General features: G+C 39.4%; 2 protein-coding genes, 1 long non-coding RNA gene and 1 other non-coding gene across 7 annotated transcripts; 2 read left to right on the top strand and 2 right to left on the bottom strand.

The window, feature by feature from the left end:
* Positions 1 to 38,374: 38,374 nt before the first annotated feature.
* On the top strand, positions 38,375 to 38,480 carry LOC115934083 (U6 spliceosomal RNA). The gene has a single exon (XR_004069932.3). It is a non-coding gene; the product is annotated as a U6 spliceosomal RNA (small nuclear RNA).
* Positions 38,481 to 78,600: 40,120 nt separating this feature from the next.
* On the bottom strand, positions 78,601 to 126,824 carry LOC129532671 (uncharacterized). The gene is made up of 5 exons (XR_008678512.2): positions 126,400 to 126,824; positions 118,661 to 118,722; positions 90,381 to 90,487; positions 90,135 to 90,267; positions 78,601 to 78,697 (listed from the first exon to the last, which is right to left on the bottom strand). It is a non-coding gene; the product is annotated as an uncharacterized lncRNA (long non-coding RNA).
* On the top strand, positions 126,749 to 143,177 carry SGO1 (shugoshin 1). Of its 3 annotated transcripts, none has more exons than XM_004033718.5 (8): positions 126,749 to 126,999; positions 129,035 to 129,183; positions 129,265 to 129,461; positions 134,713 to 134,789; positions 136,401 to 136,459; positions 138,023 to 138,829; positions 141,831 to 142,020; positions 142,247 to 143,177. In XM_004033718.5, exons 2-8 carry the CDS (start codon positions 129,042 to 129,044, stop codon positions 142,356 to 142,358), a joined length of 1,584 nt encoding a protein of 527 aa, XP_004033766.1. In that variant the 5' UTR covers positions 126,749 to 126,999; positions 129,035 to 129,041; the 3' UTR covers positions 142,359 to 143,177. The 3 variants fall into 3 exon arrangements, with proteins under 3 accessions (XP_004033766.1, XP_004033765.1, XP_055239241.1); XM_004033717.5 differs by having other exon boundaries at positions 126,756 to 127,110; XM_055383266.2 differs by having other exon boundaries at positions 126,834 to 127,098.
* Positions 143,178 to 152,627: 9,450 nt separating this feature from the next.
* Positions 152,628 to 267,708, bottom strand: KAT2B (lysine acetyltransferase 2B). Of its 2 annotated transcripts, XM_019022939.4 has the most exons (18): positions 267,312 to 267,708; positions 234,568 to 234,694; positions 211,518 to 211,663; positions 206,962 to 207,054; positions 205,451 to 205,632; positions 195,191 to 195,382; positions 191,989 to 192,095; positions 187,302 to 187,427; positions 184,245 to 184,381; positions 180,949 to 181,157; positions 179,503 to 179,629; positions 169,998 to 170,108; positions 166,679 to 166,822; positions 160,602 to 160,716; positions 159,031 to 159,067; positions 158,726 to 158,789; positions 158,545 to 158,629; positions 152,628 to 154,708 (listed from the first exon to the last, which is right to left on the bottom strand). In XM_019022939.4, exons 1-18 carry the CDS (start codon positions 267,612 to 267,614, stop codon positions 154,515 to 154,517), a joined length of 2,499 nt encoding a protein of 832 aa, XP_018878484.2. In that variant the 5' UTR covers positions 267,615 to 267,708; the 3' UTR covers positions 152,628 to 154,514. The 2 variants fall into 2 exon arrangements, with proteins under 2 accessions (XP_018878484.2, XP_055239240.1); XM_055383265.2 differs by lacking the exon at positions 158,545 to 158,629.
* Between the last annotated feature and the right edge of the window lie 20,650 nt (positions 267,709 to 288,358).

Genomic DNA, 288,358 nt, shown 5'->3' with positions numbered 1-288,358 from the left:
CTCTGCTTCTCAGGCCCTGATTCTCAAGTTTTAGAATTGACCAGCTACTCTTTCTTCAATTTCTGAACAGCTACTCCCTCTATCATCCTTCTTCTCTGAAATCAATTACTGGTTTCACAAATTTTAATAAAGATGAATTAAGATTGATGTTAGTTTTAGAAACTAGACTGAGAATTTTCCCGTATCCCTTCAGATAATTAGAGGTACCCGAGAGTGTTAGAATTCACTGCTTGAGGGATTTTCTCAGCCAAAAATAAACATATGGTATAGGGGGCTGTTTCTTGGCAGGAAACTGCTGTCAACAAGCTCATAGGGACCTGTCATCAGGGCCCCGCACAGCCAGTGGGACGACGTGTAATATTGGCTGGCTACCTGCTCCCTCGAGCAAGTGGAAAGTAACTCTTCTGCCTTTTTGCCACAACCCTGTATATTAAACAGATGCAACTTATTTCCAAAGAGTACTTTGCTTGTGAAATTAACATTGAAAACATCGAAAGTGAAAATGCACAGGGTCAGCAGGTAGTTGGTTAAGATTCAAGCATTAACATTTACGCAAAATGGAAGCCAGTTAGGGAAAATCCAGGAACAAATATCTAGATGTAGGTATGTTCATTTTATTAACTTACAGGAATATATACTACAAGTCATATGCCAGCAATATTTTTAGTATAAAATAAAAAAGACAAATCTGTGGATTTGATGGATTCTCTGAGAGTTTCGCATGTGAAGGTGGATGAGTGCAGTTGGAAATCTCCAGTGCACTCTAAATTGAAGCTTGATGCCAATAAACCTGTCACTTGCGTAAATTTTAAAAGGGTGGCCTCTTCCTATGCACTGATGTATATAAACACAATATGGATATTGCTCTATGTGGGTACAGTAATAAAACTCAGCTTGTAACTGTGTCAACCCACAGTGGTCATGTAGTGGGGAGCAATTTTAAAATATTCATTTCTTGCTCCAATTAGAATTAATCAAAAAGTGTGGGTGTGCACGGTTTTGATACAACTATGGTAATATAAATAACTGGTAAAGATGAGTTACAGTTACTCATACACATGGTGGATTTAAAATTTGTTAGTAATTTCACTGAAACTCCTTTCTTGAAAAGGAGCCTATGCCAAGCACAGTGGCTCATGCCTGTAATCCCAGGACTTTGAGAGACCAACACAGGAGAATCACTTGAGGCCAGGAGTTTGAGACAAGCCTGGGCAACATAGTAAAACCCCATCTGAAAAAAAAATAAAAGTTTGATTCTCCACCACTTCATGAGAGACTCCAAGCCGGAAGATTCAAACTAAATTATTTCTGAATTCCTGACCCACAGAAAGAGCAAGATAATAAATATTTATTGCCATTTTAAGCCACTAAGTTTGGGGGTGATTCGCTATACAGTAGCACAGCGGTCCCCAACCTTTTTGGCACTAGGGGACTGGCTTAGTGGAAGACAATTTTTCCACAGATGGTGCATCCTGGAGTTGGAGAAGTGAGGGGTAGTTTCAGGATGAAACTGTTCCACCTCAGATTATCAGGCATTAGATTCTCATAAGGAGCAAGTAACCTAGATCCCTCATGTGTGCAGTCCACAATAGAGTTCGTGCTCCTATGAGAAGCTAATGCTACTGCTGATCTGAAAGGAGGTGGAGCTCAGGTGGTAATGCCTACTTGCTGGCCATTAACCTCCTGCTGTGTGGCCCAGTTCCTAACAGGCCACTACCAGGTACCAGTCTACAGCCCCGGGGGTTGGGGACCCCTCCAGTAGCAGACAACTAATACAAAGTAGATATTTGTTTGTTTGTTTTTAAGACCAGGGATTGCTTAAACATTGGGTATGGATGTGCTTCCAACACTTAGCATACTTGCAGATGTCCAACTAATCTTCATTTCGCCTTGTGAAAATGCTGAACCCAAGAGAACGTCACAATTGGCCTAAAATACTCCCTAGGAATGCTTATCTCAAGGCATAAACTGCTGTTATAATAGTAACATACAAGTAAGGTATGAAAAAGCCCCTTGCTTAGGTCCTTCAGTGGTTCTTCCATCACCTTCAACATGAAATCCAAGATTTAGTATAACATGAAAGGCCCTTCATGACCTACCTCTGCCAAAAATCTCAAGCTTTATTCTCCACCACTCTTCCTATCATATATTATACTTCACAAAAATAAATTATTTATAATCCTTTGTACATAAAATGAGTCAGCAACGATTTTGAAAGTCTTTAAAATGAGAATAAAAACAGGATTACTGGCTGTCCTCATTAGCATGCTTTTCTAGATTATCCTTACTTTTCACTGTATTGGAGTTATTTTTCAACCTTGTAAGTTATAAAAAACTGATTTCAATGCAACTGTTCCAGGCCTATATTAATGCGACTGAATTGTATCTGGTAGAGATGCAGTTGATTATTGTCCTTTGGATATTGACCAGTCTTGCCTCTATTTGTAAACCTGTCTTAACACTCCTGCATGTGGTTTTTTAAATTCTATTTGAATCAGTTGTGGTATCTTATCAGTTCCCTCATTAATTAATAAGTTTAAAATTTTTGACGTGTTCATTTCATATTTGTATAAGAGTCATGATTTTAACTAATAAAAGATATTTTTAACCCATGATGATTCATTCCCCCAAACTTTTGTACATACAACAACCTATGGCTAAAATGGTTTGATCATCTTCAGGATAAAATCCAAGCTATTTAGTATAAAATGATAAGTTTTTCACAGCTGAACCTTGCCAGATTATGTGATGCCTCCATCATGGTTACAGCCTAGGGATCTTCCATTACTAATCCTTAGTATCTCTACTAAGAAATCATCTCCTCTCCAAAGACCTCTGTAATCACCTAGCTATTTATAAGCAAAGATATGTGATCTTTGAGACAAATGGAGCAGCTTTAGGGAAGCCCTTCTGTCTAGAGGGAGCCAGGCATGTTTGCAACATGCAAGAACTTTGGGATCCAGCACAGTGGCTCACAACTGTAATCTAGCACTTTGGGAGGCCGACGCAGGTGGATTATTTGAGGCCAGGAGTTCGAGACCAGCCTGGCCAATATGGCAAAATCACATCTCTACTAAAAATACAAAAAATAACGACGTGGTGTGCACCTATAGTCCCAGCCACTTGGGAGGCTGAGGCACAAGAATTGCTTGAACCCAAGAGGTGGAGGTTGCAGTGAGCTGAGCTCACACCACTGCACTCCAGCTTGGGCAACAGAGTGAGACTCTGTCAAAAAAAAAGTTTGGTGTGGCTGGTGGAACAGAGTGAAAGAATAACGGGAGGTGATCATACCAGTCCACTCCTGGCATGAAGCCAAGGGGAAGCCTTGATGTGACTTAAGCATAGGACAAGTAATCGTTTTCACATTTTGAAGAGATCACCATAGTAGCTGAATGGAGAATGGAGGAAATAGAGAAAGGTAAATCATAGGAGATGTGGAGACCATTTTAGGAGACCATTGCAATTGTTCAGTTGAGGGATGGTGGAAACTTGAACCAGAGTGTTGACAGTAAAGACTTCTAAAAAATAATAAAGTGGATGGGTTTAAAAGATATTTGGAAAGTAAACAGGATTTGGTGATGGGTTAAATAAATGGATTGAAGCAGTGTCAGATGTGTCTAGGAGGTTTCTGTTTCTTACCTGGATAAGAAGACAATGTATGTTCTCACTCACTGAAGGAAAGAACTTGAGAAGAGAAGCAGGACTTACAGAGCTAATGATCATACTCTTTGAAAATACAATCTTCAAAATAAAAGAAAAGAGAATTCATTTTTTAGAGTAAGGACAGTTCTAAAACATAGCTCATTACATACACAAAGCCAAATCTTCTGGGTGGGATATTTTAGCCCATTGTTGGAATATCCATTAAAATCAAACCATTGGCTCATGAAATATCAGGCCATGAACTTTAGAGAATGGAAAATAGCTAAGTAGGCTAAACAATACACAGTAATGAGGGCTTACCCTGGCTCAGATAACAGCACCACGTGGCCTTTTTCAAATGATTTAATCCTTGTCCCTTCATCTGAAAAGAGCATCTGAATAAGTAATACATGAATAGCAGTCTTACCCCCAAATGTAAGATGAATTCAGTCTTCCTGAACTGATACTTCATCTGTGATGTTAGTCATCCCAATATGGACCTTTTTCACTTAAACTATCCAATTGGGCTATCTACCTTAATCAAGTTACCCAAATAATTACCGAGTATCCATATCAGTTCATGTTGATTTACAGACTAAAAGTTTATTTTATTTGAGACATTCTTTCTATTTTTAATTCTAATTTCTATAGATTTAAGATTCAGGTCTCTCAAACTTTTTACAGTTAATAACATTTTGTGTGATTGCTTCGAGAAAGGCTATTTGAAATTGGTATTTATGGTAAATATTATTTGAATATTTTGTATCACCATTAGGCTAGTAATAATTTAAACTTAATTATGAAAATAGTAGTCCCCAAAGTAAGAACAGAATCAAAATAGAAAAGTAATGAGAACAAAATAATGGAAAAATTAAAACAGTTGGATATGGATTATGATCCAAGGAATTCCTATAATTTGTATCTAGTTAAATATAATAGAAAGTTGGAAAAAATGTAATATCAGATAAAAATATGAGAAATAAGATGAACATTTACCCTATTGGAACACATCATTTGGTTTACATCAGCAGAAACTAATTATGGTAATTGTAAGAATTTGTGAAAACTTTGAGTGTGATAGAGATTACAAATGATATTTATAAGAATAACAAATAATTTATTTAGGGATGAGACTGCAAAACAGCAACCCCTTCGTTAATGAAGGAATTACAATGTAGGCAAAGTGTACTAAAAAAGATTATTTTCTCTCCTGATAGCAAAAGCTTAATTCAACCTTTTTGTTTTAACTTTAGGAAGTCCTAATTGAAATTCTTTTAAGTGCATCATAGATGCTTCGCAGGAAGGATATCGGAGCAAACACATTTATTTAAAACATTCTCTAATGCCCAGTAAAAGAACCAAAGTAACAAAAATGTTAAATAAAACTATCTATACTGACATCCAAAAGGACCCAATTTTGTACACAAACTATAAGGAGTATTTATCAGCTGTATATCATTTAGACCAAGTTGAGTACAGATAATCAAACCAACCCATCATTTCCCAGTTTAAGAGCACCATGCAGCCTTGCAGGAACGAAGTGGGAAAGACTCTCAGGTTCCCACTGACACCTTCAGCCTCCCAAATCTATAATCCAACCAATGGGCAGGGTATAGGAATGCAGGAAGGCCTCCTCTTAGGCAGTTTTCTTCTATAGATCAGCAGTAAAGGAAAAGTTAGAAGAGATACCAATATATGTACTTTGTCTTCAAATATGTCTTTCTAAATACATTAAACTGGGAAATGTGGGCTTGATGGCAGCTCAATTTTTAACTAACTGTTGCCTGTGCTGAGAATGAAACATTCCAACAATAACAACAACAACAAAATTAAAGGCCAGGTACAGTGGCTCATGCCTGTAATCCCAGCACTTTGGGAGGCCGAGGCAGGCGGATCGTCTGAGGTCAGGAGTTCAAGACCAGCCTGGCCAACATGGCGAAACCCCGTCTCTACAAAAAATACAAAAATTAACCAGACATGGTGGCAGGCACCTATAATACCAGCTACTTGGGGAGGCAGAGGCCGGAGAATCGCTTGAACTCGGGAGACAGAGGTTGCAGTGAGCCGAGATCATGCCACTGCACTACAGCCTGGGTGACAGGAGATTGTGTGCTCAGGAGTGAGAACACAGAAAAACCCATGGAACTTTTTCATGATTTCTTTATGTACTGATCCTTTGACAACAGTTGTATGTAACCTTCTCAAGTGACATCTGACTTAGGAACCCAAAGCTAGCTTTTGAAAAAGCATACAGCAGATTGATAAGCATGCCTTCCTAAAAAATTTTTACCATTTTAATTAACAATAAGGCAGATGCAGGAGTGTTTTCACTTTGATCATTCCTTTAATAATCAGCAATGCACATTTTTAAACCTAGTTTATTTATATTAGCTGAATGGTTGATAATAATTATTATTATTATTACAATTTGTTGAAATCTTACTCTATAGCCAGGCACTGGGTTACATGCTTTGATTACACACAGCACTCATTTTATTTTCAAAACAAGATTACGAAATAGATATTATTATCCCTATTTAAGAGATGAGGGAGCTCATCAATCTCATTAGGTGCCTCCTCAAGTTAAATTCTACATCTAGTGATAAAAATAAAACCCTTCTAAAAGTGATCGAAACAGTAATATCTTTTTAAAAATATGTTGTTCAGCCGGGAGTGGTGGCTCATGTCTGTAATCCCAGCACTTTGGGAGGCCAAGGAGGGCAGATCACCTGAGATCAGGAGTTCAAGACCAGCCTGGCCTGTTAACATGGTGAAACCCCATCTCTCGTAAAAATACAAAAATTAGCCGGGCGTGGTGGCGGACACCTGTAATCTCAGCTACTCAAGAGGCTGAGGTAGGAGAATTGCTTGAACTCAGGAGGCACAGGTTGCAGTGAGCCAAGATCATGCCACTGCACTTCTGCCTGGGCTAACAGAGCAAGGTTCCTTCTCAAAAAAATATAAAATAAAAAATAAATATGTTATTCACTCCAGGAGTAACTCCTAGAGGGAAGTTGTCTCTAAAATAGAATCAAAGCATTTGAATTACTGGCCCAATGTCACTCATGCTAGGTAAGAAGTAGCAAACCTAAGATTTAAATCCAGTTCTATTCGTGTTCTAAGTTCATGTTTTTACTAACCCCAACACTCTACTGCTTCAGTGACCTTTGATTTCACAAAGATTCTTATAGCAACTCCTTCTGAGTTTTTTAAATCATATAATACATGTCAGTCAATATTTTATAGATCTGCCAATATTTCCCTTTGTTTTTAATTTTCAAGTCACATTCAGACCTTTATATTTCTGTTAAACTGAGCACAACATTCTTATACTTCTGCCTTTTGTCTTTCCAGGGAGATAGACGATATACTGAGATATAGACAAATATTATGATCACTCTGTTGCTTATATATATTCAACTTTACACTATTGTATAGGCTACATTCTTCTATTTTGTTGTGACTTACGTTGCCACTTTACTTCATACAAAAAGCTTCTTCACAGTTCAACTGTATAAGCTTATGTGTCTTCATAATAACTGCTGCTTTCTTCCTCTCCTCCCCACCTAAAAACATTAGCGTCCAATGATGCTTAGCTTACATTTTCATAAAATACCCCATATTCCAGTCTACTGAGCTATCCCCTGCCTGACGTGCTTTTATAAGGACACAAAGTTGCCATTACAAAATACTAAAATCTAAATTACATTTTGACTTTTATGTCTATCTTCTGACTTTTTAATACTAACTTCCCTTTCACTGCTATCAGAAAACTGTAGCACATAATCCCTAAATCCTTGTAATTGTCAGGACTCTTCTAATATTTACTCTGTATTTGCTATTGCCTGTCCCCTTCTCTTAGGTCCTCTACTATTTTTCCCTCTTTTGATTCATTCTTCTGTTCTCCTCTCATTACTTTCTTAGCTTTTATATAGAATAAAGAGAGTAACCTTTTTTATACTCAAATATGACATGATTTCAGATGAGATGTCAGGTTTCCTGCTCACTAAATAACAAAGTATCTCTACAAATGTTTTCATTTTCACTTTTATTTATGATTTATTCTCTGCAAGAGTTTATCTGTCACATGTACATTTGGACCAGGTTAGAGGAGCTAAGTTGGAAAATTAAATTGAATAACAGCCTGTGAATTTCCTTTTGATATAATAAAAAAATTTTATTTGTAAGCCTATCTAAATATTCAAGCTTTTCACAAAATGTTATAAAAATATTTTATTTTCTAGTTTCTACTGTTGATTGATTTATAGTTTTGATACACCAGGAATTTAAATTATAGGTTACAACTGTACAACTCTACAAGTATGTGGAAAAAAACTGGACAGACACACCAACTTTTTATCTCCTTTTATCTTCTTAGTCTTCATGATGAATTGATTCGATGTGTTTTCTGATTAATTCGTCTTGCAATTCAATAGCATGAAAATAAATAACCCAATTATAAAGTGATCGAAAGAACTGAATAGACATTTCTCCAAAGAAGACATACAAATTAATGGCCAACAGGTATATGAAAACATGCTCAACATCACTAATCATCAGGAAAATGCAAACCAAAACCACAATGAGATATCACCTCATGCCTGCTATGATGGCTATTACTAAAAAAATTAAAAAGATAAGAAGCGTTGGCAAGGACGTGAAGCAAAGGGAACCATTATATACTTTTGATGCCAATGTATGTTGATGACATCACTATGGAAAACAGTACAGAGTTTCCTCAGATATTAAAAATAGAACTATCATATGATCCAGCAAGCCCACTTCTGAGTGTATTTCCAAAAGAATTGAAATCAGAATCGTGAAGATATAGTGTACTTTCATGTCCATTGCAACAATATTCACAAAAGCCAAGGCATTGAAGCAAAACAAAAGTCCTTCAACAGATTAATGGATAAAAATGTAGTATATACATACAATGAAATATTATTCAGCCTTTAAAAAGGTGAAAATCCTGCCATTTGTAACAGTATAGGTGAACATGGAGGAGAAGCATTTTGCTAAGTGAAATAAACCAGTCACAAAGAACAAATACTATATAATATCATCTATATAATGATTGTAAAACAGTCAAACTCACAGAAGCAGAGAGTGAAATGATGGTTTCTAGGGGATGGGGGAGAGAGAAACAGGGAGATATTAGTCAAAGGGGTGAAGTTTTGATTATACAAGATTAATAATTCCCAGAGATCTGCCATACAGTAGTGCCTATAGTTTAAAAACATCGTATTATATACTTAAAAACTGGTTAAGAGGGTAGATTTTATGTTGTGTTATTCCAAGAAGGATGAGGAAGAAGAGGGGGAGGAGAGGAAGAAGAGGGGGAGGAGAGGAAGAAAGCAGCAGGTGAAAACTTTTGGAGGTGATGAAGAGGTCTATGGCATAGACTGCGGTGATAGTTTTAGGGGTATATATTTATCTCCAAACTCATCAAGTTATACAGATTAAAATATGTACAACTTTTTGTGAATCAATCATACCTCAATAAAGTAGCTTTTTTAAAAAAACTATTACCTTAAAGGAATTTATGTTGTGGTAAATTGCATCACCAGCCCCAGTTCTTCACCCCCTCACTATATCCATGCTGTGATTTTGACATGTGATTTTTGCATTTTGTCCCATTCAAAGTGTACAGTATTTCTCCACTCCTTGACTTTGGGTTTGGTCATATAATTTGCTTTGACCAATATTTCAAAAACAACTGTGAGCTATCTCTGAGCTTAGACCTTAAGAGTTGTTACATGTTTTCACTTCTTCTCATGTGTCTCTACCGCTGCAATAAGAACATGCTAGAAAGCTCATTCTCCAGGATAATGTGAAATTTATAAACATAACCAGCTACCCCAGCCAAGAACACCCAATTTCCAGGAGCTACCCACATTCCCATGAGCTAAATAAATGCTTATTATTGTATGCCACAAAGTTCTAAGGTGATTGACAATCTGCTACTTTGTAGCAATAAGTAACTGACATAGATATTTATGGATATAAAATGTGCTGTTAGCAATCATCAGTCATACTAGATGTATGTACTTTTACCATATTCCAAGTACGTACCAGTCAAAATCAAGACTACTTCTTCATTACTTCCTCCCCTTTTTAAATGTCTCCTTTAAGAAAGAAGCCTCAAAATCTAGATGCAACAGGTACTGCCAATTGCTTAATTCACATAAACAACCATTATAAATAATAACTAATCCTATTATGTATAGGCTTTAAGTTTCTTTACCAAAAGAAGATTTTAAAATTACATTTTAGGCCGGGCGCAGTAGCTTACACCTGTAATCCCAGCACTTTGGGAGGCAGAGGCAGGTGGATCACCTGAGGTTGGGAGTTCAAGACCAGCCTGACCAACACAGAGAAACCCCGTCTCTACTAAAAGTACAAAAATTAGCCGGGTGTGGTGGCATATGCCTGTAATCCCAGCTACTCGGGAGGCTGAGGCAGGAGAAGTGCTTGAACCCGGGAGGCAGAGGTTGCTGTGAGCTGAGATCATGCCATTGTACTCCAGCTTGGGCAACAAGAGCAAAACTCCATCTCAAAAAAAAAAAAAAAAATTACATTTTAGAACCATGGCTGCCTAAAAAGGTAGACCTGAAGGCTACCTTTGAAGGGGATGACAACTTATCTCAAACATATTCATTATATGACTAGGATTGCCACTTGTCAATTAATTTTTGATGATTCCTTTGGTTTTCTTGATATTTTTGTCACTAAAAGACTTTTTTTTTAATTCACTTGGGTCAATCCCCAATTTTAACCAATATAATAGCATGCTTAATTTTATTTTTGCATTCCACAGTCCTTGATAATAGCAAACTAATTTCTGTAGCTGCATTTGATGAAAATATGCTGATGGAACTCATATTTCATACCATTGACTATAATGAGCTATTTTATCAAACTGTCCTTATGACAGTATTGTAGAGAAAATGATAAATTTGCTAATTTATTCACTTGAGATTCCATTTAAAATTTTTAAAAGAAAGGAAAAGATCAATGAAGTCAGGTAAATTAGGCTTTCCTAAATGATATGTCTGAGTCTCTATGAAACAATAGCACTAATCATTCCTGCTCTTAATCAAATGCTAACATTAAAAAATTGTTGATTAACTATTACTTTTAATAATATTCTACAGAACAAATAGGAAGCTGTAAAATGTCCTATTGTGAACATATATGCACAATGTTTGCTCACAATCAGGGTAATTATTACCATGATTTCATAAAGAATTGGTTTCTTATCACTTTGTTGGGGTTTTTTATTTTTACTCAGCTTTAATTTAGAAATTATCAATCAGTAAATACATCAATTAATGAAAGTAACTCATTATTTTGTGGGGCCTTTCAAAAAACTTTGTAGTAACTAAAAACTGTAGCATAACATTTCTTTCTGAGACTCTGAGATGCCAAATACATAGATGGTGCTGATATTGGTGAAAATACAATCACATACACAATATGCTAAAACGTCTTTCATCAATTATGGTGCTCTATAGAATTTATGCTCACTGAACTCCAGAAACAATATTAACCTGGAGCTGGTCAGTCCTTCATGCTCTGGATAAACAATCTTCAAACATTACATGACCATGACATTCTGTTTTATAATCTTTTCTTGAAATAAAATGAATTTATTGATTTTTTTCATTTATAAGCCATTGGCAATGAAAATAATTGCTCTAATAAATTATTTAACATGATTTCTTCTTTAGGGATTCATTCTATCATGAATGTCTCTCACATCTGCTAAAAAGAAATCACATAGAGTAAGGTTATTTTACGTGACAACCACGTTCTTGTAAATGTTCACAGTAAAATGCATTGAAGCCACAACAGATAGTGTCTCTTTCCTTTCTCAATGTTCCTTTTATTTTTAACATTTTCTATGTACTACGTGAAAACTGCTACCTTTTCCTCAATTCAATTAATAAATACTCTCCAAAATTCAAATATAATAATGAGTTCTAAAAGCAGCTTATAAGATTAGGAGAACATTCTTAGTCGAATTTGATACAAGAAAAATGAAACTATAATATCTGAGAAACCCCAAATCTTCACTAAATAAATAGTAGGAACACAGTTTGACTTTGGAATTTTAGTGCTGAATTCCAATATCCTCTGGGGCTGTCAGATCTAAGGATAGAGGGCCTTTTAAAAATAAGCTATTTTCATGTAGATACATATTCTGCTATTTTACAATAACCAACTGTTCCTCAAAATAATAATTAAAGAGGAGAATTGATCTTACCTTGACTCATTTGGGTACAAACAAATAGTCTGCTGTTTATACAATCTGAAAAACAGCGCTACAGTCATCAAGATGGATGACTAAAGGTGCTCAACACTTGCCCCCCAACAAAGATCAAAAAACAAACATATGACAACACATCAAATGGAATATCAGGGGAGAACACAGAAATTCAGCAAAGAAGTGCCAAAGACCTTCTGCAGCACAGAGACTCAGAATGGCAGCATAAAGAAGGAAGCAAACCACATGGGCCAGGATCATCTTGGGGTCAAGAGAGGCTCCCCACCCTAAGAAAAGGGTAAACAGGAGATCCTTAGTAGTCTGCATTTCCACCACAGATGCCTGGTATCCTAGCTTCACAAGAGCCCCATAGCCCTTGCTAGTCCTAAGCCTGGTGTAAGGAGCTGCCTAGAGTCCATCTGACTGCATTATTCTGGAGAGGGAATTTACACTCCCCCTCCATACACACACTCAGTTATTCAGGCTGCCACAGAACATCACCACCTTGAGAGTGAAGCCACCATCAGAGTGCATCCTGCCCTGGGGCCCAATAGCCCCTGCATCTCCACATACCTGAGGCCTCACCAAAATCCTACCACATCCACCCTGAGGCTGAAGCAACAAGAAAACAGCTGAACCCAGCAGTGTGGTCATGATTACAGCACCCCAGCCTATACAATGCCCTATCGGGGTGCAAGCAGTCCAGCACAGTGGGAAGACAGGCCCCCAGGAAAGAGGGAGCTGATGTGTATGCTCCCCAGAACCTAAGACCCATCAGACTGGGTCCCACTGCCACCACTAGTAACCCTTCCTCCTCCATAGCAAAGTTGTCCTACACCCAGACACATGCATGCCCCCCATTGGCCTGAAGACTGACCCACCCAGTGCCAGCCACCTCCACCAGTGACCCAATTCCCTACAGAACAAAGTGCCACACACCCATGTGCACCCCCCAACAGAGCCAAGAACTGGCCTGCTTGTCATCCCAGCACCCAGAAAAGCTATTCCACAACTTCCAAAAATAACTGCAGCCTACGTCATGGAGGTACTTGTAGTCACCACCGACATTGATTACAGCAAAGAAACCAAACGGAAACTACACTGCTCTACCCTCCAAGAGTCAAAGCCAAAGCAGCATACCCAACTGAAACTACAGGACACATCTACAGCAAAAAGTCTTTCCCTATTCAAGCTACTTCATAAACTGGAGGAAGTGACAATTACATCAAATGTGCAGATATAAAGGGATAACACAAAAAGTATGAAAGGGCAAGGAAACATAACACATTTAAAACAACACAATGATTTTCCAGTAACATGCCTAAAAGGGAAATTTAAATAATGACTTAAGAAATCTCAGAGAGATACAAGATAACACATATACACAATTCAATAAGATCAGGAAAACAATTCCTCTGACTGAGAAATTCAATAGAGATAGATATTATTTTTAAAAAACTGAAGTCTTAAAATTGAATAATTCAACAAGTGAAATAAAAAATAGAATTGAGAGCTTCAGTGACACACTAGATCAAGCAGAAAAAAGAACTTCTGAACTTGAAGACAAGTCTTTTGAAATAAGCTAGTCAAGCAAAAAATAAATAAATAAATAAAGCCTATGGAACATATGGGACACCATTAAACAAACAAAAAAATGCATTATGGAAATTACAGAAGGAGAAGAAATGAGAAAAGGCATTTCTTAAAAAACCTATTTAATGAAATAATAGCTGAGAGTTTCCCAGGTCTAGAGAGAGATATGGACATCCAGATTCAGGAAGCTCAAAGATTCCCAAACAGACTCAACTCAAAAAGTCCTTCCTAAAGCATATTTTGGTCAAGTTGTCAAAAGTCAAAAACAAAAAGAGAATTCCAAAAACCAGTGAAAGTGTCAAGTCAGATATAAAGAAATCCTCATCAGGCAGACAGCAGATTTCTCAGCAGTAACCTTACAGACCAGGAGTGAATAGGATGATATATTCAAAGTGGTGAAAGAGAAAAAAAAAAAAAAAACTATAAACCAAGAATACTATACCCAACAAAGTCATTGTTCAAAAATGAAGGAGAAATAAAGTCTCCCAGACAGGCAAAAACTGAGGGAATTCACATATAAATGAGTTCTACAAGAAATGCTTAAGGGAGTCTCACATCTGGGAACAAAAGAACTATAACTACCATCATAAAAACACATGAAAGTATAAAATTCACTGATAGAGCAGATACACAAATGAGAAAGAGAAAACAATCAAATGTTATAACTTCAGAAAACTGTCCAACAACAAAGATAAACAATAAGAGATAAGGAAAGGAACAAAGAATATATAAAGTGACCAGAAAATAATTAACAAAATCATAAGAGTAAGTCCTAATCTATCCATAACAACTTTGAATGTAAGCAGTTTAAATTCCACAATTAAAATATACAGACTTGCTTAAAGAATTTTAAAAGCAAGACCCAAGTATATGCTGCCTTCAAAAACTCACTTCACCTATAAAGACACATAGACTGAAAGTGAAGGGATGAAAAAAGATATTCCACAAAAATGGAAACCAAAAGTGAGCAGGAGTAGCTATTGCTTGCATCACACAGCATAGACTTTAAAACAAAAAACGTTTAAAGCGACAAAAAAAGTTCATTACATAATGATAAAAAGGATCAAGTCAGCAAAAGGCTATGACAATTGTAAATATGTATTCACCCAACCCTGAAGAACTCAGATATATAAAGCAAATATTATTAGAGCTAAAGGAAAAAAATCCAACTATAGGCCCCAGTACAATCATAGTTGAGAACCCCTTTCTCAGCATTGGACAGATTATTTAGACAGAAAATAAACAAAGAAACATCACAGGTAAACTATACTATAGACCAAATGAACCTAAGAGACAGTTATAGGACATATTATCCAACAGCTGCAGAATATATATTCTTCTCATCAGCACATGGAACATTCTCCAGGATGGATCATACGTTAGGCAACAAAACAAGTCTCAACAAATTTTTAAAAATTGAAGTTATATCAAGTACCTTTTCAGACCACAGTGGAATAAAACTAGAAAATAATAACAACAGTAGCTTTGGAAACTGTACAAATACATAGAAATAAAACAACATGCTCCTGAATGACTAGTGAGTGAAAGAAGTAATTAAGAAGAAAATAAAAAATATATATTTGAATGTAAATGACTTAAATTCCATAATTAAAAGATATAGACTTGCTGGATGAAAACACAACATATTAAAACCTATGAAATAAAGCAAAGGAGTACTAAGAGGAAAGTTTACAGCAAAAATTCCTACACCAAAAAAATTTAAAAGATTTAAAATAAACAACCTAATGATATACCTAAAGGAACTAAAAAGGCAAGAACAAATCAAATCAAAATTAGTACAAGAAAATAATAAAGATCAGAGCAGAGCTAAACAAAATAAAGACTTAAAAAAGAAGACTGACAAAACAAAAACCTGGCTTTTTGAAAAGATAAACAAAATCAAAAGATCATTAGCTAAATATGAAAAAAAGAGAGAAAATCAAAATAAATAAAATCAGAAATTAAAAAGGAGATGTTACAACTTATACCACAGAAATGCAAGGATCATAGAGACTATTGTAAACACCTATGAGACAACAAATTGGAAAAGCTAGAAGAAATGGATAACTTCTGGACATATACAACCTGCCAGGATTGAATCATGAAGAAATAGAAAACCTGAACAGAACAATAGCAAACAACATAACTCAATCATTAATATAGTCTCTCAATAAAGAAAAGCCTAGGACCAGGTGGCTTCACTACCGAATTTTATCAAATACATAAAGAAAAATGAATACCAATTCTTCTCAAACTATTTGAAAAAAATGAAGGGAGGGAAGTCTTCCTAACTCATTCTACATGACAAGCATTATCCTGATACCAAAACCCGACAAGAACATAACAAAAAAAGAAAACTATATGCCAATATTCCTGATGAACACAAATGCAAAAATCCCCAACAAAATACTAGCAAAACAAATTCAATAGCACATCAGGAAGAGTATACACTATGAGCAAGTGGGATTTATTTCAGGGATGCAAAGATGGTTCAACATACACAAATCATAACATACACAATCAATAAACATGGTATATCACATCAACAGAATGAAAGACAAAACCATATGATCATCTCACTAGATGCAGACAAATCGTGTGATAAAATTCAACATCCCTTTATGACAAAAACTCTCAATAAATTAGGTATAGCAGAAACATCCTCCAGTATAATAAAGGCCATATACGACAAACCCATAGCTAACATTATACTGAATGGGGAAAAGTTGGAAGCCATTCTTCTAAGAGGTAGAACAGAAGGATACCCAGTTTCACCATTCTTATTCAACACAGTATTGGAAGTCCTAGCCAGAGCAATTAGCCAAGAGAAAAAATAATGTGGGCTGGGTGCAGTGGCTCACGTCTGTAATCCCAGCATTTTGGGAGGCTGAGGCAGGTGGATCACCTGAGGTCAAGAGTTCAAGACCAGCCTGGCCAATATAGTGAAACGCTGTCTGCACTAAAAATACAAAAAATTAGCTGGGCGTGGTGGCAGGCGCCTGTAATCCCAGCTACTAGGGAGACTGTGGCAGGAGAATGGCTTGAACCCAGGAGGCAAAGGTTGCAGTGAGTCGAGATTGCACCATTGCACTCCAGCCTGGGAAATAAGAGTGAAACTTCATCTCAAAAATAAATAAATAAATAAAGTGCATCCAAATTGAAAAATCATCAAATTGTCCCTCTTTGCAGATGATATAATCTTATATATATAGAAAAACTTAAAAACTCCAACAAAAAACCTCTTAGATTTGATAAATGAATTCAATAAAGTTGCACAACACAAAATTAACGTACAAAAATTTGTAGTATTTACGAACACCAATAACAAACTAGCTGAAAAAGAAATCAAGAAAGTAATTCATTTACAATAGCTACAAAAAAATAAAATACCTAAGAATATATTTAACCAAGAAGGTGAAAGATGTCTACTATGAAAACTACAAAACACTGATGAAAGAAATTGAAAAAGACACAAAGAGAAAGATGTTCATAAATTCGAAAAACTAATATTGTAAAAATGACAATACTGTCCCAAGCCATCTACAGATTCAATGCAATTCTTATGAAAATACCAATAACATTCTTCATAGAAATTTTTTAAAAATCCTAAAAAACGACACGTGGACCAATGGAACAAAATAGAAAACTCAGAAATAAATCCATGTATTTATGGTCAACTGATTTTAGACAACCACTCCAAGAACATATGTTGGAGAAAGAACAATCTCTTCAATAAGTGATTCTGAGAAATTTGATATCTATATGCAGAAGAACTAAACTAGACTCCTATCTCTCACCATACAATAAATCGACTCAAAATGGGTTAAAGAGTTAAATGTAAGACCCAAAACTACACAGTTAACAGAAAAAAAAGCACAGGGGAAATGCATCAGGAAATTTGTCTGGAAAAAGGTTTTATGGCTAAGACCTCAAAAAAACAGGCAACAAAAGCAAAAATAGACAAGTGAGATTATTTCAAACTAAAAAACTTTCTGCACAGCAAAGAAAAAAATTAACATAGTGAAGAGACAACCTCTAGAATGGGAGAAATTATTTGCAAATTATTCATCAGACAAGGGACTAATATTCAGAATATACAAGGAACTCAAACAATTAAACAGCAAAAAAAAAAAATCCAATTAGAAAATGGAAAAAGAATCTTCTATGTTCTCAAAAGAACATAGTATACTTTCAATGTTTCTCCTCTCCAAATCTCATGATGAAATGTAATCCTCAACGTTATAGTTGGGGCCTGGTGGGAGATTATTGGATCACAGAAGCTAATCCCTCATGAATGGCTTAGCACCATCCCCTTGGTAATAGCAGAGTTCTCCATCAGTTCACATGAGATCTGGTTGTTTAAAAGTCTAAGACTTCCCACTTCTCTCCCTCTTTGGCTCTCACTCTTGCCATGTGACATTGCTTGCTTTCCCTTCCTCCATGATTGGAAGCTTGCTGAGACTCTCACCAGAAGCAGATGCTGCAGTTGTACTTATACAGCCTGCAGAACCATGATCCAATTAAACCTCTTTCCTGGCTGGGTGTGGTGGCTCATGCCTGTAATCCCAACGTTTTGGAAGGCCAAGGCAGGAGGATTATTTGAGCCCAGGTGGTCCAGACAAGCCTGGGCAAGACAGACCCCATCTCTACAAAAAAAAAAAGAAAAGAAAAGAAAAGAAAACAAGAAATAAAATTAATTAATTTTAAAAATCCAATTTCTTTATAAATTACTTCATTTCAGGTATTCCTTTATACTAATAAAAAAAGGGCCTAATATAGAAAATTCATACTGAGGAGAGAGGCATTGCCATAAAGATGCCTAAAAGTGTGGAAGCAGCTGGGCACAGTGGCTCACTCCTGTAATCCCAGCACTTTGGGAGGCTGAGGCAGGTGGATCATGAGGTCAAGAGTTCAAGACCAGCCTGGTCAATATGGTGAAACTCCATCTCTACCAAAAATACAAAAATTAACCAGGCATGATGGCACGCACTTGTAGTCCCAGCTACTTGGGAGGCTGAGGCAGAAGACTCACTTGAATCCAGGAGGAGGAGGTTGCAGTTAGCCAAGATCACACCACTGCACTCCAACCTGGGTGACAGAGCATGATTCCATCTCAAAAAAATAAAAAATTAAATTAAAAAACATGTGGAAGCAGATTTGGAGCCAGGTAATAGGCAGGGATTAAAAGTGTTCAGAGGGCTCAGAAGAACACAGAAAGATGAGGGGAAGTTTGAAACTCCTTAGAAACTGATTAAATAGTTGTGATCAAAATGCTGATAGAGATATGAACAGTGAAGGTCAGGCTAGTAAGGTCTCAGATGGAAATAAGGAACTTATTGGAAACTGGAGTAAAGGTCACAATTGTTACTCCCTAACAGAGAACTTGGCTGCCTTGTTTCCATGTTCTAGGGCTTTGTGGAAGTTTGAACTTCAGAGCAATTACTTAAGGTAATGACTTAGAAGAAATCTCTAAGAAGCAAAATCTTCAAGAAGTGGCATAGCTGCTTCTAACAACCTATAATTTTAAGTGGGAGCAAATAAATGACTTACAGTTGGAACTTATAATTAAAAGGGAAGCAGAGCATAGCCTGGCCAGGTGGTAGAAAAGGAAAGCCCATTTTCAGTGAAAGAATTCAAGAGGACTGCAGAGCAACCATTTGCTAAACAGATTATCATGACTAAAAGGGAGGCAAGGGCTAATATCCAAGACAATGGGAAAAAGGCCTCAAAGGAATTTCAGAGAACTTCCAGGCCTCTCCTTCCACCATGGGCCCACAGGCCTAGGAAGAAATAATGGTTTCAGGGGCCAACCCCAAGGGCCTGCTGCCCTGCACAGCCTTGGGACATTGCTCTTCACATCCTAGCTCTTCTGGCTTCAGCCTCAGCTCAAGAGTCCAGGTAAAGTGCAGATTACAGCTCTAGAGTGAGCAAGCCATAAGTTTTGGCAGTTTTTATGTGGTGTTAAGTGTGGCAGATGCTCAGAATACAAATGGGAAGGAGGCCTGGTGGCTTCTACCTAAATTTCAGAGGATCTATCAGAAAACCTGGGTGCATAGGGAGAAGCCTGCTGTAGGGGTGGAGCCCCACAGAGAAACTCTACTAGCATAATGCTAAGGGAAGATGTGGGGCTGGAGCTCCTGTGCAGGATCCCCACCAAGGCACTGCCTAGTGGAGCTGTGGGAAGAGGGTCACCTCCCTCCAGACCCAGAATGTTAGAGCCACTAGCAGCTTGTATCCTCAGCCTGGAAAAGCTGCAGGCACTCAACCTGTGAGAGCAGCCATGGGGGATCCACTCTGCAAAACCACAGAGGCGGAGCTGCCCATGGCCTTGGGAGTCCACCTCTTACATCAGCATACCCACGATATGGGATATGGAGTCAGAGAAGATTATTTTGGAGGTTTAAGATTTAATGACTGCACTGCTGGGTTTCAGACTTGCTTGAGGCCTGTTGCCCCTTTCTATGGGCTGACTTCTCCCTTTTGGAATGGGAATGTTTATCCAATGCCAGTACCATCACTATAGCTCTCTCTGTCTCTTGCTCTCCCTCTTGCCATGTGACATCACCTGCTCTTCCTTTGCTTTCTGCCATGATTGGAAGCTTCCTGAGACCCTCACCAGAAGCAGATACTGGAGCCAAGCTTGTACAGCCTGCAGAACTGTGAGTCAGTTAAACCTCTTTTCTTTATAAATTATCCAGTCTCAGGTATTTCTTTATAGTAACACAAAAATAGCTTAGTACCGAAGACATACAAATGGCCAAGTATATTTTAAAAAAAAGTTCAATGTCATTATCAGGGAAATAGAAATCAAAACCACAATGATATGTCTTCTCACCCCAGTTGGAATGCTTATTATCAAAAAGAAAAAAGTAACAAATGATGGCAAAAAGGCAGAGAAAAGGGCACTCTTATACACTGTTGGTAGGACTATAAATTAGTACAGCCATTAAGGAAAACAGTATGGAGTTTCCTCAAAAAATTAAAAATAGAACTACCATGTGATCCAACAATTCCACTATGGGTATTTATGCAAAGGAAAGGAAATCAGTGCATCTAAGACATAGCTGCATTTTCATGTTTATTGCAGCATTATTCACAATAGCCAAGATATGGAATCAACCTATTATCAACGGATGAGTGGGATAAAGAAAATGTGTTACATATACACAATGAAATATTATTCAACCATAAAAAAGAATAAAATCCTATCATTTGCAGCAACATGAATGAGCCTGGAGGACATTGTGTTAAGTGAAGTATCAGGTACAGAAAAATAAATATCACATGTTCTCACTCATTGGTGGGAGCTAAAAGTTTGCACCCATAGAATTAGAGAGTAGAACTCTCTACTCTAGGGTAGGAGGGAGAGAAAAGACAGAGGTTGGTTAATGAATACAAAATCACAGCTGGACAGGAGGAATAGGTTCTAGTTTTCTGTAGCACTGTAGGATGGCTATAGTCAACAATAGTTTATTGTATATTTTTCTTTCTTTTTTTCTTTTTTTTTTTGAGACATAATCTTGCTCTGACACCCAGCATGGAGTGCAATGGTGCAATCTTGACTCACTGCAACCTCCGCCTCCCAGGCTCAAGCTATTCTCCTGTCTCAGCCTCCCTAATAGCTGGGATTACAGGCACACATCACCACGCCCAGCTAATTTTTGTATTTTTAGTAAAGATGGGGTTTCACCATGTTGCCCAGGCTGGTCTTGAACTCCTGACCTCAGGTGATCCACCCACCCTAGCCTCCCAAAATGCTGGGATTACAGGCATGAGCCACCGTGCCCAGCCTATGGTATATTTTCAAATACCTGGAGGAGAGGATTTTTTTTATCACTATGAAATTACAGTGGAAGAGAGATTTTGAATATTCCCAACACAAAGAAATGATGTTGGAGGTGACAGAGATGCTAATTACCCTGATTTAATTATTACACATTGTTTATATGCATCAATGTATCACTTTGTACCCCTAAATACATATAATTGTTACATGTCAATTAAAAATAAAATATAACTAAGGAGATAAAATATAAACATAAAGAGAAAAATATCAAGAGACAGCAGTATAAGTGTGAGAGACACTGAAAGAAAGAGCACCTTCCAGGGCAGCCCTTGCAACAGTGCCCCCACTCACTCCTGCTGTTCCTCTCCATTCCCTCTTGCACATGACTTGACTCCTCACTGTTCCTCTCCATTGCTCTTGGTAAAATACAAATTGTCCAACAGTGGCTGCTCATCTTTAACAATTCTTCCCTCCCTGAGAATCATTCTTAATCTACTCTTTCTGAAACTAGCTGAACTCCAGCTGGACACCCTTGCTAAAGCCCTTTACAACATTCCTCTCTTCTTCCTACCTTAGAAGACTCCTTCAGTCTTATATCTAGCATTTGCAAATAAAAACTTCTCCCCACTCCATTAAAAAAAAAAAAACAGTGCTACCATCATTAGTGAGTCTATGTTTCATCATAAAATACCTGACCAGCCGGGCACAGTGGCTCACACCTGTAATCCCAGCACTTTGGAAGGCTGAGGCGGGCAGATCACAAGGTCAGGAGATCAAGACCATCTTGGCTAACACAGTGAAACCCTGTCTCTACTAAAACTACAAAACAATTAGCCAGGCATTGTGGCGGGCCCCTGTAGTCCCAGCTACTTGGGAGGCTGAGGCAGGAGAATGGCATGAATCTGGAAGGCAGAGCTTGCAGCGAGCCGAGATGGCGCCACTGCACTCCAGCCTGGGCAACAGAGTGAGACTTTGTCAAAAAAAAAAAAAAACACCTGACCATTATCATAATAATACCTAAAATTATGAATTATTATGTGCCAGGCTCCCATAATATTCTTGTATTGTCTTATGTAGTCCTCACCACAACCTCGTAAGGTAAATACTATTATTTTTCCATTTTACAAATATGGAAAATGACAACCTGGACATTTATTACTTAAATTCACACAATCATTATAAGTTGATGGTATGGCTGGGCTAAAACCTATCCTAGTCTAATATTTCTTAATATTAAACATTTGCTTTAATTTCTGAAGTTTTCATTTGTACTTCTGTGCTATAATTCATGAAGGATGATAAATGAGGGATTATTTATTTTCATGACAGAAAGAAATATAGCACATAATTATCCTTCCACAATATCATCAATAAACTACTGAACTAGTGGTAAAGTTCCATGAAAAAAATTAGGATTGGTCAACCCAGTATTTTTAGAAAGTTGACAAGTTTCATAAAGTGATTTGTTTTGAAAGCTACCTTTTCCATGAGAAGATATTCTGACTCCCACATCCTGGACAAATGAAGAATTCTGTCAACTTAGTGATTGGGTCACAGTTTTATTTAAGGGTTCCTTTTTCAGTGAAATACATATCACATACACCTGCATGCAGGCAAAAAATAAATCCCACTTTAATTTTTAAAAATTTAAATGACACTTTAAAAAAGATGTAACATCCCTTAAATCAATGATTAGATAGATGAATAAATAGAAGACGGATGGATGGATAGATAAGTAGATAGATAGATAGATAGATAGATAGATAGATAGATAGATAGATAGATAGATAGATAGATACATAGATACATAGATAGATAAACATTTGTTTTTGACTCTGATGACTTTGTTTTAAAACTGAGCCCTAAGAAGAGCATGGCAAAAGCATGGTTATGTGAGATTGTCTGTTAACTTTTCTGGACCTCCCTGATCTTCAAACTCTGCCTCTTTCCCGTGTACTCCTCCACACTTCAGCTGTTTCACTAGACCTCACCTCCAATAACTGACAGAAACTGGTTCTGGTAAAACTCACCCAGCATATTCTGCTGTTCCAGATGTGCACGTTGACATTATGACAACTACAAAAAAAGACCCAAAGACCTGGTAAGATCCAGATGAAACATATTTGTCATAATTCAGTAGCAGTGTGGCTGCCCCCAAGAAAACAATGTATTATCTTTCCTTCCTGTACAGTGAGAATTATGTACTAAACCATGTTTCTCTTTTGCTTTGACCTCCAAGAAGGTCAGAAGCAAATTTACACCTTAATCATATGAAACTTTACAGTGCTTTTTTTCCCCCTCTTCTAGTATAATTTACTCCGTTTTGTTTTTTCCTGCTACTGATTTTATTTATATGTAACTAGTTAAGCATTTCTCTAGCTGGGTTTCCTTTAACACTACTTTTATATATATGAATAGATCCTTTATGAAAAAAAATCCCTTTAAAAGGTTTTAGGGAAATATTGCATAATAACTAAAGCCCCACATCATCCCCAAAAGTCACTTTTATTGAATTTTAAGGGAATCCCAAAAATTCCAGACAAATTTGAACATGGAACACTTTTGTCATGATATATATTAATATCTTAAAATATAGTTTGCAAAACACTGTGCTTTCTTGTTTTGTGTATTTTCTGATAGCCACTTTATATCCTTGAGGAAATCAGGAAAGGTATATTGGGGGAACCCACCCCCAATATTTCAACCTAGGTTCTTTCTATTTTCCATAAGTGTCAGCCGGCTGAGAAATAGAGACAGTACAAAGAGAGGAATTTTACAACTGGGCCACCGGGGGTGACATCACATGTCGGTAGGACGGTGACGCCCATCTGAGTCTCAGACCAGCAAGTTTTTATTAAGGGTTTCAAAAGGGGAGGGGGTGAAAGAACAGGGAGTAGGTACAAAGATCACATGCTTCAAAGGGCAAAAAGCAGAACTACTAATAAGGGTCTAACAAAGATCACATGCTTCTGAGGGAACAGGACAAAGGGCAAAAGCAGAATTACTGATAACGGTCCAACAAAGATCACAGGGCAAAGAGCAAAAGCAGAACCACTGATAAGTGTCGATGTTCAGTGGTGCATGTATTGTCTTGATAAACATCTTAAACAACAGAAAACAGGGTTCAAAAGCAGAGAACCGGTCTGACCACAGATTTACCAGGACGGAGTTTTTCCCCACCCTAGTAGGCCTGAGGGTATTGCAGGAGGCCAGGGTGTATCTCAGTCCTTATCTCAACCACATAAGACAGACATTCCCAAAGTGGCCATTTATAGACCTCCCCCCAGGAATGCATTCCTTTCCCAGGGTATTAATATTAATATTCCTCGCTAGGAAAAGAATTTAGCAATATCTCTCCTACTTGCACATCTGTTTATAGGCTCTCTGCAAGATGAAAAATATGGCTCTTTTTGCCTGACCCCGCAGGCAGTCAGATCATATGGTTGTCTTCCCTTGTTCCCTAAAAATCACTGTTATTCTGTTCTTTTTCAAGGTGCACTGATTTCATATTGTTCAAACACACGTTTTACAATCAATTTGTATGGTTAACACAATTATCATAGTGGTCCTGAGGTGACGTACATCCTCAGCTTATGAAAGATAACAGGATTAAGAGATTAAAGTAAAGACAGGCATAAGAAATTATAAAAGTATTATTTGGGAACTGAAAAATGTCCATGAAATATTCACAATTTATGTTCCTCTGCTGTGGCTCCTAGCTGGTCCCTCCATTCAGGGTCCCTGACTTCCCGCAACAAAGGTACACATGGACAGATGGATGATTGATTAAATAAGCATATTAGAATTGAATTTTTCAAAACTGCACAGTATATTATTTAATTTCCAAGTTGAATTCTAGAGCAGTTTCATATGCAGAAACCGCCATACCCAATATGAACAACCTATTTGAAGAAATAATTTTAATCGGCTTAAAATAAAGAGACACAAATTTAAAAGAATTTCTGAAGAAAAGTGAAAGATAAGAATCAAGTCAGGTTGGAAAGAGAGAGAAGGTTAAACCCAGAAAAATAAAAGCAATGAAAAAGAACGTGCTGCGATGGATCACAAAACTTTAGCTCAAGTTCTTACATCCAAGACAAGAAAAAAAGAAAAAGAAAACAAGTGGTTGTCAAATTAGTGCTCTCTAATAAAACAAAGCAGACCATAATATGAGATTATAAGAAAACTTTATCATGTAGAAACTTATGATATTTGAGTCAATAATAGGCCGAGTGTGGTGGCTCACACCTGTAATTCCAGCACTTTGGGAGGCTGAGGTGGGTGGATAGCTTGAACTCAGGAGCTCGAGACTAGCCTGGCCAACATGGTGAAACCCTGTCTCTACTAAAAATACAAAAATTAGCCAGTGTGGTGGTGCACACCTGTAAAAAAAGAGGACCAAAAGAAAGTCCTCTTTTTTTTTTTTTTTTTTTTTTTTTTTGCCAGGAACACTATGTTGAGGAGAGAGTTCTCAAAATTAAAAACAGAATAGGAAGTAATAAAAAATTCAGTGGAAGATAAAGCTGAAGAAATATCCCAGAATGTGGAACAAAATGATAAAGAGTTGAAAATAAAAAAGTGCAACAAAATTAGAGGACTAGTCTAGGGGTTCCCATACCTTAAAAACAAGATTTCCAGAAAGAAAAGAGAAAACAAAGCAGAGGTTGGTCTGGCAGTTTTTCAAGAACTATTTCAAGGAAATGTCTCAGAACTGAAAATTTCCAAATTAAAAGGCCCCACAAAATATCAAACATAACGGATTAAAACATCACCACCAACCCACATTATTGTAAAATTTTGAAAAATTTGGAGAAAAAAATTGGGAGGGGAAAAACATCTACAAGCTTGTAGAAAGACAAAAACAAGTTTCATATAAAATATCAACTATCGGCCAGGCACGGTGGCTCACAACTGTAATCCCAGCACTTTGGGAGGCTGAGGCAGTCGGATCACTTGAGGCCAGGACTTAGAGACTGGCCTGACCAATGTGGCGGAAACTCCTCTCTACTAAACATACAAAAATTAGCTGGGCATGGTGGTGGACGCCTGTAATCCCAGCTACTCAGGAGCCTGAGGCATGAGAACTGCCTGAGCCAGGGAGGTGGAGGTTGCTGAGATCACACCACTGCACTCCAGCCTGGGCGACAGAGCAAGACTGTCTCAAATAAAAAAATAAAAATAAAAATAAAAATAAACCTCAATAACAGACATCACTAAGCAACGTCATTTTCAATGTATTTCATTATAGGTTTTTAAGGACACATCAGGAGACTTTAAGTGTCATATAAATTATGTGTGTAATGCATTCATTAAATAAAGCTAGAGTGGGTTCTTCCAGTAGGATACTAAAGTCAGTGAGACAAACCCCACCCTTCATATATAGAATTTATAAAATAACAAACAAAGCTTGTTTCATGACTCACAGAACCCTTGTGAGGAGAGCAGAAATCACCTGGTGACCATCAAACACCATCTGGAGGCAAAACTTCTTATCTGAGGAATTTAGAAGGGAACAAAGACCACCTGGTCGCATCCGGTTCCAGGTCTCTTTCAACTTTTATAAGTAACTAAAATTTCTATACTTCTCTGGAACGTCATGCTGAAACTCATTTTACAATCCCAAGCTCCCGCCTTAAGGTCCATAAATACCCCTAAGGAAAATCCACCACGATGCTCAGTCCTCTCACTGAGGCGCTCCACTGTACCCTTTTGCAGCGTTCCTCCTTTCTAATAAACTTCCCTTTTTCAAACCTATACTGTTGTTGGCAAACTCTTTACAACCCGCGAGTTCACCACTTCCTGGTGCTCAGGCTCTCACACCTCCCCCGGCATCTTGGAAATACCAAGGCAAAAAAAAAAAAAAGAGGCTAGGGAGTAGATTTTGGAGGACATTGATGAGGAGATTGCTCTGAAGAGAGCCAGCCCACTTGGGATGACTTGATCTTGTCAATAAGACTCAGCAGAACAGGAGAAGACTCAGCAGAAAGTCACTGGGAATTTACCTCTGGAAGCCGAGACTTAAGAAGGAAGACGCACGTGACTAACAGGAATAGAGATTAAGCCACTAGAAAGAACAACACCTTTGAAAAAAAAAAAAAAAGAAAAAAAGAAAAAGTTGCAACTGCGTTTTAAATCAGGAAGTCTTTTAGGTTGGCGCACTGATGTGTCTCATCTTAAGAGTGCTTTGGAAAAGGGAGAAACAGGATACTTTAAAATCCAGAAGTTTCTTTTATTTCCTTTTTTTATAACAATTTTAAAAATATGACTATCTAAACATGGAAAAGAAACGCCTCCCAATATAACCTTCAAAAACTTTTCAAGCTTCAAAGACACTTGCTTTATACCCAACAGACTTGATCTTTACACTTTGAGAAGCGTTACTGTATTCAGTTGACTCCAGGGTGTGAAAAGCAATTCCTCACACTCTATCAGCTGTTGACAATAGGCACTTATGGGCCTGAGTGATCTAAAATAGATTAATGAGGCACTAAAGTACTTTAATGAATAATGGAGCATTTTAAAATTTATTTTGTTTTTTAATTCATTTAACTGCAATCAATTTAACAGTTGAAACACTCCCTCCTGAGTATATTAAAAGGCATATTATATTGAGGTTTTATTAATTTATTATGTTTCAATTCATTTATCATTTATTCATTTTATTAATTTATTCATTGAATTGAGCTTCACCATACAAATATTGTAGAAATCAATGATTTTATTGGGTTTTATGTTCAGCAAAACAAGTTTTCAGCACATTAACCAGGGAATTTGGAATCTGTGAGCAGAAACACCATTGGCATAATGCAAAAATATAGTTATCATTTCAAAGAGCATAGGATAACTAGAGTCCACTCAAGAATTTTGATTCTATCTCCCTTAAAAGGTAGACTTTTTAAAATAATCAGATAGTTTGCAGGCATTCTACATCCTTCTCCTTTTGTTGACTTACTCATCTATTTGTAACATTCCCTTCCCTCTCTCAGAAATACACTCTTTTTAAATGCACCCCCTACCCTCCTTTCACTGATAAAAGTAACAAAGATCTTAAAGAACTGAGTCACACCACTGTTCCTTATGTTCCCATCTATACTAATAAAGAGTGATGGTGGGATTTTGGGTATTTCTACCCATCATAAAGAAATTAGTAAATAATATTTGGCAGACTAGGTCGGGGAAGATGGTTTTCCCATGTGATAACAAAGTTCTGGCTGTCATGTATATGGAAGGTTGTTCTTACCTGTTAGAATGACCTAAGTCTTTTTGCAAAACATTTTTCTTTTTAGAGGGTTAGAATTTTATCTGTGAGATTTAACCAGAAACTATCTTGTCATTTGGGTCCACAGAACCAAGCCTGTTTGGAAAACAGTCCTTTAAGAAAAGCTTGTTTCCTTGCTCAACTCAACTGTCTTGACCGCCTTAAACCAAAAGCAAATTTGGAAGACCCCACCTGCCAAAGCAATCTAAAAGAAGTGACTGTACTAGCTTGCTTAGCAGTCCACAACTTCAGCAACTGGGCTGATGCATGTAAATCCTATTTGAGGGTTCGGTCCACCCCTGATAGTGGATCAACTCTGGGTCATTCTTGCAGCTGAATTCTTGCAGTTATGTTTCTAAACTTAACATATCAATTATTTAATTACTGTGCTGTGGTATTAATTCCCAGTGCCTACCTTTTCTCCTTGCCTTGCACAGTGCCTTACACATTTTTCAACAAATATTAGTCAAGTGTATGGATGAATAAAACAATTTCAAGTTCCTAGGTGCCCCATTCTTATCTAGGGTCCCTCAGAAACTGGATTATCTGCTCATCTCTGAGTTTCTAATACCTAGTACTTGTCTGAAGGCACCATCTGAATGGCTCCTATTACTTAAAGCTCAGATTATTTTCTATGCTGCCCTGTATTGATATTCTTCACCTTAGAATCTTACTCAGATTTTAGAGAATCCTTTTCATGTCTCTCAAGATCTCTCCTCCAAAATTTAATCTCACGACTTGAAATGCAGCTTTGGGTACATCTGTCATGAGACCAATTCCTAGAATGACTGACCCTGAGCCATAATGTTATGTTCAAACCTGTAGATCCTGCTTTCTCTACCAGGTCCCTTTACTGAGTCCCTGCTTGCCCTCTCCCCACATAACTATCATGATCTGATGTCTGATTCAAACAGGTTGTTCTTTACTCACTTTGAACAGAAGGACAAAAAGGAGATTGCAAACAGAAGGGTTTATACGACCACCTTTAGCAATACATTGGAGTGAATTCACTAACAAAAAACACTCAGGTTTAAGGGGAAAAGAAATCTTCTAGATCATGCCAATTTTCTACTATCTCATCTCCATATCAGGCTATTATCAGAAAAAAATACATTTATTCATTCAAATATATTTATAGAGTTTCTAGTATATGTAAGATTCCCTGGTAGATTTGGAAGGTGTTTTGCTGAACAGGACAGACGTGGATCCAGTCCTGACGGGGTTCACAGTTGGCCCATTTTTCATGGATTGTTCTCACTACGAATTCATAATTTCTAGGATAAATGAGTTTTTGGCTCTATCTTACCATCCTGTGTGTTTGCGGACAGTTTTCTCTCACATGCTGCTGCACTGTGGTTATTTTTTTTTTTTTTTTTTTTTTTTTTGAGACGGAGTTTCACTCTTTCGCCCAGTCTGGAGTGCAGTAGCCCGATCTTGGCTCACTGCAACCTCCGCCTTCTGGTTTCAAGCGATTCTCCTGCCTCAGCCTCCTGAGTAGCTGGGATTACAGGTGCCCGCCACTATGCCTGGCTAATTGTTGGGGTTTTTTGTTTTATTTTGTTTGAGACAGAGTCTTGCTCTGTCACCCAGGCTGCAGTGCAGTGGCGTGATCCTGGCTCACTGCAACCTCCGCCTCCTGGGTTGAAGCGATTCTCCTGCCTCAGCCTCCCAAGTAGCTGGGACTACAGGTGACTGCCACCATGCCCCTGGCTAATTTTTTGTATTTTTAATAGAGACAGGGTTTCACTGTGTTAGCCAGGATGGTCTCGATCTCCTGACCTCACGATATGCCCAACTTGCCCTCCCAAAGTGCTGGGATTAAAGGCGTGAGGCACTGTGCCTGGCCTAATTTTTTTATTTTTAGTAGAGACGGGGTTTCACCACGTTAGCCAGGCTAGTGTGGAACTCCTGACCCCACGATCCGCCCACCTCAGCCTCCCAAAGTGCTGGGATTACAGGTGTGAGCCACCATGCCCAGCCCACAGTGGCCTTTTAAAAACACCTTCACTCACAGCAAGTTCCTCCTTCTCCACCACACTCCTTACTCTTAAGCCATGGCATCATCTCCTATTTTACAGAAAAAAAAGAGGCATCATCACTCAGGAATTTATTCAAATATTATCTCACTTCCCAATTACAACATATGGGCAAATTTGCTTCTTTTGTCCTGTTAAACTAGAAGAGGTGTCTTTCCCTGCCTCTGAGACCAATCTGATACCACTGCCTGGCTTCCTCAGAAATCTCTATTCAACTATCTTCATGCCCCTTTCCTGTGCCCTCGACTATTCTATTTCCACAGATTCCTTCCTGTTTAAACAGGCTGCAGTCGTTTTCAGGTAAAAGAAAACCCCACTTAGATAAAACCTAAAAGTAATAACCATCTCTGTTGTACCTTTCTTTTTCCCTTCCCTTCAAACTTTTTGAAAAAGGTGTCTCATGTATGGTTTCTACATTGGTATCCTCATCTTCCAGTCAGTCTCCCCCTTCCATCATCTCACACATTTCTCTACTGACTCTAGTGTCACAAAAGTGTGTCCAGAATTGGTTCCTTCCAGTGGGTTCTTGATCTCGCTGACTTCACGAATGAAGCCATGGACCCTCATGGTGAGTGTTACAGTTCTTAAAGATGGTGTATCTGGAGTTTGTTCCTTCAGATGTTCAGATGTGTCCAGAGTTTCTTCCTTCCGGTGGGTTCGTGGTCTCTCTGACTTCAGGAGTGAAGCCACAGACCTTCGCAGTGAGTGTTACATCTCTTAAAGATGGTGTGTCTGGAGTTGTTTGTTCCTCCCGGTGGGTTCGTGGTCTCACTGACTTCAGGAGTGAAGCCGCAGACCTTCACAGTGAGTGTTACAGCTCATAAAGGTAGTGCAGACCCAAAGAGTAAGCAGCAGCAAGATTTATTGTGAAGAGCAAAGGAATAAAGCTTCCACAGCGTGGAATGGGACCCTAGCAGGTTGTCACTGCTGGCTCAGGTGGCCAGCTTTTATTCCCTTATTTGGCCCCGCCCACATCCTGCTGATTGGTCCATTTTACAGGGCGCTGATTGGTCCATTTTACAGAGTGCTGATTGATCCATTTTACAGAGTGCTGATTGGTGCATTTTTACAGAGTGCTGATTGGTGCGTTTACAATCCTTTAGCTAGACACAGAGCGCTGATTGGTGCATTTACAATCCTTTAGCTAGACACGAAAGTTCTCCAAGTCCCCACCCAACCCAGAAGCCCAGCTTCACCTCTCAGTCCTCCCTCTAAACAGGCCACCCTAACTGCTGTTGGGAATCGGGTGATGACTGCTCTAGCTAGTTCCTGCGGGATGGGGGCTACAAAGGGGCCCTGCAGTTCTAGTGTCCTCCAGAGGGGAACTCTTTAGGCCACTGAAAGGGCCAGTGGGTTGGTCCAAGGGTCCTTGGTAGAAGTTGTTAGTTGAGCTCATTTGGGGTTCCATTTGTAAGACCATCTGTAGCTTGATGGTCTCGATCCTAGAGGAAACAAACTTGAAAGGAGGTTAAAAATACAGGTCCCAAAGGCAAATAATAGCAAGATGGCTGTCACAGGACCTAGGAAGGGGAGAAGCCATGTTGTCCAACTCCAGACATTGGTATAAGAGTTTGCAAGGCATTGTCTGATTTCAGAAGCCTGTTCCTGTAAATGCCAGGCAGCATCTCACACTATCCCTGACTGGTTAGTGTAAAAACAACACTCTTCCCCTAAGAAGGTGCAGAGTCCTCCTTTCTCAACAGTGAGGAGGTCTAGGCCTCGGCGGTTTTGGAGAGTCACTGCTGCCAAAGAGTCTATTTGGAATTGCAGAGTAAGGATAGGGTTCTTTATTTCTTGCAAACTGTCTGAGAAATCCTTTGGGAGTGTGTGGTAGTAGGATAATGAAGTAGATAAACTGGCTATTCCAGTTCTTGTAGCAGTAGCCATTCCTAACCCTATAAGTAGGGGTATTAGTTGTATGGCCCTGCAGTGATGGACTTGAGCTTTCAGGGGCACTGATAGGGTCTGATTTCCATAAGATTAGAAGTTAGGATAATACATTTTACATGGTTAACTTTTAGCAAACTTTAATTTTGTTGAAAACCTTGTAAGTTTAGGATTTTAATTTTTCTTTGCTATTAATAAAATCTCTTTCAGTCCATATTAACTAAGAATTGGTATAGATGGCTCCTTCATGATTCTAAAAGTACTTTATGGTTTGGCTGAGTGCAAACAGCTTGCATGTTTGAACAGACCAATTTTTAGGCAATTTTCCTAACTCTGCTTCTACAAGAGTTTCCTTATCACTTACCGAATACCCATTGTGTCTTTTTTCCTTAATCGCCTGGGAGGAACCATCTATCCTCCTGTCCTGAAGGGAGTCCCTCCTAGGTCTGGTCTGAACTTTGTATGGTAATTAGTTAAGATTTAGATCCCCTGTTAGGAAATCTGCAGGGTTAAGGATTTTTGATACGAAGGCTATAGGTTGTCAGAGGCCTCAGTGCTTTCGGGCTACACCCTTGTTTAAACTGACAACAAGGTGGTATTGGAGTGTTATAGGGTTACAGAGAAGACCTTCAATTATCAATTATAGGTTTTAACTTTACCCTGGCTTTTAAAGGAATAGGGTAAACAGTTTTTTCTTTACTACATCCATCTTTCTCTTTGACTTCATCTCTCTCTTTCTGACTCCCTGTCTCTTCCTCTCTCTCTTTCTCTGACTTTCTGTCTCTTTCTCTCTCCTTTCTGCTGGTCTTTCCCTGCCTCTGCCAGCTGCTTATGCTGCTGTTCTCCCCTCTCCTTCCCCTTTTGATGGCTTCGGCAATGTAAGACTGCCACCTCCTTGGGTTTTTGCACTGCATGCAATAACTCCATAATTTCCTTGTGGTATTTAATGGGGGTTCCCCCAGAGGTTAGGAACTCCCTTTCTTTCCATATTGCAGCGTGGGCATGTAGGATTAGATAAGCACACTTGCTATCTGTATACACATTTATTCTTTTTCCCTTTCCCAGTTCTAAGGCTCAGGTAAGTGCCACTAGTTCTGCTAAGTGGGTGCTGGTCCCTGGGGGAAAAGGCTTACTTTCGAGTACTGTTACTATGGCATAACCTGCCCTTCATATCCCATTTTCCACAAATGAACTTCCATCAGTATATAGGTTATGGTCAGGATTAGCTAAGGGGACTTCCAAGAGATCATCTCAGGCGGCATAAGTCTGGACTATAATTTGTTGGTAGTCAAGCTCGATTGGTTCCCCATCTTCTGGGAGAAAAGTGGCAGGGTTGAGGGCTGCACATGTACGTATTTTAAGCACTGGTCCCTCAAGGAGTAGCAACTGGTATCTAAGCAGGCGGTTGTCTGATAGCCATAAACTTCCTTTGGCACCGAGTATGCCATTTACATCATGAGTAGTCCAGACAGTGAGATATTTTCCTTGTATTATTTTGATAGCCTCTGACACTAAGACAGCCACCGCCACAACTACCCATAAACAGTGAGGCCAGCCTTTTGCTACTACATCAATTTCCTTACTTAGGTATGCCACTAGTTGTGGGGTTGTTCCACGAGTCTCAGTAAGGACCCTAAGAGCTATTCCTGCTTTCTCTGTGACATATAAAGAAAAGTTTCGTCCTGTGTGAAGGCTTAAGGCTGGAGCTTGAGTTTGTTCCTTCCAATGCCGACTTCAGGGTTGATTCCCTCCTCAAGCAGGGGACAAATTGTTAACTTCTTCCCCATATTCATGTAGATAATAGCTCCAGCATTGGCTAATATATCCCTCCCTAATAAGGGTGTAGAACTTTCAGGAATAACAAGAAAGGCATGTGAAAAGAACAAAGTCTCCCAATTACAACTGAGGAGGTGGGAGAAATACCTGGTTACAGGCTGTCCCAGGATTCCTCGGATGGTAACGGACCTTGAGGACAGTCGTCCAGGACGGGAGATTAACACTGAGAAGGCCACACCAGTGTCCAGGAGGAAGTCAATTTTCTGGCCCTCAATGGTTAAATGTACCTGGGGGTCAGTGAGGGTGATGACATGAGCTGGCACTTGCCCTGGGCATCCTCAGTCTTGTTGTTGGATCATCTGGTTGGGGGCTTCTGGCCCACAAAACCTTAGACCTCTGGGGCAGTGTACCTTCCAGTGATTGCCTCGGCATAGCAGACATGGGCGAGGTGGCAGCTTGTTTCTCATTGGACAATCTTTTTTAAAGTGTCCTTGCACACCACACCGATAACAAGCCCTACCAGGTGACTGGCCTGCTCCATTTTCTGTCCTTTCTGAACCACCAAGGTTTGTTTGTTTAAGGGCCATGACTAAGGCTGTGGCCTTCCCCTAATCTCGCTTTTCCTTTTCAGCCTGTTCCTCTTGTTTCCTATTATAGAATACCAAGGTTGCCAGGTTTAATAATGCCTCCGGATTTTGTTCAGGGCCCAGGGCTCACTTTTGGAGATTTCTCTTGATATCTGCAGCTGATTGGGTAATAAACTTATCTTTTAGGATCAACTGACCCTCGAGGGAGTCAGGTGACAGGGGAGTATATTTCCTTAAGGCCTCCTGTAGCTGCTTGAGGAAGGCAGAAGGATTTTCTTCCTTTCCCTGAGTTATGGTAGACATCATTGAATAATTCATGGGCTTCTTCCTAATTCTCCTTAGTCCTTCTAGAACACAGGTCAACAGATGTTTGCAACTCCAGTCCCCATGATCTAAGTTGAGGTCCCAGTGGGGATCCATACTGGGGACAGCTTGCTGACCGGTAGGGAATTTGTCCCTTTCTTTGACTGTCATTCTATCATTTACTTGACTAATATACCAGGTATCTCCAAACTCTCAGGCTGCAGATAAAGCCTCATTCTTTTCATTAAAGGCCAGGGTTTGATCTAACAATAGCATGACATCTCTCCAAGCGAGACAGAAGGTTTGCTCTAGACCCTGTAGAACATCTATGTACCTATCAGGATCATCTGAAAACTTCTACAGGTCTGCCTTGATCTGCTTTACATCAGAGAGGGAGAAAGGGACATGTACCCAGGTTGGGCCAAATTCCCCTCCCCCTACAGCTTGAAGGGGACATAACCGATAGCCCGGGGGCAGGGGGGGTTGTGGTCCTTTGGATATTTCTTTGCTTGTTTCCTTCTGGGTGGGGGAGATTAGAGGAGGCTTGTCATTAATAGGAAGGGGAGCTACAGGGAAGCTAGGATATGGGGGTAAGCTGAGAGGTCCTCTTGTGGGATGTAAATTGCAAGCTTTGCATAGTTGTGGATTCCCCTTCAATGAAAAGAAAGCTTCAACATAAGGTATTTCACTCCATTTGTCTTTCCTCTTACAGAAAAGGTCAACCTGCAGGATAGTATTGTAATTTATACTTCCCTCAGGTGGCCATTTTTCCCCATCAGAGAGAGAATAGTGGGGCCAAGCTACAGTGCAGGGGCCTTTTTTTCAGGGTTTGCAGGTCAAATTGGTCCCAATGGCTTAGGATGCATTTCAAGGGTGAACCTGTTGATGCCTGAGTGTCTCCCAGCTGAAAGACAAAACCTCCCACAGTTTTGGTTTGTTTGTTTCTCCCCCTGCCCAAGAACCCGTAACAGTCCCTGGACCCTGCTGATCTGAATAGTTGTGCTCACTGGTGCAGTAGCAGAAACACTAGTTTTCTTCCTAGACCACAAGGAGGACCAAGGAATGTCGGATTTAGTGGCCCTTACTGACGCATTCTTGAAAACCTGCACCCTTGCCTGTCCTCCTAGATCACAAAGAGGACCAAGAAAAATCTGATTTAGTGGCCCTTACTGATGCATTCTCAAAAACCTGTTAGAATCCAAAGCATTCTCTTGTTAGTATTGGGACTTTCCCCCTGTCTTATAAAGATGGTATGCCCCAAAAATGAAGTGGAGGGCCATACCCTGAGGGAAGGATGGGATCTCCAGAGTTGGAAGAGTGATGCCTTTTGTCATCACTTATATGAATAGGAAGGATAAAATTTCTGAGGCTCCCCATATCCTAGCTTCAGGAATAGCTTTTGTTAGGCCTGCTTGTATGAGGAGGGATCCTAAAATTCCAGATAGTCCCCCTACAACAGGGCTTTGGACAAAAATTATGTCTTTCTGATTGGTGAGCCCGGGTGCCTAAAGAAGGGAATAGAGTCCTGGAGTTTATACTAGAAATCATTCTTATAGGAGAAACTAGAAAAGCACCAGAGACAGGGAGTGGTTTTTAGAAGTGGGACTAGCCTCGGAGAAGAGAGGCCAGAGGAAGTTTGTCTGACAAGCATTAGGACCCAAGAGGCAAGGGTCAGGATAGATAGGACACATGGGTGAGTCTCGCTTGGGCGACGTAACTTTGAGAGTTCCGCTCATGGCTGCAGGGTCAACCAACAACTTGTCAGCACCCTGGAGCTGAATGGCTTTCCTCTCTGCCAACCCTCGGCTCAGCCCAGAAGTACAGGAAAGAGGAAGCTGATTCCAAGGAAACCAATGCTCCCAATTCTGAAGAGTCGGGGGTTGTTAGAGCACCCTTTCCCAGAAAGCCTGACACCTGTGCCTTTAGTCCAGCAGCTGTGCTACTCATATTTAACTGGCCATCAGGTGCCCGATATTTAGCCGCCAAATTCCAAGGAAAAATAGGACAGAATAGCAAGCAAAAGGGGTCTGATGGTACTCACCGCTTGGCGATAGGTGACAGTCCCTTCGTGGTCGCCAAAATGTGTCCAGAATTGGCTCCTTCCAGTGGTTTCTTGGTCTCGCTGACTTCAAGATTGAAGCCATGGACTCTCGTGGTGAGTGTTACAGTTCTTAAAGATGGTGTGTCCAGAGTTCCTTCAAATGTTCAGATGTGTCCAGAGTTTCTTCCTTCTGGTGGGTTCATGGTTTCGCTGACTTCAGGATTGAAGCCACAGACCTTCGCAGTTAATGTTACAGCTCTTAAAGGTGGCACGTCCAGAGTTGTTTGTTCCTCCCAGTAGGTTCGTGGTCTTGCTGACTTCAGGAGTGAAGCCACAGACCTTCGCAGTGAGCTCTTAAAGCTGGTGCGTCCAGAGCTGTTTGTTCCTCCCGGTGGGTTCGTGGTCTCGCTGACTTCAGGAGTGAAGCCGCAGACCTTCGCAGTGAGTGTTACAGCTGTTAAAGGTAGTGCGGACGCAGAGTGAGCAGCAGCAAGATTTATTGTGAAGAGCGAAACAACAAAGCTTCCACAGCACGGAATGGGACCTGAGCAGGCTGCCGCTGCTGGTTCAGGTAGCCAGGTTTATTCCCTTATTTGGTCCCGCCCACATCCTGCTGATTGGTCCATTTTACAGAGCCCTGATTGGTCCATATTACAGACTGCTGATTGGTCCATTTTACAGACTGCTGATTGGTGCATTTTACAGAGTGCTGTTGGTGCGTTTACAATCCTTTAGCTAGACACAGAGTGCTGGTTGGTGCATTTACAATCCTTTAGCTAGACACAAAAGTTCTCCAAGTCCCCACCCAACCCAGGAGCCCAGCCGGCTTCACCTTTCAAAAGGAATAGAACAATTGTGTTGATAAACATAGCACTTTTCCATTCTTATCTTCCTAGACCTTTCTGATGCATTTGACATCCCTGATATCTCCATCACAGTTGAAATGTTGTATTTTCCTGGAGTTATCTCTCACTTGGTTAGCTACTCTTTCCCAATCTGCAGGAAAAAGACTTCTTTAAAGGCCTGAACCTTAAACGTTGTTATTCTCCAGGGTTCCATTTTCAACTCTTTCTTTCTCCACCACACATTCTTCCAGATCCTCTCATTTATATATATGTGGCTTCAGCTACCATTTACATACTGATAATATCACAAAGGTATATGTTGGATCCTCTATGATAAGAAGAACAAATAAGGTGCTCACTCAGCAGCACATATACTAAAATTGTAACGATACAGAGAAGATTACCACGGCCCCTGCACAAGGAAGATACACAAATTCATGAAGTGTTCCATATTTTAAGTGTTTAGAGGGAAATTCATAGCACTATATGCCCACAGGAGAAAGCAGGAAAGATCTTAAATTGACACCCTAACATCACAATTAAAAGAACTAGAGAAGCAAGAGCAAACAAATTCAAAAGCTAGCAGAAGACACGAAATAAGATCAGAGCAGAACTGAAGGAGATAGAGACATAAAAAACCCTTCAAAAAATCAATAACTGGTTTTGTGAAAAGATCAACAAAATACAAACACCACTAGCCAGACTAATAAAGAAAAGATAGAAGAAAAAAATAAACACAATAAAAAATGATAAAGGGGATATCACCACTGATCCCACAGAAATACAAGCTACCATCAGAGAATACTATAAACACCTCTCCACAAACAAACTAGAAAATCTAGAGGAAATGGATAAATTCCTGGACAAATACACTTTCCCAAGATTAAGCCAGGAAGAAGTTGAATCCCTGAATAGACCAATAACAAGTTCTGAAATTGAAGCAGTAATAGCCCACCAACCAAAAAAAGCCCAGGACCAGATGGATTCACAGCCAAATTCTACCACAGGTACAAAGAGGATCTTTCCTTCTAAAACTATTCAAGGACTCCTCCCTAACTCATTTTATGAGGCCAGCATCAGCCTGATACCAAAACCTGGCAGAGACACAACAAAAAGGAAAGTTTCAGGCCAACATCCCTGATGAACATCGATGCGAAAATCCTCCACAAAATACTGGCAGAGCGAATCCAGCAGCACATCAAAAACCTTATCCACCCTGATCAAGTTGGCTTCATCCCTGGGATGCAAGACTGGTTCATCATATGCAAATCAATAAATGTAATCCATCACATAAACAGAACCAATGACAAAAACCACATTATTATCTCAATAGATACAGAAAAGGCCTTTGATAAAACTCAATACCCTTCATGATAAAAATTCTCATTAAACTAGGCATTGATGGAATGTATCTCAAAATATTAAGAGCTACTTATGACAAACCTACAGCCAATATCATACTGAATGGGCAAAAGCTAGAAGCATTCCCTTTGAAAACCGGTGCAAGACAAGGATGCCCTCTCTCTCCACTTCTATTCAATATAGTATTGGAAGTTCTGGCCAGGGCAATCGGGCAAGAAAAAGAAATACAGTGTATTCAAATAGCAAGAGAGGAAGTCAAATTGTCTCTGTTTGCAGATGACATGATTGTATATTAGAAAATCCTATCATCTAAGCCCAAAATCTCCTTAAGTTGATAAGCAACTTCAGCAAAGTCTCAGGATACAAAATCAACGTGCAAAAATCACATGCATTCCTATACAACAATAACAGACAAACAGAGAGCCAAATCCATGACTGAGCTCCAATTCACAATTGCTACAAAGAGAATAAAATACCTAGGAATCCAACTTACAAGGGATGTGAAGGACCTCTTCAAGGAGAACAACAAACCACTGCTCAAGGAAATCAGAGAGGACACAAACAAATGGAAAAACATTCCATGCTCATGGATAGGAAGAATCAATATTGTGAAAATGCCCATATTGCCCAAAGTAATGTATAGATTCAGTGCTATCCCCATCAAGCTACAGCTAACTCTCTTCACAGAATTAGAAAAAAACTACTTTAAATTTCATATGAAACAAAAACTGAGCCCATATAGCCAAGACAATCCTAAGCAAAAAGAACAAAGCTGGAGGTATCACGCTACCTGACTTCAAACTATACTACAAGGCTACAGTAACTAAAACAGCATGGTAAAGGTACCAAAACAGATATATAGACCAATGGAACAGAACAGAGGCCTCAGAAATAACACCACACATCTACAACCATCTGATCTTTGACAAACCTGACAAAAACAAGCAATGGGGAAAGGATTTCCTGTTTAATAAGTGGTGTTGGGAAACTGGCTAGCCATATACAGAAAACTGAAACTAGATCCCTTCCTTACACCTTATACAAAAATTAACTGAAGATGGATTAAATATTTAAATGTAATGCCTAAAACCATAAAAATCCTAGAAGACAACCTAGGCAATACCATTCAGGACATAAGCATGGGTAAAGGCTTCATGACTAAAACACCAAAAGCAATGGCAACAAAACCCAAACTAGGCAAATGAGATATAACTAAACTAAAGAGCTTCTGCACAGCAAAAGAAACTACCACCAGAGAGAAGAGGCAACCTACAGAATGAGAGAAAATTTTTACAATCTATCTATCTGACAAAGGGCTAATGTCCAGAATCTACAAAGAACGTAAACAAATTAACAAGAAAAACAAACAACCCCATGAAAAAGTGGGCAAAGGATTTAAACAGACACTTCTCAAAAGAAGACAGTTATGTGGCCAACAAACATGAGAAAAAGCTCATCATGACTCGTCATTAGAGAAATGCAAATCAAAACCACAATGAGATACCATCTCATGCTAGTTAGAATGGCAATCATTAAAAAGTCAGGAAACGACAGATGCTGGAGAGGATGTGGAAAAATAGAAACGTTTTTACACTATTGGTGGGAGCGTAAATTACTTCAACCATTGTGGAAGACAGTGTGGCGATTCCTCAAGGACCTAGAACTAGAAATACCATTTGACCCAGCAATCCCATTACTGGGTATATACCCAAAGGATTATAAATCATTCTACTATAAAGATGCATGCACACGTATGTTTCTCGACACACTATTCACAATATCAAATACTTGGAACCAACCCAAATGCCCACCAATGATAGACTGGATTAAGAAAATGTGGCACATATACACTATGGAATACTATGCAGCCATTAAAAAGGATGAGTTCATGTCCTTTGCAGGGACATGGATGAAGCTGGAAACCATCATTCTCAGCAAACTAACACAGGAACAGAAAACCAAACACCAGGTTTCTCACTCCTAAGTGGGAGTTGAACAATGAGAACACGTGGACTCGGAAAGGAACATCAGACACTGGGGCCTGTCCGGGGGTGGGGGCTTAGGGGAGGGATAGCATCAGGAGAAATACCTAATGTAGATGACGGTTCATGGGTGCAGCAAACCACCATGACACATGTATACCTGTGTAACAAATCTGCACATTCTGCACATGTATCCCAGAACTTAAAGTATAATAATAAAAAAAGAAGAACAAATTAGGTAAATCATACACATCAACTAGGAGAAAAATAGTGATTCTATGATAACAAGGAAGCATAAACAATGACTCTGTTTACTAGATAAGTGAATGGCTACAACCTCACCTAATCTCTAAGTGGAAGTGGAAAAATATTTTAATCTTCCAATTCCTGCCCACCCCTATCTGGTGGAATCCAAACAGTTTTTGTGATTCAAATTGAACTAGGTCCTTATTAAAATACTCTAAAGCAATGTCTGGAAACTTCATATTTTTTCATAGCCTTTTGATCAATAATCTCACTTTTAGAATTCTATCATAAGATACAGAGAAGTGGTCAATAATCATCAGACTGATGCAGGATATTTTCTTGACCCCTTCATGGGACTTGCAACAGGGGTGCCTCGTTTACTCAGGCTCCCTCGCAGGAGGGACCATGAGAGCGAATGAGTGCGGAACTGGCCAGCCACTTTGGTGTTGGTAGGAGCAAACTCCACTCACTTGGGTCTGCTGTGCTCCACCCCTTGCAGGAAGGAGCACACACGTGAGCGAGTGCAGGACCCAGCTGCTTTAGCAACGGAGCGAACTCCATGGAGTTCCCACAGCAGCATCTATGTGGGGGTGCCTGCGACCCCAAAGCCCCAGAGGGCATGTTACAATGCTCTCCTAGCTCAGCTGTCTGCAAACAACAGTGTGTTATCAGTTCAGTGAGCCCTTCCCTTTGTTGTGTGAGGCGGCTGGCCTCTGGCAGTGAGGGCAAAGGGCCAGCGTGATAGCAGGTACCCATACCTGGTGTGTCCTGAATTCTTGTCCAGTGCCCAAGAGGAATGAAGTCACGCGAATGAATTGAAAGACGGTGAATGTGGAGAATTTTGAGTGAGTAAAGCAGCTGTCAGTGGAGAGGAGAGCTGGAAAGGAGACAGGAAGGAAAGGTTACTCTCCCCTAAAGTCAAGCTGCCTCTCTGCCTTTCTTTTCTGAAGTCAAGTTGCCTCATCCAGCCACCATCTCTGAAGCCAAAGTCACCTCTCCCCAACGTCTAGCTGCTTCTCCCGAACATCCAGCCACTTCTCTCTGCCTGCTGCTTTTGGGGTCTTTATAGGCACAGGATGTGGGTGGGGCAGGACACAGGAGTTTTTGGAAAAGGCAACATTCCATTGGTTTAAAAAAATATAATTCAGAAAAAACAAATCAGGAGACAGCAGGCACACAGGAATGGAAGTTCTCACTTTGGGCCACAGGTTTCAGACTTTTTGGCTCGAAGGTAGGGTCTTGCCAGGGACCTGCCCCTGTCTGACTAGAATTTATCTGCCTCCTGTTGCTATCAAAACTAGGATGTTTATCAGAAAATTATAAACTGCCTAAATACGGCCATGACTATACAACAGAATATTCTGCAGACATTTAAAATTCATGTCAGAGGAAAATTTATACATAAAAAGGAAGGAACAAAAGGATCTATCCTCAGAATAAAAATTTTCCATTCCTGAATCTACACAAAAGATAATTACACACACACAAATCCAAAAAATATTTTTGCAACACTAACATGAATATAGAATCTTCCAAGGTGATTACTCTGAAAATAACATTTCCAGGTAAGATCTTAAGATACATAGTGATGGCCAGTATAATAAATAGTTGAAAGATTGTTTAAATGAAATTGTTCTAAGATTTGGGAATTTTCCACTAAAATTAGAGCCATATAGATTGTGGGAGCTTTTGAGAAATTATAAGCCATCACAGAGATTCAGGATAAACTTAGCTTGAGGAAGGTCAAGATGCACAGGTCTTTCCCAGGTTAACTTTAGCATCATTAAACATATAAAAAGAATGAGGGAATTCAAATTCCTTTCACTTTTAGACACTGTTATAGCAATATCTCATTTAAAGGCCTTCTTATAGCATCTACACTGCATTCAAATGATTTTGTATATTGAAGAGAGGAGAATAACAAAGTAAAAGTATACTAGGAAATGTATTTGACTCTGCAATATTCAGCAATACAATTGTACAGAAACATCCACTGCATGTTTTTAATTCTGACCATAACTTGCCTGCTCACAGATATCCCTGGAACTCTGTGACAACAATTTGTCAAGTGTCACATTTCTAGAATTCTGTTCATTGCTGCTGCAGTTTCATACATTAAATAAAGCCTGATTTATATTTTTCTTGTTTTGACCACAGTTGAATAATACTTCAAATAAGCACATTATAAAGCCCTTCATAGAGGAAATTTTTTAAAAATAACATTTGATCTTTACCTAAAATTGCAATCAATCACACCTTTAAAAATGCATCTTCACAGCCGAATTCTACCAGAGGTACAAGGAGGAACTGGTACCATTCCTTCTGAAATTATTCCAATCAATAGAAAAAGAGGGAATCCTCCCTAACTCATTTTATGAGGCCAGCATCATCCTGATACCAAAGCCAGGCAGAGACACAACCAAAAAAGAGAATTTTAGACCAATATCCTTGATGAACATTGATGCAAAAATCCTCAATAAAATACTGGCAAACCGAATCCAGCAGCACATCAAAAAGCTTATCCACCATGATCAAGTGGGCTTCATCCCTGGGATGCAAGGCTGGTTCAATATACGCAAATCAATAAATGTAATCCAGCATATAAACAGAACCAATGACAAAAACCACATGATTATCTCAATAGATGCAGAAAAGGCCTTTGACAAAATTCAACAACTCTTCATGCTAAAAACTCTCAATAAATTAGGTATTGATGGGACGTATCTCAAAATAATAAGAGCTATCTATGACAAACCCACAGCCAATATCATACTGAATGGGCAAAAACTGGAGGCATTCCCTTTGAAAACTGGCACAAGACAGGGATGCCCTCTCTCACCACTCCTATTCAACATAGTGTTGGAAGTTCTGGCCAGGGCAATTAGGCAGGAGAAGGAAATAAAGGGTATTCAATTAGGAAAAGAGGAAGTCAAATTGTCCCTGTTTGCAGATGACATGATTGTATATCTAGAAAACCCCATTGTCTCAGCCCAAAATCTCCTTAAGTTGATAAGCAACTTCAGCAAAGTCTCAGGATACAAAATCAATGTAAAAAAATCACAAGCATTCTTATACAGCAATAACAGACAAACAGAGAGCCAAATCATGAGTGAACTCCCATTCACAATTGCTTCAAAGAGAATAAAATACCTAGGAATCCAACTTACAAGGGACGTGAAGCACCTCTTCAAGGAGAACTACAAACCACTGCTTAATGAAATAAAAGAGGATACAAACAAATGGAAGAACATTCCACGCTCATGGATAGGAAGAATCAATATCATGAAAATGGCCATACTGCCCAAGGTAATTTATAGATTCAATGCCATCCCCATCAAGCTACCAATGACTTTCTTCACAGAAGTGGAAAAAGCTACTTTAAAGTTCATATGGAACCAAAAAAGAGCCCACATCGCCAAGTCAATCCTAAGCCAAAAGAACAAAGCTGGAGGCATCAGGCTACCTGACTTCAAACTATACTACAAGGCTACAGTAACCAAAACAGCATGCTACTGGTACCAAAACAGAGATATAGATCAATGGAACAGAACAGAGCCCTCAGAAATAACACTGCATACTACAACTATCTGATCTTTGACAAACCTGAGAAAAACAAGCAATGGGGAAAGGATTCCCTATTTAATAAATGGTGCTGGGAAAACTGGCTAGCCATATGGAGAAAGCTGAAACTGGATCCCTTTCTTACACCTTATACAAAAATTAATTCAAGATGGATTAAAGACTTAAACGTTAGACCTAAAACCATAAAAACCCTAGAAGAAAACCTAGGCATTACCATTCAGGACATAGGCATGGGCAAGGACTTCATGTCTAAAACACCAAAAGCAATGGCAACAAAAGCCAAAATTGACAAATGGGATCTAATTAAACTAAAGAGCTTCTGCACAGCAAAAGAAACTACCATCAGAGTGAATAGGCAACCTACAAAATGGGAGAAAATTTTCGCAACCTACTCATCTGACAAAGGGCTAATATCCAGAATCTACAATGAACTCAAACAAATTTACAAGAAAAAAACAAACAACCCCATCAAAAAGTGGGCAAAGGATATGAACAGACACTTGTCAAAAGAAGACATTTATGCAGCCAAAAGACACATGAAAAAATGCTCATCATCAATGGCCATCAGAGAAATGCAAATCAAAACTGCAATGAGATACCATCTCACACCAGTTAGAATGGCAATCATTAAAAAGTCAGGAAACAACAGGTGCTGGAGAGGATGTGGAGAAATAGGAAGACTTTTACACTGTTGGTAGGACTGTAAACTAGTTCAACCATTGTGGAAGTCAGTGTGGCGATTCCTCAGGGATCTAGAACTAGAAATACCATTTGACCCAGCCATCCCATTACTGGGTATATACCCAAAGGACTATAAATCATGCTGCTATAAAGACACATGTACATGTATGTTTATTGCAGCACTATTCACAATAGCAAAGACTTGGAACCAACCCAAATGTCCAACAATGATAGACTGGATTAAGAAAATGTGGCACATATACACCATGGAATACTATGCAGCCATAAAAAATGATGAGTTCATGTCCTTTGTAGGGACATGGATGAAATTGGAAATCATCATTCTCAGTAAACTATCACAAGGAAAAAAACCAAACACCGCATGTTCTCACTCATAGATGGGAATTGAACAATGAGAACACATGGACACAGGAAGGGGAACATCACACTCTGGGGACTGTTGTGGGGTGGGGGGAGGGGGGAGGGATAGCATTAGGAGATATACCTAATGCTAAATGATGAGTTAATGGGTGCAGCACACCAGCATGGCACAGGTATACATATGTAACCAACCTGCACATTGTGCACATGTACCCTAAAACTTAAAGTATAATAATAATAATAATTTTAAAATGCCAAAAATAAATAAAATAAAATAAAATATCTTCATGTATAAAAAAATGCATCTATATTTGACTGTAATTTTTATTATTTAAGTGCAATTTTGATGATTTTAGCCTGTTGGACCTTACAGAATTAAAAACATACAAGGCACACAACTTTCCCTGGAAAAATATGCCATCTGTTTTGTTCTATACATCAATTGTTCACTTAAAATATTTAAGCACATATAGATAATTGTTTTTTAAATGATTTTTACATAAAATTATGAAAATAAACTAAAGATAAAAGATCAATGTAAAAGTCACAAAATGCTATATACTTTGCTAGTTAGAATCTATATACAATACTAAAAAATTACCAAATCAAGATTTAAAAAAGAAATAACTAGCATGCATTCTGGAGAATTCAATGGAATAAAAACATCAGGGAAGATGGGGGTGTGGGAGAACCTTTTTGGGAATAATTACAACAATTAGGTAACTTTTCTATTATTAGACAATTAGATAACTTTTCTATTATTCAGTGGAGCCAGTGACATTCAAAATTAAAATATTTTATCATGATTATTGATCACATCTATGTTTTACAGAACATAAGCACTGAGTATAAACAGGCATTTTTTTTAAAGAAACAGGTTTGATTACACTGAACTAAACATATAGATTGATATTGTTAACAAAAGCTGTCTGAAAATTATGGCTGAGATGTCTGGAATCTTAATTATAATTCCAGAAAACCTGGAAAAGCTAAGAAATGAAAGGAAAAAATAAATAATTCCATTTTCTGGCTAGCTCCCAAATACCAACTTTCTTCATATGAGAATATGAGAGACACACAAGATATACTAGGTAACATGCTACTGAAACTTGAATAAGTAGTTTGCCTGAGTTCTTAAAGGTAAGGTCCCCCTGTAAGACGTATTTTCTGCTCACTCAATTTGCCCTGGTGGATCCTTTCACCATCCTGCACACACCCTTGGTCACTCTCTTCCTACCACTTAGCAAGAGGAAAAAAATATCTAGCTGCAAATATACATGGCATACTTACCTCTGTTTCTTAGTTTCCATAGCCTGATTTTTCTTTTTATTCTAAATTTCTACTTTTCTTTCTGTTTCTGACTTTCTGTAATCAAAGTCTCACTCTTTTATCTTGGAGAGCTGAAATGTCTGCACCATTTGTTGATCATGTCTGAGAACTACTTCTTAATAAATTATACTGAAATGGTTTACATTGATGGATGAATGCCCAGACTTATTTCCCTTGTGATCTATTGATTCTACAGGTTGTGGCATTAAAATCAGGGAAATAGAATCCTAAGACGTCAAAGCCAGATTTTTCACACAATATTTCCAAATAATTGAATATATTTATATTTATATTTAATATTGGTAATGTCTTTAGAGAAAAATGTATACACTGACAACAAAGAAATCATACTGGATTGAAGGGAGATTTCCCCACAATCTTATTTGCAAAACTCTATTACATTACTTCAAAGATAATCTTTGAGTTTTCTTTTTTTTTTCTGTTGGTAATCTACTAACTTAATAGGATCTGCTAGTCATACAATAATTTACACAAACACACTGATACTGGTTCTTAAAAAGTGAAGCTTTGGTTGGGTGTGGTAGCTCACGCCTGTAATCCCAGCACTTTGGGAGGCTGAGGCAGGCGGATCACGAGGTCAAGAGATTGAGACCATCCTGGCTAACAGGGTGAAACCCCATCTCTACTAAAAATACAAAAATTAGCTGGGTGTGGTGGTGCGTGCCTGTAGTTCCAGCTACTTGGGAGGCTGAGGCAGGAGAATCACGTGAACCCAGGACGCTGAGGTTGCAGTGAGCCGAGATTGCGCCACTGCATTCCAGTCTAGCAACAGAGCAAGACGCAAGACTCTGTCTCAAAAAAAATAAAATTAAATTAAAAAGTGAAGCTTTGAACATTTCTGAAAGATGCCAAGCAACAGTATACACATTAATTCCTAAGTTATGAATAGCTTGAGTTTGAAAGTATGCCAACATTCATCCATCCTAATGTGCAGTTTTCTTTTCTCTGGCATGCATGCAAGCACTGCTAAAGAGATGTATGCCTTTAAAGTGGTTTTACCAGCCCACGTGTCAACCAAGAGACAACCTCAGAATGTAATTGTCCACAATTTTACCACTTATTCAATTTAAATTACTAATATCCTCAGGCAAGAGGGCCAATCTACTGAACAAGGTTACCTTGGCTTAGTCAATGAAACTGTGAGGCCAAGAAAACCATGTCAGTCAAGTTCAAGGAATAACATTATAATTTAGTAAACTTTTTGGTGACTGGCAACACATCAACTGACAAGCATTTAATTACAATCTTCCTCCCAGTGGTATAAGGCAGATTCCTTAGGGCTAGGAATTCCTCATACTTGACTATTCACGGCCCGTGTTCCCTTGGCTTGTTAACCCTGGGACTCAGAGCTTCCAAACTGTGGAATTATAAACAAACTTACTAGAAGCCTGAGTAACTGCATACCCCAAAATAAATCTAGGTTTGCATAAGGCTGCATATTATTTCATTTATACACCTATTCCCAAATATATTTAACTAATGCTCTATTTACAGATCTTCAGATTGATTCAAATATTTCACTATCATAGACAATGCTATAATGATTGTCTTTGGACCTTACTGTATATTTATCTAATTTTATTTTTGTAATAAAGTCAAGAAGTTGTAAATCTCTTGTTAGAGAATTACAATTACAATTATAAGAATTTGTACATTTTTCTTATTGATATTTAAGAGCTACCTATGTATTAAGGAATTTAAACTTTGTTATATTTTCTAATTTTCCATTTAAGCATTTTTTCATGTAAGCATTATTTAAAGCATAAATAATGCTTCAAAATTTTAGAAAATCATATTTGTTACCAATTGAAATAAAAAATTGCCAGATTAGGGCATTTGGTGGCTGCTCACTGGACCCCCTCCTTGGTGCTGGTCCTTGTGCCTGCCATTGGGTAACTTGCACATGGCCCTGCCTCATTCAGCCTTACCCATCTTGGTGTCCCACTGTGGTGCTGAGCAAGGAGCTCACACCACTGTCTACTGCATGGATCAGCCTACTGCCTGAGGCAACAGAGAGCTTCACCTAGTAAACAAGGATGAGGTATATACCCATCCACATTGGCCTCATTTCATTTTTACCCATAAGCACCATCTACTGACCTGTAGGTCAAAAATACAGCCCAATATAAAAACGTGCTGACAGGGGTGCATAGGGCTATAGAAGCAAAGCCAAAAGACTACCCAACATTCTCTATAATCACAATCCTTAGGGAGTGGGGGGAAAGGGGGAAAAAAACTCAATAATATGATAAGGAAAGAGAGAAAGAAAAAAAATCCTATCCACACAAAAATAATTACAAAAATTAGAAGCACCAGTGTCTCCAGATGAGAAGGAACCAGAAGAAGAATCCTGGTATGAGAAATCTGAATGTTGCAATATTGACAGAGGATCACACTAGCTCCCCAGCAATGGTCGATAATCAAAATAGAAAGTCAGAAATTACAGACAAAAAATTCAAAGCATGGATTGCAAGGAAGCTAAATGAAATCCAAGATGAAGTTGAAAATTAACACAAAGAAACTTCTTTTTTTTTTGGAGACAAGGTCTCACTACTCTGTCACCCAGGCTGGAGTGCAGTGGCATGATCTTGGCTCACTGCAGCCTCAACCTACTGGGCCCAAACAATCCTCCCACCTCAGCCTCCCGAATAGCTGAGACCACAGGCATCCACCACCACACCCAGCTAATTTTTGTATTTTTTTATAGACATGAGGTTTCGCCATGTTGCCCAGGCTGGTCTCGAACTTCTGAGGTCAAGCAGTCCACCTTGGCCTCCCAAAGTGCTGGGATTACAGGTTTGAGCCACTGAGCCCAGCCAAGACAAAGAAACTTATAAAGCAACCCAGGAAATGAAGGAAGAGATGAACAACATAAAAAGAAATTAATCAGAGCTTCTGACACAGAAAAACTCAAGGAATTTCAAAATACAATTAAAAGCTTTATCAATAGACTAGATCAAGCAGAAAAATGAATTTCAAAACTTGAAGACTGGTCTTTTGAACTAACCCAGTCAGACAAAACATTTAAAAAGAATTTTTAAAAATGAACAAAGTCTTCAAGAGGTACAGGATTATGTAAAGCAACCAAACCTATGAATTATTGGCTTTTTCTAGAGAAAAAGAGAAAAAGTAAACAACCTGGAAAACATATTTCAGAGAATAACCAAAGAAAATTTCCCTAATCTTCCTAGAAAGGTAAACATTCACATATAAAAAAATTGAAAGAACACCTGAGAGATACCATACAAAATGAACGTCATGAAGGTTTATAGTCATCAGACTATCCAAAGTCAACGCTAAAGAAAAAAATCTTAAAGGCAGCTGAGAAAAAGGTCAGATCATGTACAAAGGGAACCCTATCAGGCTAATAGCAAACTTCCTGGCAGAAACCTTACAAGCCAGAAGAAACAGGAGGCCTATTTACAGCATTCCTAAAGAAAAGAAATTCCAACCAAGAATGTCATATCCTGCCAAACCTAGCTTAATAAGCAAAGGAAAAATAAAATCTTTTTTAGACAAGCAGTCATTAAGGGAATTCACTAGCACTAGACCAACCTTACAAGTACTCTCAAGAGAGTTCTAAATGTGGAAATGAAAGAATAATACCTGTTACCACAAAAACAGACTTAGGTATTATGCATAGCCCAGACTCTATAAAGCAACTACAGGAAAGAAACTACAAAGTAACCACCTAAAAACTTCACGATAGGATCAGAACCTCACACATCAATATCAATCTTGAATGTAAATTGTTGCCGTATTTAAAAGGCATTTTAAGTTGGATTAAAAAATAAAAAGGCTCATCTGTCTGCTGTCTTCAAAACACCCATCTCACATGTAATGACACTCATAGACTCAAAGTAAAGGGTTGAAGATCTATCATGCAAATAGAAAACAAAAAAGAGCAAGGTTTGCTATTCTTATATTAGATAAACAAGACTTTAAACCAACAACAAGGAAAAAAAACAAAGAAGGGCATTAAATTATAATAAAGGGTTCAATTCAACAAGAAGACTTAACTACCCTAAATATATATGCCCCCAATATTGGAGCACTGGGATTCGTAAGACAGGTACTTCTAGACCTATGAAAAGACTTAGACAGCGACACAATATTAGTGGGGGACTTCAACACCCCACTGAAAGCATTAGATCATTAAGGGAGAAAACTAGCAAAAGAATTCTGAACTTAAATTCGACACTGGACCAATGGGACCTAATAGAAATCTACAGACTACTCCACCCATTAACCACAGAATACACATTCTTCTCATCTGCACAAGAAATATCCTCCAAGATTGATCATTATGCTCAGTCACAGAGCCAGTCTCAGAAAATGCAAAAAAAAAAAAGACAAAGAAATCACACCAACCATATTCTCAGCAAAAAGTGGAATAAAAATGGAAATCAATACCAAGAAGATCTCCCAAAATCACACAATTACATGGAAATTAAAGAAACTGCTCCTGAATGACTTTTGTGTAAACAACAAAATTAAGGCAGAAATCAAAAAAATGAAAACACAGACATAACATACCAAAATCTATGGGATGCAGCAAAAGCAGTGTTAAGAGGAAAGTTTATAGTGCTCAAGGAAGTTAGGAAGATCTTTGTTAAATGCTCTAACATCACACCTACAAGAACTAAAAAACAACGACAACAACAACAACAATAAAAACCCCAGGAACAAAGTGGCTGGCAAGATGGCCAAATAGAAAACAGCTCCAGTCTGCAGCTCCCAGTGAGATCAACGCAGAAGGCAGTGACTTCTCCATTTCCAACTGAGGTACCCAGTTCATCTCACTGGGACTGGTTGGACAGTGGGTGCAGCCCAAGGAGGGCGAGCCAAAGCAGGGTGGGGCATTGCCTCACCTGGGAAGCCCACGGCGTCGGGGAATTCCCTCTCCCAGCCAAAGGAAGCCATTAGGGACTGTACTGTGCACTCTGGCCCAGATACTGCAATTTTCCCATGCTCTTCGAAACCCATAGACCAGGAGATTCCCTCTGATGCCTACGCCACCAGGGCCATGGGTGTCCAGCACAAAACTGGGCAGCCATTTGTGCAGACACCCAGCTAGCCACGGGAGTTTTTTTTTTCACACCCCAGTGGCGCCTGGAATGCCAGTGAGACAGAACCGTTCACTCCCCTGGAGAGGGGGCTGAAACCAGGGAGCCAAGTAGTTCTGGCTTGGTGGGTACCACCCCCACAGAGCCCAGCAAGCTAAGATCCACTGGCTTGAAATTCTCACTACAAACACAGCAGTCTGAGCTTGACCTGGAATGCTAGAGCTTGGTGGGGGGAGAAGCGTCCGCCATTGCTGAGGCTTGAGTAGGCAGTTTTACCCTCACAATGTAAACAGAGTCCCCGGGAAGTTCGAACTGGGCGGAGTCCTCCTCAGCTCAGCAAGGTGCTGAGGCCAGACTGCCTCTCAAAATTCCTTCTTGTCAGGGCACGACATCTCTGAAAAAAAAACGCAGCAGCCCCAGTCAGGGATTTATAGATAAAATCCCCACCTCCATGGGACAGAGCACCTGGAGGAAGGGGCAGTTGTGGGCACAGTTTCAGCAGACTTAAACATCCCTGCCTGGCAGCTCTGAAAAGAGCAGCAGATCTCCCAGCACAGCATTTGAGCTCTGCTAAGGGTCAGACTGCCTCTGCAGGTGGGTCCCTGACCCCCATGTATCCTGACTGGGAGAGACACCTCCCAGTAGGGGCTGACAGACATCTCATACAGGAGAGCTCTGGCTGGCATCTGGTGGGTGCCCCTCTGGGACAAAGCTTCCAGAGGAAGGAGCAGCCGGAAATCTTTACTGTTCTGCAGCCTCGGCTGGTGATACCCAGGCAAACAGGATCTACAGTGGACCTCCAGCAAACTCCAGCAGACCTATAGCAGAGGGACCTGACTGTTAGAAGGAAAACTAACAAGCAGAAAGGAATAGTATCAACATCAGCATAAAGAACATTCACTCAGAGACCCCATCCAAGGGTCTCTGACTTCAAAGACCAAAGGTAGATAAATCCATGAAGATGAAGAGAAACCAGCACAAAAAGGCTGAAAATTCCAAAAACCAGAATGCCTCTTCTCTTCCAAAGGATCACAACTCCTCGCCAGCAAGGGAATAAAACAGGACATAAAATGAGTTTGATGAATTGACAGAAGTAGGCTTCAGAAGGTGGATAATAACAAACTCCTCCAAGCTAAAGGAGCATGTTCTAACCCAAAGCAAGGAAGCTAAGAACCTTGAAAAAAGATTAGAGGAACTGCTAACTAGAATAACGAGTTTAGAGAAGAACATAAATGACCTGATGGAGCTGAAAAGCACAACATGAGAACTTCGTGAAGCATACATAAGTATCAGCGCCAAATCGATCAAGTGGAAGAAAGGATATCACAGATTGAAGATCTACTTCATGAAATAAAGCATGAAGACAAGATTAGGAAAAAAAGAAATGAAAAGGAACGAAGAAAGCCTCCAAGAAATATGGGACTCTGTGAAAAGATAAAACCTACATTTGATCGGTGTACCTGAAAGTGACTGGGAGAATGGAACCAAGTTAGTTCCATTCTCTTCAGGATATTATCCAGGAGAACTTCCCCACCCTAGCAAGACAGGCCAACATTCAAATTTAGGAAATAAAGAAAACACTACAAAGATACTCTTCAAGAAGAGCAACCCCAAGACACATAATCATCAGATTCACCAAGGTGGAAACGAAGGAAAAATTGTTAAGGACAGCCAGAGAGAAAGGTCAGGTTACCCACAAAGGGAAGCCCATCAGACTAACAGCAGATGGCTCTGTAGAAACCCCACAAGCTAGAAGAAAGTCGGGGCCAATATTCGACATTCTTAAACAAAAGAATTTTCAAACCAGAATCTCATACCCAGTCAAATTCAGCTTCATAAGTGAAGGAGAAATAAAATCCTTTACAGACAAGCAAATGCTGAGAGATTTTGTCACCACCAAGCCTGCCTTACAAGAGCTCCTGAAGGAAGCACTAAACATGGAAAGGAACAACTGGTATAAGCCACTGCAAAAACATACCAAATTGTAAACACCATCGATGCTATGAAGAAACTGCATCAACGAATGGGCAAAATAACCAGCTTACATCATAATGGCAGGATCAAATTCACACATAACAATATTAACCTTAAATGTAAACAGGCTAAATGCCCCAATTAAAAGACACAGACTGGCAAATTGGATAAAGAGTCAAGATCCATCAATGTGCTGTATTCAGGAGACCCATCTCACATGCAAAGAAACATAAAGGTTAAAATAAAGGGATGGAGAAAGATCCACCAAGCAAATGGAAAGCAAAAAAAAAAAAAAAAAAAAAAAAGCAGGGGTGGCAATTCTAGTCTCTGATAAAACAGACTTTAAACCAACAAAGATCAAAAAAGACAAAGAAGGGCATTACATAATGGTAAAGGGATCAATTCAACAAGAAGAGCTAACTACCCTAAATATATATGCACCCAATATAGGAGCACCCAGATTCATAAAGAAAGTTCTTAGAGACCTACAAAGAGACTTAGAGTCCCACACAATAATAGTGGGAGACTTTAACACCCCAATGTCAATATTAGACAGATCAACGAGACAGAAAATTAACAAGGATATCCAGGACTTGAACTCACCTTTGGATCAAGCAGACCTAATAGACATCTACAGAACTCTCCACCCCAAATCAACAGAATATACATTTTCTCAGCACCACATTGCACTTATTCTAAAATTGGCCACATAATCAGAAATAAAACACTCCTCAGCAAATGCAAAAGAATAAAAATTATGACAAACAGTCTCTCAGACCACAGTGCAATCAAATTAGAACTCAAGTAAGAAACTCACTCAAAACCACACAACTACATGGAAACTGAACAACCTGCTCCTGAATGACTACTGGGTAAATAGAAATGAAGGCAGAAATAAAGATGTTCTTTGAAGCCAGTGAGAACAAAGACACAATGTACCAGAATCTCTGGGACACATTTAAAGAAGCGTGTAGAGGGAAATTTATAGCACTAAATGCCCACAGGAGAAAGCAGGAAAGATCTAAAATCGACACCCTAACATCACAATTAAAAGAACTAGAGAAGCAAGAGCAAACAAATTCAAAAGCTAGCAGAAGACAAGAAATAACCAAAATCAGAGCAGAACTGAAAGAGATAGAGACACAAAAAACCCTTCAAGAAATCAATGAATCCAGGAGTTGGTTTTTCAAAAAGATCAACAAAATAGATAGACCGCTAGCCAGACTAATAAAGAAGAGAGAAGAATCAAATGGACGCAATAAAAAATGTTAAAGAGGATATCACCACTGATCCAAAGAAACACAAACTACCATCAGATAATACTATAAACACCTCTACACAAATAAACTAGAAAATCTAGAAGAAATGGATAAATTCCTGGACACATACACCCTCCCAAGACTAAACCAGGAAGAAGTTGAATCTCTGAATTGACTGATAACAAGTTCTGAAATTGAGGCAGCAACTGATAGCCTACCAACCAAAAAAAGTCCAGGACCAGATAGATTCACAGCTGAATTCTAACAGAGGTATAAAAAGGAGCTGGTACCATTCCTTCTGAAACTAGTCCAAATAATAGAAAAAGAGGGACTCCTCCCTAACTCATTTAATGAGGCTAGTGTTGTGGGAAGTCAGGGACCCCAAACGGGGGGACCGGCTGAAGCCATGGCAGAAGAATGTGGATTGTGAAGATGTCATGGACATTTATTAGCTCCCCAAATTAATACTTTTATAATTTCTTATGCCTGTCTTTACTTCAATCTCTAAACATAAATTGTGAAGATTTCATGGACACTTATCACTTCCCCAATCAATACCCTTGTGATTTCCTATGCCTGTCTTTACTTTAATCTCTTAATCCTGTCAGCTGAGGAGGATGTATGTCGCCTCAGGATCCTGTGATAATTGCATTAACTGCACAAATTGTAGAGCATGTGTGTTTGAACAATACGAAATCTAGGCACCTTGAAAAAAGAACAGGATAACAGTAATGTTTAGGAAACAAGAGAGATAACCTTAAACTCTGACCGCCGGTGAGCCAGGTGGAACAGAGCCATATTTCTCTTCTTTCAAAAGCAAATGGGAGAAATATCACTGAATTCTTTTTCTCAGCAAGGAACATCCCTGGGAAAGAGAATACGCACCTGGGAGTGGGTCTCTGATCTGGCCCCCCGGGCGCGGCCATCTTCTATGGTCGAGGCTGTAGGGATGAAATAGACTCCAGTCTCCCATAGTGCTCCCAGGCTTATTAGGAAGAGGAAATTCCCACCTAATAAATTTTGGTCAGACCAGTTGCTCTCAAAACACTGTCTCCTGGTAAGATGTTATCAATGACAATGGTGCCTGAAACTTCATTAGCAATTTTAATTTCACCCCGATCCTGTGGTCCTGTGATCTCGCCCTGCCTCCACTTGCCTTGTGATATTCCATTACCTTGTGAAGTACTTGATGTCTGTGACCCACACCTATTCGCACACTCCCTCCCCTTTTGAAAGTCCCTAATAAAAACTTGCTGGTTTTGCGGCTTGGGGGGCATCACGGAACCTACCAACATGTGATGTCTCCCCCGGATGCCCAGCTTCAAAATTTCTCTCTTTTGTACTCTGTCCCTTTATTTCTCTAGCCAGCTGACGCTTAGGGAAAATAGGAAAGAACCTATGTGACTATTGGGGCAGGTTCCCCAATAGGCTAGCATCATCCTGAAATCAAAACCTGGCAGAGACACAACAAAAAAAGGAAATTTCAGGCCAATATCCCTGATGAACATCGATGCAAAAATCCTCCATAAAATACTGGCAAACCAAATCCAGCAGCACATCAAAAGCCTTATCCACCACAATCAAGTCGGCTTCATCCCTGGGATGCAAGACTGGTTCAACATATGCAAATCAATAAATGTAATCCATCACATAAACAGAACCAATGACAAAAACCACATTATTGTCTCAATAGATGCAGAAAAGACCTTTGATAAAAGTCAACACCCCTTCATGCTAAAAACTCATTAAACAAGGTATTGATGGAATGTATCTCAAAATATTAAGAGCTATTTATGACAAACCTACAGCCAATATCATACTGAATGTGCAAAAATTGGAAGCATTCCCTTTGAAAACCGGCACAAGACAAGGATGCCCTCTCTCACCACTTCTATTCAACATAGTATTGGAATTTCTGGCCAGGGCAATCAGGCAAGAGAAAGAAAGAAAGCGTATTCGATTAGGAAGAGAGGAAGTCAAATTGTCTCTGTTTGCAGATGACATGATTGTATATGTAGAAAACCCCATTGTCTCAGTCCCAAATCTCAAGTTGATAAGCAACTTCAGCAAAGTCTCAGGATACAAAACCAATACGCAAAAATCACAAGCATTCCTATAAACCAATAACAGACAAACAGAGAGCCAAATCATGAGTGAACTCCCATTCACAATTGCTACAAAGAGAATAAAATACCTAAGAATACAACTTACAAGGGATGTGAAGGACCTCTTCAAGGAGAACTACAAACCACTGCTCAAGGAAATCAGAGAGGATGCAAACAAATGGAAAAACATTCCATGCTCGTGGATAGGAAGAATCAATATTGTGAAAATGGCCATATTGCCCAAAGTAATTTATAGATTCAATGCTATCCCTATAAAGCTACTATTGACTTTCTTCACAGAATTGGAAAAAACTACTTTAAATTTCATATGGAACCAAAAAAGAGCCCATATAGCCAAGACAATCCTAAGCAAAAAGAACAAAGCTGAAGGCATCACGCTACCTGACTTCAAACTATACTACAAGGCTACAGTTACTAAAACAGCATGGTACTGGTACCAAAACAGATATATAGACCAATGGAACAGAACAGAGGCCTCAGAAATAATGCAACACATCTACAACCATCTGATCTTTAACAAACCTGACAAAAACAAGCAATGGGGAAAGGACTCCCTATTTAATAAATGATGTTGGGAAAAATAGCTAGCCATATGCAGAAAGCTGAAACTGGATCCCTTCCTTACACCTTAAACAAAAATTAACTCAAGATGGATTAAAGACTTAAACGTAACACCTAAAGCCATGAAACCCTAGAAGAAAACCTAGGTAATAACATTCAGGACAAAGGCATGGGCAAAGACTTCATGACTAAAACACAAAAGCAATGGCAACAAAAGCCCAAACTGACAAATGGGATCTAATGAAACTAAAGAGCTTCTATACAGCAAAAGAAACTATCATCAGAGTGAACAGGCAACCTACAGAATGAGAGAAAATTTTTACAATCTATCCATCTGACCAAGGGCTAATATCCAGAATCTACAAAGAACATAAACAAATTTACAAGAAAAAAACAACCCTATCAAAAAGTGGGCAAAGGATATGAACAGACACTTCTCAAAAGATGACATTTATGCAGCCAACAAACATATGAAAAAAAGTTCATCATCACTGATCATTAGAGAAATACAAATCAAAACCACCATGAGATACTATCTCACGTCAGTTAGAATGGCGATCATTAAAAAGTTAGGAAATGACAGATGCTGGAGAGGATGTGGAAAAATAGGAATGCTTTTACACCGTTGGTGGGAGTGTAAATTAGTTCAACCATTGTGGAAGACAATGTGGCGATTCCTCAAGGATCTAGAACCAGAAATATCTTTTGACCCACCAATCCCATTACAGGGTATATACCCAAAGAATTATAAATCATTCTACTATAATAAAAACACATGTATGTGTATGTTTCTTTCCACACTGTTCACAATATCAAAGACTTGGAACCAACCCAAATGCCTATCAATGATAGACTGGATTAAGAAAATGTGGCACATATACACCATGGAATACTATGCAGCCATAAAAAAGGATGAGTTCATGTCCTTTGCAGGGACATGGATGAAGCTGGAAACCATCATTCTCAGCAAACTAACAAGAACAGAAAACCAAACACCACATATTCTCACTCATAAGTGGGAGTTGAACTATGAGAACACATGTACACAGGGAGGGGAACATCACACACCAGGGCCTGTCAGGGGTTGGAGGGCTAGGGGAAGGAGAGCACTAGGAGAAATACCTAATGTAGATGAGGGGTTGATGGATGCAGCAAAGCACCATGGCACGTGCATACCTACGTAACAAACCTGCATGTTCTGCAGATGTACCCCAGAACTTAAAGTATAATAATAATAATAATAAACCCAAAGCTAGCAGAAGAAAATAGATAATGAAAATTGGAGCAGAACTGAACAGAATTGAGACCCAAAAGTCCATACAAAGAATCAACAAAACCAAAAGTTGACTCTTCGAAAGGATAAACAGGATGGATAGACCACTGATTAACAAAGAACAAAAGAGAGAAGATCCAGATGAGCACAATCAGAAATGGCAATGGTGACATTACAACTAATCCCACAGAAATACAAAAGATCCTCAGAGACTATTATGAATACCCCTAGGCACACACACTAGAAAATTTGGAGAAAATGAGTAAGTTCCTGAAGACACACAACCTCTTAAGATTGAATTAAGAAGAAATTGAAACCCTAAACAGACCAATATTAAGTTCTTAAATTGAATCAGTCATAAAAAACCTACCAACCAAGAAAAGCCCAAGACCAGTGGACTCAGTTGAATTATATTAGTTATACAGAGATGAGCTCGTACTAATCCTACTGAAACTATTCAGAAACATCAAGGAAAGACTCCTCTCTAACTCATTCTATGAAGCCAGCACTACCCTGATACCAAAACATGAAAAAGACAGAACAACAACAATAAACAAAACTACAGACCAATATCCTGATGAACATTGATGCAAAAATCCTCAGCAAAATACTAACAAACCAAATCCAGCAACACATCAAAAAGATAATTCACCACAATCAAGTAGGCTTTTTCCCTGGGATGCAAGGCTGGTTTAGCATGTGCAAATCAATAAATGTGATTCACCAGATAAGCAGAATTAAAAACAATAACCATATGATCATCTCAATTGATGCAGAGAAAGCTTTCAATAAAATTCAACAAGCCTTCATGATAAAAACCCCCAACAAACTAGGTACTGAAGGAACATACCTCAAAATAATAAGCGCTATCTATGACGAACCCACAGCCAACATCATACTGAATGGGAGAAAGCTGGAAGCATTACCCTTGGGAACTGGAACAAGACAAGGATGCCCACTCCCACGATTTCTGTTCAAAATATTACTGGATGTCCAAGCCAGAACAATGAGACAAGAGAAAAAATAAAAGGCATCCAAATAGGGAAAGAAGAAGTCAAACTATCTCTCTTTACTGAATATATGACTCTATACCTAGAAAACCCTAAAGACTCTGCCAAAAGGCTCCTTGAACTGATAAATAATGTTAGTAAAGTTTCAAGATACAAAATCAATGTACAAAAAGAGGTAGCATTTCTACACACCAATAATGTTCAAGCTGAGATCCAGATTAAGAACAAAATCCCATTTACAATGGCCACAAAAATTAAAATACCTTTTAAAATATCTTTATCTTAGAATCCTTGTAGAGGTGAAAGATCTCTACAAGGAGAACTGTAAAACACTGCTGAAAGAAATCAGAGATGATACAAACAAGTGGAAAAGCATTTCATGTTCATAGATTGGAAGAATCAATATTATTAAAATGGTGATATGGTTTGGTCGTGTGTTCCCTCCATATGTCATGTTGAAATGCGATCCCCAGTGTTGAAGGTGGGGCCTAATGGGAGGTATTGGATCATGGGAGCTGATCCCTCATGAATGGCTTAGTGCCATCCTCTTGGTGGTGAATGAGTTCTCATTCTGCTAGTTCACATGAGATCTACTTATTTAAAAGAGTGTGGCACCTCCCCCCCTCACTCTCTTGCTCCTACTCTTACCATGTAATGCACAAGGTCTCCTTTCACCTTCTACCATGGTGGTAAGCTTCCTGGGGCCCTCGCCAGAAGGAGATACTGACACCACACTTCCTGTACAGCAATCAGAACTGTGAGCCAATTAAACCTCCCTTGTTTATAATCCAGTCTCAGGTATTCCTTTGTAGCAAGGCAAAATTGGACTAACACAGAAAATTAGTAACAAGGAGTGGGATATTGCTATGAACATACCCAAAGATGTGGAAGCAGTTTCGGACTGGGTAATGGGCTGAGGTTGGAAACATTTGAAGGTCTCAGAAGACAGGAAGATGAGGGAAAGTTTGGAACTTCTTAGCAGCTTGTTAAGTGGTTGTGACCAAATGCTGATAGAGATATGGACCATAAAGTCCAGGTTGTTGAGGTCTCAGATGGAAATAAGAAACCTTTTGGGAACTGGAACAAACGTCACCCATGTTACACCCTAGCAAAGAACTTGGCTGCATTGTGTCCATGCCCTGGGAATCCATGGGAGTTTGAACTTAAGATTGATGAGCTAGGGTATCTGGCAGAAGACATCTCTAAGCAGCGAAGCATTCAAAAGATGACTTGGTTGCTTCTAACAGCCTAAATTAGATATAAGGACAAATAAGAGACTTAAAGTTGGAACTAATATTTAAAAGGGAAGCAGAATGTAAACATTTGGAAAACTTGCAGCCTGGTCCGGTGGTAAAGAAAGAATCCAAGCAGGCTGCATTGAAACAACTTGCTAAAGAGATTAGCATGACTAAAAGGGAGTCCAGTGCTAGTATCCAAGACAATGGGAAAAAGGCCTCAAAGGCATTTCAGAGATCTTAGAGACAGCCTCTCTCATCACAGGCCCAGAGGCCTGGAAAGAAAGAATAATTTGGGGAGCCAGGTCCATGGCCCCATTGCCCTGCACAGCTTCAGGACATTGCTTCCTGCATCCCAGCCTCTCCTGCTCCAGTCACAGCACAAAGCGGCCCAGGTACAGCTCTGGCCACCACTCCAAAGGGCACAAGTGGTAAGGCTTGGTGGCATCCAGATGATGTTAAAGACTGCAGGAACACAGAATGCAAGAGTGAAGAAGACTTGGCAGCTTCCCCCTATATTTCAGAGGATGTATCATAGGGGCAAAGCCCACATAGAGAAATTCTATAAGGGCAATGACAAGGGGAAATGTGGGGTTGGAGTCCCAGTGCAGACTCCCCACTGGAGCACTGTGTAGTGGAGCTGTGGGAATGGGGCCGTTGTCCTCTACAGCTGTGAATAGTCGATCCACCAGCAGCTTGTGCCCTGTACCAGAAACACCACTGGCACCCAACTCCAACCGGTGTAACCAGCCATGGGGGCTGAATGCTGCAAAGCCACAGGGGTGGAGCTGCTGAAGGCCTTGAGACCTCACCCCTTGCACCAGTGTGCCATGGATGTGGAACACAGAGTCAAGGATTATTTGGGAGTTTTAAGATTTAATGCCTGCCTGCTGGGTTTCAGACTTCCATGAGGCCTGTAGCCTCTTTCTTTTGGCTGATTTCTCCCTTTTTGAACAGGAATGTTTACCCAATATGTGTACTAACATTGTATCTTGAAAGTTAAATAACTTGTTTTTTATTTTATAGCCTCATAGGTGGAAATAACTTGAGTCCCATATGAGACTTTGAACTTGATGTTGGAACAAGTTAAGATTTTGGAGGATTATTAAGAAGGGATGACTGGGCCAGGTGCAGTGGCTCATGTCTGTAATCCCAGCACTTTGGGATGCCGAGGCAAGTGGATCACCTGAGGTCAGGAGTTCGAGACCAGCCTGGACAACATGGTGAAACCTCGTCTCTACAAAAATACAAAAATTAGCTAGGGGTGATGGTGGGCACCTGTAATCCCAGCTACTTGGGAGGCTGAGGCAGGAGAATCACTTGAACCCAGAAGGCGGAAGTTGTGGTGAGCTGAGATCGTGCCACTGCACTCCAGCCTGGGTGACAGAGCAAGACTCCGTTACAAAAAAAAAAAAAAGGACGATTTTATTTTGCATTGTGAGAAGAACATGACATTTATTTCATGGCCAGAGTGAAAAGATATGATTTGGATGTCTGTCCCTTCCAAATCTAATTATGTTGAAATGTGATCCCCAATGTTGCAGGTGGGGCCTAGCAAGAGGTGTTTGGGTCATGGAGGTGAATCCCTCAAGATTGGCTTAGCACCATCCCCTTGGTTATAAGTGAGTTCTCACTCTGGTAGTTCATGTGAGACCTGGTTGTTTAAGAGTGTGGCACCTCCCCCCAACCTCTTGCTCTGCTCTTACTATGTGACTACACTGCTCCCAATTTACCTTTTGCCATAATTGTAAGCTTCCTGAGGCCCTCATCAAAAGCAAATATTGGTACCATGCTTCTTGTACAGCATGCAGAACCATGAGCCAAGTAAACCTCTTTTCTTTATAAATTACTCAGTCTCAGGTATTCCTGTATAGTAATGCAAAAACAGATTTACACAAACAGCCATACTGCCCAAAGCAATCTATAGATTTGACACTATTATTATCAAACTACTAATGTTATTTTTGTAGAATTAGAAAATTTTATTCTAAAATTCATATGGAATCATGAAGAGCCCATATAGCCAAAGCAATCCTAAGTAAAAAGAACAAAGTAAGAGGCTCACATTACCCAATTCAAACTATACTATAAGGCTACAGTAACCAAAACAGCATGATACTGGTACAAAAACAGACACATAGACCAATAGAACAGTATAGAGAACCAAGAAATAAAGCCACACAATTATGGCCATATGATCTTTGACATAAGTTGACAAAAGTGAGCAATGGGGAAAGGACTCCCTATTCAATAAATGGTGCTGGGATAGCTGGCTAGTCATATGCAGAAGAATGAAACTGGACCCCCACCTTGCACCACATACAAAAATTAACTCAAGATGGATTAAAGAGTCAAATGCAAAACCTCAAACTACAAAAATTCTAGAAGAAAACCTAGTGATATGGGATTGGCTGTGTCCCCACCCAAATCTCATCTTGAATTTTAGTTCCCATAATCTCCACATGTCATGGGAGAGACCTGGTGGGAGGTAATTGAATCACAGAGGTGGTTATGCCCATGCTGCTCTTCTCATGATAGTGAGTGAGTTCTCTCAAGATCTGATGGTTTTATAAGGGGCTTTTCCCCCTTTTGCTCATTAATTTTCCTTGCTGCTGCCATGTGAAGAAGGATGTGCTTGCTTCTCCTTCCACCATGATTGTAAGTTTCCTGAGACCTCCCCAGCCATACTGAACTGTGAGTCAATTAAACCTCTTTCCTTTATAAATTACTCAGTCTCAGGTATGTCTTTATTAGCAGCATGAGAACAGACTCATACACCTGGGAAACACCATTCTTGACATCAGCTTTGACAAAGAATTTATCAGCATATCCTCAAAAGCAATTGCAACAAAAACCAAAAATTGACAAGTGAGAACTAATTAAACTAAAGAGCTTTTACACAGCAAAAGAAACTGTCAACAGAGTAAACAAACAATCTACAGAATGGGAAAATTATTTGCAAACTATGCATCCAACAAGGGTCGAAAATCCAGAATCTACAAGGAATTTAAATAAATCAACAAGCAAAAAATAAATAACCCTATTTTAAAATGGACAAAGGACTTGAATAAACACTTCTCAAAAGAAGACATACAAGCAGCCAAAAGAAAGTATGAAAAAATTCTCCACATCACTAATTATCAGAGAAATGCAAATCATAATGACAATAAGATACCATCTCATACCAGTCAGAATGGCTATTATTAAAGAGTCAAACAACAACAGATACTGGCAAGGCTGCAGAGAAAAGAGAATGCATATAAAATGTTGGTGGGAATGTATATGAGTTCAGCCATTGTGTAAAGCAGTTTGGAGATTTCTCAGAAAACTTAAAACAGGACTACCATTCAAACCAGTAATGCCATTATTAGCTATATACCCAAAGCAAAATAAATCCTTCTACAAAAAGAGACATGGGTACACATATGTTTCTTGCAGCACTACTCACAATAGCAAAGACATGGAATCAGCCTAGGTGCCCATCATTGGTGGATTGGATAAAGAAAATGTAATACATATCCACCAAGGAATACTACACAGCCATAAAAAAGAAGAAAATCACGTCCTTTTTAGCAACAATTATGCAGCTGGAGGCTATTATCCTAAACCAATTAAAGCAAGAACAGTAAATGAAATGCCGTATGTTCTTACTTATAAGTGGGAGCGAAATATTGGTCACTCATGAATATAACAATGGCAAAAATAGACAATGGGGACCAGTAGAGGGTGGAGGATACTTTTGGGTACTATGCTCACTATCTGGGTTACAGAATGACTCGTATCCCAAACCTCAGCATCACACAATATACCCATGCAACAAACCCACATATGTACCCCCTGAATCTAAAATAAGAGTTAAAATCACAAAAAATAAATAGCCTTTTTATTTTGAAGGAAATTTAGATCTACAAAAGGTTTACAAAGATAACATAGAGAGTGCCTTTCACTCAGCCTTCCTTATGCGTTTCACTCAGCCTCCCTTAATATTAACACCTTTCATAACCATTGGACAAGTATCAAAACGAAGAAATTAAAGTTGGCACATTATTAATTAAACATCAGACTTCATTTGGATTTCCCTAGTTTTTGCAATGATTCTCTCTTGTCCTGCTTGTAAAGTCTTCTTGGAGAACTTGAGAACAACATTGACACTATAGAAAATGTCATATTAAGATTTTGATTAGAATTTTATTAAACATGTAGATTAATCTGCCAAGACTGACATCTCTCTGATACTTAGAGTTCTAATTCAGGACCATGGTATCTATTTTGGTAATGAGGGTTTCAGAGGCAGTCTCCAACATTTCCATAAGCTATTCACTTTCCACTTTAAGATTCTTGCAATTATGTCTTTTGATTTTGTTGAGTCATCCTTCATGTTCTTAGTAATCTTTTGCAGTTCTTTTCAATTAGGAGCTCTAGATTTTGTGTTGAAATTTTTAGAAAACTAAAATTTTTGTTACTATTATGTATCTCTTTTTCAATATATTTTAAAGTGGTCATTGCTGGAATACAGAAAAGCTACTGATTTTTATATATTATTCATTTGGCCACCTTTCTGAACTCTTGTTGATTTTCATGGGTTTTCTTACTGATTCTCTTGAAATTTTCTAGGAAAATAATCCTCTATACTTTATAATAATTTTATTGTCTCCATGTATATATATTTACCTCTAATTTATCATATTTTACTGCCTTGTCTAGAATTTCCAAGACAATAGAAAATAGCAGTAGTGACCTTGTCATGCCCTTATTGAACTATGCCTATACTCCTGGGATACAAGAGGAGGACCAGAGAGTCTGATGCTTGACCAGAGGGTCAAGTGAAGAAAAAATTTCTAGAAGAAAGGAGGGATAGACTGTGTGAAATGCTCGTTATAGTTCAAACAAGAAAAGGAAAAAAAATTTCTTTAGATTTAGCAATGTAAAGGTCAAAGACAAATTTTGGTGGGGTGCTTGAGGTGATGGCAGTGCTCTAAGAGGAAATGAGAGGAGACAACTTGGAGACATATAGAAAAGCAGTTCCGGGAGTTTTGATGCTTTAGGGGAACAAGAGAAATAGAATTGTGGCTAGAGAAGAACATAAGGAGAAACATGATATATTTTGGGGTTAGAGGGAGAAGTAGTTGGTAGGAAAGCAGGAGTGTGAACAAACTGGACATGTGGCAATATTTATAGACACCATGAAGGGCCCTCTAGAGTTAGTGGGAGGAATTTAAGCTAACTCATGTCAGTCTAGTTGAGTGATTTTCTCCATCAACTTTCAGGTGCACAAGACAGGTTTCGTGTCAGTACGTTTAATCAAGGTTGGAGGTTTTCCAGACAATAAAATAGAACAAAAGGACAAATGAGCAATTATAAAGATTGATGATGTAATTTAAGGTAGGTAAGGGGAGAAGTGAAAACATGAGGGGGTTGAGAAACAGTGATGAGGATCAATAGATTCCCAGTTGATCAACTCATCAAATAAGCAACTATGTCTTTGATTCTTCTTCTGTTTGGAATATGTGTTGAAATATAAGGGTAAATACAGTTCTCACACCACTGATAAGAGAGAATATGTCTCACAGTAAAAGATACCTATCTAATTTTCTGTTTGATGACACTTGGATCGATGAACATGAACTATCTTCTTTTCCAGAAGGAGGATGTACTTTCCCCTTTTTTGGTTATGAGGAAGAGAGAGTACAGGGAGACCCTAACTTCAGTACTATTTATGTTATGATTATAGATGTTTAATGCAGATTTTATAAGCTATATCCATCTAGTCTGGCATTGCTTTGTGTTTCTGTCTTTCCTGTGTCTTGTAAGTATTTTAAAGGGAAATTGAGAGGGACTACAAAAGATATTGTTAGCCAAATATCATCTTATCTGTTTTAAGTTCTGTGAGAAATCTCCAAACTGCTTTACACGGTGGCTGAACCAATTTACATTCCCACCAACGGTGTATATGTGTTCCCTTGTATTTGTTGTTTTTTGACTTTTTGGGTTTTTTTATTTTGTTTTTTTGTTGTTTTTTTTTTTTTTTTTTGAGACAGTCTTGCTGTGTTGCCCAGGCTGGAGGGAAAAGGTGCAATCTGGGCTCACTGTAACCTTCTAAGTTCAAGCGATTCTCCTGCCTCAGCCTCCCAAGTAGCTGGGACTACAGGCATGTGCCACCACACCTGGTTAATTTTTGTATCTTTAGTAGAGATGGGGTTTCACCTTGTTGGCCAGGCTGGTCTCGAACTCTTGACCTCAGGTGGTTCACTTGCTTCAGCCTCCCAAGGTGCTGGGATTACAGGTGTGAGCCACCATGCCCGGCCATGACTTTTTAATAAAAGCCATTCTGATTGGTATGAGATGGTATTTCATTGTGGTTTTGATTTGCATTTCTCTCAGGATTAGTGATGTGGGGCATGTTTGTCATATGTTTGTTGGCTGCTTATACATATTCTTTTGAAAAGTATCTGTTCATGTCCTTTGCCCACTTTTTTTAACTTTTATTTTAGGTTTAGAGGTACATGTGCAGGATTGTTATATAGGTAAACTGTGTGTTGTAGAGATTGGTGTACAGATTATTCAGCGCCCCAGATAATAAGTATAGTATAAGTATTTTTTTATCCTCTCCCTCCTCCCACCTTCCACCTTAAGGTAGGCTCCAGTGTTTGTTACTTCCCTCTTTGTGTCCCTGTGTTCTCATTGTTTAGCTCCCGCTTATAAGTGAGAATATACGGTATTTGGTTTTCTGTTCTTAGATTAGTTTGCTTAGGATAATGGTCTCCAGTTCTATCCATGTTACTGTAAAGGATATTATCTCATTCTTTTTTATGTCGCATAGTATTCCACGGTATATATGTACCACATTTTCTTTATCCAGTCTACCACTGATGGTTTGCCTTCTTTTTAATGGGTTTTTTGTTGTTGTTGTTGTTGTTGTTGTTGTTTTGCTTGTTGAGTTGTTTATAGACTCTGGATATTAGATCTTTATTGGATGCATAATTTGCAAATATTTTTGGCCATTCTGTGGGCGGTTTACTCTGTTGACAATTTATTTTGCTGTGCAGAAGCACTTTAGTTTAATTAGGTCCCACTTGTCAGTTTTTGTTTTTGTTGCAATTGCTTTCGAGAACTTAATCATAAACTCTTTGCCAAAACCAATGTCCAGAATGGTATTTCCCAGTTTTCTTCTAGGATTCTTATAGTTTGAGATCTTATACTTAAATATTTAATCCATCTTGAATTAATTTTATATATAGTGAAGGATAGGGGTCCAGTTTCATTCTTCTGCATATGGCTAGACAACTATCCCAGCACCATTTATTGAATAGAGAGTCCTTCCCCCATTGCTTATTTTTGTCAACTTTGTTGAAGATCTAATAGATGTAAGTATGTGGCTTTATTTCTGGGTTCTCTATTATGTTCCACTGGTCTATGTGTCTGTTTTTGTGCCAGCACCATGTGTTTTTGGTTACTATAGCCTTAAAATATAGTTTGAAGTTGGGTAATGTGATGCCTCCAGGTTTGTTCTTTGTACTTAAGATTGCTTTGGCTATTCAGGCTCTTTTATGGTTCCACAGGAATTTTAGAATAAACTTTTCTAATTCTACGAAAAATGACATTGGTAGTTTGATAGGAATAACACTGAATCTGCAGATTGCTTTGGGCAGTATAGCCATTTAAATGATATTGATTCTTTAAATCCATGGGCATGGAATGCTTTTCTATTTCTGTAATCTCTGATTTATGTAAGTAGTGTTTTATAATTCTCCTTGTAAAGATCTTTCACCTCCCTGGTTAGGGGTATTCCTGGGAGTTTTTTTTTTTTTTTTTTTTTTAGCTACTGTGAATGGGATTTTGTTCTTGATTTCACTCTCAGCGTGAATGTTATTTGTGTATAGAAATGCACTTATTTTTGTACATTGATTTTATATTTTGAAACATTAGCAAAGTCATTTATCAGTTCCAGAGGCATTTGGTGAAGGTTTTAGTGTTTTCTGTACATAGAATCATATTGTCAGTGAAGAGATATAATTTGATTTTTTTCCCTATTTGGATGTCTTTTATTTTTCTTGTCTCATTGCTCTGGCTAGGACTTCCAGTAGTATTTTGAATACGAGTAGTGAGAGTGGGTATCCTTGTCTTGTTCCAGTTCTTAAGGGGAAGGCCTCCAGCTTTTTCCCATTCAGTATCCTGTAGGCTGTGGATTTGTCATAGATAGAGCTTATTATTTTGAGGTACATCCCTTTGATGCCTAGTTTGTTGAGTATTTTTATCATGAAGGCATGTTGAATTTTATCAAAAGCTGTCTGCATCTATTGAGATGATCATATGGTTTTCATTTTTAACTCTGTTCATGTGGGGAGTCACATTTATTGATTTGCTTATGTTAAGCCAACTTGCATCCCAGGGATATAGCCTATTTGATCATAATCTTTTTGCTGTAGTGATGAATTCAATTTGTTAATGTTTTGTTGAGAATTTTTGCATCAGTGTTCATCAAGGATACTGACCTGTAGTTTGTTGTTGTGTCTTTGCCAGGTTTTGGTATCAGAGTGACACAAACTTCATAGAATGCATTTAGAGAGGAGTCCTTCCTTGATTTTTTGAATAGTTTCAGTAGGGTTAGTACCAGCTCATCTCTGTAGATCCGGTAGAATTCAGCTGTATGTCTATCTGGTCCAGGGTTGTGTTTTTTTTTTTTTATTGGTAGGGTTTTTTATGACTGATTCAATTTCAGAACTTAATATTGATCTGTTCAGTGTTTCCATTTTTTCTTGATTCAGTCCTCAGAGGTTGTGTGTTTCCAATTACTTATCCATTTCCTTTAGATTTTCTAGTGTTTGTGCATAGGGATATTTTATACTAGTCTCTTTTGTATTTCTGTGGGATTGGTTGTAATGTCATCTTTGTCATTTTGGATTATGCTCATTTTGATCTTTTTTTTTCTTTGTTAATCTAGCTAGCAGTCTATCAATTTTGTTTAGCCTTTCAAACAATCAACTCTCGGTTTCATTGATTCTTAGTATGCATTTTGGAGTGTCAATTTTGTTTAGGTCTGCTCTAATTTTAGTTATTCATTTTCTTCCACTAGCTTTGTAGTTAGTTTGAGTTAGTTTGTTCTGGTTTTTCTAATTCTTCTAGGTCTTATTTTTCCTGGTCTTGTCTATTGGGAAAGCTTTTGATTGTATTTTGAAATTCCTTAAGTGAGTTTTTTGTATTCCAGAAGCTCTGATTTATTTTTAAGATGTTTATATTCTCTTTCATTTTCTGAGCTGCTGTAGAAGTTTCCTTGTGTTGATTTCCAACTTTCTCCTGGGTCTCATTGAGCTTCCTTCCAATTCATGCTTTGAATTCTTTACCTGTCATTTCTGAGTTTCCATTTTTATTATTGACCATTGCTGCGGAGCTAGTGTGATCCTTTGTTGGTGTCATGACATTCAGATTTCTTGTGATACCAGAATTATTCTCCCAGCTCTTCTCATCTGGAGATACTGGCACTTCTAATTTTTGTAATTATTTTCATAGGTTTTTTTCTCTTTCTCTTTTCTTACCATATTGAGTTGTTTTTATTCCCTTTCCCCCTCCCTAGGGGTTGTGACTGTAGAGAATGTTGAGCAGAATCATTTGGCTTTGCTTCTATAGTCCTGTGCACCCTGGTCAGCAGGTTTATATTGGGCTGTTTATTTTGACCTACAGGTCAATAGATGGTGATTATAAGTAAGAGCCAACTGAAGCCAATGTGGATGGATATATACTTGATCCTTGTTTCCTGAGAAAAGCTCTCTGTTGCCTCAGGTAGTGGTCTGATCTGTGGAGTGCACAGTGGTCTGAGCTTCCTAATGAGCCCCAAGGTGACAAATCAAGATGGGCAGGCCCAGACCCAGCAGACCCTCCTACTGGTTCCCTGAGGCAGGCACAAGCACTAGTGCTAAGCAAGAATTCAATGGGTATCCACCAAGTACCCAGAGGTGTGCCTAAGCATGGAGCTGAGAAACCCCCTTAGCCACCAGTTCTCTGCACTGGCATGAGGGCCAGCGTAAATTGCTAATCCAGGAGAGTTAGTGCAGCAAGTGTTTGGAGATCTGCCTGGACTTGGAGTGCAAAGGGCCCCACTACACCACAATCTCTGCACAGGAAGGGTGGGCAGCTCAGGCCAGTAATTCAGAGGACCTGTTGCTCTGAATGCCTGGAGATATGGCTAGGTGTGGAGCAAAGATGGCCCCACTTCACCACCATTTCTGCATAGGAATCATGGGGAAGCTCACACTGCAGATCCAGGTAAGTGAGTGTTCTGACTACTGGGCATAGAGTGGAGAAGACCCTGCTCCACCACAGTCTCTGTGCAGGAAGGTTGAGGCAGCTCACACTACCAGTTCATGTAAATAGGTGCTCCAAATGCCTGGAGATCTGCTTAGGTGTGGAGTACAGTGATCCCCTCTGAACCAGTATCTCTGCCAAGAAAAGTTGGGGTGACTCAGGCTGCTGAACCAGGCAAGCAGGAGCTCCATATGCCTGGATCTCTGCCTAGACTTGAATCAGAGAGAGCCAACTTGCACAAGGATTTCTGTACAGGGAGGGTTGGGCGGGTCTGACTGCTGATTTGGGTAAGCAGGTCATCCAAATACCTGGAGATATACCTGGGAGTGAAGCAGAGAGGGCCCTGCTGCACCTCAATGTATGCCCAGGAAGGATGGGTAGCTCAGGCTGCTAGTCCAGGCAAATGTGTGCTCCAAATGCCTGGAGTTCTGTCTAGGGGTGTAGCAGAGAAAGTTTCACTGTTTCCTGATCTCAGAGGAGCAGGCTGAGGCACCCAGCAATGACACACACAGACTGGTTCCAGGTCATCAAACTGGCCCTGGCTGCCTGTCTCATCACCTAGGAGAAACTGCAGCTGTAGCAGCTCTCCTCCCACCCAGGCCTGTGATGACAGAGAGCACAACTGAAGTGCCTACTACTGAGGTGCTTTTCACAATTCTAGCTGTGGAGGCCCCTACCTCACTCCAGAGCAAGTGCTCCAATATCTGGCCCAAGACAATGATGCCTGCATGACCATGCTGCTGGGTACCTGGCAATTGGCTGACTTTGTATGCACCCAGATTGAAAATGGTGTCTTACTCTTAGTCATGGGTCTGGGAATGCCTGCAGCTTTTCCCAGTGTATTTCCCTCTCAGCACCTCCAAGCCTCTTCCCAAGGTAGCTTTGGGGCTTGGGAGAAACAAAGTGCCCTCCCTCGGCTTGGGTTACTCAGATCCCAGTTGGAAAGGTGAGTCACAAAGGGAGGATCTCTGCTTCTCTCACTTACTGGGGCTTAACTCACTTATATCAGCTGTAACACCATCATGGGGACTGTTTGCCCACATTCTCCTCCCTGGCACCTGGGGCGTCCTTCATGATTCCAGTGGATTCCCATTTTCCTTCTTGAATTACAGCTCAGAGAGTTGATCTTTATGTACCATCTTACCATTTCCATGGGGCCAAGGCATGCCAAAAGCTCTAATCCACCATCTTGAGAATAAAATAAAAATAAAAAGTTTAAATAAATAGTGTTCTAAACAAATATCAAAACACATAATAAAGCTACAGTAATCTAAATAATACAGCAAAATAGTGACAGACAAAGCAATTAAAGAGAATGAAACAAATGAATTTGGTATTCTACATGAATTAAGGAGAACTATTTTTTAAATGGAGCTAAATCAGTGAGTTAATTATGGAAATGGCAAGAAATCAAGTTTGGATCCTTACCTAAATCCACAAAAGAAAACTCTAACTGGAGCATAGGCTTCAAAATTAAAAATAAAACTATTTTCTTCTGAAAACCAAATAAGAATATAAATAAATGCCTATCTGGTCACAAAATGAAAGAGGAATTTCTAAACAAAAACAATGGAACAAACCACAAAGAATAACCAAAAAAAAAAAAAAAAGATTTGACTGGAAAAAAAATTTAAGCTTTTATTTAAAAACTTCAAAACAATTGAAAGTTTAAAAAATATGTCTGGAAAAGTATTTGCCACAAATATAAGAGATAAAAACCCTTGCTTTCTTAATCATCAATATAAGATTAATAAAAAGACATTAATACTCTAATAGGAATGGGGCAAAGGACATGAACGAACAATTCCCAAAAGAAATAAAACTGGCTAACAAATACTTTTAAATCCACTTTTAAATTCAACTTCTTTAGTGGTCAAAAAGTAAAAGAATGATGTGATAAATCTTTTTGCCATTATACTAGCAAATATTCAGACAGGTAATTATAACCAGTGTTGATGAGAACATGTTGGAATAGACTCTATACTCCTGGCACCACTGATGAGCATGTTAATTATATAAGCTTCCAGGAAAGCAATTTGTCAGCATATAAAAAGAGCCTTTAAAATGGACATTTCCTTTAACCCAATATCCAGGTGAAGTTTTATGTATATGGTTATTTGTCAAAGTGTTGCTACTAATAGAAAAAGATTGAAATTATCTACACATATGCACAAGCATACATACACAAACAGACCAGAAAGAAACATGCAAAATATTAACAGTATTGCTAGATCAGAGCATTATGGATAAATTTTACTTTTCTTCCATTTACTTCCCTAAATTTTCTAATCTTTCTGGTAGTATCTATTACATATTTTTATTTTCTTCATATTTTTCTCTGTTTGCTGGAGTTTCTCTGATTTTTCTTAGAGAAATGCAGTTTCCTACACAGAGAAAACAGGGCTTAAAATTAAGGAATATAAGAAATATTTAAATGTATCTAGATTTTTTTTTTATTTTTTTATTTTTTGACAGTTTATTTTTTATTTTCTATTTTTTTAATTTTTTTATTTTTTATTTATTATTATTATACTTTAAGTTTTAGGGTACATGTGCACAATGTGCAGGTTAGTTACATATGTATACATGGGCCATGCTGGTGCGCTGCACCCACTAACTCGTCATCTAGCATTAGGTATATCTCCCAATGCTAACCCTCCCCTCTCCCCGCAACCCACAACAGTCCCCAGAGTGTGATGTTCCCCTTCCTGTGTCCATGTGTTCTCATTGTTCAATTCCCACCTATGAGTGAGAATATGTGGTGTTTGGTTTTTTGTTCTTGCGATAGTTTACTGAGAATGATGGTTTCCAATTTCATCCATGTCCCTACAAAGGACATGAACTCATCATTTTTTATGGCTGCATAGTATTCCATGGTGTATATGTGCCACATTTTCTTAATCCAGTCTATCATTGTTGGACATTTGGATTGGTTCCAAGTCTTTGCTATTGTGAATAATGCCGCAATAAACATATGTGTGCATGTGTCTTTATAGCAGCATGATTTATAGTCCTTTGGGTATATACCCAGTAATGGGATGGCTGGGTCAAATGGTATTTCTAGTTCTAGATCCCTGAGGAATCGCCACACTGACTTCCACAGTGGTTGAACTAGTTAACAATCCCACCAACAGTGTAAAAGTGTTCCTATTTCTCCACATCCTCTCCAGCACCTGTTGTTTCCTGACTTTTTAATGATTGCCATTCTAACTGGTGTGAGATGGTATCTCATTGTGGTTTTCATTTGCATTTCTCTGATGGCCAGTGATGATGAGCATTTATTCATGTTTTTTGGCTGCATAAATGTCTTCTTTTGAGAAGTGTCTGTTCATATCCTTCGCCCACTTTTTGATGGGGTTGTTTGTTTTTTTCTTTTAAATTTGTTTGAGTTCATTGTAGATTCTGGATATTAGCCCTTTGTCAGATGAGTAGGTTGTGAAAATTTTCTCCCATTTTGTGGGTTGCTTGCTCACTCTAATGGTAGTTTCTTTTGCTGTGCAGAAGCTCTTTAGTTTAATTAGATCCCATTTGTCAATTTTGGCTTTTGTTGCCATTGCTTTTGGTGTTTTAGACATGAAGTCCTTGCCCATGCCTAGGTCCTGAATGGTAATGCCTAGGTTTTCTTCTAGGGTTTTTACGGTTTTAGGTTGAACGTTTAAGTCTTCAATCCATCTTGAATTGATTTTTGTATAAGGTGTAATGAAGGGATCCAGTTTCAGCTTTCTACATATGGCTAGCCAGTTTTCCCAGCACCATTTATTAAATAGGGAATCCTTTCCCCATTTCTTGTTTTTCTCAGGTTTGTCAAAGATCAGATAGTTGTAGATATGCGGCGTTATTTCTGAGGGCTCTGTTGTATCTAGATTTTTAAGCATTCAAAATATATAAGAAATTTTAATATTGGCTGATATTTTGATAATTCATAGAAGGTAATAAAGAAAGGCTGCTATATTAAACCTGACTTGCACAAGGAGAACATGTGGGCTATGTGGCATGTTCCCATTTCAGAAGTGAACCAGTCGATTGTACATAGTCTCTGAGACTTTATCTTCTTATTTCCTAGTCACAGATCCAAACTTCTGGTTAATAAGTTCTAAATGTCCTTCCAGTCCCTCCATTTTCTCCTGAGGCTGTTAGAGTCCACAGACAGCTAGGATTATTCTGGAACTTAGACGGCTTTGGTCCTGGTGATTTGAACTTTTTCCTGGGAGTTCCTAGTTTGATCTGACTTTTGTCCTCAAACACACAATGCTAGAGACAATCATCCCTCCAGACATCAAGGAATTGTTACTGGATTTTCAGAAACAGATAACAGCTTTCAGATTTTTTTGGGGGGTGGGGAAGAGAGAGTTTCATAAAATGATACTTACCTTTACTATGAGGTAAACACTCTGATTATTTTCTATTTTTTTTTTCTGTTCTGTTCTGTTTCATTTTTTTTTTTTAAACCACTTAGTTCATTTCAAGAGCTTCCAATTGGTCCTAATCCTAAGGGTGAAAATCACTGGGCCAGAAAATATGGAGGATGCAGGCGGGGCACGGTGGCTCACGCCTGTAATCCCAGCACTATGAGAGGCCGAGGTGGGCGGATTGCCTGAGGTCAGGAGTTCGAGACCAGCCTGACCAACATGGAAAAACCCCATCTCTACTAAAAATAAAAAATTAGCCAGACATGGTGGCGCAAGCCTGTAATCCCAGCTACTCAGGAGGCTGAGGCAGGAAAATCGCTTTAACCTAGGAGGCGGAGGTTGCGGTGAGCAGAGATCGCGCCATTGCACTCCAGCCTGGGCAACAAAAGCGAAACTGGGGAAGGGAGGGGAGGGGAGGGGAGGGGAGGGGGAAGAGTGGAGGATGCTAGCTGACAAAAAACGAAAGTAAGAAGCTGAACAAAACTCAAAAATGATCACAGTCAGGTTTTCAGAAATGGAGCAAAGGACTGATCTGTGCAGAATGGGGTATTCAGTTCATATGGATCCCTTATACAGAGTTTCTGGAAGTGGTGACTTAAAAAAAAAAAAAAAGCAAAGATGATTTAAAATGTGATGTGTTATACAGAACTGACATTAAATAAAGAATGAGATTGCTATTCTTATTTTAGTCGTATTCCATTCATTCTGAAGGCCATAATTGTCAATTCTGGCTACAGAAAACTCTTCTTATTTATTTTTGCATTGATCAAATAAGCACAGGGAACTATAATGGCAAAGGTTTATATAGCCTTCCTTTGTGCCACAAGCTATTTAAAAAACTTTTCACATATTTTATCTCATCTTCTTTATAACTCTGTAAGTTAAGTACAATTAATATTCCCATGGTAGAAATTAAAACACTGAGACTCAGAGAAATTCAGTAACCAGCTCAAGGCCACAAACTGGTAAGCACCAGAGCAAGGATTTGAACCCAGGCAAGCTTGCCTATGCTTTTAAATACCATTCCATGATTCAGAGTCCAAAAGGATAACCAGTGAAAAGTAAGGACTGCTCTACTTTCAGCCATCCACCCACCCTCTTCCCCACCGAGACAACCACTGTCACTATTTTCTTATAAACACTTCCAGAGATATTCCATATGTATAGTAAATAAATATATATGTGTGTTTGGGCCGGGTACAGTGGCTCACGTCTGTGATCCCAGCACTTTGGGAGGCCGAGGCCAGCAGATTACTTGGGGTCAGGAGTTCAAGACCAGCCTGGCCAACATGGTGAAACCCCATCATTACTAAAAATACAAAAAATTAGCTGGGTGTGGGTGCGTGCCTGTAATACCAGCTACTCAGGAGGCTAAGGCAGGAGAATCCCTTGAACCCAGGAGGTGGAGTTTGCAGTGAGCCAAGATTGTGCCACTGCACTCCAGCCTGGGTGACAGAGTGAGAATCCATCTCAAAAAAAAAAAAAAAAAAATACACCAAAAAAAAAAAATTGTGTGTGTGAATGTGTCCTACAAATGAAACTTTTCTCATATAACGATCCACTTCCCATAAAACCGGCCATGGAGTTTTAGCAGCTCTATTCTATTCTATTCTATTGTATGGACCGAGTGCAGTGGCTCACACCTGTAGTCCCAGTACTTTGGAAGGACCAATATGGGAGGATCGCTTAAGCCCAGGAGTTCGAGAGCAGCCTGGGCAACACCGGGAGACTCTGTCTCTACAAAAAATAAAAATAAATTAGCCAGGCATAGTGGCACACACCTGTGGTCCCAGCTACTCAGGAGGCTGAGGTAGGAGAATCTCTGAGCCCGGGAGGTCGAGGCAGCAGTGAGCCGTGATCATGCTACTGCACTCCAGCCTGTGCAACAGAGCAAAACCTTGTCATAAATATATATATATTCATATATATATGAATGCACAGTAACTTCTGCTAATCATTATTGAGGAGTATTTATTTTATTGTAGTCTTTTGCTACATCAAACAATGCTTCAACAAATCACCTTGTGCATAAGGTCATTTGACACAGTCATAAACAAATCTTCAGGCTACATGCCTAATTGTATAATTTCTAAGTAAATGGATACGGGCATTTTTTTATATCTGTGTTGACAAAAAGAGAGTATGCCTCAGAATTACAGCCTTCAACAATCCACAGTGTCTAGCTAGACCTTAACAGCATTTCATTTGTTTTTACTTTTAAGTAAGGTTATCGAGTATTTATGACTAGTGATATTAGTTGTTCATTTATACAAATTATAGAAACCTTATTGACGTTAGTGAAACAGTGAGCAAGTCTTTAAAATATTTCTTATATAAATATTAAAGATGGTGCATCAAGGTAGTATTTGAATGATTAAATGTGGAAAGACTTACAATTGCTAATGGTTTCCTTGGACTGCCTGTAACAGGAGACCGAAGAGTGGGAGGTGTATAACCATTTTAAAACACCTGATTTACTTCTATAGTTTTAGTATGTTTAAATAGTTTTACGGTTACAGGAACAGGTACCTCCACTCTCACTGAGTACCACCTGGCTCAAAGTCATTCTTTATAACTAGTTTGACAGCTTTAACCTTATTCAAAATGACAGTACCCTCAGATGTCTTTGCGTGGTGATTTCACCCTCACTCACAGATTATGCTGACCTCTTACTCTACCTCATGGTAACTCTTGTTTTCCTTCTCCCCAATGCCTAGCAAAGGGTATTTGATAAATGCTGACTACTTAACATGTTTATTCAAGCTTTCCCAAGTAATTGCATCATTGAATTCTATCCATAGACATGTTTCATCGGTTTTTATATACATTGCTGGACTTATAATTTGTCTGCCACTTTCTGCTTGCCAAAACACTCTCGAGTTGAACTATGTGGCCTGTAATATATCTTTAGTGTGTTTAAGATGCCCTTGGGATTCGTTTTATCTTTCCTTTTCCACATAGCTATTCTGAATAAAAATACATGTTTCCACAAAACATATGAACCATATTAGATGTGGTCTTGCCCTGTGAACCTAGATAGTATGCTCTTTAGTGATTTCAAAAACACTCTGTTGTGAACCTCAAATTGCTTTGGATTTGAATTTGGTTCCAAAATATATTCCATAAGTATTGTATTCTGTTACCTGATATTTGTATATCAAATTATCAGTCAAATATAATGTCCAAATCCATTTACAGAAAATTCTGATCTTTGACCCAGAGGCTGCTTTTTCAAATCCCAGGTTGGAAGCATTTAGTTATACAAACCCTGCACTGTGAACTTATAACCATACTACTGCGAAGTGGCCTTTGCTTCTTTTATATGTTTCCATAAAGATTAAAGTTTAAAACTGTGTGGGAGTCCAAGCATTGCTCACATTATTTCAAGTGTAAAGTGCCACAGCTAATTTTATTTGTAATCCAGTTATTTTTAACAGTATTTCTCTTCTTATTCAAAATCTATATTTAATATAGATACTACATTTTGATTATTGGACAAAAATAAAATAATGGTGGAATTATTGACTTCAAGGCTAACAATTCTATCTTTCAAAGTCTACAATCCACCCATGAAAGATAAACTACAAATTCTGCAAAGAAAAAGAGTCTTAAAACTATCTTAATTTCATTTCAGTGTGTCACATCAGTTTTCAATCTTGTTCCAAGTATCTACTAATGCTAAAAGTGTCAGTCTTTTCTTTTCAATCACTCTGCAAATAAATAGAACCATCTTTTCAAAATCTTTATATTGTTTTTAATATTATTTAGAATATTAGGATGCATATCAGGCTTTCTTTTCCTAGCTAAATAAAGAATATTCCTTTGATACTATTTTACAGTAATTTGACAGCTTTTTGCCTTAATCCAAACAATAAGTGCTTATTGAGGGAAGTAATCGACATCAGATTTTTCCCATTATGTTTCATATAATGAGCCTGGACTGCCTAGACTTCTTATTTTGTAATAGTATCTGCAGCCACCACTTATTACACACTTGCTATTTGTCTGTGTCTTGTAAATATGAAAACATAGACTATTTTCTATAAACATTACAATGACCCCATGATGTAAATATTATTATTGTCTCCAGTTATGGATAAGGAAATCAGGGTCGGAAAAGTGAAGTATTTCCCCAATTGTGCATATCTCATATGAAGCAGAACTGGGATTTAAGCCCAGGATCTCAAGCCAAATCCTTAAATACCATGCTTGTACACTGCCAAGTTAACAAGGTAGGGCCTTTTGTTTGATGTATATTTAGTCTTACAGAAGGTGAGGAAAAAAAACTTTATTCTAAGGTCATATGTTGCAAAAATAATATTAATCAAGCAGTAAACTACAGGTAGATATTATTGATTTAACAGAAGAAAATTGCTTTTTCTTTTTTTTTTAGGAGTCTCGCTCTGTTGCCCAGGCTGGAGTCCAGTGGGGTGATCTCAGCTCACTGCAGCCTCTGCATCCCAGGTTCAAGCAATTCTCCTGCCTAAGCCTCCAGAGTAGCTGGGATTACAGGCATGGGCCACCACGCCCAGCTAATCTTTGTATTTTTTAGTACAGTTGGGTTTCACCATGATGGCCAAGCTGGTCTCAAACTCCTGACCTCAAGTGATCCACCTGCCTAGGCCTTCCAAAGAGCTGGGATTACAAGGTGTGAGCCACCATGCCTGGCCTAAAAGAAGAGAATTGCTTTTGATGAGCAACTTATCCCTTAATATTGGAAATTACTAAAATATATATTACTAATAACTGGTCAGTGTCTTTCACTTTTATCCTATGTTAATTTATTCTTCATTTAATTCCATTGTTTCCTGATTGTTTTTCAATTTTGTGTTTCACTGTGACCTCTATTTTCTTTTCTTTTTGTACCTGTTAAGTCTACATTAGGTATTCATGGTACAGTGATGTAGAATTTCATTCCAAGTGGAGATAGATCTTTATATGTATTATGATTATGTGCCTCCCTTTCTCTATGTATATACATCCTCTCTAGCTGTATATAAAATTCTTCTTAAGAAACAGAACATTGGTTTATTCAGAACTACATCCTCTACAATTTAAAAGCTTTCAGGAGCCATTTTATATTTGCAGAATATCTCAATTGTTTTGAGTGGCTTTTCAAAACAAGATACTACAGCCAGGATTTTTTTTTTCCAAAAGGCACCTGCAATTAGAGACAGAATTGGCACTCTGTGCTATTAAATCAAAACTCCCCCATCTGTTTCTTAATACCCTTGCAACATGGAGCCCAAAGGTTTAAATAGACAGCCAAATATTCATCCATTGGGCTAAATTTCTACTTACCTTTGAATATGGCACTTTATCACTGCTGTGTTGTACTGTATTAGTCATATAAAGTCATATGTAGCTAAAATACAACAGCATTCACTTTAGAAAATACCTGGAAGTGAAATGCATGGGAGAAATATGCTCAAACACTATAATATGTTGATTAGATGGCTTTTCTTCAAATGTATTGCAGCATTTGGTCTGTAGTGTGGAAAAGGTGTACAAAAAATAGAAACTGACAGATTTTTAAAAATTCCCTATATAGACATCATAAAAGGGTAACAGACATGGCTTAATTCATTTACTAAGTTTTTGTTTAATTAGTTGATAATATTTAACTATCAAAATGCTTATGTGAAAACCCAGATTTCCAGCATTTTTTTATCGTAAGATCTGATTACCATGAGCCGAGTCTCTGCTGTCCCTTAGTCAGAGGATGGACCTCCAATTTGCTATTGTCTCCCCTCGCCTGCTTCACTGATTTGTATTACCTTCCTAACTTGTGTTGAAGATGGAATTTGTGGCTCTGTAAGAACTTAATGGACTCTGAAAGATGCCACAGGAAACTTGACTCAATACAGTGAAGTATGGTGAGGCCAGTGACAGATTAACTCATTACTAACAAAACCACGATAAAATGCATTATACGCACTGGTCAGCCGAGCCTTGAACAACTAGATAGATCTAAAGCATCACAACTCATGAAAGCTCTATAATATTAATAACAGATTTGCCCCACCTGAGATTTTTTCCCCTCAACAAAAGTATCAAAAACAAGATAAATTAAGAAATTTTAGAGAACTTAGGTTTTTAGCATGTCAATAAATATTCGCTGTTTTTCCAAAGGTCTATAAACCCTTGACTGAAGTGGGCTTTTCCACCTACAACTGGGTCATTTTAATACCTAAGGAAACTGCAAAATGCTTCTATTCTTAGCAGAGTCCTCTGAACCAAAAATGACTGATGGAGCAAATACAGACTCCAAAAGTGTGCCCAAGAAAGGAAAGGAAATCCCTAAATCTAATCCCAAACAGATTACTTCAAAAGAGTTCCTCCAGTAAATAAAAGAAACAATATAAAGTGCAACTTTCAAAAAAACTCTCATTTGTTTATTTTTACACCATTTGTGAAGAAATGTTCATAAGAGGTAACATTCTGGAGTCTTCCACAGTTACAGTCCTGTCTTAAGTCTCAATATGATGTACAACTGTCAAGACCAAGATAGAACTTGACCTAATTATGAGAGTATCTTTCCATCACAATAGCACTGATTAAGGGCTTAGTTTACGTTTAGACAATTCTCTACCTTTAAATGGCATTTATATTAATTCATCTTATGTTGCTGACAGAAAAGCTCAGTCATAATGCATTGTCAGGTGTTTTTATCTCATGCAAGAGCTTGCTCTCATGAGCAATTATAATCTAATTAAAGTCATTAATGTTTATTCCTTTGGGAAATATAGTTATTCATAGACATCAGAATCTTTTATGTTTTCCCACCACTATATAATTCATATTTTGTTTCTCACTTCTGAGACTCTTCAGGAGTTATTTTCCTGTCACCCTAAAATAGAAATATACCCTTTGGCAATGTTTTCAACATTTGCCAAAGCTATTTGCAGTTAAATTGAATAAAAAATGAATAATGTGTTTATTAGGAGTCTCAGGAGCAGAGATGCAACTTTTCTCATTATGTTATATTAATGTTTCTGCTCAGCTACATGATATTAATAATTTTATAACATAAATAGTAGATTAAGATTTGAAAAGTCATAACATCTACAGGAACATACCTGGACTGGAAATTCTTCCACATAGTGGCAATATCCTTTAAATCAACATAAAAATACAAATATGGTATAAACTTTTAAAATTTAATTTTCCTGGGAAGTGTTTTTATTTTTTAAAACTAGGATGCATTTTTGTATTGATATTATAATATTTCTATGAACACATTCTCCAATATACCTAGAGGGTCCTTAACTAAATAATACATGTATTAGAAAAGAAAGACAACAAAATTTTTTATACTGTTTACTTATCATTGCACAAGTCATATACTCCATTTCAAAGGACAAATAAGCATAAATGTTAATAGACAATAATGATACAACTTTTTGAGCATGTACTGTGCCTGCCACTGGTTTAAATGTTTCATCCACCTCATTAAATCCTCATATCTTATTAGGATTATCCTCTTTTAACAGGGGAAACTGGAGCACAGAAAGATTAAGTAACTTGTCAAAAGTCAATCAGCTAGTAAATAAATGATGGAGCCAGAATACAGTTGACTCTAGTGCCTGGACTTCCACCGTCTTTTCCTATGCTATACTGTCTCCTAAATTTAGAGCTTCTCCCTTTTTGAAGTTGTAGTTATTCAAGTGCTATCTATGAGTTCTGAACCTTCCTGACATTCATTGAATGACTGCTTCTGTGACACTATTGCAAAGTAGTTAAAATAAGTATATATTCAGCCACCATGCCTGCCACTTTACAAACTGCATGGATCTAGGCTTGTTATTTAAACTCTCTAAGCCTCAGTTTTTCATTCATAAAATGGTACGTACCTCATAGAGCTGTTCAGAAAATTAAACAAAGAATGCAAGTAAAGCACTTCACTAAATGTCTGGCTCATAGAAAGCAATCGATAGATGTTAACTATTACTATGGCTTTAGTGTTCAAGTGCATGCATAAGGTGCTCTTTTAAGGAGTCAAGAGACTTCCAGGAATCATCAAATAAAAACACAATTTCATGTCTGATACAAGGCTGTGTTGCTTTTGTTTTTGTTTTTGTTTGTTTAAACACTAAAACAGGGAGCCTTTCAACAATGTGCATATTATCCATGAAATAAATAATCAATGATCTTACTGCTGGAGTTGCAGATTTTTCTGGTAGATTAAGAATACAAATTAAATAATAGGGAAGTAGCTATGCCTTTGAAGCTGTTGTTTTAAAAAAACCAGTACTTCTTAATGGTATATAAGAATAATGGTGAATCAGAAATATTTTGTAAGAATTTTGTAAAAATCTGTAAGACAGTCCTAACACTGTCTTTAGTACTCTTTACTAAAAGCCAATAAATGATGCTTAGAAAATAAGGTCTTGAAATAACATCCCTATGGTTATGTCCTCCTTGTCTATATGGCAAATATTTTTAAGAATATTTTTACCCAAATTTACTATCCTTTCATCTATGAATGTTACTGTTAGTGGTTCCCAAACTTTAAATCACCCTAAAGATGATGACGATTTTAATCAAGTGAGGTACGTTATTGATAAAAGGATTTCAAAAAGTAGAATTACTGTGATACTAAAGAGTTTTAGGTTTCAGGGTCCCTCATTTGCATGGGGTCCTTCCAAGACCCTAGGATGTTGAGTGGGAGATACATTTGGTTTGAATTTAATGTGCATTATTTATGTGGCTCACAGTCACTTTCTTGTATAGTTAAGTTATTGCTGGCTTTCCTAGTATAGAAATGAATTCCAAAAATACTCCTAATGCCCACTGTGGTGAGTTATCCAGCATTTTTATTGCAAAGGTGAGAGACAGAGTCCTATCATGATATGAATATGCCTATGGTAGTCAAAACTGGAATTATGTGAGAAGAAATTAGATTGTGAATGTATGGAACCATAAGTTGGTATGTGGAAAATAATTATACAGATGTGTTGGCAGTTATTTAATAAAAATATAATTTCTCTGAATCTTTCACTGTTTGAGGGTTTTGTCCCAGCTTTTTAAACTATTCAATCGGTTACTTTTTTCTAATTTTAAATAAATGTGGACTTTTATGCTTAACTTTGCATTTGTAATTTTGTATCCTTTTACATAAAAGAGCTCAAACCACATAGGCTTTAGTCCCACCAAACCTGGATCTACCTTGACCATAATATGTAATAGAAGACTGATTATCCTATTTCCCCACTTTTCCCAAATAGAATTATCTTAAGGTCAAATAAAATCTTTCTCACTGCAAAAAAAAAAAAAGGCTTCTATGAAAAAATAAAAGTATAAGAGAATCAGAACCCAGCCAAATTAGGAATAGGAAATATTTAAAAATCCTCAAAAATCCTCATTTGGGCACAGTGGCTCAAGGTCTGGCAGAAGGATCACTTGAACCTGGAGGTCAAGGCTACAGTGAGCTGTGATCGCTTCACTGCAGTCCAGCCTGGATGACAGAGTGAAACCCTGTCTCAAAAAAAATTAATTTAAATTTATAAAGTTAAAAAAATAAAAAACTCAATTATTGTTCTTCACATGTCAACATAATGATCCATAAATACATTAATTTCAGCATCCATTCACATAGTCAAGGTATGCAATAATTTTATCTGAGCTAACACCTTTTAAGTATGAAAGATATTAATATAATTTTAAAATTAGTCTTTTTGGAATATGCCTAGTACCTGAGAGAAAAGGTTGGCACAATTTAACCTTGATAAAGGCACAAAACTATACACACCCATGTATAAATACAAATGTAAAAATCTTCAATTTTTCAATTTTGGGAAGACCAAAGTAAGAATGGCTACAATCCAGAATTTTCCAAAAGCTTTAAATTCATTCCAGGGAAGGATTGCCTGAGTCTATAGCAGTCTTCATTTACTGGTCACCCTAAAATTTCATCTAAAAAGTTTTGGTCAATATTTGAATTGATCTAAAATTTCCACCCTGCCCAGGGAATCCCAGAAGCTGGTATTCATCACCAAACACTTGTATAATATCCATTGAGCATTTTGTTCCAGGCATCATAAGCTACCTAAAAGCCCATCTTGATTTTACAGTAATTGACATAGCAAGTGAAATGATACTGGGCTATTAAGTGCCATATGAAATGTGTGAAAACGTCACTGAATCAATAGATGATATATTCATTTAAACTAACTCCTGGGGCAGGGTGGGGGGAAGGCATTGAATTCAGCATGATGAAAAGATTGTAATTTATTAACTGTAATCAGTAAATGCCCATAAGTTTGGCATTTACTCATACTCTGGCACAATAATAAAGAAAATCATAAAACCAGATTCCCCAAAGGCTAAGTACTTCAATATTTGGCAGCTGGGGGCAATAGTCTTACATTTTGCCATGAAACCATTTTCTCCAAGAAATCTGCCGAAAGAGGATATTGGAATTACATAGTATTCTAGCTCCACCAAGTGACAGCTTTATATTGTTACTGCGTTGCTGCTACTCATCGGCCAACCTCTGAGGGGTACACTAACCAAATTATACATTCAACTTACAACATGCTCATTCAGCTAGCCAAACTTGAGGGGATTTTTTTTCCTATTCAATCATGATGCAAAAAAAATTGCATTTGTACTTCTAAAATTCTAGTCTCAGTTTGGCCTTCCTAATATGTATGTTTGAAATCGAAAATCTTATATAATTATTTGCAATTTATTATGTCACATTCCATTCCAAGTTTATGACTACTTTTGTTGAAAAAGTATGGGATACAATTTTACTATTCTACACAGACATTTGTGTTTTAGAAATTAAAGTTTATGTAATTCAAAGTAGTTATCTTTCTTTAAAAATCTACAAAGAAAACAAGTAAGAATCATGGACATTTTTAAAGAACAGTAATTTTCTGGCTCAGAATTCTTGTTTATAAGCTACAGAATAATAGGAGAGCTTTTTTGTCAAATAAAAGGCTACATTATATTTCTTTTAAAAGTAGCATATGTTCATTATTTGAAATAAATAATTAACTTATGACACAGGAATATATTTTTAAAAGAGAACAAAAAATTTAAAATTATTCATAATTTCTTCACCCAAAAGTATCCAATATTATATTCTAGTGGATAATATCAGGTTATTTGCTAAACATATATTTACATATGTATCGGGAGGTACAAAAATAGCATGCTATAATACAAGCTATTTTGTAGTATGCTTCCTTTTTTTTCTTTTTTTGCATTTTCTTTTCTACATGCACAGCTGTGAGCTTTTTTCTTCATGAAGGTTATAATGTATAATATTGTATTACACAGCTGCGTAGTATATCAATGTATGAACATATTCTTACTGTATATCCAATGTCCTATTGTTAAACTTTTTTGTTGCTGCCAGTTTTCCTCTATAACAGGCAACTCTGAATATACAATTTTGCATGATATAGTTTTATTAATATCAGATTAAAGTACCTTTAAAGCAAAAAAGCATTATTAACAAAAAAGAATTACTACTTCATGTTTAAAAGGGTCATTTCACCAAAATAACAGAAAAATTTTAACTTGTCTACATCTAAAGCATAACTTTAAAAGCAAAAATTGACAGAACCAAATGATGTTGACATTATATAAGGAATTCATACAGAGAGTTTTACATATATAGGAAATTATATAAGGATTTTTACACTTTTGATTATTGCTAGGTAAGAGTATATTCTTACCCTCAAAATGGTAAGAATGTAGAAAATTTATATATATATTCAATGTTCATTTATTATTTCATAATTTAAATTTTAAAAAGTAAAAGGATATCCTTTTACCAAACTACAAAAATAAATGGATTGAGAATGAACCTTCTCAGCTGACTAGAAAATTGCACACATTCTACCTCCTAAATCATGTGAAGAAATGAAGAGTTCTCAAGAAACTTAAAGCTAGGAGACTGAAATTGTTAAGCACTAGTGAATAGCAGCAGGGACCATATTTTCTGAACCATCCATTATGGGTGCCCCAAATGAGTCCCCACTGAGTAATGGTGTGTATTCCAAACGTTTTAAGTCAATTTTTTGGAACTCAGGATACATTATTCTCATAGAAATAATGTTGCAGACAATGTATTAATAGAATAGCCCACACAAGTCCACTTAACTCATACTATAGATGAATTATATTGTTAACTAACAGGCCCACAGAACCCAACCATCATCAACAGTATTGTTTCTCAGGGAAAATTAATATCAACTTCACCCCAAACAGCATAGTGCTTGTTTCCCCTAATGTAGCGCTAGGAATGAGAAGGTAAATTTTCCCCCACATGCTAACCAAAGTCACAGGGCTGGAATTCCAGTGACTCTAGAGGTTCTTGGAAGGAAATTTAGGAAATAAAAAAGCATCCCACAGTTCTAGCCCTCCCTCACCCACTACCCCAACCAAATCTGCCCAGCTAGACAGTCTCAGACACAACCAATGATAGCGAAGAAGAGTCCTGAGCACACCCAGAAGCTGCAATATCAGAACTTTTCATCCATTCCCAGTATGCTTTGTGAAGAGAACCTATGGCAACCAGGCCTAGAAATGACTGCTCTGGTCAAAGTTCTTGTCTAAGGTAAGTATTTGAGTTCAGTATTCATTCAAGGGCTGTCTGAACTGTAGCAAATAAATATTACCAATAGGAGATTGGGGGATAATAAGACATTCCCTTACCTGAAGCAGAAGAGACCAAGAACACGTTATTGGGCCAGGGAGGCCCATCGGCCTGTCATTCACAGCACAGGATTGTGGGTAAATGGACTTTCTCTAGATGCTCTATAACACCCTTGGGAGACAAGTGGGTGACAGGTACAATCCCTCCATTTTTCACCAAGCGTAAATGAAGCCCAGAAAGTGTAGGTGGCAGAGTTCCAGAAAGCTTTTCAAAAAGTAAGAAGCTAACCTTCCAAAGCTGGCCACTTTTCTTTCTAGGTGAAAAGTCTTGCATCAAGTACAAGTATTTCATGTTAAGACTTGCTAAAAAGTCTTTAGGGATTTGTTGATAAAGCATTGCTCAGGTCTCAGGGGGAAGAAAATATCAATTTATAACTGGGACATTTTGCAAATGTTTCAACTCTCAGCATAGCTAATTATGCTTCCTAGGGCTTTTCCTAGAATTTTCTTGACTATTTGAATTAGTGATAAATTACTTGAATATTTCTTCTGATTACACATGAAATCAAACTTTCTTACTTCTAGAGTTTTTCTCCCTCTACTTCTTTCCTAATTATCTGGACTAATCAGAAAGAACACTGATATCTACTCTCATTTCTAAGAAATATGTGATATATAATTTTTATCCACACGTCAGACTTACCAAATTCATCTTCCAACTCTAGGAAAGATAGTCTTGTGATGTACTTTATGTTCAAATTATCTTTATAAATTATATTTTATTATGTAAATCCATCTTTTCATCCCAAGTAGGACTTCTCAGAAATCTCCTTGGACTGAAAGAAGTAATAGTTATTGAAATACAGTATTTCAAAAAAAGATGACAAATACACAACACAGAAAAGAGAAAGAGAAAAAAACTGGCAGAATAATAATAGAGGTCTCTTACTCTCGTTATTTAAGCCATAGAAATTCTAGTTACACTTTCATCTGGCATCTCAATTGAAGTTCTTTAAGGCATTCAGCATGTCAACCTTCTCAGGATGTTTCTTCATCCTAAGGAAAAGAGTAACGTGCACTTCAGAAGTGTTCACTTTGTAAAAATTCATTTCTGAAAATAGATGCTAGCCTTCTCTGACTTCGTTTGGTCAAGTATAAGGTCCTTAACGCTCACTGTCTCCTGGGATAATTAGCTAGACAAGTAATTTAAAATAACACAAATGCCAAAGAAGAACAATAAGAAAACTGGCCATTTTTGCTGGGTGAGTTATGGCTCCTAATGTCTCTGCTGTCATTTGGAATGTGTGAACCATGCTGGTAAATAAATGAAAAAGCCATAGGTGGCCACATAATCACAATGGTCAGGGGCAGGACAATGAATAAGGGAGAATAAGCTGGATCAGGGAACAAAGAAAGGGACTAGAGGCAAAATGAACTTCTTTCTTTCCATTAATCACAAGACTTTGTGCCTCTTTCTTCTCTATGACATACAATTTCCCCCTAAATCTGAGACTGATATCTAAGAATAAAAAGTGCATTTTAGTCTGGAGTTATTTTGCCACCAACCAGAGGACCAGTCACCCACAGAAACAGGGGCTGCCAGATTCTCACAGCTGCCCAGAATCAGCAGCTATGAAAAAGAGAAGCCTGCTGATTTTGCTGTCCTGTGCAGAAGAGGGGCAGCTTCATTATAGACACCTCCAAGGCAAGTTGGAAGTGAGAATAGGTTGACTCCAAACAGAGCTGCAGTGAGAATGGGTTGACTCCAAACAGAGCTGGAGAGAGAATCTACCATGTACTAATGACAAGAGAAAAATAAAGTCAAGAAAATAAAGAAATAAAGAAAAGTAAAGTCACAAGTAGCTTCAAGAATCTTGCCTGCAAGAATCTTATTTCAATATATGTAACTTGGGTTTTTATTTTCTCAGTTTCTCTACCACTATTTTTTTCATACAGTAGGCCACGTGTGTGTACACTGAATAAATGAATGGGATGTGGTCAGCTTCTCCCTACTAATGCTTCAAATCTTTACTGATGCTGGAGCTTAATAATGTTTACACAAATTGTTTGGAGTTGTAAAAACATTCAGGGATATAGATTTGTCAAAGAATATTAATTTATGTGAAGAGATAGACACAGTATATTGCTAAATTAACAATACAGTACAACAACCATATATTGCTAAATTAAAAACAACAGTACACAAAACATAGTTATACTATGTTACTATTTTAGATACAATTATATATTCATTCATTCCATCAACAAATATTTATTGAGCTTCTACTATATGCCTGTCACTATTAAATTCATAACAATCTTTTGCCCTTGAAGATTAAATGGGGAGGAAGTAGAGAATCAACAATGACAATAAATAATAGATGTAATAAAATAAGTACATTACATAGTCTGTTAGAAAATCCTAAATTCTGTTAAGAAAAGCACAGTGAAGCAGGACAATGGGGATTGGAAGCAGGCATTGGAGGTGGGGATGAAATGTGGAAATGGGTTGCAGTTTTAAATAGTGTGGTCAGGATAGGCAATTTTTGAATGTGGGATTTGAGCACAGACTAGAAGGCGAGGAGGTATAAGGGAGATTACCCCACTTGGAAAAGACAGCCAGAGCAAAGGCCTGAAGGTGGGTGTGCCTGGGGTGCATAAGCAACAGCAATGAGGTGACTGTGTCTAAAGAAGAGGAAACAAGTGAGAGAAAAGAAAGTTAGATAGGTACTAAAGGTATCAGATGATGTGGGTCCTTATATGACAAATGTAGTATTTTTTTATGTTAATACTAGAAAGGCACAAGCTAAAATAATTTTCTTTTTTGCTGTTTTAGAATTGCAAATAATTTATATTTTCATTGTTCTTTTCTATGTACTGCTTTAAAAATTAGGAAAAGAAGTTATCATAAGAAACAATTTTAATAAAATTTAGAATAAATTCAAGTTAGCTAATCCCTCATTCCCTATCACTGCTATGAAGATGGTATACCTTAAAAGTTCAGGCTATGGGCCGGGCGCAGTGGCTCATGCCTGTAATCCCAGCACTTTGGGAGGCCAAGGCGGGTGGATCATGAGGTCAGGAGATTGAGACCATCCTGGCTAAAACAGTGAAACCGTCTCTACTAAAAATAAAAAAAAAAAAAATTAGCCGGGCGTGGTGACAGGCACCTGTAGTCCCAGCTACTCAGGAGGCTGAGGTAGAAGAATGGTGTGAACCCAGGAGGCAGAGCTTGCAGTGAGCCGAGATCGCGCCACTGCACTCCAGCCTGGGCAACAGAGGCTACAGTAACCAAAACAGCATGGTACTGGTACCAAAACAGAGATATAGATCAATGGAACAGAACAGAGCTCTCAGAGATAACGCCGCATATCTACAACTATCTGATCTTTGACAAACCTGAGAAAAACAAGAAATGGGGAAAGGATTCCCTATTTAATAAATGGTGCTGGGAAAACTGGCTAGCCATATGGAGAAAGCTGAAACTGGATCCCTTCATTACACCTTATACAAAAATTAATTCAAGATGGATTAAAGACTTAAACGTTAGACCTAAAACCATAAAAACCCTAGAAGAAAACCTAGGCATTACCATTCAGGACATAGGCGTGGGCAAGGACTTCATGTCTAAAACACCAAAAGCAATGGCAACAAAAGCCAAAATTGACAAATGGGATCTAATTAAACTAAAGAGCTTCTGCACAGCAAAAGAAACTACCATCAGAGTGAATAGGCAACCTACAAAATGGGAGAAAATTTTCGCAACCTACTCATCTGACAAAGGGCTAATATCCAGAATCTACAATGAACTCAAACAAATTTACAAGAAAAAAACAAACAACCCCATCAAAAAGTGGGCAAAGGACATGAACAGACACTTCTCAAAAGAAGACATTTATGCAGCCAAAAAACACATGAAAAAATGCTCACCATCACCGGCTATCAGAGAAATGCAAATCAAAACCACAATGAGATACCATCTCACACCAGTTAGAATGGCAATCATTAAAAAGTCAGGAAACAACAGGTGCTGGAGAGGATGTGGAGAAATAGGAACACTTTTACACTGTTGGTGGGACTGTAAACTAGTTCAACCACTGTGGAAGTCAGTGTGGTGATTCCTCAGGGATCTAGAACTAGAAATACCATTTGACCCAGCCATCCCATTACTGGGTATATACCCAAAGGACTATAAATCATGCTGCTATAAAGACACATGTACATGTATGTTTATTGCAGCACTATTCACAATAGCAAAGACTTGGAACCAACCCAAATGTCCAACAATGATAGACTGGATTAAGAAAATGTGGCACATATACACCATGGAATACTATGCAGCCATAAAAAATGATGAGTTCATGTCCTTTGTAGGGACATGGATGAAATTGGAAATCATCATTCTCAGTAAACTATCACAAGGAAAAAAACCAAACACCGCATGTTCTCACTCATAGATGGGAATTGAACAATGAGAACACATGGACACAGGAAGGGGAACATCACACTCTGGGGACTGTTGTGGGGTGGGGGGAGGGGGGAGGGATAGCATTAGGAGATATACCTAATGCTAAATGATGAGTTAATGGGTGCAGCACACCAGCATGGCTCACGTATACACATTTAACTAACCTGCACATTGTGCACATGTACCCTAAAACTTAAAGTATAATAATAATAAAAGAAAAAAAAAGTTCAGGCTATGAGCACACATCTTGTAAGCCACAGTCTTTCTCCCCATAACACAGAAGATAAAAGAGAATCAATAGTTTCATGCAGCTCAAAGATCAGAGCTCACCCATACTAGGGCTGCTGCTCATTAGAGCCAGTGTCTCCAGTGGTTTCATCTGACAGACTCAGTGCCCTGCCATCTAGGCCTGTGACAGTCCCACCTGACCAATTCCTGCCTTAGCTGCTCCATTCAACAAACACTGACTGAGCACATATTACCAGGAATATGGATCTCTGCCGCTGTGGACCCAAAATCTAAGAGACTATCTGCTAAACCAACAATTACAGTAAGCTGTAATGAAAGATATAATAAAGGTAAATAGAGGGTGTCCCCAGAAGAATAGCCTGAGCATGGTGTGGGAAGGATAAGAAAGCCTTCCAGGAAGGGAATGGCTGAGGTCAATCTTAAAAGATAAATGGGAATGAGGCAGAAGGATGGGTGGGCAGGCAACTTGGCAGAGAAGACAACTTCTGCAAAGGCATTAAAACAAAAGACAGACGTGTTTCTCAGACATTAATGTGAATATAAATCGCTAGAAGATGTTAAAATGTAGGTTTGGGTTCAGTAGGTCAGGGTGAGGCCTGAGATTTTGCATTTCTAACAAATTCTTAGGTGTTGCCAACACTGCTGGCTGAAGGACCACATCTGCCGGATGGGGACCACGCTTTGCAATACTGGAACTAGAGCAGTGTGTTTCCAAACTTTGCTGTATATTGGAATCATCTGGAGACTTTTTAAAAGTACTGATGCCTGGATCCACCCTCAGACATTCAGATACAGTGGATCTGAGATGCAACTTGCACATCAGAGTTTTTTAAGTCTCTCCCAGGTGGTCCTATCATGCAGCAACATTTGGGAATCATTGACATTCAAAAAAACAAAAGAGGATCCAATTCCTGTGGGGAATTGGAAGGAAATGTAATGGGTGAGGTCAGCAGGTGCCAATCAAAAAGATCCCCCAAATTATCACACTAGGAAGTCTGGAGATATATATCTCATCTCTTGAATAGCTAATAAATTCTCAAAACTATAACATGAAAATCCAAACTCCTGATTTTCACTCCCCCAACATAAACATCATAAAAAGCTTTGCCCCACGTTTAGTCTTTCCCATCTCAGTAAATCTCAGCTTTTCCTTCCTGGTACTCAAGGAGTCTTCCTTGAAGCCTACTCCCCACCTCCAAACTAGCAGTAAATCCTATCAGCTTTACCTTCTAAATACATCCAAAACTGTCTGAGATTTCTTCAAAATAATATAGTAGGAGGATTGAAATAGGTAATAAACAAGAGAAAATTGGTCCTGAGTTACTAATTTTTTTGAAGTTGGAGGGGTTTCTTATATTCTTCTCTTCACTTCCATACATATTCTATGTTTTCCACCATGAAAAGTTTGCATATGTATTTTTACCATCTTTGTCACTACTGCAAAGGCCTAAGGCACTCCCAGCTCTTAGGTGGGTTATGGCAAATGCTCCTTAATTGCCTCCTAAGCCCTTTCTAATGGCTTTCTGTCTTGCCCCATTTCCAGCTTTTCTCCACAAAGCAACAGAGGTATCCAGTTCAGTAGACTCATATTACTCCTCCACTCAAAACTCTCCAATGGCTTCCCAACTCACCCACAACAAAAACTAAAATCTCCACAATAGTGCATAATCTGCACGGACCCTGCACCATTTCTTTCTACCTCTTTGATCTTATTTTCTACTTATTTCTTCACTTTAAAGATACAAGCCTTCTTACTTTTTCTTCAAAACCGCAAGACGTTTCCCCTCCTTGTTGCCTGTGAGGTGATTGCTACCTCTACCTGGAATGCTTTCCTCCTAGATATCCTCATGGCTTGTCCTCACCTCCCTCAGGTCCTCACTCAAATACCATTGCCTTTGTGAGACTTTTCTGACTTTTCCGTTCTCTTTGTTTTTAATTGACATATAATAATTGCACATATTTATGAGTTACAGTGTGATGTTTCAATGTGTATATATATTGTACAATGATCAATCAGGGTGATTAGCATACCCATCACCTCAAACACTTGTCATTTCTTTGTGGTAAGAACATTCAAACTCCACTCTTCTAGCTATTTTGAAGTATGCAATACATTATTGTTGACTATAGTCATCCTACTAAGCAATAGAACACCAGAACTAACTTCTCCTACCTGTTACTTTGCACCTGTTGACCAATCTCCCACCATTCGCCTTCCCTGTACTCTCCCCAGCTTCTGGTAACCACTATTCTACTCTCTACTTCTATATAAGATCAAGTTATTTAGATCTCACATATGAGTGAGATCATGAGGTATCTGTTCTTCTTTTTTCTTTTCTTTCTTTTTTTTTTTTTTTTTTTGAGACGGAGTCTTGCTCTGTTGCCAGGCTGGAGTGCAGTGCCACGATCTCGGCTCACTGCAACCTCCACCTCCCAGATTCAAGCGATTCTCCTGCCTCAGCCTCCCAAGTAGCTGGAACTACAGGCACGTGCCACCACGCCCAGCTAATTTTTGTATTTTTAGTAGAGACGGGGTTTCACCATGTTGGCCAGGATGGTCTCGATCTCTTGACCTCATGATTCACCCGCCTCAGCCTCCCAAAGTGCTGGGATTACACGCATGAGCCACTGCGTGGGCCCAGTATCTGTTGTTCTGTACCTAGCTTATTTCACTTAATGTCCTCTAGGTTGATCCATGTGGTTAAAAGTGACAGAAATTCACTCTTTTTATGGCTGAATCGTATTCCATTAGGTATATACACTACATTTTATCCATTCATCCATTGGTGGATATTTGGATATTTAGATTGATTCCATATCTTGCCTATTATGAATAGTGCTGCAATAAACATTGCAGTGCAGATATCTCTTTGACATACTGATTTCATCTCCTTTGGATATACACCAGTAGTAGGATTGTTGGATCACATAGTAGTTCTAGTTTTAGTTTTTTCTTATTTTTCTGTTTCTTGCATAGACAGGGTTTCACTATTTTGCCCAAGCTGGTCTTCAAGAAATCTTCCCTCCTCAACCTCCCAAAGTGCCAGAATTACAGGAATGAGCCACCACATCCACCTTTATTTGTAATTTTTGGAGGAATCTCCATACTGTTTTCTATAATGGCTGTACAAATTTACATCCCCACCAACAGCGTACAGGAAGAGTTCCCCTTTCTCCATATATGAGTCAACATTTGCTATTTTTCATCTTTTTGATAATAGCCATTCCAACCAGGGTGAGGTGATGGCTCATCGTGGTTTTGATCTGTATCTCCTTGATGATTAGTGATGTTAAGGATTTTTTCATATACCTGTTGGCCATTTGTAGGACTTCTTTTAAGAAATATTTATTCAGAGCTTTTTCCCATTTTTGATCGAATTTTTTTTGCTATAGAGTTGGGTTTCTTAGGTATTCTGAATATTAACTTCTTAGTTAATGCATAGTTTATAAATATTTTCTCCATTTCTGTAGGTTATCTCTTCACACTCTGTTGATTTTTTCTTTTGCTGTGCAGAAGCTTTTCAGTTTGATGTAGTCCCATTTGTCTAGTCTTGCTCTTGTTACCTGCCCTTTTGACATCTTTTCCAAAAAGTCCTTGCCCAGACTAATGTCATAACTGATTTCTCTTTTGTAATTTGAAGCCCTGCCTCTAGCACTACCTCTCCTGCATTTCTTTTCACATGCATTTATCATGATCTGTCATAATACTTGTTTTACATATTAATTCAGTCATTTTCTAACTCCTTTTTATCGACCCTTATCCTGGCCTCTCACAGGCAATTAGAGTGTATGCTCTATAAAAACAATGATTTTTGTTTGTCTTTTAATGCCCTATATTTCAAATTCCTTGAATATGTCTCTCGTCAGATGGTAGTTACTCTATAAATATTTGTTGACTGATTGAATGGATCAGTCAATCAACTAACATTTGTTTCCCTCTTGGATAAGAGACTTCCATCGCACATAAAGTACTTAGCATAGTTGTACCACAATATCAAGATGATAGCTCCTATTATGATATATATTTCCCTGTAGCAGGGTTGAGCAAGCTTTTTCTCTGTAAAGGGCCCACCTTTTCTTTCAAGTCATACAATCCTTTCTGCTACAACCACTGAACTCTGCCACTGTAGAAGGAGTTAGAGATAGTAGATAAACAAAAGGGCATCATCGTGTTGGAGTGAAACTTTATTTACAGGTTTAGCCCACGGGCCATAGTTTGCCAGCCCCTGCTTTATAACAGAGATTCCCAATTTCATTACTTAAATATGTGCAAAAGAATTGCCTATCTCATGTCAAGTAATGCAACCAAAAGCAGTAGAAATAACCAAATCCCACAAAATAGGTAAAATAACTTCAAATAATAAAAGGCTGATGTGACCAACTAATTCAAGACTATCATTAAGGCAGTTTGGCATAGCTTAATAGCACTTAGCATTTTTTAGAAATAATGGTGCACCTGATAGTTGGTGAAGTTTTATGAAATATTCTTTTATGCCTAAAATATCTACAATTGTTTCTACTTCTTGCACTGAACCTTGACTAATATAGCATACATTAATCTAACTTGCCCAGAATAATTTATATACATTCTGTCTATAGTATTCCTCTGATCTATGAGTAAATTATATGTATGTCTGTGTACATGCATACATATGTGTGTGTGTATGACACAGATAGTTTGGGTAACTTTCTGTTTTGAAAAGTTTAATTCATAAAGCCACACTTTTTAATATAATTATTTAAAATTATTTTGATTATGTTTTAGAATATTTTCAGGTTAGTAAACAAATTTAGAATACCTATTTTATAGAATATGTTTTATCTATTTTTATTATTAATAAATAATTTATTATTAATAAAAACCAAGACTATTTGACTAACTCTAGATTTCCTACTTTCCTCCCTGATGACTAGTACTGGCTCAGTGATGTAAAGTGCAACTTCTTTCAATATTATGAAAATGTACCATCAGGCCAGGCACGGTGGCTCCCACCTGTAATCTTAGCACTTTGGGACGCTGAGGCAGGCAGATCGCTTGAGCTCAAGACCGGCCTGGGCAAAATGTGAAACCCCGTCTATACAAAAAATACAAAAATTAGCTGGGTATGGTGGTATATGCCTGTAGTCCCAGCTACTTGGGAGGCTGAGGTGGGAGGATCACTTGAGCCTGGGAGGCAGAGTTTGCAGTGAGCCAAGGTCACACCACTGCACTCCAGCCTGAGTGACAGAGTGAGACCCTGTCAATAGAAAGAGAGAGAGAGCAAGAAGAAAGAAAGAAAGAAAGAGAGAGAGACAGAGGAAAAGAAAGGAAGAAAGGAAGGAAGGAAGGAAAGAAGAAAGGAAGGAAGGAAGGAAGAGAGAAAGAAAGCAAGAAAGAGAAAGAAAGAAAGGAAGAAAGGAAGGAAGGAAGGAAAGAAGAAAGGAAGGAAGGAAGGAAGAGAGAAAGAAAGCAAGAAAGAGAAAGAAAGAAAGAAAGAAAGAAAGAGAAAGAAACAAAGAAAGAAAGAAAGAAAGGAAGAAAGAAAGAAAGAGAGAAAGAAAGAAAGAAAGAAAGAAAGAGAAAGAAAGAAAGAAAAGAAAGAGAGAGAGAGAGAGGGAGGGAGGGAGGGAGGAAGGAAGGAAGGAAGGAAGGGAAGGGAAAAAATGTACACTTTATCAAAAAAGAAGCAGATTCATTAAGAGTACTCATATATGCTACAAGTAGGAATATCTCTGGCAAATGGTTCACTCATGAGGAGAAGGAGCCAGAAATACAAGATTGGCACACTAAAGCAGAAAAGAGAAAGGGATGCTAACTCAAAACAGGCAACAGGTTTTCACTTCAGAGAAGTGGCCAGATGAGCAAGGTACAATGTCCAAAGGAATAATAAAATAAACTGCATCACAATTTCATTTCCAATCAGATCTATCTTCTAGTGTATTAATTCCATCTTCAGCTGAGTCAAATCTTTTCAATCTGTCTGCTGAGTTTTTAATATCAGTGACTATATTTTTTATTTCTAAAATTTCAATTTGGTTGTATGTATTTCTTTTTTTAAATTTTCTTGGTCTTTTTGATAGTGTTTTTTTTCTTTCATGCTTTGGATTTCCTATTTATATCCTTAACCATTTTATGCATATTTATTTTCTCTTTGCTATTCCATAGTTCTTTTATGTTTTTGATAGTATATTACTAAAGCTTATCATGTATGCTGATTCTCAATTGTGGCATGTTGTTTTCTTATGTATTTTGCAATTTTGTATTATGAAATCTTCAGCAGCAGGATTCTATTGGCAGTAATTCTATCTGGATTGAAGATGTTCCTTCAAAGAGGTTTTACATTTACTTCGCCAATGCTCAGGGTTTTACAGGCTTTTAAGAAAGATATTGGTGGCTGCGCACAGTGGCTCACATCTGTAATCCCAGCACTCTAGGATGCCAAGGTGGTTGGATCACATAAGGCCAAGAGTTCAAGACCAGCTGGCCAACATAGCGAAACCTTGTCTCTACTAAAAATACCAAAAAAAAAAAAAAAAAAAAAGTTATCCGGGCATGGTGGTGCACATCTGTAGTCCCAGCTAGTCAGTAGGCCGAGGCAGGAGAACTGAGGCCGAGGTTGCAGTGAGCCGAGATTGTGCCTAGGTGACCCAGAAAGACTCTGTCTGCAAAAGGGAAGGGGAGGGGAGGGGAGGGGAGAGGAGGGGAGGGGAGGGGAGAAAGGAAAGGAAGGGAAGGGGGAAAGGAAAGGGAAAAAGAAAACGGAAAGGAAAGGAAATCAAGAAGCTTTCTGGGTAAAATAATTTGCCATATTGCCAGAAAGAGAAGTAGAAAATGGTGGCATGATGCCACAAATTTAGCAGGATATGTTAAAACTAAGCATCCCTTTTTTCACCAAACTGATGAAAAAAAGAAAAAGAAAAGCAAACTAAGCATTTCAAATCTAAAGAAAAACTACTACAATTATTCAGGGATTTATAAAGTCACACAACACTAATATAGAATTTTACAAAGTATCATGAAATATAGTAATAAAATTGTAGAAGCTTCTTTAGAGATTTCTCATTTTAAAGCAAAGGTAAAAAGCACAGCCACGTCCATTGGGGAAACACTTGTTCTTTCTGTTACGGTAAAAATGGCTGAAATAATACAAAAGAAAGAGCATATGATGAAGCCTAAATGCATTTCTTTGTCAGCAAATATTGTTAGATGATATATAGAAAACATTATAGTAGATTGCAGAAACAAATGTTGGAACAAATTATGTAGTGTTGAAAGTTTGCTATATATTTAGATGAAGCACTGATGTTTCTAACACATTTTAGCTATGGTATTTTCTGGATTCTGTTTCCAATAATAAAACACATGAATAACTGCTTTTTTTTGTATGTGAGCTGTTAAAAAAAAACAAGTAATATTTTCCTTCAATAATAAATGGTTTCTTTTAGAAAAACTATGATACATGAAAAATTGTGGGGCAACTATTTGAATTGGAATTTTTTAAATTCCCAAGCAAGGATATAGATAAAATACCCCACATGAAGTACATTTTCTTTCTCACTCACAAGCGAGCTGTCATGAAAAATATGGTGAAGCCTGAAGACAGCAAAGTGCTACAGGATGTTATGGGTGAGGTTAGTTTTATAAAAACAAGACATTTAAAATTTTAGAGGACTCTTTGCACTCTCTTACGGAATGTAACTAATTTAGATCAAGTTTTTTGGAAAGAAAATTCTGACATGGAGAGCTGCATATAGAATTGATATTGGGGCCGGGGGCAGTGGCTCATGCCTGTAGTCCCAGCACTTTGGGAGGCCGAGGCAGAAGGATAGCTTGACCCCAGGAGTTTGAGACCAGCCTGATGAACATTGTGAAACCCTGCCTCTACAAAAAAAATGCAAAATATTAGCCAGCCGTGGTAGTGGGTACCTATAGTCCCCACTACCCAGGAGGCTGAGATGGGAGGATCACCTGAGCCGGGGTGGTTGAGGCTGCAATGAGCAGTGATTAAAAAAAAAAAAGAAGAAAAAAATTATATCGGGGAGTGCCCTCAGGCTCAACAGCCAAGGAAAGGTGAAGGAAGCAGGAATGAGCAGAGGAAGAAGATGAACTCTGATGCAGTTACCACAGTGTCCTCAACCAATCCCATGGGGAGCTCAGACAGCCTGTCAGTATTGTCTCACCTTGCAGCAAGCTAGCCAGGCCTTTTTTTCTTAAATTTATTTTATTTTTAAGTGACAAATAATAATTATATGTATTTATAGAGTACAATGTGATGTTATTATATATCCCACAATGTATGTAATATACATTGTGGGATAATTAAATCAAGTTAATTAACATATCCATCACCTCACATATCTATTATTTGTGGTGAAAACATTTAAAATCTACTCTTTTGGCAATTTTGAAATATACATTGTTGTTAACTATAGGCATCATGCTGTGCCAGAACTTACTTATTCCTCCTAACTGAAATCTTTTACTCTTCAATCAACATCTCTCCTTTCCCCATTCACTTGCTTTCCCAGCCTCTGGTAACCACCATTCTAAACTCTAGTACTATGAGTTCAACATTTTTTAGATTCTCTATGTAAGTGAGATCAAGTGGCATTTGTTGTTCTGTGCCTGGTTAATTTCACTTAGTACAATATCCTCTAGGTTCATCCATGTTGTCAAAAATGACAGAATTTCCTTCTTTTTCAAGGCTAAGTAGTATTCCATTGTGCATATATATTACATTTTCTTTAACCATTCATCTGATGATGGATACTTAGGTTGCTCCCACATCTTCACTATTGTGAACAGTGTTGCAGTGAACACGGGAATGCAGATATCTCTTCAACATACTGATTTCAATTCCATTGGATATGTACCCAGAAATGGGATTGTTGGATCATATAGTAGTTCTATTTTTAGTTTTTTGAGGAGTCTCCACACTGTTGTCTATAAACTTACAAATTTACATTTCCACCAACAGCGTAAGAGGATTCAAGCCTTTAAATTTACCATAGGCTGGTCTTTGGAGAAGAGCTGCCTTCTGGGAAGCAGTGTGACCTTGGGTGAGACAGCTTTCTTTCCCTGAGTGCAATACCTAGAAAATGAAGCAACTGAGAGACTTCAGCCATCAACATAGTCCTGAAGGGCTGTGGAGAGTGTACCACAACATTCAATGAAGTAATCACACAGAGGATGGCAGGTAATATTGTAATAGAGTCCTTAATATAGTTGGCAAACTTACACATGAGTTATTCATTTTCTCTTACAAAAAAAAAATCAAGTGATTTAAATATGCTGGATTTTACTAATGATAATTAACTGACACTAAAATGTGACACACCATAAAAAAATTGAATCTAACAAAAAAATAAGAAAATACTTCTTGAAAGATATTTATGCTATGGAGAGAGCTCTTTAAAAACAAAACTTTGGAAGTGTTTCCAGCATTATATGCTGTTGTTGTTAAAAATTATGTAGACTATAGAAATTCTAATATTTGCACACTTAAGAAATCTGGAAAATAGCCAGGTGCAGTGGTTCATGCCTGTAATCCCAACACTTTGGGAGGCAGAGGTGGAAAGATCACTTGAGCTCAGAAGTTCGAGTACAGCCTGGGCAACACAGTGAGACCTCATTTCTACAAAAAAATAAAAATAAAAACACGGGTGTGGTGACACACACCTGTGATCCCAGATACTAGGGAGGCTGAGGCTGGAGGATTGCTTGAGCCTGAGAAGTTGAGGCTGCAGTGAGCCATGATCATGCCACTGCACTCCAGCCTGGGTGACAGAGTGAGACCTTGTTTCAAAAAAAAAAAAAAAAAAGAAACCTGGAAAATTATTATAACTTGTTAAGAATATTAAAATTTTAGTGCATGTTAAAACTACATGTTAAATTTTTAAAGTATAGAGCTTGAATAAGCAAAAATTTTCTAGTTATTTTTTCAACAGAAATATTTACATAATTTTGGATTTGCTTTGAAAGACAAGTATTACAAATTAGCTGACATCACAAAGTTAGAAAGATCTCAGATTAACAACTTAACACTACAACTGAAAGAATTAGAGAAGCAAGAAAAAAATCAACCTCAAAGCTAGCAGAAGATGAAAAATAACAAAAATCAGAGCTGAACTCAAGGAAATGAAGATACACAAAAAAAATTCAAATGATCAATGAACTGAGGAGTTTATTTTTTGAAAAAATTAATAGCTATATAGGCTGCTAGCTTGACTAATAAAGAAAAGAAGGAAGATCTGAATAAATAGAAATGATAGTGGGAATGTTACCACTGACCCCACAGAAATAAAAATAACCATCACAAACTACTAAAAACACCTCTACACAAACTAACTAGAAAACCTAGAAGAGATGGATAAAGTCCTGGATGCACACACCCTCCCAAGACTAAACCAGAAAGAAACTGATTCCATAAACAGACCAATAACAAGCTCCAAAACTGAATCAGTAATAAATAGCTCACCACCAACAAAAAAGCCCAGGACATGATGGATTCACAGCTGAATTCAACCAGATGTACAAAGAAGAGCTGGTACCATTCCTGCAGAAACTATTCCAAAAAAACTGAGGGGGAGGGACTCTTCCCCAATTCATTCTATGAGGCCGGCATCATCTTGATCCTAAAACCTAGCAGGGACACAACAACAACAAAAAACTTCAGGCCAATATCATTGATGAACACTGATGCAAAAATCCTCAACAAAATATTTGCAAACCAAATCCAGCAGCACAAAAAGCTAATTCACCATGATCAAGTAGGCTTCATCCCTGGGATGAAGGCTGGTTCAATACATGCAAATCAAGGTTAGTTCAACATATGCAAGTAAATGTGATTCATCGCATAAACAGAACTACAGACAAAAAACACATGATTATTTCAATAGATGCAGAAAAGGCTTTTGGTAAAATTTAACACAATTTCATGTTTAAAAACTCCCAATAAACTAGATATTGAAAAAAAATCATAAACCCATAGCCAATATCATACTCAATGGGGAACTACAGACAAAAACCACATGATTATTTCAACAGACGCAGAAAGGCTTTTGGTAAAATTTAACACACTTTCATGTTAAAAACTCCCAATAAACTAGATATTGAAAAAAAGTCATAAACCCATAGCCAATATCATACTCAATAGGCAAAAGCTGGAAGCATTCCCTGTGAAAACCAGCATGAGACAAGAATGCCCTCTCTCACCACTCCTATTCAACACAGTATTGGAAGTCCTAACCAGAGTAATCAGGCAGAAGAAAGAAATAAAGGTCATCCAAATAGTAAGAGAATATGTCAAACTATCTCTGTTTGCAGACAACATGATTCTATGTCTAGAAAACTCCATAGTCTCAGCCCAAAAGCTCCTTCAGCTAGTAAACAACTTCAGCAAAGATTCAGGATACAAAATTAATGCACAAAAATAACTGGCATTCCTATACACCAACAACAGCCAAGCCAAGAGCCAAATCAGGAACGCAATCCCATTCACAACTGCCACAAAAAGAATAAAATACCTAGGAATACAGCTAAGCAGAAAGGTGAAGGACCTCTATCATGAGAATTACAAAACACTGCTCAAAGAAATCACGGAAGACACAGATAAACAGAAAAACATCCCATGATCACGGATAGGAAGAATCAATATCATTAAAATGGCTATACTGCCCAAAGGAATTTACAGATTCAATGCTATTCCTGTCAAACTACCATGACATTCTTCACAGAACTGAAAAAAATAAAAACTATTTTAAAATTCACATGGAACCAAAAAAAGAGCCCCAATAGCCAGGACAATCCTAAGTAAAAAAAAAGCAAAGCTGGAAGCATCACATTACCCAGCTTCAAACTATATTACAGCACTATGGTAACCAAAATAGCATGGTACTGGTACAAAAACAGACCCGTAGATCAATGGAACGGAACAGAGAGCCCAGAAATAAGGCCACACACCTACAACCATCTGAACTTCAACAAAACTGACAAAAACAAGCAATGAGGAAAAGACTCCTGTATTAGTCCGTTCTCACACTGCTATAAAGAACTGCCTGAGATTGGGTAATTTACAAACAAGAGAGGTTTAACTGACTCACACTTCCACATGGCTGGGGAGGCCTCAGGAAACTTACAATAATGGCAGAAGGGGAAAGAAGCACGTTTTACATGGCAGCAGATGAGAGAGGAGTGTGAGAATGCAGGAAAAACTACCATTTATAAAACCATCAGAGCTCAAGAGAATTCACACACTATCATGAGAACAGCACAGGGAACACTGCCCCTATAATCCAATCACTTCCCTCCCTCGACATGTGGGAATTACAGGTCCCTCCCTCAACACGTGGGAATTACAATTCAAGATGAGATTTGGGTGGGGACACAAAGCTAAACCACATCAACTCCATATTCAATAAGTAGTGCTGGGATAACTGGTTTGCCATATGCAGAAGACTGAGGCTGGACACTTTTGCATATGGACACCCTATACAAAAATCAACTCAAGATTGGATTAAAAACAAATTTAAAACCCAAAACCATAAAAACCCTGGAAGAAAACCTAAGCAATGCCATCTGGGACGCAGATACAGGCAAAGATTTCATGACAAAGTCACCAAAAGCAGTTGCAACAAAAACAAAAATTGACAAGTGGATCTAATTACACTTAACAGCTTCTGCATAGCAAAAGAAACTATCAACAGAGGAAAAAGATCTACCAAATGGGAGAAAATATTTGTGAACTCTGCATCTGACAAAGGTCTAATATCCAGCTTATATGAGGAACTTAAACAAATTTACAAAAGAAAAACAAACAACCCCATTAAAAAGTGGGCAAAGGACATGACAGACACTTTTCAAAAGAAGACACATGCAGCCAACAAGCATATGAAAAAAGCTCAATATCACTGATTATCAGAGAAATGCAAATCAAAACCACAATGAGATACTATCTCACACCAGTCAGAATGGCTATTATTAAAGAGTCATAAAGTAACAGATGCTGGTGAGGTTGTGGAGGAAAGGGAGCACTTATACACTGTTGGTGGAGTGTAAACTAGTTCAGCCATTGTGGAGAGCAGTGTGGCAATTCTTCAAAAAGCTAAAAGCAGAACTACCATTCAATACAGCAATCCCATTACTGGGTATATAACCAGAGGAATATAAAGCATTCTACCATAAAGACACATGAATGTGAATGTTTACTGCAGCACTATTCACAATAGCAAAGACATGGAATCAATCTGAATGCCCATCAATGACCAACTGGATAAAGAAAATGTGGTACATGTACACCATGGAATAATATGCAGCCATAAAAAGAAATGAGATCATGTATGTTGCGGGAATGTGGATAGAGCTGGAGATGATTATCCTTAGCCAACTAGCGCAGGAACAGAAAACCAAATACCACATGTTCTCACTTATAAGTGGGAGCTAAATGATGAGAACTCGTGAATACAAAGAAGGAAACAACAACAGACACTGGAGTCTACTTGAGGGCAGGGAGGAGGGAGAAGAGCAGAAAAGATAACTACTGAGCACTGTGTTTAATACCTGGGTGATGAAATAACCTGTGACACAAGATTACCTATGTAACAAATCTTCACATGCACCCCCGAATCTAAAATAAAAGTTTAAAAAATAATAAAATAAAAATTTTTTAAAATAATAAGTATTACAATTTGGAATGCATACTCAAAGGTACACTTTTTCCATTTGGGCGTACATGTCTTTAGAAGAACTTTTTCAACTATGACAGCCATTAGAATCAAGTACTATTCAAATAATTTAAAACATAGGTTTCAAATTTCTATATCACAAAATGCTACACCAAGTTTTTATATTAGAATGAAGCATCCGATCACATAATGATTCAAGGCTTAAAATAATGTACTTATCCAGAACCAAGATTCAGCAGCTCAAGGCTCCTGGTCTCCCACAACAATTCTCAAGATGAACTGCCCATTCTCTTCTTTCTATTACCCAGTTTCTAGACAGTGGCTGGTTACTCTTGTTGATCACCTAGCAAGTGATCTCCAACCCTTTATCTACATGTATCACCACTGGTTAAAAAAGAATTGAATATGTACCTCCATTTATTTGTTTACAAGTTACACACGTGCTATTCTTCAGACAAATCATCTGTATTATGTAACATATACAAAAGTCAAAATTTTTAGTCATGAGAGATTCTGCGATGTAAGTGGCATTACCCTTTAGAAATGTCATCATCATGAAAGAAAGGGAGATTTAGGAACTGTTCCAAGTTGGAGTAACAAATGTATGACCCTTGATTGGATTCTGAAACTCCAAAGAAAATTTTGGAGAAAATAAGCAATGTTTGAATGGCATCTGTGGATTAGATGGTAGTGTTAGATAAATGTTGATTTCATAATTTTGATTTTGGAACTGTAAATATGTGCCAAATATTAAGAGATTTTGTCTGCAACTTATTTTCAAGTGGCACAGGGGGAAAAACCTACAGTGATGTGATGTGATGTGTGTGTGTGTGTGTGTGTGTGTGTGTGTGTGTGTGTGTGTGTGTGTGTGTAGAGGAAGAGAGAAAGAGGATGCAAATATGGACAATGCTAACAATTGGGAAATCTGGCTGAAGGATATAAACAGCTCTTTGGCCCTTTGTACTACCTTTGGCACTTTTCTGTAAATTTCAAATTGTTTTAAAACAAAAAAGGTAAACAATGTAACATAAATCAAACAAAACAGAAACATCCTTTAAAAAGATGAGACAAGCTTGGGCAACATAGCAAGACACCATTTTTACAAAAAATAAAAAGTAAAATTAGTCTGGTGTGGTGGCATGCAGCTGCAGCCCCAGCTACTCATGAGGCTGACACAGGAGGACCGTTTGAGCCCAGGAGCTCAAGGCTACACTGAGCTATGATCCCACCACTGCACTCCAGCTTGGGTGACAGAGTGATTGTGTAATTCTTCTTCCTTATGAAACTGTTCCAGAAGAAAACCTTTAGTGATCTTTTTATTAATTAAAAAAAGTTTCCAAATTGTAAAACCAACTCCACTCTTAAAACGTTAGATTTAATCATTTAAAAGTGACTTTTTGTAGGCTAACATTTAATATTTGAGAATTAATGAATTATAAATAATGTAACAAATACATTTAATTGCTATTCATGGCTGTTCAAAAGATTTAAATTATTTAATTTATTAAAGCAATGTTATAAAAAAATTATAGGCACGGTGGCTGACGCCTATAATCCCAGCACTTTGGGAGGCCAAGGTGGGCAGATTGCCTGAGGCCAGGAGTTCAAGACTAGCCTGGCCAACATGGTTAAACTCCGTCTCTACTAAAAATTTAAAAATTAGCTGGGCTTGGGTGCGGGCGCCTGTAATCCCAGCTACTCGGGAGGCTGAGGCAGAGAATTGCTTGAACCCAGGAGGCGGAGGTTGCCATGAGCTGAGATCGTGCCACTGCACTCCAGCCTGGGCAACAGAGCAAGACTCCATCTCAGAAAAAAAAAAAAAAAGCAATGTTCATATTCTGTCAAGAAATAAAATAGAAATGATTTTCTATTAGGTGTTCCAAATCTTGATCATATCTAATTATTTTCCACATTCTTGGTGTCCTTTCTTTCTGTCAAAATAGAAGTAACATCCTAGGAGTATTCAAGATACTAATTACTATGTAGTAGAATGTGATTAACAGTTTGGGCTGCAAAAAGAATTGTTCTTTCTTAGACCGTCTCCTTTACCTCATCTTCATTCTGATCCCAAAAGCATGGTAAAATGATGCAGTAGAGTTATTATTTAGCAACCAGTGTCATATAATAATTCCCTGCTGCCTCCTTCTTTCAGCTACCTCCTTCTTTCACCTTTTCTGACTGCTTCTGATTCATAAAAGGGAAAGCATTCCATCAAGAAAAACACATGGGTATGAAGGGAGCGTTCACTGACTTAAGAAAAGCATGTGAATGATGAGTACATGGTCACTTTAATTACACAAGCAGACCAAAAAATACATGCAGATAAACATTACGCTTTTATTTGAGCATTTATATTTCACCAGAATGTGATACGAATTGCAGTGAGGACTTCTGTATTTCTGAAATAAAGTCCTTGACATTGCAGTATTTCTCTCAACAGCAACATTCCCCAAACACAGAGAGCCATTTAATGTAGGTACCTACAGATGGCCAAATTCCTCTCAAAGTCTGTCCCAAATCTACTATAAACAAGACGTTGCTGAGTACTGTGTTCTACATAGAGAGGTAGCTAAAAGAGAAAGCTATGTATACGAAGTCACTATTCAGCAGTTTGCCCATGCACAAATAATGAATAATGAGCATCATCAACGAATACTCATACACGGATACAGAAGACTGAAGTATCTTCGAAATATCCCACAAACAAGGGCAAACTAAGACTCTTGAACACACACACACAAAGCCACTTTTGCTTCAAATAGAATAACCTTACACAGTAGTCTCTCACTTATCCATGGTTTCAGGTATCAGTGGCCAAACAGCAGGGTGAGTACAGTACAGTAAAATATTTTGAGAAAGAGAGCGAGGGAGAGATCACATTCACATAACTTTTAATACAGTATATTGTTATAATTGTTCTATTTTATTATTAGTTACCTTTATCAATCTCTTACTATGTCTAAACTATAAATTAAATGTGTACATAGGAAAAAACATAGTACATGTAGCATTCAGTATTAACTGAGTTTTCAGGCATCCACTAGTAGGCTTAGAAGATATCCCTTGAGGATAAGGGAAGACGCTATAATTACAAACAAGAAGTATGATTTGGCTGAGTTGTTAAAATTGTTATACTTTTTATATCATTTCCTTAATAGTTTTTCTATTTGAAAGTGGTAACAAAAAAGTCAAAGATTTTTTGTCAATGATTATGTTTCCCATGATATAAGAACTTGATGATATAGAAAGGCAAAGAAGTGGGTTACAAGGTTTTTAAAAAGCCAGAATGTTGTGACCTTACACATATCAAGGAATCATAGAGGAAATTAAAAGATAATCAGCTATATGATACAGCAGAACATAGAAAATTCAAAATGTTTATTCCAATAACAAAAGGGGGAGAAAAAGAACAAAACCTACAGTCTGTTCCTTACACTTGCCAATGACCTCCAGCCAAAGACTGCCAGGAACACATCTGCAGTTGAACAAATTTGGGATCCTTGACTTGTAGCAATGGAGAACCATGTAGGGAACTATGGGGCAATCTCAGTAAGAGGTATTAGAAAGAGCTTATTATTAGGATTAGAGTTTGATTAGGTGAGTTGGGGAAGAGTTCCAGGAAGCAGAGCTGTGCTCTGGATTCGACATTATCAGGAAGTGGAGTAATTCTGTGATTGGGTCCTTAATTCTTGTCTATTTTAGATGATGAGATGATTGGGGTGAAGCTAAAGCTGTCATTGTTTTTTTTTTTTTAAGTGGCAGTCAGTTATATCAGCCAGGATATGGAGATGTTTGGCCATTTTTGTGGTTTGGATAATGCTCATGTTTTTGTCTGTGTTCAACCCTGACTATAGAGTGGTTTTGTTTTTGTCTTGGTTCACCATGGTCACAGAGTGGCCTTGTCCAGTGTTGGTGTTTATGTTCAGCAACACCATGGTCCAGCTGTGTGTGCCAGGACACTTTCCAGCTGTCAGGGTCTGCTTTTCTCTTTCTCACACTTATTAAATGTGAAAATACTTCAGCAAAACTTCTGGAAATACTCAGTGCTCAAGATTGAGATGAGTTTTACATAGAATATATTCCATTATTCCTAAGACATTATGATGCTCCAGGCAAATTTACTGAGCAATAATATAATTTGAAGTAGGAAATAATTCAAGGGATCATCGCATTCATCTCCTTGCCTCCAGGGTTGATTTCTGCATCTTAAAAGTACCTCATATAAAAATTATACAGTTTCTATTGGCAAGTCTGTTATGATAATAAAGAATCTCAAATTCTGCCTCATTAAATGATAAGGTAATTTCTTCTTTCTTTCTCTGTGGAGATGGATGACAACCAGCCAATACCCTCTTCATGGTAACACTTTAAAACATACAAAACCTTTGCCTTCTCTTCTCTGGAAAAAGTAGCCTCTTTTCCCAAGGGAGCTATTTTATGTCTCTCAAATTGGTCTGCATCTCTCCATTTGCTGCCACCACCTTAGTGTAAGCCCCTATCACTTATTATCTGGGGCACTACAGTACTTCCTAAGTGGTCTCCCCTATCCCTTCTGGAACAGCTGCCCACCCTCTTCCACACTGTTGCCAGAGTGATCTCTCAGTTCATTTCACTAATGTGCATAAGTTTCCCCGATTTCTCAAAAGGCAAATCTAAACTCCTTAATCTCACCCAGAAGGTCCTGCCTTCCTGATTTTCCACCAGTCACATTCTCCAACACTGATCCCTCTCTGCACTCTAGCCACACGAAACATCTTTTAATTCTGGGAAATCCATGCTCCTTCAACCTCAGGGCCTCAGCCCATTGTCCTCCTTCCTGGAATGTGCTTTCCCTTCTACTTTATCCAAATGACTTCTCCCCATCTTCCAGATCTCAGTTTAAACATCCTGACAACCACCCCTAGATTTGTACCGGTTCCCCTTATTAGACGCATTCTTAGCATCCTGTACTTCATCTAGCATGCATTACAGTTATAATTAACTAATTGACATGTGAGTTGCTTGTCTCCAAAAGACAGAGACAGCCCCTATCCCATTCATTACCATCTCCTCAAGGCCCACTTAGGGGAGTGATTTCATTGGGTAGGCATTCAATAAACATTTGCTAAACAAATGACCAAACGCATTTAATAATTTATGGCCTGAGCCCTCTTCAATTTCTACACATTATCCTTGAAACTAAAAATATCATTTAAAAGTGGCCTAACATTCCGAATACGGCAGTAGAATTTTATCCAGGACCCCATAGGTCCCATTTACATTAGAAATAATAATGCCATTTCATGGTATTGGCTGATTGACATATAGATTTACATCACCAGTTCATTCCACCAATGACTTAAGATAATATAGTACCTTACACTATTATTGACCATAATTCAGGTTATTGTGCCCAAGCCCTGACTTATGGTAAAGTCCCTTTGTTAGGATTCTCTACTCTTTTTTTATTTATTAACTATATTAATAATTAAAGTATTATAATCAATATTCTTCATTATTATACAAGGTTCTTTTCATATGTAATTCATTTAATTAATTAATAATTATTGGAAATTATTATCACCATTTTATAGATGAGAAACTGAGGCCACATAGCTAGATGAAGCTAGATGAAGCTAGGATTAAAATCCAGATTTTCTGATGCCAAGTCTGTTCCATTAAAATAAGCCTCTAGAAACCAGGAGTCTTCCTAGTTGGTGATGGGGATCCTGATACCCACCTAAGTCTGGCAGGCCTCCTTCCTGAGGCTGGACATCTCCTTCCTGTAACCCAGCAGAAAAGTGATGGTCTAACTGAGTATGTGCAAATTTCCTTCCTTTAATAATTTTCCCTGCCTGGTTGTTAATGAACTGCTACCTGGAAGCGCTTGCTGCTATGTCCTAATCACCAGGCCTGACCTCCTTATTCTGACAACCACCTGAGCTGATTCTATGGTTACTGTAATCTTAAGACATTGTGCCTGGAGCTGCCTGGCTCTCCTAGCCTGCACCAGCTGTCATAGCAGCTTAGTTGCCCCCTTCCTAGGCACTAGTCCAGGTCTAGCTTTTCAATGTTCCTACAGACTCCAATATATAAATGTGACAATATAGTCCAACATCAAAATAAAGGATTTGAAGAAGACAAGTAATGGGAAGAAAAGAATAGAGAAATATTGATGGAAAGGATTCTACAGAAAGGTTGAGAAAGAAAATTCAACTTCAGTCAGGTAAGGAGCTAGATTGCAAAGGTCCTTGAAGATGAAGTCAGACCATCACTTTTCTGCTGGGTTACAGGAAGGAGATGTCCAGCCTCAGGAAGGAGGCCTGCCAGACTTAGGTGGGTATCAGGATCCCCATCACCAACTAGGAAGACTCCTGGTTTCTAGAGGCTTGTTTTAATGGAACAGTTAACTCTCCTCTAGCCCAGTGGCTCATATATGTCATGTATTGTCACTAATCCTCAAAGGCTATTATTATTCCCATTTTGAAGATGAAGAAACTAGAGCCCAGAAAAGTTCAGCTCCTTGGCCAAGGTCAACAGGAAAGGCCAGGATTTAAAGTCTGTTTAACTCTGAGACATGCCTCTTGAGTATATCATGCAGTCTCATATGAACCTTTTTATCTTCTAATACAGATGCAAATACATACTGGAATTTTATTATGACAAATGTGAGATTTCATACCAGTAAAGAAATGGTGTTGGAACAAATGAACACACATCTGGAAAAGAAAAAGTAAGCTAAATCCCTTCCTCACTCTTACACCAAATTGAATTCCAGGTAGAGCAAAGATTTGACTATTAAAGTGAATCCATCAAATTTCTAGAACAAATCACAAGTGGAATTATTTATAATATTAGAGGGGAAAGGTCTTTAAGAGCAGAAACCCAGAAACACAAATCCAGAAGCACAAAAATGAAAGATTGATACAACCAGTACATAGATATTTAAAACTGCTACATGGCAAAAATACCATAAACAAAGTCCAACACAACTAATGGGAAAAATTATTTGTAATGTACATGGATGTCAGACAAATAGCTAATTTCTTTAATTTACTAAGAGCTAGTAAAAAAGTAAATAAGAAAAAGACAAACAGTCCACTTTTAAATCAGCAGAGACATACACAAGCAGTTTAAAGGAAAATAAAAGGACAGCTTGAATCAACTTAAATTGAGATTTTTCCCAATGGCACTCCAGGCCCTGTAGCCCTCTCAGGTGGTGGTAGATTCATTCCTTGGACCTTTGGACTTCCTCCAGGCCATTACTCCTCCCCTTACCTTTTCCTGTTTATAACTCTTTCAAGTCACTCCCCACATTCAGCTGTGACTTGGCAAGTGACTCACTGTCAATCCCTGCCATAAATGCCAGGGGACCTCAGTGTCCATATAGGCAAGCAATCAAATAAATGACCTCCTAGATCCTTGTCTTCTTCATCTCCAATGTCCTTCATTTTACCCTTGCCACCCACTCCGATGGGACACCTTGAATTTTTCATTTTCTGTAACTGCTCTTCAAACAACCCAGGCTCCTCTAATAAGAGTCTTTCCTTCTAATTTGCATTGTTAACTTTATCAGAACTTCAAGTTTATGAATACTTCTATTTTCTTTCAAGCCATTAGTCCTAACCACCCATCAGCTTTGTTTTTTTTTTTACTTGCTTACTTACCTATCTTAAATTCCATGAACGATTATTTTAGTAATATTCTTGCCAGTACCCTAAAATTACCCTCTATCCTTCTCTCCTAGGCCTGTGTCAACCCAGGTACTTTTTTTTTTTTTTTATGCCTACAATCTATCACCAAGCATTAATGGAGGAAGTAATTGGGTCTCATTTTATATTAATAAATAATGGTTCTCTCTACCTATAGTCACATCTCAGGCCACTTGTTATTATTTCAGAGAAGACTTCCCAGATCCCCCTGGCTAAGTTGTCACCCTGTTATGTATGCTCTCACAGTACTGTGTTCCTCTTTTTCATCACATTTATCAGAATTATAGTTTTACATTTATCTTACATTCTCGGATAAACATCTGTCTTCACCACGTGACTATAAGGCCCATGAAGATGACACCAGCTGGGAAGAAGATTTTCACTTTTCATTTTATTCTATTTTGTACTGTTTGAATATTGTAGCCATCTATTAAAGGATTTTTTTAGAGGTAAAATCATGACTCATACAAATTAAAATGAATTGATGTCAGAATTTGATTTAACTCATCAATTATTGAGAAAATCAGTAAGATGTTATAACCAGTTCAAAGGAGAATTTGAAGAATCACATGAATATGGAAAATCAGGAATGCTAAAATGAATTTGTAAATAGCTGAAAAATAGATCTATCCTCAGGACAACAATTAATTGAATTCTACTGGACACAATCATCTGCATTTCTATGGACAAAAAAATCATTTGCATTATTCCCTATTTTCTACAATATATAAAGTTGTAAAATAGCTCCAAAACAATGAGAAGCTGAGATAAGCTGGAAGACCACACTCGAGATGACACATAGTAATATTTTTTAACTACTTTAAATTTTTTCACAATTTGTCTTGCTAGATCTATGTATGTTTATTATATGCTAATAGGTAAGTAAATTATTACCTAATTTTTAATAATGTCAGCAAAATCTATCTACATAGAGGATTATGGTATACCCTTCTATAAGTGTTTATATACCAGAGAACTCATAAATTTAAAGAATTAATTAGATCATTTGTGTCTTTATTTACTTCTTATTTTACATTAAGCATAATATACTACAACATATGATTACTTGTATAAGTTATTGGTCCACCTAAAATTATTCCTCCCTACCAAATTTGCACTTACATATGCCATTGTGATAAAGCAATTGGTAGAAATCAAAATCAGTACTATACATTAAAACAGTGCTAGGTGTATATTTAGAATTAACACCAAAACTATTATATGCCTGTTGTTTACTCTTAAAGACAAGAATTATCTATACCCACACAATGCTCTTAATTTGCCTAGCAATGATTCCTCCAGTGTTCCCCTTCTTTCAGATGAAAAAAAAATTCAAAAGGTTACTACCCACAATTTGTACAACATAAAGAAAAGGAAAAGTAGCAATTTCCACAGACTATTATTCTTAATTAAAATTTTTATTGAGCTAATTTTAGATTCTCATGTACCTGTAAAAAATAATACAAAGAAATCCCTCTCACACTTTGCCCAATTTACCCTGTTGGTAACATTTTGCAAAACTATCATATAATATCATATCCAGGATATTGACATTGGAATCTTAGTCAGATTTCCTCAGTTTGACTAGCATTCATCTGTTTTGTGTATTTTGTGTGTGTGTGTGTGTTAAGTTATATTATTGCCTGTGTAAGCTTATATATCCACTACCATAGTGGAGATAAAACACAAGGGCCTAAATGTAAGAAGTAAAACTATAAAACTCTTAAAAGAAAATATAGATATAAATCTTTGCAACCTTGTATTAGTCAATGATTTCTGAGAGATGACATTAAAACCACAAGCAACAGCAAATAAATAAATCAGTAGTAATTGAGAATTAAGTTTTCAATAAAGTTATGGAAATTTAAAATTTTGTGCTTCAAAGTACTCCATTAAGAAAGTGAAAGAACCAGGCATGTGGTTTGAGCCTATAATTCCAGCTACTTAGGAGGCTGAGGTGGGAGGATACCTTGAAGCCAGGAGTTTAAGCAACAGAGGGAGACTCCAACTCTAAAACAAAACAAAAAAAAAAAGGTTGGGCACGGTGGCTCACGCCTGTAATCCCAGCACTTTGGAAGGCTGAGGCGGAGAGATCACCTGAGGTCAGGAGTTCGAGACCAGCCTGGCCAACATGGCAAAACTCCGTCTCTACTGAATATACAAAAATTAGCCAGGCGTGGTGGTGCATGCCTGTAATCCCAGCTACTTGGGATGCTGAGGCAGGAGAATCGCTTGAATCCAAGGTGGGGGCAGAAGTTGCAGTGAGCCAGGATTGTGCCACAGCACTTCAGCCTGGGCGACAAGAGTGAAACTCCGCCCCAGAAAAAAAAAAAGAAAGAAAGAAAGTGAAAGGACAACCCACAGAATGGGAAAAAATTTTTGTAAATCATTTATCTGGTAAAGGATTTTTATTTAAAATATGTAAAGAACGCTTACAACTCAATAATAAAGACAACCCAATTTTTAAAAATGAGCAAACTGTCTCATAGACATTCCTCCAGATAAGATATACAAATGACCCATAAGTACATGAAAAGATGCTTGATATCATCAACCATCAGAGAAATGCAAATGAAATCCACAGTGAGATACCATTTATACCCACTAGGATGGCTAGAATCAAGAAGAAAGATAATGACAAGTGTTGGTGTGTAAACAGAGAAATTGGAACCCTCATATACTGCTGGTGGGAAAGTAAAATGGTGCAGCTGCTTGGGAAAGCAATCTGGCAATTCCTCAGATGATTAAACATAGAGTTACTATGTGACCCAGCAACTCCATTCTTAATATATATCCAAGAGAAATGAGAATATATGTCCATACAAAAACCTGTACACAATTGTTCATAGATGCATTATTCATAATAGTTAAAAAGAAAAAAACAAGCTAAATATCCATTAGCATATAAATGGATAAATACAAAGTGGCAGAAAAATACAATGGCATATTTCATTGGACAATACAAGGGAATGAAATATGGTTATGTGATATATTATAGATAAACCTTAAAATCATTATGCTAAGTGAAAGAAGCCAGTCACAAAAGACCAAATATTCCATGATTACATTTATATGAAATGTACCAAGTAGGCAAATCTAGAGAGAGAAAGTAGACTAGTGCTGTAGAGGGAGAAATAGGGAATTACTGCTAATACTTACAGGGTTTCTTTTTGAGGTGGTGGAAATTTTCTAAAATTGATTGGAAGAATGGTTGCAAATATCTGTGAATATACAAAAAAAATTGAATTATACACTTTAAATTGGTGAATTTTATGGTATGTGAATTATATCTCAATTAATCTGTTATTTATTTTTTAGAGGTTGGGGGGAAACGGTATATCACAAGGATCCTTCAGGTTGCCCTAAATCATACCTACCTTCTTCCTACCACTCCCTATCTTTATTTCTATTCCATGGTAAACACTAGTCTGCCCTCCTTTCTAAAATTTTGTCATTTTAAAAATGTTATGCAGTCATACAAAAGAACAAGATCATGGCTTTTAAATGAACATGGATGGAGCTGGAGCCTATTATACTTAGCAAATTAATGCAGCAACAGAAAACCTTATACAGCATGTTCTCAATTATAAGTGAGAGCTAAATGATGAGGACTCATGAACAGAAAGAGGGGAACAACAAACACTGAGGGGTACTGGGTTTACTACCTGGGTGAAGAAATAATCTGTGCAACAAACCCCTGTGACATGAGTTTACCTATGTAACAAACCTTCATATATACCCTCCGACCTAAAATAAAAGTTAAAAAAAAGAAGAAAAACTTATATAAATGAGATGATGACTGAAGGAGTAAGTGAATATAATGAAAAAGCTCAGAAGTTGGTTTGCCTCTGAAACTGATGTAATAGTTCAAAGTGATTAAATTAATTCTCATTTATTTAAAGAAATCACCAGTAATTAAACCTATAGATAGCATAGGTCTCTAGATATGATGCACAGAAAGAGCAAACACCACTTTGTATTCCTGTCAAAAACGAATAACCTGAATCTAACTTCAAGGAAGCACTGGAGAAACCCAAAGTGGGGGACATTCTACAAAATAACTGCCCCATACTTTTTTTTTTTTTGAGACAATTTCATTCCCATTGCCAAAACTGGATTGCAATGGTGTGATCTTGGTTCACTGCAACGTCTGCCTCCCAGGCTCAAGCGATTCTCCTGCCTCAGTTTCCCAAGCAGCTAGGACTGCAGGTGCATACCACTGTTCCCAGCTAGTTTTTTTATTTTTTTGTAGAGACAGGATTTCACCATGTTGCTCAAGCTGGTCTCGAACTCAAGCTCAAGCAATCCACCTGCCTTGGCCTCCCAAAGTGACTGGCCTATACTCTTAAACACTGTTGATACCAAGAAAGATAAAAGAAAGATCTGATGATCAGATTAAAGAATAAAAAATGTGACAACTGAATGTAATGCAATATCCTGAATTGGATCCCAGGCCAAAAAAAAAAAAAAAGCCATAAACAACATTACTGGGAAACTTGACAAAATTTAAAGACAAACTGTTTTTTAGGTAGGAATATCATATCTATGTTAAATTTCCTGATTTTGATCATCGTATTGTAAAAAATATCTTTGCTCTTAGGGAACAAAGACTATATATTTATGGGTACAGGTGCATAATGTCTACAACTTACTCTCAACTAATTCATGGGGAAAAAACTATGTTTAGGCTGGTCTGATGGTAGTGGGTTATCAGAACTTATTAATATTAGTGTCACTAAGGTTAATATATAACCCCCCCACTAAATTTGACTGGCTTAAAAAAAACTATGTTTATATATAAAGAAATAAACATGATGAAATAAATGAGGCAAAACTTTCACAATAGGTTGTTTTGACTAAAAAAATAGTTCTTTTTACTCATGCAAGTATTTTCTCTTTTTTTTTTTTTTTTTTTTCTGAAGACAAGAGTCTCGCTCTGTCCGGAGGGCAGTGGCTCAATCTCAGCTCACTGCAAACTCTGCCTCCCAGGTTCAAGTGATTCTCCTGCCTCAGCCTCCCAAGTAGCTGAGATTACAGGCATGCACCACCACACCTGGCTAATTTTTGTATTTTTAGTAGAGATGGGATTTCACCACGTTGGCCAGGCTGGTCTCGAACTCCCGGCCTCAGGTGATCTGCCTGCCTCAGCCTCCCAAAGTGCTGGGATTACAGGTGTGAGCAAGTATTTTCAAAGCTTATGATTTTATCAAAATAAAGTTACTCACCCCTGAAAAAAAAGTATTATACAAATGGAATCATACAGTATGTAACCTTTTGGGACTGACCCTTTTCACTCAATATAATTCCTGGGAGATTCATCCAAACTGTTTATGTATCAGTAGTTCACTCCTTTTTATTTATTTCCCTTGGTATGGATGTACCATACTCTCATTCCCTTTTTGAAGTACATCTGGGATTATTCCAGTTTTAAATTATTATCAATAAAGCCTGTACTTATGTCCAAGTTTTTGTGCAAACGTAAGTTTTTGTTTCTCTAAGCGAAAAAATCCCCAAGAGTGCAACTGCTGGGTTATATGGTAATCAAATACTTAGTTTGTTAAGAAACTTTCAATTGTTTTGCAGTTACTGTATCATTTTATATTCCCACCAGCAATGTCTGAGTGATCCAGTTTCTTTGCATCCTCACCAGCATTTGCTGTTGCCATTATTTTTTTATTTTAGCTATTCTGATAGATGTGTAGTGCTATCTCATTGTGGTTTTAATTTTCATTTCCCTGACGACTAACCATGTCAAAACATTTTTTTCACAGGCTTATCTGACATCGGGTTATCCTCTTTAGTAAAATTTCTGTGCATGTCTTTTCCACATTTCCACATTTTCTTTTTTTTTTTTTTTTTGAGACGGAGTCTTGCTCTGTTGCCAGGATGGAATGCAGTGGCATGATTTCGGCTCACTGCAACCTCCGCCTCCTGGGTTCAAGCAATTCTCATGCCTCAGCCTCCCTAGTAGCTGGAATTACAGGCACGCACTGTACCACACCCAGCTAATTTTTGTATATTTAGTAGACGGGGTTTCACCATGTTGGCCAGGATGATCTCGATCTTCTGACTTCGTGATCCGCCCGCCTGGGCCTCCCAAAGTGCTGGGATTACAGGCATGAGCCACTGTGCCCGGCCTTGCACATTTTCTAATTGGATTGTTTGCTTTTTCACTGTTGAATTTGGATATTTATATACTTATTATAAAGACTAGTCCTTTGTTGGATAGGTGGTATGTTAGTTTCCTAGGGCTGCTATTACAAATTGCCACAAGTAGGGTCACTTAAAACGAAAGAAATGTATTCTTTCACAGTTCTGAAGGCCAGACGTCCAAAGCCAAGGTGTCAGCAGGTGGTACTCCCTCTGGAGGCTCCAGAACGAAATCCACTCCTTGCCTCTTCCAGTTTCTGGCAGCTGTCGGCATTCCTAGGTTTGTGACATCTTTCCCTCTGCTAGTCTTCACATCACCCTCTCTGTGCCTGGCTTGTGGCCTCATGACTATAATTTCTATCTTCATCTTCACATTGCCTTCTCTCTGTATGCGTTAAATTTCTCTCTGCCTTATTCTTACCAGGCTGCTTGAGATGGAACTAAACACTGATTTTGATCGTACTTGACTATTCTTATTGTCCCTTTAATGCTTATATCCCTTTTAATGATCCATAAGTGTTTACTGGTTCATGATATCAGCGCATGACACAAAACCAAAATTAGCAACAAAATAACATAGCATCAATAATTTGTGTTTCTAGCATAAAGCCTTAACAAAAATGACATAACTCTGGCATGTGTGTATGTATCCCTTTTCCTCTGGGACTTACACTCATATTAGCCATCACAAAGACTTCCTCACATCTGTACGTGGTAGGCCTTTAGACATCTGAATGATTTGACAAATGTCAAAGCAACATCAATAAATTTAAATGTATTTAAAGTATATAGCATCATGATTAAGGACACAGGCCCTGGAGTCAGATTGACAGCAAAGCTTGTACCTGGCTTCATGCTTACTAGATTCATCACATTACGCCTCAATTTCTTCATCTGAAAAAATAGGTTTATAAGCTTTATCACAAGGATAAAATGAGTTAATTCATACAAAGCACTAGTATTTTCCTGGCAGAAAGTATGCCCTCATTCAGTGTTAGCTGTTATAATTCAACTAAATGTTCATATGTCTCGCTATGCTAAGAGAAATGGGAACCACTAAAAAAAAAAAAAAAAGACATGAATTCCACTATGCAATAAATAATAGCCTTATGAAAGCAATACATATGCATATTTCTGAAAAACACAAATGAAACATAAAAACAGCATAAAGTGCTATCTATTCCTTGTAGTCTTCTGCCCACTTTATGCATGTACAAACTCTCCAAAGCCTGTTACTATTGAGCTGAAGAAAGTACTAAATAAAAGCAGACGTCAAAAAAATACAGTCACAAAACATTCTGATGCCTTGCTGTATTTCAGTTTTGAAAATTTTGGTCACCAAATTACTAATTTTTGTATTGCTATTCAAGTTAATCCACACCACATTCCATGATAACTATTGTATTAAACTTTCTCAAAAAAATTTTTAAAAATATTAATTCCAGAGAGGAGACACATTAATATATTTTTGATTGTCAAATAAACAGAGAGGAGTTTAATTTTTTTCTTTAAAAATAAGGAGATCACAAGAGAACATAAACCAGAAAGAAATAATAAAATACAAAATAATAATATTAATAAAAACTAAGGAGAAGTCCAAGCATGGTGGTTCATGCCTGTAATCCCAGCACTTTGGGACGCCAAGGCAGGAGAGTGGTTTGAGCCCAAGAGTTCGAGACAAGCCCAGGCAACATAGCAAGACCCTGTCTCTACAGATTTTTTTTTTTTTAATTAGCTGGACATAGCAATGCATGCCTATGGTCCCATCTACTCAGGAGGCTGAGGTGGTAGGATCACTTGAGCCTGGGAAGTTGAGGCTGCAGCGAGCCATGATCACACCACTACCCTCCAGCCTGGGCAGCAGAGTGACAAACCCTGTCAGAAAACAACCACCACCACCAAGAAGAAATCAGAAGAAGATATCAAGTCTGTGCAGGACTTCAGCTCCGTAAATAAAAATCATAAAATCTGCACATAGTAATAAATGTTAGGAACAAGGCAGTTAAAGATTAGTAACAAGCAGTTTTATTGGGATTTTAGGAACTTGCAGGGGAGAATGTGAGTGCTCATTATATTTTAAATACATCATAAAGTTAAAACCAATGAAAGTAGAAATAACATGCATTCACATTTTGAAAAACCTTGAAAGTAATGCGGCTACAAATATTCACTATCATTTGAGAGCAAGCTTTTTAAGAAGTTAAAATGATTTGAATTATACCATAACTATTCTAAACATCTATTAAATTAAACAAAGAATTTTCACTAATTGGTTACCCTTTCATAGGTTCTTCTCAGTTTGTCAGCTAGATGATGTGTTCCTACACTGTACTTTGCCATATAATTAAACCATGGATTATCTCTAAATTAGGCTGGGTACAACTGTGATATAACAAAAGGGAGAAGTCGCAGAACATAGTCTAGCTGTTAATAGCATGGACTTTGGAGCCAGGCTTCCTGGGTTCAAACTCCAGTCCACCATTTAGTACTCTTTGAAATATGCATATTTTTGTTCAAAAAGGAATATGTGCACTCTTCCTGGGAACAGTTGTAGTTTCCACAAAATTTTAAAAGAGCTGTTGATTCCAACAGTAATCCAGTTCCCTAAAATCAGCGGCAGTAGAACATTTTGATGTACGAAAGTTATTCATGCTAGGACTCTGGTGGTATTTTCCCTCACTGCCCCTAAATTCAGCCATTTCTATTCTTTAGGGCTCTATAATAAACACCTGATTTGAAGTCTGACCCATTTTTAAATTGGGAACGGGGAAGACACCCCTCAAAAAGTCAGAACCTCGAAGCCTTTGGTCAGGGCCAGCTATATAATCTGTGTGGGTCAATGTGAAATGAAAATATGATGCTCCTTGTTCAAAATCCAAGACAAAAACCTTCAGCTTACCGATAAGTAGAGAAAGACTGAAAAGAAAAGGAATTGTGGAATGTCTTATCTTTCCTTTTCCTTTCATGCCATCACTTTTAGTGTAAGTGGTTAGAAAATATAGTAACGTGGTTGGGCATGATGGCTTAGCCCGTAATCCCAGTTTGGAAGGCTGAGGCAGACAGATCACTTGAGCTCAGGAGTTTGAGACCAGCCTAGGCAACATGGCAAAACTCTGTCTCTACAAAAAAATACAAAAATTAGGGGGCATAGTGGTGGGTCACTGTAATCCCAGCTACCTGGGAGGCTGAGGCAGGAGAACTGCTTGAACCTGGGAGGCAGAGGTTGCAGTGAGCTAAGATGATGTCACTGCACTCCAACCTGGGAGACACAGCAAAACTCCGTCTCAAAGAAAATAATAATAATTTCAAGAGGGCAAAGGTGAGCCCTTCTGAGCACTTTGTACTTAGGTCCCTAACTACAAAATAAGTGGTTCATGGAGGCCATTTAGTGCGCATCCTGAACATTGTATGACATGGGGCAAGAAACAGTGACAGACACACACATTGCATGAATCACATCTGCTCACAAGATTGCTCCATTGTCTCATCAGACATCACTTACAAAACATAAGTTCAAATATAAACTGCTAAGCATTTCAAGACGGCAACAGGAGAGCATTAAACCAAATGTACAGCCCTTCTAAGCACCGGTTGCCTGCTCATGAAGCTGGCCCTACTCTCTGCTCTCATGTTCCACTTCATAATTTTCTGACCTCAAACAACAAAAAACCTCTCTGCCCATTCCTTCTTGATGCTTCTACACATATAAGCCACATTGCCCAGTGGCAGTAAACTGAGGGTTAATGGAGTTGGTCTGGTTAACTTGGAAAACGAGGGACTTGTTGCCTGGAGAAGGGTGTTTCAGCCTCTTCCACTCAAGCCAGGATGGGTACCCAGACTAGAGCAAGCATGTGTTAGCTACCTTTAAAAAACAACAACACACCTTCATAAAGAATGCCTAGATTCAAAACATTTGTTTCGTTTTCATTTATTTGTTCCTTTATTGTCCCAGTGAATATTTACTACTTACTTCAAATTGCAACGAGATGCTGACAATTTAGCTATGAACAAAGCAGATGCAGTTCCTGCCCTTATTCAACTTCAAGAAACAGGCAATGAACGACAAGTCAGTGTCACAAGGAATACCAAGGGGAAAATGCAGGGCACTAAGAAAGTGTAAAGCAGATACTCAGGGGCTTTAGGGGTAGATAAGTCTTTCTGGAAGAATTCATCTGTACAGTGAAACTTCAGTATACATAGGAGTAAGTTCGGCCAAGGGAAAGAATGTTCTTGACAGAACAGCATTGGCAAGAGTGGCAAGAATTTTAAGAAAATTAAAGAAATGTACAAGTGATGGAACCAAGAATCATGGGGCTCTTTAAGGACAAAATATCTTAAAGGAGTTTGAAATTCACCTTAAATGCAATAGGGAGCCATTGTAAAGTTTCCTATTTGATACTTGTTTTGTAAAAATATTAATCTATGAAGAATACAGGGAGGAGTGAAGTCTGCGGTCAGAGTGGGTACTAGTGCAATTTAGGGAATGAGATTAGGCTGGAAGCTGGATTGGGGGGAAGAAGATGGGCATGAGAGAAACTTGGAAAGTAGAGTTGAGAAGATCGTGTGACCGACTGGAGGGGCAAAGGTTAAGAGAGGATAAATAATCATTAAGGACGATTTCTCAGGCTTCTAGTCGGTAACTGGATGGATGTTGGTGCCATTTCTCGAGAAGAGTTAAAGAGCCAGAGATAGCCGGCAAAGAGAAACATGGAGCTAGAATTTTCAGGTATCTGCAGTTTCCCTAATACCTTTTTAATCCAGAATTTGCTCCTTGTTTTGGTTTTAATTCCTCTAAAAGCTGCTTCCGTGTTGCAAGCTGGCTGACCGCTTTAACAGGCAACCAAAGAGATTCTTCTCACAAGAGGGAGGCTTTGAGCACAACCCGGGACATTTGAAGCTGTCAGACTAAAGAAACAGGAAGCTCTGAACTACCTATCACACTTGGCCTTAAAGGTTTCGGAGTAACTCCACCCGTAAAATCCCCACGACTCTGATTAGAAAGTCCCGGCAGGTCGCCTAGACCCGACCGCAGGCTCCTCCCCAGGGCCTGGTGGATGCCCGGATGTGGACTTGAGCGAATGTGCGTCACGTGACGTCGCCTGGCGGGGCGGGACTCTGCTTGCGACGGTGGTGTTGGGTGCATCCTGCGCCACGTGACCGCCTCCCAGCCAACCAATGGAGGAGCGAGGCGGAAAATTTCGAATGTGGCGGCGGTAGTTCCAGGCGAAGGCGGACGGTGGTACGTTCCTGGAGGGCCCAGTGCGCGGGGCTAGCCGTGGCTGAAGAGCTTCGAAGAGCCTTGAAATGTGAGGAGGAGGAAGATAGCTGTTGCAGAAGTAGTGGCCAAGGTATCGTTCTGGACGCGCCTGCGGCAGGAGGGTCGCCGCGTCCACTTCCGCCAGCCCCACCTCCCCTCGGCCTTCCTGGAGTCCCTGAAAGAGGAAGAAGTAGGTTTTAAGGTGCGAAACAAGGGCGTAGTGATCCCTGTTTGACTTCCCTTCGGTTTTCAGTATCATTCTAAATTCGGTGGCCGAAAGCTCGGGCTGTGGAGTCCCACTCGCCGCGCTTTTCGCCGTTCAGCCACTCGATCTGCGCTTTCAGATGTTCCGGCTTCCATGGAGACCCTAATCTCCTACTTTGCAAAATTGTGTAGATTAAGTGATGTGCAAATAAAGCTTTTACAATAGCTAAAAGCCTGGCTCAACGTAAGGACACAAGAAAATTGACAGCAGTTCTTTGTGCAGCGTGATACAGTTGACGTCCTCCTTGTCCAGGCCATTCTCTTCCTCACTTACCCTGGAGAGGCCGGCACTGACTAGTATCCTACCTGGCTGTCTTCGCAGCAGGACTAATTGGAGAATTATGGACGGAGATCAAATATGCTAGGTTCTTTAAATCCAGAGCGCTTACACGAGTACTGTACAGATTGAGACCGTCATCTCGTGCTGTGGTCTGTCTTTGCTTTCATCCCTTCTGTCTACCACACCCCCTGCTAATAACCATCGCCTTATTTAGACAGGATATAAAACTTTTGATATGGCAAGTTTCTTTTGTGATTTTTAACTTGATTAAAAGTAATAACGAAAGCTTTTTAGGTAAGGCTTTGCCTTTAAAATACCTTAACTAAACTAGATCCGTTACTTAATCTGTATGACTCTCAAACATCTCCAATTCTAACTTAATTGTGTAAAACGACCCCTTTACCGTTCGTGCTTTTAAAAATAGCTACCCTATCTCTGCTAGGAACCTCCCAGTATATATTGTATATACCTTGGTAGAAAGAAAGTTCTTAAGTGGTATCTACAATACCTATATTTAAGATTCCAGACACTGCATAGAGGAAAATAAGGCCTGGAGAAAATACTCAAGATTAAGTGTAAGGTTTAGGAAAATATTTGACTATCGTAGAGGAGATGAAGATATCCTTTGTAGTGAAAATTCTGTGCACAGATTGTTATTGGAAACAAGTCTTTTTTTTTTTTTTTTTTTTTGCAATTTTAAGATCTGCAAAGTGCAATCTAGAGTAAAAGATGTTTGTGAAAAGTGGTTTGACATGTTTAGTAGCATGCTAAAGCCTACCTGATTTGCAACGTTGAAAGATTAAGTATAGTTATGTATTTAATACTCAACGTTTAACTGTATGTACAACAATATTTAATGTCTGATTTGTTATGTTCATAATTTACTGGGAGTTAACAGCCCTAACTTTTAGCCACACTTTGAGAATACTAGAGTGTTCCTCTGCCCAAGTTCCTGCTCTAGCTCTGTACTTGTTACAATAGCCTATTAAAATTGTATGTAGTGCTACATAGTTTAAACCTCTAAGGAGTACCTTGACTTTCTTGAGACTGTGTGCATATCATAAGTGATAATTGCGTTTAAAGAGTATGGAAAAATAGTTGAATGACCTAATCTGATGAATTAATCGTTAGAGAAGAGCTGGAAAACAAAACCCAAATATATAATTGCCTCAGAACTAATGCTGTAAGCTTAAGCAGTAAAAGTTGGTCCTAAACATTTTCTATAAAAAGCGTAAATAATGCATCAAAATATAATAATAAGCATTTTCAATAGTGTCTGGCATATACCCCACAGTGAGTATTTGTTAAAGAATGAATAAGTGGCATATTGTGGAATCTTTGAGTTGGAAATCTATATTCAATAAACCTTTTCTATAAAGTGCCTGAGGAGGAAGAGAGAATATCAAAAATATGAATGAGATTTTAAAAGGGGAAAATTTATATTATCAAGTTGGTTAACTATCTACTTTGAGCTGATTCTACAGTTTAGTCTATTTAATGCATTCTTTATGAACAGCCTATGTTTTTTAAGGTTTATATTTGATAATATTCTCTCTGAGAAAAATTATTTTTTATTGTTTAGGCAAAAGATGGCCAAGGAAAGATGCCTGAAAAAGTCCTTTCAAGATAGTCTTGAAGACATAAAGAAGCGAATGAAAGAGAAAAGGAATAAAAACTTGGCAGAGATTGGCAAACGCAGGTCTTTTATAGCTGCACCATGCCAAATAATCAGTAAGAGATTTTTATGTTGTCCTTTTATATCACTTTTAAGTTTAGATATAATAACTGATAAATTTTTTTATCCTCTTTTAGCCAACACTTCTACACTGCTGAAAAATTACCAAGACAACAACAAAATGTTAGTTTTAGCTTTGGAAAATGAAAAATCCAAAGTGAAAGAAGCCCAAGATATCATCCTACAGCTGAGAAAAGAATGTTACTATCTCACATGTCAGCTATATGCATTGAAAGGAGAACTTACATCACAACAAACAGAAGAACCTGCTCAGGTATTTTCATTACTAAGGCCGAATTTCTTAGTTTAGTTAAGCCATGAATAAGTAGTTTAGATCAATTATGTTATTTAAATGAATTACTGATAGCTCAATTATGCATGAATTGTTTAAAACATCCTTCTTTAGTGCTCCAGCATAGCTATTGCATTTGGCCATTTAAGAAAGCTTCAAGCATATAGGTGATTGAGGCCTGTTCCTGCCTGTTTCATTCTTAAAGCAGGTAGCAAAACAGGATCCAGAAGAAATAGTTTAGCCTTTTGCATTGCTGGTCCATTTGAATGTTCAACTAAGTGAGTCAAAGATAGTGCAACTAAGCTAAAGATATAAAAGTAGTAGTTGAAGTGGACTTATCCAAAAGTTTTAATCAATGCTATCTTAGCTTTTACCTAGCCTTTTGTTTTGCTATGTCATTTTGCTTTATCCAGTGGGGTTTTATAAGAACTACCTTTATTTAGGACATAGGGAGTATTTAAGTGCTTTTTGGAGAATCATTTTTACCTACTTGTTGGCTAAGTAGAGAAGACTATTAACTCCCAGATAAGTAAGATCATAAACATTTGCTGCCCAAATATTTTTTTTTTTTTGAGACGGAGTCTCGCTGAGTCGCCCAGGCTAGAGTGCAATGGCGCGATCTCGGCTCACTGCAAGCTCCGCCTCCTGGGTTCACGCCATTCTCCTGCCTCAGCCTCTGGAGTAGCTGGGACTACAGGCACCCGCCACCACGCCTGGCTAATTTTTTGTATTTTTAGTAGAGACGGGGTTTCACCGTGTTAGCCAGGATGGTCTCGATCTCCTGACCTCGTGATCCGCCCATGTCGACCTCCCAAAGTGCTGGGATTACAGGTGTGAGCCACCGCGCCCGGCCTCAAATTTTTAATCTGATTCTCTTTGTGTCTAAGATTGTAAAGAAGGTGTTCAAATATGGTCCTGCTAGCCAAAATATAACAGATATGGAGAAAGTTTGCTTTAGGATATTCTTTGTGGCTGGCTATACCATTGTGTATCACTGTGTACACAGTAATGTGTATCATTACTTATGAAAAAAGTAATGATGAGCTAGTTTATTTTTCCCTTTTTCCAGTAGCCACTGCCAAGGAAATGGGGCAGAGAAAAAAAAAGCAGTGGTGTCAGGTGTGCAGGACGTTGAATTTCTTCCCAGTGGCCATTGCTTCGCTATGCCAGTGAAAACAGTTGAGTTGGCACTTAGGCCGGAAGGTCAGATAAGAAAGCGAGAACATTATGATTATGGGAGGGATATGGGGGGTGGGAGGAGGTGGGCAGGTACTTGAGAATGGAATTAACATCACTTCTCCATTGACAGGAGAAGTCAGTGAAAGAGTTCTTGCTTCCCTATTGATTCCTTATTTTTTTTCTCCATGCGATTAAGATATGTGTAATATATACATATATACACACATAGACAATAAGTACATATATGGTATATTTGAGAACTGCCTTTATAAAGATTAGATATGTTTTCTTCATGGGAACTTTATGTTTTTTTTTCTTTTTTTTTTCTTGAGACAGTCTTGCTCTGTCACCCAGGGTGGAGTACAGTGGTGCAATCTCAGCTCACTGGAGCCCCTGCCTCCTGGGTTCAAGTGATTCTTGTGCCTCAGCCTCCCAAGTAGCTGGGATTACAGGCATGCGCCACCACACCTGGCTAATTTTTATATTTTTAGTAGAGACAGGGTTTCGCCATGTTGTTCAGGTGTCTCGAACTCCTGGCCTCAAGTGACCCACCCACCTCAGCCTCCCCAAGTGCTGGGATTACAGGCATGAGCCACTGTGCCAGGCGTGGTAGATTACTTTTTCTTTTTCTTTTCCAGAATGTAATCTTTTCTAATTTTGTATTTTCCTTGTTCAGTCAACTAGTAGGGGGAAACAGTTCCTCTAAAGGCATTTGAATCTTCCTCCTCCCTTTACAAAGTTTTTGCTGAAAAACAGAAATAGTGAAGCAAATACTCAATGAGATAATTACAAAAGCAGTTGGGAAAAAATTCTACTACTGCAGCTCAATAGTTCTTGAGTATTTATTAAAAACATTGTTAGTTGCTACGCAGATATATTCTTAGCATTTAGAAGGTCATTGTTTCTATTTTCTGCTATGTACTAATTGCTTGTGTCACTCATTCTCAACCTCATTGTACACCCATGCTTCAGTGCTTATCAAATCAATTTAGCAGTGGTGGAGAAGCTTAAAATGTAAGAATTTTACAAGAATGTTTTCTTGCCTAGCCCTAGCAATAGTTAACGTTTAGGTAATTTTTAACAGCCTTTTGTTCCCTAATTTTATAGTAGATTTTTCAATGACTTGTTTTTAAGTTATATTAGTATATAGTTAAATGTTCTTTTTTATTTACCTGCATTAATATTAGTTTCAGAACATTAGCTATATTCATGTCAAATTTAAAGTTTTCATCTTTGGCCGGGGTAGGTTGGGGGTGGACAGAGTCTTGCTCTTGCCCAGCCTGGGGTGCAGTGGTGTGATCACAGCTCTCTGCAGCCTTCACCTCCCAGGCTCAAGCACACTCAGCCTTCACCTCCCAGGCTCAGGCGATCTTCCCATCTCAGCCTCCTGAATAGGTGGGACTGTAGGCATGCACTGCCACACCTGGCTAATTTTTTTGCGGGGGGTAGAGACAGGATCTTGCCATGTTTCCCAAGCTGGTCTTGAGCTCCTGGTCTCAAGCAATCCTCTGGCCTTGGCCTCCCAGTGTGCTGGGATTACAGGCAGGAGCCGCCACACCTGGCCTAAAGCTTTTAACAGGATTAAATTTCTAGTTGTTTTGTTTTTAATGAACATTTTTAGCTTATTTATTATAATGTCAACATATGTTCATCAAATTTCAAAAGATAATTAAATTAGAATTGGCTTCTTAGGAATTGAGTGAGAATTGTCATCTTCATAACAGAGATCTGCAAATCCACCTCTATACTTAGGTTCCTCATCTTCCCTCTTGTTACAGTGGCAGAATGGCCCCTGTTCCTACTAAAGGCAAGCACCACCCCCAGCCACTCCCCAGCCCATGCATCCGATTTTCTCTTCTCACCTCCTCTACAACTTTATTCCTGGAATATTGTTCTCTCTTCTATATATCCCCCTCTCCACTGGATCATTTCAGTCATCATAAAGATGTGCTTTCGTATCTCTCAACCTTAGAGAAAAAGTAATGAAACCTCTCCTGGTCTCATATTTCTTTATCTCCTCATTTCTTTGCTTCCCTTCACAGAACTTTTTAAAAGAAAACAGTATATTCTTCACTTCCTCAGCTTCCATTCACATTTGAAACGACTCTTTTTTTTCCTTTGAGACAGGGTCTCGCTCCATTGCCTAGACTGAAGTGCAGTGGCATATCATGGCTTACTGCAGGCTTGACCTCCCAGGCTCAAGTGATCCTCCCACCTCAGTCTCCTGAATAGCTGGAACACCACCACGCCCAGCTAATTTTTTAAAACTTTTTTGTGGAGACCATCTCACTATGTTGCCCAGGTTGGTCTTGACCTCCTGGGTTCAAGTGATACCCCTGCCTCTGCCTCTCTAAATGCTAGGATTACAGGCATGAGGTACCACGCCTGGCCTGCAGCCACTCTGAATCTAGATTTTATCCCTACCATTCTGTTGTCACTGCATGTCAAGATCACCAAAACCTCCATGTTACCAAATTCAGTGGTCGCTTCTCTTTCTTCTTGACCTTGCAGTAATAATATGCAAAACAGGGACCACTCTTTACTTGACATACTTTGATCTCTTAGTTTTCATGATATCATGCTCCCCTGCTTTTCATTCTACCTTTCTGACTGTTCCATGTCGATCTCTTTTGCTGATTTCTTCCTCATTCTACCTTTAAATGTCAGGCATTTTATTGGCCACGCACATTGACTCATGGCTGTAATCTGAGCACTTTGGGAGGCTGAGGTGAGAGGATCGCTTGAGCCCAGGAGTTCAAGACCAGCCTGGGCAACACAGCAAGACTCCCATCTCTACAAAATAAAAAATAAAAATTAGCCAGTTGTGGTGGCATCCACCTGTAGTCCCAGCTACTTGGGAGGCTGAGATAGGAGGACTGCTTGTGCCCAGGAGTTCAAGGCTGCAGTGAGCTATGATAGCACCACTACACTTCAGCTTGGGTGACAAAGCAAGACTTTATTTCAAAAAAATGAATGAATGCCAGTTGTTGTAGACTCATCTTATACCCTCTCATAGCTTTATGTACTGTCTGCTGATGTCTTCCCAGTTAATAGTACAAAATCTAAAAACAAACACATACACACATATACCCACAGCCACCATTTGCTATCTCCACTTAAAGATTTATAAGGGATCTCAAACATACCTTATATAAAGCACAACTTCCCCTTGTCTCCCCCAAAGATGCTGTATACTTCCTACCTTCCTTTATAAGTCTTACTCAGTAAAGTAGCCTACATATTTGCTTAGGCCAAAACCACAAGAGGCTTTCCTCTCCCTCATTGTTCCCATCTCCATCCCTTTTCAGTCCTTGAGCTTGACCTGTCATCTCAAGGCCTTCCACTGGGCTTCATCTCCATAGCCATGACTCTAATCTTAGCTGATATCATATCTTGCCAGATATGCAATGATGACCTCTCAGCTCTTTCTACCCCCGGCCTCTTTCAATTCAGACTGATCTTTCAAAAACTTAAATCAGTTTACTTCCTTTCTTAATATTAAGTACCTTCCCATCATACTTAGACTAAAATCTAAACTCATGGCTCTCAAGGCCCTACATTATCTGGCCCCTGCATGTACATCTCCTACTGTTCTCAGTGACTATGTTCCAGCCACAACAGCCTTTCTTTCCTAAACACGGCAAGATTTTTCTTATGTGTATTTGCTGTTTCCACTGCCTTCTTTTCCTCCTGTTCTTTCAGTGGCTAGCTCCTTTGCAGTCTTCTGATTTATATCAGATTCACTGTATGTAAAAGAGCAATCCAACCTGAGTTACTCTCTATCACCTCACCCTGGGTATTTCCTTCATGACATTTATCACAATCTGAAATTTTGTACATATATCTTCTCTTTTTAAAATTTTACTTCCCTGCACTAGAATGTAAGCTTTAAAAGGATAAGACTTACTCTGCTTTTGAGCTGTTACAGTCTCAGTTCCTAGAACCATGGCATGGCACCATGATAGACTGTCAACAAGTGCATATTGTTGAATAAATTAATGCTTTCTTACGAATACTTCAGTTATAACAGTGTTTTGTTTTAATACATTAACAGAACCAGGAAATATGTTCCTCTGGAATGGACCCCAATAGTGATGACAGCTCCAGAAATTTATTTGTGAAGGATTTACCGTTAGTATCAAATTCTTTATCATGATTATTAATACTAAGAAAGGTTTAATTCTGTGATTCATTTATGAAAGGAAATGTGCATCATGTCAACTCTTATATTTGTAGTCTGGTGCTTTCTCTACTGAGAATATATTTAAGAGAATTTGATGTGTTGAAATTCTATTACATATAGCCAAGCTAAACCCTTCTTTTTCTTATATTTCACTCCTTTTTTGATGCCTAGGAAAAAGAAGCCTTACCACAATTTTTAATTCTACTTCATACTTTCCTTCAGTCATACTTTTCCGTGTACCATGTTTTTATCCTAAGAAGGATTAGCTATTGAAATGAGGTGTTTTGCAAGCCCTCTGAATAGTCTGGTTCAGAAAATAAATAAATAAATAAAATATCATATTTAACACAGTTGTCCCATTGTCTCGCTGATCCAGTTCATTTTTCTAGATCCCATATACCCTCCTCCCCTTCTCTTGGATCAAATGTACTTTGTTTATGAATTATTAATATTTATTTATAAACAGTAAAATGCACAGATCACAGTTACAGTTTGATGAGTTTGACTAATGCATATATCGTGGAACTAAAATTTCAATGAAGACATAGTGTTTTCACTGTTAACATTGTGGGCCAGATAATTCTTTGTTGTAGAGGGCTGTCTGTGCACGATGGGATGTTTAGCAGCATCCATAGCCTCCACCCAGTGAATCCCAGTAACATCATCAGGAGAACAAAAAATGACTTCAGATATTGTGGCATGTTCCCTGGAGAGCATAATTGCCCTTGGATGAGAACTACTGCCATAGACAGTTCTTTCGTATGCCTATCAAGTCCATCCCCTTCTCCACAGAAGTAACCACTAAGATGATTTCTATCGCCATAGATTACTTTTAATCATTAGTAGTTTTTAAACTGTTGTACTTTAAGATCTGACAAACTTATGTTGTGGGCAAAAGGTAAGATAAGGTAATTGAGTTTGTAGAAGATTTCTAAAGTAGTTATTAGTTACCACAGCCGTTACCTAAATCTGTTTAATGTCTAGAGTAGAAAATTCTCTACAGAGAATAAAGAATAAAATTACAATTAGAATGAAACTGCCAGTAATAGTGTTAGAGTATAAAGAACACTTCATGTTTCATGAACCAAAGAACAACATTTGTAAAGAAAATGAACAATGTTAACTTTAGAAGAGTTCAATAGTTGAGCACCATAAAAGCATATATTACCAACAAATCACAGCTCTGCTAATGATAAAGCAGGCTCCTAAAGAGTTGAGTGATCAAACTACATTTTTTAAAAAACATTTAACAAATTAATTCTCATGGGCTGTTTCCTTAGTTAAATGAAATTGAGTTATATAACGTGTTTTCAGGTGGAACTCTCCAACTTGATAGGTTGGTTCTTCAAGTGGGAATTGAATGTCAGTCATAACAAATCAATCTCCCTGTAATCAGCATAAGTGTCCTTTGGTTTCCTTTGATACAGAATAGATGTATTGATTTGAAATCGAATTATGAAATGATACTAAAGGAAAGAAAAATTATAATTTAGGAAAATAATGAATTTGTTTTTATTACATAATTGTTAAATTTCTGTTTTTCATTGGTATTTTCTAAGGCAAATTCCTCTTGAAGAAAGTAAACTTCCAGGACAAGGAGAATCATTTCAAATAGAAGGTAATTCAAATGAAAATCTAAAAATATTATTAATTAATAGGGCAAAATAAGGTCTTTGAGAACAAATAATACAATTAAATTTATCTAATTCTTTTTTTTTTAACTGTTTAAATTTGTTCATCTGGTATTCTCAAAGCAAATCTGTTTATTTTACACAGAGTAATAGAGTGTTAAAATATATTTATTGTGTCAAATCTGTAATCTGAAACTTTGGCTATAACTATGGCAGCAATTTACTGATTGCTACTACGTGTCAAGCTCTATGTTAGGCATTTTATGTGCATAATCTCACCTAACCCTCACAACAACCTAGGACTATAAGTACAGTTAGTCCCGTTTTATAGGAACTCAAGAAGGTAAAATATCTCACATGAAGAAGTCTAGATGTTAACAGCTAGCATTTAAAATCAAAGTTGAACTCCAAAGCCATCCCTTTCTTACTACTTTTAAATTGATATGTCCATGTTCTCAAATGTCAATCTCCTCCACTTGAACTAAGCATCGAAGAAAGGATAGTATTTGAATAAGCAAAACCAGACGTCGAAGAAAGGTTAGTATTTGAATAAGCAAAACCAGACATAGCCCCACTTTTCCTTAAAATACAAATTATATTTCTTACCTGAGAAGCTTTCTAGTTATTCAAATCTTATTTATTTTTCAAAGAACAACTTAGCTCCCACTTTCTCATTTGTCCCACTTTGGAATATGCGGTTCTACTTCTCTGAATCTGTACTCAATGATACATATAGACTATTCATTTTCTTTAAACCAAGAGCACATAAAAGCCTTTTATAATTTTTTTTTTTTTTTTTTTTTTTTTTGACAGTCTTGCTCTGTCGCCCAGGCTTGGAGAGCAGTGGTGCGATCTCAGCTCACTACAAGCTCTGCCTCCTGGGTTCACGCCATTCTCCTGCCTCAGTCTCCCGAGTAGTTGGGACTACAGGCACCCACCACCATGCCCGGCTAATTTTTTGTATTTTTTTTTTAATAGAGACGGGGTTTCACTGTGTTAGCCAGGATGGTCTCGATCTCCTGACCTCGTGATCCGCCCGCCTCGGCCTCCCAAAGTGCTGGGATTACAGGCGTAAGCCACCGTGCCTGGCCTATAATGTTTTTAAAGATTATAAAGATTGAATGTCCCTTATTCAAAATGCTTGGGACCAGAAGTGTTTTGGATTTATTTTTTAAATTTTGGAATATTTACATTATATCAGTTCATCATCCCTAATTCAAAAATCTGAAATCCAAAACCCTCCAGTTAGCATTTCCTTGGAGCATCATGACTGCACTAAAAAAGTTTTGGATTTCAGATTTTCAGATTAGGGATACTGAACCTGTACAAGATTCTTTCACATGTCAGATATAAGCCATCAGTTGATCACTGACAAGTAAATAGATGGTAATATTTAAGTTCCCAGATTTTTATTTACAGATTTTATAATGTAGGAAAACTACAGAATGACCTTTTGGTCATTCAGTTTTTTACTTTGAATTCTAAAGTTCTTGAAATTCAAATTTCCACAAAGTAAAACTACTTTTCTCATTTATTTTTTAAATTCTCAGATCAGATACCTACTATTCCTCAAGACACACTGGGAGTTGATTTTGATTCAGGTGAAGCTAAGTCTACTGATAATGTCTTACCTAGAACTGTATCTGTTCGTAGCAGTTTAAAGAAACATTGTAACAGTATATGTCAGTTTGATAGCTTGGATGATTTTGAAACCAGTCATTTGGCAGGGAAGTCTTTTGAATTCGAAAGAGTTGGATTTTTAGACCCACTAGTAAACATGCACATACCTGAAAATGTACAACACAATGCTTGTCAGTGGAGCAAGGACCAAGTTAACTTATCACCAAAGCTGATTCAGCCAGGAACGTTTACTAAAACAAAAGAAGACATTTTAGAATCTAAATCTGAACAAACTAAAAGTAAGCAAAGAGATACACAAGAAAGAAAAAGAGAAGAGAAAAGAAAAGCTAAGAGGAGAAAATCAAAACGTATGTCAAAATATAAAAAGAATAAAAGCGAAAATAAAAAAACTGTTTCCAAAAAAAAAATGCACAAATCTGTCAGTTCCAATGATGCTTACAATTTTAATTTGGAAGAGGGTGTTCATCTTACTCCTTTCCGACAAAAAATGAGCAATGACTCTAATAGAGAAGAAAACAACGAGTCTGAAGTGAGCCTCCGTGAATCAAGTGGTTCAGGAGATGATTCCGATGACCTCTATTTGCCCACTTGCAAGTACGTTCAGAATCCCACGAGCAATTCAGATAGACCAGTCACCAGGCCTCTAGCTAAAAGAGCACTGAAATACACAGATGAAAAAGAGACGGAGGGTTCTAAGCCAACAAAAACTCCTACCAGTAAGTGATCTACTTGTTTACCTGTATTTTTAATGTTCGTGATAAATGATCACTCCTGATGCTTATATACTGTACTTACCATCTGTTTCTCTGGTGGAGGTTGGATACTTACCATCTGTCTCTCTTTGGTGGAAGTTATGGTCTGATTAAACAGTGGGGGGCTGGGTGTGGAAATCACAGTTGTATTGCTCTGACCTAATTCAGAGATTGCTTGTTATGGAGACAGAATTTTTATTTTCAGTAAATTAGGACTCCCAAGGGGACAGAGGGACTTTTTTGTAGACTTAGGTTGAATTGAAGTAGCTTTTATACACTTAACTGAAGTATCCCCTTGAAAGTGAAATCAAATTTGAATCCAGTGACTTGTTATTTTAATAGCCTTGTTTTATATTAAATTTGACAGGAACCATGATTTAAAATAATCTTCTAGTTAGTGAAGATTTCCTCAATTGATAGGCTTAGTATTCTTTTGTAAGACATCTCTAAAAACTGGCTCAGAAAATATTTTATTAGATCAAAAGTAGGCATAGTTCAGATGTTCGTAATACAACCTACACCTGTCCACAAAGATTCTCATTTGGCAATTTTAGTTAATACAAGTAAAACTAACATTTATAGTCAAGTTGTATCATTTTCAAAATATTGTCACATCATTTTATTTCATCCTCAGAACAATTCTGTGAAGTATAGGTGTTATGATGCTTATTTTGTTTGTAAGGAGATTAAAACCTTAAAAACCAAACCAACTTTCTAAATCGGCCAGTTAGTCAGTGGTAGCAGGCAAGTATCTTTTTTAAAAATATGCTGTAATCTGGGCGGGTTGGCTTACGCCTGTAATCCCAGCACTTTGGGAGGCTGAGGTGGGCGGATCACCTGAGGTCAGGAGTCCAGGACCAGCCTGGCCAACATGGTGAAACCCCATCTCTACTAAAAATACAAAAAAATGAGCCAGGCCTGGTGGTATGTGCCTGTAATCCCAGCTACTTGGGAGGCTGAGGCAGGAGAAAAAGAATCGCTTGTACCCAGGAAACAGAGGTTGCAGTGAGCCAAGACCATGCCATTGCGCTCCAGCCTAGGCAATAAGAGCGAAACTCAGTCTCAAAAAAAAAAAAGCAAAAATGCTATAATGATGTTAGAATAAATCAAACATGATTGTCAAAGTGTTGATAATTATTGAACCTGGGTAACTCAGAGTTTATTATACTGTTATTGCCATCTTTGTGTACATTTAAAAATGTCTAGAAAAAGTTGGGATTTTTTTGTTGTTGTTCACTTTTTAATTGAGACAGGGTCTTGCTCTATCACCTAGGCTGGAGGGCAGTGGCACTGTCATGGCTCACTGCAGTCTCAACCTCCCAGGCTCAAGTGATTCTTCCACCTCAGCCTCCCCAGTACTTGGGACTACAGGCATGCGCCATCACACCTGGCTAATTTTTTTTTTTTTTTTTTACTTTTTGTGAAGATGAGGTCTCACTGTGTTGCCAGGGTGGTCTCAAATTCCGGGGCTAAAGCAGTCCTCCTGCCTTGGCCTTACAAAGTGCTGGGGTTACAGATGTGTGAGCCTGTATCCATAAAAATACGTAAAATCCATAAAAAATACATTTTTAAAAGAAAAAAATATACTCTAAAATGGTATTACTCAGAGTTTGATCCCTAGGCGTCTTCTAAGAAATGCAGAATCTCAGGCCATACCCCATACCCTGGAGTCAGAATCTGCATCTTTTTTTTTTTTTGAAGCAGAGTTTCGCTCTTGTTGCCCAGGCTACAGTGCAGTGGCATGATCTCAGCTCATCCCAACCTCCGCCTCCTGGGTTCAAGCGATTCTCCTGCCTCAGACTCCCGAGTAGCTGGGATTACAGGCATGTGCCACCACGCCCAGCTAATTTTGTATTTTTAGTAGAGACAGGCTTTCTCCATGTTAGTTAGGCTGGCCTCAAACTGCCAACCTCAGGTGATCCGCCCACCTCGGCCTCCCTAAGTGCTGGGATTACAGGCGTGAGCCACTGTGCCTGGCCATTAAGAAGTCCTCCTGTGGATTCATATACACATTAAAGTTTGAGAAGCATTTTTCCAGAATATAGCAACTGATCTGATATTGTTCCAAACAACATATTTCTCAAACTGAAAGTTGGAATAATTAATACAGTACAGTATATTTATGTGGGAACAAAAAGGACAGACTATAAAACCCAGATAACACTGGAGCATATGGCTCTTAGTATACAATCATTTCACAGTTATAGTTTTTACTTTTTTGGGGATACAGTTTGCTTTTTAAAGCTATTTGAGGAGATTGTTTTGCAGTGTCTTTACTATGTGTTGGACATTTGCCTCCCAATATAGGTGTAACTTCAAAGTATAATAACTTGGATGTTTATGATGGGAAAAACACTGAGTAACTTTTTTACATGCTAGCTTTTCTCCTGGTTTACACAGAGGCTGTTATTTAGAATTCTCATTTATTTAATAGAAGGAGTTTTAGCGGCTTTATAAGACTATAGGAAGAGACTTGATAATAAACCTTGGTATTGAAAGAGAGAGGACTTGATTCCAAATAGCAAGGTATGACTAAAATGAAATTCCATGGTTAAACAAAGTTATTATGCCCAAGATATCCTAGAAGAATTTTAAGTTTTAGTAAAGTGTTCTGTTATAATTAATATTTCAACACTGTCTGGTTTGAAAGGAAGAGGAAAAAATGATGAAAAAGCTAAAAAAAAAAATGTATTATTGGCTGGGCGTGGTGCTGCATACCTGTAGTCCCAGCTACTCGGAAGACTGAAGCGGGAGGATTGCTTGAGACCAGGAGGCGGAGGTTGCAGTGAGCTGAGATCACACCACTGCACTTCAGCCTGGGCAACACAGTGAGAGCCCATCTAAAAAAAAATTCTATTATTAAATGCTGGATTTTGTGTACAGTTAAGATATATAAAATTGAGTACAATTTAAGTTTTTGTGTGGGTTTTTTTTTAAATCATATTCAGTAAAAATTGTTTTGTAGCTACACCACCTGAAACTCAGCAGTCACCTCATCTTAGCCTGAAGGATATCACCAATGTCTCCTTGTATCCTGTTGTGAAAATCAGAAGACTTTCTCTTTCTCCAAAAAAGAATAAAGCAAGCCCAGCAGTGGCTCTGCCTAAACGTAGGTGCACAGCCAGCGTGAACTATAAGGAGCCCACCCTCGCTTCGTAAGTATTTGGTTTGTGGGAACTTATTTTTAATGATACGTGTCGGGGGAATAAGGTTATGGAGCTTTGTTCAAGAATGAGTTTTTTCTGAAATATAAACATTTGATTCAAAAAAACTGAAGTGAGAACATTTAAAATTGGTGTGTTTTACCATAACTTGGTAGGGAAGAGTAAGTTAATATTGGGATGCTTACATTATACCTGAGATCTCTTTTTACTCTTACAGGAAACTGAGAAGAGGGGACCCTTTTACAGATTTGTGTTTTTTGAATTCTCCTATTTTCAAGCAGAAAAAGGATTTGAGACGTTCTAAAAAAAGTATGAAACAAATACAATGAAGGTTTTGTTGGATATTGTTTAAATTCAATCTACACCTCTTTCTGTTGCTTCAGGAGAGGATCTGTAAGAGTACACAAACAGAGTGAGCCATTGCCATAGAATATTCTCTTGACAGGACCCTAGCTCATAAACATTTCTTCAGAACTATACTTCAAATGGGATGCTTTGTATTAAAACTTTAATAAATTTAATTTATTTTTTCTTTTGAATATAAATAACTGAGCTTAAGCATTATCATCATATCGATTTCTTATGCTGCCTAAACCTCTTAATTTTAGTCGAAATATATCTTTTTTTTTTTTGGAGGCGGAATTTCATTCTTGTTGCCCAGGCTGGAGTGCAATGGCACGATCTCAGCTTACCGCAACCTCCGCCTCCCAGGTTCAAGCGATTCTCCTGCCTCAGACTCCCGAGTAGCTGGGACTATAGGCGTGTGCCACTACGCCCGGCTAATTTTGTATTTTTAGTAGAGACAGGGTTTCTCCATGTTGGTTGGTCAGGTTGCTCTCGAACTCCCAACCTCAGGTGATCTGCCTGCCTCGGCCTCCCAAAGTGCTGGGATTACTGAGCCACTGTGCCCAGCCCAAAATGTATCTTATACAAACATTGTAGAAATGAATAATGATTACTCAAATTAAGATCTTTTAATTATAAGCTTCTGGCATCTCTATTTTTCCCTTAAGTAGGGGATACTAAAGTGAATGATTTTCTAAGAGGATCTTTTGAAACTCTTTAGTACAATATTTGAGTAAAATAAATTATTGTGGATCTTTCGAAACTCTGTGTAGTATTCGAGTAAAATAAATATTTGACATTTACAGTAGGGTACACCCTAAGTTGTTTATGAATTCCTTATACCACTGTTGTATTTAATTTTTCAGATAAAATATGTATGGGAAAATGACTAGAGAAATTGATTCTTTTTTAGGCTCGGGGACAAGATAAGTGACTAATTGTGAACCCCAAGCTCTAATTGTATGTTCAGAGTGATGTCTCCATAAAATACAAATGTCATGTACTTTCAGGGTAGCTCCTTATTTAGTCAGAAATCTCAAAGATTAAATGTGTGAATATTTAGGGTTTTTGCATATTTTTGACCAACCAATGAAAGCGAATTAGTTCAGTTTAGAAAGTTTGATGTCTATACTTGTATATACCTCTTTAAATTTTAGAACTTTGTAGGTTATTCATTTTTAAAGAGCAATAAAGTTTGTATAAGATAGTGATTGCTTTCCTTCTATTCTTTAAATATCAAAAATAGAGTATCTCTCTGTCTTCACTATTCTCATCCTTGGACATTTCCTCTCCCCTCCCCTTGGTATTCTCTTTTTTGGAGGGGGGTGTGTTCTAGGTGAGTTAATCCTTAGTATTTTCAGTAGTCATTGCTATAAAACTCTCAGCTTCCCCTCCATACTTTCAACCTAACACTTCTCTCTCCCAACTTATCTCTGTGTAATCTCCCAGTTCATGATTAACAAATTATAATTTTATTGAAGGACTGTTATAATCCTGATATCTCAGATTTTCTTGGCTGTTATCTCCCTATCTTTCTGTATTCTATGTCAGTCAGAGCCAAAATCCTTTTCATCATCCCAAATTTTTCTATCCGCCACATCACTGATTCATACGCCCTAGTCTCCCATCACAGTCTCTTAATTTTTCAGGTTTTTTTACTACTCCCTTCATACTTATTCTTTAATTTCATGGAAACACTAGAGTAGCTATCTTAAACTAAGACTACAGACCATTAAAAAGTCAGTTTCTCAGCCAGGCACGACAAACTACTAACACCTGTAATCCCAGCACTTTGGGAGGCCAAGGCGGGCAGATCACGAGAGGTCAGGAGATCGAGACCATCCTGGCTAAGACAGTGAAACCCCGTCTCTACTAAAAATACAAAAAATTAGCCAGGCGCCTGTAGTCCCAGCTACTCGGGAGGCTGAGGCAGGAGAATGGCGTGAACCCGGGAGGCGGAGCTTGCAGTGAGCCAAGATGGCGCCACTGCGCTCCAGCCTGGGTGACAGAGCGAGACTCCATCTCAAAAAAAAAAAAAAAAAACAGTTTCTCAGTCCATGTAACCACCTTTCAAGTGATCAGTAGCCACATGTGGCTAGTGGTTACCATATTAGACAATTGAGGAAATATTGAACATTTCCATCATCACAGAAAGTACAGTTGGACTATGGGCCAAATCTAGCACACCACCTGCTTCTGGATGGTCTTCAAGCTAAGAATAGTTTTTACGTTTTTAAATAGTTGAAAAAAAAAGCAAACATTTGAAATCAATTTTAATGATAGAAGCACTAACTTTGAACCCCAGTAAAGTACCTACATTATATTCTTGAGTTTGCCTCTTGGCCTACAATCCTAAAATATTTACTTTCTGGTCTTTACCAAAAAAGTTTGCCAACTCCTGCTCTAGACCATTGAGTACTTTACTTTTGCCTTAAAGATCATTCTGGTCTGACACTCTGATCTAGCTTTGATCCTTACCTTCCCTTCCTCCCCAAAGTCAATCATTATCCTAAAATCAGTGTTGAATTATTTGTATTTTTAGTGTTCCTATAGTCTTGCTGTCATATTTGTTCATAGGCTTTTAAATATTGTTTTATATCTTAACATTTTATATGAATATTGTATACATCGTTTTACAACTGACTTTTAACTCAATATTGTTTTTGAGATTTATCCGTGTTGGCAGATGTAGATTATTTTCATCATTGTACAGTTTATTATATAAATCAGACTTATTCATTTCTTCTTTTGAGACACAATTCATTTCCACTTTATTATTTACAAATTAGTGCTGCAGTGAATATTCTGCATCTTTGTACACTTAAAGTGCTTAACTTTCTATAAAGTTAATACCTAGAAGTGGAGTTGCTTGGTTGTAGAGTATATTGAACTTTAACTTTACTATTAGTTAGGAAATTGCTTCCTACAGTGGTTCCACCAATTCTGTTATAAGGAGTATATCACTCTCCTAATAGCAGTTTCTAAGTTCCAGTAGCACCACACACTGTCGATCACCTAGTTTTATTAGACATTAAAATTAGCCAAGCCAGGAAGTATGAAATTATTTCTTTGTTTTAATTACTGTGAACTTGTATCTGATTGATTTATTTATGAGAATTCAAGTGTTTATTATTCTCATTTCTTCCTTTATGAATTATTATATCTTTTGCCTGCTTTTCTAATAGAACATAAAACTATGGATTTTTTATATAGTCTACACACTATTCCTTTTTTTCTGTTGACACGTATTCTAAGTATCTTTCCTCAATCTCTGCCCTTTTTTATACCTTGCTTATAATTCCCTTTGATATTTAGGAGTTTTAAATATTAGTATCGTCTACCACCTTCTTCCTTAAGATTTTGTCTATAATTTGTACATTTTTGTTTTTCACTTTAAGGTCTTTAAACCATATGGCATTTATTTTGAGGACTAGGGATCTAATTTTATTTTTTCCCATGAGGATAACCAGTTGTCCCAGCACAATTCATTGACTAATGTCTTCTTTCCCCACTGCTGAATATTCCTAGCTTTGTCATAGAATGGGCTTCTTTGCATTGCTTTATTTGTTTAGCTTTATGCTGGGTATATTGTATAGTCACAATTTTTTTGTGTGTTGGTAGGGGTGGTAAATATACATAGAATTTATCATTTGATCTTTTTAAATTTTATTTTTGTTTTTTTATTCTCACTCTGTCACCCAGGCTGCAGTGCAGTAGCCAATCATAACTCACTGTAGCCTCAAACTCCTGGGTTCAAAGGATCCCCTTAACCTAGGACTACAAGCGTGCACCACTGCACCTGGCTAATTTTTTTTTTTTTTTTTTTTTTTTTTTTTTTTTTTTGGTAGAGATGGGGACTGGCTATGTTTCCTAGACCAGTCTTAAACTCCTGGCCTCAAGCAATCTTCCAATCTTACCTCCCAAAGTGCTAGGATTACAGGCATGAGCCACCACACCTGGCCATTTTGATCATTTTATTTGTAAAGTTCAGTAGCATTAAGTACATTCACATGATTGTGCAACCATCACCACCCTTTTCCAGAACTTTTTCTTCTTCCCAAACTAAAACTCTATACCCATTGAACAATCACTCTCTCTTCTCCCCTCTCTCCCAACCTCTGGTAACCACTACTTTTACTTTCTATCTCCATGAATTTGACTGTTCCAGGTACCTCACAGAAATGGAATCATAGGATATTTGTCCTTTGTGTCTGGCTTAGTTAGCATAATAACCTCAAGGTTCATCCATGTTATAGCATGTATCAAAGTTTTATTCCTTTTTAAGGTTGAGTAACATCTCATTGTATGTATACATATTTTCTTTATCCATCAATGAACATTTAAGTTTGTATATCTTTGAAGAAATGTCTATTCAAATCCAATAGGTTGTTTTTTGTTGTTGTGTTTTAGTTTTTATATATATTAGATATTAGTCCCTTATCAGACATGTGATTTCCAAATGTCCTCCCCCATTCTGTTGGTTGCCTTTTTACTCTGTTGATAGTGTCCTTTGATGTACAATAGTTCTGAAATTTGATTGAATCCAATTTGTCTATTTTCTCTTCTGTTGTCTTCTAAGTCATAATTTGTTTAATACATAGGTAGGATTTGTTTGCTAACTTTTTTTTTGTTTGAGACGGAGTCTCGCTCTGTCAGCCAGGCTGGAGTGCAGTGGTACAATCTTGGCTCACTGCAACCTCCACCTCCTGGGTTCCAGCGATTCTCCTGTCTCAGCCTCCCAAGTAGCTGGGATTACACGTGTGTGCCCACCATGCCCAGCTATTTTTTGTATTGTTAGTAGAGTCGGGGTTTCACCATGTTGGCCAGGCTGGTCTCAAACTCCTAACATCAAGTGATTCGCCTGCCTTGGCCTCCCAAAGTGCTGGGATTACAGGCGTGAGCCACTGCGCCTGGCCAACAATTTTGTTTAGGATTTTTTGTATCTATGATCATGAGTAAAATTTGCCTGTATAATTTCTTGTATACACCTATTTTCGGTATCAAGGCTATACTAGCAATGTTTTCTTTTTTTGCTCTGTGGGAACAAATTGCACCTGTTGAGGGTTTGGTGAACTTGACACCAAAACCATCTTATCTTTCTATGTTTTCATGGGGAAATTTTGTACTAGTTTTTTAATAATTATAAGTCTTACACGTTCTCTAATTCTTCTTGAATCTGTTTAATTTTTCTCCCTTGGGAATTGTAAGTGTACATGTATTGTGATAACTGCTATAACTAAGTGCTCGATAAGTGGTAGATTCCTGAGGAAATTACTTGGTTATGGGAATCTATGCAGCATCCACAGATTGACTATCTGCACTAAATTCTATCTGCTCATTCAAACCTACTTAGTACCAGTACAAATAAAACAATAGTCATATTAACAATACTTCAATACTGGTTTAGGTGAAAAGCCTTTTTTAAATTTATAGTGTTAACTTAAAATTTTTATATAGCGTTTTACATTCACTTGAGACCATCTTCACATACATTAAACACATCCTCACTACAGCTTTGAGCAGAAAAGCATGTGTCTATACTCAGGAGGCTGAGGCAGGAGAATGGCGTGGACCCGGGAAGTGGAGCTTGCAGTGAGCCGAGATCGCGCCACTGCACTCCAGTCTGGGCGACAGAGCGAGACTCTGTCTCAAAAAAAAAAAAAAAAAAAAAAGAAGTGTCTAATGAGAATAGACTCAAGATAATAAATATGGTGTTTCATCATAAAGGGTGTTGGGAAGTAGCATTTGTGCAAGAAGATACATGTAATAAGTAAAACAGAGAGTAATTAAAATTTATTCCAGCTTGGTATTATAGAAAAGGTGGGAAATGTAGCCTGGATCGGGATTGTTAGGTGAGTTCACATACACCTGCATGATCACACTCGGGTGATTTTGATCTTTAGCATCTTGCAAATTGGTATCCAGCATCATAATGGAAAGTTTCATCCTCTCCCTCATCCTGTTCAATATTTTTTTCAATAACATGAATATGAGAAAACATATAATTGACAAATTCATAACTTATAAATGTAAAACTTAGAAGGAATAGGTAACAGTAAATATTGGAACTGGAATAAAAAATGCCTCACAGGTTAATACAAGGGTAGGGGGAACGTCCTATAAAATTAAGCCCACGTCTACTTCTTGACCTAACAGTTTCACTATTTGTTATTCACGTAAGAGAAATGAAAGCATATGTTTACAAAAAGACCTACAAAAAAAATGTTTATAGCAGGCTTATTGTAAGACCCAAACGTAGAAACTACCCAAATGTCCACTAAACTTGAGAAGATAAACAAATTGTGGAATATTACAATAGTATACTCTTCAGCAATAAAAAGGAATGAACTTCTGATACATATTACAATGTGGATGAGCCAGACCCCAGGAAGTACAAACTGTGACCCCATTTATATGAAATCAAGTAACACACAAAACGAATCTATGGTGACAAAAATCAGAAGTGGTTTTCTGGAGACAGGGAAGGAGAATTGACCTGAAAGGGGCACGAGGGAACTTTTCTTAGGTGATAAGAATGTCCTGTCTTTAGGGTCGTGATTATACTGGTGTAGACAATTGCCAAAAGTCATCAAACTTAGCACCTAAGACCTATGCTTTTTAATAGAGACAGGGTCTCACAATGTTAGGCCAGGCTGGTCTCAAACTCCTGGGCTCAAGCGATCCTCCTGCCTTGGCCTCCCAAAGTACTGGGATTATAGGCATGACCCACCACACCTGGCCTGACTGGTGCATTTTCTTGTATGTTAACTATACCTCAATTTTTAAAAATGTTTTTCATTTTGAGATGGTGTTTCGCTCTTGTTGCCCAGGCTGGAGTGCAATGACGCAATCTCGGCTCACTGCAACCTCCACCTCCCAGTTTCAAGTGATTCTCCTGCCTCAGCCTCCCAAGTAGCTGGGATTACAGGCATGTGCCACCATGCCCGACTAATTTTGTATTTTCAGTAGAGACAGGGTTTCATCATGTTGGTTAGGCTGGTCTCAAACTCCTGACCTCAGGTGATCCACCTGCCTCGGCATCCCAAAGTGCTGGGATTACAGGCGTGAGCGACTGTGCCCAGCCTAAAAATGGAGACAGGATCTTGAGTTGTGCACATAGCTACAACTGTACAAGTATGCTTGGGTGTGTTGAGGGATAGGAACAGTGCTGGCACACTAACTTAATAGTACTGTGTGGGAAACTTGAATTAGAGCTTGATCATAAACAGCTGACTTCAACCCAACCTATGGGCTTTCTTATAAAGCTTTGCCTGTCCCACTGATGGGCAGTACTATTGCATAAAAATGCAAATTTCCCATTCACAGATGTTTTTAAGTAGAAACTAGATGTCCATCTGTTAACAGCAGAAGATGGCAGGTTGACAGAGCAAAGATTTTTTTTTTTTTTTTTTGAGACAGTCTCGCTGTTACCCAAGCTGTAGTGCAGTGGTACAATCAAGGCTCACGTAGCCTTGACCTCCTTGGCTAAGGTAATCCTCCCACCCCTCAACTTCCCAAGTAGCTGGGACCACCACTGTGCACCACAACACTCGGCTAAATGTTTTCTGTTTGTTTTTTTGATAGAGATACGGTCTCACTACGTTGCCCAGGCTAGTGAGAGCAAAGATTCTTAAACGGGTTCACCAGTGAACTTCAGGAGGGTCCAAGGACCAAGTGAACTGATACGCAGAAAGTGCACACATGTAAACATGTGCATTATTTTCAGAAGGTCCTTAGCCTCCAAGTTCTCCAGGATTTCTTTTAAAGAACTTCAAACCTAGATAAACTGGGACTGGTAACCCTTGGTTCAGCTCATAAAATTTCATACACATACCCAGAGTCATGTCAAATGAAGATCTTTGGACAACAATAGCCTGTATATACTATGGTGGTCCCATAAGATTATAATACCATATTTTTACTGCACCTTTTCTATGTTTAGATATGTTTAGATACACAAATACTTACCATTGTGTTACAGTTGCCTACAGTATTCAGTACAGTAAAATGCTATACAGGTTTCTAGCCTAAGAGCCATAGGCCATACTATGGAGCTTCAGGACTGTGTAAGTACACTCTAGGATGCTCACACACCAACAAAATCACCTAACATTGCATCTCAGAAGGTATCCCCATCGTTAAGTGGTACATGACTGTATATAAATGTATATACATGTATATAAATACACACACACAAATTACACGTATCATTTCTCATCTTTTTCAACTCCTGATCCTGTGAAAATTGTCGGACTTCCCAATAAGAAGAGGGGGCAGGAAGCTTGACTTTTAATTTTTCTCTGCTTTGTTGAAATAATACTGCTTTTTAATAAACCCAAAGAAAATCTCTAGCTTTGTCATTGTTAGCTTCCTTTTTCCACAAGTAAAGATGTTCCCATAAATAAATCAATATATAAATATATATTTGTATATTTATATATTTATATATATGAATTTACGTATTTATATATAAAAATACATAAATATACATAAATACATTAAAGAGGACCTTTCATAATGCTTATGGTTGTTTTCTCACTTCCTTATAGCATCTTTTTTTTACTTTGTTGAAGCTCTTCCTCCAGAGTATACCTGGAAATCTTTCATTTGCTCTTTTTGTCTCTTTAAATTCATTTTCAGCTCTTTACCTGAGACATTAGTAACATTGTTTTCATCCTGTCAATCTTCATCATCACTTATTGATAGCACTGATACACCCAAAGGAGAAAGTAAATACCACTTTAATACCAGGAGCTTTAAGACTCAGAGCCATCGATTTCAGTCCCTGCCACCACCTTCCCTGTCCACCCTCCACTACCCCCTACACAGATACCTTTTTTCTGCCAGGAAAAAATGTCTGAATGGTCAAGAATTGTAAACCTATATTTCAACAGATGAAAAAAGTATCAACCTAATTACTACCTCTTAAGTAAGAACTTGCAACCATTTCTGACCTTTGATGTTCCAGAATAGCTGATTGCTTTTCTTTGGCATTTTCACTTTGCTAAGAGGAGAATGCTAGTTAAGGGATAGAGCAGAATAGCTCTAACGACAAGAGCTGCCACCAGTTACCCTTCCTTGTGCAGCACTTAGAATCCTTTTAAATAAACACTGAGGGTTAGTCTAAAGAATATTAGCTTAAAGGGGTGACAAATAATTAACTGGTCCACAGTACCTCAGTCTGATCTTGTTTCTACTTCTTAGTTTCTGAAAATATAAATTGTTTGTCCAGGTAAAATGAAAACCTCAAAGTCTCCCTCTCACCATTTGCTTCTAATAAATATGACCAATTTTTAATTATTGATTGAAGTAGACTTATTCTCCATTACAGAAGTTTTCTTCCTTGAAAGAGGACATACGTCATCTCCTGGCTTCCTTCTGTCTCCTCATTCATTCTTCCCCTGGGAGGGACTTGCCTAATTAAGGAGTTAAGTAAGAACATACTTACCATAGATTATGGACATAGGTTGATATGCCCCGCTGTCACCTGGGCCTCTTCAGCGTCGGCCTGCCTTGAGAGAGCACCACTGCTCTTGGCCTGCACTAAGCTTAATGGGAAAGTCCCTGCCCCATTAGTCGGGGACGGAGCAGCTTGTGAATACATTCTGGGGTACAGAACAGTGGTACAGAGCAGCTGGTCAATCACATTCTGGGTTTCAGCCTTAGAAAGCTCATTTTCCACAGATAAAAGGAAGCCACATTCTCCAATATCCATTTCACTAGTATTAAAGGTAATACTTTGGCCATCATATGCCTTTTTTTTTTTTTTTTAACTTCTCAGTTGGTTTAGATTTCATTAGGGAAGAGGGGTTCTCTTGGTTGGGTTCTCTCAAACCCCAAAAGGATATAGTATTCTTTCCTACAGACATCATTTTGAATCACATTAGAAGCTCATATAGGAGATGTTTAAAAATCAGCTGTATTTTTCTCTCATCATATATATTTCACAGATGCAAAGTATAAAAACAAAAATCTTTTAATTTCTAAACCAACAACACTCTTCTTTCAATGAATCCTTTTTGTTATTGTTTAGCTGGTGAGTGGGTAAGATGCAGTGGATAACTCAAAAGACAGAGTAAGTGTCTCTCCTGAAAATCTCTTACTGATGAGCTATGGATTTTTTATGAAACCTCCCCCAAATGCAACAGAATGCTTAAGATCTAAGGTTTAAGGATTCAATTGATGGTCATCAACCAGATCATAATTTGTTCTGTTAACCTCAGCCTACTGAATGAATAAAACACACCACAAGATTGGAAGCTTTTTAAAATATAATTTAAAACTATTTTGTACCAGTACAATATATTAATTTTACAAATGTAAAATTTTTATCAGCTGTTAAAGCATTTGCAAAAACCACACATTCTACTTCAGCTTTATTGCACAATATCTATAAGAAAATATTAATTTTTAAATTAGAAAACATAAAAATGCTTTCAATATAGAAGAGACAATCTGATTTTAAAGACAATACTCTATAAGAATGTCTACTCAGAAAATAACAAACTTTCACAGGATACCAGCTGGACAGATGCTTCAGCAGATCCGGTACAAAGCACTGTTTAAAACCAGTCCAAGATACTTAATCCAAACTGTATCATGATTCTTCATTAGAAATCTAGACACCACTCATGGTGGTTTCTTATACTTTAAAAAGTTGAGGCATTTTCAGTGTGAGCATTCTGAATATCTCTTACATATCAAAAACAATACTTCCAACTCAATAGCCATTTGCAGGGTTCTTTTTCCTTCATGCAGATTATCACTGGCAACTGTTTTTAATGACTATTCATGACCATTTTATTTATGCTGATAGAAAACATCAAGTTAAATACGCTTTTAAAACTTTGTCCTTTACAAAAATCAGTTTATAAATTTGCATCATAAAAATTAGTGTTGAGACCATCAAGATGGCCTTCATTTATATGGTTGTATATTAGTTGGTTTTCCCAGAGTTGGGAATGGCAGATGTCTCACTTTTCTATGTAGTGTAATCAGGAAATAAATCCAAGCACTAAACTAGAATCCCAAGACAGATTAATAAGGTTGCATGATGGATTTTAGGGGGTTATGACCCTGGACCCATATACTAATGTGGGTGTTAAAATACTGACAGCAAACCCTGGTGGGAATTTAATTTACCTCAGACAATAAACATTATCTGGAGAGACTTAAAGGAAAATGTTCATTTACATATTATCAGCGTGGCTGTGTGTATCATAGAAAAGAAAAAGAACCTTTATTAGAACGAGGATTCACCAGATTGATACATATATAGACCACACATCTTTTCCTATTAAAGCATGTTGATTCAATCTCATGTGTTTTCAAGTTTATGCCTTTGTGGGCAGGGAAATTATCTTTTGGAACTTATGGCCTGCATAAGCAAAGTCAAATATGATATTACACATTTGTGTAGAGAAAATAATTATTAAAATAGTGGTTATGTACTAACAAGTTTGTTGTAAGTAGACAGAATTATCAAAAACCTAGATGCTTATTTAAAAAGTTTGCATTATTTAGAATTTATTTCTTCCTTAGGAACCAAAGCAGTTGCTTTCCTGGAACTGCATTTTTCAGAACTGCTCAAAGCACCTCATCTAGATGAGTGTTTTAAAAAATATATATAAAAAGTCTATAAAGAGACTTCAAACATCACATATTTCACCTCTTACAGGCTTTTTTAAAATCATGTATCCCTTCCTTAAAGTCCTTCAGAATAAAATAAAAATAAACTCTCACATTCCATTAGAAAAAAATGGAAACATTCATTCATGGTCTGAAAATGTTATGGATTTCCCCAAATTTTGCTACTGTGTGCAATTTCCTCACACACAGGTTTTGAGGAAACCCCTAATCATCTATCATGAAATAGTCAGCTAATGGACATGCCATAGAAAATTTACCTTAATAGTAGTAAATAGATTAAAATCTATTCCATAAAATAAAAATGTCCTATGACTTCAATTTAAATACATATCTGAAAAGCTAAAAGGAGGTCTTTTGTTTTTTCAAAAGTGCTAATTATTACATTTACAAGTCTCTTCAATATATCATGTCCAATTCTTTGTAAAAAACTAAACCACCTTGCTTTAGGCACACTGCTTGATGAGTTTCTAAGAAGCAGAGGGGAAAAAAAATCACTTGTCAATTAATCCAGCTTCCTTAATTTTACTGAAGAAGAATTTCTCCAGGATATTGGCACATTTGTAGTATTCACTCTCAGGGGGGTTGTACTCTTTGCAATTGGTAAAGACTCGCTGTAAGTCTGCCATGAATAATTTCTTAGACACGTAGTACCTATTCTTGAGGCGTTCACTCATGGTTTTCAGATCTGCACAGGAAAAAAAAATATTAGCAATCTTTGACTCCCTTTAAACACCAGCTGACAAAACTGGGACTGGGAAAGAAATCTATGTTGTTGGTTTGATTACATTTTTATCATCCCAATGCTTTTATTTAAGAGAAATTCTTATGACTAAGGAAAACAGTTCTTAAATCTTAAGTTCATTCTTTTGTGGGTTTTTTAAAAATGTAAAATCACAGCCATTTTAGCATTAAAGGGACCATTATTAGTCATCTGGTTCAATCCCCTATTCAGCACAAGGAAGCTAAGTAGATTAGCAACAATAAGTATGATGAACTGACTACTGTTAGCTATTCAGTCAGAATTATACAGAAGAGGCTCTATCTATACGGAGCAGAGCAGGTGGAACGTTTGTATTCAATCATTTAATTACTTAAAACAATCAGACTGCATTTGTTTCACTAAACTCACAGTTGTTTTGGTGTCATATAGAGAAACTGATAATAAATACATCTGTGAACACACCAGTGCCCTTGCATGTAAAATGATTCAAATGAATTTGCTTCAAGCTCCATCAATGAAATAAGAATAACAAACTTCATTTAATAATCTATTTTCTAAAGCAAGTAAGCCTTGTGAGACTATTGCAAAGAATATTTCCCAATATAGCTACTTGCTTTAAATTGTAGTATTTTACAGGTGAAAACAGTACTCCATCTAAACTGATAAAACTAAAGTAGGGTTTCTTCAATCCTCACTGTCAGGACTAACTTAAGGAATTCTATGCAGATTAGAATAGACGCTAACATTTGTCTATTTATGGTTCCCTGGTTGTCTTGAAGTCTGGCTTTATTGTTAAAAGCTATAATTGTATTAACTATGTGTGGAAAAATAAGTCAAATGGGGAAAAAAAAAACCCACTTCTGACTACCAATATCCCAAATTATAAGTATGTTATAAAATTTCCAGGGGGAAAGAAACCTATAACCAAATACATTGGGATCATCATTTAATAAGGTAAGTAAATGTATGTACAATATCCCCAAATGGGAAGGAATTCATTTGCATCAATATCCTAAATCCACCACAAAAGCATCAAAGAAGAAATGGAAAAAAGCTGCTTCTGCCTATCTCTTGAATAAAGCCTATCTTGGTTAGAGTGTATGTCATCACATCTGTAAATTCAACTTTCAACTTTTCTTTCTTCTCTAAAACAGTTTGGAGAGAGATAAAAATCTAAAAGCGCTAAGAAACACAAAGACTCGTCAAATCCCACACTAAATGTCCCATCCAAGTGTGACTGAACAGATCAAAATGTTCTCTCATTTAAAGAAGAAAAAAACAATGAAATTGGCCCTAAGTAAAAGTAGATGTTACATTCCTTTCACTTTTCCACCTAAATGTCTACCACTTAAGATATGCTGCCCAATATAATATTTATAATGTTTTAAAAGGAAGAAACATGTACCCCCCAAAAAGGGGGAGGTGGAGTAAAAGGATGACACGACACAAAGAAGTTTGTCCAAAAGCTTTTCCAACTTTTTTTAGGAGATGGGTAAGAAAAGATGGAGAGAGCCTAAAATGCAGCAGAAACAAAGCAAGAATTATGGAGGTGTCTGGACTTTTCTGAATAACTATAACCAATTCTGAATACTTCCTTTCTATTCTAAAGCTGTAGATAGCATTCTTCTTCCTCTGGCCTTCTTAGAGTTTTTTCAATTGACAAAATGAGGTGGGTTAAAAAAGGTGACTAAATATTGGTGGTACCAAATATAGAGACACCATTAAATTATTCTGTTTTCATGTCCTTTCCCCTTAACTTGGGAATTCTGGGTAAGCAGGAAAACCCTGCCTAGCCATCCATGGGTAACAAGAAGTCATGCTTGGGCCAGACTATACAGCTGATGTCCAGTGTGTGACTCCCTAAGTAAAACAGGTTAGATCACATCCATATGAGAGAAACAGTTTTTTAGAATATGGGGAAAGAAAAGTAATGTTATTAGAAAAATCAAATAAGGAAATAGTGGGAAAATGTAAAATTATTGATTTGTCAATCTTGTCTTCAAATACAAGATAATCTTGGGGACAAGACTAAATATTTTACTCAGCATCTGAACAATACCAAGAAAAAAAGTACTGCCCTACTGAAGAACACCATTTATAGCTTTAACTTTGTCCAGCACACATTTCAGCCCATCACTGGCCTTGCTCAATTAGGTCAGTTTCCCCCCTTGTGAGACTCAGCTATGCATACAGGTGGTATCCAACTGGAGAAGTTCACAACCTTCACAGGTGGGACCAAGCAAAACACTTTCAGAAAGCAGGCTGCAAGCAGGCTATGATCGACGGGATCTGCTAGACCTATCGCTGCACGTCATCAGAGTGCATGTGCACAGGGGCTGAAAGGGCCCCAAAGTCACACAACTTCCCATGGGGGTTTCCCAAAAGAAGCTGAGATGGTCCAGAGGAAGAGGATGCAAAAATCAGTTAATTTATGGTTGGAAATGGACACAAAGAGTTTTAACATATTTTGCACATAGTGGACAATATTGATTCCCAAATCAGCCTTCCATTCAGAATTCTAGACTGAGTCAACCCTACCCTTTATTTTCTTGTACTGAAATAAATAGTGGTAAGTCAGAGAGAAGAGAGAAAGAAAAGCATATAGATGTGTGTTCACTTTAAAGGGTGTAGGCTACTGAAATCATTACTACAAATATATAGAATATTCATGTGAAACATTTAAATGCTATAGAAAACACCTGTAAATAACTCAGTTTTCAAGGAGCTAATGCGTCCCTTTCACTCTTCCTTTTCACATTTTTAACACTTCCACAATTTTTTTTTTTTTTTTTGAGATACGGTCTCCCTCCAGTGCCCAGGCTGAAGTGCAGTGGTGCAATCACAGCTCACTACAGCCTCAAACTCCCAGGCTCAAGTGATCCTCCAACCTCAGCCTCCCAAGTAGCTGGGGCCTCAGGCATGTGCCACTGCACCTGGCTAATTTTTTACTTTTTGTAGAGACAGGGTCTCACTACATTACCCAAGCTGGACTTTCACAATTCTTAGCACCTGGAATAGATTACAGGTAGAAAAGAGACAGAAGACTCTGGCTCTCTCCAAAAATATGGCCACATAGCTGATAAAAAGAAAACATTTCAACTGGTTGTCACCCACACAATGCCAAATTAGTTTAATTTGAGCGACCTCAATTGATTCAATTAATCATTAATTTTAGAGTGGTGTGGGCACAGCACCAAACTGCACAATTCTACATTTCTGAAGACATCCTTTTTTGTTTGATTTTGGATATGAGACAAAGCGTAAAATGAAGAGTATATACAGTGACATTAACAGTACCCATCAAGGGCATGGAAAATCAAGAATTGTGGTAAGCAGAATTTCTCCCTCTGAAAGTACAGCAGTCAAGTAGTTTAATCTAACTTCTTTCATTATTATCTTGAATAATTATTCAAAGGAATACCTATTTACGACAGACGCAAAGCATATCAAGAGGATAAGCTGATGTTTTTCTGTTTGCACCAAAGAGTTAGAATATAAGCAAAGTTATATCTAAAGTGCCAGCTTTCAAATCTAGTGCTGTCTGCAGTTACCCTGGATTTTCTGCGTCTAGTGTCATTAAGCTCATGTGGGCTCTAAACGACAGCTGCAGAATGTCTCTAATGAACACAGCCACCCACTTCTCTGCCATCACTGACCCGCCACGGTGCATGGAATCCCACCACCCGTCATACACTTCCTACCCTAAGCAGAGGAGTACAAATCAACCTCAGCAACCATTTGTCCCCCACACCGCCATCCAGAGTTTTAAATCTATACTTAGAAAATGTTAATGGCATTACCCATGGGGAACCTTATAACTTCATAATATCCTGGAGCTTCTGTTCTCTTCACAGGTTCCATGAAGGGCCAAGCGCTTTGATGGCTCTTGGGTAAAGAAAAAAGTAAGGTATCTAATATGGAAATTCCATGTGGGAAATCATTTCAAAATATTTGCATGAGGTGAATAAAGAGGACACCCACCTTCACCTGCTGGAGGATGCTCTTGAGCGTGCTGTAAAGCTGGTCAGGGTCTCTGGGCTCTTTACTTGAAAGGAAAAACGGAAACAAGGAGCAATGATTAGAGTTTTACCCTATTGCCAGCTGATTACTATTCAGCTCATTCTTACAAAAACCTAAAATTGGAACCATTCCAGAATGTTTTAGGAAACTCAAAACCCACCAACTGTTGTGTTAGTGATTACAATTAGTTTGCCGTTTTTCTTTAAGTTGCTTGGTGGGGAAAAAAAAATCACTTCCATTAACATCCTCTTGCCCGTCATACTTACCTTTTCTCTTTTCCACTCGGTTTCCAGCCTGTCTCTCCTATATGTCAACAAAGTGAAACACTGAATGAGAAGTGCTTTTGGTCAAGAGAATAACATAGTTAATACTTATCAAAAACAAGAAATTATAGGCATGACTCAATAAAAGTCTACTTCTGAGAAAAGACTGAAATTAATGGCAATTAGTTACTTCCTTATACCACTAACAATATAAAACATTTCCAAGACTAACAACGCTGCCCCATATGTTAAGTGTTTAAAAGCAGGAACACCAACCTTTCAGTGGAGAGCATAAAAAATAAATATGTACAGTACTGTGGGCCTGTGTATTTTTTAAACTGAAAGTCAAATTTTTGGCTGATCACCCTGTGAAAGAGTTAAGCTGTTATTTTAGGTCAGAACAAACTCTGTCCTGGTCTCTGTTCTATTTGGCTAAGGCCCTGCTTGTAATGCAAGAAAGTTTAGTGTAGCAGATAGAAAACAGCCTGGAGTCTGACAGATCTGGATGTGATTTCCTGTTCTTTCCTTAAAAGGTAACTCACCCTAAATAAGAGTAAGTTGCCTCTCAGTTTATCAATCTATAAAACAGAACCCTAAAAATTAGGTGGTTTTATCCCTGTTGAGAGTAGTTAATGTACAAAAAAAAAAAAACAGATAAATGCGTGGCACAAGTAGGCATTCAATGATATGGTTGCTATTATGTCATTAATAGAGATAATACATGGAAGTAGAATTTCTGGATTTAGCATAAAAGTAAGATCTGCCAGAGGGCACATGTAATAAAGTGATATATCTGTCCAAATAACATCTTATTTTTTCTGGAAAATTTTTGCTTGATTTTGTTTTGTTTATTAAAGCTTAAATATACTAAAAAGAACTTGGATTTGAACTGAACAAAATTGCCAAATGATATTCAATGGCTTTTGACCTATAAAAACAACTATTTGGTATGGTTTAACCCAACACAACTCAACTCTAACATACAGACAAGAACCCTTAGGAAAACTACTGTAAAATAGGGAATATGAAACAAGGTATATGATTTCCACCACACATAACAAATAGTATTTTTTAGAAGTTTGGGGAGACTAGTCAAGCACAGATCTTGGAGGCTGCAACCATGGTGGCAATGAGACATGGTGCAAACAGTAAGGTGTTTGGCCGTCAGAGCTGGGCTGCTTCTAATTCTGACCATTACTGGCTATGTGCCCTTTAACAGTAAATGATCTAACTGCTTTGGAACTCGATTTCCCCATTTATAAAATAGGATTCCCTGCTTTCAAGGTTGCATATGTGTAATAATTCGCACTGTGCTACAAATGGCAGACTCTTAATAAGTGGTGGATATTAACAGCTATTACAAGGGGGCATCTAAGCTCCCTTTGGTTTGTTTGTATTGGGTGGTAGGGAAGACATAAAAGGATGACATTTGTTGCCTTTTTAAAAGACTAGAGATAACACAGAGACGGGCAGGGCAATAAAGCTTTCGAAGTTACTGCATTCTGGAAATTGTTTCAAACACAAACCACGGCATTACCAAAAAATTTCGCTTTTAAAAGAAGGTCTATACGTACTAATTCCAGGAATGCTTTCTATAGGAATCTGTCGAACTCCATCTTTAAAACATGAAAGTCCAGGGTAAACTTTTCGAATTTGTGCCTGTTTTCTTTCAATCAGCTTTTTAATTATCTGTAAAGCACAGGAAGGAAATGTGTTTAGGGAAAGAAGTCTATGGATACAGTTCAAGTCAGTCAACCTAATGAAATGTTTTCCTAACAAAACAGTCTTTTTTATGAAATAAGACGGGAGAAAGGGGTGAATGCTATTTAACAAGTAAGAAATGAACAGATTATATTATACCATGTCTATTCAGTGACATTCACAAAAACATCTTTGAGTTACTTGTCCCTGACATCCAGAAAAGCCAATATTGAGAAAACACACAGCCCCTAGGGCCCACTTGTCATCTGTAGCATAAGAGCCAATTATTTTGCCCTGCTTCTCTGAGGAGGCTCTGCCAGAATTACAGGAAAGCCGCCCTGAGCATTCACTACTCAGTCAAGTGACAGAACCTCTTCACTTCCCATAACTAGGAACTGTTCCCTTCAGACTAGAGAAGCAGGTAAATGGGCCCCAGAAAGTCCCAAAAGCCTACAGTAGTTAAAGCTTTACTATTTAAATTTTTCAAGGCTGGAGCTCCAACCTATTCTGGCTGCATCAAAAAAGCAGCTCTATAATAGTAGGCTGTCATGAGAAGAAAGAAAAGAATAATGCAATTTAAAGTATCATCTATTAAAGCAACACAACCATGACATGAGCCATCACACTGACTGAGAAATTTTGAGAGATGTTTTGTTTGTTTTGTAAAATAATTATTAATATGCTGAGGTAACTACTTCCAAGACAGTGAGGTTATCCCTTTAATTAAAAAAAAAAAAAAAACAACTAAAAAATCCCATCCGGAAATTAAACATATCATAACGAAATTTTGGAAAAACGAAACAAAACAATAGAAATCACTAATTGCATTCACAAACGAAAACAAAAAAATCTACTTCCTGATTGATTTCAAACATATAGCTGGTAAATACTGCAGCATGAATATGTAATCCTAACAGTTAAACAAATAACTTCATAAAATGAATGGGACTAGTAAAAGTATATTCCTAGTAAATCTAGATCAGTGCTGTCCAATAGAGACATAATGCAAGCCACGCATGTAATTTAAATTTTTCTACTAGCCGCATTTTTAAAAGGCAAAAAGAAACAGGTGAAATTGATTTTAATAATGTATTTCATTTAACCCATTATATCTAAAATGTCATTGTAACATACAATTGGAAAAAAGTGGAAGATATTTTACATTGCTTTATTCATATGAACTCTTGAAAATCAGAGGATTGGCCAGGTGCAGTGGCTCACACCTGTAATCCCAGCACTTTGGGAGGCCGAGGTGGGTGGATCACTTGAGGTAAGGAGTTCGAGACCAGCCTGGCCAACACGGTGAAACCCCATTTCTACTAAAAATACAAAAAATTAGCTGGGCATGGTAGTGCACGCCTGTAATCCCAGTTACACAGGAGGATGGGACAGGAGAATTGCTTGAACCTGGGAGGTGGAGGTTGCAGTGAACCAAGATTGTGCCATTGCACTCCAGCCTGGGTGACAGAGCGAGACTTCCTCTTAAAAAAAAAAAAAGAAAGAGAAAGAAAAGAAAATCAGAGGATTTTATACTTACAGCATGCCTTAATTTTGACTAACCACATATCAAGTCCTCAGTAGCCACATGTGGCTAGTGACTGCTACTTTTGACAAGGCTGATCTAGATGGGTGCTTTCCATTTATTTATTTTAAGTCCATTTATTTATTATAAGTCCAAATCTTTAAAAAAAAAAAAAAAAGAAAAAAGAAACCTGGCTGGGGGTGGTGGCTCACGCCTGTAATCCCAGCACTTTGGGAGGCCGAGGTGGGCAGATCACGAGGTCAGGAGATCGAGACCATCCTGGCTAACACAGTGAAACCCCTTCTCTACTAAAAATTACAAAAAATTAGCTGGGCGTGGTGGCGGGCGCCTGTAGTCCCAGCTACTCGGGAGGCTGAGGAAGGAGAATGGTGCGAACCCAGGAGGCAGAGCTTGCAGTGAGCCAAGATCATGCCACTGCACTCCAGCCTGGGTGACAGAGTGAGACTCTGTCTCAAAAAAAAAAAAAAAAAAAAAAAAATCCCAAGGGCAATCTCTTAAATCGACACCTTCAGAGAATACGCTGAAGACTGTTTCAATTTGAAAAGTTTCCTTCTCTTCACCAAGGGACTCTCAAACGCAATGACCTACAGATGGCTTCCACTCACCTCATGTAGCACCTTAAAGATTGTGGGCTCCTGAGAAGTGACTGTTAATGGGAATGCGAGGCGTCCTAAGCTCTCTGTACCTCCAGTAATCAGTATGGAGAAGAGATCTTTTTTAATTTACTGTTTTCATTTTAGATACAGGGGGTATTATGGGTATACTGTGTGATGCTGAGGTTTGGGCTTCTAATGATCTCACTGCCCAAGTAGTGAGCACAGTACCTGACAGGTAGTTTTTCAACCCTTACTCCTCTCCCTCTCTTGCCTCTTTTGGAAACTCCAGTGTCTACTGTTCCCATCTTTGTGAGCATGTATCCCCAGTGTTCAGCTCCCACTTATAACAGAAAACATGCAGTATTTTGTTTTCTGTTCCTGTGTTAATCTGCTTAGGATAATGGCCCCAGCTAAACCCACACTGTTGCAAAGGACATGATTTTGTTCTTTTTTATGGCTGCATAATACTTCATGGTGTATATGTACTACATTTTCTTTATCCAATCTACCTTTGATGGGCACCTGGATTGATTTCATGTCTTTGTTATTGTGAATAGCGCTGCAATGAACATAAAAGCACATGTATCTTTTTGTAAGAACAATTTATTTTCCTTCGGGTATATGCTCAGTAATAGGATTGCTGTGTGGAATGGTAATTCTATTTTTAATTCTTTGAGAAATCTCCAAACTGCTTTCCACAGGGGCTGAACTAATTTGCATTCCCACCAAGAGTGTATAAGCATTCCCTTTTCTCCACAGCTTTGCCAACATCTGTTATTTTTTTAACTTCTTAATAATAGCCATTCTGACTGGTGTGAGATGGTATCACATTGTGGTTTTGACTTGCATCTCAGAAAGGAGATATTTTCATTGTGTTCTAGTGTATTAACTTCACCCCCGAGGAAAATATCTTCACCTCCCTAGAAAATATCTTCAACTCCCTACCATGACCATAAAATCAATGCCTTCCAAATGAAAGTATGTCCTCATCTTCTTCTCCTGAAGTCCATAGCTCAGTCCTATGATCTACTGCTGTCAGTTTTAGGGTCTCCCAAAGCAGAAAATTTCAGTGGAGTAGTTCCCCATCTCCAATACATCACCCAGTCTTTGCATGTCTCCTTATAAAAAAATTGCATTGAGTTTCCCCATCCTTACTTTGGCTTCTCCAACCCCAGTTCCTTGTATTGTCACATGTAGATTAAGATTTAAGAACTTATCCCCCCACCCACCACCCAGCCTATCCACACATACATGTACATAGGTATATGTATGTACACACACACACACACACACACACACACAGAGGCACATATATACCCAATTATGCTTGCTCATAGCCTATTCGCACTTTCTCAAATAGTGCCTTCATCACCAACATAACAATGGTCCTACCTGTTCATGTGCCCACAAATCTGTTTACATTGGGCTCTGAGCCTCTGCTAATGCAGATTTCATTACCAGGCTGCCCAGTTCAAAACAAATGTCCCACAAAGCCATGTCAGGTGACATGAGGCCCCTACAGATCCTACCTTTCCCTTGGAGTCAACACTCACAAAGTAGCACTTAACTCTCCACTCTTGGTCCACCTGTCCAACTATACTAGTTTTCTCTCTCTATCTCTACTAATGACAACTACAACTTATTCTGCCCTTTATACTTTTAGGGGCTAGGAAATGCCTCAGAATATTCACTGTTTCTTTGCTGCCACCATGAATCCCTACCTTCCTTGAGGGGTTTTTCACAGTTGGAATAAATAATACTTACAAAAAATCAACTGAATTCTGTGGAAAAAAATACTACATGAATCCAAATATATTTTTATTGAAGTGACTTCAGATAGCTTTTTTAAAAACTAGGTTAAGATCTCCAAGCCTCCATCACCCATTCAACGGAATGTGTAAGGGAAGGCTGGAGGCAGAGGGGGAGGAGAGGAGAAAAAAGAATGGGGAGGGAGCCTTGGCTTCTAAAAAGTTGACTGCTTTGTTAGCCATCTAAAATAGCTCTGCGCTTCTGGCGTTCCCCTGTAGGTTTGAAGAGCCAACAGATCATGTACAATGTGAATTTGCAGACTCTGCCAAGGGAATCCTGCTCTCAGCTAACACCGTGAGGACGAATTAGTGCTGCTGGGAGGAGGAATGAGGAAAGAGCAGCTGACAGCGGGGTGATGGCTTTAGTTGGCCAGCAGCCTCTAACGCGGAACCATGTGCTGCTGAATCCAGACCTGCTCATTAAGCTCCACAGAGAACAATGAGGAAAGCCAGCTCTTCAGAGAGACAGGGAGAGAGAGGAGCCTGCTGTGCTTTATTAACTCTTCCAAGTGCCTACTTGGAATTCTCTCTTAGGCTGACATCTTTGAACAAAAAGCAACAAAAGTTGTTTGTATTTTCAAAAAAAAAAAAAAAAGCCTTTGCTCACTTCCCCAGGAAACACAAGAACAAGACTGAGCCACTTTAAGTAAAAGAAAAATGCTTAATGAGTAACTACTATGCACCAGACACTGTGTAAAAAGCTTTAGGGCTCTTACGTAGATAATGCCTGAGAAAAAACTAAGAACTGGGATTAAGGAGGTTAGTAGAAACCAGAAAACAAAGATGGGTATAAGACAGATGTCCTCCTAAGCTATTTGTTAGAGAAAAGTGCACTAAACGAATAACAGAAGTATCAAGTGGAATTGATGTGGGATGACACAGCTGCAAACTCCACCCAACTGGGGGCAGCCAGGAGGTGATCCTGGACTTAACACACAGAGTTCTTTCTTTCAATAAATGGCCTTTGTGTACTCCCCAGTTCTGTTCTTTTCATCATGAGTGTTTCTTTTTCTGCCTTAGAAAATTTAAAATTATTATGTATTCAACTCTGTCAACGTTTCCCTTTTACTGCTTCTCTTTTCATTCATATGCATAAAAAAAGTCACCTCAATACCAGATAACAAATCACTTAATACCTAGAAGGATAAGCCTTCAGAACTTGCCAAGTAAAAGCAGAGATTAATATAGAGTAAGGTAAGTGTCTATGTAAGATGAATAACTGAAATTCAAATAGGTGGATCAAACTGGTGCTAGAGAAGTTCAGAAGAGGAACTGGAACACACCCTGAAACGGTTTGATTTATGTGTGTGCTGAGTGAAGGGGGTGGCTAATGGACAAAGACACTTTGGAGAATAGTAAATAGATGCACTTGGAGTATTTGGAGATGAAAGTAAAGAGATAAGAGTGGGAACAATAATTGAGGCCAGAATGTAAAATGGCTTGAAGGTGAAGTTAAAATATGTCACCATATTTTACATATTTTGTATTTTACACAAATTTAAAAAGTAATGACTCTTGTAGAAATGGTAACCGAGAAAGGAAACAGATCAAGGATACCTTTAAAGAAGAAATCTATGGCCAGGAGCGATGGCTCACACCTGTAATCCCAACAATTTGGGAGGCCGAGGCAGGTGGATCACTTGAGGTCAGGAGTTCGAGACCAGCCTGGCCAACATGGTGAAACGCTGTCTCCACTAAAAATAAGAAAAATTGGCTGGGCATGGTAGCACACGCCTGTAATCTTAGCTACTCGGGAGGCTGAGGTACGAGGATTGCTTGGGCCCAGGAGGCAGAGATTACAGTGAGATAGTGCCACTGCACTCCAGTCTAGGTGACAGACAGACTCTGTGTCAAAAAAGAGAGAGAGAAGAAATCTAGATAACCCACAGCAAACTGAGAGTTTGCTATCCAGTAAGCACATACACGCAGCACCCAAGGAAATGCAACCCACCCCAGCTAAGACTGGCCTGTACAGAAGGTAAGTGAGTCAACCACCTGCTTACCTCCTTCTGCTTTTTAATGATGACAGAAAATTCTGTGTACGGGATCCGTGGATTTAGCTCACATCCCATTAAAGTGGCTCCTTCATAATCCTTGATATAGCCAACATATTTGGTTTTAGGTATTTTAATTTCTTTGGAGAAACCCTGAAAAGCAAGTAAATTCATTCATATGAACACCATGCACCAAATATCTACTGAGTGCTAACTATGTTCCAGGCACTGTGTGAGGAATCAAGACAAGCTTCTTTGAAGTTCTCATTGTACTATTCTGAAGAGGATTAGCTTAAAACCACCCATGAAGTTCAAAAACACCAGAAATCTAACTGTGTAAATAGGAAGCAAGACAACATTTTTTAAATGGCCCTAATAAAATGCAAGAAATATTAAAAAGTTTAAAACAGAAACAGGTGTTAAGTAAAAATTAGGTTTAATTTTGTACTGAATTACATAATTAAATATGACCGTTGCAAATTTCTCCCAAAGTGGCGAGGGGGTCCCCGGGATTCTCAACAAATCAATAACTAACATTGATCTAAATTATCAAAGAAAAGATGGTCAAAAAAATAAAGTGATTAGAAACTTAATGTTTCTGAGGAAATGAAATCCTTTCTTTGCAGGCAAAAAAATTCCAGACAGTCACAATGTGTGGTTGTTTCAATGACATTAATGCTTTGGAATACACTCATTTACATACTTTAAGCCATAATAACAGACTGCTTCAGAGTATATATTCAAAATTATAAATAATATATTTATAATATAAACATAATTTGCCTTAAGTATCTATTTCAGTTATTTGCAGAAAATTTCTTGAACTTCAGCACCATTGCCAGCAGTTCACTGCCTCATCTTTCAACAAAAACTTATTTTCCAACTAATTATTGCCATCATCCTCAAAGAGGACTACAGACAAGTCATTTAAGAACCATAGCTGAAATCTCATGCTTTGCACTACAGTTACAGCTGAGGAAAGCTGATGCTCAAGACCTCAGTGAAACAATCCAATTAAGTTCTCAGTGAGTTTTACCATAAAAGTTAAAATGCATCTCAAACAATGAGAAGATAATAAATAGGAGATTATTTATCTGTCTTCAGAGCACAAAAAGCTTTCTAATTACATAAGAACACATTTTAAAAAAAAAAGAAGAAGTCTGGCTGGGTGCAGTGGCTCATGCCTATAATCTCAGCACTTTGGGAGACTGAGGCAGGAGGATCACTTGAGTCCAAGAGTTCAAGACCAGCCCAGGCAACATAGCAAGATTCCCTCCCAACCCCCCACCATCTCTACAAATGATTAAAAAAAAAAAATTGCTGGGCATGGTGGCATGCACCTGAGGTCACAATTACACAGGTAGCTGAGGCAGGAGGATCGCCTGAGCCCAGGAGGTTGAGGCTGCAGTGAGCTATGATCATGCCACAGCACTCCAGCCTTGGTGACAGTGTAAGACCCTGTCTCAAAACAAACAAACAAACAAAATCCAAACCAAAACAAGTCAATAGATTTTATGTAATAACATCTTTAACATTCTGAAGATTTAAAGAAAAAGCCATAAGCAATGTTGAAACAAATATTATCCAAGGTTAATATAGTTATATACTAATAGTTCTCACAAATCAATGTACAACTAAACATTTTTATAGAAAAAGGGACAAAAGAAAATGAATTAGCAATCCAAAAAAGGAACAAATACAAAGAATTGATAAACATGGAAAAATAAATCAAACTTCACATAAATAAATTCAAACATACACAATTTATTATCTGGAAAAGTGGTAAATTTTTTTTCAGTTACCAACTGCTTTCCTGACCCCCTTATACACTGCTGACAAAAATGGAAATTTTTAAAATATTTAGCAACACATTAGAAAAACCTTGATTTATTCTAAGCAAATTACCATCAATGAGGGCAAAACATGTGCACAAACACACACCCATACACATGCACATTACCTACAAGAAACACCTAAATAGTCAAAAATGTATTGGTTAAATAAATTATTTTCTATTTCTACAACAAAATCCTAGGAAACCACCAAAATTATTATATACACAGTATGAACCAACTTTTATGTTTATATATACACAGAAAAAATACTAAAAAGATTTATGTCAAAGCATTAACAGCATAGGTATGAGCTGAGAGGAAAAATAAAAGAAAAAATTTTAAAATAAAAAAAGCATTAACAGTAAATTTCTTGGGGTGACAGAATTACAAGCCATTTTTCTTTCCTTCTTTTGCTTTATTACATTTTCTACAATGATTACACATTACTTTTATAGTCAGAAAAGTAAATGAAAATGTTTAGGAATTATAAATCACTATTAAAAATAATATGCAGTCAAAGAATAGTCCTCAGAAAGCTGAGCTGAAAACTTATTTTAAGACTTATTTAAAGAGAGACAAGTTCTCACTATGTTGCCCAGGCTGTTTCAAACTCCTGAGCACAGCAATCCTCCTGCCCTGGCCTCCCAAAGTACTAGGATTACAGGCATAAGCCACTGCACCTGGCCTGAGCTGAAAACTTCTGATAAGAAACTGCTAGGACAGAGGCCTGGTGAGGTGGCTCACGCCTATAATCCCAGCACTTACAGAGGCCGAGGCGGGTGGATTGCTTGAGTCCAGGAGCTCGAGACCAGCCTGGGTAACACGACAAAACCCTGTCTCTACTAAAAATACAAAAAATTAGCTGGGTGTAGTCACAGCTACTTGGGAGGCTGAGGTGGGAGAATCACCTGAGCCCAGGAGGTCAAGGCTGCAGTGAACTGAGATTGCACCACTGCAGTCTCAGCCTAGGCACCAAAGTGAGACCCTGTCTCAAAAAAAAGAAAGGAAGGGAGGAACGGAGAAAGGAAGGAACTGCAAAGATGACAGCCAAGCTCCTAGCCCACTATGTGCTGTAGAATCAGGACTGTTTGCAAGTTTTTATAAACTCCAGGATTTCCTCTCTGCTGTCATAAATGGAGGCCTTCCAGAAACTGAATCTGTTTTTCTCATTCACAGAGAATGCTACCCACCAAATTCCAGGACTGGGAATTTCTTATTAGAAACCATATTTCAGAATGTTAGGATGCAATATTATACCTCACTGACAGGTGACATTCATTCATTCTCTCAACAAATAGTTATTCAATACTTACTATGTGCTAGTGACACTCTCTATTCCAGGCTGAAGCTTATTTTTGACATAAGGCTTGTAAAACAAATGCCTGTTCTTATAAGTAGAAAACACTGGGGGAGAAACTTATTTGGAAGAACGCTACCTGAGAACATATTAAGAAAAGGAATGACAAAACAGTGTTGCGTGGTGAGAAACCAACCTGTTTCTTAAAGTATCCAATTGCATATTCATCTGCATATGTGAGGAAGTTCAGGATGTCATGCTTTATGTGATATTCTTTCAAATGATTCATCAGGTGTGTTCCATAGCCCTGTGTGGAAGTTAGTATACAAACAAATACATTAGACTGGGGAGAAAAATTTTTACAAATCCATCAGGAAATGATGGTGAATTCAGAAGTTTGTACTTTTACATATTTTACCAACCAGGACCTTTCCTGAAGGAAATATATTAACACCCTTTCTTGCGTTTCTTAACTTTGAAAATAAGCTATAAAACCAAAACAAAATCAAAATCCTTGCTTCAAAGATAAAAATCATCATTTGAAAATATAACTTTCTAGTTATTTGAAAATAACACACCAGGGCCACAAGTTTCTAGCTCAATCTTAAAGATCACTTGCTGAATATTAATATAAAAGTTTTCAGAATGAATGTAGGTTATGAATTTCTGCTTATCTTTAAGGTATTTGAGAATCTCAGAAGAAAAAAAAAGATGCAAATGAAAAGTGCTGATCTTCGCTAGAATATTTAGTAATCCAAGTGTTTACTGTACACCACAAACTGGCAACCCTTCTAAAGAACTGAATCATCACATACATAGCATGTTAAATTTGGTCTTATCAGACCTTTCCAAGTAAGGTCTGAGAAGCCCAGAATCTCTGAATCAGCCAGAAGACATTAGAAAGTAACTAAAGGTAGTGAACAATGTTGAATAAACTCAGTGATTGAAATATTTTTATAATATCAAGTTTTTTCAGTGACAAAGCTTACAGAAAATGTATAAATCTAACGTGATTGTTTTGGAACCTCATAAAGAGAGATAAAAGTAAATCCAAGCGTCCAGACCCAAATATCTTCACATAAATTTTCTGCAATTTGGTGGCACATTTTTCTAAAGAACTCAAATATATTCCCAGGTATGATCTCATGGAATCACAGTACCTCAAGGTCAGAAGGATCTTTGGAAGTCATTTTATCTAACCCCCTAATCCATATGAGGCTAGAAGTCTTTTGCCATCTATCATAAAAAGGCAATCTGCTAGAACACCTCCAATGTAGGCCAATTCCTTGGTGGTGAGATAGACCAATTCATTTTCAGGCATCATATAGTTGGGAATTCCTTCCTAATGTTCACCCAAGATCTGGTCGTTGTTATTTCTACTTACTGACCTTAGTTCTACTCCTAGAGTTACAAAGACTCATTCCTGCTTTTAACAGCCCTTCAAGCCTTTGAAGATTATGCTCTCTCACACATGCCCATCCGTACTTCCCCAGTCCCAAGCCAAGCACCATCAAGGCTATAGTCATTCCTCATATGGCATGACTGAATGACACCTTATCAAACTAATCACTTTTGTTTTTATTTTATTTTTTTGAGATGGAGTCTTGCTCTGTCACCCAGGCTGGAGTGCAGTGGCACGATCTCGGGTCACTGCAAGCTCTGCCTCCCAGGTTCATACCATTCTCCTGCCTCAGCCTCCCGAATAACTGGGACTACAGGTGCCTGCCACCACACCTGGCTAATTTTTTGTATTTTTAGTAGAGACGGGGTTTCACTGTGTTAGCCAGGATAGTCTCGATCTCCTGACCTTGTGATCTGCCCGTCTGGGCCTCCCAAAGTGCTGGGATTACAGGCGTAAGCCACCGCGCCCAGCCACTAATCACTTTTTTCAGAGTTTTTTCTAATATAACAATGCCTTTCTAAAGCATGGATCCTAGGACCAAGCATAATAATAAGGGGACAGTATGTCCAGTAAACAGAACAGTATCATCATCTCCCTCTTCTGCAAATTATTCTTCCATTGATGTCACCCAAAGACATTTTAGCTTTTAACTTTTCCCAAACATATCACAATACTGAACACTGAGAGTCTGAATAAAACTTGGATAAAAAGACAAATGAACTATTTCTCTCCTTGAGGAGATGATAGTAAAATGGGGAAGATAAACATATAAATACATGTGTATAGAGGTATACTATTCAACAGAGTAGACACTAGCCTCATGTGGCTATTGAGCAATTGATATGAGACTAGTCCAGTTTGAAATGTCCTGAAGTATAAAAACACACTAGGAAAAAAATTCTCATTACTAACATTTTATACTTATTACATGTTGATATGACAATAATTTTTAGACATATTAAGTAAAAAAAAGTCAAAATTAATTTCACCTGTTTCTTTTCACTTTTTTAAATATGGCTACTCTAAATTTTAAAATTACATATGTGACTTGCATTTGAGGCCTGCATTACATTTCTGTTATGCAGCATTTGTACAGAGTGATATATTTGTATCTTCAATAGTGGGCTGGGCACGGTGGCCTATAATCCCAGTGGCTCACGCCTATAATCCCAGCACTTTGGGAGGCTGAGGTGGGCGGATCATGAGGTCAGGAGATCGAGACCATCCTGAACAACATGGTGAAACCCCATCTCTTCTAAAAATACAAAAATTAGCTGGGCGTGGTGGCACGCGCCTGTAATCCCAGCTACTCAGGAGGCTGAGGCAGGAGAACAGCATGAACCAGGGAGTCGGAGGTTGCTGTGAGCCAAGATCTGAGCTGAGATCGCGCCAACGCACTCCAGCCTGGCGACAGAGCGAGACTCCGTCTCAAACAACAACAACAACAAAAACAACAAAACAAAACGATAGTGAAAAAGACCATAATAAGGTGGTAAAGAGAAGGCGAATAGAGGAAAAGAAAATGTTTAAGCTAGGCCTTAAAAGAGCTTGTCAAATTGAAAACAAGAGAAGGAAATGGATTAGAAATCTAAATGTAAGGTAAAATAAACCTTTACAAAAGTATTATAAAAAGATATAGGAAAAGTGGGCATATAACTTAGGGATACAAAAAGGCTTCTTAAAGAAAATATAAAATGCAAAATCATGAAGTAAAAGACTGATTATTAAGTAGAATACTTCAAATTTTAAAACTTCTTCAAGGCACCATAAGTAATCAAAGATACCATAAACAAAAGACAAATGACAAGTGCAGGGGGTGTAGTTGCAACATATATTACAAAGATTTAATATCAAAAATACATAAATATCTTCTATAGAATCAATATAAAAAAGAGATAGAATAAAAGAAAATTTGTCAAAGGCTAGAACAAGAATAAATATTACCAGTAAATATAAGAGATATGTTCGACCTCAATAGTGATCAGAGCACTCTACCATAAAATGAAATATTGCACTTGACGGCATGCAAATACGTTTACAGTTTATGTACCCAGTGCCAGCAATGGTAGGGGGAACTATTCTCTCCAACACCACTGGTGAAAAATGTCAACTGGTAGACCCACTGAGAAGACAATCTGGAAATAATTTTTTAAATTTAGACCGGCCATATTCATTCATATAGGAATTCTGCTTCTCAGTGTCTAAGGAAACATTTCCAAACAGAACATTGTTGGTGATAGAAAATTACCAGAAATAAGCAAATATGTCTTCAATAGAGAAATGATTACATAAATTATGGTGCATCCATATTATAAAATACTGTATTAAAAGAATAAAGTAGCTATATATCAGCATTAATAGAAATTCCTGCAATTGTGAAAATGTTCTTTATCTATGCTATCCAATATGGTAATCATTAGTCACATGTAGCTACTGAGTACCTGAGTAACCAAGGATGTAAATATTCATTTTAATTTAAGGTATCTAAATACAAATTTAAACAATCACATATATGCACTAAAGCTGAAAGGTCTCTAGGACAATGTAAAGTTTTTTTCCAGTAATGCAATGCATACAATATGAATTCCATTTATTTAAATGGGAAAAAAGCAACAACAAAACACACAATCACCTCTTATCTGTAAGTTCAGTAAGTTCCAATATATGTGTCAATACTAAAGTACCTGGAAGGATGCGTACCAAGCTGACAAAAATAGCAGGATGGTAGTGGGAAAGGGAAATGGGATTTTTGTTTTATCTGAAAACGCATTTGTATTATGTCTCACATAATTAAAAATTATTTCTAAAAAATTTTTTTTAACTAGAGGAAAGCAAATGGTTGGCCAGTTGGAGTGAATTCCATGTGCACAGGAAAAGTAATGTCTAAAAATTAGTAAGAAATGTGTCTTCTGATGAAATTCACTTTAACACGGATGTCGATGCAAGAGAGATTATGTTGTATGCACCATCTGGTAAGGAGTTAATAGAAACTATAAATTTGTCCCCTTCATCCATAATCCAATTAATTTTACTCAAGAACAACAATGGTTCTTTGGTAAATAGCTTCTCAAAACCTGCATAAGATATTTTTCATCAGTGACCACAAATTTGCCATCTCTCCAAAAATCTTTTCCAGATTCCAAGTTGCTTGTGAGAAAGGGCTGTGTCTTTTAACTTGAACTTCCTCTGTATCTAGCTAGTATTTGTGACTAGCAGTCATGGTAGTTTAAGTACTACCGTGGTTAGAGAGGCAGTGACAACATAAAGCTATTATAAGCAAATGTTTATTTAGATTTTAACCCCAGACCTATTTCCCCTTGTTTGTACACCTTTATTTTTACCTGCCATCAAAAGGATTATTTTCTAACTATCTGGTAACTTCAGTGTTTATTTAAATACCTATTATGGTAAATAAACATTAGCTACATAATTTTAAAGCTGTATATAATATCAAATTCAATATTTTTTTCTTTTGAGATGGAGTTTCACTCTTGTTGCCCAGGCTGAAGTGCAATAGCGCAATCTTGGCTCACCGCAACCTCCACTTCCTGGGTTCAAGTGATTCTCCTGCCTCAGCCTCTGAGTAGCTGGGATTACAGGCATGCACCACCACACCCAGCTAATTTTGTATTTTTAGTAGAGATGGGGTTTCACCATGTTGGTCAGGCTGGTCTTGAACTCCCAACCTCAGGTGATCCACCCGCCTCAGCCTCCCAAAGTGCTGGGATTACAGGTGTGAGCCACCACGCCTGGCCCAAATTGTTTTTAGATTACAGGATATTCCAAAATCAGGAGAGGAGCTTCAAGTAAATTCTCATATGTTATCTTGTGTTTTCAGCACAATAAATCCACATAAAAATCTAATTTAAAGAATTCACAGGAATTTATCAGCACGATTCTCCAAAATGACCATATACAGATTTTAAAGTGCCATTTAGCCAAGATTTTTAATATAGTAAATAAATACTTAAAACGTCTGTTTATGGTTGGGCACAATGGCTCACGCCTATAATCTCAGCACTTTGGGAGGCCAAGGAGGGAGGATCTCTTGAGACCAGGAGTTCAAGACCAGCCTGGGCAACATAGGGAGACCCTATCTCTACAAAAAATAAATTAGCCAGGCATGGTGGTGCACATCTGTGATCCCAACTACTCAGAATGCTGAGGTAGGAGGATCACTTGAGCACAGGAGGTCGCAGACACAGGGAGCTGTGATCATGCCACTGCACTCCAGCCTGGGCAACAGAGCAAAACCCCATCTCAAAAAATTAAAAAATTAAAATTAAAATAAAACCTCTGCTTATGAATTTGCTGTTTTCAGTAATATATGCTATAGCCACTGGGACCCATTCAGTTTTACTCCATATTGAAGCAGTGCTTCCATGTTACCTAGCGTTGCTGGGTTGGCAGAGCTCAGCAATCTTTATCTTAGACTATACGCCAGTGAAAATGTAAATATCTTGGGCAGTGTGATGTCTCAAAAGTTGCTCATTAATCATTAATGACACAGGACAGTAAAAGGATCAGGAAATTGGCTGGGCACAGTGGCTCACGACTGTAATCCTGGCACTTTGGGAGGCTGAAGCAGGCGATCACCTGAGGTCAGGAGCTCGAGACCAGCCTGGCCAACGTGATGAAACACCATTTCTGTTAAAAATACAAAAATTAGCTGGGCATGGTGGCTGACACCTGTAATCCCAGCTACTCGGGAGGCTGAGGCAGGAGAATCACCAGAACCCAGGAGGTGGAGTTTGCAGTGAGCCGAGATCACGCCATTGCACTCCAGCCTGGGCAACAAGAGCAAAACTCTGTCTCAAAAAAAAAAAAAAAAAAAAAAAAAAAAAAGGCCAGGAAATTAAAGGAAGAACTGTTTCTCCCATTCTTACTTCTACTAAAGATTGGTTCTTACCATTAAAACACCCACACACACGCACGCATGCACACACACACACATTCTTACCATTAAAACACACACACATGCACGCACACACACACACTAAACTCATCCATTCTATTTTGTTTTGAAAGACTAATCTTCATTATCTTCATTTTCTAAAACTACAGTTTCAAGTCACTTACAAGAAGTGATTGCTTTTCTTGTTCTTCCTACTGAGTTCGTGATGCTTGGCCACCTTCCTTCAAGTCTTTAGAAAATTACACGGTTATGGGGGGGAATTGCCTTTCTGGGAAGTAATAAGACAAAGTATCCAATTCGTATTAAATACCTTCAGTTTCCCTTAGTATTCCTAAAAGTGTCCAACTCAACCTTAATCAGCATTTCCAAACAAGGTGTTTGGTATAGCTATCTTTGAAAATAAAAATTATGCCATCTTTTTCTAAAATTACAAACCAAGGGCATATTTTCCAGGTCTTCACCCTAAGAAAAGCCAAATAAAATTTTCCTTTAAGTAAGTTCTTAAACTTTGAACATTTGGAAACATCTGGACATTTGTCACTTTGGCTAGCGGAGAATAATGATAAACACAGCAACAGCACCATCTAAAGACACACTGTCAGAATTCCTTGAAAATGAGCCAGAGATCAGTTTCAAGCAAATGTGGGTCTTCACCTTCCCCAGTCAGAATGATGAATGTAAGACTGCTGAATTGCATTTGCCCTTTGATGCTTAGTGCTAGGAGTCGAAGACAAAAAGCTCCACTTGTGCTTTGTGAGAATAAATACATTGCAGCAGCTATAATTCGTGCTGAGGCCGGGCGTGGTGGCTCACCCCTGTAATCCCAGCTACTCAGGTGGCTGTGGCATAAGAATCACTTGAACCCAGGAGGCGGAGGTTGCAGTGAGCAGATCACATCACTGCATTCCAGCCAGAGCAAAAGAGCAAGACTCTGTCTCAAAATAATAATAATAATAATAATTTTTAAAAATGGGTACTGTGACCAGAGAGTGAAGCTGTTAATGAAAGCTAAAGTACCAATAGCCCAGGCTGTGAACCTAATGCAGAGAATGATTCCTTTCAGGGACTTACATTTGGTTTCTGTAAATGGTATTGCTTCTTTGAAGCTGAAGGAGTCAACAAAATACTTCGACCAGCACCGTCCAATACAGGAGCCACTGGCCACATGTGCCTATCAAGCACTTGAAAGGCAGCTTGTCTAAATTGAGATGTGTCGTAAATGTAAAATACATGCTTGGTTTCAAAGAGTTAGTATAAGGCTGGGTGTGGTTGCTCATGTTTGTAATCCCAGCACTTTGGGAGACCAGGGAGGGCAGATTACCTGAGGTCAGGAGTTCAAGACCAGCCTGGCCAACATGGCGAAACCTCATCTCTACTAAAAATACAAAAATTGACTGGGCATGGTGGCATGGGCCTATAGTTCCCAGCTACACATGAGGCTGAGGTGGGAGAATCACTTGAACCCATGAGGCGGAGGTTGCAGTGAGCCAAGATCGCACCACTGCACTCCAGCCTGGGCAACAGAGTGTGAACCTGTCTAAAAAAAAAAAAAAAAAAAAGACAGTACAGAACAAAGAACGTAATGTAAAAGGTCTCCATAATTCTTCGTGACATTGAATGCCTGTTGCAGTTATATTAATAATACTTTGGATATATGGGTAAAATAAATTTCCAAAATTAATCTCACTGGATTCCACTTGCTTTTTAAAAAATATATATATAACTACTAGAAATTTTAAAAGCACATAATATGTGTGCTTTTATAAACCTCATATTTGCAGGCTGCTTTATATTTCTATTGGACACATTGCTTTAGACCTTCCAATAATTTTTCTCAGCAGCCATCTTAATCATCCAGAGCTGCTAATCTTTAGTCCACCCATGAAAATCCTAAATGAATAACATTCTTTTTTTTTTTTTTTTTTCAGATGGAGTTTCGCTCTCATTGCCCAGGCTGGAGTGCAGTGCTGTGATCTTGGCTCACTGCAACCTCCGCCTCCCGGGTTCAAGAAATTTTCCTGCCTCAGCCTCCCAAGCAGCTGGGACTACAGGCATGTGCCACCACACCCAGCTAATTTTGTATTTTTAGTAGAGACAGGGTTTTACCACATTGGTCAGGCTGGTCTCAAACTCCTGATCTCAGGAGATCCACCCACCTTGGCCTCCCAAAGTGCTAGGATTACAGGTGTGAGAAACTGCCCAGCCCTAAATGAATAACATTCTAAGGACATGTTTTCTGGTTCCCTTTTCTTAAAAGCAAGAAAGTAGAACAGGACAAGGTATAGACGAGAGCTCTTTCTGTCAATTCAGAGTCTGGTTTATTCTCGCCAGACTGCGACACCAACTGCAATACCGATAAAACATGGACACAGTTCCTGGAAAGGAAGGGACCTAAGCCAAAGACAACTGGGAAGATAAATTAGCAACAAAAAAAAAACAAAACAAAACAAAAAGACACTCCAACACATGCCAAACCCTACAGGAATAATTTCTGAAATTTATTCATAAATTTACATGACTTCCCTTATAGAATTTCATGACTTCCCTTAAAGAATTTCTTTAGTCCTTGTTTTCCCTTAGGGACAAGGTCATAAGAAATCTTTCTGAAGTGTAAGCTGCCTAAATCATCTTTCTAATCCACATTAACCATATCCTTTCCAGTAGTTCAGTGTCACTAACTGTGATTACATGTTTGCGTGTATGTGTAAATTAACAATGAACACTGAGATCTATTTTTCAAATATCCCTTCATTTGCTATAGACTACACTTGAGTTACATATTGAACTTGTACAGTATCCCGGTACCTCGCCCCAAAGTCCAACAAAGCCTTGGTACAACCCTACTTGTTGGTAGGTGAAACCACTTACTCTCCTCACACACATACACATACACTCACAGTGAGACAGAGGTCCCCAACCCCTAGACCATTACCAGTTCGTGGCCTGTTAGGGACCGGGCCGCACAGCAGGAGGTGAGTGGCAGGCAAGTGAGCATTACCGCCTGAGCTCTGCCTCCTGTCAGATCAGTGGTGGCACTAGACTCTCATAGGAGTGCAAACCCTATTGTGAACTACGCGTGCAAGGGATCTAGGTTGCATGCTCCTTATGAGAATCTAACTAATGCCTGATGATCTGAGCTGGAACAGTTTCATCCCAAAACCATAGCCCTAATCTGACCCGTGGAAAAATTGTCTTCCGTGAAACCAGTCCCTGGTGCCAAAAAGGTTGGAGACCATTGGAGTGAGAGGACTATTCCCAGAAAGTCCTTAACTCCACTTTGAACCTTCTCTGGACATGGCACAGAGAGATCTTCCCAAGCTCTGCAGGCCTTAGTGAGAAGCCCCACATTCTGCTCTTCTTCTAAGACCTTGGGTTTACCCTTACCTTGACTTGCTCGTTTGAGGTTACAGCACAGAAGACAATCTCTGTGAATCCTTGAGATGGGAACATACGGAAACAGATACCACCAATAACACGGCCATCTTTAATTAAAGCAAGGGTTTTGTGTTTCCTGAAAGAATAAGATTATGTCAAAGTTTCACCTATCCTAGTTATATAAATATGCTTTTTGGGGTGTTCCTTATTAACCAACTAAGAAAGAGGGACATGTCCTAAGTTTCTATAGAAACTTCCTTCATGTAGCCCCTATCTCGCTAGACCATCCTTTTATCTGAACTTTTTAGAGCTAGGTTGCCTGCACAAGATGTCATCAGCACTCCCATCAGAACAAAATACCAGTCACCTAAGAAGTGCCTGAGGTTTACAAATAGAGAACAGAGTATGTGCAGAGGTGCTCTGGAACTGGCACAGCCAGTGCCAAGGAGGGGTCAGGGAGAGCAGGAAGTCATGGACAAACATGGTATGTGTCTCTGAAGAGTTAAGTCTTACTCCAAAATATTACAGAAACATTGTGAAAAAGAATTTAAAATTTACATATACAATTTGCAAAACTCCGCATTATGGAATCCTTCCCTCTGTCTAAAGCATCACTCTGAATTGTCACAGGCATGGATCACAGTCCCCATAGGCTACTGGGCTATGTATGTTAAAATAAATTCAATTAGAGAAGTTTAGTTCTTTAGGGTTTCGTGGGTGTTTTTTTTTTTTTTTTTTTTTGAAATGGAGTTTTGCTCTGTTGCCCAGGCTGGAGTGCAATGGCACGGTCTCGGCTCACCACAACCTCCGCCTCCTGGGTTCAAGCAATTCTCCTGACTCAGCCTCCCAAGTAGCCGTGATTACAGGCATGTGTCACCAGGCCTGGCTAATTTTGTATTTTTAGTAGAGACGGGGTTTCTCCATGTTGGTCAGGCTGGTCACAAACTCTCAACCTCAGGTGATCCTCCCACCTCGGCCTCCCAAAATGCTGGGATTACAGGCATGAGCCACCATGACCGGCCTAGTTTTTTTTTTTTTTTTTTTTTTTTTAAGCAATGGATTTTCAAAGTTAACCTGTCTTATATCCCAATAATTGCCCACAGACCTGGGCAATAATAGCACCTAGTTAAGATACCAAAACCAATATTTTGATTATGAAAAAAGCAGAACATCTTAGTGTTACATTCTCTCACTGCTATAAAGAATGAAGCCCAGGATAGTCATCAGCAATGTAAAATATAAAGTTTCATTATCATTAACAAGAAAATTTGTAAATTGTTGAAAATTACTCTTAGCACTTTCAGACATGAAAATCAGCTTGGTGAAGCTCTGTATCCACAGCAAGACAGGAGCAGTAGTATTCGGTGGATGACTATGGCTGACTTTCACTATCTAAGCAGTTCCTCTTTCATTTAAAAAGGAAATAAGGAAGAAGGAACAGAAAGTACCACTTACGGGTCAAAGACGAGCCGTGTGATGTATTCTTTTGGCATTCGGGGCAGCTGGTGGGAGAAAACGTTCTGTAGGCCAACCAGCCACATCAGGATCTTCTTGTTTGGTTTCTGGTTGAGGGAATTGCCAACCACGTGAAATTCAATTACACCCCTGCGCTCTTCCAACCTTGCCGCCTCATCCCTGGCCGAGTGTGCTGACAGAAAATTGGTCTGAGATGCAAGAGACAGGAAAAAATTACACAGAGCTATTCTCTCAAGACAGTGGGGATGGGACACATCCAAGCTTCTCATCTTTGTTCTAATAAGATACACATTTGTGGATTTTCAGAGTCCTAAATACACACGTGTGCACACATACACACAGAGACACATACACATACAAGTTATGAAGACAAGACAGAAAAGGCAGGTAAAGCATTTTGAGAAATTGGAGTATTATATGTGTACACGGATGATATTCAGTGTAGATTAGGGGCCAGCAAAGTTTTCTGTGAAGGGCCAGATAGAAAATACTTTAGACGTTGTGAGCCATAAGGTGTTTGTCACAACTACTCCTTCTTCTGCTATAATGCAAAAGCATCCACAGACAATATGTTAAAGAATGGGTGCAGTACTGTTCCAATAAAACTTTATTTAAAAATACAGTAAGCAGACAAAACGTGGCCTGTGGGTTATAGTTTGCCAACCTCTGGCTTCAAGGAATCCTCTCCAGCTGAGCTTTAAGGACCCTTGAGATGACAGATTCAAATTCTCATTACGGGCCCAATAGTAGCACTCATGTATATATTCTTTTTTTTTTTTTTTTTTTTTTTGAGACGGAGTCTTGCTCTTTCGCCCAGGCCAGACTGCAGTGGCGCTATCTCAGCTCACTGCAAGCTCCGCCTCCCGGGTTCATGCCATTCTCCTGCCTCAGCCTCTGGAGCCCGCCATGGCGCTAATTTTTTGTATTTTTTAGTAGAGACGGGGTTTCACCGTGTTAGCCAAGATGGTCTCGATCTCCTGACCTCGTGATCTGCCCGCCTCGGCCTCCCAAAGTGCTGGGATTACAGGCTGAGCCACCGCGCCCGGCCTCATGTATATATTCTTAACACCTCTTTTTAAAGAACAGTTTTCTTTCCAGAGAATATCTGTTGACCTACACTCAACCATAGCTGGAAGCACAACCATGTGCCAGCACTTATGCTCCCCATCTTATTTAATCTGCCTAATGGTTCGCAAGTAGATGCTCCACAAACAGCTCTTCAGGGAAGGAAGGCCCTAACTGGTGACACTTCATCTCATTAGTCCAGAACTGGCTATCCAGGTAACCAGGTGCCATGGTAGTCAACTTCAAGCTACCAACATATGGAACAACCAGCTCACAAAACTCCTGAAAATTTAACAATTTTCTTGTGCATTCCAGTACAAGCCAGCTCTAGTACACTACTAAATATTAATATATCCAAAATATTTTCAAACATGTGACTGCATCCTGATGTAGTTTGAATGTGTGACCCCTCCAAATCTCATGCTGAAATGCAATCTCCAATGTTGGAGGTGGGGCCTAGTGGGAAGTGTTGGATCATCAGGGCAGAACCCTCATGAATGGCCTAGCACCATCCCCTTGTTGATGAATGAGTTATTGCTCAGTTAGTTCATGAGACTTGGTGGTTTAAAGGGGTCTGGCTCCTCCTCCTCACTCTCTTGTTCCCTCTCTCACCATGTGATGTGCCTGCTCCCACTTCACCCTGCACCATGAGTATAAGTTCCCTGAGGCCTCACCAGAAGCTGAGCAGATGCTGATGCCATTCTTCTACAGTCTGCGGAACTGTGAGCCAATTAAAGCTCTTTTTTAAAAAAATAAATTACCCAGTCTCAGGTATTTCTTTGTAGCAATGCAATAGACTAGTACAAATCCCCATTTTATAGCTGAAAAAACCTAAACTCAGCTAATCTGTAATGTTACTAAATCCCTAAAAAACTATAGTCTTAAGCCCTCACAGACTGGACATCTAGAAGGAAATGGAAAGATCAATTTTAGGAAGAGATTTTTCTATTACAACATTCTGGTTCTCTGAAGTATCCTCAATATCATAAAATAAATATTTAAAGAAACATGACAAATTGAAAATTAACACTGTAATATAATCTCCAAGCCATTTCTTCATTTCCTGGAAGCTGTCAGAAATGTCTTAAGACAGGCATGTCTTAAGAAATGTCATTGCCTTGCATGCCCTCAGATGCAAGGCAATGAGATGACAGCAGCATTTTTACCAAAAATGCCTTACTTGAATCTAATCCTTAATAAACAATCAACAAATCCAAAAAAAGGGACCTTATACAAAACTAGCGACCAAGACTCTTCACCAATGGCAGTGCTGCAAAAGACCAAAACAAGGCTGGGGAGTTGTTTTAAAGGAGACTAAACAAATGAAGAGATAAGAATTAAATGCAATGCACAATCTAACTGATCCTTCAACAACAACAAAGGTTATAACGGACATCATCTGGCTATATGGGAAATTTAAATACGGTTTTATATTAGGCCAGAGGTCAGCAAACTTTTCAGTGAAAAGCCAGATAATAAATATTTCATACTTTGCAAGCCACACATTCCCTGTCTCAATTATTCAAATTTACTGTTGTAATGCAAAGACAGCTGCAGACAATATGTTTCAATAAAACTTTATTTGAAAAAAATAGCCAGTGGACCAGATTTGGCTTGCAGGCTGTAATTCACCAACCCTGTATTAGAAAATATTGTAACCAGGCTAAATTTTCTAAGAGTAATGACTGCATTGTGGTTATGTAAGAGAATAGCTTCCTTATGAGATACAGTACATGCAAAAATAGTTAGGGGTGAAGTATTATGACATGTGTTTTTAATTCTGAAATGGTTCCAAATGGTTCATGGGGAGTGGGGAGAGAAAGAAAAAGAGCATATGGGGAGGCGCAGAAAGAGAGATAGCAAGTGTGGCATAATGTTAACTGCTGAATCTAAGTAACAGTCTATGGATTTTTATTACAGAATTTTTGCAACATTTATGAGGGCTTGAAATTTTTCAAGATAAAAAGCTGGGAACGATGCCTTCAACTGTGAGATTATTAGTAAGTGGACCTGTGATGTGATATTCATCAAGGGGAATTACCTCTTGATCAGTTGTTCCTGCCCTCTCCACACTGACCACCAGGTTAAATGCAAACCAGGGTAGCATAACATGTTAACTCTCAGCATTAGCATCCCCACTTCTGACAGCTGGAGTGGCCAGGAGAGCAGAAGAGGTCTACCAGCTGGCTGCCCAGGTTTACCCCGCTGACCTCTGGTCCAAGCATTGCTGCAGGGTCCGTGATGGTAGACATAACCTCGTTGATTAATTCCATCGGAATATCCCCCATAACTCGGGGTTTCTTGGCCTCCTCCAGAACATGAGAATCAGTCATTTTCCTCTTTTCTCCTATGATGATCAAAATAAAAGGCAAACAATGGGTGGTTCTAAACACAAAACAAATAATACACGCCAACTAATTTTCTAACAGCATTGATGGGCATGGAGGTCAACTCTATCTTTACCACCAGGGGAAGGGGTGACAAAGGAAGACAGGAAAGAGAGCCATTGTGAGCTCACAATAACTGCCAACCCAATTCATTCTGAATATTTTCTACTTTCTATGATGATTTTTAACTAGATACATGAAATATTAAGGCACATGTTCCTTCATCTGCAAATGCAAAGCGGTGATTCTAGCTATTGTTTGTTAGTACTCTCTAATATAGTCTCTTCAAGGTCAGAGAACATGGTCCGTATGACACCAAAACGTCAAAATGTCTTGAAATTTTTACCTTATGACCTAAAATAAGACCAATCTTTTGTAAATGTGCAGTGTCTTCTTGGAAAGAATGTGTATTTTCATATTTTGATCTCTATAACTCCATTAGCTCAAGCTTACAGATCATGTTGTATGGATATCAGTAAGAGCCTTACTGATATTTTTGTCTGTTTGACCTATGAATTACTCAGTTGTTTGTTTAAACCCTCAACCGTTGGTTGATTTGATTATTTCTCCTTGTAGTCATGTTAATTCCACCCCGCCCCCGCCGGCACCCCACCATATATGTACGGAAATCAGTTTGCATTAGGCTTTGGGCTTTATTGGTTAGTTATTGCTATGTAATAAACCAACCCCAAATGAGTCTTAAACCATAATAACTTACTATCATAGCTCATTCATTTCGCATGTTTCCTGATGGGTGGCTGATTTCAGCTCATCTCATTCAATCTTGGCAGGCTTGCTCATGAGTCTACCCACTGACTGGAATCTCTATGCTGGGCTTGGCTATACACACACACACACACACACACACACACACATATGCATATGTGTATGTATGCATATATATTATGTATATATAGCTACATATTTGAAATATACCATAAATTATTTTTAATAAAATTATGGATTTAATTTTTTATTATAAAATGACACACTTTATCTTTTACAATGCTTTTTTGCCTTAAAATGATGCCTCACAAAGTGAGCAGGGCCACTAGCCTATCAAGTAGATGCAGTCTCACCATTCCACACAATAGGAGAGCCATGCAAAGGCAGAGAGAACTTTATTCCGCTTTCCTCATGAGATTGCATGGTAGTTGTTTTCTCCTTTCTATTCTCATCTTTGGTTTTTCCAGTTTTTTCCAGACATAACATGTATTTATTTTTACAAGTAAATTTTTTGAATTTTTAAGATGTCTAGATCTAATTTATTTCCTCACATGTGAATCCCACTGCTATCTCAATATAACATTCTCCACATAGCATTCTCATTATCTCTAGTTGAAAAGGAGCAGAACAGTATAAAGTAACTTGACTGTAGAAGATTCTTCCAGAAGTATTACATATTATTTACTAAATCACTTTTGTCGAGTTCTCTTTTTTACAATTTTTTGTTGTTTGTTTTTGGAGACAAGTAACAATATTTTCAGACATCTGACCAATAAGTCCTCAAATTCCATGATTCCCTAAGAGTAATGCTGAAAACTATTTATTTCATAGCTGGGGTTTGTACTTGATATGCCCTCTGCTTGTTAGACTGCTAATGGTGTTTATGATTTTTTTTTAAAAATCTGAAGCTGAATCCAAGCTCACTGGTAAAGAGTTTCTGCATGGATTAGTGATATCTCCCTTGGAAGTAAAAGGGAATGGTGGCATATGCTAAATATATGGTACTTCTTATATTATAAGGTCCTCTTCTTTCCCTCTTTCATGGTACTTCTTTTATTTAAAAATTTGGTCACATCCAAGATTTGTCTGATGTCAAGTCTGTGGACAGAAATGCAACCTTCAAAACATTCTCTAACTGTGAAATGCTTCTAGGATGGAGAGATATTTTTGCCCATGTGGTAGATTACATTAATGGCCAAATTCTTTACCCTCCTGGTATCTACACTCTTTGCTATGTGACTTTGCAGTTATTCCTACAAAAGGAATAGACTACCTTTTTCCACTTCTCCACCTCTCAACTCTGAGTTCAACTACGTGACTTGCTTTGGACGACAGAATGAGGCAGAAGTCAGCAGGGTATGGTGGCTCACACCTATAATCCCAGCACTTTGGGAGGCCGAGACAGGTAGATTACCTGAGGTCAGGAGTTTGAGACCAGCCTGACCAATATGGCAAAAACCCATCTCCACCAAAAATACAAAAATTAGCCGGGCATGATGGTGGGCACCTGTAATCCCAGCTACTCAGGAGACTGAGGCAGGAGAATCGCTTAAACCCAGGAGGCAGAGGTTGCAGTGAGCTGAGATCGCACCACTGCACTCCAGCCAGGGTGACAGTGTGAGACTCTGTCTCAAATAAAAAGAAAAGAAAAGGAAAAAAAAAAAGAATGCGGCAGAAGTGATGGTTTACAAGTTCCGAGCCTAGGCTTCAAGAGACTGTGTATTTCTTCCTGCCCTCTCTCATCACAAGAAGGACATGTTCCGGGTAGCCCAATAGTCCCAGGAAAATTATGAGAAATATGTGAAGCAGAGTTGCTTCAGCTTAAGTGCTCTAGCCAAGCCAAGCCCAAAACAGAGATTATAATCAATGGGTAACTTGCAAGCAAGCCCAGCCAAGATTGAGTGAGACTAGCTGAAATCAGCCAACTCTCAGGCAACACACCAAATGAGTGAGCTATGACAATAAGTTATTACAGTTTTAAGATAGCAATAACTAACCAGTACAGCCAAAAGCCTAATACAAAGTTATTTCTAGCTGTTAAAATCCTGGACATGCACAATCTGTACTTGGTTCAAGTCTACCTTTTGCACTCCTCAGGTAATGGAGCTCCTGGAGCAAGTCACAGCCCTCTCTCATCCCCTCTTAAGAGCTTACCTGGGTTTGCCTCAAGTCCAGAAGAGGCTTTGCAGGCAGGACTGCTGCTCCCTGCGTTTGGCTGCTCAAGGGAAGATGAGGTTGAATTGTATGAAATTGTCCCAGCCACAGGAGGTGGATTGATAACTGCCCCGGCAAAAGGAGAAGATGGTGTTAGATGACTGACTCCTTTCTTAGGCAACAAGAAACGAAATGCACATGGGACCACCCCACTCCTGCCCAATGCCACAAAATAAGTCATCTTTAAAACATAAGCCACAAGGCATCAAGATAGTAAAGACAGCAGGGACTATAACTCATTAAATAGAATAAGGATATCTGAGTCTATATTGATAAAATAATAAATGAATACATAAATAAATTAGTGGAGATGAGAAAAGCTCAAGAATACCAACAAAGAAATAAGGACGGAGTTATGGTAGTTAGTAAAAAAAAAAAAAAAAAAAAAAATCACATTTGGCAGCCACCATATGATAACTGATTTGGGGAAGATCATGTGTGTAGGCTAAAACCTGTGAGTATAATTTTGATGAAGACAAGATATTTATACAGTCTCAAAATATCTCCCCACAAAAGTATTTTTTTGATTAAAAAGGAAAGGTGGTAATACTGCAGTGGAGAAAGCTGGTGACCACCACCAGAACCACGTGATCAAACTTAATACCAACAATGATGGGACAAGCCAACATCATATGCCTCCTGATGCAATGGAAAAATTGCAATAAACCACATTATTGAGACAAGAGGCAAAAACAGAAGACAGCATATAGCTTAGGTAACTATACTACATCAATGTTACAGTTGCTGACAGAAAACTATATAGTTTTTATGTTAGAGAATATATGAGAGACATCAAAATTACTAAAGGGGCATGATGTTTGTAACTTTCAACTAATTTAGGAGAAAATATATATATAATATATATTTGTATTTATATATAACGTATAAATATATATAACATATATATAGTTCGCTCTCTTTTTTTTTTTTTTGAGACAAAGTTTCGCTTTTGTCGCCCAGGCTGGAGTGCAGTGGTGCGATCTTGGCTCACTGCAACCTCCTCTGCCTCCCTGGTTCAAGCTATTCTCCTGCCTCAGCCTCCCAAGTAGCTGAGATTACAGGTGCCTGCCACAACTCCCGGCTAATTTTTTCTATTTTTAGTAGAGATGAGGTTTTGCCATGTTGAGCAGGCTGGTCTCAAACTCAAAGTCCTGACCTCAGGTGATCCACCCACCTAAGCCTCCCATAGTGCTGGGATTACAGGTGTCAGCCACCACGCCTGGCCTATATAGCTCTCTCTTTCTCTTTTTTTCTCTCTCTCTACTCCTCCCCTAAGTTTTATATATACATACACACACACACACACACACACACACAAACACACACAAATTTAGGAGAAAATATATATACCTATATATAAATAATATACAATATATATTTACATATGTAAATATATATTGTATATTATATATAAATTAAAACTATATAATATATTTTATATATATTTAATTTTTTTCTCTAAATTTTTTTTATATATACATGTAAATAATTTAGGGGAAGAGTGGAGAGAGAATTAAAGAGAAAAAGAAGGGATAGAGAAAGGGTAATAATAAAGCAAGGATGGCAAAATGTTAACAATTGGTTTATAACCAGGTAAAGCATATAAAATATACAGGATTTCTTTGTCATCTTCTTGTAACTCTACTGAAAATATACAGGATTTCTTTGTCCTCTTCTTGTAACTCTGTGAGTTTTATAGTATTTCCAAACAAAAAGGGTTTTTTTGTTTTTGTATTTTAGAAAAGGCCATTGTACAAAGTAGGATGCTGCTTTGCTAGCTGTGTTGCTGACTGGTAGCTGATGAGATGAGAGGTGACAAGGGGTACAGACACTCTCAATAACACTGGTCACATACAGGACACAGCATGGCAGTACAGACAATTGTCAGAGACAATGTTCATCTACGTTTCAACACAGCCACAGTTCAGTCAACAAGGACATTCCCAGCAGCCAAGAAGGCAATAAAATAAGTAAACCAAGCAAGAGAGATACCAACCCATAGCACTTCTAACTGAATAGCCAGTGGTTTGTCAAAAATCAGAATATACTAAAGTGCCAGGCTCTATGTTTTTTTCTCCCAATATATAGGCCTTCTGAATTTCAAAGCATACTGGAGTGATTCTGAACAAAGAGAAAGCTCTGGTGATTCAGAAGACATCTGAGTATCTTGTAAAATTTCAGGTTCATCCTTATGAATGTCATTTATCACAGTTGCATCGATACGCAGACATGCTAATTAAGTAGATGATTACACTCTTCTGTTCCCCCAAGAGAACACATTGCAATTACAGTAGAACAAGAGAAGACAGCCCACTTCTGATGGCTTCAGGTAATACTAAAGTGTACATGCCAACTTAACTTGGTGACAACCTTAGCCACAGAAAAACGAATAAAATTCCCATAGGGTCACAGGCAACAACCTCTTCCTTCTCCATCCTGTACTATGACAGATAACAGTGTGGCTGGAAGTTGAGCAGACTGGAGAATTTTGAGCAAACAAGGGTCAAGGGGAGTTTTCACACACAGAGAAATCCTCTCCACAGACCCACCAAAGGAGAACTATGTTGATCCTGCTGAATAACTTTGGTCCCCCACTGCCTGAGGGAGGAAACTGTTCTTCACTCATTCCTTCCACAAGTGTATGCTGTATACTGGCAGCACACACCAAGGTGGTGTGATGTAGTGGTTAGAGTTCTGGCTCTCTTAATACAGTGTAATATTTAGGAATTAGATACAGATGTGAAACCCAATTCCATCACTTACAAGGTCTATCTTGGGCAATTTGTTGCTCCTCCCTGAGCTTCTATTTCCTCAACTATGTAAAGGAGATCATAATTCCAACTTCCCAGGGTTTGTGAAAAGGCTTAGATACCAAGGAAGCGTCTTAGCTGAGCACTTAATAAATGTATCAATTATTGTGACAAAACTGGGTCTCTGGCCATCAAAAAGCTGCATTCACAGGAGATGAAAAGACATACAGAAAAAAAGGGGCTAGGATAATATGAGGTGAGAATTGTCTAACACAGTCATTCTCAAATGTTGCTGCATATTAAAATTACCTGGGGAGCTTTTTAAAAGTCCCAATGTCCAGGCCACACCCCAGGACAATAATCTCACACTCTCTTGGAATGGCACTCAGAAAACAGTATACAGTGCATTTCAAATTCCATGGGTGATTCCATCGTGCTGCCATGTTTGAGAACCATGGATAGGATATATTCAAGGCTCTATGAAAGTCTGGAAGAAAAGAGATCCAGTCCTTGCTAGAGGGGATGGGAGAACTTAGGGAAGAGTTTGCAGAAGAAATGCCATTTGAAAGTTAGGTGAGATCAAATCCAAGGTAAAGTGAATAGCACAGGTACAGAGGGAGCAATGCAAAGGATATGTCCAGTAACCACAGAAAACATGTCCACTAAATGCTGACTGCTCAACTGTAGAAGAAACATGTAATAAGCACAGACAGGCCCCAAAGCACTACAGGTTTTGGACCAGAGATACATGAAATTACGATCTCAGGTTAGAAAAAAAAAAAAAGGACACAAAGATGTTTTTGACATGTTTTTGGTAATGAGCTCAAACAAAAAGAGTATGATTCAAATAAAATTCCTCATTCACTAGTACTTTGGTTTGTAGGGATTTAGTTATATTTACACCTAAACTTGAGGTTTAGATGAAAACCTTTTTCAAAAATCACCTCTCAAATGCATTATGCTGAATTAAAGTTATCAGTCTCAAAAAGCTATCTACTATATGATTCCACTCCTATGACATTCTGGAAAAGGCAAAACTGTAAGAACAAAAACACAGATCACTGGTTGCCAGAGCTGGAGGTAGGACTATGAATGCACTATAGAGAAGTACAAGGGAATCTGTCTGGAAGGAGGCCACTGTTCTATATTTTGATGGCAGTGGTCATTACTCAAGTATATGTGTTTGTCAAAACACAGTAGAGTAAAAAGAGTACATTTTACTATATATAAATTATACTTCAATTTTGTTTTTAAAGCAAGAATAAATCATTTTTTCTTTGCTGGAGGCATTAGAGGCAATACTCACAAGCCCCCATATTACACATTGACCTAGAGCACTACAAAAAACTCTTGACATCAACATTTTGCATCCTGTCTTTCCCCATGGCCAGATATAAACTGCTTTGGCATTTCTTGCCAAACCTCTGCATGGAGTCTTCCTAGTGTCAAAGGCAGGAATTCAGATCCTCTTTCTGGGATCACTGTGACTCCAGAAGGCATCTGTCTTCCTTCCTCACAAAATGCCAACTGATGCCACTGGCTGATTTAAGCAATAGCAAGGATGCCCTGCCCCACAGGGAAGTAGTTCACATCCTGAGACTCAAGACTGCCGCTTTCACTCACTATCCACCATTATACCTGGTGGTAACTTGATATATAAAACAGACATCATAGATTAAGAGGTCAGACTGAGACCTGATTCCTAGGTGTATCTAGCCATCGACTGAGACTATAATTGGGTTTGAAAATAGCCAGCATTTGACTATAGAGCTAAGCTCATTTGACTATAGAGCTAAGTATAAATTGCAGTGAACTGCAACTTACACTTCAGGTTGGCCTTCCTGGTTGTTCTCTGATTCATGTAAAAGGAAACTTACCTGTTTGGATGCCTAGCTGGCTGGTTCTGGAAGAGGCTGAGAGAAAATCCTGATCCCAGATGGGAGAGTTTTGACTATAAACTTCTTCTTCTAGCATGGACAGAAATCTAGACACAAGAGTAATAGCAATAAGATTAAAAAAAAAAACTACTGTAAGGATAACAGCCCTAATTATCTGTGGCAATCACCTTAACATCAGAGTCTCAAACCTTCAATCAGAAATATAATGGAGAATTACAACTCAAATTATGATTTAGTTGGGCAGCCCTGGTATATTCAAATACAGAAATGCATTTATACAAATGTTTACTCTTTTGACCCTGCATAGCTTAACACAGCACAGGATACAGACATATGAATTACATCAGTAGAAATGCATTAATCTTCCTCAGTGAATCTCAGAGCACGATTTCAGCCCTCCATATAGCTGCACTGTCACTGTCATTACCATCATAAAAGTTACTAATATTTATTGAGTGCTTGCTTTGTGCCTGCACTGCTCTAAGAACTTCTTACTGAATCCTCACATCAACCCTATGAGTTATATATTCTATTTTTATTTGTCACGCACATATATAGCTCTTACTACATGATAGGCAGTGTTGTAAGTGGTTGATGTATATTAACTCACTTGATCTTTATAATGACCCTATGAGATAAAATTCATACCCATTTCACAGATGAAGAAACTAGGGCACAGAGAAGTTAAATATTTGGATCAAATTCCCGCAACTAGTAAATGGCAGGATCAGGATTGGAACCAGTGATTAATTACTATGCTAACTTTAAACCAAATGGATCTCAAGTTTTGGCAACCCATAGAAATCATCTGGAAACCTTATTAGAAATACAGATGCTTATCAGAATAGGGCAGGTGATTTAAAAAGAATAAAAAATTAAAAGAGAAAAAAAGAGAAAAGAAATACAGATACCTAAGTCCCTCTGAGGCTTACTGAATTTTTTTCACCAATAAATGGGGGAAAAACAGAAATATCTAAAAGCACTAAAAATAGTTCAGAGTGGTGAAGCTATCAGTGGTCTTCTTCTTCATTTTTTCCCTGAACCAAATTTTCTTCACTTTTAGAATGAAATATAGATACACAACTTAAAAAAAAAAAAAAACACTTTGTAAATAGGTGAATGGGGAAAGATGCACACATTAAAGCCAAGTGGAAAAAAAGGCAGCACATATGAAGAACAGGAAGATAAGAATGTAAGCCCTGAAAACACATCTGAGAATTGCAGAGACCTCCCTGGGTGCTGGGAAGCCGGTCCCAGCTCTCACTCTGAAACAGTGCCTAAGACTCAAATAATACCTCAGGCTTCAACATGTGTGGTTCTGCTGCCAAAACTGTAGGTATAAATCCCCAATAGCCTTAAATGTTGTCATATTCGGTGAAAAGGATTTAAAAGGAGAAGTGGGTGGTAGTTTTACCCCACCATTAGTAATAGAGAAGAAAAGAAGGCAGCATTGATGTTTCAGCTCCTAGCATAAGCATGCCAGAACTATGGGCTGAGGGAACAAAACACACTATAATTAGCAAATATCTGCAAGAAGCAAAATGAATTTGTTATGGGAAAAAAGTTATTATGCAAAGTAACTAAAATTTCTCTTTAAATGCCGTAACAGGTGTTGGGAAGGGAGGAGTCTTCTTTGTACCTTGACTCAGAGACAGAATGACAACTATCACCTGAAAACATAAAATGCTGCTTATATGGCAAATGTAATAGATACACAAGTAAGAAAACTGCTTCAATCTCTAAGGAAAGGAGCTTACATCAGTTAAAAGACACTGAAATACACGAGTGTGCCCTAATTTCATAACCCATTTTGGGAGCAACATCCAAACTGCAGTTTAAGTGCTTCAGAATCTCCCTCCACAGAGGACAACAAAATGTTCATGTCATGACTTAGTCTCATGTACTGGTTCTCTAAAGAAAAATTTGACAATCAGGTTGTTGAAATATATGTGCAAATATTGGGTGTTTGGCCAAAGCCCATCAGAATTACCCATGACATCTATCTAAGGTTTAGGATTTGGGTTAAACTGCCAAGGAATCTTCAGTCAATTTCTCTCAGAAAACCATTTTATTTTTGTTGTTTTGAACCTAACTTATTGTTATGAGTTAAAACTCTATCTTTACTGAGACAAAAATTCCATAATCTAATAACACTATCTGAATAATAAAAATCTAGTTTCTCAAACAAAACAGTGTTTCATCAATCTTTGATCAAAGAATATTTCCTCTCAAATTCTATTCTCTACATCAGCAGTTCAGAATGGCATGGGGAAGGAAGGCTATATCATACCTAGCCAGCCTTTTCAAATTACGCCTTTTACCTTCCTGACCAAGCGCTGATCTAGGCGGAATGACAATCACAGAATGAACTGTCTCATTCATTTCTCGCTGTTACTGCTCCATGAGAAGTCATCAACTGCACCCTTGGCCTATCTCACCAGCATCCAACCGCTTAGCTTAAATTTTTGGTTTTTAGCATTAAAAATGCATTTCCAAGGCCAATGGTGCAGCACTGCAACTTTCTATTGCTTTGCAGCATTTCCTTCCATTTAAAATATTTAAATGATCATTTATGCCTTGGAGCTCTGACAGGTGCAAGAAGCAAGGAGCACCAAAGTATGCCTATTCTACAAGAAATTTAGTATAAAGGTTCATCACGCTGAAGGAGCTCTCTATTCCTCTTCATCCCTGCTTTTGCAGTCTAGTTTCCAAAGAGTGGGGGCAAGTCTACTATAGCTGAGGCAGGGATGGTTCACCAGTGCTTAGAAAAAGTTGGAGAAATTGAATGGAAAAAAAAAAGCAGCCACTTGAGCTCTTTTGCACCATTTCTGAGTGGCTGGAAAATGTACCTAAACATTCTCCCTCACCCTCCTAGAGCTTCCTGGCCGCTGAATATACAAAAGAAAGCACTGCCCCATTCTATGTGAGTCAGAGACAATGACTCAGGTAGGACGAGGAGGGGATAAGGGAGCAATGACGGCAGTCAACCCAAAGTCAGGCTAATAAATGGACTGGAAAATACCCAAGAAGATTCACAAAGGGAACTGAGGGTCTTTTCTCCCACCCCCTTGGAATGTTTCTTCTATCATTTCCGATCTTGTTATTTATGCAGGCTTTGGCATTGTATTTAGCAACCTCAAGCTCTGGGATCAAACAAAGACCAGCAAAAACTCTCCCTTACTTTGGGAAATGAGTGAGGATTAGAGTTCGTTTTTCAAGAGGCAGTTTATCTTTTTCCTGTCTTGCTTGTTCCAGGAGTTGTCGCCTCATAACAGTGAAGACCGAGCGAAGCAATGTTCTCCCAAACACCTGTGTGGTTTCGTACCGAGGTAGACTGTCGCAGAACTGTGGCACGTTGCAGTAACACAGCCACCTGTGACAAGAGAAGTCAAGCACCATCAATATCCCGTAAACCCCCAGGTCATCAGAAATATTCAATTATGTTTATCTCGTACTATTAACTATAGCAGAAAAAAACTAGGCCTGCAATAACAAGCAACAATATCCCTGCCAGCTAGTGAAACTTGGGAATGCAATTAGATTACCCTTACATCACCACTTGTGTCTAATTCTGTTAAAATCACCTTATTCTGCAGCATCATACAGTGAGTCCTGGAATGAAACAGCCCCTGGGATCAAATTCCAGCTGTGCCACTTAACTAGCTGCATAACTTTGAAAATTTGATTATGCTATTTAGCCTTTCTTTCCTTGCCTGTAAAATGGGGACAACAATAATACCTACTTCATTGGGTTCTTGTGAGCATTAAATGAAATACTGTATATAAAGGGCATAGTATAACTGGAGTTACTGGCACATTAATGGTAGTTTAGATAAAAGAAAAAATTAAAGGAGAAGCTGAGGAAGACCCTTTTGTGAAAGAATCAGAATTAACCACCTAGTCCTTTGAGTAAAATGTAAGATTTATTTAAAATGCCTACACAGCACTTATCGGAGGTTTGGTGGGAAGATAATGATCTTCAGGACTGTTTAAAACTCAGTCAAAAATGTAGGAAGTATTAAGCTTCTACCATTTGTCGCCTAGGTACATTTTTCAACGACTCAGACTCAAAGTCAAAAATGCACCTCAGCATCACTGCACGACGCTGGAGGAGGACCCAGACCAGAGGGAAGCCAGGAGTTTTCTTGAGATGTGACCACAGTTCTAGGGTACACTGACAATACAGGTCATCTAATTTAGAAAGTGCACTTGGCCAACATACAGTGGAGAGTACAAGTCTATTCAAAAATAAACCTCTTTTTCTTTCTTTTTTTTTTTTTTTTTTTTTGAGACAGGGTCTCACTGTGTCACCAAGGCTGGAGTGCAGCGGTACAATCTCGGCTCACTGCAACCTCTACCTCCTGGGCTCAAGTGACCCTCCTACCTCAGCCTGCCAAACAGCTGGGACCACAGGCATGCACCACCACATGTGGCTAATTTTTTCTTATTTTTTGTAAAGACGGGGTTTCACCATGTTGCCCAGGATTGTCTCGAACTCCTGGACTAAAGAGATGCACCCACCTCGGCTTCCCAAAGTGCTGTGATTACAGGCATGAGCTACCAAACTCAGACAACCCTATTTTTTTATCTCCCAGAAGTGAAGATGTGAATTTCCCAGGACCCAAAAACATAAATATAACAGTGGTAGCCATGGAGGGTGGCACCAAACGAGGAAAAGGTCAAAAAGCATTATTCCACAGATTCTTATTCCTTCAGAGCAGACCCAAATCATCCTCTTCTAGGAAAGGACTGCCTTCCAAAAATCAAACCTCTCCTCCCTATGTGCTTTCCTGTTCTCCTTTCAAATGGGCGACAGCTTTCTAATGCGCCCAAGCTGCTACAAAAAGCTCCCAATGAACTTTGAGCCCTTTAATGAAGAGAGGAATAATATTAATTTATTCATGCTCCTGACTTTTTTTTTTTAAATCTTATTCTGCATTATAAAATATTTCGCCTGTATGTGTGCTAGTGGTGGAAATGGTGGTGGCTGTGGCAGTGGTTCACCTTTGGAGAAAAAGCTTTCATTAGTGTTAGTTCATCTGCTTACATTAAAAATTAACCTAACATTCCTGCTACTATTTCTATTTCTTCTCTCAACTTTTTTCCTTTAATAATTTACACCCAAATGTTGTTTATGTTTACAATACTGAAATGGGTATCTTAAGTGTTAATGTTGTCTTTTGTCTGAAACAGTGATCTTGGTAGCAGAAAAAAATTATAAAGTGCATTTATTTTGTAATTCATAAGGTGCTTCATATAGAAATTCATTGCTTTCAAAGCCAATTGTTTGCTAGATGTTAGTCTGTGGCCACTTAATTAAGTTAAAAGAATGGGCTGGCTAGGCATGGCATGATGGCTTACACCAGTCATCCCAGTGCTTTGGAAGGCCCAAGCAGGAAGATTGCTTGAGCCCAGGAGTTCAAGACCAGCCTGGGCAACATAGTAAGATGCCCATCTCTACAAAAAGTTTAAAAATCAGCCAGATGTATTGGCACATACCTATAGTCCTAGCTACTTGGGAGGCTGAGGAGGTAGGATCACTTGAACCTAGGAGTTCTAGGCTGCAGTGAGCTATGATTGTGCCACTGCAATGCAGCCTGGGTGACAGAGTGACAGAATGAGACACTGACATGCTATCTATCTATCTATCTATCTATCTGGGGCTGAGGGGAAGTCAGATCAAATAACTAGTAATGAAACTATAGAGTTAAACAGTCACAAATCTTCATAATCAGAAGTTCAATTTCGTGAGACTTAGGCAATCACAAGACTATCTGTAAGACTTAATATGGTCATGTCTTTCATGTCTTGCTTAACAACAGGAATACATTCTGAGAAATGAGTCAGGTGATTTTATCATTGTGCAAACACTGGAGAGTGTACCTACACAAACCTAGATGGTAGAACCTACTACACACTTGGCACCTAGGCTCTATGGCAGAGGTCCCCAACTTTTTTGGCACCAGGGATTGCTTTCATGAGAGACAATTTTTCCATGGCTGGGGGGTAGAAGGGATGGTTTCCAGATGAAACTGTTCCACCTCAGATCATCAAGCATTAGACTCTCAGAAAGAATGTACAGCTTAGATCCCTCACATGCACAGTTCACAATACAGTTCAGGCTCCTATGAGAATCTAATGCCACCACTGATCTGACAGGAGGTGGAGCTCAGGCTGTAATGCTCACTCGCCCACCACTCACTTCCTGCTGTGCAGCCCGGTTCCTAATGAGCCACGGACCTATGGTGGACCATGGCCCAGGGGTGGGGGACTCCTGCTCTATGGTCTAGTCTATTGCTCTTAGGCTGCAAACCTGTACAGCATATTACTGTACTGAATACTACAAACAACTGTAACATAATGGTAAGTATTTGTATATCTAAATATACCTAAACATAGAAAGGTACAGCAAAATTTTGGTATAACCTTAAAGGACTACTGTCATCATTATATGTGGTCCATTGCTGACTAAAACGTTGTTATGCAGATCCTAAATTTTAAAAATAACAAAATATGTCCAATCTTCTGCAATGAAAGGTTTAAAGATTTATTGTCCAGTAAAGCTTTCACTGATGACGGGGATGATTCTATGTCTCTGCTATCCAATACAGTAGCCACCAGCCATTGGTAACTATTGAGCACTTGAAATGTGGCTAGTATGACTGAGAAGTTTAACTTTTATTTAATCAATTTCAATTTTACTTTTAAATAGAAACAGTGTAAAATGTTTTCCCATTAAACACAACTTGATTGTTCTAGTAGGACTCCATTTAGTTTTAATTGTTTAAAATTTAGCTACTGAATTAAGATGTGTGAAAAATACACACTGGATTTGGCCGGGTGCAGTGGCTCACACCTGTAATCCCAGGACTTTGGCAAGTTGAGGCAGGTGGATTACCAGAGGTCAAGAATTCAAGACCAGCCTGGGGAACATGATGAAACCCCATCTCTACTAAAAAATATAAACATTAGCCAGGCATGGTGGCAGGCGCCTGTAGTCCCAGCTACTTGGCAGCCTGAGGTAGAAGAATCGTTTGAACCTGGGAGGCGAAGGTTGCAGTGAGCTGAGATCATACCACTGCACTCCAGCCTGGGAAACACAGCAAGACTCCAACTCAAAAAAAAAAAAAAAAAAAAAGGAAAAAGCAAAATAAACACTGGATTTGGAGGTTTGAAGGACTCAGTACTAAGAAAGTAAGTATACATCCTTAATAATTTTTCACAATGGTTACATGGTGAAATTATATTTTTGTGGGTTTTTTGTTTTTGTGGTTTTTTTTTTTTTTTGAGACATAGTATTGCTCTGTGCCCCAGGCTGGAGTGCAATGGCATGATCTCGACTCACTGCAACCTCCACCTCCCCATTCAAGCAACTCTCCTGCCCCAGCCTCCCAAGTAGCTGGGATTACAGGTGCCTGCCACCATGCCTGGCTAATTTTTGTATTTTTAATAGAGACAGGGTTTCACCATGTTGGCCAGGCTGGTCTTGAACTCCTGACCTCAAGTGATCCACCCGCCTTGGCCTCCCAAAGTGCTAGGATTACTGGCGTGAGCCACCGCGCCCAGCTGAAATGGTATTTTTGATATATTGGGTAAAAAATATATATGTTATTGGCCAGGTCTGGTGGCTCATGCCTATAATCCCAGCACTTTGGGAGGCCGAGGAGGGCAGATTACTTAAGGTCAGGAGTTCGAGATCAGCCTGGCCAACATGGTGAAACGCCGTCTCTACTAAAAATACAAAAATGAGCCAGCTGTGGTGGCACATGCCTGTAATCCCAGCTACTCGGGAGGCAGAGACAGGGGAATGGCTTGAACCCAGGAGGTGGAGGTTGCAGTGAGCCAAGATTGCACCACTGCACCCCAGCCTGGGCGACACAGCAAGACTCCGTCTCAAAAAAAAAAAAAAAAAAATATATATATATATATATATATATATATATATATACACATAAAATTCAAAATAATTTCTTATATCTATTCATTCTATACGTAGCTACTAGAAAATTTTTAATTATATATCTGGCTTGCATTTTTGGATCATATTATATATCTACTGGACAGTGCTGATTTAGAGTCTAAACAGCATTTCCATCTGAGGAGAGATCTGCAGACGTCTAAGGCTCTAAGACTGACATTATTTCTGATACAAAGATGATAGGTTATAAATATTATCATAAAATCCTAAAAAGTTATCCAAAAGTGCCTTAACAGGTTATTCAATCTTCCCAGGGTAGAAGACAGCATAGATTGTTATTAGCTAGCAAAAATGTTCAAATAATGGGCTTTCATTCATTTCCTCAAAGTCATTTTATAGACCTCAATTTATACTTTTCAGCTTTTTCTTAACTTCCAAGATTAATCTTATTTTGTAATCTGTTAAATTCACTGTAGATTAAGACAATGAGGCTGAGTCAATGTGTGTGTGTGTGTGTGAGAGAGAGAGAGAGAATGTGTGTGTGTGTGTGTGTGTGTGTGTACTTCTGGTGTTGTTTTAATAAATTGATTGATATTATTATTGCACATAGTGAGACAGAAAGAAGGAAACGGACGTGCATGAGCACATGTATTCCTCCAAAGAAGTAACTGTGGAAAAGATTTTACCTACATGACTGATTTCAGGTCTACTAAAAAGAAGCAAAATGATAGTTCGTTCATTTTTGTATGTCTAATAAAGATGGTATTTGCATGCTATTTTCTTACTGTTCAAATAACTCCCAGATTTTTCACATCATGATGATGATTTGCAACTTCTGTGAACAGAATTTAAAAATGTGAACACAGAAGACCATGTCATTCTACTGACTTGCTGAACTGAAAATCCTGTGGTTTTCAGGAATAAACTGACCTGCCCTAGTTCACAGGGACTGAGGCCCAGTTACTTAATTAAAGTCCAGACTAGAAGTCAGATCTCCTGTTTCCTAGTGTTCTTTCCATGCTTCCTGATAAATCTGTTCTAGACTTACATGTCTAATAATGAATGCTCAGTATACATGGCAATAGGCTATACATCATAGAAGAATGGCTAAATAAAACTGTTTCCCAAAAACAAGTTAGTTCTAGCTAACTTGCTATGTATTCTTTTTCTTCTTCTTCTTCTTCTTTTTTTTTTTTTTTTCAGACAGGGTCGTGCTCTGTCACCCAGGCCAGAGTGCAGTGGTAGGATCATGGACGGCTCCATGCAGCCTTGACCTCCCGGGCTCAAGCAATCCTCCCACCTCAACCTCCAGAGTCGCTGGGACCACAGGCTCATGCCACCACAGGCATATGCCACCACACCCAGCTAGTTTTTTATTTTTATTTTTGTAGAGATGAAGTCTCATTCTGTTGCCCAGGCTGGGCTCAAACTCCTGGGCTCAAGCGATCCTCCCGCCTCAGCCTCCCAAAGTTGCTGGGATTACAGGCATCAGCTACTGCACACAGCCGCTCTGTATTCTTATGAAACATCTCCCCAGTGTGGGGGTAAGCTTTAACTTTCAAAAGTTCTACACAATTCAAAATCTAAGACTAATTACTTGCACTTTCCTTCAGCAGACTGTTGGACAGTTGTATTTTAAGAAGTCATAATCCTCTGACACTTTCTTTTTAGGTTATTTCTTCATGGAATTAAATAGTGTACTATCATGAAATTCAGGAACTTCAAAATATTTGCCCACATTTTTTTCTATAACCACAATGCTCCTGGGAGTATATATAAGGTACAGTTAACATACACTTATGTAACAATATTTAGGTTGAGCAAGGTGGCTCACGCCTTTAATCCCAGCACTTTAGGAGGACAAGGTAGGCAGATCACCTGAGGTCAGGAGTTCGAGAACAGCCTGGCCAACATGGTGAAACAAACCCCATCTTTACTAAAAATACAAAAATTAGCCAGGCATGGTGGCACGCACTTGTAATCCCAGCTACTTGGGAGGCTAAGGCAGGAAAATCGCCTGAGAGGTTGCAGTGAGCTGAGGTCACGCCACCGCACTCCAGCCTGGACAACAGAGTGAGACTCCATCTCAGAAAAAAAAAAAAAAAAAAAACAACAAAAAAAGAATATTTATATTTTTCTTTTCTTCAGAACAGAGAAGTAATTTAAGCAGTACTACTGCTCAGTCTGCTTTTAATTTTTACGGAATAAATATTTACAAGTTAGCTCTGTAATGAACACAATCATTTTCTAAGTCCAGTCTTTTCCACAAAGAATCCTGTTTAACTTCATTTTCAGACTGATATACTGCAAACATTTTCGGCACATCTTTGTTCTAATATTTACAGTAACTGCTGTAAGTTATAAGCTGAACCAGCGTTATAGGTCCTGAGGTTCTCTTACAGCAACATCAAGATAAAGCCTGCTGGTGCCTGCAGCCAGTAATATTACCCATTTTTGAGAAGATCAGTATCAGTGAGACATCATGCTGTGGTGGTATGTGGTTTTTTTAATTCCCCATGTGGTCATGGCAGTGAGGTTTTACTCCGAATATTGATTCTCCTAATTTTCACAGGTTGTTCCTCTCTACTTCCCTTTCCTCATCAACATGACGTGATGGTGGGGACGTGGGGGAGGTTGGTGTCATCTACCTTCATTTCCTTATTTATTATTAATAGGGGCTCTTGGTCTACATTCCACCTAGAAATCAGCAGGTTTCAGAACTCATTAGGGCATATTCATTTCAGTTTCTCTCAGCAAGTTTCTCTTTCCCATTGTCTGACTCCACTTTTTGCCTTCAGCTGTTGGCTCAGGAGGCTGGGCTATAAAGGACTCTTTTGCCGTTTTTCTATTCCCTGCTATCTTAATTTCTAAAGCGATATTCAAATAATTACACACTCACTCAATTATACATTTAAGGCTTTAGCTTAATAGCTCCACATTGGCAGTGACTGAGTTTTAGAGAACAATGTGCATGGGAGGAAAATGATGATGAGCATCTTCCCAGCACCTGTTCTGTGTGTCAGAAACTACATACAAACCACCCATGGAATACTCACAAAAGTCATGACACTTGGACAGAGAAAGAAACCAAAAGTCTCTTTAGACCAGAGACTGGTCTAAAGCTCCTGTAAAAAGGGAGAGATAGACCCACACCATTCAAACGCAGCACTCATCCAAACCAATTTCCGTTTTTACTACTTCTTAAGTATTCGTTAAGTGCCACCAATTTCTTAGTAATTCTCAAAGGCTACCTTGCATTTTTCTTCTGTTTTCTAAAATATCATAGCTGGGCACAGTGACTCACACATGTAATCTCAGCACTTTGGGAGGCCAAGGTGGGAGGATTGCTTGAGGTCAGGAGTTTGAGACTAGCCTGGGCAACACAGCGAGACCCCATCTCTATAAAAAATAAACAAATAGCCAGGCATGGTGGCATGTGCCTGTAGTCCCAGCTACTCAGGAGGCTGAGATAGATGAATTGCTTGAGTCTAGGAGGTTGAGGCTACAGTGAGCTATGATCATGCCACTGCGCTCCAGCCCAGGATACAGAATAAGACACCATCTCTAAAAAAAATAAAAATAAAAATAAAACAAAATATACTACTGTCTCCCACGCTGCTTCACAATTAATTCTCCTTTTTCTTGATGAAATGATTATTTTCTCTGTTAAAAGTTGCAAATGCATTCAGGGCCCTGGCTTTGACAAATATTCAGCTTTGTCAATTGTTCACAGACGGGATTAAAAAATACATATTTTTGAGAGACTTATCGTCTCAACTCTTATTATAAACAAGAGTTTCAATAATATAGCAGAGTTTCAATAATACAGAACTATTGTTAATGTAAAATCCTAAAATGAAAGATACAGAAATAAAGATATAATTTAAAAACTTATTTTGAAGAAATCTGCAATTCCTATAAATATCAATTATTAAGGAGAAAATACTTTATAACTGAAATTGCATATATTTGCAAAAGTGAAGAGAAAGAGAGGAAAAGGGTGTGTTACACATGAAATTAGGTCAATGTCAGAGAGGAAAGCTTATTTTAAATTATACAATTCTTCCATGTTATCTGCTGTTACAGAAAATAACCTGGCACAAGTGGTCTTGACAGGCTATCAAAAGATACTACTGCCCACTTTAAATCAGGAAAAAAGTAGGCACTAAAGCTCCCTAATATCCCCTGATGCAAGCTTCATGTGCCTCTGAAATATAAACAGAGAAAAGTTATAAAAAAGTTGAAAAGAATGGATGACCCAAGTCACAGTCCTTCAGATGAAAATAAATGTAGGTCCTTATATTTTGTATGGTACAAGTTTAAGATTTGTAAAACCAATTCTGTTATTCTGCAAGTAATAAGCAATAAAAATAAATTTCCACTTTAGAAGAAAATATATGTTCAATCCAAGACTATCTGCAGAGTTTGAATGTCCAGCAATAGAGAAATGGTTAGGTAAATTGTGGTAAATCAACTCAATGGACTATAATGTAACCTGTGAAATGTTTGATATGATATTAAGTGAAGAGACATAAAGGCTACAAAATTCTACATTTTCTTTCATTATAACTAATGTAAAATGTTATTTAAAAGGACAAAACCTGGAAGATAATATGTATAATGATATCAGTTCCATCACAGTTCTGGAACTAAGCTAATCTTTCCTTTAAAAAAAATTTTTTTTTTTGAGACAGAGTCTTGCTCTGTTGCCCAGAGTGCACGATCTCAGTTCACTGCAAACTCTGCCTCCAGGGTTCAAGTGATTCTCCTGCCTCAGCCTCCCAAGTAGCCAGGATTACAGTCACGTGACACCATACCCAGTTAATTTTTGTATTTTTAGTACAGATGGGGTTTCACCCTATTGGCCAGGCTGGTCTTGAACTCCTGACCCAAGTGATCTACCCACTTTAGACTCCCAAAATGCTAGGATTACAGGTGTGAGCCACCATGCCCAGCCTAAAAAAAATTCTTTAACTTCATTATATGGTCATTGCATTTTTTGAGTGAGGGCTCTAATTAATTTCAGAGTTATAGTGTAGCTATCTAGTCAACTATATTCAATAGATAAATAACACAAGCCACATATGGATTTTAAATTTTCTAGTAGCCACACTGGAATGGTAAAAACAGGTAAAATTAACTTCAATATATTTTATTTAATCCAATGTATCCAACGTACTATCATTTCTACATGTAATCAATATTTTAAAAGTATTAATGAGCAATTTTAAACTCTTTTTTGGTACAATCATAGAAATCTCAATTCAAACTAGCCACATTTTCAAGTGCTCATATAGCTAGTGGCTATCACACTGGGTATAGATGATTTACATCCCTCACACCTCAACATATTATGATAGCAATGAAAAGCAGGAGTTTGCAAGTTAAATTATAAAGACATTATCTCTGAACTGATGGAGTCATAATGATAACTAGGCAGCCCTATACTTATAGAGTCAAGTAGAATTTTAGGTCTGTAACAGGCTTTATGGGGCCAAAGGAAAAGAACTTGCATCTGATTACCTTGTGTAGTTCTCTTTGTATCCAGAAATATCATCATTGGGAGATCGCAGTCTTCGTTGAGATGGTGCCTCCAGATGCCAATAGTTGATGCGGTTTAGGAACATTTTTGCCAACTCAACTATTGTTTGCCTTTCTTTTGCTGGCAGGTGACTAAATTTGTACTGTACAAAGTTATTCACACCCTTAAAAAGAGGGAAGGCAATTTCTTCATGCAGCTATGCAATCATACTAATTCAGAACACCCACACAGCCAGCATGATTGGTGGTTATTAGCAAAATAACAGACATTTCTCTATTCACAAAAATCTCTTCCTTTTCCCTAAAAGAAAATAGCAATCCCCGGAGGGAATCTTGCCTCAGATCACGGTGGATGAAAAGTGACAAGACAGAGAGGCTGTGAGTTGTGATTCTACGTCTGCTGAAATCCTGAAGCATTAAGGAGAAAATCAAAACCATGGACTGAAAAGGTCAAAAGCCCTGAAACAAGAAAATATGACTGTTGTGCAGAATAATTATTGCTTTACTATCAGCAGAGTAGCCCAAATATAATGCAGTTCTTAGATAAATATTGTTTTTACATTACAAAAATGCTAATCAAAAGGCTGCTATCATGCCTACCACTGAACTAAACAACTAAAATTTAAACTCTTTACTATCATTTGTTTGAAGTCAATAAGCTTACCAAAATATATATATCATTCAAAATTATGGGCTTTTAAAAAAACTGTTAATTTAATCTTTCTACAGAATATTTCCATCTCATCTAATTTCAAATAAAAGAGCAATGAATTCTTATTTAATAGAGTTTGGAGGCAAAATAAAATTTACTGAAAACTGACTGATAAAAATGCATTTATTTTTAAGGATTCTGGTATCATGACTTCAGTAGTCATTCTCATCAAAAAATTCAGTCCAGAGTGTTTTTGTTCAGCCAAACAATCAAAGGCTAAAAAAGTGATGCTAATGAGAGATACTGACAACACCTAACAGAAAAACTCTTTACATTTTAACAGATTCCCTGAGTAAAACGGCTTCTTTCCAGGAATCATAATGTAGCAGGAAGTCCATTTCTGGGTACAAAATCTCATTTCTTTTTTGCTTTTTTTGCTTGACTTACAATGTTTTTCACATTGCTACTAAATCCCCTCACCTCAATAGGCTTTCTCAGACAGTGCCAAGCAAATGGACAAAGACTTCATTTTCAAGCACCAACAACAAGAAAAAGCACATTTCATGTGTTCTTACAAACTACATGTTCTACTTAATGTTTTTCTTCCCCAAACACACAGTAAACTGTGAGTATGTAACAACCCTAAAAGGCAAAAGCTAGATCATGTATTAAATTAGGTATACACCTCTGATCCAAAGCCTCCAGGACAATTTCCACAGACTGGTAAACATCTCTAACCTGGGTATGGAGGAGGGAAGCCGTAGATAGAGATATAAAAGGAGGATTAAAAGATTTCTTCAGCCTTAAGCCAATAAAAAGAGGGCTTTTAAAATCTTTTTACCTGTTCAATGCTAGGTTTTTCAAATGGGGGTTTCTTTTCCAAAGAGCCTTCAACCACAGGTTTTCCTCTTTGTAAAATAGACTTCCTCAAGAGCTGCAAAGAAATCATTAAAAAAAAGAAAAAGAAAAACTTAATTGGTATGTCTATCTCTCTCTCCTCTCTCTTCTGTTTCTGTCTGTCTCTCTCTCTCTCTCTTACACACACACACACAGCCTTTAAAGGAAATTACCATATTCTATTTATCTTAACTATATATAAACAAATCCTTAAGTCAATAAAATGGGCAACTATCAGGTAACCCAAATTGGCCTTCATGTCCACGGCCAGAGTTATGAAGAAATGGACACCTTTCATGTTCTGGGCAGCCTAGGCCACCCATGCTGGTCCAACAGACACCACTGTCCCATTCACTTCCCTCTTCTCCCCACTGTTTCTGGCTTTCCATTGACCCAGAGGCCTGGTATGCAACCCTACACACTTGGCACATGCCCATCCAGGCCACTATAGGTGTGCTGAAGCTCTAGAGGATCTTATTTAAAGACGTGAGAGACCAAGATCTATTCTGCACAAAAGAGGCCAGGGGACAGGAGCTGTCTACAGCAGCTGCACGGCATACGCATCATCTAGGGCACAGGCTCTTTAGGAAGAAAGTCTGCAGAGCTCTAAATGGGCAACTTTCACTGTTACAGTCTTTTTTTTCATTTCCCTTCCATCCGTAGAATGCAGGCCAACTGTTCTGGCATCTCAATGCCCACAAAACAAAAACACTGCTCTTAATTCCTGCCACTGGAATTTAAAGCTCTCAAAGAGCAAACAGAAAAGGGAACACAGAGCCACTTACCAAGAACAACGCAGAAAATAAATTTGATATTGAAATTCTTTATCTTCGATCTTTGCTTGAATCTTCTGTAACTTTTACATGTGGGTCAGTTAGACATGGCCACACATTTATTTAAGTAACATCTTTCCCTCCTTTCTCGCTTACTGCCTTTTCAGTAGAAACAAAACATGGAAACCATTCTCTCAGGGGTAAATGGAACCTGATGAACCACCAAGATTGAAGATGACCATCTCTCACCACTGAACTGTGTCTTACAAGGACCTCAACTCCTTCCAGGGATGCCATACAAATTATGAGTATGGGGCATCTGTTCATCCTTTCAAGTATTATGCCCATCTTTATAAAAGCAAATTTGCAATAAAGGTAAGTCATTGTATATGTTTCTAAGAATATCTAAAGATTGGTCATAAAAATTAAATACAAATAATTCTGGTTGCTTACTTTTTTTCCCCAGTTAAAATAAGACCATTTAGGAACTTGGCCCATTGGGGGTTTCAATTTGGAGGTAAACTGATGGATTGTGGAGATGTTGAACTTCAGTTTATCTATAAGATGATGAAGCTGGGATAAGTGGGCATATAAAAAAAGTTCTTAATAGCAGCAGGCATTTGCATCCTTAATTTCAACAGACAATCTTCATTGTTCTTCATATATATTATCTCATTTAATACTTACAACCTTTTGAGGTAGGTGCTACTACTAACAAGGCAGATTAACTTGCCCAAAGTCACATTTAGTAAGTGATAGAGCAAAGTTTTAAACCCAGATAGTTAGACTCCAGAGCCACATTTGTAAGCACTAAGATATACTTCAACTTTAGGACGCAGCTTTCCATTGGGTTTATGTTCAACATCTAAGACTGACTTTTTTTTTTTTTTTTTAAATTTGGGACATTGTCTCACTCTGTCGGCCAGGTTGGAGTGCAGTGGCATGATCTCAGCTCATGGCAACCTCTGCATCCCAGACTCAAGCAATTCTCCTGCCTCAGCCTCTCAAGTAGCTGGAATTTACAGGCGCACACAACCACACCTGGCTAATTTTTGTATTTTTAGTAGAGACAGAGTTTCACCATGTTTGCCAGGCTGGTCTTGAACCCCTGACCTCAGGTAATGGGCCTGCCTCAGCCTCCCAAAGTGCTGGGATTACAGTTGTGAGCCACCGTGCCCAGACTAAGGCTGAAATTTTTTAATTCTACTAAAATATATAACACATTTTTACTTTAATTATTGACACATGAGACACAGGAACCGCCTTTCTCTTTTTTTCTTTTTAAAAAATCATGGGCCAGATGCAGCGGCTCATGCCTGTAATCCCAGCACTTTGGAAGGCCGAGGGGGGAGATCACTTGAGGCTAGGAGTTCAAGACCAGCGTGGCCGACAATGTGAACCCCCATCTCTACTAAAAATACAAATATTAGCCGGGCATGGTGGCACACACCTGTAATCCCAGCTACTCAGGAGGCTGAGGCAGGAGAATCACTTGAATTCAGGTGGTGGAGGTTGCAGTGAGCTGAGATCACACCACTTCACTCTAGCCTGGATGACAGAGTAAGATTGTCTCAAAAAAATTAAAATTAAAAAAAAAATTAATCATTATTTTTGTTTTGTTTTTAGGAATTGCCTTTCAGAAGCTAAGGAACAGATTATTTATAACTTATTTGCCCAAGAATAATACTTTTTGCAGGAGGTGGAGAGAATGCTGAATATTTTGGATTGTGTTTCCACAAGCAAATATATTTGCACTGCTATTTTAAGATGAAGGAGGGAAGAAAGAGAGAGAAGATGTACTTTAAAGCAGAGCAATGCTTTCTGGCCTGTTTGGCTGGTTATAAACTAAATAGAGGCTGACAGGATGGAAACCTTGACACCACCTTCACTTCCAACAGGGTAGTGGGGAGCTGCCAGGGAGCACAGTTCCAAGACAAATAATAGCTGTAGTCATGCAGACCTTGTTTTTCTTCAACTAAGATCTTTTTCCAAAGAAGCTCTAAACACTATGAACCTGCCAGGGTTCGAGCTGAATGACTCAAGCCTCACAGCCACGTCAACAAGTTGTCACCTGGATGCCTAAAGTGGTCTAGTGCCTGCTAATGGCAGTGGGGAATCCAGCTGTTCATATTCTCTCCCTTCCCCCACTCTCTTTCTCTCTCTCTCTCTCTTTCTCTCTCTCTCTCTCTGTTATTCTTTTTAAAGTTAATATCCCCAAATTTAATATCTACCAAATTTTAAAAATATAATTCTACCTCCCACTCCTATCTCCTAACCACCCAAAAAACCCCATTAGTACAATAAAAGACAAAAGTTAATAAAAAGGGGGAAAGGCAAAATTATGAATCAAATAAGTTCAGACAAAGAAAAGAAAAGAGCTATAGGAACTGGGTACAAAATTTGCACTAAGATTCCTAGCAGCCAAAGCAAAAGAGGGAGCTCACTGGAAAATTTAGCTATTTTTGTCATATAAAAATGAAGTACAAATAAATATAAATGAGTTGAAGGAGAGTTATTATAAAATGAAGCACAGTGCTTCTTATTAGAAGAGGCAAACTTTTCCTACCCATAAGCTCTGAGTGCTTTTGTTTTGCTTTCAACATCCTTGTAAGGGTTACACAATACAACATAATCTACAATGCCCTCAGTAGCAGGTTTATTTTTTTTTTAAGGTTATTCCTTCTGGCAGCCTCCTTTATAGATCTATTTTTGGCAACCTGAAGTTTTGCTATCCATTTCCACCACCAGTTTCCCTCCCACATCGTTAGTCCTGGCTCTAATCAGAAGCTTGAGGAGATGTACGTCTATGGTAGGGAATGGATGTAACCCACATGGAGCTGAGGTAGAACTAGTGAAGAGGCAGCTATGGGGAATGGCAGCAGTAATCGGTGACTGGTGTCAGTGAGAAACAGGTAACAGTGGCTAAGATACCAAAATAAATTTGGAATATCTTGATTCCTCCTCTTAAAGCATTAGAGATAGGACTTACAGCCACTCCTCCAACTACATCTCCTCCCACCCAACCCTCTGCTCGCTGGGCTCCACCACGCTGCCCTCCTTGCTGTTCAGACATCACTTCAAGCTCTCTTAGAGCACGGCCTAAAATACCTGTTCCTCCCTCTGCCTCGGAGTCTCTTCCCCTAGCACTTTGCACAGATGGCTCCTATCTCCCACTCACGTTTCTGCTCAACTTCCATCTCCTCAGAGAGGCTATCCTAACTGACCTTCCTCGCTGGCATGTCCCCAACTCGCCACCATCCCTGCCATTCTGATTCCACTTATCCTACTTTGTTTCTCTTCGGCCAACACTTATCACCACCTGCAAAGATATTATTTACTTGTTGACTGTCTCTTCTACTGAAATATATATTCCATGAGGGGAAGAACTCTGTTTTGTCCACTGTTCTATCCATCATGCCTACGTTAGTGCCACATGCAGAACAGATGTGCAATAAATATTTGTTGGGTGAATGGAAAAAATCTATTTGCATATGCAAACCAAGATACTCAACTTTGCATACAAGTGTAAAAGCTCTCAAAGAGAATGATGTGTTCAAACTATGGTGGGCCATTTTAGAGAATCCGTCATGAAGAAACGTATGGTTCAGCAAACTCTGAGGGCAAAATGTACCATGAGCTGAAAGCCTTCACAGCCACGACCTGGCATATGGAGACTGGGCACATTTGAATAGTGAGAGAAAATGTTTTTAAAATGTTAAAATCTCACCTTAAATAGATAGAAATAAACTTGTTTGGTATCTGCATCTTCTTCCTTGTGGACACAGGTAAAGAGATATTCCACATCCAATACTATTCCCAGGAGTCTGTTCATTTCTTCCTCTGACACATTCTCCAGGTGGGAAACATGAGCAGCTTATGATAAGATCAAAGAAACATATGTAAGACCTCAAATGGAAACCAAACATTCCCCATTTTTAAGTGGAAGGTCCTCTTTCATCAGTCTTACCATCAATCCTTTAAGTTCATTGGTAATAAGAGAAAATTTCTGAACTCCTATAGGACTGAAGTCTTCTCACAAAATCTACCTATAATTAAGAGACTACCATGTTCTTGAGCCTTAGCCTCCCCATCCAACATTAAAAATGGGCTGGTGGCTAATGTATGCAAATAATGTATATTTTAAGAATCAGTACTGGTAGCATCAAGACTGGTCCTAATAGGGTCAACTTCTTAGGTTTCCATATAAGCAAATTCTCCACCATGTCAAGAGGGTTCTCTATGGTCCTAGTCATGAATGCAGGACTTGTAAGTTGGTGGTTCAGAGATGCAGAAAACCAAGCTCCCTAAAGGTATAGCTCTTAAGTCCTGTGGAGAGCTCATTCACCAAAGAATATCATGATAGTGTAAAGACTGAAGGCCTTTTTCTTCAGCCTTTCTGATTGAAACACAGTAAAACCTCACTGTCTGCTGCAAAGTCCCCACTGCCTATTTTAGCTTGACATTCAACATCCTCCGTGATCCAGCTGCAAACCCACTTTTGCATCTTTGTTCTGTTGTCTTACTATAGTTTTGTGACCTGTCCATTTACCCTCTCCTCACTCAACCCTTTGTGATCTCTTCTACTCAAATACAGTCCATCTTTTAAGGTTATTGCATTTAATCCCCAATCCCATGCGGTCAGTATTAGTAATTCCATTTTACAATTGAGGAAACTAAGGCTCTGATATGGTTTGGCTCTGTGTCTCCACCCAAACATCATCTCAAATTGCAATCCCCACATGTCAAGGGAGGGACCTGCTGGGAAGTGATTGGATCATGGAGGCAGTTTCCCCCATGCTGTTCTCATGATAGTGAGTTCTCATGAGATCTGATGTTTAGAAGTGTTTGGCAGGTCCCTCCTCGCTCGCTCGCTCTCTCTCTCCTGCTGCCATGTAAGACTTGCCTTCCTTCCCCTTCACCTTCCACCATGACTGTAAGATTACTGAGGCCTCCCCAGCCATGCAGAACTGTGAGTCAATTAAACCTCCTTTCTTTATAAATTATCCAGCCTCAGGTAGTTCTTTATAGCTGTGTGAAAATGAACTAATACAGTCTCAGACAGACTAAATATTGTTTCATCAAATGTCACTCAGCCAACAAGGCAGAGCTAGGGTTTGAAACTGATTTGACCCAAATTCTAAAGCACCTACAAACATATTAACATATTTTTGTTGACTAAATGATTCACTTCAAGTCCCTTTTCACTTGAAAAAGGATCCCTAGATAAACCATCTAATAATCACCCACTAGCCCAGGAACTTCTCTGGGCTTGAATCATGTCTTTTATTTCTGTTATCCCCAACATCTATTACTACGTTTGCCACATAACAGGAGGCGGCACCTCAAGAACGATCCTCTTAGGTATAGCTCTAAGTGTGCTGGCTTAAAAATGCTTGAAGATTAAAGTGCTTGAAATGATTTTTAAAGAAAGATTAAAATACGTTTTTAAAAAGTGATAGATTTTTCCTCGTTCTTTTAAAGGGAGATGAAACTAAAGGCTATTGAGGAATATCTGCTAGGTGCTGGACACAGGTCAGTCTACTCTGGAGACCATGATGCGCTCACCATTGAACCACAATGCTCAGTCAGAAGCCTGGGATAGAGGATGCTGCTAATATCCACCTATATATCCCCCCTCCTTACCACAACTCCTGGTTTCCAACTACCAGCAGCTCCATTTGGCCTAAGGGCTTTTCTTATCACTGTAACCTACTCTGCCACCTATATACCCTCAAGAGCAGCTCTTAGCCAAAGACTAAAGGAGTTAGGGTATAAATACTCATTTCCTCACTCTTCAGATGGAATAACTCTGAGGTAAGTGTTCTACACCAGCTCCCAATTTTTCCTGCACAGAATTAAGTACCAGTTGCCCACAGTGAGAGCTGGCTTAGTAATTCACTCTTTATTGGCCACATTTTCCTCAGTGTTTCACTTTTAACTCTCCTACTCTCAACCCAAATAAACTACTTGCACTCAAATCCTTGTCTCAGAGTCTGTTTCTTGGGGAACTCAAACTAACATGTCTAAACAAATGCATTTTCAGAAAGTTAAGAGGATTAAACACCAAGGGGTAGGGGATCCTGAAGGAGCAGGAGCAGCTATGTTTATATCAGACAAAATGGACTTTATGTGAAAAACTGGCTGGGCGCGGTGGCTCACACCTGTAATTCCAGCACTTTGGGAGGCTGAGGCAGTCGAATCACAAGGTCAGGAGTTCGAGACCAGCCTGTCCAATATGGTGAAACCCCATCTCTACTAAAAATACAAACATTAGCTGGGCATGGTGGCACGTGCCTGTAGTTCTAGCTACTCAGGAGGCTGAGGCAGGAGAATTGCTTGAACCCAGGAGGCAGAGACTGCAGTGAGCCGACATCACACCAGTGCACTCCAGCCTAGTGACAGAGGGAGACTCCATCTCAAAAAAAACAACAACAACAACAAAAAAAAACTATACAGAGACCAAAAAGGGCATTATATAATGATAAAGGGATCAATTCATCAAGAGGATATAACAATTGTAAATACACATGTACCTAATGTTACAGCACCTAAAGTTTGCTGTAAATATATAATATATATATATAATATAATATAAAGCAAACATTAATAAATCTGAGCTGGGCACAGTGGTTCATGCCTGTAATCCAGCACTTTAGGAGGACAAGGTGGGTGGATCACGTGAGGTCAGGAGTTTGAGACCAGTGGGGCCAACATGGTGAAACCTCGTCTCTACTAAAAATGCAAAAAATAAGCTGGATGTGGTGGCACATGCTTGTAATCCCAGCTACTTGAGAGGCTGATGGGAGAGGATCACTTGAACCTGTGAGGTGGAGGCTGCAGTGAGCCTAGATCATGCCACTGCACTCCAGCCTAGGCAACAGAGCAACACTCCATCTCAAATAAATAAATAAATAAATAAATAAGATGTGAAAGTAGAGATAGAATGAAATACAATAATAGTAGGGGACTTCAATATTACACTTTCAACAATGGATAAATCATTTACACTGAAAATCAATGACAAAGCACTGGGCTTGAACTATACTTTAAAGAAAATGGACCTAACAGACATATACAGAACATTACAGTCAATGAGAGTAGAATACACATTCTTCTCAAGTGCACATGAAATTTTCTCTAGGACAGATCAGATGATAGGCCATAAAACAAGTCTTAACAACTTTTAAAAGACTGAAATCATACCAACTGTCTATTCCAACCACACTGGTAGGAAAGTATTGGATTGGTGCAAAAATAATAGCATTTTTGCCATTCCTTTCAATGGCAAAAACCGCAATTATTTTGGACCAACCTATATAAATCATTAACAGGAGGAATTTTGGAAAATTTACAAATAGGTTGAAATTAAACAGCATTCTCCTGAACAACCAATGGGTCAGAGAAGAACTTAAAAGGGAAATTTAAAAATATCTTAAGACAAACAGAAGTGGAAATACAACATACCAAAACTTACAAAATGCAGCAAAAGCAGTTCTAAGAAAGAAGCTTATGGCAATAAATGCCTACATTAAAAAAGAAAAAAGATCTCAAATGAACAACCTAATGTTACACCTCAAAGAACTAGACAAAGAAGAATGAACTAAAGTCCAAAGTTAGTAGAAAGAGTAAACAAAAAAGATCAGAGCAGAAATAAATGGAAACAAGAAAAACAATAGAAAAGATCAACAAAACTAAAAGTTGGTTCTTTGAAAAGATAAAAAAAAATGGACAAACTTTTAGCTGGACTACAGAAGAAAAAAAAGAGAAGACTCAAAATAAGAAATGAAAAAGGAGACATTATAACTGATACCACAGAAATACAAAGGATTATAAGAGATTATGATGAACAGTTATGTCAATAAATTGGATAATCTAAAAGAAATGGGTAAATTCCTGAAAATGTACAACCTACCAAAACTAAATCATGAAAATCTAGAAAATCTGAACAAACTAATAACAAGTAAGGAGACTGAATCACTAATTAAATAAAAAATCTTCCATCATGGAAAAGCCCAGGACCTGATGGTTTCAAGGCTGAATTCTACCAAACACTTTAAAAAGAACTAATACTAATTCTCAAACTCTTCAAAAAGCCCAAGTGCAGTGGCTCATGCCTATAATCCCAGCACTTCACGAGGCTGAGGTAGGAGAAATGCTCAAGCCTAGGAGTTCAAGACAAGCCTGCACAACATAGTGAGACCCTGTTTCTACAAAAAATAAAAATAAATAAATAAAAATTAGGCAGGTGTGGTGTCACATGCCTGTAGTCCCAGCTACTCAGGAGGCTGAGGTGGGAGGATTGCTTGAACCCACAAGATTGAGGTTGCAGTGACCCATGCTTGTGCCACTATACTCCAGCCTTTATGACAAAGTGAAACTCTAAAAAAAAACTTCAAAAAACTGAAGAGGGATGCATACTTCCAAACTCACTTTACAAGGTCAGCACTATACTAATACCAAAGCCAGACAAGGACACTACAAGAAAAGAATATTACAGGCCAATATCCCTGATGAACATGGATGCGAAAATACACAACAGAAAACCAGCAATCTGAATTCAACAGCAGATTAAAAGAATCCTTCACCACGAGCAAGAGGAATTAATCCCAGGGATGCAAGGATGGTTCAGCAATAAATTGATATAGCAAATTAACACAATGAAGGAGAAAAATCATATGGTAATCTCTAAAGATACAGAAAAAGCATTTGACAAAATTCAACATCCTTTCATGATAAAAACTCTCAACAAATTAGGCATAGAGGGAATGTGCTGTACCTCAACACAAAAAGGCCATATGTGACAAACCCACAATTAACATCACACTCAATGGTGAGAAGCTGAAAGCTTTTCCTTTAAGATTAAGAACAAGAAAAATATACCCACCCTTGCCACTTCTTTTCAATGTAGTATTGGAAGTCCTAGCCAAAGCAATTAAGTAAGAAAAAGAAATGAAAGTATCCAAATCAGAAAAGAAGAAGTTAAATTGTCTCTGCAGATAACATAATTTTATAAACAGAAAACCCTAAAGACACCACCAAAAAACTTTTAAAACTAATAAACAAACTCAGTAAAGTTGCAGGATACAAAATCAACACACAAAGATCAGTACCATTCGTTTTTTTTTTTCTTGGTTTTTTTTTTTTGGTTTTTTTTTAATAGAGATGGCTTCTCACTATGTTGCCCAAGCTGTTCTTCTCAAATTCTGGGCTCAAGCAATCCTTCCACCTCCTAAAGCATTGGGATTACAGGCAAGAGTAACCATGCCCAGCCATGTTTCTGTATACTAACAACAAACTATCAAAACAAAACAAAAAATCAAGGAAACAATCTCATTTATAACAGCATCAAAAACAATCAAATACCTAGGAATAAATTTAGCCAAGGAGGTGAAAGATATGTACACTGCAAACTATAAAACATTGATAAAAGAAAGTAGGCCAGGCGCAGTGGCTCACACTGGGAGTCCCAGCACTTTGGGAGGCTGAGGCAGGCAAATCACAAGGTCAGGAGCTTGAGACCAGCCTGGCTAATATGGTGAAACCCCATCTCCACTAAAGATAAAAAAAATTAGCCGGGCATGGTGGCGCACGCCTGGATTCCCAGCTACTCAGGAGGCTGAGGCAGAAGAATCACTTGAACCTGGGAGGCAGAGGTTGCAGTGAGCTGAGATTGCGCCATTGCACTCCAGTTTGGGTGACAGGGTGAGACTCCATCTCAAAAAAAAAAAAAAAAAAAAGTGAAGAAGACACGAATAAGTGATAAGATATCTTTTATGTTCACAGATTGGAAGAATTAATACTGTTAAAATGTCCATATTACCCAAAGTGATCTACAGATTCAATGCAATCCCTATCAAAATTCCAATGACATTTTTCACAGAAATAGAAAAAATAATCTTAAAATCTGTACAGAACTACATAAGACTCCAAATAGCCAAAGCAATCTTGAGCAAAAAGAACAAAGGCAGAGTCATCACACTACACTTGATTTCAAAATCTACTACAAAGCTATCTCAATCAAAACAAAATGCTACCAACATAAAAAACAAATACATAGACCAACTGAACAGAATAGACAGCCCAGAAATCTATCCATTTACAGTCGACTGATTTTCAACAAAGATGCCAAGGGGAAGGGATAGTCTCTTCAATAAATGCTGTTGGGACAACCGGATATCCACATGCAAAAGAATGAAATTAGACCCTTATCTCATACCATATACAAAAACCTATTCAAAATGGACTAAAGACTTAAATATAGACCTGAAACTGTAAAACTACTAGAAGGAAACATAGGAAAAAGCTTCTTGACATTGGTCTTGGCAAAGATTTTTTGAATATGATCAAAAAGCACAGGCAACAAAACAAAAATAGACAAACTAGATTGCATCAAACTAAAAAGCTTCTATATAGGAAAAGAAACAATCAACAGAGTAAAGAGACAACCTATGGAATGGAAGAGAACATTTTCAAACCATACGTTTGATGAAGCTAATATCCAAAATATATAAGGAAATTATACAACTCAATGGTAAGAAAACAACCCAATTTTAAAATGTGCAAAGGATATGAACAGACATTTCTCAAAAGAAGACATACAAATGGCCAACAGGTATATGGAAAAATGTTCAACATCACTAATCAGAGAAATGCAAATTAAAATCACAATGAGATATCACTTCACGCTCAGGATAGCTATTATCAAAAAGATGAAAGATAAGTGTTGGCAAGAATGTGGGGACAAGGAACCCTTGCACACTGTTGGTGGGAGTGAAAATTAGTACAGCCAGTATGGTAAACCATATGGATATGTCTCAAAAAATCCAAAACAGAACTACCATATGACCTGACCCAGCAATTCCACTTCTGGATATATATCCAAAGAAAAGGAGATCAGTATGTCAAAAAGACATCTGCATTCCCATATTCACTGCAGCATTATTCACAGTAGCCAAAATATGGAATTTACCTAAGTGTCCACCCCAACAAATGAATGGATAAAGAGAATGTAGTATATGAACACAATCAAATACTATTCAGCCTTAAAAACTAAGGAAATGGCCAGGCACAATGGCTCACACCTGTAATCCTAGCACTTTGGAAGGCTGAAGTAGGAGGACTGCTTGAGTCCAGTTCAAGACCAGCCTTGGTAAGATGGCAAGACCCTGTCTCTACAAAAAAAATTTTTTTTTTAATTAGCTAGGTATGGTGGCTCAGATCTGTAGCCCCAGTTACTTAGCAGCCTAAGGCAAGAGGATCCCTTGAGCCCAGGAGTTTGAGGCTACAGTGAACTATGATTGTACCACTGCATTCTGGCCTGGACAACAAAGTGAGAGCCTGTCTTAAGGCTAAGTGAAATAAGCCAGGCACAGAAAGACAAATACTGCATGATCTTATTTGTATGTAGAATCTTAAAAAGTCAGACTCACAGAAGCAGAAAGTAAAATGATGGTTACTAGGGACTTGGAACGCGAGGTATGGGTAGAGATGCTGGTCACAGAGTACAAAGTTTCATTTACACAGAAGTTCTGGAGATCAATTGTGTGGCATGGTGACTATCGTTAATAATAATACATTGTAATTATATAATTGAAAATTGTTAACAGAATCAATTTTAAATATTTTCACCACAAAAAAATAAAAGTATGTGAGGTGATAGATATGCTAATTAGCCTTATTTAATCATTTTATAATGTATACATCTCAAAATATCACATTATACACGATAAATATATACATTTTTATTTGTCAATTAAACCTTAATAAAACTGAAAAAAATAAATTATTTTCTCATTTTAATTAACATATAATTGTACATATTTATGAGGTACCCAGCAATATTTTGATACATTTAATATACAGTGATCAGATCAGTGTAATTAGCATATCCATCATCTCAAATATTTATCATTTCTTTGTGTTGGAAACACTCGGTATCATCCATCTAGCTATTTGAAACTAGATATTATTGTTAACCACAGTCATCTTACAGTGGCATAGAACACTAGAACTCATTCTTCCTATCCAGCTGTAATTTTGTATCCTTTAAAAAATCTCAGCCAGGCGCAGTGGCTCACGCCTGTTATCTCAGCACTTTGGAAGGCCAAGGCAGGTGGATCACGAGGTCAGCAGTTCAAAAGCAGCCTGGCCAACATGGTGAAACCCCATCTCTACTCAAAATATAAAAATTATCCAGGCATGGGGGCACATGCCTGTAATCCTAGCTACTTGGGAGGCTGAGGCAGGAGAATGACTTGAATCCGGGAGGTGGAGGTTGTGGTGAGCTGAGACTGCACCACTGCACTCCAGCCGAGACTGCACCACTGCACTCCAGCCTGCGAGACTCCATCTCAAAAAAAAAAAAAAAAAATCTATTTGTTTTTAAATAACACAAATGTCCTAGAGGAAGACAGATTAAAGGGCTTAAAATTAGAGAGGTAGAGGCCACCCACCTTTCATTTCTCTCTAATACAGAAAAGTAATTGAAAGGCAGAGTGATGGACCCGTGATGAGGAATATGCATGGGTGTGCACCCCAATACAGCATTTTTGGGGGGTGGGGCAGTGTCCAGACAGGGTCTCCCTTGGTCATCCAAGCCGGAGTGCAATGGTGCGATCTTGGCTCACTGCAGCCTTGACCTCCTAAGCTTAAGCGATCCTCCCACCTCAGCCTTCCAAGTGGCTGGGACTATAGGCGTGTACCACCATGCCTGGCTAATTTTTTTGTATTTTCCGTTGGCGCAAAGTTTCACCATGTTGCCCAGGCTAGTCTTGAACTCCTGGGCTCAAGTGATCCTCCCGTCTCGGATTCCCAAAGTGCTAGAATTACAGGTGTAAGCCACCATGCCCAGACTCCAATACAGCTTGTTTTTCTTCCTTTTTGTTTTTGTTTTTTTTGAGACAGTGTCTCACTCTGTCACCCAGGCCGGATTGTAGTGGCACAATTATGGCTCACTGCAGCCTCGACTTTTCTGGGCTCAGGTAATCCTCCCACCTTAGTCTCCCAAATAGCTGGGACTACAGATGCATACCATCATGCCCAGCTAGTTTTTGTATTTTTATGTAGAGATGGGGTTTCACCATGTTGTCCAGGCTGGTCTCGAACTTCTGAGCTCAAGCGATCCGTCCACTGTGGCCCCCCAAAGTGCTGGGATTACAGGTGTGAGCCACCATGCCCAGCTCAAAACAGCATTTTTAAAAGATAAGAAGAGAGGAATTAATCTTTATAATCTGTCTGACTTCAGCAGTATTGAATAAAATGTCAACACTGTATTATTACATTATCAAATAGAAAAAGAATAATCAATTAAATTGTTTCTAAGTATATAAATAACTTACATCATAGAAAAATTACATGTAGGCAGGGCGCAGTGGCTCATGCCTGTAATCCCAGCACTTTGGGAGGCCAAGGCAGGTGGATAACCTGAAGTCAGGAGTTAGAGGCCAGCCTGGCTAGTGTGGCAAAACCCTGTCTCTACTAAAAACGCAAAAAATAGCCGGGTGTGGTGGTACATGCCAGTAGTCCCAGCGACTCGGGAGGCTGAGGCAAGAGAATCACTTGAACCCGGGAGGTAGAGGCTGCAGTGAGCCAAAATTGCACCACTGCACTCCAGCCTGGGAGACAGCAAGACTCTGTCCCCCCGCAAAAAAAAAAAAAAAGAAAGAAAGAAAAAAGAAAAATTATGTGTGTGTGTAAACACAAAAATTAATGTTTAACTATATTATTTGCTATTTGACTATACAATACATTACCTCATCACTTTCTAAAAGATACCCAAAATCAGACTTCATCTTAGGTAGAACATTTGCTGGGTCATCTTTTTCTTAAGACTGCAAAATTTTCCTTGAGGTCAATCTGAAGCCTTTGGGAAACAGGCCTCATTCTGGAGACAACTAGGTCAACATTTTTATGTCAGTTATTTACAGAAATAATTTTATTTAGGACTATTTTTGTCTTATAAGCTTTTTTTTAAAATTAATAGACATAGAGATGGAGTCTCACTATGTTGCCCAGGCTAGTCTCAAACTCCTGGGCTCAAGCAATCCTCCCACCTTGGCCTCCCAAAGTGCTAGGATTACAGGTGTGAGCCTCTGCATCTGGCCTGTCTTATAAACTTTTAATCTCTTTTTGTGATAAGCTATGAAAGCAATCAGTATACAATATCAAGTAAATTCCTTCAGATGCTCCATAATATGAAACCATCTAATTAAGGTGCTACATATAGTAGGTTTAACTCATGGAAGTACATACCATGATTTACTTTTGAAATAGTAGCTTACTTTTTCAAAGCCCCAAAACACTTTACCAAAATTAATTACTAATCAGAATTAGAAGGAGTTGCTCTGGATGAAATAGAGGTGAAAGCTTCTATTTTTAGAAGGCTCAAGAACCCATCCCATTCCCTTGTTGGAATTCTGCAGCTTTAAAACCACTGTTTAGAACAAACTTTTTGCATATTTTGAAGAGCAGCCTGATAAAAATTAAAATGCTTAAGTGAAACCTGAGGAGGCTCATTTCCCTCTGACTCTGCCCATAATGAAATGTGCTTGCGGTTTTGTGATTTTTTTTGCATTTATTAATTATTTATTTATTTATTACCATAATGCAATATGTGATCTCTCTTCAGGGCTCTGTATGAAACCCAAAGTAGAAAGGAATAGGGAGATGGAGATGCGGGAAAATGTAAATAAAGCAGCAACAGTTTCCCAGAAGAGAAGAAAGAGGCTCCACTGTACAAAGGGTGAGTAACTTTCATAGCAGAAGAGGATAGCTCTTACCCTGAGAATGAAATAAACGCAGGTCTGGAGTGGTAGGGGGAGCACTGAAGCAGGAGAATATTGTATGAGAAAGGTTAAGCTTCCTAGAATAAACAATGAGGTGGAGGAAGATCAAATGAAAGTAGATGGAGTGGACAGTCTTCTGGAGAAGGGTGGAAAAAGGTCCAGACAAGTTGTTATCAAAGAGAAGCTTCTCTGTAATAAGAAAGCCAGACAGGAACAGCTATGACTACACTATATAAATACGTAGTTGTCTAAATGTGCCAACTTCTCAGACCCTCCAATGTAGCCCGTCTCCAAGGAGGCCAACTACAGATCCCTTTTGACCAAAAATCCTTTTCAGTTCTCACCTAACTCAATCTCCGAGGAAGTAGCGCTGAACTTCCTGTTCTCAACAAATACACATCACCAGCTAACATCTTCTCCAGCTCCAATCTTCCCCGAACCCCACCTCCCATCCTCCCTATCCCAACAAAATAGGTGCACCACCATCATGGAAAATGACTCAAAGACTGAACTCCTCATGGCCCTCCTCAAAATGGCAGCTACCTCTTGCTGGCCCTGTTTCTGCCAACAAGCCCATCATTCATTCCTTTAGTGTCCTTTACCTTCCACACATTACCAGCCACCAGACTCCACTGAGCTTCCTCATTCTCTCTCAGAGACACTGCATTTCCCCATCCTACCTTTCTTCCATTGGAATGTCAAACCTACTGTAATAAAATAGCCCCCTAGACTGTTCTCTCTGCTGCCAGGGTAGTCTTCCTAAAATACCACTTTCCTTAAACAACCCCATCTCTACCAAACCCAGAGACTACTCCTGGCTCTTTGGGGATGCTGACCAGAATTAGACTTGTTTAACTTATCTCTAGATTTACCAGTCTCCTAATTAATCCCAACCCATGTCAACACCCAGGTGAACCTCACTCTAACTGCAAAGCTAAACTATTTACTATACTGACAATCAATTCATATTAAACCAAAAAGAGTCATTCATTACTAAAAGAAACCCTTCTCTTAACCTTTTATTAAGAAGACTTTTTGATGCAAATAGGCTCCCTTCAATTATCTAAAAGTATGTTTTCTTAAAGAGATAGGCCTCTATTATTTATGAGTCTAGGAGCATATTATTAAAAACTAAAAAACAAAATAAAAATCTATAAACTACAATGCACAAATCTATAGCAGTCAACCTGCCACAAAACTCAAGATATAAAGTTGCTGCTATGTAAAACTTTGATGTATCGCTCCCTAATTTAACCTCCCTCATCAAGATGTGCATCAATGTACACTGTATCGGTAGTGAGAGAATATTCCTTTTTCCTGTGCTCTGCCTACAGTGGAGAACCATCCTCGGTAATTTAACCAATCTTTTGAAAATTAATAAGCACCCCCTACTGTTTTGATCTGCATTCAACGGAAGGCCCAGGGAATTGTTTGTTTTTCATACTACTGGCTGTTTGTATTTGATCTCCTGTGTACCTGCCAATTTGAGTTCCTTTGCTTGGTTTTTAAGATGTTAGTCTTTTTCTTACCACCTTGAATAAACCTTATGTACTAACCTTTAGTCTGCCATACTCATTGCAAATGCTTACGTATTTGGTGGGGAGGGATTTTTGGTTTATTTGGTTTGGTTGTAGAAAAATGTTAATCTTTTTAGAAAGCCATATCTACGTTGGCAGTTCTTTAAGGTTTTGCTTGCAAAGGTTTTTCCTACATAAACAAAAAATAACAAAAAATGTATTTTTCCTAGCTCTTTAAAGAGTTTGTTTTTAAAATTTAAAACATTCCTCCATCAAAATGTCAATGTTATAAAAGTCAACAAATAAAATAAAATGCTGAGGAACTCCAGATTAAAGAAAACTAAAGAGACATGACAACTAAACAGATATGTGATTCTTGAGTGGATGCTTAATGGAAAGGAAAATATGTTATAAAGAACATTTTTGGGTCAACAGATAAAATTAGAATACAAACAGTAGATTAGATAAAGGTATTATATTAATGTTAAATTTACTAAAGTTGATAATTGAACTGAGGTTATTAAGAGAACACCGTGGCCGGGTGCGGTGGCTCACGCCTGTAATCCCAGCACTCTGGGAGGCTGAGGAGGGCGGATCATTTGAGGTCAGTAGTTCGAGACCAGCCTGGCCAACATGATGAAACCCCATCTCTACTAAAAATAAAAAAAATAGCTGGGCATGGTGGCAGGCATCTGTAATCCCAGCTACTTGGGAGGCTGAGGCACGAGAATCATTTGAACCCAGGAGGTGGAGGCTGCAGTAAGCCAAGACTGCACCATTGCACTCCAGCCTGAGCAACAGAGTGGGTCTCCATTTCAAAAAGAGAAAACCTTATTATTAGGAACTGTATATTGAAATATTTAGGGGAGGAAGGGCTAAGATATATAAGTAACTTATTCTCATATAGTTCCAGAAAAACAAATTTATACATAGAGACTCATATATATATATATATATGAGACTCTCTATATATATTTATACATATATATATATATATATATGAGCCAATGACAGCAAATAAAATAAAATGTTACTAATAGGTAAATCTAGGGAAAGGATTTATGGGATATTCTTCGTTATTACTCTCATGACTTTTATGTAAATTTTTAATTATTTGCAAATTAAACGTTTTTTTACAATCTTTCCTCCACCTGAATTTGATCATTAAAGAATCCTGCTTTTACTTTAAATAGTCTTCCAAGAGCCTGATACAAAGCATTGATATACACTAATTACCCAAGATTGACCAACCCTTGAGCTGTGGCAAAGTTTATTCCTTTTGGTGGGCCACAGTTCCCCCAGTGTCCACTTTGTGTGAAGGGCACAAGAAAGCAGACAGAAGGTGCAAGTGAGGGGACGAGGGGAGGCTTTGCCTTCTTTAGATCACTCCAGAAGGGTATACCTTGGCACCTCTCAGTGCTGTGTCAGACTTGCAAACACCCAGGGTGCCAGAGAGTGACCCGCCATGTGACTGCTGCCAAGAATCACGGTGCAGCTGTCAACCTTGCTGAGAACAGGAAGCACACTGTCACTGTGTGCCGTGACCCTCACTAAGCTCTGGCTCCGTGTATCATTGGCCTGCACTTCTCGTGAAGACAGCCAGCCAGTCCTCACATGCCCTGCAGTGTGAACAGGCAGCAGCTGGGCAGGCAGCTAACATGTCCCTGCTCCTCTGGACCAGAAGCAAATAACACAATAGGATTTGAAGGCTGCTCAAATACATTTTTTGTTCATGGGAATTTGGCATCGAGGCTAGAAGAGGTAAAATTAATGACTGCAATGAAATCTGTCAAATTGACTAATGGGCAAAAGGCTTATCATTTAAAAGTGGTTTCATTTTCTGTAATCTCAGATCTGGAATGAAAAAAAAGAGAAGCCTAAGAGTAAGAGCCCATTAGATGAGAGCAGTCCAGTAGAAATATAATGCAAGCCACATATGTAAATTTAAGTATTCCAGTAGCTGTGTTTAAAAACACAAAAGAAACAGGTGAAATTCATTTAATAATATATTTTATTTAACCTTATACCAAAGTATTATTCTTTCAATACGTATGCAATATTAAAAGTTACTATTTACATTCCTCTTCTTGTACTAAGTCTTCAAAACCTGTGTGCATTTCACACTTACAGCACAATTCAAACTAGTGAAATTGCAAGTGTTCAATAGCCACACATGGCTAGTGGCTACTGTGTTGGACACAGCAGGTATAGATTATAAACTTTGAAAGCTCCTCTGCAAATATATGCAACCAGCCCTCATTTTAGCATTATTGAATTCAATGACTATTTACCAACAAAAGAATAAGCACAATTATGCACAACGAACTAAATATATTACAAACTAGAGAAAAAGTCAACTCTTAATCACAGTTCAGTACAGATTGGTATATAATTATAGTTATATAAGAAGGAACATTGCCACAGAGCTCTAAGAAGGCCTTTATTCTCTCTACAGAGTTCTGCAGTCAAGCCTTGGAGGATAAGCAGAATTCCCTGGCAGAAAATGAAGGAAAGGCATTGAAGGTGGTGTGAGCTTCCAGATCTAAGGCAGAGGTGGGAGAAAGTTCAAAGAACCTTTGGAGAACATGGAGCAGCCTGATGGCCAAAATGCAATGAAGATAATTGGAGAAAAGCTTTGAAAATAAAGAGGCCTCAATGAACTGAACCTGCTTGCTCAACTACAGATCACCCTTCACTCTGGGGATAATGAGAAGCTCAGAGGGGTTAAGCAGGAGAATGGGATCACATTGTATCATCACTTTATGGGAAAGCCAGGTATGCATGAATGGAAATAAGAACTCCAGAAGCTGCAGCAGACACAGCCAAGGAATAATGAGGAAAAGCCTAAATTCAGCCAGTGCTAGAGGGAGGAACTTGAAGGGAGTATCAAACAGGATTTCATGACCAGAGGACATCAGGGAGACATAACTTATATCAAATGAGCAGAGAAAATATTACCAGTGTTATCCCCTTAACTCCTGCTGTGCCCGACCCACAGCTCCTGAAAACTCTGAAACCGGCATCTGAAAGGCTGCATTAGCCAACAGTGGACATCCAGCCAAGAGGAATATGCTGGCTCAATTCAGGAGGCTGTGTCATTGTGCTAGCTGGGCCCCATGTTTACGTCCTTTGGCGTCTGCACAGTACATGTATAAATGGGAACTGAGGGGGCAATTATATGGTACAAGTCTATGCAAATGTCATATGATCAAAGAAAATGTGTTGAGTCAAATGATCTGCCTAAATGATTTAAATACTTGAAATATCCATGAGAAAAATACTGGTATTTTCTTCATAATACTCAAGAAGTAAGCTCTAGTGTGATTGTTAAAGCTAACTCTTGACCTTCCTTAAAAATCTCTGGGAGTCTCAGGCCGGAAGCGGTGGCTCACGCCTGTAATCCCAGCATTTGGGGAGGCTGAAGCGGGCAGATTACCTGAGGTCAGGAGTTTGAGACCAGCCTGGCCAACATGATAAAACCCGTCTCTACTAAAAACACAAAGATTAGCCGGGCATGGTGGTGGGTGCCTGTAATCCCAGCTACTTGGGAGGCTGAGGCAGGAGAATAGCTTGAACCTGGGAGGCAGAAGTTGCAGTGAGCCAAGACTGCACCATTGCACTCCAGCCTGGGTGACAGAGCCAGACTCTGTGGCAAAAAAAAAAAGAGGCCAGGTGTGGTGGCTCATGCCTGTAATCCCAGCACTTTGGGAGGCCGAGGCGGGTGGATCACCTGAGATCAGGAGTTTGAGACCAGCGTGGCTAACTTGGCAAAATCCCGTCTCTACTAAAAAATAATAATAATAATAACTACAAAAATTAGCTGGGTGTGGTGGTATAAGCCTGTAATCCCAGCTACCTGGGAAGCTGAGGCAGGAGAATTGCTTGAACCTGGGAGGCGGAAGTTGCAGTGAGCTGAGATCATGGAGATCGCGCCACTGCACTCCATCCTGGGCAACAGAGTGAGACTCCTTCTCAAAAAAAAAAAAAAAAGCTCTGGGAGTCTCTTTGAATCAATTCTGGTTGTAGGGTGAGGGGTCTGCCTAACTCAAAATTTTAAAAGTTAACAGAAAAGAAATTCCCTACTGTAAACAAGCAGGAAAGCAAGGAATCTATAGTGACAAAAAACAGTCAGTTCCCACTGCTGAATGTGTACATATATATATATACACACACGTACATATATATATATATACACACATACACATATATATATACACACACATATATATATATACACACACACACACATATATCAGAAAAAGATGATGAAGGGTGCGGTAGCCGTAATCCCAGCACTTTGGGAGGCCGAGGTGGGCAGATCGCTTGACCTCAGGAGTTTGAGACCAGCCCAGGCAATATAACAAAATCCGTCTCTACCAAAGATACAAAAAAAAAAAAAACTAGCTGGGCATGTTGCTGCATGTCTGTGGTCCCAGCTACTCGAGAGGCTGAAGTGAAAGGATCGCTTGAGCCCAAGAGGGGGAGGTTGCAGTAAGCTGAGATCGCACCACTGCACACCAGCCTGGACAGAAGAGAAAGAAAAAGGTGACAACACTGAAAAATAATCAAAAAACCTCTAAACTAAAATATTATTACTAGACAAATTTAATAATCAGTCTATTCTGAAACAGTTCAGAACAATGGACTCCAAAATAACAATAGAAATTCCAATCATGTTTTGATCACAAGGATTTGTTTCCTACTTTCCTGCTCGTAAAAACAGGCTGCTTTTTTATTTATTTATTTATTTATTTTTGAGACAGGGCCTCACTCTGTCACCCAGGCTGGAGTGCAAGTGGTACGATCTCGGCCCACTGAAACCTCTGCCTCCCAGGCTCAGGCCATCCTCCCTCCCACCTTAGTCTCCCGAGTAGCTGGGACTACAGGCACATGCCACCACACCAGCTGATTTTTGTATTTTTTGTAGAGGTGGAGTTTCGCCATGTTGCCCAAGATGGTCTCGAATTCCTGGGCTCAAACAATCCACCTGCCTCAGCCTCCCAAAATGCTAGGATTACAGGTGTGAGCCACCATGCAAGACCCAAGCTGCTTTTTAAATAGCAGTCCCAAAATAAGAAAAATCTTTATTAATACTAAAATAAGGAGAAATGCTGGGATCAACTAAAGCACTTTGTTAGATCCCTTTGTCAAATTTTTGTAAACTGAATATTACTGTGCCAATCCCAAATATAATTTCAGAGAATGAACTAGAATATTCTAAACCAGCACAATTCAATAGAAATATAATGTGATTTTTAAATTTTCCAGTAGAAATAATTTTAATAATACATTAACCCAACATATTCAAAATATTATCATTTCAACATATAATCAATATAAAATATAATTACTGAGACATTCTGCATTGTTTTTGCTTATGATGTCTTCAAAAACTGTGTGTATTTTACACTTACAGCATATCTCAATTCAGAGTAAACACATTTCATGTGGCCAGTGGCTACCGTATTGTACAGCATAGGTCTAGACCAACCATTTCATTCTGTGGATGGAGATACTAAACAGCAAAAAGGTTAAGGAACTTGGTAAACTGCAGGGCCAAGCTAGAATTCTTTTCTTGGTTTTGTTTTGTTAGAGGTGGGGTTTTGCTCTGTCTCCCAGGCTACACACACAGTGGCCCCATCACAGCTCACTTTGGCCTCAAACTCCTGGGCTCAAAGGATCCTCCCATCTCAGCGACCTGAGTAGCTGCCATTACAGGCACAAACCACCATACCCAGACAGGCTAGAATTATTACTTCCTAGTTCCCAACTGAATGTTCTTTCTACTTGATCAGACTATCTCACTCCTGTGTTTTATGTCCATGAAACACAGAATAGTATTAAATTATGGTAGACCAAAGATGTCTGGGATGAAAGAAATTGTCAGGAGACTACATAAAACCAGAGCTCCAAAGAACATATATGGCTGAGGCAAAAGAAACCCAACATTTAATCAATAGAATTGATACTATCTCAATCAATAAGCCAGTATGTTTTGTTCTGACAAATTCAAGAATATTTCATTTCGTGTGTACAATTACTGGTGAGTAAATCAACCATGCTCAGAATGGTGACTACTGTATGTGAAAACAGAACAACAATGTATACCAACTGAAATGTATTCGAGAATTCAGGCTTGCGTAATTCCTAACAGAATTCCCTAGACCCCAACTTGTACTTTGTCGGTAACAATTAAGAAGATATCTGCATGAATAAGATAAGAAAAAATGTAGGAAACTTGCTAAAATACTCTGGCAAATAAAAGCAGGGGGTTAGATACAACAAAATTGGCAAATGTAAATAATCATTAGAGCTGGGTGCTGAGTCCAAGGCAGTTCATTAAACTATTCCTTCTGCCTTTACGGGTGTTTGAAACTTTCCATTAAGAAAAAAAGTTTTTGAAAAAGCACAGAAAGGAGGGAGGAAGGAAGAGTAATCTCAGAAAAAGGTTTTCTAGAGCTGTTATACTGAGACCAATAAATAAACACTGGCATTCCAACAATAATTCCAAGACCACTTGAAAATGTGCAGTAATTTCAGTTTTAAGAAAGCAGACTAAAGAATAGAGAAGAAACAAGGAAGAAAGGAAGGAGTAGGGGGAAATATTTTTTAAATACCTATACCCCCGGTACCCTGAGAAAATCAGTCAGCAACTCAATATACATCCTTCCAGACCTTTTCCTGATCATATATATTAAAATATATGTTTGTGGTATAGTATGAAATATACTTGGTCTTTGTCCCAGTTCCTGTCACAAGCTCTTAAAACCCTTGGGATTTCCTGAGCAGGAGGAGTATCTTTTATTGTTCATCATGAGCCCCTTTTGATCATACCTGAGTTTATGCTAATGAGGTGACTTAAGATAGTGCATAGATAACCCAGGATGAAGCTGCTCACCAGAGAGACCAGGTTATTAGAGGATTAAAGGATTGGAACCTTCAACCCCATCCATCAATCTACAAGAAAGGTAAGGGAGGGAAAGTGTAGAGATAAAGCCCTATGAAAAAAACTTTTTTTTTTTTTTTGAGATGGGAGTCTCGCTCTGTCGCCCAGGCTGCAGTGGTGAGATCTCGGCTCACTGCAGCCTCTGCTCCCAGGTTTAATCGATTCTCATGCCTCAGTCTCCCAAGTAGCTGGGATTACAGGCTCAAGCTTCCAGGCTGCTGAACATGTGGAGGTGCCTGGGGGGTCGTGCACCTGGAGAGGGCAAGGAAGCTTCACTCCCCTTCCCCAAACCTTGCCATGTGCATCCCTTCATCTGGCTGTCTGTGTATCGTTTATATTAAACCAGTAAACTGAAGTGTTTCCTTGAGTTCTGTAAGCCATCCTAGCAAATTATTGAAACCAAGGAAGGGGTATGATGGGAACCCTGATTTATAGCCGGTTGGTCAGAAGCAAAGGTCATAACCTGGGACTTGCAATTGGCATCTGAAGTGGGAGCAGTACTGTGGGACTGAGCCCTTAACCTGTGGGATGTGATGCTATCTCCAGGTAGGTCATGTCAGAACCGAAATGAATTATGGGACCTCCCGCTAGTGTTCAGAGAGTGGGAGAATTGCTTGGTGAGTGAAGAAAAAAAAAAAACCCACACATCTGGTCACAGAAGTGTTCTGTGTTGAGTAAAATAGAAAAAAGTTTTATACTATTATATTTTCTTTTTTCTTTTTTTTTTGAGATGGAGTCTCGCAATATTGCTTAGGCCGGAGTGCAGTGGTGCAATCTCGGCTCACTAGAACCTCCGCCTCCTAGGTTCAAGCAATTCTCCTGCCTCAGCCTCCCGAGTAGCTGGGATTATAGGTGCTTGCAAACATGCCCAGCTAATTTTTGTATTTTTAGTAGAGACAGGGTTTCACCATGTTGGCCAGGCTGGTATCGAACTTCTGACCTTGTGATCTGCCCGCCTCGGCCTCCCAAAGTGCTGGAATTACAGGCATGAGCCACCACACCCGGCCTTATGGTATTATATTTTCTAAAGTAATAAAATGGGATTATACTCATGAAACATCAATGCTGTTTCTGAGTCAGCATCCTGTATTTGGGAAAGGACCAACTTCTTAGTTCCCTTGGGGTAAACTTCGGAGTTAGACACATAACAGGCACAAGCTCCTCCACAGGGTATTTAAATCCTGAACCAATACTCACAGGGACAGAGGCAGTTGGAACTGAATCCTAAATCATTCAGTGGCAGCAGACTGAACAGAAGCTCTGTGAACTTCTGCAGCTGAGATCCCCAAACAAGATCAAAACCTGTTTTCCCATTGTTTTCAGCTTCTAGAAGCTACTAGTACCCTTCTTATATGCATTGTTTTCTTATTTAAGCTAGACAGAGTATATATCTGCTGTGTGAAGTGAAAGAACCCTGATAGTGTTATAGTACCACTACTACTAACAACATCAGCCAATAGTCATGTATTTACATGCCAGGTACTATTCTAAGACTTTTTCTTATCTCATTTAATCCTCACAATGATCCTGCAAGGTAAATACTACTATGTATTAACCCATTTCAGAGTTGAAAAAACTGAGGTCCAGGCAGATTAAGTAATGTGCTCATACTCACAGCTACTGGTTATAGAGTTAGGATTTGAACTCAGGCTGATAGATCCAATAATTTAGTCCTAAATTATAAAACCTCCTATCAAGCTGCTTTATTACCTGATTTCTTCACAATCATCTCCTACATTGGAATATTTAGGTTGTTTCATGCTTTTTACTATCGTAAGTAAGGCCAGAAAACACTGTCACCGTCCTTTTAGTTTAATTTGAGGGCACATCTTAATTTACACACAGATTAAATTTCTGGCATGGATTTGCCAGGTCAAAGGATATGTGATTTTTTTTTTCATTCTTCATTCTTGATTATGTATTGCAGAATGAGGGCATTTGTTTTCAAAGTTTGGTAAGAAATAAAAAAGGAAACAAAGTTGGCTTTTTTTGTGAAGCACTGTCTCTGCCTTCAGGCATTCATGTGTGTTTACGTGCTTAGAATGGAGACAATCTGCTCAGCTAAGAAAGAAAGAAGATCCTGTTTTAAATGTTAATTGATGTAGGATAATAGGATTTCCCAATCAATAACAAATACACTTCAAGCCTAGGGCTTAAGGATTTCTTGAGTCCAGACATTTATTACGTCATATTTCCTGAGGCAATCCTAAACTCCATTCACTCCATTCATAGTTAGTGGTTGTTTTGTTTCGTTCTGTTTTTTTTTTTTTTTTTAAAAAAAAGGTAAATTATAATGAAGGACAGTTCTCTAACTTTTGAAATTTTTGCTCTGTATTGAGTGCTTCAAAACTCAGAGCTCACATTATTTGAGATACCAATTAAGTTAACAAAATGATGAAATTATTAGTGTGTTGCTTTTGTGAGATCAGGACTATTTCTGTTTTCAGAAGGTTATTCCAATGTGATGACTTCTTGGGAAGATCACATTATCTACTTTTATGCTCTGTAAATATTGAAATACTCTCTGAGTACAAAATAAAATTTCAGACGACCTAACACCATGCTAACCTTGGAGGCGACACCATTTCTTGTAAGCAGGAAGCTCTAGAGAAATGATGGCATAAGAAGTCACCCACTTATAATGGTCAGGTGGAAAGAGCAAGTACCTTAGCAAGAACGTTCTGCCCAGTGAGTGCTATGTCCTTGCAGTCATGGACAGCAAATTGGCCTTGTTGACATTTTGGGGGAGACTGTATAACTGAAGGCACGAAAGTAAGAATAGTCTAAGATTCTTCGTGGACTGAAATTTTAGTATCTAGGAAAAACTAATTCCTCAACTTTTATCTACTCAAACAACATATGATTTTTTTAAATATTTTAATCATAAAACTAGTATTAGGACAAAGAACAACATACTAGCACAGGCCTTTTGAGTGACTGCAGCAGGGCCTACTGAGCCATCACTGACAATGATTATTTTGCAGGATCAGATAAGAAAGTTGAAAGGGAAACCACCAGTAAACATTCAATAAACACAATAAAGAGCAGCCCAGTGAAGAAAGAGCTATCAGATACACAAAACTAAGGAATATGAAGATAAAATGAAGCACCCCAGAAAGTTCAGGGCAACAGAAATAATAAAAATGATCATTATCATCATTAAACCAGTTGGTTGAGGTTTCAACCCTGAGGTCAAAGACCCTCAGGCCCCAACCCCCAAAATGAATCAGGACATGTTACACATTATTCATGCTAACTAGCTCGATTGTCATGTTTCATCTTATTTGGCAATCCCCCAGTCCAACTCAGCTCTTGAAAGGAAGAAGGGACAAAGTCACTGCACACAGTGCAGCATTTGTCTCTCACGAGAAGCCCTTCCCAGCAAACTCGTGAGACTAGAGAGACTCTTGTTGTTGGTCTCATACAGAGGTACATAGCATTCAAATTTGGTGAACCCACAGAATTCAGTAAGTTAAGAGTCTCACGCTACAATGAACTCGTTATACTTTCCTTGAAGATTTAGGAACTCACCTAGGGCATGGCTACAACTCCGACAGGATTCTGTTAGACTGACAATTATTTGCTGCAGATCGGCTCTGGGGGGAGTGGGTGAGGGGTTAGGGTTTTTCCAGCCATTACATTTACAAGACTCCTCGGCCTAAAAATGGAATAAAGAAAGAGACAAAATTATTTAACAGGCAGCCGTGGACTGATGGTTTTACATGAGAACAATGTACACTAATTATATGACAGCTATCCCCTCACCCCTGACTTTGTCGTCTTCCATATACACAAGAGAAAAACAGAAAACCCAAAGATGGTATTTGATTTGAGTGCTTTGCTTTTTGTTTTCTTTTGTCTTCTGCTGGCTGGAATCTGCATGCTACAGCTCACGCAGCTGACCCACACACTTCGCTACCATTGCCCCCAGTGGGTGCCCATGAAGTGGTGAGTTCCAAGAAAGTCCATCTCAAAAGATGGACATTCCAAATCCACAAGCCAGACTCCTGATGTCCCACAAACACAGCTAAGGTCTAGGCTAAGGTTGAGCCTTGCAGGTTCCAAGGCACCAGCTGCATCTCTGCCCCATGGACCAGAAGGGAAACCCATAGAACCGAAGAAGTTAGCAATCTTAGGAAGATGAGACGGGGCACGCCCAGCTGAAGGCACACTTGCAGGCTCCTCCAAGACTTCTGTGAGCTCCCAGCTTTAGAAATGAAGAGGGCTTCATCATGTAGTCCTGGGTTTCTACTTACACATACATTTCCCAGGTTTCCTGTACTAGAACACCATTATTTTAGCAACACTTGATAGAAAGCTTCCTTAATTTTGTCCACATACTCTTCACACTTCCCTATGTTTGTAGACAAGAGTGAACATGATGTGGCCTTCTTTAAGTGATTTGACCTATGAAATGGAAGGCAGGCATGAAAAATTATCAATTATTCTACCAGGTACCACACTGTATGCTTCAGCAGGTCTCAAGGTATGAAAGGTTCATACCTTTCATTTGTGCTTGCAATGAATGACCTCAGCCACTTATAAAAATAATTCTTCTGCCCCTTCTCTACTATTCTTAGCACTCTGTCACTCTCACCATTTATTTACTGCTTCAAGTCAGCTGTGGCTGGGAAACCAGAAGATACATTGTTAGAATAACATGTAACACAGATGAAGTCAATCTAGGGTAGAGCCATCTACATATACTATCCAGTACGGTAGCCTCTGGCCACATGTGGCTATTGAGCACTAGAAATCCAGCTAGTTCAAATCAAAGTGCACTGTAGTTGCAAAATATACAGATTTAGAAGACTAGTGCAAAATATAAAATATATCATTAACAATTTTTATATTATATATTGAAATTATATGTTTAAATGTATTATTTTGGATATATGGGTTAAAGAAAAGATATTATTAATATTGACTTATTTCTACTTTTGTAATACAGTTATCCAAACTTTTTGGGTTTTTTTTTGTTTTTTTTTATACAGAGTCTCTCTGTGTTGCCCAGGCTGGAGTGCAGTGGCAAGATCTTGTCTCACTGCATCCTCCACCTCTCAGGTTCAAGCGATTCTTGTGCGTCAGCCTCCTGAGTAGCTGGGGTTACTGGCATGCGCCACCACACCCAGCTAATTTTTGTATTTTTAGTAGAGACAGGGTTTTGCCATGTTGCCAAGGCTGGTCTCGACCTCCTGACCTCCGGTGATCCCCCCATCTTGGCCTCCCAAAGTGCCGGTATTACAGGCGTGCGCCACTGTGACCAGCAGCATAAGTCTAATTTGAAGAAAATTGTCAGAGTGGCTGCTGCTTTGACCTCATACATAAAATTCTCCAGGACAGAGATCATTTCTGAAGTGTGTATATATGTATAACAGTATAAGAAAAGAGAGGCCGGGCACGGTGGGTCACGCCTGTAATCCCAGCACTTTGGGAGGCCAAGGTGGGCGGATCACGAGGTCAGGAGATCGAGACCATCCTGGCTAACATGGTGAAACCCCATCTCTACTAAAAATACAAAAAATTAGCCGGGCATGGTGGCAGGCGCCTGTAGTCCCAGCTACTCGGGAGGCTGAGGCAGGAGAATGGCGTGAACCTGGGAGGCGAAGCTTGCAGTGAGCCGAGATCGCACCACTGCACTCCAGCCTGGGTACAGAGCGAGACTCTATCTCAAAAAAAAAAAAAAAAGAAAGAAAGAAAAGAGAATAAACGATTGGCAAGGTAAGAAGGGTCATGGTAGAAGAAAAATCTGCCTTTGAATGAGTCCTTTTCAGTGGGCCATGTGAATCTGGAATACCTAACCTGACTGCTTTTCCCATTTTGTATTAATGAGGATGGAGAAGGCAGGGCCAGGAGAAGCACCTACATCAGCATCCCCATAGCTACATCCCCCAGTGAGTAGCTCAAGTGACCGACCGTCTTTTGTCTAGGCATCAGGCAGGCCCAACTCTTACCCCCAGAGTTCTCTGTTGCCAGGCTGAACCTGGCCTTGAAATTCTCTGTAATGAGCCATCCACCTCTTCAGAGGTTGCAAAGATCTCAGAGGCCATGTGCTTGAAGGAAATTGTCATGAGAATTTACAATGAAGACAGTGAATAGGAGAATATGGCAAACCAAAATATACAACTTTGGCCTAAGGGTTATTAAAATGCAGATACAAGAAAAGCTTGGCCGGGCGCAGTGGCTCACACCTGTTATTCCAGCACTTTGGGAGGCCAAGGCGGGTGGATCATGAGGTCAGGAGTTCAAGACCAGCCTGGCCATTCTTGAATGGTGAAACCCCGTCTCTACTAAAAATACAAAAATTAGCAGGGTATGGTGGCAGCCACCTGTAATCCCAACTACTCAGGAGGCCGAGGCAGGAGAATCACTTGAACCCGGGCGGCAGAGGTTGCCGTGAGCTGAGATTGCGCCATTGCACTCCAGCCTGAGTGACAGAGTGAGACTCTGTCTCAAAAAAAAAAAAGAAAAGAAAAAGAAAAGCTCTCTGCCCTCCCCTATATCCCCAGAAGCAGGACATAAATTCTTAAAGGTATCCCCACTTCCCTCTCTAACAAGAAGGACAGAAGTTGATCTTGGAGACAACTCTTGACCTTTATCAGCCCAGATAGGGTACCAGGGGAATCTACATAACAAACCTTGCTAAAACCAGCCCTGATCTACCATTGGTTTCCCCACATACTTGCCTTCCCACAATCTGCTGTCCCTAGCAGCTCAAGGTCCTTTTCCTTTGTCTTCTCACTTCTCTAAAAATTTACTAGTCTTTGCTGAGATAGCCTATAAGCCCAAGTTCTAACTACCTCCTTGAGTTACTCTTCACTGGGTGCTCTCATGTTCATACGCAATGAATATGTCAATAAACTTGTTTTTGTTTTTCTCTTGTTAATGTATTTTGTTAGTCTGACTGACAAGGCCCCAACCAATGCACCTAAAATGGTAAAGGGAAAACAGCTTTCTTCCCCTACAAAAGTATCACTAAGATTTTGTAGAGTCAGAGGAAACCACCCTTATTGTGAACCAACCTCTCTTGGTTGCCGCATAGCTACTTCCAGGAACTCCCTAAGCCTCCAGCTTTTCTGAATAGTTGGTCTGATCCACAGCCCTTTCCCAAAGCATCTTAAGTTAGAGAAAGAAAAATGACTAAATGGCCCCAACAAAGCAATTAAATATGGCAGGCCAAACCTAGAAGGAAAAAACAGTAATAACCAAAAACACCTTGAGTTTGGAGAACAGCATTTCAAACCAAGCAGTTACGCACACTGACTCATTCTTTCAACAATATTTATTGAGGCCTACTACATGCCAGGTACTATTGACTATGAAACAAAGATTCTGCTCTCCTGGAGATTACATTAGGGGTAGCCGGGGATGGGGAAAACAAGATTAACACAAATGAGTAAATTATAGAATATACTGGAGAATGTGATGGTGCTATGCAAAGAAAGAAAAAAGGACGAGTACAGGGAACTTAGCAGAGGGTGGGATAAAAGGTATAATTTTAACTAGGACTTTTTGAGATGACCTTAGAGCAAAGACTTGAAGAAAGGTGGGAGTTGGTCATTAGGTATCTAGTATAAGGGAAACACAGCTAGCACAAAGGCAAGAGAGTGCCTGGCTTGCTCAACAGAAAGTAAAGGCCAATGTGGCTACAGCACAGTGGGTAAAGACGTGTTGAAATTAAACCAGACAGGGTCGAGCACAGTGGCTCACACCTATAATTGCAGCACTTTGGGAGGCCAAGGCAGGCGGATCACCTGAGGTCAGGAGTTCGAGACCAGCCTGGCCAACATGGTGAAATCCCATCTCTACTAAAAATACAAAAATTAGTCGGCATGGTGGTGCACACCTGTAATCCCAGCTACTCAGATGGCTGAGGCAGCAGAATCGCTTGAACCCGGGAGGCAGAGGTTGCAGTGAGCCAAGATTGCGCCACTGCAGTCCAGCCTGGGTGACAGAGTAAGACCTTGCCTCAAAAAAAAAAAAAAAAAGAAAGAAAGAAAAAAAAAAGAAATGAAATTAAGCCAGACGGGACAGGCACAGGTAATCCTAGAACTTTGGGAGGCTAAGGCAGGCAGATCACCTGAGGTCAGGAGTTCGAGACCAGCCTGGCCAACATGGCAAGACCCCATCTCTATTAAAAATACAAAAATTAGCCAGGTGTGCTGGTGGGCACCTGTAATCCCAGCTACTTGGGAGGCTGAGGCAGGAGAATCGCTTGAACCCGGGAGGCAGAGGTTGCAGTGAGCCAAGATCGCACCACTGCACTCCAGCCTGGGTGACAGAGTGAGACCCTGTCTCAGAAGTTTAAAAAAATATTAAAAAATAAATAAATAAATAATTCAAGGATCTAAAACTTTTCTTCCTATGGGCTTGCTTATAAAACTCTGCCTTGCCCTGAGATGCATGCTAACAAGTAACAAGCTTTAAATTCTTGGAGAAGACAACACAGAGTTTTAGAGATATAGATCTTAACTCCATTGTTGCAACAGACTAAGTTCAGTCAGCCCAGAAAAAAAGTTTATTTATGCCCCTTCTTGTCTTAACGTGACAGAGAATAATGGCTGTGTTCACTGGGGGCTCATAAATGGGTGAGTCACAAATCTCATGGCAGGGAGATTTGTAATAATAAGGTCTTATATTTCCCCTACTCAATAAAAAAAAAAAGTTACATCTTGAATATTAACCGCACGTGTTGAAACCACTTGTGATAGAGTGCTTAATGAATTCTACCATACAATAAACACTGATGCTTAAAAATGTAACTGAATAAAGATCTTTTCTTTCAAAATTGGCTGATTTTACTTCCTCCACTGAGTCTTGGGATCCCAGTACAAAGTAGATTTTTATTTCTTTTGTTCATAATGACTGAGACTTCCCGAACAAATTAAAATTCCCTGAAAACTAAGAGGAATGAAGAGAGGGAGACGACATGGGGTGAAACACTGAGAAGCATAGAAGTTTTGTCAGCCCCGCAGCACTCCAACTGTGCTGTCCAAGATGTGGCAGCCAGCCACAAGCGAATACGGAGTCTTTAAAAATTGGCAATAAAAATTGAGATGTGTTATGAGTGTTTGAAAATACACCCTGAATTTCAAAGACTTAGTATTAAAAAATGTTAAAATATCACATTAAGAATTATTTTATATTGATTACATATTATAATAATATTTTGAAATATTCAGTTAAAGTAAAAGTTAGAATTAATAAAATTAAAGTTTTGGCTTTTCTGATTGTTTTTTTTAATGCGGTGCAGTGGGTTAAATAGTGTGTGCCCTAAAGTTCATGTCCCAGCCAGGTGCGGTGGCTCATGCCTGTAATCTCAGCACTTTGGGATGCTGAGGTGGGAGGATCACACATGAGGGTCAGGAGTTCGAGACCAGCCTGGCCAACACGGTGAAACCCTGTCTCTAATAAAAACACAAAAATTAGCCAGGCATAGTGACACATGCCTGTAATCCCAGCTACTCGGGAAGCTGAGGCAGGAGAATTGCTTGAACCCAGGAGGCCAAAGTTGCAGTAAGCTGAGATGGCACCACTGCACTCCAGCTAGGTGACAGAGTGAGACTGTCTCAAATAATAATAATAAATAAAGTTCATGTTCCCCTGGAACCTCAAAATGGGGCCATATTTGGAAATAGGTTCATTGCAGATGTGATCAGTTAAGGATATGCAGATGAAATTATCCTAAGCCCTAAAACCAATGACCGGCGTTTTCCTAAGAGAAAGAAGAAGGAGATTTGGAGACAGACACAGACAAACAGTAAAGAAGGCCAAGTGAAGATAGAAGCAGAGCCTGGATCTCACTATGAGACAGACCAGGGTCTCACTATAAGCCAAAGAATGCCAAGGATTGCCAAGCACCACCAGATGTTAGGAAGAGGCAAGGAAGGATTCTTCCCTACAGCCTTCGAAAGGAGTGTGGCCCAGATGACATCTTGATCTCAGACTTCTAGCCTCCAAAACTGTGAATAAAAAAAAAAAACTGTATTTGTTGTTTTAAGCCACGTATTTTGTGGTTATTTGTTATGACAGGCCTAAGAAACTAATACACAGGACTACTAGAAAATGTTAAATAATACATGCGGCCTCCATATTACTATTGGATATTGGTGCACTAGACTATAAAGGGACTCCACCCCCAGGCCCCAGGTCTTCACTATGGACCCTAACAGTTTAAGCATAGAATAGTCTCAGCATCCCTAAGTGGTCCTAACTCTTTAAAGTTATACCCTATTGATATATCTGAGAATCCCTTGAGTTTTCCTTACTTGTTTTAGTATTTTTTGCAGGATATGAAAATTGGTTCTTGCACGTGTGCATGCTCCATGGGACACCTAACAACCGAAGTGTACAAAATTTTTAATACATATGGGACTCGTTGCTTGATTTGCTAAAAAGGACATACTGTGTCCTTTAAAAAACAGTCAATGTTCTTATCCTTGACTGCCAGCAAAGCATTTTCTGCCAAGTTTTCTGAGCTGCTGCTACCATGCCCTCCACTTTGGCCTTCATCTCCCCATTCCAATGTTCAGGTCTGGCCACTGTTCTTTGAGATAAGAGGTCTCCTTTCAAAACACCTTTCCCATGTCTCTCCTTAATTAGGCATGACAGCTGCTGTCTAAGGGAACTCCCAAGGGAGTTGGCCTTGCAGCTTTAATGAAGTACCAGCTGAAGGACAACCTTTTAGGGAGTGCACTGCCAAGCCAATTACTGTAGCAGCTAGCAACCTGGGCACAGGGAGGGGAAAGCTATCCAGATGACTTCATCCCCCCAAGAGCACGTCTCTGCAGACATTGCAGAACCAAGAAAGAAGAAAAGGCCACTGCACTACTTTCAACAGGAGTGGGATAATGTTTTCATCCCAACAGGATCCAGGGTTAGAGGTCAATAGTATGCAACCGATGTTGTTATAGTATGCAGAAACCAGGATGGATGATGAGAAAGAAGATAAACCGGATAAACAAGTAGTCACAACCCAGATTACAGACAGACAAGGGGTGGAGAGCTCACAGTTCACGCAGTGTTAATGAGTGAGATGGGTGTGAAGATATTTGAGTGGCATCCAGAGGAACAGGAGAAAGACAGCCAGCTGTCTAGCAAAATTCTGTCATGCTTAAAATATTGGAAAGTCACGTTTGTTGGAAAACTTAAATTAGTGTCAAGGATGTCCCACAGCAAGAACACGCTGATGGAAAATTTATTCAGTATAACTGATCCAACATTTATTTAGCACCCAAAATTAAAAATGTACATGTATTCTTATCTCACTCGATGTAAGTAAAGTATGAATTATTGCCATTATTAAAAGAGAAAGCTGAGGCTCTAGGTGATAAGAGACTTGCCTGGGGTTACTCATTCTACCCTGCAGATGCACAAAATGTGTCCAGGCAGGTAACTGGCACTGTGGTTGTGAGAGAGGAAGGCCTCACTCTTATTCACTACCTCTCTGCTCCATGCTGGACAAAGTCATAATGTTTAAATGTCAAGGATCAAAATCGTAACTTCTCACCCAATAAGATATCTCTAACCAAATATAGATAGGAGGAGTAAATTCTGGTGTTCTATTGCACAGCAGAGTGACTACAGTTAACAATAATATATTGCATATTACAAAATAGCTACAAGAGAGGATTTTGAACGTTCTCATCACAAAGAAATGACAAGTGATTGAGGTGATGAACATGCTAATTACACTGATTTGGCCACTACACAATGTATACATGTTTCAAAACACCACACTATGCCCCCATCAATATGTATAATTATTAGGTGTCAATTAAACACAAAATAAGTTCTTTTCTCAAAAGGAGCAGACAATAACAAATTATCAGGCATGTGAAAAATTGGAATCCTCATACAGTGTTTGTGGGATGTAACAAGGTACAACCACCTTGGAAAACAGTTTGCTAGCTTCTTATATACTAATGGAACAGAATAGATAGCCCAGAAATAAACCCTCACAGATAATGGTCAAATGATTTTGACAAGTGTGCCAAGACCATTCAATAGAGAAAGGACAGTCTTTTCAATAAATGGTGCTGGAAAAACTAGGTATCTGCGTGCACAAGAATGAAGTTGGACCCTTAGCTAATAACACACACACAAATGAACTCAAAATAGATGAAAGACTTCAACATAAAACTGTGAATCTTGGCCGGGCGTGGTGGCTCACGTCTGTAATCCCAGCACTTGGGGAGGCCGAAGCAGTTGGATCACGAGGTCAGGAGTTCAAGACCAGCCTGGCCAACATGGTGAAACCCTGTCACTACTAAAAATACAAAAATTAACCGGGCATGGTGGCTCACGTCTGTAATCCCAGCTACTTGGGAGGCTGAGGCAGGAGAATTGCTTGAACCTGGAAGGCAGAGGTTGCAGTGAGCTAAGATTGTGCCACTACATTCCAGCCTGGGCGACAGAGCAACCATCTCAAAAAAAAAAAAAAAAAAAGAGGCCTACTCAGAAGTTGCTGTGAGGTGAGATCGCACCACTGCACTCCAGCCTGGGCAACAGGGCAAGACCCCATCTCAAAAGAAAAAAAAAAAAAAGAAAGAATCTCTTAAAAGAAAATACAGAAAAAATCTTCATGATACTAGATTAGGCAATGGTGTCTTGGATATAATACCAAAAGCACAGGCGGCCAGGTGTGGTGGCTCAGGTGTATAATCCCAGCACGTTGGGAAGGTCAGGAGTTCAAGACCAGCCTGAGCAACAAACAAGACTCCATCTCTACAAAAATTTTAAAAATTAGCTGGACATAGTGGTGCACACCTACAGTCACAGCCACTCAGAAGGCTGAGGCAGGCAGATCCCTTGAGCCTAGGAATTCGAGGCAGCAATGGGCCATGACTGTGCCACTGTACTCCAGCCTGGGCAACAGAGCAAGATACTGTCTAAAAATAAATAACAAAAACACAGGCAACAAAAGAAAAATAGATAAACTGGAATTAGTAAAAACTTTAAATTTCTGTGCACCAAAAGACATACACAACAGAGTGAAAAGGCAACCCAGAGAATGGGAGAAAATATTTGCAAACCATATATTTGATAACAGGTTAATATCCAAAATATATAAAGAATGCCTACAACTCAACAACAACAACAACAACGAAATTTTACAATGGGCAAAGGACTTGAGCAGACACTTCTCCAAAGAAGATATACAAATGGTCAATAAACACATGAAAAGATGCTCAACATCATTAATAATTATGAAAATGGGCCAGGCACGGTGACTCATGCCTGTAATCCCAATACTTTGAGAGGCTGAGGCAGGTGGATCACCTGAGGTCAGGAATTCAAGACCAGTCTGGCAAACAAGGCGAAACCCCGTCTCTACTAAAAATACAAAAATTGGCTGGGCATGGTGGCGCATGCCTGTAATCCCAGCTACTCGGGAAGCTGAGGCAAGAGAATCGCTTGAACCCGGGAGGTGGATGTTACAATGAGCCGAGATCATGCCACTGCACTCCCGCCTGGGTGACAGAGCAAAACTACCTCTAATATATATATATATATATATAATTTCTATATATAATAATATATTTTATATAATATATATTATATATTTTATGTATAATATATTATATTATATATATTATGTATTATAAATTATATATTTTTTTATAATATATATTTTTTCATATATATTATTTTTTCATATATATGTATGAAAATGCAAATTAAAACTACAATGAAATACCACCTCACTCCCATTAGCATGGCTACTACAAAAGAAACAGAAAACAGTGTTGGAGAGGATGTAGAGAAACTGGAAACCTTGAATGTTCCTGCTGAAGACGTAAAATGGTATGGCTGCTATGGAAAACTGTATGACAGTTCCTCAAAATATTAGAAATGGAATTACTATACGACACAGCAATTCCACTTCTGGGTATATACCCAAAAGAATTGAAAGTAGGAAGTCAAAGAAATATTTGGACACCCATGTCCTAGTATCATTATTAAGCACAACAGCAAGAAGGTCCAAGCAACCCCAGCATCCCTTAAGAGATGAATAAATAAGTAAAACGTAGTATATACATTCAAAGGGCTATTATATAACCTTAAAAAGAAAGGCAACTCTGACACATGCCACAACCTGAATGAAACTTGAGAATGTTATGCTAAGTAAAATAGTCACAAAATGACAAATACTGTATGATTCCACTTAGATAAGGTGTCTATGGTAGCCAAATTCATAGAGATAGGAATGGTGGTTGCCGAGGGGTTGGAGGAAGGAAGAGGGAGTTACTGTTTAATGAACACAGAGCTTCAGTTTTGCAAGCTGAAAAGTGTTCTGTGGATGAATGGTGGTGATGATTGCACAATAATGTGAATTTCTTAATACCAATGAACTAGACACTTAAAAATAGTTCAGATGGTAAACTTTAGATCATCTATATTTTACCACAGTTTTGTTGTTGTTGTTGTTGTTTTGAGACAGGGTCTCACTCTGTTGCCCAGGAGTGCAGTGGCATGATCACGGCTTATTACAGCCTCAACCTCCTGGGTTCAAGCAATCCTCCAACTTCAGCCTCCTGAGTAGACAGGGCCACAGGCATGTACCTCTACACCTGGATAATTTATTTTATTTTATTTTTTATTTTTTGGTAGAGACAGGGTCTTACTATGTTACTCACGCTGGTCTCAAACTTCTGGACTCAAGGGATCTTCCCACCTCAGCCTCCCAAAGTACTAAGATTACAGGCCATGAGCTACCATGCCCAGCATTACCACAGTTTGTTGTTTGTTTGTTTGTTTGTTTTTAGACAGTTTCTCTCTTGTTGCCCAGGCTGGAGTGCAATGGCGCGATCTCAGCTCACTGCAACCTCCACCTCCTGGGTTTAAGAGATTCTCCTGCCTCAGCCTCCCCAGTAGCTGGGATTACAGGCATGCACCACCATGCCCAGCTAATTTTGTATTTTTAGTAGAGACAGGGTTTCTCCCTGTTGGTCAGGTTGGTCTCAGACTCCCGACCTCAGGTGATCCATCCACCTTGGCCTCCCAAAGTACTGGGACTACAGGCGTGAGCCACCATGCCCAGCCCACAGTTTTTTAAGAAACAACAATTTTTTCAAAAAGTTAAACATAAATTTACCACATGACCCAGCAAATCCACTAAGTATCTACCCAAGAGAAACAGAAATATATCCATACTAAGACTTGCACGCAGATGCCTCAGCAACATTATTCATGATAGCCAAAAGGCAGAAATAATCTAAATGTCCATCTACTAGTTAACGCATAAGCAAAATGTGTTCTAGTCATATAACGGATTATTACTTGCAATGAAAAATAAAGAAGTGCTGACATATGCCACAACATGGATGTATCTCAAACACATTACACTCGGCATAAGAAGCCCATCATAAAAGGCCACATACTGTATACTTCCATTTACATGACCATCCAGAAAAGGCAAATTTATAGAGACAGAAAGATCAGTGGTCATCTGGGGTGGGGGGTAGGAACAGGGTTAACTGTAAATGGACCCAGGGATCCTTTGGAGGTGATGGAAATCTTCTAAAAGGTAGATTGTGGTGATGATTGTACAACTTGTCAATTTCTTAAAAATCATTGAATTGTACACTTAAAACTAGAGAATATTATGGTACCTAAATCATAACTCAATAAAGTTTTTTGTTTTTTTTTTTTTTTTTTTTTTTTTTTGAGACGGAGTCTCGCTCAGTCGCCCAGGCTGGAATGCAGTGGTGCGATCTCGGCTCACTGCAAGCTCCGCCTCCCAGGTTCACGCCATTCTTCTGCCTCAGCCTCCCAAGTAGCTGGGACTACAAGTGCCCGCCACCACACCCAGCTAATTTTTTGTATTTTTAGTAGAGATGGGGTTTCACAGTGTTAGCCAGGATGATCTCGATCTCCTGACCTCGTGATCCGCCCGCCTCGGCCTCCCAAAGTGCTGGGATTACAGGCGTGAGCCACCGCGCCCAGCCTTAAACTTGTATTTTAAAAGGCAAGAACTGATAGTAACTATCACTTCAAAGACAGGTGTTCCGAAAAGTTTCTCCAACGTGCGTCGCAGAATTGGGGCTTATCTTCTCCTCACAAATTAAGGAACCTTTAGTAAGACAGATACACTTACAATTTTAAAAAAATTTTTTATAATAGGACCAGCACATGGGGGTGTTCTTCTCTGTCCAAACCCAGTCCTTTTTGGATCTAAATAAGCAAAAGGTCCTTCCTTCACTGTCAGAATCTGACTTGGCAAAAGAGAAATAGCAAATGACAAGACAAGTGAGTCATTATGTAGGGTGCCCTGTTTTTGAAATTAGTAGAGAGTTGGAAACAATTAAAGCATGCTAATAATAAAGACTGGTGTTGCTGGTATTCATTTTGGGATTCCCTACTTCAGCAAGTAAGTCCAACTTTCTGGTCTTTTCACAAATTCATTGGAGCCAAACTGGAATCGAAATGAATTTCTGGGCTGGGTGTGGTGGCTCAGGTTTGTAATGCCAACCCTTTGAGAGGCCGGGGTGGGAGAATCACTTGAGGTCAAGAGTTAGAGACCTGCCTGGGAAACACAGACAGGCCCTATCTCTACAAAAAATAAAAATAAAAATTACCCAGGCATGGTGGCTCACACTTGTAGTCCCACCTATTTAGAAGGCTGGGGCAGGAGAATCACTTGTGCCCAGGAGTTAGAGGCTACAGTGAGATACGTTTGCGCCACTGCACTCCAGCCAGGGTGAGAGAGCAAGGCCCTGTCTCTCAAATAATTAATTGATTAATTAAAGTGAATTTCTAGATATTTATTCTAGTTCCCTTCTTAAAACTACCATACAGGCCGGATGTGGTGGCTAATGCCTGTAATCCCAGTACTTTGGGAGGCCGAGGTGGGCGGATTACTTGAGGTCAGGAGTTTGAGACCAGCCTGGCCAACAGGGTGAAACCCCGGCTCTACTAAAAAATACAAAAAATTACCTGGGCATGGTGGGGAGTGCCTGTAATCCCAGCTACTCGGGAGGCTGAGGAAGAGAATTGCTTGAACCTGGGAGGTGGAGGTTGCAGTGAGCAGAGATTGTGCCACTGCACTCCAGCCTGGGCAACAGAGCAAGACTCCATCTCAAAAAAAAAAAAAAGTGAAAATCAAAACTGCCATATGACATGCAAAACACAGCCTAAGGGTGGGGGAAAGGAAACTAAGAGTTTCTGGAAATGGTTATTAAAAGGGAGTAAGGAGTGAGACAGACAATGGGGGAGGATTGTGGTGACAGGATTTAAAATTTCAATTTCATTTGCTACCATTGCAAACTCTTTGAGTTTTCCACTTAACTGTGTACATGTATTTGAAAAAGATATTTTTGTTTTGTTTGTTTGATTGGTTTTTTCTTTTTTTTTTTGAGACGGAGTCTTGCTCTTTCGCCCAGGCTGGAGTGCAGTGGCTGGATCTCGGCTCACTGCAAGCTCCGCCTCCCGGGTTCACGCCATTCTCCTGCCTCAGCCCCTCTGAATAGCTGGGACTATAGGCGCCTGCCACCACGCCTGGCTAATTTTTTGTATTTGTAGTAGAGGTGGGGTTTCACCATGGTCTCGATCTCCTGACCTTGTGATCCACCTGCCTCGGCCTCCCAAAGTGCTGGGATTACAAGCATGAGGCACCACGCCTGGCCTTTTTTTTTTTTTTTTTTTTTGAGACAGAGTCTCTGTCGCCCAGGCTGGAGTACAGTGGCACGATGATCTCAGCTCATTGCAACCTCCGCCTCCCAGGTTCAAGCGATTTTCCTGCCTCAGCCTCCCGAGTAGCTGGGACTACTAGACGCATGCCATCACGCCTGGCTAATTTTTGTATTTTTAGTAGAGACGGGGTTTCACCATGTTGGCCAGGCTGGTCTCGAACTCCTGACCTCAAGTGATCTGCCCACCTCGGCCTCCCAAAGTGCTGGGATTACAGGTGTGAGCCACATGCCCAGCAAGATATTTTAATTATATTTTTAAAAAACAACACCTGGAGTCCACTGTAAGCAGCTGGGATTGCCAGAAGTTTTGTCTTTGGAAATGAGCAGTTTGAATTATGCTGATGTAATTAGGAGTAGTGCTTCTCAAACTCCAATCTACTCAGGAATCACCTGGAGATCTCATCAAAATGAAGATTAAGATTCAGTGGGTGTCGGGTGGAACCTGAGATTCTATATTTCTAAAAGTTCCTGGGTGAAGACCACTCTTTGAGTAGCCAAGATTTGAAGAGATAAAGATGGTTTGACTTCAGCAACACCTTTCTCTTCTCCCTGAATTAACTTTAGCTTTTCATATACAGATTAAATGGTTCAGTAATCCTTCCCTGGGACATAAGCCCTTTTTCTTCCTCCACTGCGTGACAATCCTTCCAGTTCACACAGTTGTACATGGAAGGCCAGCAGAAGATATCATAATGCTATGACTTCAAGCTGGGATTTTTAAACTATGGGAACTTTAAAAATCTGACACAAGTGAAAAGAGGAAAGTATACAGGGTGGGGATCAGGGTTCCCTCAGGAGAACAAAATTGCCGGGGATTGAGATAGAAATAGAATTGTAAGAGAGAAAAGATAACTAGTGAGGTAATTCACTATCAGAAGCATCTCTGAAAACCTTATTTTTCTTTTTATTTTTTTTTTTTTGAGACAGAGTCTCGCTCGTTGCCCAGGCTACGGTGCAGTGGCGCAATCTCGGCTCACTGCAATGTCCGCCTCCCAGGTTCAAGCAATTCTCCTGCCTCAGCCTCCCGAGTAGCTGAGATTATTGCCCACCAACACACCCAGCTAATTTTTGTATTTTTAGTAGAGACGGGGTTTCACCATGTTGGCCAGGCTGGTCTTGAACTCCTGACCTCAGGTGATCTGCCTGCCGTGGCCTCCCAAAGTGCTGAGATTACAGGCGTGAGCCACCGCACCTGGCTGAATACCTTAATTTAGAGTGCCATTTTGGTCTGTGAAGCCACAAGGAATCAAAAAAACAAATATTAAAGAGTGGTCAAGGCTACAGAAAGAGAGTGGAAAGCATATCATGAGGAAATGACCCAAGACAAAACAACCCAGGTATAAATAAACACCTCATTCAAATTCTTCTCATCTATGCTCTCCATGGTTACTCCAAAATCAAATCAACAGAAAATCTTCATGACATCCCTGTCTGGAAGAAATCCTTGTGTTTATGCTGGAGTTGAATAAGAAACTGCCCTCCCTTTGCTAAATATTATAATTAGGTCCCGCTGACTGAAAGGTCTGGAACCCCCTTGGCAGGCTCTCTGAAGATGCTGGAATGGCTCCAGTTGTTACCAAATAGCCTAGGGGTTGGCCAGACCCTTCATTACATCTGAGTGACCTCTCCAGGAGCAAACCTAAGCATGCATTACCCCTGAAAAGGCCTCAGGAGGTCCTGGGTGACACTGGGGCCCAGAAACTAGTACCCTGGAATGCTAAATCCAAGACAACTTCTTTCCATTTAATACACACACACAGAATTTATCAGAAATTATCTGTCAAAATGCCAGAGCAGTCAGCTCAGACTTCGACACAGTGGAAAGATCTGTCAAACTGCTTGGCTAACATTGAGCAGTTCAGACAACCAGCTGACTAATAGAATTTTTCACCCTTCCGCCTGTTGTTTTGGCACCAAATCAACCAGGATGAGCAAAATAAGTAGTACCTTATATGTTGTTTCCTTGGGCAGCTCACATTCTCATGGTATCAGTCATTATCTGAGATGATGACTCTCACATCCCCATAACCAGCCCAACCTGTAAAGCAGAACTTCCAGCCCTCATTTGTAACTGCTTACATCCAGCATTTCTGCCCAGTCAGTTTTACAAAAAGGCTTGCCCTCCATCCCAATACTCCCTTTTCAACTACGCTATTCCCTTGGTTGGCACTGTCCTTCTCCCAGCTCCTAAGGTTAATCTGCACTCAATGCCCTCATCCAGGCCACCTGATGCTTCTTTCAAACTCTGTCAGATCTATACCTTCTCCATTCTCATTGCCAGGGCCCCAGTTCAGGCCCTTATCAGCCAACTAGAAGAAATACTTCCTCCCCTCTTCCAATACATTCCCACTCCCAACCTTCCTCCTAATACCAGCTCACATCACTGTACTCTAAAATGCCACTTAAGAACGTCAAGCATTTGTGTTTACTACTTTCCAAGGCAATTGCAGTCCAAATCATGTTATGTTCCCCTCCCAACAACCCTGTAGGACAAGTAATTCAATGCTTAGAGAAGGGGTGTGGCTTGCCTGAGTTCACTCAGCTGGCAAAGAACAAGAAGCCAACATCAAAACCTAGAACTCCTCTGTGGCAATTCTAAAATACCTTATGCCTCCTTCTTCTTAAAGGGCAAGGACACTATTATCAAATGGATTCAGTCCAAAATTTTCTACCTGAAATTCAAGACCTTCTATCAACTCATTTCTTCCTAACCTAGCAGACCCTATTTCCCAGTTTCTCTTTGACCATATTTCTCTTTTCCTCCAAGTTGGTTAGCCTCTTTATTAAAAACAATAATTATTATTTAGCATTGTTTTAATTGTAACAGTAACTGACATCTATGAGGCATTCAGAATGTTCCAGATTCTATACCAAGTTACTAAATACATTATTTCATTTTATCCTCAAAATAGCATTTGTCTATTAACAGACATATCTAATGTATCATCTCCAACAAAGAACTCTTTATTCTTACCCAAACCTGCTTCTCCTGTGGTATTCTCTATCTTGGTAAATGGAACTACCATCCATTCAGTTGCTCAGGCCAAAAACCTGGACACTATCCTTCATTTCTGTCTTTTCATCACCACCTCCCTTGTAACAAATTAAGTCCTGTTGCCTCTACCCTTACAATGTAGCCCAAACTAATTCTCACCCCTCCATTCCTGCTACCCTAGCCCAAGACACCATCTATTCATACCTAGACTACAATAACTTCCAACTGGCCCTCTTTATCTACTGTTTCTCTCATATACTTTATTCTTCTCAGAGCAGCCAGAGGGGTCACTTCAAACTGGAAATCTAATTTGAATTCACTGGAAACAGCCCAAATGTCCATAACAAGTCAACAGATAAACAAACTAGTACGTCCATACAGCAGAATACTCCTCAGCAATAAACAGAAATTAACTACCAATGCATCCAACACCATGGATTAATCTCAAAAATATACTGAGTGAAAGAACAGTATGTACTATGTGGTAACACTTATATGAAAAATAGCTAAATTAACTTAAAGTGACACAAATCAGATCAGTGCTTGCTTCCAAGGGAGAGAGATTTGAATGGCAAGGAGCAGGCGGAAATTTTCTAGGGGGATGGAAAAGTTCTGTCTTGATACGTATTTGTTGAAACTTATCAGAACTAAAGATCTTGACATCACTGTGTAAAAATTATATGTTGGCAATCTGGCCCCCATTTATCCCTTCCACCTAATCTCCTACACTCATACCCCCCACCCCACCCACCTCCATCTAGCCACACAGGTCTCCTGACAGGCCTCACACATGACAAGCCACTTCTGGCCCCAAAGTCTTTGCACGGCACCCTCTTCCTCATTTCTTATCATGCAGGCCTTGGTCCGTGTCCCTTCTGCAGAAGGATTTCCTGGGCATGTATCTAGAGGAATTCCCCAGGCATTCTCATTTAATTCTCTGTTTTCATTCTCTGCGAGGCACTTACCACTTTCTGTTATTTTCTGGTTTATTGTCTGCTTCTGCTACCAGAAAGCAAGCTCTGCAAGAATAAGGACCCATCTGTCACTGTATCACCAGCATCTAAATCAACACCTGGCACATTAAATAACAATTTGTTGAGTAAACGGAAAAAGCTGACATATATCACTGTCTCCATATTACAGCTGCGAAATCTGAGGCTTGTAAAGCATAAGTAACCTCCCCATAGTCACACATCAGGGTTCAAACCCAGGCAGTCTGGTGCCCAGGTCCATGTTCTAAACTACTCTCACGTCTGGCTCACATCAGTTTTGCTTTGCTGCTTGGTTTTACTCTGTTCCCTCTACCTGGGCTGGGTCTCTCTCCCACCCTTTCACCTCCCCCTGGCTCACAATGGTTTCTCTCTGCATTGACTTCATGCTTGATTATTCATTTTAATTTTTCTTTCACTTAATATCTGTCTCCTCAACAAGAAAAGGGCTCCTTGTGGCTTTTGCTTCCTTTTGCACATGTAGCAGAGAAGTGGCCACAGGCCCCTAACCGGTGCTCACAGATGTGTTCCTTTAGAGGTGGGATGAGTCAGGCAGTCCTGTGAGTATGTGCCAATCCTGGGTTACATGACTCACTTCATTATTTCAAAGTATGCTGACCTTGGCGTCTTTGGCATTCTGCCATCTAGTTTCAACACCAGCTTGTCAGAGCTGATGCAAATTGGCACTGCCACCATCAATCACTATGATATTACTCAGGTCTCATCCTCGTACTTCTGGAACCTCCTGCATACCACACAAACCTCGCAAAAGGCTGCACAAGCCAAGAGTACGCAACGCATGGGGACTGATTAGGATGGCATGGAATTTAATGGAAGCAACCCCATACAACTTGCCCTGAGGTTACTGACAAGATTACCCTAAACCTCCTCCTGATATTAGGTGATGTATTGTTCCAAGTGGACCATTAGAGACATTATTCACACTTTTTTCCAAAATAAATGCATCCATCTCCTTCACATCTGTAATCAATCCCAGCACTTTGGAAGGCCGATGCGGTGGATCACGAGGTCAGGAATTCAAGACCAGCCTGGCCAAGATGGTAAAACCCCATCTCTACTAAAGATACAAAAATTAGCTGGGTATGGTGGCAGACCCCTGTAATCCCAGCTACTCAGGAGGCTGAGGCAGAGAATTGCTTGAACCCGGGAGGCGGAGATTGCAGTGAGCCAAGATCGCGCCACTGCACTGCAGCCTAGGTGACAGAGCAAGACGCCATCTCAAAAAAAAAAACCAAAAAAACAAAAAACAAAAACAAAAAAAATAAGCCTAAAGCTGGACACAATGGCTCATGCCTGTAATCCCAGAACTTTGGGAGGCCGAGGCAGATGGATCACTTGAGGTCAGGAGTTTGAGACCAGCCTTGCCAACACGGCGAGACCCCATCTCTACTAAAAATACAAAAATTAGCTTGGTGTGGTGGTACATGCCTGTAATCTCAGCTACTTGGGGGACTGAGGCAGGAGAATCACTTGAACCTGGAGGTGGAAGTTGCGGTGAGCTGAGATCATGCCACTGCACTCCAGCCTGGGCTACAGAGTGAGACTCCATCTCAAAAAAGTAAAATAAAATAAAAATAAATAAAAAATAAGCCTAAATGGTAAAGGAACAATTAAAGAAAGTCTACTGTAGACTTTAAAGTGGGCCACAAAGTAACAAAAAATATAAATAGTAGTTTAAAGAATGCCTTCATATACAATTGATTTTTAAGTTTACTAATATAATACAGACTTCTAGAATATATGCTAAAACTTTGTCTCACTTTGTAGCTTTTAATTCACTGATCTCATAACACTCATATACCTTCGTGAGTTTTTTTGTTTTGTCTTGTTTTTTGAGACAGGGTCTCACTCTGTCACCCAAACTACAGTGCAGCAGCATACTCACGGCTCACCACAGCCTGGACCTCCTGGACTCAAGTGATCCTCCTGCTTCAGCCTCCTGAGTAGCTAGGACTACAGACATGTGCCACCATGCCCAGCTAATTTTTGTATTTTTATAGAGATGGGGTCTCATTATGTTGCCCAGGCTGGTCTCAAACCCTTGAGCTCAAGCAATCTGCCCACCTTGGCCACCCAAAAGTAGGATCCCACACCTGGGATTACAGGCGTGAGCCACATTCCTGGCCTTGAGAATTTAATTGTAACTTGCAGAAGAGGAAACAGTGGTTGGAGAGGATTAAAATATAGGTGATTCCTCTTTGCTTGATTTGTAGGAGACGTTCAGGCCATAAGATAACTGTTGCTTGTCATCAAGTCTGCCATGAACCAAGGGGAAACACACTTAACTATGAGTAGGTGTTGTTCCAGCCCCAGCTGGAGGCTGCCCTGCTGCAGACCACAAAGCTAGCTACTAAACCTCCCTGCACCTTAGTTTCCTCATCTTTCTTTTTCGAAGATGGAGTCTAGCTCTTGTCGCCCAGGCTGGAGTGCAGTGGCGCAATCTCAGCTCACCGCAACCTCCACCTCCTGGGTTCAAGTGATTCTCCTGCCTCAGCCTCCCGAATAGCTGGGATTACAGGCACCTGCCACCACACCTGGCTAATTTTCGTCTTTTTGTTTTTTTAGTAGAGACGGGGTTTCACCATGTTGGCCAGCCTGGTCTCAAACTCCTGACCTCAGGTGATCTGACCACCTCGGCCTCCTAAAGTGCTGGGATTACAGGCATGAGCCACCGTGCCTGGCCTCTTTTTCTCTCTCTCTTTTTTTTTTTTTTTTTTTTTTTTTTAAGAGACGGGGTCTCTCTCCGTAGCCTAGGCTGGATCACCAACTCAGCCTCCTAAAGTGCTGGGATTACAGGCATGAGCCACCATGCCTAGCCATCTTTACAATACAGTTTCCTTTCCACCAATCTCACAAAGCCTGTGAATATCAAATTACCAATTTATTCAACAAATATTTATCAAGTGCCTACTATATGCAAGGTATGATCCACCTGAGATATGAATTTAATGGAAAATTCAATGGAATTTAATCCCCAGTACAACTTGTCTGTTTCTCCTATGGGCTGAGGCCTTATGGGCTCCATGAACCCAAATCTCTGCTTCATGGAGCTTCTATTGTCATAAGGAAAACAGATAAGAAATCATTTTTTAAAACACAATTTCCAAATATTAAGAAGTGCAGTAAAGGAAAACAAAACAAGATAAGATTACAGAGTGATAGATGGGGTGCTGCTACTTTAGACCGTAGAGTCAGGAAGGCTTCTCTGAGAAGCTGGCATTTAAGAACAGACTGGAATGAGGCTTTGAGAACAAGATACAGAGATACATGGGAGAGAAAAGTGTGCAAAGCAGCAGGTAACCACATGCACAATTAGATGCTAGAGATGAATGTGATTCAAAATTATAAGAGACTTGATTCCATTTCAATTATAACTAGGTGATAAATTATCTTAAGAAGTTTGAACAGGAGGTACCTGAGCAGAAATCTTCCAAAGCAGCCCATGGAATTTAATGTTAAATGAATAAATAAATGGCAATAGATATAACACCCCATGTGTGCAAAACACACAATCTTTAAGTAAATTCCCATTTTGTTAAATATACCAATTACGGAAAAGACTAATTTATAAGTGGATGGTTCAAATGAATCAGCCATTAAATAACGAGCTCATCATATATTCAATACTACTTTTCAGGGACAGTTGTTATGAAAAATCTTTGTGGAGCTGTAGAGTAATCTTTGCTTCTCACTGTCATTCCTGGGGAGAGGGTGGCATTTAATGGCCTCAGCAAGTAGTTCTAGAGAACACAGGAATGAATGTTCTCTTTCCAACATCTCTATCAACTAGGCCCACATAAGAAAGGTGGCATTGCCCACTGGAGCTTTATGTACTGGGCTCTGCCAGCCTTTTAGGAAAGCTGCCATCACTCTCAACATGTATGGTTCTGCATGGCTCACCGACTACAACGTATAGCAACTCTAGTCATCTTCCAGAACAAGGGACAAGTGGCAACAGGATTTCACATGAATATTTACCAGTAAGGACTCACCAATACGGACTCCAGGGGAGAAGGAGCTATGCAGGCTAGACATACTACCAGCAGTGACATCATCAGCCCACATGCACCCACCTCCTTATCATTCTGCCTCTCTTCCTTTCATATTCCTTATCTACATCTACTTGGCCAAGTACCCCTCCTTGATTTGTTTTTTTTTTTGTTTGGTTTTTTTTTTTTTTTTTGAGACAGAGTATTGCTCTGTCACCCAGGCTACAGTACAGTGGTGTGATCTTGGCTCACTGCAACCTCTGCCTCCTGGGTTCAAGCCATCCTCATGCCTCAGCCTCCCAAGAAGCTGGGACTACAGGTGTGTGCCACCATGCCCAGCTAATTTTTGTATTTTAGTAGAAACAAGGTTTTGTCATGTTGGCCAGGCTGGTCTTGATTTCTTGGCCTCAAGTGATCTGCCCACCTCGGCCTCTCAAAGTGCTGGGATTATAGGCATGAGCCACCATACCCGGCCACCTCCTTGATTTCTTATCCACATTCCTGCCCTCCTGGGTTCTTCCAAATTTGACTATCAAATTCCCATCCTTTCTTTCAAAAGCTTAGTTAAAGATTCATCCCATAGAATGGCATGACCCCAGGAGGCAGATCTTGCAGTGAGCCAAGATCATGCCACTGCACTCCAGTCTGGGTGACAGAGCGAGACTCCGTCTCAAAAAAGAAAAAAAAAAAGATTCATCCCATGAGGCTGTCCACATCCAATGACTTCCTCCTGAAAATTGCTGGCAATGTTTTAATTTTTTAATTTAAAAACATGTGTCTTTACAAACTACTGCTATATGCAATAATATAGATGCATCTGACAGACATAATGTTGAGTGAAAGAACCCAGACACAAATAATTCATACCACATGACTCAATTTATGTAAAGTTTAAGAACACACAAAACTAATCTCTGGTAATAGAAGTCAGAATAAGGATTACCAGGAGTGGGGAGGAGGCACAAGAGAACCCTCTGAGATGCTGGAAATGTCCTACAGCTTTATCTAGGTGGCAGTTGCATAGATGTATACACATGTAAAAGTTAATTGCGCTATAAACATGATTTGAGCCCTTTATGTGTAATGCAACTAAAAGTTTTTTTTAATGACTCCTTTTTATCATGTTGAGATACTGTTGTGCGAACAGTCTTATATAAACTGGTTGGGGGACTTCTAAATCTTTTTTTTTTTTTTTTTTGAGACAGGGTCTCACTCCATTGCCCATGCTAGAGTGCAGTGGTATGATGTCAGCTCACTGCAATCTCCGCCTCCTGGGCTCAAGCAGTCGTCCCACCTCAGCCTTCTGAGTAGCTGGGACTATAGGCGCAAGCCACCACACCCTGCTAATATTTGTATTTTTAGTAGAGACCGGGTCTCACCGTGTTGCCCAGGCTGGTCTCGAACTCCTGAGCTCAAGCGATCCGCCCGCCTCAGCCTCCCAAAACGCTGTGATTACAAGGGGGAGCCACAGTGCCCAGCTGGACTTCTAAACTTTCAAGACAGTCAATTTCTTAACTTTCTGACACATTTGGCACCTTCTACAGCCTGAGTAGGTATCTCTTTCATCTTTCTTCAACAGAGAATTCTATTGGGCCAGCACAGTGATCAGTCTTGATTGTCAACTTTAAAACAATCAAGAGCATGTATATGTCTGTCCTGGGCCAGTAATAAAGAATGCTTATTTTGTTTACTTTATGGCCTGCACAGGTTCAATGGACTAGCAAATCCTTTGAACATACCTCTCAATTGGAGTACAATAAATTTCAAACGACAGCAGAATGCCTAAAACAAATGTAATCCTCTCAAGAAACCATTTGGAAGAAAAGCGACCCCCTCTACCCCATGCGAAAGTTTTGGAAGAGGAGGCAAAATGGTGCATAGGAAAGAGGATCTACTTGGGCAGACGCTTTCCTGAGTAACCACTGTAGCTTGAAGAAGTCACTTAACCTCTTTGGGTCTCAGTTCCCTGCTAGTAAAATGACCTCCCTTACCTTCCACTTACCCCGGGTAGAAGAATCAAATGACGTGAGACATAACACTTTGGCAAACACACAAACTGCTAATACCAATGGAACGTTTTTTACAAATAAAATTAAATAGACATTTGTGGAACGCCTAGGTTCCAAGAACTTTCATATATCCTGAAGTATTTAATCTTCACAATAAGTCAATGAGGTGGCACCTGGACTCCTACTTCACCAAGGAGGAAACCGAAACTAGGCAGTTAAGGCGATGCCCGGCCAGGCACGGTGGCTCACACCTGTAATCCCAGCACTTTGAGAGGCCAAGGTGGGCGGATCACGAGGTCAAGAAATCGAGACCATCTTGGGCAACATGGTGAAACCCCGTCTCTACCAAAAATACAAAAATTAGCCGGGCGTGGTGGCGGGGGCCTGTAGTCTCAACTACTCGGAAGGCTGAGGCAGGAGAATCACTTCAACCTGGGAGGTGGAGGTTGCAGTGCACGCCACTGCACTCCAGACTGGCGACAGAGCAAGACTCCGTCTCAAAAAAAAGAAAAGGGGGGCGCTGCCCAAAGGCACCCAGCATAGAGGGAAAGAAGCAAGGATTCCCCTCTTCTCTCCCCATGTGCGAGTAGCCAATGTGCCTGTTCTAATTCCCCGTTTGAATCAGATGACCACAGCAGAAAAGCACCATGCAAGAGTAGAAAACTGTTGACAATTTTTCCTAAATAGCCACTTTTCTCTTAACGACAGACTAACTAAATCAGAAGCCACTGAGCCTTGAAAATCCTAATTTTATTGGCACTACACGGAGTATTCATCTGAGAAGCAGATGTGCTGACTGCTCCCAGGCATCTTACAGGAAAGTTTATATTTCACCCTCCATAGTCACCATGATGGATCAGACCCTATGGATTTACTTAACAACCGCAGAATTAAATCTGGCTAACACCGAGGCAACTGGGTTTAAATCTGCCAGATGATTTTTAAAAACAAAACAAAACAAAAACCTTAAACAGGCTATATCACAAATCGCTATTTCCAAGCACACACTTCCTAAAACAAAACAGTCCTCAGCAGATTTTGCTGTTTTGCCCTGTAAACTACTTTCTCAGTTATATAAAACTACAAATTGCAATCTGAAGGCTTTGCAGGCTTGAATTTCCATCTTCCCTGAAAATTTCTGAGGATACAGAATTAAATTTGGACATCTTTCTCTCAGGCTTTTTGTATTGTGCCTGCCAAATGAAACATTTTTTCCTTTGTATGCTTGGCTTTATGACACTTACCGCATTTTAGAGAAGTCACCACAGGATACAATTGTATGCAATAAACTTATGTGGCTAAAGACTGATCTTTTAAAACAACATCTTATCCGCCTCCCTCCATGTTTTGTACTTTGCTGTGACACTATTGCCTATCTGAAGCCTTGCCAAAAAGATATTTCTAATTTAGTTTCTGTTTGCAAACCAACAACCAATTTGATACAAAATATCACTTTAAAAAGGTATTCATGGGCCTTGTGTGGTAGCTCATGCCTGTAATCCCAGCACTTCAGGAGGCGCAGGCAGACAGATCACTTGAGGTCAGGAGTTTGAGACCAGCCTGGCCAACATGGTGAAACCCCGTCTCTACTAAAAATACAAAAAAAATTTAGCAGGGCATGGTGGCACTTGCCTGTAATCCCAGCTACTCGGGAGGCTGAGGCAGGCAAATTGCTTGAACCCGGGAGGTGGAGGCCGCAGTAAACTGAGATCACACCACTGCACTCCACTCCAGCCTGGGTGACAGAGTGAGGCTCCGCCTCAAAAAAAAAAAAAAAAAAGTACTCATGGCAAGAGGAAACTTTCGGGGATAGAAGAAGTCATAACACTGGGTTGTGGTGATAGATGCACAACTGCATACATTAACTCAAAAGCAGCATAGTTACAGTGGGCACGTTTTATGATCTATAAATTATACCACAATAAAGCTGTTTAAAATATATGCCCATGATTCACAAAGTGAGATTTTTCAGATTTTAAGTGTTAGTCAAATTCATATTAAAAGCATTGGTTTAGGCTAGGCGTGGTGGTTCATGCCTGTAATCCCAGCACTTTGGAAGGCCAAGGCAGGCCAATTGCTTGAGCCCAGGAGTTCAAGACCAGCCTGTTAAACATGGCGAAACCCAGGTTGGCGAAACATCTCTATAAAAAATACAAAAATTAGCCGGCCATGGTGACGTGCGCCTGTGGTCCCAGCTACTTGGGAGACTAGGGTGGGAGGATCACCTGAGCCCACTGCACTCCAGCCTGGGAAGCAGAGTAAGACCCTGCCTCAAAAAAGCCTCAGAAAAAAAAAAAAGGTGGGGGGCAAAACAAAAACCATTGATGTTTTTTCTTTCTGTGCTGCAAAGGTATTTGTCTAAAACAGGCTTTCTCAACTTCTGTTAATTCTATTAATATTTTGGACCAGATAATTATTTGTTGGGGGGAGTTGTCCTGTGCATTGTGGGATGTATAGCAACATTACTGGCCTCCACTCACTAGTTGCCAGTTGCATTCCCTTCTCCCAATTGCAAAGATTGAAAATGTCTCCAGACATTGTCAAATGTCCCCTGGGAGGTTAAATAGCTCCTGGGTGAGAGCCACTGCTCTAAATGCTGACAAATGAAAAAGACAATTTGCTCTCTGGGGGAGTGACTGACAAATACAAAGGTGTTGGGGGGCGCTCTCCAACTATAAGGCTTGTTCTAGTGTCCCACCCACCAGCCCTTAGCCAACAGAGGATGCTTTTTGTTTTATGGTGGCACATCTACCTCTGCTCTCTGTATATTCTACACCCAGTGCTACTTCTAGATTATAAATCATTATTATTATTATTTTGAGACAAGGTCTAGTGCAGTGGCATGATCTCAGCTCACTGTAACTTCTGCCTCCCAGGCTCAAGCCATCCTCCCACCTCAACCTCCTGAGTAGCTAGGGACTACAGGCACGCACCATCATGCCCGGCTAATTTTTTGTAATTTTTGTAGAGACAGGGTTTCACCATGTTGCCCAGGCTGGTCTCAAACTCGTGAGCTCAAGTGATCCGTCTGCCTTGGCCACCCAAACTCCTGGGATTACAGGCACAAGCCACCATGCCCTGGGCCTATTTTTTCAATTAAGACTAATTTTATAGTCCTGTACCCATGAAACTCCTTAAATGTGGCACCTTGCCAAGAACCCAAGCAACTGGGTTCTCCATAAATGCTTTGTGGCCACTGACTCTGATATATGAGTAAAGCAGCAGGCAATTCCGTTTATTTAGCCAGCATTAACCTAGCATCTTTATGTTCTAGGAATTCTGGGGACACTTTTTTCTTTTAACTTTAAGGTTGAAGTCATGATCACCACTTTATACATGCAGTCATTGAGGCTCAGAGAAAAACTAAGTGACTTGTGCCTAAGATCACACAAGTGGCAGAACTGGGGTGGATTCAGGACTGAGTCTGTTGCTCTTACTTGACTTTCAAGTTAACAGCATCTCCCCTACCTTCTGAGGGCTTGCCATGGGCAAGACACCACGCTGGATGTCTAATACAGCCCATTTTAAATCCTCACTGTTATGCCATGAGGGGGGTAACATCATTCCTTTACAGACAGGGAAATAAAGGCTTAAATGAAATCCTTATCCAAGGTTGCAGAGCTAGATATCCCAAAATTTGAACTCAGATTAGCCTGAACTCTGAAGCCCATGTTCTTAGCCACTATACCCTATTGTCTCTTCTTACGTATTAATATAAATGGCCTGCTCCTTTAGGAAGGGTTAGTCAATGGGTTTTGTTTCTCTTTTGAAGTTAGTAGATGATATACTTTAATTCAAGAAGATTTGGATTTGGCCTACTCATACATTCACTTGAGGTTTCTTTTATAACATTAAAAACCCAATCCCAAGCAGGCATGGTGGTGCAGGCCTGTAGTCCCAGCTACCCAAGAGGCTGAGGTGGGAGGATCACCTGAGTCAAGGAGTTCAAGGCTGCAGTGAGCTATGATCGTGCCAGTGTACCCCATCCTGGGCAACAGAGCAAGACCCTGTCTCTAAAATAAATAAATAAATAAATAGGCCAGGTGCAGTGGCTCACACCTGTAATCCCAGCGCTTTGGGAGGTGGAGGCAGGCAGATTGCTTGAGCCCAGGAGTTGGAAACCAGCCTGGCAAACATGGCGAAACCCCATCTCTACCAAAAAAAATACAAAAATTAGCCAATATGATGGTGCATGCCTGTGGTCTCAGCTACTCAGGAGGCTAAGGTGGAAGGATCACTTGAGCCTGGGAGGTACAGGTTGCAGTGAGCCAAGATCACACCACTGTACTCCTGCCAGGGTGACAGAGCGAGACCTTGTCTCAAAAAATAAATAAATAAACAAATAACCCAATCCTATCAATATCTGTGGGACACCTAGAACTGTCCTATATGACAAATCTCTACTTAGTTGTCAAGAAGTGATTAAGTTAAAATTCCACAACTGCTAACATCACAGCTAATCATTTCTTCCATTTTCTCTTCTCTGCTTCATTCGTTTAGTCAATAACCGCATCGCTAAGAATCTATTCAAAGATTCTAAATGCACATCAAATAATCATACAAATCATAATATAAGCACCAGGAAGAGTACAGATGAATTTGGATAATTTCTAATGGGAAGGCTGCTCAGGGGGGTAAAGGAAAGGCAAGGAATCTGAGTTCTGTAGGAAGGGTTGGGAGTTAATTTTAAAATGTGGAAAGAAGAGCTTCCAGTCCCAGTGAACAGCATGTGCAAAGCCCCTCACCCCACCTCACCCCCGACTAGGTGAAAGGAAACCATGTGCCTGAACCGTCGATAAGGAGCCACAGATAGCAGTAGCCAGGCCATGCAGGGCCTTGTGGACCACAATAAAGAGAAATTAAAGGGCCTGAAGTGTGGGTTTAACATGGTCAGATCTACTTTATTTTATGTATTTTTTTTTTTTTTTTTTTTTTTTTTTTTTTAGGGAGAATCTCGCTCTGTCACCCAGGCTGGAGTACAGTGGTGCAATCACAGCTCACTGCAACCTCTGCCAGCACGCCTGGTTAATTTTTTATTTTTTGTAGAGACGAAGTCTCACTATATTGCCCAGGCTGGCCTCAAACTCCTGGACTCAAGTGATCCTCCCGCCTCGGCCTCCCAAAGTGCTGGAATTACAGGTCTGAGCCACTGCGCCTGGCCTAGATCTACATTTTTAATGAACACAGAACCAAAATGACTCTGAAGCAACCTTTACCAGGACACAGTTCAAAGATCTGGATCCTGCAAAACAAGTTTGTTTGTTTCTTTTCTTTTTTCTTTTTTTTTTTTCTTTTTCTTTTCTCTGGGGTGTGTCACGTCACCCTGGCTGAGTTAGCTCCCTTCTTTTTTGGTTTCGTTTGTGAAGTTTAAAGGCCAGATTTATATCAGGCCTGGGACCTGTTTTTCTTTCAAAAGCCCCCCAGTGAACTACCTTATCTCTTTCTAGATCCCTCCTCATTCTCTAATCTCTCTAATCTAACTTGCCAAGGGGCCTGTGGCAAAGGTAGAGCAATCTGTCCTTTTGGGCTTGCTCATATTAAGTGCAGAAACAAGCTGAGAGAGAACCACAGATTTTGCTCTCTTACACTCCCTCGTACCCAATCAAGTCCAGTTAAATTTTTTTTCTTTTTTTAAAAAGCAAATCTGAGATAGTGTCACTCCCCAGGTTAAGATTCCTGCACTCCTCAGTGCCCTCTTGGCCACGCACCCCACCCCGTGGCCCTAGGCAACAAAGGTCTGGCTCAGTTGGCCCACCTCCAAGCTTCCAGAACTGCTTTCAGTTTCTCCACTACAAGAAGCTTCACCCCACCCCACTCTGCCCTGCCAAGAGTTCTTAGCAGCCACTGACACTTCCTCCAGGAAGCCAATCCCACCCTACCAGTGCCCCAGTCTATGAACTGTCCTGCTCTGGGTCCGCAACTACTCCAAGAAAGTAGTTTTTCTGAACTTCTCTGTAATTTTGGTTCACTGCCCTCCTCCCTAGGCCCCCAACACATGCATACACACACATGCACTTGTGCACACACACAATAAGTAACTCCTGAAGGACAAATTCTGTGTGTCATAGGCCCAGCACCTAGCACAATGCCTGACACCCAGTTGGTAACCCTCTAAATATTTACTGAATGAATGGATACATAAAAATGTACACTTTCAGCCAGGCATGGTGGCTCATGCCTATAATCTCAGCACTTTGGGAAGCAAGGCGGGCAAACTGCTTGGGCTCAGGAGTTTGAGAACAGCCTGGGCAACAAGGTGAAACCCTGTCTCTACAAAGAATACTACTACTAATAATAATAGTGTACTGGTGCGTGCCTGTAGTCCCAGCTACTCAAGAGGCTGATGTAGGAGGATCACCTGAGCCCAGGGAGGTTGAGTCTGCAGTGAGCTACAATCATGCCACTGCACTCCAGCCTACATGGCAGAGTGAGACCCTGTCTCAAAAAAAAAAAAAGACGTTAAAATAAATTTTCTCTTTCTCTTGTTGGGTCATGAAAGTGACCAGGAAACACTCAAATCCCACTTGGAAGTGGTGCTACATCTCACCCATGGAAATTTGAAAAGATCAAAAATATCATTGCAGGCCACATATGCTCATGGTTTTAGACAAAACCAAAACTTCAGGAAAGTTTTCAGACATTAAAGCTACAGCAGGCAGCAGGAAGTCTTTAAGAAGTGCTGGTGATGAGAACCCAATAAATAAATTATAAAATAAAGCCAGAACACAAACACTGAGTTGAGACAGTTCCTGCATGAGCCCACTTTGGCTGCAAAACGCCAAGGCCACCAAGTAATTGACCTTGCTCTTTTTTTTCATAGGTTTTTGTGGAACAGGTGGTGTTTGATTATATAAGTTCTTTAATGGTGATTTGTGAGATTTTGGTGTAGTCATCACCCAAGCAGTATGCCGTGGACCCATGACCTTGTTCTTAATTCTGTACATAGCTCGCCCTTCTGCCTACTACAGTCAGTGTCCTGTTCTCATTCGTCTAATGCCCTTCATGATCAACTCCTGGGCTTGCACCTTTCTTAGAAGCACACTCCCCACTTCATCTTTTTTGCATTCCTTCTTCAGAAATAACCACATAGCATTATTATTTGTTTCTGTCTTTTCTGCTAAAATCAAAGGGGACAAATAATATATTGTCCAGGTCTGAATTGGAATGTGGTCTGTGGACTAGCATAGCATCACTTGGGAGTTTGTCAGAAATGCAAACTCTCAGCTTCCACCTCAGACCACCTGATTCATAATCAGCATTTTAACCAGCTTCCCCAGGAGATTCCCATGCACATTAAAGTTTGAGGAGCACTGGGCTAGATCCTACATTCACTCAACAAATATTTATTGAACCAGTGTAGGATACAGAGGTGCTTAACATAAACCTGAGCATATGGTGTGGAAAAAGAGCAAGCATAGACATTCCATTGTGACTGAGAAGCTCCTGCAAGTACCAAGAAGAGTATAACCTAGATGTTCTAGTAGAATAAATTATAGTTATGTCAAAATTCAGAAGTGGTCACTGCAGCTTGGTTGTGACAATCGGGAATCTGGAATCTGGGAACTGGACCCTCTTTGCAGCAGGCAGGAAGAATACAGGGAGGTGTGAGTGTGTGTGAGTGTGTCTCTTCCCTGCCTCAGCCACAGGCCGCAGGAGCTGACAAGGCCAAGTCCCCGCCCCCCTCAGCTGTCACCCTGTCAAAACAAAGCCGCTGCTGACAGCGCAGGGCCAGCCTGCCCCGCGGCCTCGGGCAATCCTCCCACCTCGGGAACACAGCCTCCACATCTGGATCTGCAGCTGGGGGTGACAGGGTGCCTAAACTGGCATGGAGAGTGGGTAGCAAGAAATGGGTGTCCTCAAACTGAGCAGTAGCGCCCGCCGCGCTGGGCTGTCACTTTGCCAAATCCTGTTTACACCTCGAGCAGCTGGGACAGCGTTTTAACTAAACAAGTAATAATACAATAATGACAGGGCTGTCACCGCGCGCGGCAGTGCCTCCGCCCCCAGCCGAGGGCGCCAGGCGCCACAAAACCCTCGCCTCGGACTCTGCCCACCTTCCCACCCCGCGCTTTCTTCCCCTTCTCTTTCCCAAAGTGCCAGGAGTCCGGGAGTCTTCTCCACCCCCACTCCTTGCACCTAGTTCCTCCCAGTGGGACACAGGAAGGGATCGATTGCAGAAGGAACCACTCAGTCCCCCAAAAGATTTTTCCTTGCCCCTGGGTCACCCGCCACATGGAGAGCACCGCTCCACTCCCGGGAAAGTGACTCCAGCGAGCTCCTACAGAGCAACAAAACCCCAAGGTAGCCCGGGAGCTCGGATGCCGAAGCTACTCCTTTCAAGCGGAAGGAATGAAGGGCTCTCCGTCTTAGTGATCCCCCTTCTTCAAACCCAGCAGGACTCTTATCCAAGAAGAAGCTAATTGGGCGCGGGCGACAGGAGCACTTCCGCGGTGCAGCGGCCCCAGGCGGGAGGCGAGAGGCAGGAGGCGGGAGGAGGAGGTGGAAGCGGGAGGGGGAGGGGGGTCCCGCGGGCTGGGCCCCTAGCACCCATCCGCGGTCCGAGAGCGGCGAGCGCGTACCTTGCAGGCGGAGTACACTCCGAGTTTCTCCAGTTTCTTGGCCCGCGGAGCGGAGCGTAGTTGCGCTTTCTTCACGGCGATTCGGGCCGAGCCACCGCCTCCCGGTCCTTCGGCCGTGCCCGCTGCAGCCACTGCCGTCGCCGGACCGCAGGCGCCCGAGCCCCCGGCGGCAGCAGCGCAGGGGGAGCCCTGCGGGGGCGCGGGCGGAAGCGCCGCAGGCTGCGGGGGCAGCGCCCCGGGCCCGGCCCCTGCCCCGGCTCCTGCCCCGCAGCCGCCCGGCCCGGCCCCGCCAGCCTCGGACATGCCGCCCCGGAGCACGGCAGGAGGCGCCGAGTGTCAGGCGCCGCCGCCGCCGCCAGGGTCTCCCTCTCGGGCTCTGGTAGTCGGGAGAGCGAGACCCTCCCCCCACGCCCTCCCGCCCCCTTCGCCCACCCCCCTCCCCGTCCCCGCCCTCCCCCTAGCGCGCCGCTCGCCCGGCTCGCTCTGGCCGGGCCCCGCGCGCTGATGGTGGTGGCGGCGGCGGCAGCGGCGGCAGCTGCTCCCCCAGGAGGGAGGGGACTAGCGGCTCCGCTGCCGCTGCCGCCGCCGCCGCCACAGCACACGCCCTCCCTTGGTTCTCCTGCCCGGGACTCTGCTCCGCGCCCTGGCTGCAGACATGTTCCTCGGGACTGCAGACTAAGTGTGCGTGCCGGCGGCTGCCAGCCTCCCGGTGTCTGCCAGCGCCGGGAGGCCCCCCACGGCCTCTTTTCCGCTGCCCGCGGGGTTTGCACCCCCCACCCCAGTGCCTCGACACCTACCTCTCGCCCGCCAGGGGGCGAGGCCAATCCCTGGGTGTGGGTGAGGGTGGGGACGAGGGTGGGGGTAGGGGCCTGGAGCCCAGGCACCTGCTGGCCACTTCCCCCCTCCGCGGCCCCCCATCCGACCCCCGCACGCCCGCACCAGTGGGAGGGGGCAGCCTCTCAATCATTTGTCCTTTCACTCTCTTCCACCCTGTCTGTGACAGAGAGACAACTTCCTCCACCCTAGCGGGAGCCAGAGGAAAAAATATATATATTTTTGAAAAGTACCCGTCCATGCTAATCCTTTTCTTTGTTGCTAATTCACCAAAATAAAGACGTGATGTTCTCCCTTTCTCTTTTTAAATACTTTCTGTCAAACTATTTTTTAATATAATTAACACTTTCTTCCCATAGCCATTTCTGGGTCAAATCTGCTGGAGGAGGGGGAAAAAACTTAACTATTCTCTGTAATTTTTGTTTGAAAGTGCTGGTTGCTAAAAGAAAGATTGTCTAAAAAGCATTGTCAAAAACTATGCAGTGGAAAAAGTTTGAATACAAGAAGTTTGTTAACAGGATTCGTTTCTGGGTGGTGGTTCTATAACGTTACGTAGTTTTCAAAATTGTGCCACCAGCGTGCGTATTAACCAGGAAAAAGATATAAGCATAATTCAAAAGAATAAATATCGATTTTGGCCTCAAACTTTAAAAATAAAAAAAAAACCCTCAACTCAGTCTTTCCAACTCTTGTTGAAAACTGTTGTTTTCACTGTTGATGACTGTGGAGCATACAAGTCAGTGCTGCGTTTGAAAGTGGTGTACCGTTGATCGCCTTCCTAAAGCAGGTTTTAAAAGCCCAGGGCTGTTTCTCAGGACCCTTCAGAAGTGCCCTACTTTTTGTTATATGCAATGTGGGTCATAATGTGCTTATTATCAGATTTTATGCATGCTGTATCTCTCTCAGGCCAGACGCCTTAAGGGGTGTGCTTTTCGTTGGAAACATTCCCCTTCTTCTTTTTCCAGATTCTCTGTGTTATTTTGACTTGTAATGCAGGTTAATATATAAACATTGGGAGGTGGGGGAGTTTGTAGATCTAAACAGTGATATTAGTTTAGACAGGGCAAAAGGCAATATTCTCTCCCAAGTTGAGTCCAGTCTTGAGGGGATGAAATGGCAGATTCTTATCAGGTTCCATTCAGGACAATTAATTTCAGTGCTTCCTTTCTTAGCTTGACGTGCTTCACGTTACCAGTGTTACTCTCTCCTGGCTCTGCTGAGATGTTTCGCAGATTTTTGCCATTCTCCGCAAAGCAGGGTGAGAGTCTTAAAGGCTGTGCTTCTCTGATCAACCTCTAACATGGATTTAACAGATACTAATAAGAGCTTGGGTTCCACCTTGCAGGCATTTGTCAAACTCATGGAATGATCCACTTGAGATCTGTACATTTCACTGGATATAAATGTTGCCTCAAAAATTTTTTAAAAAAAGAAAAGAAATCACAAGCATTGAACTCTAATGGTGCTCTTTGTACTTTGAGATACATCAAAAATAAGATGTGTAGATGCCTCCATGCATGGGTAAAGGGTGGATGAACAGAGATATGATAAAGCAAATAGGGGTCCATATAATAGTAGAGTCTAGGTAATGGGCACACTGCGCAATTCTTTCAACTTTTCTGTATGTTTGAATATTTTCACAGTGACATATTGGGGGAGGGAACCCAGATTTAACATTAAGTCACCTATCACCTCCTCCTCCCAAGCGTCCCTCAGAATTCAGGAGGCAGACAATTTCCAGGATGTTTTGAAGCAGAAGTAGCCAATCTCCTTTCAATCCACTCTGAAAACCATCACTGTCTGAGTGGCGAATGGCTTGTGCCATTAACTGAACATTATTTTTCATTATTTCCCTGCTCAGAGTACCCAGATGACATACTGCCTTAGGCTGAAGGCCCGTGGTTTCAAGTCCTATTCAAAGTGTGTTATGAGCACCAGGCAAGGAAATTTCAAGGGCAAAGGATTCAGGAGGCTTATTGCTTTTCCGTAATTAGGTTGTTGTAAGCATTCAGTATGCTCTTTCTGTGCACACAGTACTTTTAAGAAATGACTACCAAGAAAATAAAAGGCAATGTTTTCATTTAAAAAGTATTTACCACTTACTGAGGTAAAGAAGCTACATTCAGAAAATAAAAGCTTGGAGAGTGGGCATGGTAGAGGCAGGCTGACCACTGGAGGTTACTTGTGGTATATTCACACAATAGAATATTTTATACCTGTTATACACAATGACCTTTATAAAAATATAATAACATAGATCTCTAAGAAACACTGTTGAATAAATCTCAGTGCAGCGTAATATCATTTATGTTAAAAACAAACTCACATTGACATATAAGCACAATTTTGTATATGTTCGATAAATGCATGGGAAATTCAAAAGTAAGGGAAAGATTTAAAAAGGTACATAGCAATAAAATAAAATTTCAACTTCAGAACACGAGATTATATAACAAGAAGTTGATAAGGTCCACCCCTTCCCATTCTCCCTGGTGCTGCAGTATACTTCAGCCAAACTCAGGAAATGCTTTCCTACCTCAGGGCCTTTGCATTTGCTGTACTAGGTGGATACCCTCCACCAAACAGCATGGCTAACCCTATTCATCTGGTATTCCTTGCTCAGAGATGCCTTCCTAAAAAAGGCAAGTTTTGTGGCCATCTATTGTTATATCATCTAGCAGAGTTTCTTGCCATATTCCTTCCTACCAAGGCTATACAGCTTCTGTAATGTACCAGTAACCCTGAATCCCACAGATGGATTGAAATTGTCCCCAGTAAAGGCACAGACTGTAAGGGTACAGATCAAGTGGTCAAAGTGCAGGTTTGGCCCAGTGCATGGACCATGACTGACATTCTTCCCAGACACCTGCTTTTAGAAACAGCAGTTGGATATGAGTGTAAAATAAAGAGACATGAGGTCAATGCCTAAGTGGGGCTCCTTGGGCCAATCTTCCTCTGAGGGAAGTGGCTATAATTACTGAACATTTATTTTAAATTAAATAAAATAAATCCTCCTAGGAAAAAAGTTTTGAAAATAATAATAAAATGAATCCTAGGATGGGGAAACATAAAATCCCCTTCCCTAGTTTTCAAGCATTTATGAATTAAATCATCATTTCCAGTGTGAATCTTAACCATGTCCCAAATACCATTAGTGCTTTCTTTTTTCTTTTTTTTTTTTTTTTTTTTTTTTGAGACAGAGTCTCACTTTCTCGCCTGGACTGGAGTGCAGTGGCACTATCTTGGCTCACTGCAACCTCCATCTCCTGGGTTCAAGCGATTCTCCTGCCTCAGCCTCCCAAGTAGCTGGAATTACAGGCGCCCACCATCACGCCCAGCTGATTTTTTATATTTTTAGTAGAGATAGGGTTTCGCCATGTTGGCCAGGCTGGTCTCGAACTCCTGACCTCATGATTCACCCGCCTTGGCCTCCTAAAGTGTTGAGATTACAGGCATGAGCCACCGTGCCCAGCGCCGTTAGTGCTATTTTATTCAACCTTTTTTTTTTCTTTTTGAGGCAGGGTCTAGCTCTGTCACCCAAGCTGGAGAGCTGTGTTTTTTTTTGTTTTTTTTTTTTTTTTTTGAGACGGAGTCTCGCTCTGTCACCCAGCCTGGAGTGCAGTGGCGCGATCTCTGCTCACTGCAAGCTCCGCCTCCCGGGTTCACGCCATTCTCCTGCCTCAGCCTCCCGAGTAGCTGGGATTACAGGCGCCCGCCACCACGCCCGGCTAATTTTTTTGTATTTTTAGTAGAGACGGGGTTTCACCATGTTAGCCAGGATGGTCTCGATCTCCTGACCTCGAGATCCACCCGCCTCGGCCTCCCAAAGTGCTGGGATTACAGGCGTGAGCCACCGCGCCCGGCCGAGAGCTGTGTTATGATCAAGGCACACTGCAGCCTCGACCTCCTGGGCTCAAGTAATCCTCCTACCTGAGCCTCCCAAGTAGCTGGGACTACAGGCATGTGCCACCACACTCGGCTACTTTTTTTTTTTTTTTCCAATTTTTATTAGAAACAAGGTCTCAATATGTTGCCCAGACTGGTCTCTCACTCCTGGCCTCAGCAGTCTTCCTGCCTGGGCCTCCCAAAGTGTTGGGATTACAGCCATGAGCCACTGCACTACCCAACCTTATTTATTTTAATTGTTAGTTATCCTTAGTAACAATCTTCTATTATTAATATGAATAGACCTAAGTATATTTGGCTAAGCCTTGCCCTTGTAAAGACAGAGGGGTTTTTTTATATTGCTTTCTGTTTTAAATATTAACACATACTTATTTCACCAGTTTACTTACCATTTACAATGAAAGTACAATGTAAGTAAAAGAAACGAAGTCGGCTTTCTTCTGAATTCAGGCTAAATGACTTTGTACTTTTCCAAAGCAGCACATGAGAATTTATTGCTTCAAGCACCTTGAAAATTATATAAGGAAATCAAATTTCCAAAGAACCGACTTTGGTGTGACCTAGATTTTCTGGAATGATATGAACATCATAAATTGTATTCCTGTTAGTGCCAGATAATTGTTTAAAATAAACCTGAGGGATTCTAATTCCCTAAATATATAAAAACATTCATATGTATAGTTTCACAAATTAGGGAAAAAATCTTTCTCAAAACAGGTTTTCTAATTTAGGGTCCCCTTATAAGGGAAGACTTTAGTATAAAAGGCTTCAGTTCCTTAATCCTAATTCCTGATTGGCTGAGCACACTGCCACTGACATTTTAAGCCTAAAATCAAAGCACAGAGTAGTGTGTTCCAATGTATAAAATAGGTGCTATACATCAGCAAATGCTTTGGCTAAGAAAAACAAAGGAAAATGACAATTGTTCAGTATAGTAACATTATATCCCTTCAAAACCACAATAGTTTTATATTGTTATAAAATATTTCAAACATATTGAAAAATAAAGTAATATATCTGTATATTCACCAACCAGATTTTTAATGTTTTCATTTTCCATAAACATATATAATAAATATGTAATTAAAGACTGCTCTTTTATATATCTCTCTTTATCTCATTTCCCAATTCCCTGCCCACCCCAGAAGTAAATATGTACAGAAGTGTATCTTTGGTCATGTTTTTTGATGTTTGCAAAATAAACCCATGGAGAAGGATCAAGTGAACTTTCACTGTTAAAGGCTAGATGAAGATATTTGAGGCTTTGTGGGACGCAGTCTCTCACAACAACTCAACTCTGCCAGGGTCTCATTTCTAGGAAAGGACATGTGTTTATCCTACATAGTTAAAAATCAAGCAAGATGTTAGTGTATAAGTACTCACCAAATGCTCCCATCTTTCTTGTTATTGTCTACAATTTTTTATCTACATTTTTATGACACAAACTGACTTCTGATTTTAGCACAGTATATAAGTTTGCTAGGGCTTCCATAAGAAAGTACCACAGATTGGGTGGCTTAAACACAGAAATTTATTTCTTCAGAATTCTGGAGGCTAAAAACCCAAGATCAAGGTGACAGCAAGATTGGTTTCTTCTGAGGCCTCTCTCCTTGGCTTGTGGATGGTGGTTTTTCTCCAGTGTTTTCATGTGATCTTCTCTCTGTGTGTTTCTGTGTTCTCATCTCTTCTTCTAGGGATGCTAGTCATATGGGATTAGGGCCCACCCTAATGACCTCATTTAACCTTAACTACCTCTTTAAAGGCAATCTCAAAATACAGTCACATTCTGAAGTACTAGGGATTAGAATTTCAATATATGAATTTTGGAGGGACACAATTCAGCCCATAACATGCAATCAATAGATCATTAACATTTCCAATGTATTTTAATGATTCCCATGCTCAATATACTCCTTCACTCTACATTGGCTTTTTTTCTTGCTAAACACATCCTTCAGCAGTTCTTTCCGGAAGGATCTAAACCACTACTTAGCTAGTCTTCTACTCAGGGAAGGCCTTAATCTGTAGTAGGTGAAACACCTGCCAACAAATGTGCATTATATTTGGCTAGGTTGAGTTTAATATTTTTATTAGCTTGTAAAGAAAAATGACATCTTCTACTCCAAATAGCATTTGACATCAATTTTTTAAAATAAGCTTTTATGCATTTTTTCACACTGAAAGAAAAACGAAAGAAACAAAAGGAGACAAAGACCAATATATATGTATCTTCAGCTGTTTTTGTCTTTCTGTTCTAGAATATTTATTCTATTTTTTCAGCAAGTTTTTTTTTTTTTTTAAGATAATATGAGCCTGGGCAATATAGCAAGACCTGGTCTCTACAAAAAATAAAAAAGCTACCTGAGAATGGGGGCACATACCTGTAGTCCCAGCTACTTGTATGCAGGAAGATGGCTTGAACCCAAAAGTTCCAGGTTGCAGTGAGCTATCCTCCAGCATAGGAGGATAGAGTGAAACCTTGTTTCTAAAATAAGCAAATAAATAAAACAAAAGACAATATGCTTTAGTTAAGTACACTAATTTTAATTGTTCAGCTCAATGAATTTTTATATATGGATACACTTGATTCCTCACCAGCCAGATCAATATATATAGAACATTCCCAATGCTAGAAAGCCTTCCTGGCTGGGCACAGTGGCCCATGCCTGTAATCCAGCACTTTGAGGGGCCAAGGCGGACAGATCACTTGAGGTCAGGAGTTCGAGACCAGCATGGCCAAAATGGCAAAACCCATCTCTACTGAAAACACAAAAAATTAGCTAGGCGTGGTGGCATGCGCCTATAATCCCTGCTACCTGGGAGGCTGAGGCAGGAGAATCGCTTGAAACCGGGAGGCATATGTTGCAGTGAGCCCACATCACGCCACTGCACTCCGGCATGGGCAACGAGCAAGACTCCGTCTCAAAAAAAAAAAAAAAAAAAGACTTCCTTTTGCCCCCTTCTAATCAACACCCTAAGGCAATTGCTATTCTGGCTTTATAATCATAGTCTTGCCTATTCATAAAATTCATATAAAAATAACACAGCATGGACTCTTGTTGTTGGGCTCCTTTTTATTTTATTTATTTATTTATTTAGATGGAGTTTTGCTCTTGTTGCCCAGGCTGGAGTACAGTGGCTCAATCTCAGCTCTCTGCTACCTCCACCTCCCAGGTTCAAGCAATTCTCCTGTCTCAGCCTCCCAAGTAGCTGGGATTATAGGTGCCTGCTACCACGCCTGGCTAATTTTTTTTTTTTTTTTTTTTTTTTGTATTTTTAGTAGACACAGGGTTTCACCATGTTGGCCAGGCTTGTCTTAAACTCCTCACCTCAGGTGATCCACCCACCTCGGCCTCCCAAAGTGCTGGGATTACAGGCTTGAGCCACCACTCCTGGCCTCCTTTTTAAAGATATTATGTTTATAAAGTCCATCCTGCTGTTCCATGTAGCCATGTCACTTTTTTTGTTTGTTTGCTTGTTTGTTAGATTTTGAAACAGCATCTCACACTGTTGCTTAGGTTGGATCGCCGAGATTGGAGTGCAGTAGTGCAATCATGGCTTACTCCACTCTTAACATCCAGGGCTCAACCAGTCCTCCCACCTCAACCTCCTAAGTAGCTGGGGCTACCTGGAGGCGCTACTACACCTGACTAATTTTTATTTTTTGTAGAGACAAGGTTTCACCATGTTGACCAGGCTAGTCTTGAACTCTTGGGCTCAAGTGATCTGCCTACCTCGGCCTCCCAAAGTGCTTACCTTATAGGCATGAGCCACCATGCCTGGCCTCATGTCACTTTTTTAAATTGCCATATAGTATTCCACTGTATGACTCTACCACAATTTACCCATTTTCTTGTTGATAGACATTTCTAGTTTTTTACTATTATGAATAAAGTTGTTATGACTATTCTTTTTTTTTTTTCTTATGAGACGGAGTTTCACTCTTGTTGCCCAGGCTGGAGTACAATGGTGCAATCTCGGCTCACTGCAACCTCTGCCACCTGGGTTCAAGCAATTCTCCCGTCTCAGCCTCCCAAAATGCTGGGATTCTAGGCATGAGCCACCACGCCCGGCCCACCATTATGACTATTCTTAAATGCCTTCTTGTAGTCATATGCACTCATTCCTCCAGGGCATATACCTAGGGGTATGGTTGCTGAATCATAGCAAAAATGTATTACAGCTTTAATAGATACTTCCAGTTTTGCTAAGTGATCATACCAGTTTAAACTCCTATCCCCAGTGTATAAAAATGACAGTGTTGGCTGGGCATGGTGGCTTACACCTGTAATCCCAACACTTTGGGAGGCCGAGGCAGATGGATCACTTGGGGCCAGGAGTTTGATACCAGGCTGACCAATATGATGAAATCACATCTCTACTAAAAATACAAAAATTAGCTGGGCATGGTGGCATGCACCTGTAATCCCAGCTACTCAGGTAGTCACTTGAGCCCAGGAGGCAGAGGTTGCAATGAACCAAGATTGCACCACTGCACTCCAGCCTGGGTGACAGAAGGAGACTGTCTCAAAAACAAAAAGAAAGTGGCCAGGCACAGTGGCTCGCTCCTGTAATCCCAGCACTTTGGGAGGCCGAGGCAGGCGGATCACTTGAGGTCAGGAGTTCAAGACCAGCCCGACCAACATGCTGAAACCCCGTCTCTACTAAAAACACAAAAATTAGCCGGGCGCGGTGGCAGGCGCCTGTAATCTTAGCTACTCAGGAGGCTGAGGCAGGAGAATTGCTTGAACCCTGGAGGCGGAGGTTGCAGTGAGCTGAGATTGCACCACTGCACTCCAGCCTGGGTGACAGAGCAAGACTCTGTCTCAAAAAAAAAAAAAAGAAAAGAAAAAGAGACAGAGAGAGAAAGGAAGAAAGAAAGTAAGACTGGGCAAATCCTCAAATCAAATTTTGGCATTACCAATCTCTTTAGTTTTTGCCATTTTGGTGATATCTATTTGTGGCTAATACATTATAATGTTGAATGCTTTTTAAAACTTCATTTGCTTATTGGCATTTTGAATACCTCTTTTGTGAACTAAATGCCTGTTCAGATCTTTTCCCCAATTTAAAATTGGTTGTCTGTCTTTTTGTGACACTATAGGCACAAGCTACCGTACCTGGCTGCTTTTTCACTCTGTAAATAGTGTCCTTTAATTAACAGAAGCCCTTACTTTTATTAAAGCCTGATTTATCAATACAATTACCATTTCATAGTAGTGCTTTTGTGTCTTGTTTAAAAACGCTGTTCCTAAGCCATGGTTGTGGAGATATTCTCTTATGTGTTATTTGAGTTTTATTGCTTGCATCTTTTATATTTAGGGTCCTGTTGCTTCTCATCTAATTACTGAAGATAGCATGAGGCAACAGTCACCATATCTTATTAATTTTCTCTTTATATTTTATTTTTTATCTATCAGTGTTAAATATTTGGAGTAAAGGGAGTGCCTTATAGCACGACTCTGACCCCATAGCTCAATTTTTTTTCTTTCTTTTTTTTTCTTTTTTTTTTTTTTTTTTTTTGAGACAGAGTTCTGCTCTGTCACCCAGACTAGAGTGCAGTGGGTGTTCTTGGCTCACTGCAACCTCTGCTTCCCAGGTTCAAGTGGTTCTCCAGCCTCAGACTCCCGAGTAGCTGGGATTATAGGTGCCTACCACCACGCCTCGGTAATTTTTGTACTTTTAGTAGAGACAGGGTTTCGCCATCTTGGCCAAGCTGGTCTTGAACTCCTGACCTGAGGTAATCCACCCGCCTGGGCCTCCCAAAGTGCTGGGATTATACGCATGAGCCATGGCTCCCAGCCAGTATAGCTCAGTTTTTACTGTAAGTTCACTGTAGTGCTTTTAAATAATATTATTTGTATCCCTTTAATGATTGTTCTTTAACTCTTATTTTTTTTCTTTTGAGACAGTGTCTCACTCAGTCACCCAAGCTGGAGTGCTGTGGCACTATTTTGGCTCACTGCAACCTCTGCCTCCTGGGTTTAAGCAATTCTCCTGCCTCAGCCTCCCGAGTAGCTGGGACTACAGGCGCCTGCCATCATGCCCGGTTAATTTTTGTATTTTTAGTGGAGACGAGAGTTCACCATGATGGCCAGGCTGGTCTCGAACTCCTGACCTCAAGTGATACACACTCCTCGGCCTCGCAAAGTGCTGGGATTACAGGCATGAGCCACCGCGCCCAGTCTTTTAACTCTATTTTGTTTGTTTGTTTGTTTGTTTGAGACACAGTCTCACTCTGTTGCCCAGGCTGGAGTGCAGCGGCAGGATCTCAGCTCACTGCAAACTCCACCTTCAAGGTTCAAGCGATTCTCCTGCCTCAGCCCCTTGAGTAGCTGGGATTACAGGTGTGTGCCACCATGCCCGCCTAATTTTTTTGTATTTTTGGTAGAGGCAAGATTTCATCATGTTGGCCAAGCTGGTCTCAAACTCCTGATTTCAAATGATCCGCCCGTCTTGGCCTCCCAAAGTGCTGGGATTACAGGCCTGAGCCACCCACCGCTCCCAGCCTTAACTCTTTTTTTAAAGCGGGATCACTTTTAAACTCAGGCAAGAGGAATCCTATGCCGGGTCGCATTGTCTAGAGAGCTCCTCATGTCATAAACACTAAAAAAAAAGATGTGTGAAGCCGGGTGTAGAGGCTCACGGCAATTTAGGAGGCCTAGGCAGGTGGATCACTGGAGTTCAAGAGTTCCAGACCAGCCTGACCAACATGGCAAAACCCTGCCTCTACTAAAAATACAAAAAAAATTAGCCAGGCGTGGTGGCGGGCACCCTGTAATCCAGCTAGTGAAGGGGCTGAAGCAGGAGAATCCCTTGAGCCCGAGAGGCGGAGGTTGCAGTGAGCTGAGATTGTGCCGGGGCGATGGAGCGAGACTCCGTCTCAAAAAAAAAAGGTGTGTGAGTTGTGAGATGGGGGTGGTGGTGTTAGTGTCAGTTGGTATGAGTTCTAGACAGGGCGACCTTGTAAACCTAGACATTCACCCTTCTGCCTAACAATCTTCAAGCCCCGGGCAGACGCACTTCCAGCATATCCCTTGCCCTAGATCCTCAAAACAAAAGGCACCCGCATTGGAATGCTGAGAAGTTTTTTGGTGAAAGAGGCATGGCTTTGGAGTGCAGAAAGAATTTGAGTGGCAGGAGTACTTAGGTAAGAGAAAAGACAAATTAATTAACTTGTCAAATCCTCCTTCTTAGCATGAATGCAAAAGATTCTTGCATAACGAAGTATTGTTTCCCAGAGTGCCAAGCAGCCGATTTTTTTGCTTCTCTTTGTATTCCAATTCATGGTTCTGAAGATCCTCATGAATTAGCGCAGTGTTCACTAACATTGCACAGAGTGGCTGAGAAACATCTCGTGGTATAAATTCATTTTACCCTCACATTTGTATATATAGAGATCTAAATATTACATATGGGAAGCATGACATGGATTCTTTGGCAAATACATGAACATTGAATGCAAAGACTAAACATTCTTAGAAAACAGCCTTCATGGTGGGGCAGGATGGCTCATGCCTGTAATCCCAGCACTTTGGGAGGCTGAGGCGGACGAATGACCTGAGGTCGGGAGTTTGAGACCAGCCTGACTAACATGGAGAAACCCCGTCTCTACTAAAAATACAAAAAAAATTAGCCGGGTGTGGTGGCGCATGCCTGTAATCCCAGCTACTTGGGAGGCTGAGGCAGGAGAATCGCTTGAACCCGGGAGGCAGAGGTTGCCGTGAGCCGAAATCGTCCCACTGCACTGCTGCCTGGGTAACAAGAGAGGAACTCCTTCTCAAAACCAAACAAAAAAAACCTTCATTCAAATTTGTAAAAAGCTAATAATATGTTCAGCTTTATTTAAAGATCTTTGACTAAAAATCTGAGAGTGACTAACCACTTCATTTGCCATTGAGTTTTGATAGATCATTTTGAATATTTTAAAAGAAAGAGAACTTTATGTGAAAAATAATTTTTAGATTTTTTTACATTTACTGTCATTCATATTTTCTGGATAAAAATACATTTAAAATTTGAACAGTTTGGCTGGGCATGGGGGCTCATGCCTGTAATCCCAGCACTTTGGGAGGCCGAGGCGGGCGTATTACTTGAGGTCAGGAGTTCGAGACCAGCCTGACCAACATGGTGAAACTCTGTCTCTAATAAAAATACAAAAATTAGCTGGGCTTGATGGCCTGTGCCTGTAATCCCAACTACTTGGGAGGCTGAGGCAGGAGAATTGCTTGAACCTGGGAGGTGGAGGTTGCAGTGAGCCAAGATCATGCCACTGAACTCAGCCTGGGCGACAGAGTGAGACTCTGTCTCAAAAAAAAAAAAAAAAAAAATTTGAACAGTTTAACTACAATTACATTTTAAACCATGCACATGTAATAACATTTTAGCCATGTACATATATTAATTTGAATTAAAAATTAAACAAAAAAGGAGGAAAAGAAGGTTGATAAGAAAAAAATAAGTGCTTAAAACAGTATTTGGCAAACGGTACATTTTCAGTAAGTATTAGGAGTCGCCTTCTGCCACCCCTGCTTACTCTCTGTTAGTTTTAACCTGACATCAGATTAAACATCATGTCCCTTCCTCCTTCTTTTCCCACTCTCCACCCTCTAAATACAAACATACATATCCTGTTTGGAATTTGGTTGCTTTACGGAAACAAATCTAAAATTTGGAAGATAACAGAGCCAGAAGATTTGAAGGGAGACATTAGAGAAACCTAGTTAAGGTCAAATGGAAAAATTAGAAGTTCAGTTGTTTAAAATGAACAACACTTTTTAGCAGAATTCTGACATATAGCATTTGCCAGGCACTTCTTGGCCTAGTGAGAAGTAATGGGCACTGAGAAATATGGGTGGGACCAAAGGAAATTTAACTCATGCCAACAATTTGACTTACAGGTTGGGTTGCCAGCCCTCAGCAAAACCAAATGAAAGCTTCAGGAAGTTAGCACTACTAGCCACATCCGTACATCTTAAAACACACACCTGGAATGTTTTAACAGCTGGAATCCAATTTCTGAGGTGATTCATGAGAAAGTCAAATTTGATATAGCGTTCACCAATAATAAAACAACAAGAGTTGGCCAGGCGCGGTGGCTCACATCTGTAATCTCAGCACTTTGAGAGGTTGAGGTGGGTGGATCACCTGAGGTCAGGAGTTCGAGACTGGCCTGGCCAACATGGTGAAACTCCGTCTCTACTAAAAATACACAAATTAGCTGGACATGTTGGTGGGCATCTGTAATCCCAGCTACTCGGGAGGCTGAGGCAGGAGAATTGCTTGAACCTGGGAGGCGGACATTGCAGTGAGCCGAGATTGCACCACTGCACCACAGCCTAGGCAACAGAGCGAGACTCTGTCTCAAAAAAAAAAAAAAAAAAAAAAAAGAAGAGCTAACGGTTTTGGAGAACCTACTGCATGTTAGGTACTGTGATAACCCCTTTTTGCGAAACATGCTATGTAATCCTACCAGGATAGAAAAAGCTGTTCTCATTTTACAGATGAGGAACCTGAGGCTCAGAGAAGTTAGATTATTTTCACCAGAGTCTATTCTGCACTTAACACTTTGATTTTCAGCCAATAACAATTGTGGCTACCATCTATTTATTTTTTATTTATTTAATTAATTAATTTTTTGAGACAAAGCTTCGCTTTGTCACCCAGGCTGGAATGCAGTGGCACAATTACAGCTCACTGCAGCCTCGACTTCCCTGGCTCAAGTGATCCTCCCACTTCAGCTGCCCGAGTAGCTTAGACTACAGGCATGCACCACCCTGCCCCGCTAATTTTTTTTTTTTTTTTTTTTTTTTTTGAGGCACAGTCTCACTGTGTTGCCCAGGCTGGAGTGCAGTGGTGTGATCTCAGCTCACTGCTACCTCCACGTCCTGGGTTCAAGCGATTCTCCTGCCTCCGCCCTCGTGTAGCTGGGATTACAGGTGCTCCACTATGCCCGGCTAACTTTCTTGGTACTTTTAGTAGAGACAGAGTTTCACCATGTAGGCCAGGCTGGCCTCGAACTCCTGACCTCAAATGATCCACCCACCTTGTTCTCCCAAAGTTTTGGGATTACAGGTGTGAGCCACTGCACCCAGCCCCAGCTAATTTTTTTTAAAAAATTTTGTATAGACAGGGGTCTCACTATGTTGCCCAGGCTGATCTTAAACTTCTGGGCTCAAGCAGTCCTCCCACCTTAGCCTTCCAAAGTGCTGAGATTACAGGCGTGCCCAAATTTTTAAATTTAAATTTCTTTTTTGTTTTTTCATTCACATGATGAGTATTGCAAAATGGCTAACATTTATTGAGAGCCAACTAAGGGCCTGAACATGGGTTGTAACTAATTTAATCTTCACAACAACCCTGTATTTGGAAGCATTTAGTGGTTTTATTTGCAAAAAAGCACCTTCAGCTGCAGCACCTACAATTCTATGTGATAGAAACAAATGTAGTAATAGATGCAGGGTCTCTCCCCCATCTCTGATTTGAAAGCAGAGGGGAAAATGGGCTCTCTTCTGTCACCCTGCTGAGAATCCTATGCTCTGTGCAGAAGAGGGTATTTTCTATTCCAGAGCAGCACTCTTCAATACATTTTCCTGTGATAACGGGAATGTTCTCTATTTGCATTATTCAATATGGTAGCTACTGGCCATGTGTGAGCATGCAAAATGTGGTTGATAAGACTGATAAGCTAAAATTCTAAATAGTTTGAATTTAAATAGCCAACTATTATGGGGCTAATAGCTACCATGTTGGAGAGCACAGTTCTAAGAGAGATGACTGCTTGGTGGCCAAATTCTCAGCAGAGTCCACTCTGGTTTCTCTTACCTCTTCTATTGGCCAGCTTCTGAGGCACGTATCTTCAGACTAAGACCTCACTGCTAAGAACTGAGGATGAGGGAAAAATATGGGAATCTTTCTTACTCCCTCTATTAAAAACTAAATATTTAAGAGCTCAAATGATTACTCTATTTGTTCATTAATTTATTTAATAAATATTTATGAAACTTTTACTATATAGCAGGCATATTTACTACAAATCTATGAATTGGCTCTGGGATTAAAAAGGCAAGCAGGATGGGAATGAAGAGACAGACATTGCTTAAATAATCAAACAAGTACACCATTACAAACTTGAATCAGCCGGGTGTGGTGGCTCATGCCTGTAATCCCAGCACTTTGGGAGGCTGAGGCAGCAGATCACTTGAGGTCGGGAGTTCAGACCAGCCTGACCAACATGAAGAAACCCCGTCTCTACTAAAAATACAAAATTAGCTGGACGTGGTGGCTCATGCCTGTAATCCCAGCTACTCCGGAGGCTGAGGCAGGAGAATCACTTGAACCTGGGAAGCGGAGGTTGTGGTGAGCCAAGATCGAGCCATTGCACTCCAGCCTGGGCAACAAGAGCAAAACTCTGTCTCAAAAAAAAAAAAAAGTCTAGGCTCGGTGGCTCACGCCTGTAATCCCAGCACTTTGGGAGACCGAGGTGAGTGGATCACCTGAGGTCAGAAGTTTGAGACCAGCCTGACCAACATGGAGAAACCACGTCTCTACTGAAAATACAAAATTAGCCAGGCGTGGTGGCACGTGCCTGTAATCTCAGCTACTCAGGAGGCTGAGGCAGGAGAATCTCTTAAACCTGGGAGGTGGAGGTTGCAGTGAGCTGAGATTGTGCCATTGCACTCTGGCCTGGGCAACAAAGCAAGACTCCGTCTCACATAAGTAAGTAAGTAAGTAAATAAATAAATAAATAAATAAATAAATAAATAAAATAAGATAAAATAAAAAACTTGAATCAATGCAAAGCATAAGGAGTTGTGGAGGCATTTGACAAAGTGTGGAGGATTCCTGTGAAGCATCAGGAAACATTTTTCTGATGATGCTAAAGTTCAGCTTGTGGAAATGAGGTTTTAATTGAGGAATGAGTTAGAATTAACTGAGTGCCAGTGGAGAGAAAAGCCTTTGAGCAGAGGGAATAGCATGTACAGGCCTGAGGTGGGCAGAGTGTGGATTATGTTTGAGGAATGTTAATGAATGGGAAAGTGGGGAGAGATTAGGCTGAAGAGTCAGGCTTTGGCCAGGCCCTACAGAACTTTTCTCATCATATTAGGACTTTTGACCTTTATTCCAGAAACAGTGGAAAGCTACTGAAAGGTTTTAAGCAGAGGAGTGATATGGTTAGAAAATAAACTTAAAAAAAAAAAAAAAAGCAAAACTTGGCTTTTACAAGGGCCTCATTGTTCCCTGTTCCTTCCTTCCTTCCTCCTTCAGCAAGCAGGCAGGTGACTTCCCCCAGACACAGGGCTGCAGCTGGCCCCAGAAGCAGTTCCTCAGAACAGATTAGAAGTGCTTGGTCATGGGCCCAGGGGATGAATGGAGCTAAGCTATGTTCTCTCCTCTAATACTCTGTGTGTTCTCTCTGTGTGTTTCTGCCATTAAATAAATACTGAGGGTATTTATAAGAACTGTCAGCAAACCACCCACTCCTTCTCTGCCGCAGGCCCAGAAGCCCTCAAACAGTAACAGCCTGTACCAGAATCTCCACGATATCCAAAGAGACAGCTCCGAAAGGAATACTAAATATAACTTTCTTCCACACAGGCTGGTGCCTGCTGCCTTGACTTTTACAATCATAGTTGTGGAACATGTAAGAAACTTGAATTCGATGGGCAGTTTTAAGCCAAACAGGGCTGCCTACTGGAGAGATTGGCTGTGAATATTTTCTAATCTGACCACCTTCCCATTAAGCCATATGTATTTGATTGTCCTGAAGTTGGGAGGATGACAAGCCAAAGAATTTATTCCAGTGGGAGTAAGGCAAGAATGGAAGAGTGAGAATCAGATATTAAGATTTGTGAATGTATTTGAAGTTCAACGCTTTCAAGTAATGTGAAAGAAACATCTAAGCAAATGTATCACTGATTGTCCTCTTCTTCCAAAATGAATTGATTTTTACAGCCACTTTGGAAGACAGTTTGGCAGTTTCTGACAAACTGTTTGCAGGTCAACACACCTGGGCTCTGCCATTTATTGCAGCAAAGTTAACTCACTTTCTAGAGCTTTAGGGTCCTTGTCTGTAAAGTAGATTATTAGTGCCTGTGTGCACGGTTGTTGCATGGTTGAGAGACAATGTGGGTGGAATGCTTAGAAAGAGCCCAGCACATGGTCAGCACTGATAATGTTATTATCTAGTAGTGCATCTGTGTGCCTGTCTTCCCCATGACAGGCACTGAGCTCATCAAGCACAGAGACCTGCTGTTGGCCTTTATGTCTAGTGCCTACCCCTGCAGGTGCTCAATATATAAAATAATTAATTGAAATAACCATCTTAAAATAAAGGAATTCTTCTCTTGCATTGTTATCTTTCCCAAGATAGTGGTCTATCTTCTAATTTCCTACAACATTCACTGTTTATTTGTATCTGTTTCAGATATGAATTAGGGGGAAAAAACTACTAGATGCACTTCCAGAAAGATATTTTCTCAGAATGTCCTACTTACACACACACACACCACACTTTAATTAATACATTTTACTTTTGAGTAGTTTTAGGTTTACAAAAAAGTTGAGCAGAAAGTACAGACACTTCCAATATACACTTCACTGCCTCCCACCACTTCTTTCCCTTATTATTAACATCTTGCATTAGCGTGGTACATTTGTTATAGTTGATGAGCCAATATTGATATACCATTATAAACTAAAGTCCATAGTTGACATTAAAGTTCACTTTTTGTGTTGTACATTCTATAGGTTTTGACAAATGTGTCACAAGTCTTCACCATTACATTATCATACAGAATAGTTTTACAGCCCTAAAAATCTCCTGTTCTCCACCTATTCATCCCTTCTTCTCCTGAACCCCTGGAAACCACTGACCATTTTACTGTCTCCATAGTATTGCCTTTTACAGAATGTCATATAATTGGAATTATATAGTATGTAGCTGTTTTCAGTTGGCTTGCTTTCTCTTCCTACCTTTCTTTCTTTCTTTCTTTCTTTCTTTCTTTCTTTCTTTCTTTCTTTCTTTCTTTCTTTTTCTTTCTTTCTTTCTTTCTTTCTTTCTTTCTTTCTTTCTTTCTTTCTTTTTTTCCTTCCTTCCTTCCTTTTTTTTCAGGGTCTCACTCTATCACCCAGGCTGGAATGCAGTGGCACACTCTTGCTTCACTGCAACCTCCGCCTCCCAGGCTTCAGTGATCCTCCCACCTCAGCCTCCCAAGTAGCTGGGACTATAGGCCCACACCACCACACCCAGCTAATTTTTGTATTTTTAGTAGAGACAGGGTTTCATCATGTTGGCCAGACTGGTCTCGAACTCCAGACCTCAGGTGACCCACCTGCCTCAGCCTCCCAAAGTGCTGGGATTACAGGCGTGAGCCACCATGCCTGGCCTCAGTTGGCTTCCTTCACTTAGTGATAGTGATATGCATTTAAGATTCATCCTTGTCTTTTGGGGGCTTGACAACTCATTTCTTTTTTATTTTATTTTATTTTTTTTTGAGACGGAGTCTTGATCTGTTGCCAGGCTGGAATGCAGTGGCGCGATCTCAGCTCATTGCAACCTCCACCTCCCGGGTTCAAGCAATTCTCCTACCTCTCAGCCTCCCAAGTGGCTGGGATTACAGGCACGCACCACCACGTCCAGCTAATTTTTGTATTTTTAGTAGAGATGGGGTTTCACCATGCTAGTCAGGCAGGTCTCAAACTCCTGACCTCAAGCAATCTGCCTGCCTCAGCCTCCCAAGTTGCTAGGATTACAGGCATAAGCCACTGTGCCTGGCCAACTGCTAGATATTAATATGCAGTGCCTGTATGCTCAGTGTGATTTAAAAAGCAATAAATAAGACAAAATTCAGGTTATAATAATCTAATACCAAACTGGCAAAGATTTATCTAATGACTCTACATAATATTGGCATGGGCTGAGGGAGCAGTGCTGACAGATGGGGCTGGAGAAATTAGCAGACGCCAACAGAGACAGAGCTTTGTCAGACACATTAAGGAGGTTATCCCAAGGACAAGGACAAGCCAGTAATGGGCCTCAGTCAGGGCATCACCTCCTCTGACTGCTCTAAGGGGAATGCACTGAGAGGCAACCAGACTGGAAGTGAGTTGAGCAGTTAGGAGTTTGTGCAGTAATCTGGGCAAGATATTTTCGCCTCCTGGAACCATGAGATAGCACTGGGGATGGAGACAAGTGGGTGGGTAGAGGGATATTGAAGAGAGAGATGTGGCTGGGTGTGGCAACTCACACCTGTAATCCCAGGACTTTGGGAGGCCGAGGAGGGTGGATCACCTGAGGTCAGGAGTTCGAGACCAGCCTGGCCAACAAGGTGAAACCCTGTCTCTACTAAAAATACAAAATCAGCCTGGTGTGGTGGCAAGCGCCTGTATTCCCAGCTACTCGTAAGGCTGAGGCAGGAGAACTGCTTGAACCCAGGAGGCAGAAGTTGCAGTGAGCCGAGATTGTGCCACTGCACTCCAGCCTGGCGACAGAGTGAGAATACATCTCAAAAAAAAAGACACACACAGAGAGAGAGAGATCTGACAGGTCTTGGTGATCAATTTCATATATCCTGAAAAGGAGGATGGGGTGATGTTGGTCTCTGTATTAGCTAGGGTTCAGTCAGTAAAGCAGAACCCTAGGCATTGTGGAAAAAAGGATTTATTGTTAAAATTAGTTTGTGGGAGAAGCTGGTCAACTAAACATCTGGGAAGAGGAGATGGGGCAGCAGGGAAGTCCCCAACCAGTCAGTCTGAGAAGCCAGGGACATCCAGATGCCCAAGTTGGACCATGAAGGAGAAGCTGATGGAGAAGGCTAGAGGAAATGTTTGCTTCTGTGGGCCCAAAGACAGGTGCCAGCTAATAGGCCTGGGGCTGCTATTGGTCAGCAAGACCTGGAGCTGGAGGAAAAGCTGGAGGCAGAGTAGTGGGGAACAAAGGACAAGCAGAAACCTGCTAGGCACTTCAGCTTCTGTGGGTGAACTCATTGGATGATGATAGCATTCCAATATAAACCCCTAAGTTTTAAATATTAAGATTCCCTTCTTGGCCAAATTTAACCTGGAACCACACAGGAAAAGGGATTCTCTGAGACGTTCCAGTTAAACTAAGTTGATGATCAAAGAAGATTCTGGAGGGAAGGTTAGTGAGTTCCATTTTGAACATGTTGACTTTGATACCTCTTCAGGGAGACACCTAGTTGACAGTTGGGCTTGTCCAAACTTCTTCAGCATTCAGGCAACCTGCTCTAGGACTCTTGTTCTAACTCAGCCTTGGGGTAAGGGAGTGGCATGCAACTGTGGATTAA

The sequence above is a fragment of the Gorilla gorilla genome, chromosome 2 (assembly GCF_029281585.2).
Source record: "Gorilla gorilla gorilla isolate KB3781 chromosome 2, NHGRI_mGorGor1-v2.1_pri, whole genome shotgun sequence".
Classification (NCBI taxonomy): domain Eukaryota; kingdom Metazoa; phylum Chordata; class Mammalia; order Primates; family Hominidae; genus Gorilla; species Gorilla gorilla.
Note: the sequence above shows the minus strand (reverse complement) of the source record. Positions and strands in the feature narration are given on the sequence as shown.

Coding starts and splice junctions, on each gene's coding strand:
- KAT2B (XM_019022939.4), bottom strand. CDS start 267,614: ATGTCCGAGGCTGGCGGGGCCGGGCCGGGCGGCTGCGGGGCAGGAGCC. Junction 184,382..187,301: donor TGGACTTGAGGCAAACCCAG/GTAAGCTCTTAA, acceptor TGATCATCATAG/GAGAAAAGAGGAAAATGACT. Junction 170,109..179,502: donor CCTCAAACGAGCAAGTCAAG/GTAAGGGTAAAC, acceptor ACTTCCACACAG/GGCTATGGAACACACCTGAT.
- SGO1 (XM_004033718.5), top strand. CDS start 129,042: ATGGCCAAGGAAAGATGCCTGAAAAAGTCCTTTCAAGATAGTCTTGAA. Junction 136,460..138,022: donor AGAATCATTTCAAATAGAAG/GTAATTCAAATG, acceptor TTAAATTCTCAG/ATCAGATACCTACTATTCCT. Junction 138,830..141,830: donor GCCAACAAAAACTCCTACCA/GTAAGTGATCTA, acceptor ATTGTTTTGTAG/CTACACCACCTGAAACTCAG.